This window comes from Phodopus roborovskii, unplaced genomic scaffold (genome assembly GCF_943737965.1).
Source record: "Phodopus roborovskii unplaced genomic scaffold, PHOROB, whole genome shotgun sequence".
Classification (NCBI taxonomy): domain Eukaryota; kingdom Metazoa; phylum Chordata; class Mammalia; order Rodentia; family Cricetidae; genus Phodopus; species Phodopus roborovskii.
The window spans coordinates 53,620,798-53,909,155 of NW_026126418.1; the positions used below are offsets into that span (position 1 = coordinate 53,620,798).

The 288,358-nt window shown below is 42.9% G+C and overlaps 1 protein-coding gene across 1 annotated transcript; it reads right to left on the minus strand.

Annotated features, from left to right (window-relative positions):
• Positions 1–68,067: 68,067 nt before the first annotated feature.
• On the minus strand, positions 68,068–219,580 carry Kif5c (kinesin family member 5C). Its single transcript, XM_051184720.1, has 26 exons — positions 219,255–219,580; positions 173,274–173,364; positions 164,104–164,177; positions 157,612–157,716; positions 153,368–153,416; positions 153,039–153,094; positions 152,161–152,248; positions 149,086–149,210; positions 146,689–146,793; positions 146,199–146,347; positions 133,528–133,676; positions 123,935–124,107; positions 119,319–119,387; positions 116,880–117,086; positions 114,503–114,649; positions 111,141–111,329; positions 103,302–103,419; positions 101,078–101,154; positions 99,976–100,085; positions 97,632–97,733; positions 97,361–97,421; positions 92,911–92,982; positions 90,416–90,520; positions 83,709–83,925; positions 82,542–82,652; positions 68,068–69,092 (listed from the first exon to the last, which is right to left on the minus strand). Exons 1-25 carry the CDS (start codon positions 219,378–219,380, stop codon positions 82,549–82,551), a joined length of 2,868 nt encoding a protein of 955 aa, XP_051040677.1. The 5' UTR covers positions 219,381–219,580; the 3' UTR covers positions 68,068–69,092; positions 82,542–82,548.
• Positions 219,581–288,358: the final 68,778 nt, after the last annotated feature.

Below are 288,358 nucleotides of genomic sequence, written 5' to 3' on the forward strand. Positions count from 1 at the left end.
CAGAATCAATATCCAAGGCTGTACTCTGACAACATATTCGTGCTGTGCTCCACACACACACATGCACACACACACACACACACACACACACACACTCTAAATCCTAAACCAGTGTTTCTTAAATGGGGTCTGAGTCTGTGACAACTTGGGCTTTACTAAAGCAGTGGTTCTCAACCTTCCTAATGCTATGACCCTTTTGTACAGTTTTTCATGTTGTGGTGACCCCCAACCATAAAATTATTTTCATTGCTACTTCATAACTGTACATTTGATAGTCTCATGGATTGCAATGTAAATATATTTTGGAGACAGATTTGTCTAGGGGGTCTTGACCCAGAGGTTGAGAACCATGTCTATCTACCTACCTTTTTTTTTTTTTTTTAAGTAACTCATTTTCTTAGTAAAAACTCTTCCATTCTTTGAATAGAAAAGCATGCTCTCTCAATCCTTGAGGCTAAGAGGGTTTGAATAAAAGCATGACTTAAGCTGATGCCCTGGGCAGTCGCACTCATGGGGCTTCTGTGTTCTGATGGCAGCTGGAGCAAATGAGAGACAGTACCAGCCCTGGACAAGCTGTTCTTACCTGTACACAGCTCAGACAGAGGACAGTACCTGTATGAAAATTTTAAAAAATAATTTAACTTTTTAAAAAAATTTTTATGTGCATTGGAATTGGAATTACAAAGAGTTGTGAGCTGCCACCTGGGTGCTGGGAATCGGACCCCAGGTCCTCTGGAAGAGCAACCAGTGTGAGAATTTTTAAAGGCCTCCATTTCTCCAGATCACCATAACTTCTGACTGACAGGCAGATTTTTGACCCCTGCTGCTGTGAAGCATCGGACCCAACTCCACATGACTTGCCTAGCATGGCCGAGTTCCACTGACTCCACACTCCCTAATTCCCTTTCATTTCCAGCTTTTGGACTAACTGTGCAGTCGCTCAACCAACTGTGCTTCTGTGGGGGTGTAGGAGGGGACTATAGAGAAAGAGGATCATTAGCAGTTCTTTTGAGGTTTTCCAACATCCTCCAGTTCAGGCAGTGATGAATGGCAGAGTAACTGGCAGGCTTGGAAATATGCCTCTTTTGCCAATGGCATGCTAATGAACCTCACATCAAGGTGAGTTACTGAAACCAGCAGACCCTAACAAAGAGGGTTGATTGTTACCTAAGAGGTTTGACTATCTGGACTGTCTGAAGACACAGCTCAGGCCTGAGAAAGGAGGACATTCACAGGGCTGGTTCAAACAATGGGTATGTAGATTTCAAACAGCAAAAAGAGCTAGGTGTAGGAGAGACTAGGGTTAGCACAAAAAGGAAGCAGACCACTTGGTTTATTCCATGCTGAATGCTAGATAACTCACAGCCCTTCCGGCCTGGGTGTTTCCTAAATGATTTTTACTTAATTTGTATATTGAGATAGGATCTCCTCATGTCTCCAAGGTAGGCCTCCAACACAAGATAGTCCTGCCTCTGTCTCCTGACAGAGATTATAGTTTGTCTCTTAATGGAGATTATAATCCTTGACAGGGATTATAGTGTGTGTAATAGCAAGTGTGGCTCTTTTCAATAAATTCAAAAGTTGCTTTATTTAACATGTGGCCACTGATAGCTATCCCATGTTCTAATGCACTCCATGTACACACACAGGCAGCACTAACTGGACCCAGTCCGTTATTAGTTACTTTTCTATTGTTGTAAAAAATAGCATGACCAAAAGTGACTTAGAAAAGAGTTTATTGCAGGTATTGGTGGCGCATGCCTTTAATCCCAGCACTCAGGAGGCAGAGGCAGGTGGATCTCTGTGAGTTTGAGGCCAGCCTGGTCTACAGAGCGAGTTCCAGGACAGGCTCCAAAGCTACACAGAGAAGCCCTGTCTCGAAGAGTTTATTTTGACTTAACAACTCCAGAGAGATGAAGTCCTCCATGGCAAGGTAGACAGGACAGCGGGACTGATTACAGCTCACACATAGGAATCAGATAGCAAGAACAGGAAGGGGCCATCTAAACGTGCATGGCCACCCACTTCCTCCAGCAAGGCTCTAACTCACAGAGGTTCTATACCCTCTCCAAACACCATAGGCAGACTGTGGTGGTGTCAGTAAAAATGGCTCCCATAGGCTCACGGATCCAAATTCTTGGTCCCCTTTGAAAGTGTTTGGAGGTATGATCGTGGAAGAAGTATGTCACTAAGGGTGGGCTTTGAGGTTTCTAAAGGCCAAACCAGGCCCAGAGTCTTTCTCTTCCCGCTGCCTGCCCACCCAGAAGTAGGACTCTCAGCTTTTTCTCCAGGATCATGTCTGCTTTCGTGTGGCCATGCACCCTGCTATGATGAAAATAGATTAAACTTCTGAACCGTAAGCCAACTCCAATTAGATACTTTCTTTTATAAGAGTTGTCTTAGTCATGGTGCCTCTTCACAGCAATAGAACATTGATTAAAACACAAACCTCATTCAAGCCACCAAGGTGGGTTATTAAAAGAAGAAAGAAAAAAAAAAAAAAAAGACAAAGTAAAGGAGAATTTAGAGAGAGTTGGAAATTGGAGGGATAGGTATGATCATATTTCTCATATTATACATATACAAAATCCTAAATAATAATAAAAAATAAGTATTAAAAAAGATTAGTTCTTTTAGCCCTTTACAGTAACTTTTAAAATGCTACTATCTTTAAGTGTACATAATAATAATAAGATAGACTCGGCTGACAGATCCTGGTGGGAATTAAAGGAATGAGGACAAAGAATTAAATGTGTAAGAATGAGCTATGTTGAGCAGCCAGCCCTTGTACCCACTGTATTGCTGGTGACATGGCAGGGATGAGACTAAGGGAAAATATCCCAACCTCTACTGAAGGCCAATGTCTCACCCCCGGCAAATGACCATGCCTCTACTTCTAGCCTGGCCTTTCTTCTGCCAAGGCCAAGGAATATCAACCTGGGACTCACCTTGTGAAGAGTCATACATTTTTCAGAATGCTACTTATTAAAGAAGCCAAGCAAAAGCAATCCATAAAAACCAAAAATACTAATCTGCCCTCAGTTCATGAGCCAGTACCAACTGCCTAGCATTAAGTGCTATGTCCACTGGGTTGGGCAATTCTGGGGTCAGACCCAGGTGGGCCTAAGTTTGATGAAAACTTTAAAGATTCAACTCAGTATAGGCTGTAATGTACCTACTGGGTCCCAGCTAGCAAAAATGAACCTGGAAAACAGCCTCTAGGCAATCACTGGGCCCTGTTTACTCAGCATCATAGTGCTGGACCCAGTGAGATTCCACATGGGCAATGCTGGGCTAGCAGTTGTGCTCTGATTCAGAAGTGCTACTTCTACTTGCAGTTTGGGGAAAAGAATAAGGTTTCAAACATCGCTGGGTTCAAATGTATATTGAGAAGCATTAAGCCCCTGTAAAAACAGCCATTTCTATACTAAGTTCTATGGCCCCACACATAGAGCTCTGAAAACTCCAGATGGCCCAGAAAGGGTCCCAGCTACCTAGGACAAGTAGTTAGGACTGACTTCATGACATGCAGTAGGAGGCATCTGCCAGGGTTAGAATTCGCCACTGGTGACACCGAGTTGGAGGGAACTGGGTTCCCTCCTACAGGCCCTGATGTGATCCTCCCTGGAAAGAACCCTTAGAAGTTCAGAGCCCCCTTTCCTCTGTAAGAAACAGATGGGAGAGAAGTCAAAGGGCCAGTAGCCAAGCTTTCTGTCATGCACTGTACCATGCACAGGCAGCCAGCCCAGCCACAGAGTCTTAGCTCACAGCCATGCAGATGGGAGTGTTAATGGTCACTGGCCTCAGGAGCCATTTACTTAAGGAATTGTTCTAGCAGCTGATGAGGAATGCAGGAGGCATTCTAAGCTACTGATCATTGCTGTGACAGTTTACTATGTGAAAAACTGACTGGGGAGTCTCATAAAGTGTGGGACATGCCCTGCATCCAAGTCCTGTCATATCACATTCATCTCAAGCTTTCCACTATAAAGCAAGATGCGGGAAAAAAAAGTATATATAGCCATATACACCATATACAGATACAGATAAACATACACACACACACACACACACACACACACACACACACACACACACACAACTATTTAGAGCAAGCTGTGTAAGACATCAGACCCATTTACAAATATCCTTCATCATGTCCTACAGAACTCACATGGGGAAAATAGGTCCAAAAACATAGATCAAAACAGCCCAAGGATGTAAAATTTAGAGCAACTTAAAAATGAAACTCACCTGGAATCCAGGGCACACCACATTGGCACATTCCCTAACAGGGTGCACAAGTCCTACAGGAAGCAAGGGCCTGTGTCTTTTAACTCCTTGAATTTTCAAAACTAAACATGAAGGGGAAAAGTTACCATTTGCAATTTCTAATTTTTGAGATCTCTGAATTCAACAGAATGAAAAATGCAATACTTAGGTCTTCACTAACACATCTTATGTCCGTGCATTAGGAATTATTTAGAGGAGCTGAGGAGACAATGCAGTTGGGAAAGTACTAGGATTAACACCCAGGACCCCCATTTTTAAAACGTGGAATTATAATAATTCCAGTGCTGTAGAAGCAGAGGCTAGAAACTCCCTAAGGCTTGTCAGAACAGTGAGAGAATGTGTCTTTAAAAAAAAAAAAGTGTAACTGAAATGTCTTCTGGCCTACAAACACACACACACACACACACACAGAGAGAGAGAGAGAGAGAGAGAGAAGAATCATAGATTTAAGCATGTTTGTGTTTATCACAAACTGACGAACAGCCATGGACTTTATTAAAGTTGGAAACCAAATCTAATGGATTCTAAAGGCCATTTTCATGGCATATTTTATCACTTCATTTATATCTCTAATGACACCAAGTGCACGAAGTTGTTTTCTTTATTTACAGTGCACTCTGCCTCCTAGAAGATATAAGGCTTCCCACAGCCCTGGGGATGACAGGCTTAATTATTGGTCAGTTGAGATGCTTAGGGTCTGGCAACATCCAATCCAAGTAAGTCTTGCTGGGTAGGCAGGTTAGCAAAAACAAACATGGATTCTCAGCCAAATCCATGTTTGTTTGTTTCAGACAAACAAGTCACGTTTTTATAAGTATCCTACCCTTTATCAGATAATGATGCTATCCTCCACAATGTGTTCATGTACACAATGTGTATGAAAAGGTTTTGTTTTGTTTTGTTTTGTTTTGTTTTGTTTTTCTTTTAGCCTTCTGCAGAAGAGCTTTCAACTTGAACAAGCACAGAGTTTAAGAACAGTGCCTGCTTCTTTCTGTGACTGGTACCCAAAGGCTTCCTGCTTCAAGACTTTCAAAGCATCCTTGCCTAGCACTTCCAGACAGAAGGGCTTCCCTTGAGTCTGGGCTGCATCAGAGGACTAGCGGGCATAGTGTCTGTAAAACCTTTAAGTATCAATTTCTCTAGTACCACACAACTCTTATAATATTTTCACCCTCCTCATCATCTATATGTCAAGATTTTTTGGAAACTTTATTTTCCAGAAACTGAAATAGGAAAGCATCTTTGGTTATTTACCACTAAAGATGGAGAGTTAATTCCACATTTGGGGGCTGGCTCTAAAGTCTGGCAAGATGGTTCAGTAGGTAATGGCACTTGCCCTGCAAGCCTGGCAACCTGAGTTAGATCCCCAAACTCCCATAAAGGTGGAAGAAAAGAATTGACTCCATGACATTGTCCTTTGACCTCTGTACACACATACACACACACACACACACACACACACACACACACACCACACATATCCTGGGACATGCACTCCTTTCCCTATACACATACACACTAGTAATAATTTTCTTTTAGAAAATTCCTCTATAAAAATAACGGGAGGTTTCAGGATTCTATTTACACGTTTTTTTTAAATCTTCTCTTTGGGCTAGAAAAGAGCAGCTGAATTTTTTTTTTCCATCTTTAGCTCTGAAACATTCCATTCATTCCTTCCTTCAGTTGATGGGACTTCTGCCTGCCTCAACTAATGAACCCTCAGTCTGCAACTCGCTTCTTTCTCCACCTGCAAAAAGTTTGGAGGGAAAAAGAACACACACACACACACACACACACACACACACAAAGAAACATCAACCACCCAGGGTACTAAGAGGTTTAATTGTTGCCTGGAAAGCAACACCCTTCCTGAGCTCTTTAAGACTGATTTCCATAATTACTTGCTGATTGAAACTGGGACTTGCAGCCTGGCAACTACATTTCCATATTAATATAAAACAATGACTAATGCAGCTCAGAACCCAGGGTCAGGATCAGAAAGCTTGGCTGAGGTGGAAACTAAAGCCATTTAACCCATGGGGTAAATCTGCTACTTTTCTCCCTACCAATTTTCCACTCAGTAAGCAGCTCAAGATAAACTTACATCTGTTCCATGTCACTCACAAGGGGGGGAGTGTGGGTGGTTGTCACCAGGCCATGACACAGGCAAGACCTCCTTAGACCTGTTCCTTCTGTGCTGCCTACTTCTTTCTCTGTAGCGCCCGGCCTCTTCTACTGCTTGCTTTTGCTTCCCTCTCATTCCATGCCTCCTTTGCCTCTCTGTCTCTCCATCTCCGTATGTCTCTGTGTCTCACTGCTATCTCTGTCCATTTCTCTCTCTCTGTATGTCTCCCACGGTCACTGCCATCTGTCTGTCTCTCTGCCTCTGTTTCTTTCGATGTATGTGTGTCTCTCTTGTCCTGTCTGTGGAAGCCCTTCCTTCCCTCTGTCACCTCTTGTTGACACAGCCTCCCTGCTTCACTAACTTGAGATCTCTTCTCAGTACTCTGCATTCACCGCTTTCTCCCCAAGGAGTCCAATCGCCAAACAGCAGTAATCCAACTAAGGTAACTAGTTTCAACTTTCAGGCCTCGTGAATGAAAAGCACCAAGCACTAATGTGTTTCACCGAGCTCTGACTTGGAATAAGAGAAAGTTAAGGGTGGACAAGATAGCTCATGATGACTAATGATCTCAGTTCAGTCTCTAGAAGACACATAATAGAACTGGAGACCCAATTTTCGCGTTATCCTCAGACCTATACACACCAGCACTGTGACACTCTTGAGTAAGCAAGCAAGCTCACATAGCTCACATGTACACACACACACACATTTTTTAAAAGAAAAAAAGCTAAACATGTACACTAATTTTCTCTGGATATCAAATAGCTTCTACTGTATTTACCTAGAGCACTGTTCTATATTGGACCATGATCTCCACACCACAGTTTCCTTTAAACATTTAAACATTAAGAAAACATCCAAGCTAGACTAATACCGTCTTGAGAGCAACTAGGGAATTCCCCTTGACAAGAGCCTCACCCTGCTTAGAAAACCTTTGAACAATCCAAAACAGTACCAGTATGATGAGGCTTAAAGTTTGCTCACACAACCAAGTAACAAGTTGTTGACAAGGATCAGAAATGAAGTTGGAGAGCACAAATACGATTTATACGTACATATTTCTAACTACAATTTATGGTCTGATGATTTTATAAATGTTTGAGTTAAGATACTATAGAATAAGGCCTATTTCATTTTTTCTTCTTCACAAAGAAGATTCTGAGAGCTAAGAAATGTGCTTAAGATGCCCAGCCTTGTGGGAAATGCAGAATTACTCTATGCCCAGAACCCAATCCCTAAGTGGCTAACCACAAGGCAATGGACCCTTTAAAACTGCAGGGGCTTGAGGACTGTGTAGGGGTGGGGGCTACCAGGGCATTTTTCAGACAAGCCTTTGGATATTTGGCTTAGCAAATCTAATTAGGATCTTTATGAGCAAAATGTTTTCACAAGACAACAAGTCCGTAGTTTTCTAGAAGTTACAAGGCTTTATTTAATTCTCCCTTTGGGAGCTAAAATTCTATTATCAAAACTTCCTGTATATTTATTTGATAAAGCTGCATGCTGACATGCAAGACTTCTAAAGAATATGTTCCTTTATGTACCATTTATTATGTCTATTCATTCTCACACAGGGACCAAAAATAATTAAATCAGTATCCAACATTAAAGAGATAATTATTTTCTTACTTCCTGAACAAAATTTTCTCATGCATTATACATGTTTATTTTTTCTGTTATTGCTCTAACACTTTGTACTGAGTCCATAATATCAAAAAGTAGAATTCATCAAAAATAAAATGCTTTTGTCATTATAATTAGAAAGATAAAGTTGTTGAATTGTTATAAAGGAGTATCACAGTGATTGATGGGAATCACGTATACAGAAACAGATACATACCTAAACCAGCACAAGAGCTATGTACAGGAACATAATTCAAAGTGACTATCATGAATTGAAAAACATCAATTTATTCACAGATAAGAGATGAAAAATAATACAAAAAGAAAGTGTGGGTTCATAGGACAAACAGGAAATGTAAGAGAACAATTCTACAGAAAATTGAAAATTCTTGTGATAGCCATGAGTAATGAAGGAAATACGGTGGTAGAATGTAAGGAGATAAACAGGGTCAGCCCTGTCCAGAAGATAAACAATCAACCACACACAGCTCAAAATGGCAAATCTAAGGGAAGACCTAAATTTGATGGCCTATGAGCATTTATGGGGAGTGTGCAGATCATTACAAAGCACCATGCGCTGGCCCAGAACAATGAACAGTAATAGTCCACACTCCCTTCCTTTCCAAATAGTGTTCCCAGTCTCAATGGGAAAAAGGTAAAACATGGGACAGTATATCAGAGGTCGCTTTAGACCAGGGACCTAAGATTTATCACCCACAGACTTTACTTCCCCAAGCAGAATCTTCAGTTACCTACACCACACCAATCACCTGTCTGAATCTTTGAGGCCAGCTTCTACAGCTTGCCACATACGTTTCATTTCTTTGTTCTCCATCAAAAACATAAATTCCTGTGTCTGTGTCCCAAGGACACTTCTCTATCCCCCATCTTAGTGTTGTTTTGTTTTTCCACTGCCTTCCTCTATTCCCCACCTTTCAAAGTTTCTTTCTGTCTCTGGAAACCTGAATCTAGGTAGCAGTGCGTAACATCCATGCTCTTCTCAAAATACTGTTCCTAACTTTAGACTTTAGTTGAGATCTGGCTCTCTTAAAGAGAGATAGTTTCCATCTTCTCCTGATAGAAACTACTTCTTCCTCCCATCCTGAGATAAAGGAGGATTAGTTTGCTGCACTTAGCACAACTCCCATGGTAGCTGTGGCTTTAGAAGATAAGATGACAGGAGGCTTGCTTTTATTCTCTGAGAAGGAAGGCTTCTTGTCAGTTGGAACATAATTCAAAGTGACTATCATGAATTGAAAAACATCAATTTATTCACAGATAAGAGATGAAAAAATAATACAAAATAGTGTGGGTTCATAGGACAAGCAGGAAATGTAAGAGAACAATTCTACAGAAAACAGAAAATTGAAAATTCTTGTGACAGCCATGAGTAATGAAGGAAATACGGTGGTAGAATGTAAGGAGATAAACAGTAGTTTCCAATCTACTGACACGCTACTGGTCAGAACTCAGTTGTGAGATTACGTATGGATACAGGCAGTTTGAGAAATGGTCACATAGTCATATATAAGTCATCTGTGTATTGCCAAGGAAGAACCAACACAGACATCAAGGTATAGTTTCTGCCTCAGACATGACTTTTTAACCTCACATGTCTACTCAATTCATTGACTCACTGATACTTAGCCCATGGTCTCTGTGACATTTCCGACCCTGTTGACATTTTCTTTCTTTTTCAATATTATGCAACTGGAGTGACAGACTATTGTGAACCACTGTGGAGGTGTTAGGATTTGAACACAGATCCTCTGAAGAGCAGTCAGTGCTCTTAACCACAGTCATCTCCCCAGTTCCCTTGTTATAATCTTAAACACCCTTCAAATTTATATAGAAAGCCTACTAATCGGCATTTTAACTCTGCCATTGTGTCACTTCCTAAATCACAAGACTTTCTCCTCCATCCCACATTCCCATTTCCCACTCACATGCCAGTTCCAGTCACACAGAAGACCTCTAGTTCCCTGCTTGCCACCGTTCTTCCAGCTTTGCTGCTCCTCATCCCCACTCCCCAAGCCAGGGTACCACAGCTCACCTCACTGTCTGCTGCTCCCCAAATTCCTATGGAACCACAACTCATCAGCAAACCTCTGTCCTAAATCAGTTGTTTCCAAAGCAGTAGCCCTCAAAGCTGGCCTACATTTGTCAGCCTTAGTCCTTTCATGCCACTCTAGCCTTTCCTAGTTCTTTCTCATAGCCCATAACATCTGTGCATTTAATTTGCAAAAGTATCACAGTATACCATAATGTTCATTGATTTATAAATAGAATGAGGGACTGCATCATAAATGAATTGACCACAAGAAGAATATAAACTCCACTCAGTATATTTTCATAAATTTCTGCATTTGTACCTTTAAAAAAACCAAGGGTGCTGTTTATGATGAATGTAAGCCCCAGGAAAACCAAAGGCACAGCTCAGGATTTTACCACTGGGACTGCCTCCTCAGAAATAAAGAGAACACAATTGGAGTGATTAAAAATACTAAAGAATTGAAGCTAAGAGTAAATGATTAGAACATTCCAGAAGTAATATCCAAAGTCCAATAGACCAGAATAATGTTCAAGTCTTTAACCTTTACATATATTAATATACATTCCATATAATGTTAATATAGTATCATTTTAAAATATTTATATATATCTTTTTAAATATTTTTATAAATTATATAATTATATATATATATAATTATATATAAATTATATAAATAGATATATAAGCATATTTATTATATATAATCATGTTAAATATTTAATATATAATATATTTTGTTACATATATATTTAATATGTGTTTATTGATAGATATATATTTATATATATAAAAATAAAGACAAAGGTTAAGTCCTTCATTTTATTTAGGTCCTTCACTTAGATTCTAAATTGCAACAAACAAAACGCAGAAAAACAAAGTATTTCACATGAAAATATGCATAAGGTTCCATTTTACTGCAAAGCTCTAATCAAAAGTCCCCTAGTAGATAATGCCACTTCTACCTTAGTAGACATAAGCCATCAAGAATGAAGTCTTCCTTTGTTGCATGCATAAGTACACTTTAGTATACAAAATTGCAGAGCTTGGAAGCACAGTGACTGAGCATGGGGAAAGATCCAATGGTGATTGTAAGTTACCATTGTTTGCATTTGTTCTGGTCCACTCAAAACTATGAAAATGGGTGGGTGCCCTGCCACAAGTTAGAATCACCTGGGTAGGAAGCCATACCTAGGAACTGTCCTGATTTCCTTAACTGATGTGGGAAGACACGCCCAAGTGTGGGCGGTACCTTCCGTTGGCAGCCCAGGTGAAAAGTGTGTGTGTGTGTGTGTGTGTGTGTGTGTGAGAGAGAGAGAGAGAGAGAGAGAGAGAGAGAGAGAGAGTGAGCAGAGCCTTCTCTTTTGGCAGGAGATTTGCGCCATTCCCTTTTTTGACCTTCCCACTTGCCATCCAATTGACATAAATTCCATCACTGATAACAGAGTGGGTGTTTCCAGGCTTCGGTCAAGGACTAAGGAGCAGCGGCTCTCCATGCATCCACCTGGTTTTCAGTGCCAGACTGGGACGGCTAAGGCACCAACCTCGTGGACCAAGCACCTACAGCGTTATAAGCGTCCAGTGTGAGACAGCCAATGCTAGGCTCTCAGTGTCTTGGGAGTTAGACCAAAGTTGTTACTATTATAACATAAGCTGATTCAATAAATTCATGTGGATATAGATATAGAAGTAGAAATAGATACAGATACAAATATTCATCCTATTGGTTCTATTGCTCTAGCGAACAGAATAGAAATATTAACAAAATTAACAAAGATGTTTTCTGCTCTTAACATTCTGTGACTATGTCCTCTCAAGCCAAAAGAAGAAAATCTAAAATGGAAATGAAAGATAAAGAGATGGGTTCTTTCAGTGCATACCAATTCATTCTGCCATTTAAATCATTATGGCCCTCTCTGGCCATTTGGAAATTATATCTAAACAACTCTGGGAAAAACAGTCCACATGCCCAATACAATACAATATAATTGCCTGTAAGTCTATGTGATGTTAACAGTGTGGACTCTGTCTATGCCTTTCAAAGAGTGGTTCATATATTCTGAACTTTAAGGTCTTTTAAAGGACATCAGCCATTTTTTACCATTAATTCAATATCATGTGATGACGCAACATTCTTACCACACCAGAACAATGAAACTATACACAGGAGGACCTACCCAATTTCCTGACCAGCCCCATACAGACAATGCAATACCAAACCGGAAATTTTAGATTCTCCAAATAAGTTGTGTCCATTCTCATCACACAGTCATAAGTGAGTTTTGAGGAAAAAGAGAATAATGATACAAGCACAAGTGGCCAATGGCCCCATCCCAGCTCTGAAAAATAGATGTTTTGGGTACACTGACTGTGTCCCAAACCCTCACGCATTCAGCCCCTGTGCAGCTCAATTGCTTTAGTGACCTTTCCATTGCTAGGATGAGACACCCAAGATAATCAACTTGAAACAAATGCAGGAATGTTTTGGCTTAACTCAAAGGTTTTAGCCCATGTCACTTTAGATCCATGGAAGATGGAGAGACCAGTCTAGGTTCACAAAGGCCCCTTAAGGAAGTGCCTCCAGCAACCTGACCTTCTCCCACCACCTAAGGTTCCACACTTCCCAAAGCTAACAGGTGACTATCTTTGCACATATAGGCCTTTAAGATCCAAATTACAATATAAGTGATTTGGGCTTCTTAATAGATTTTAAATGTTTCTTACTGGACCAGTTAATACTTTTAAATACTTTTAAATAAGTACTTTTTAAAAACTGACAGGTTTTTTAATTTTTAATTTAAAAAAAAAAAACACAGGAAGTTGCAAATAGATGAAAGAAGCTATCAAGCTATCAATAACTAATTTCCTTTATTTGTTCAAAGTAAACACCTTCTATATGTTGTCTACCACAAATACATAGATTGTAATCATCACTCAGGAAAACTATTAACAGCAGACTGAATTTTTTTTTATTTTGTGAGATCATGGATTCACATCAAACATAAGAAGAAAAAAAATATGAAAGAAAGCACTACTATATCAAAGAGCCTAGCTATGAGTTGGAGGGAGGATGGGCAATGCTTGGCATGCATATTCCCATCATCCCTGCAGAACCCATAGAGTTTATTCCAGCTCTTCCCACCACACCAGATGCAGCCTCACCGCCCTCAATGCAGCATGCCAACCAGCCCCTTCCAATTTGAAAGAGAACCTATTAGCCAGCCCCAAGCTGGGCTCATAATAGATTTCTACACAACAGAAGGTTAACTAATTGCCTGGAGTGTTCTCTTTCCTTTGTTTGTTGTACTACATGCCAAATGGCTCTTCGTTCAGAAACAACAATCACAGAATTTGGAGTATGTAAACAAATGCACTTCTTATATTTTTGGTTGTGAGCCTAGCCTTTAACAGCTGAGCCATCTCTCCAGCCCACAAACGCACTTATAAGACAACAGTGTGATAGTATACATATTACATGCATACATTTATCCTCCAGTTACCACTCAATCAGGCATTAAATATTATCACTGTTTTTGAGGAGAGAAAAATGAGTCTTCAAGAATTTGAAAACTCCTCAGAAAAATGCTCAGAAAATATTTGGTAGCTCTGCCCTGTCCTTGTTGCAGAAGCTATGTTCTTAGATGATATAATAAACTGTCTCCCCCTTCAATGAGAGAATGTTGAAAACTTCTTCTGTCCTGGTATCTCTACTCTAATACAATTAATCAACATTGTGAAGATTCCCTAAAGTGCCCTTAGTCCCAACATGAAGCCTGTAACATTTTATTTATTCTGCAAAATATTTTTGTATATAACTAAGAGAATGTCTTCCCCTAGTTTCCCTGTGTACCCGTAGGCCACTCTGGCCAACAAAGCAAGAAGGCTAACTGTAGATTATCACTCCCTCCATCCCTCCAAATCCAATCCCCCAGTTTCATCCAACTTGGTTGCAGATCACCTGCTGCAGCTCCTCCTTACTTTCTGTCCCCATTCTCAGAGGCCTACCTAAGCAAATCCTGGTGGCATACCCTGCTTTCCTCTCTCCTGGGGGTCACTTACCCCTCCCCCTGCTCATCTTCTTTCCTTACTTGGAAACTCCAGTGGCCACACCTATCAGGATCCTGGTACAGCCATCACCCCCTCCTAAGAACCAGACAAGGCAACATAAACCAATAAACAAGCACCCATCCAACAAAGACAAGACCAAATATCAGCACCTAGAATTACAATCTTCCCAAGCCCAAATCAGAATCCTAAATGCCAGTGTAAAAAGCACAATCAATAATAGCCAGGACAATATGTGTCCATCAGAGCCCAGGAACCCAACCGCAGGAGACCTTGAGTATTGCAATATCGCTGAAATACCCTACATGGATATGATAGAGGTGCTTAAAGAGAAGATGAAGGAATCCCCTAAAGAAATCTGTGAAAACACAGTGAAAGGGAATAAATAAAACCACTCAAGACCTGAAAGTGGAAATAGAATCAACAAAGAAATCCCAAACTGAGGGAAATGTTAAAGTGAAAATGTTAGGAACTCAAGCAGGAACCTCAGAAGCAAGCATCACCCACAGAATACAAGAGATGACAGAGAATCTCAGGCATCGAAGACATGATAGATGAAATGGATAACTCAGTCAAGAAAATGTTAAATCTAGAAAAAATTCTGCATGAAACATCCAGAAAATCTGGGACACTATGGAAAGACCACATCTAAGAATAATAAGTGTAGAGGAAAGAAAAAAAATCCAGGCCAAAGGCACAGAAAATACTTTCAACAAAATCATAGAAGAAAATTCCCATAACCTAATGAAGGAGTCCCATTCAACGTATGAAAAGCCTGTAGAACACCAAATAGACTGGATCAGAAAAGAAAGCCCCCTAGCCTAGATACATAATAAACAAGACACTAGATGTACAGAGGAAAGAAAGAATATAAAAACTGCATGGATGCTGGGCATTGATGGCATATGCCTTAAATCCCAGCACTCGGGAGGCAGAGGCAGGAGGATCTCTGTGAGTTTGAGGCCAGCATGGTCTACAGAGTGAATTCCAGAACAGGCTCCAAAGCAATACAGAAAAACCCTGTCTCGAAAAAGCAAACAAACAAACAAACAATAAAAGCTGCAAGGAAAAAAAGATCAAGTAGCATATAAAGGCCTATTAGAATAACATCCAACTTTTCAGTAGAGACTCTCAAAGCCAGGGCCTGGACAGATGTCCTGCAGACTCTAATAGAATACAGTACACCACAAAACTTTCAATTGCAATAGATGGAGAAAATAAAATATTCCATTGTAAAACCAAATTTAAACTGTATCTGTCTGCAAACTCAGCCCTTCAAAAGGCAATAGAAGGAAAAGTTAAACCTAAAAAAGGTTTTTTGTTTTGTTTTGTTTTAAGCCAGGGAAATTGAAAATATTCTAGATATTAGATGATTAAAGATAGCTGTCTATTCTCTTAGATGTGATACTATATAATGATAATTGTCTTCTGAAGTCTTTAGGGGTGAAATGCTATAAATGAAATGAGAGAGAGGGAAGGGCAGACACAGCAACATGCAACTGTTTGCCTGTAAAACATCTGTGGTGCTTTGAAAGAAAGTGGCCCCCAAAGGGAGTGGCACTATCAGGAGGTGTGGCTTTGCTGGAGTAGGTGTGACCTTGTTGGAGAAAATGTCACTGTGGCAGTGGGCTTTGAGGTCTCCTATGCTCCGCTTCCTGTTGCCTTCTGATCAAGAAGTAGCCAGCACTACGTGGGCTTGCATGCCGCCATGCTCCCTACCATGATGATAATGACTGAACCTCTGAAACTGTAAGACAGCACAAATTAGATGTTTTCCTTTGTAAGAGTTGCCGTGGTCATGGTGTCTCTTCACAGCAATAGAAACCCTAGCAAAGATAGCATCCGAGCTGGAAACACATGGACCACTATCCTTTACAGTAACTGTCTGCATAAAAACTATGCATTTTATTCCCATCTAGGGTACTTTGCTCAGCACCCCTAGACTCCAGTCCAGGGACCTGGTATGAGCTTTGGCTTTGTCATCTGACAGAAGGGACACCTGCTTCTTTTTCAGCACTGGGTCTCTCTAGGGAGGCACAGCCAGTGCAGCCAGGCAGTTAGGGAAAAGGCCGTTCCACACCCTGCATTCCTTATTTCCTGAGGGCAATGGGGTACAAAGGGAGGCTTGAATTATGGTTTTTCTAAGTAAGGTTCAGCTCACAAGCTTTTCCAGCTGCCTTACAACAGTGTGGTTATTAACCACACACACACACACACACACACAGAGAGAGAGAGAGAGAGAGAGAGAGAGAGAGAGAGAGAGAGAGAAATCTGCCAATCCTGGGTCCTCCACTAGGATAAAATAAGAAGAAGAAGGAGAAGGAGAAGAAGAACTTAATAACAACTGCCACAGTTCTTGAGGTCTTACCATTCATTCCTCAGGCACCAAGTGTCTTACATGTATCCTAATTCATGGACTCTCATGTAGGATTAGTCATTATCATTAAGCATCATCATCACATGCTACCATCAAGAAGTGAATGAAACACTCATATAAAAGGCAAAAAATAGTAAGAGAATTCATATTCAGAAGGCTAAATCATCTTTACCTAAAGAGGCAAGAATTAGGGGAAGGAGTACATTAGCAATTTCTTTCCTAAAACCATTAATGCCACTCCCTCTGCAGCCCAAGTCCCTGCAAGTCTCAGCACCCACAGTCATTTATCACTGAAAGAATGAAACTCAGTCAAAATCACAGCTTGCTTCCTGACACAGGCTCAGGCTACCTGGCAATCAAAGCAAAATCAGCAAAGCAAGACATATGACCTCATCCTGCCTTGGCTCCCAGGACTGTGGCCTTGTTGCCACTGTTTGTATCTTTCTTTTCACACATTACTGTTAGAAAATTACAAAGACCCAACCAGATGTTTCCTTCAACATCACTGCAAACAATTTTTAAAGAGGAAAAAAAAAAAAGTTCCCATCATCCCATGGGCACAGAATAAAAGTCCTTAGGAGACCTTCAAACAGTAAATCTTAGAAATCAGAAAATGGATTACTTCAACATGTGTTTGTTTGTTTGAAGGAAAGATGTTCAGAATGCAGTTCTAGTACATCATGACAATACAAAACAACAACCCACAGTAACAGTTATTAACAAATTAGGGAGGCTTCCTGGAATGTCACAGAAAAATTAGAACAAATGCACAAATGCACTATCACTATAGGCAACAACATGGATGAAACTTCATATAATATCATGTCAACTGAAAGAAGCTGGGCACTAAAAGTACATACCTAGGGCTAGGAATATACCTCAACGATGTACCTCAGCTACCATGATCAAGGCTTTGTTTTCCATTTGTTAGCACGGGGGAATAAACAAATGACTGCATGGTTGTGTTGTTGTTATTGTTTTGGTTATTTGTTTTATTGATGCAGGGCCTGTGGCAATGGTCCAGTCCATAAAGTGCTTACTATGCAATCCCAAGGGTCTGAATTTGACCCCCAGCACTGTGGTTTTGTTTTGCTTAGTAATAGTGGTTTATTTGGATTTTTAGAATTTTTAATGAGTATTTTGCCTACATGTATGTGTATGCAGCACTCAGATACAAATGCCAGGAGCGCTTATATACTGTAATCCTAGGGCCGGAAAAGCAGGGATAGGATCCTTGGGACTCCTGGCTAGGCAATCCAGCCTAATAGGTGAGCTTCAGCTCCTTTCTCAGAGGAGGTAGATGTCATTCTGGAGGGTAATAGATATCCTGTGGCCTACATACACATATACACTCACACAAATATATCTTTTAAAATATACACCAGGACAGCCAGGGCTAGAGCATCCAGGGCTAGAGAGAGCATGTCTATGTCTCTCTCTCTCTCTCTCTCTCTCTCTCTCTCTCTCTCTCTCTCTCTCTCTCTGTGTGTGTGTGTGTGTGTGTGTGTGTGTGTGTGTAAAATTCCAATAGTGGTGAGAGATAGGCCAGGAGGTGACATGACAGAGGGTACCTTGATAAGGGTCTGTCTCTAGCATGGGATACTTTTCAAATCGGTCTGTTTAGTGAATTGTGTTCTTACTGATTTTTTTTTCTGTAAGCATGCTACACTTCAATAAAAGGTTTACATAAAGTTGTGAATACAAGGTAAAATCTTGCACCAAGAGCTCTCTCACTAAAGCTTCTGAAGCACCCCCAGAAATGGTAGTGCTACATAAAATCATCAACTTAAAGACAGAGAAGAGCTCAAGGCAATCTGGAGGCAACATCTAAGTCTATATGTAAAGTGAAATTAGACACAGTCCTAGCAACAGCTGACAAATAACTCTGCAGGCATTAGCAAGAATTGCTGGGGGGAAGTAATTACAAAGGCCTTTGATCTTCTATTATGTCTTCTATCTGGGATCTCAAAGCAGCCAATAAACAAGTGAGGCCTCTGCAAAACCACCTGTGGCTTGGTCTGTTTATAGCCCAGGCCAAATCTCCTCACCTACTAAGTACCCAGAAGCTCAAACTGGGAAAGAAAACATGACATAAACCAATACTTCAGTGTTTACATTGGGTGCCTTTTGTTCGCTCTTCCATCATAGGCTGTATTTAGCACTTAGCATTTCCTAATTCATTAGATGTTTGCTTTGTTTGTAATAGAGGCTTGTTTGTTTGTTCTTAGACTTTTTATAAACATGTATGGTATTTTGACTGTGTGTGTGTGCCATGCGTGGTGCCTGTGGGGGCCAGAAGAGGCTCTCCCAGGATTGGAGTTACAGAGGGTTTCGAGCCATCATGTGGTACTGGGAACCAGACCTGTGTTCTCTGAAAGAGAAATAAGAACTCTTAACTGCTGAGCCTTCTCTCCAGCCCATGTTGAATGTTACAAGGAAGAAGAGAACCTGTCTCCCCAGGCCTCCGGATGCATTACTTGCACTGAATTGCACTGCCATGGTTACACACATGCTCCATCCAAATCCAAATGCTCATTTCAAGCCTTAAGTTTCAGATCCAATCTTATTTGAAAATCAGAGTCATCACAGATATAATTAGGGAAAATGAGCTCATTCTGGAGAAGGGTAGTTCTCATCCACCCTTGTGTCCCCTTGAAAAGGGTATGTTTGGGTACAGGCATGTGCACAGGGACAACATCACATGAAGACTGGGAGTTATGCTGTCACAAACCAAGGAAGTACCAGAAGCCAGAGAAAGGGGCACAGAGGGGACAGAAAAGCACAACCCTGCCAACCTCCTGGCTTTCAGTCTCATCTCACAAGTGACTCCGAACATTTCGGCTGTATCTCCCCGGGGATCCTTTATGGTAGTGTTAGCAAGCTAACACCTTCACAGCCCCACTGGCAGTGACCATCCAAGTGGTGCCATTCTTGCTTATGAGACAAAGAAACAAGCACAGAAGGATAAAGGAATCACTTGGAATCCACAGCTGCGTATAGAACAGGAAGCAAGAGAGACTGCAATATAGAAAAATTTAAGAAGAAAAGCAGTCTGAGTCCCCCACCCCACCCCACCCTGCCATGTGGAATGGCTTAGGAGGCCTCTGTTATAACTAATGGTGGGCAAAGGCACCTTCATGAAGGTGCCTCCTAGCCCCACATAAAAAACAACGCCTTATAACTTCCCCTGTGAGCTGGTAATTCCCACTGTGGGAATGAATTAGTTTCCAAATACCTGAATCTGCTAAAAAAGAATGTGGTTACTGAAGAAGAGGTGCATGGGGTTGGGGAGGGTGAATAGAAATGGCATTTTAATAAGTAATGAGACTTCAAGGGAGTCTGGTAGTTCACGAGCATTTTTGAACTTTACCGCAGAATGAATCTAGGTTGTCTTCCAAAAATGTCGGTCCAGCAAAAACCATGCACTCTGTAGTGTGCTTCAAACGCAGCCACAGAAAACAACAGCAACAACAACAAAAAAAAAATGAACCTCTGAGAGCAATCAGCATTGGGGTAGGTTTTATGACTTGAACTCTGGTATATGCCCACTATGGCTCAAGTCCAAATTGCATTAAATGTCTATAATAGCTGGAACTATGTGGCTAGAGTTAAATTCTGCAGAATGGAAATGAACTCATTTGAGACCTTAATTGAATGTCCATACATGCTGGATGGTAAGAAGTTGGCCAGTGGAGAACAAGGACTTGTTACTCCCACAGGCTTTACAACCTAGCTCACAGCCTGCCCATCAAAGGTGACTCCACAGCTGGTGTGGTGGCTTAAACCTGCCATCCCAGCACCGAGGAGGCTGAGGCAGGGGACTGTGAATTCAGGGCAAGCCTGAATGAACTACATCATAAGAACCTGGGTCTAATGTTAGACAGAGACAAACGAGATTAAATTTGGTCACAGTAATATTAGAAATTACCATGTATTTTTCTGTTTTAAAATAAGCCACACTCCCACACCAGTGTGACTATCTTTGAAATCAGTATCTTTAACTGGGCTTGGGTTCACCTTAATGAACTGTAGAAAAGACAACCTCCCTTTGTGCTGTGTGGAAGACACAGAAGCACCAAGGTTGCTCTAGAGAAAGCCAAGGTTTAGTCCTCAGAAGACAAGGTAACAGCTAGAGAGTACTCATTATCCCAGGTGACAGCCACTTTCCAAGCCACTGGTTTGTAGGAAGGGATTATGCCCTCCAAACCCTTGCTGATGTAAACAAAGCATTTAATGAATATTGAAGGAAACAAAAGTCAATCCAAACAATGAATCCATTGTGGTAGGGCAACAGGGACCTCTCTCTAGAGTCATAGCACCTAGTTGAAACATGTAAGGTATTCCCACTACCAGTACAGAGTGGACGAGCTCAGTCCTGGGACCCTCAGCTGGCCTTCAGGAAGGCACTGTGATGTGACATTGTTAGTCTGTCAGACAAACTAGTAATGTTGAGTGTCATCCCTCATGTGAATCCTGCTGAGAATCCAACAGCACAGAAACAGCCCTTCCCAGGTCTGTCCTTCAGGAACAGTGGTAGCTTCCAGCCTAAAGCACACCATCAGGTCCTACTGTCATTCCAATTTACCTTCTTTCTTGGTGACACACAGTCAGTCACCTTCAGCCTAATGACAAATTGGAAGAAGAGGTGTCAGTGTCACTGACCACTGTGAGAACTTCAGCATTTAACTTTGAAACCTGCTATTAAAAAGATGCTTGCCAATAAAGAACTCACACACCATGTATATGGTAGGGATTTTTCACTGTGGCTCAAAAATGGGACAATTAAGCCAGACATGGAGTTGTGTACCAGAAATCCTACTCTTCAGGAAGCTGAGGCAAGAGCATCACTTGACTTTAGGAGTTCAAGGCCACCCTGGAGCAACATCGTGAGACTCTATCTCTAAGTAAAGTGAGACAATAATAATGATAGCATGTGTTCACATAATCACTTGCTTTTAGTAATAAACATTTAAAAAAGTAAGGATGCAAGCCTTCAAAGCCATTCTCATCAAATAGTTTTTAAAACAGGCTAAAAATAAACACTGTCCCGCCTACTACTGTCCCTTCTATAAGCCATACCATCTTTAAGAAAAGAAAGATGTAGTTGGGATACATGTCCAGAATCTCAGAATTTAGGAAGCTGGGAACAACAGGATATCAAGTTTGAAGACCCTAGAGAGAGAGAGAGAGAGAGAGAGAGAGAGAGAGAGAGAGAGAGAGAGAGAGAGAATATTGGAATATTGGAGAAGGTGTTAGATCAAAATATTAAAAAAAAATCAAAGTTCAAAGAGAACATGTTTTCAGAGTAGACCTACTATGCGCAGGTAGCTCTCTTAGCTTTCTCAGACACTATAGGCTTAAAATCTTGCTTACCTGCAGAGCTCTGTGTACAGGCATGAAAAGGGTAGCTAATTCTATGGACACACCTGTATTTTGATCGTTTGCAAGGGACTTCCTGATAAATAAATGAGTCACCACCTGTGGCATTTTCTTTCCTGGACTAGTCACTAAGTGTCTATGGCAAGTAGGCAGTTGACCATCACTGCAAATGACTAGTAGAGGGGATACATTGGGTTAAGGTGGAGGCTGCAAGCCATCCACACCCTGGATTAGCAATGGTTCACTTCACCCAATTTCTTCTTTGTCCTTACCACAGAATCAACTCTAGTAACAGCATACCACTGCCCATCACTATACAGATAAAGAACTCATCAAACTGCCTTAGACAACTTAGACTCAGAGCACCCTCTACTGAATAAAGAAAATGATGTTTTTAACCCATTTTCAGCTTCAGGTTTGTTTATGTACTTATTTACTTATTCTACTTTTTAAGGTAAGATACCCTCAATTGTAATTAAATCCAGAAGGTGTTGTTTGTACGTTTTTTAAATCATCCTACATGGGCTGAAGAGATAGCTCAGTGATTCAGTATACTTCAAGGACCCAAGGTCAATTCACAGCATCCCTTTCAGGCAGTTCATAATCATCTGTAACTCCAGCTCTAGGGCATCTAGTCCCCTCTTCTGGCTTCTATAGACATCCATGTTTGCATAATCACAAATAGATACAAATAAAATCTTTTTTTTCCATCTTCTTACACATTTACAACCATTGCTAAAGTTTCCTTCCTGTCTTTTCCCACATAATTTTTATTCTGCCTCAAACAGCCCATTGTATGGATACACCTAAATTTACATATCCATCTTTCTGCTTAGATGCTTTCTAATTTTCAATTCTTTATTATGTATTCACTTTTTGTTTGTTTGTCCTTGGTTTTTCCAGACAGGGTTTCTCGGTGTAGCCCTGGCTGTCCTGGAACTTTTCCCCCATGCATCTCTTTATTTAATTCCATCACATGAACAGATTTAGGTCAAACATACAAGTCTAATTGCTCACTAGTGTAAAGTTCAATAAAATATACACACTACAAAATGCAATGTTAAATCACATGTATATATAGTATTGTATATGTGAATATGTAATATATATGTGTGTGTATATATATGTGTATATAGTTATTAATTTAGAAATGGTAAAAGCAAACCCAACTGACAGCTTCCACATATTTCTACTAACATTTGTTTACTGTTCTCAGCCAGAACCAGCACTGCACCTAAGAGAGCAACAGAAACAGCCCAAGATTTAAGACAAATTTAGGAAATGAATGTAGAGAAGAGAAAGAGTCCAAACTGAAAACTCAGATCTGAACACAGTGGTGCACACTTACCATCACAATAAATACATGGGAATCTGAGGCAGGAAGACCTCAAGTTAGAGGCCAGTCCAGGCAGCTGAAGATGACCCTCTTTGAAAAAGAAATGGCTAAATTCCAATCACAGGTATCCAATAGTGCCTGGATTGTGGTTCCAATCATGAAAAGATCACCATTTTGCAGCTAAGGCCTGACACAAGGAATGTGGGCAGCCAAGATCTCCTCCCAAGATCATCTGTCGCTTGCTTCACTCCAGGTAGACATGTGGCTGGCCAACTCCTACTCCTGAGGTTGGGTGAGAACTGAGACCCTGCCTCATCTCCTGCCTAGGAGATGTGGGCACTTCCCTGCTTTCCAAGGGTCAGACTGAGTTGCAAGCATGTATTCTATGGTACTTAGGAACCTTATAACTTTAATTTATGATCATAGTTTCAACAAATGACTGTCAGACTCACTCTAACTTATGAAAATAAGTTATTACACCTCAGTATCTCAGGGGCTTGGCTCTTAGATTCCCTCAGACATACACAAGTCCCTAGATATCAGAATCCCTTCTATCAAGTGGTATCAATTCTGCATGTAGCCAACATTTATCCATATTCCCTTTCTTTCCCATTGAACCTAGGGCTTTGAACACATTGTGTGAGTGTTCCAATGTGGGGCTGGTACCACAGGTTCAGACCTTTCTCATTTTAATTTGAATACAGGATTCCACTAAATTGTCACCTTGGGCTCACTCACAGCCTAGCTAGGCCTTGAACTTGCAACCTTCTGCCTCAGCTTCCAGGTACCTGAGATCACAGGCCTGGCTCCCCAGATCCAGCTTTCCATGTTCTATAAATCAACTCTAGATTGTTTATAATACCTAATGCAATATCAGTGTTATGTAAACAGTCATTATGCTATGTCGTTTATGGGATCATGGCAAGAAAAGAAGGTCTGTATGTGTTCTGTAGGGTGCAATCTCTTTCCAATACTTCCCAGTTAGGTGGAACAAGATATGTGGAATCTACAGATAACCTTGACAAGAAAAGAAGACCCCCCCCTTTTCTCTTTACAGTAACTATTACTGACTGAAGACAGCATAGCATGTTTGACATGCAAACATGTTTGCCTTGAAGAAGGAAACTCACCAAGAGGTGTAGGGTGGGTAGGAGAAGTTTTCACTCCGTTCTCCTTTCTCAGTTTCTCAATATTGAACCACACGAGGGAATTACCTATTCAGGAATTAAATTGTATTTTAGCATTTAAAAAAAAAAAAAACAATTCCACAGGAGATTCTGAAAGTTCAGTAAATGTTAATTCAAATTCATCTACTTCTCAGGAAGATAAGTGGTGAGCACAGGGAGACATTTACCTTACATAAGCAAGCTAAGGGAACACACCGTCATGTAGCTACCTCCTAGGTTAGGTATATTATGCTTTTACTATAACATTTCTTCAGCCCTATGACTCTTCTCTAGAGTAAGGGCTCAGAGAGATTTCTCCAACTCATAGCCAAGTGGAAAAATAACCATGTACACCCTCTAAGTCAAGTCCCTATGGCTAAGCAGGAAGAAAAACAGTAAGGCATACACACTGACTGTTGCTGATTCTGAGAACCCAGCCTGCTTGTGCTATAATTGCTCAGTCAATGACATGAAAGTTGGTGTTTTAGATCTACATAGGAGGAACACACACACACACACACACACAGAGAGAGAGAGAGAGAGAGAGAGAGAGAGAGAGAGAGAGAGAGATCAGAGGGGTGACCTAATGGTTGACCATACTTGTAAATGCTAGCTTGTCTCTGACCTCAACCTGTGCTGCCGCAGAAGTCCTCACTGTGCATTCACAGGTCCCCACTGCCCCCATTCTTCTTCACATAGCTTTGTTATGACTTGGCTCAATGTCTCTCTGAAAGTGTTCTTTGCATTTGCAACTTTTTAATTAATGTCCTTCCTTAAACTTGTAAACCTTATCTGGTTTCTGATCATTTATCTGGCTGTTGTGGAGCCAGGAGATCCTTGTCTTCTGAAGCTTCCTTTCTGGACTTGTGTTGTCCTTCTGCAGGTGCACTATGGTCAGCTGTCCCTCTCTTCACCATCTCAGTTGGCTTGTGCTCACTCCTATGAATACCAGCAGTCTGTACTTATGGGAGTGGATCAGAAACAGGAATCACAGGCTCCAAGGAACCTGCAAGCTGCCTCCTGCTGCCCAAGGCATCTTGACAGGAGTCCAGTGTCTATAGAAGTATAGCCCATCATACTGCTGTAGCCTCAAAATCCATTATCTATGGAGGTATAGCAGTTGTAGGTGCATGGTGACCAGTATCAGAACAGGGCAGTGGATGCTTTAAAGCACACTGTGGGTATTCCTAACATGTGTCCATCACAGGCCTAAGCAGCTGGGGGAATGGTCCCAAAAACCAACAAGCCCTGGAATAAGCAGGTGGACCTGGAGAATAGGGCAGCAGGAACAAGGCAGAACCCAGCGTCCAGGCAATGAGCCTTCAGATCCCGCTCCAGCAGGAACACACACAGCCCCATACAGAAAATTGAAAAAGACACCCAGCAGTACAGGCCAAGAAAACCCTGAGGGTGGCGATGAGGGTGATATGCCTGCTTCCTCCAGGTCTGTCACTTGCCAGCTGATGGCTGTGCAGCTACCATCATACCTGTGCCCACATCAACAATGGGTCAAAAACTGAGACACTAAGCTGGGCCTGCCAGCTGAGCACAGGAGGGACTACAAAGCACAGGATTGAACATAATAATAATAATAATGACAGCAAAGCTCCTCTTACACTGCCATTATCATCGTCGCTGAAAACAACAGCAGTGAGCATCCGCTACCCCTGAGGATGCCCCACTATTTCACCACTCATTTCCAGCCCTCTGGCCAATTCAGTGTTCCTTGAATAGGTACAGCGCCATTTCAGGACCCTGGCACTTACTGCTCCCTCTTCCTAGAAAGCTCTTGCCCTCAGCACTTCCTCCTGCCATCTTCACTCAACTGCCCCAGCCATTCCTATAAAATTATCATTACAAATCCCCCCTCACCACCCAGAACTATCTCCTTTCCCTGCTGTTGTCACAGCATGTGTGACATGGTCATTCTCTGTTTTTTACTGTGTTGTCTCCATCACTAGAAAGCAAGTGCTGAAAGCCCAGAAAGGCCCAAATAAGTGCCGAAGAGGAAATGATGTCACAAGCAGAGCATACCTTTGGTCACATCCCCTCCTGCCATTATAACACTGTCGCTTCACAAACGGTACCAGACCTGACATTTTCCTTCTGGTTCCCTTCTTCTTTGGTCTCCCCTTTCTCCAGACTTCTGTGGTATTGTATAGGCATTGTATAGTCTACAGAAAAGCACTAGGCCAGTGATTTGGACCTTCTTACATCTTACATGCCATGTCCAACAAATCACTGTTGTAATTGTTTGGGATATATCTACATATACACATACATACATACATATCTGCATATACTGACTCAAGCTGTATTTATGCAGCTACCATGCACGCAAACTCAGGGCAGAGATCTTATCCTGTATTTTGGAAATCCCCAGAGTTTTTATTACAAATTTTTTTATTGCACACATTTATTTTATTTTATTTATCTTTCTTTTGGGTGATGATAGTAATGGTGGTTATAGAGATTGAAGCAGAGCCCTTACTACACAATTTTAGTAATTGCTTAAAACAAAACAAAAAGTTCACCTTTTAAAGATCCAGCTGAAAGCCCCTAGAAACTCTATTTAAACAGTGATTCCCAGCCTTCCTTGTTCCAGGACTGACCTGGTATGCAAACACAGCAAATCCTTGAAAATAGCATTTATAATAGGAACTGTACTACAGCACAAATACCAAAGCCAAAATACTATATAAAAGATCAAACAAATATTGATTCAAAGAATTTTCCCCAAGGCAACTGTTATAGTCTTATCTTGAATAGAATGTTTGCACAGTTAATTAAGTATTGCTGTGGACTCAGCAAGATCCCAGGCAGCCCCTGCCAAGCTGAGCTTCATATCCCACCATCTTATCACTGTTTACAGAGCTGCACAGGAACCCCTCTCCTTCTAGCCCCTCACCTAGCAGTGGGGCTAATGCTGGGTGTGGGATTCGGTGATAAGTAAGTCATACACTCTTTATGCGTGGACCAAAGATAATGGAACTTCAGTGCCAGAGATTCCATTTGCCTATCCCACAGCAAATATGCTCTGTCATTGCCTCCCAGAAATCCACAGGCTGCATCTGTTACCACCTGTTGACTTCCTGGAAATATATGAAAGACTAGAAATGTATATACAGCAAGAGCTGCTTCTGACTTCACTGAACAAACTTTTAAACCCCAAATCCAACTGAGAACTTATTTCCTGTCGCTGCTAACAGTGGCACTGCTAACATTGCTTGAAGACCAGAACCTCAAAAACTCACCTCAACAGCTAGTCCTTTCTGCATAATGAATGGGCTGACTGTCAGATAAATTCTGTGTCTAAGCTATGGAGGTCTACGATGACAGATGGGAGCCAACAAATGTCACTTAGTACTTTTTCTCCCCCTCCTTCTATATTCACTGAGTGCTTTTCACGCTCTGCATGCTAGAATCTGGTTGGGAATAAAAATCTCAACTCTACCCTGCATTCAAGTGTGAGAGGGGAAGTGGTCAACAAGACAACTAAGATAACTTATATCACTTGACATTGGTAAGTCCAAGGAAAGCGAAGAAATGAGAGAACTGGGGTGTAAAATGCGGGAGGCCCACCAGGAAGGACTGATACCACAGATGGCTAGCCATGGCCATCCTCGGTAGGAAGCCACTGTTTGGGCCTGAAGGAATGGTCTTACAAAGAAGTGAGCAAGAGCATTCCAGGCAGAAGAAATGTTTGCAGTAAGGCCCTGCAGCACACCATGGCCAGCAGGTTGGAACGTGAACAAGGTGGAGCCCAGTGTTCAACATCAGGGTTGGAAGACAAAGCTAGAACAGAGTGAAGTCACACAGAGCCTTGCTGCCAGGCGTACTCCATTCTACCAGCTGTGGAAAGTCACCCATTTACAAATTTTCATTTATTCAGAACCTTAATGGTTACTTTCCCAGGAATGTATACATTCATACTTCAAAAGAGCAACTGGGGAGGGGGGCATTTGGGGCTAAAAAAAAAAAAAAACTTATACATCAAGTTAACATATTTGCCTGGGGGTAAATCCTAAACTTCTTTGAATACAAATGCAAACTGTTCATGCTTTGACTAGAAACCTCCAGAGCTGGGAGCAGGTGTGACAAGCAAAGCAGCTATAAGCACCCTAGGGAACTGCACACCCGGTGATGCTACACAAAGACAGCGTTGCATCATGGTAAAAAAAAAAAAATGATAATCTGCAATCATGGGAGACAGGAATATTGAAATTTGCCATATGGGCATTTTAAAAGTGTAGCAGCCCCAAGATCTTGGTAAACTTCAGAGTCAAACTGGCTCATGCAATATACAGACTATCCACCCTCCCTGCCCAGCCAGCTTCTCAACATGAGACACTATCAGCCAAGATTTGCAACACATCCTGGGTGGGATGGTACCTTAAGATCTCTTATCACCCATTAATTCTACCTAATCCCAATTAACCCAGTTTCATAGTTGGTATAAACAGTTTTCCATTAACAAATATTCCTAAACAGCTCTAAAGCAGTGACTCCACTCATGTGTGCATAGTCTGTCACCAAGATGACAGGTGTGGACTGCAGGGCATAGCCTGGAGCTTGTGTAACAAAAATATTATATTATTAATGACTCATTAGCCACAATCCTTCCCACTGAGCTTGCCCAAAGCCACTCCCACTATTTACCAACAAAATGGACATTTGGGGGGGGGGGAGGGGCTGGGTCTCTTTCTTGCTCTCCTGGGAAGCTATCATGAAATTAAAAGAGGTTGCAGAGGTTAAGCTGATCTGTATAATAACCAACTTGGGGAGAAGAAGTTCCTGAAACTTCAAAAAAATAGGGAATTAACAGTGAGGGTAGGTTTTGAGAAGAAATTATAAAAACTATGCGAGACAAAACAGAGTGGAGAAAATTGACACAGCTATTGCTTAGGGTTTTTTTTTTTTTTTTTTTTTTTTTTTTTTTTGGAAATACCCTTTGAATCTCTTTTATGGTCTCTGAAAGACACGATTAGAGTGAATATCTGGAAATGAGCTCTGAGCGGCTTTACTCTTGAAGCACCTGGAACTGAGCAGTGTGGTCCAGAAGAATGCTTAGGGTTTTTCACTTGTCATAACACATTCTGCATTGTCTAGGGTGTTAACGTACTCTACAACAAAACACTGTGAAGACACTGCAGGGAAAACCACAGCTGACCTTTCTCCCCTGCCTCATATATAAAAGCCAGTTATTATAAAGAGATTAAAAGCCACATGCCAATTTCCTCTTAAACTGCCTTAAAAAATAGAGAAACGAGAAATTTTTTTTCTGTCATGCATTTTCCTAGTATCAACAAAGAAGCCCAATTAGCAAAATTCTGTTTCTTCACAGTGAGGTTCTATGATCATCTAGAATTTTCTGAACAATTGACCTGAGAATGTCTGAGCATGCGCTCACTCCTGCTGTCTAGAGATCAGCCCAAAGCTTGAGAGGAGAAGGACCAGATCATGTTTCATCCAAAAGCAAATCTACAGTCCAGGAAGTTTCTGGCCAAAAATAATTTATCTAAAAACAAAACATGCCACACCAGTGAGTAGTCAATTAAAATTTTCATTTGCACCAAGATGAAAATGAAGTCATAAATCTAATCATAAAACAGCTATTTCAGACATCAATGATTATGATTACACCAGAATTCTTTTTATTCAAAACAAAATAAGAGAAATGATGGTCTTTCAAGACAAAGATTATCTAAAGAGACTCTCTGAAACCAAAGGAAAGAGAGGGCTGTGTCTTATTTAGGGTTTCTATTGCTGTGAAGAAACACAATGACCACAGAAAACATTTCATTGGGGTGGATGGCTTACAGTTTCAGAGGTTCAGTTCATTATCATCACATCAGGGAATACAGTGGCATACAATCAGACATGGTGCTGGAGTAATAGCTAAGAGTGTTACATCTTGTAAGCAACAGGAATTTGACTGAGACACTGGGCAGTACCTGAGCATAGGAAACCTCAAAGTCCACTCCCATAGTACAGTGACACATTTCTTCCTACAAGGCCATACCCACTCCAACAAAGCAACATCTCTCAATAGAGACACTCATTTTAGAGGCCATTTTCTTTTAAACCACCACAAGCTGTGAAATGCTACTACACAAAACCCTCACACCTGGCCAGGTAGTTATAGCACAGAGGTGGGCAAATCTCTGTGAGTTTGAGGTCAGCCTGGGCTACAAAAGGAGTTCCAGGACAGCCAGGACTATTATAGAGATCTGTCTCAAACAAACAAAAACCCTGACACTACCTTAGCAAATCTCTGTCTCCAACTTCCTTACACTTTTCCCTATTGCTTTATTTTCCAACAGAAACCACACAGAGAGCCTACAATGTGAGCAGGGGGTGAACACAACGTTTTTAAAAATTATGCACAGAAATAAAGACATATTTTTAAAATACATCTGAGGAGTGAATTGCTTTTTTTATTTTCCATTTTTATGTGTTCTTAGGGATTTTATAGTGAAGATTTCTTAATTTATCATAAAGACAAATTTGAAATATGTCACTGTTATTAAAATGTGATGAGACTAATAAGTTACTAAGGGTTGTGATATACAGATAAAAAGCAGGCTCAAGATGAAGCTTCCCCTGATGACTAGCTATTTTGGCCAGTTAAAGAAGTGGCAAGTGAACCACAGTAATTTCCAAGCTTAAGCATACTTAAGAACCACCTGGAGAACACATAAAGACACAGGTGAAGAAAGCTGTGAGCCTGTACTTTTAAGTTCCCAGGTGGCATTGAAGCATCCAATCTACAGACTGTATCCCCCAGAGACAGGTTTGATACAATTAGAGGTAAGTAGATTCTTCTAGAAAGTACACAGGCACAGAAAGGCCAGCCCACTCAAGAGTCCTCAACATCCTAGAGCAGGAGCCCACATCATCCCTCTCCACTCCTAACAAGGGGGTCAATGAAATCCAGATAACCATGCTTCTAGGACAAATGAGCTTGTTAGGACACACAATGGAACTAGCCTTGGGTTCCAACTTGGCAAAGTGCCTCTGCCCTCTCTGGAACACTCTGAAATTGTTCCCCAGTACTGTCAAGCACTACGTAGTTTTCTAGGAGGGCATTTTCAGATACCTGGGGACATGTGCTGGCAAATGCAGTACCTACATAAGAAGACAAAGGCACGCCACAGACTGACCACATGCTGACTTACAGAGGGGCCCCTGACAATACCAGAGAGCCAGAAGCATGAAGAAATACCAACAGTCAGGTCAGGCCCTGCCCTCCACTCCCAACCTCATCCTTCCCAGGCACACCAAGATCCTTAGGGATGAAACAACAGAAACCACATTGAGAAACTCCATAAAGCTTCTGAAAGTGACTGAAATGCTTTTAAAAATTACTCAGGACCACACCCAGTAAGTATCATCACCCAGCAAGCCCTCCAAAAACCTTAGGGCAAACATGGTGTTCATTTGACCTAAGGAAAAAGTACAGGGCTAAGAAGCCTCCACATTCTATACAGTGAGACCTTCAAAGAGACACTAAGTTAATTAACCATTCAGAAGTGTACAGAGAATTCCCACCAGCCACCAGGTCCCCAAACACCACACCTGTCATTTATTCCCAGTGCTGCCATTTCCTGCCTGTGGTGAACTAATTACACACAGTGGGAATTCTGGAGCTGCCGGTTCTAATGTTTACCTGCTGTTAACTTGTTGTGTGACCTCAAAGATAGGTCTCCAGTGCCTTTATTTCCTCTGCTATAAAAACAAGATAAGAGATTGGCATGCTTGACAAAGAGCCCTAGCATAATACTATAGTCACGCTAGCCCAAAGATGCTCCAGGATGGTAATTAATGTGTTTCTTTTACTAAGGCCTTTAAAGATAACGATGACACATTGTGAAAAGCGTGGGACCTCAAATGATACATCCTCTTTTGCTAAAACAGGTTTAAATGGCAAATGTCTTCTCTAGAACAGTGGATAAAAGCAACTGCCAGGTTTCTTGGTAAATCACTCAGTTTTGTTAAACATCTGTCCATAACCATAGTTCTAATGATAGGCTCTGGCTACAAAAGCAGATGAAGTACTAGAAAACATCTTTTTGAATTCCCTAATCCTGGCATCAAGCCTTGAAAGCTCAATTTAATGTTTAAAACTCCACAACATAGGGCTGTACTCTCTCACCAATAAAAACTTTGGGGAGGGGGTGGTATGGGGAGGGTGGGGGAACTATGCCATAGAATTGTTAGAGGCATGGGCTGTGCCAGTCTGTAAAAAAAGCTGGTCACAACACAATCAGTATAATCAGATACTGTAAATCCAAGTACTCATAGAAAACCGTGCGCTAAGTGGTAGCTATTGTATTTCACACCCACCTTCTTAAGTTCCCAGCCCTTTTCTTACACATTTCAGCAGGAGACACAACAAAATTGTGCATGTGTTACAAACTTAATGTAAATCTCCCCAGTTGCTTGCCTCTTTTCGTGTACAAGTTTTAGCCTTGAAATATTCAAATATTCTCTTTTTCTCATGAATGCCTTCTTTGGCTTTCAACCAAGAACAAAGTCATTCCTGCGTAGATTCTGATAATTCTCCCACAGATTTCTTTGCAATCTTCAACTCTCTGGAACTTATTTGGGTACAGTATGATTGTTGGGGTCTAAGCTGACAGGTTATTGTGTCTGAATCATTCATTAAATAATTTACTAACTAACTCTTATTCATTATCTTATTTGGAAACTAGTATATTAACCTAAAAAGTTTGGAAATTCCTTCCTTTGTTAATGTAAAGTTTAGAAAACCTATATTGAAACAAATATATACAATATTTTTAAAGAAATTTCTAAGGAATTCTGAACAAATCCAATCATCATCAAGTCACTTTAGCAGGAAGTCAGTCACCGAAATAATAATACTGGTATGAAATCAGTTCACCCACTTATAGAGGACTGTGAGAATGTAATTGCAAGGTTGCTAAGTACCTGCTAGCTGAGTCATTGACTACTGTTTGAATTTTCTGCTTATTTCATGGGGCTGGATTATTACTTCTTGGGTGGTAATGTTATTCTTAGTCTGAAACAACTGGAAATAACACCCCTTGACTTGAAATCTATATATGTATGTGTGTGTGTGTGTGTGTGTGTGTGTGTGTGTGTGTGTGTGTGTGTGACTCCATTGTTTAATTTGGTTAAGATTTAGAACCTTCGTTTCCCTCCACTGATTTTTCCTTCCAGATTTATTAGAAAGAAGCTCTACAATATTTACTATATAGATTTGCACTTGTTTCCAATTCTCTATTATCACTAAAATGTAAGTTCTTAGAAGCAAAGGATATTGCATCAGAGATGAGAAAGAGAGTGTGTGAGAGGGAAAGAGAAGGGAGAGTAAGCTGGGAGGACACATGAACACACAGCTGCTTCTGAGGTAGACCCCTCAGGAAGGCTGACTGAAGATCAGTTATCTTAGTATTTCATGTACTGTTAATAAATCTTAAAGGAGGGGGGTACACATAGCACTGAAAAGTTCCATCTGAAATCCATCTCCCCACTGAGAAACATAGTCCAATTCTTGCCATCAGTTCACACCCCGAAGCACAAGACATGATGATCTTTCTTTTCATTTGCATAGCTACGATTCGTCATTATCCTGCCCCATTTTTTACTCAACAAAATAGCATTGCACCATTAAGATTTCGGCATGTCTATTCTTGCAGCAGCTATTTTGAATTGTGCCTTTTAGAAGCAACCACTTTAAGAAAGAAAGAAAAAAAAAGTCATTACTTCTGAAGTACATACTTGGCTTGGTACTAGAAACTAAACTTTATGAGTTCATTTTCCTCTTGTCTTTTGTGAGAGGAAGGACAGACTCGATGTTGTCTCAGCCCTGTGGTCCATGTCTTTAGTTTCCCACCCCAATAGACAAACCTCATCAATGCTACATTTACTTTTCCCAAGCCAACCATGTCAGCCATTTGTACTCATATATATGTGGCACTTGTTAGCAAACTCTGAATGCATCCCTTTTCTCCCTTAAAAATAAAAAAAAAAAAATGCTGTTTTATATGTTATTATACTTAATTACCAAGTGTAATCTAGAGCCATTGCTCAACTTTTAATCTAATAAGTGACTAAGATTTAAGAAATTTGTTGTATAATTGCTTAAAATCTCAGCCCATAAAAATAGAACAACAAATTTACCAGAGCATCTTCCCTCTGTGTTTCTCCCTTTTCCCTGGAGAAGGAATGTATTTGTTAAGCAATACAAGGAGGCCAGGGAAGACAGAGATTACCTTACTGGCAAAAGAAACCTCTTTGATGCCTCCCATCACTGGTCCACCCTGCTCCCAGTCCCTGGGGAGTCTAGGGGAACTGAGTCGAATTGCACAGCAGTAAATGTTACCCAACTGCCTCTCCCTGTCCTCTACCCCAGCATTTGCCTAGGGGTGTGAACTGAGGAGTCAGACCAACTTCACAGGAGGCTCCCAGTGAGCTGAGAGTTCAGAACAATGCAATTCCTTCAACTGTCCTGGGAAAGAAGCATCTAAAAGAATATGTGTAATTTTGTTCATTGTGTATTGCTGTTACAAAATACTTGAAGCTGAGAAATACAAACAATAGGCTAATTTTGCTTACAATTCTGGTGGCTGGAAAGTGCAGATCACACAGTACCAACATCTGTAAAGGGACTGCTTGCTGTGCAACAATATATCAGAGAAACAAAAACAAAAAAAAGAGAGAGGGAAGGAGGGATAAATGGAGGAAGGGAGGGAGGGGAGTAGGGAGAGAGGGAGGGAAAAAGAGAAATGTCCAGATGCAGAAGAGACCAAGCATAGCATGGTCCTCTCCTATGAAAACTACTCCAGTTCAACATCCTTCCTTTCCAAGGGCAATGCCACTCACCCTCCATTGGCTCCACTCCTTAAAGATGCTACCATTCCTCAGTACACAGGGGACAAATCTTCCAGCATGAACCTTTGAGAAACAAACCACACCCAAACCATAGCAAGATATAAATACACACTTCATTACTAAATTTAGTCACAGTCTTACTCCAGCAGTCCATGTCCACTTCAGTCATGCTCAGGAATCTACTGCATTCCTAACACCTGCAAGAGTCACAGATGTTCCTGCAGAAACACCCCTGGTCATTTGCATTGACCACAGTCCATCATCTAGCTTATTTCATAGGATTTAGAACCAATAACACTAGCATATTTTCCCTAAAACGTGTTCTTTCTACTGCAGACTAAGGAACAGGAAAGGACATCTTAGCACACGCCTGGGTTATTCTTCCTGGTGCTGTGATAGTATCTAAAGCAATCTATGGGAGAGATGCTTTATTTTGGTTTATAGTTCAAGGGATGACATCATGACCAAGGAGTTCTGGGAGCAGGCACTAGAAAAAGCTTGCCACATGGCATCTGAGGTTATAAAATAGAGAACACTGACCGCTCATACTCAGTGAGATTTTTCCTCTTAAAGCAGTCTAGGTGCCAAGCCCAGGGAATGGTGATCACCCACCACCACAGTGTGTCTTCCCAAGTCAGTTAGTAAGACCAAAACAATCCCTCATAGGCCTGGTCATGGTATACCAAATTCAGATGCCCCCTTGCAAGCACAGCCAGGGACTTGTCTTCAAGGTTATTTTGGATCTTCTGAGGTAGATTATCAATATGAATCAGTACAGCAAGGCTCCAAGCTCAGTCTTAAGGCAATTGCACAAACTCACCCAACTCCACATCCCAACCAAACAAGGATCTACTACGATAAAAATTAAAAGCATAAGAAACATACATAAACCCCATAAAAACATGAAGTCTGAAAGCACAATATGCAAGCAAGAGACTAGTAACAAAAAAAAAAAATGCCCAAACAAAGCAATATGAGACCAAAAAGAAGTCTCTAAAAACACCATTAAGTTCACTCTGTGTTATCATATACTGCTGGACATGAGGCCTACCCATAAGTTTCACTAATACACCCAGTGAGACTCCATTGGAACACAATGATTGGTTAGGGATGGGAGCCCATGTCTCTTTCCCCCCTCGGTGATGGAAACCTATTTGGCTAGAACCTGTGTGGGCCCTGTGCTGTTGCCATAGTCTCTGAGAGTTCACTTGTATGTTAGTCCTATTGTGTTTGGAGGTGGGGAAGATCTAGGAGGAGTTGGGGAAAGAGAGACAATGATCAGAATATATTGTATGAAAACATACATATATATTTAGAAAGAAAGAAAGAAAGAAAGGATGAAAGAAAGAACGAAAGGAAGGAAGGAAGGAAGCCCCCAAAGGATGCCAGACCCTGGGTGCTGGCTCACCAGGCAAGCTCTGACTTTGCCCTCTGGAGAAGTTCCTTCTTAAAATTTATAAAGCAACAGATGCAGGAGCCTATGAGCACTGCTGGTGGCCCTCATCAGTGACCTTGAGCCTTTTGCCAAATGGATTCAGCCACTAACTACTAGAAGGAGTAGTAGTGCTAAGCCCCTTGGTTCTAGCTTTTCCCTAGGGGAGGGCTGGGCTATAACAAACCCTAGCATGTAACAACATTTGATGAATGTACTTAGTTATTCCTCATGACAATGGGATTTATTGCTGTTGTTTTGTTTTTTGCTTTTCGAGACAGGGTTTCTCTGTGTAGCTTTGGAGCCTTTCCTGAAACTCACTCTGTAGGCCAGGCTGGCCTCAAACTCACCGAGATAGCCTGCCTGTGCCTCTCAAGTGCTGGGATTAAAGGTATGGCCACCACTGCCTGGCTGACCATGGGATTTTTATCTGTTTTAAAGATGAGGCCACAAAGACCCAGCAGATAAACCTGCCTACAAGTGGAAGGCCATCAGGACAGGATTCAAACATCAGTCAACTGAACTCAAAGTCCTTGATGGTAACTTCCGTGCTGAACAGCCTACAATGCCTCAAAGGCCACGCTGCTCACACTCTTTCTGTGGATTTCCACACCCCTGGGATACAATCCAAGCTGACCAGCACATTAGCACAGTAATTAGTATGATATTCAAGACTCAGCATGGCCTGGTTCTACTCATTCCATCCTGCCCCAAGGCCACCACAGCTCCTCATGCTCCATCCCTTTCCTGCCCCCTCCCACGTTCCTGTCTCCCCAGCCTTGTTCCAAGCATCTCAGCATGCAATGTTCCAAACCCTCTGGTTCCCTCAAATTTTTACTCCTCTCGGTCTGCCCAGAATCCCTCTTCACCATTCTAGGACCATCACTGCTCTAGGACATAGGCCTGGCACAGAATCCTTCAAGAATCACTATGCAAGCTCCAGCTCTCCATGACTCCTATCCACTCAGCTCTCTCCTGAGCTCAACTGCCAGCCCCCAGTGACAAGGTCTGGATCCTTGCCCGTTGCAGGGCCAGTGGGAAGCTTGCTCTCGCCAAGGGCACTCAATAAAAACTGGCAAAAATAGGAAATGGGCAAAAGGGACAAGAACATGATGGAGAGATAGAGAAATGAGGGTGAATTTCCATTTTTAAATCATCAGCTCTTCATTCCCAATAAGCATTAATTAAACTGCTCAACACCCCTGGATCTGCAGCACTGTACTCCTCAATTAAATGGTTCTTTTATGACGGTTTCCCCCTGCCAAGTCTTCATTTGAAGGCCTCAGTGTTCTCCGGGGTTTCTGAAGACAGGAGCAAAAGGGCTCTGCATTTTCTTAAGGCGGCGGGGAAAGTGAAGATTCCCCCTGAGCCTTCACTTCCTGCAACACAGCAGAGTTCCACGCTCTGCACCCAAAGCACAGGGAAGAAGCTTGTGACAGGAGAAGGCCCATTATTAAGGAAAAGAGTCCCAGGGCAAGGAGCAGACAGATGAAGGCCTGACAGAGACGAGCACAGTCCCACTTAATAGGAGCCAGCAAGTAGCTCACAGGGAGGCCAGGCTCAGAAGCCCATGGGCAGCTTACAGGTGCTAATCACTGCCTCAACCTCAGAGACTGCTATTAAAGGGTCAGGGCTTAGGGCCAGACAGCTGCCATGAAGAGCTGCTGAGGGCAGAAAGCGTAGACAGAGGCTGCCTTCAAATGCTGTGCACACCCCCCCCCCCCCGGGTGTGTTCTGTCTTAAAGCAAAGGGGAAGATTGCCAAGTAAGCACGGGGCTGGAACTTAGTGCGAAAGGGAGGGTAGTGCAAACCCACACAGCACCTGGCAGCTTCCCCTTCACTGCGCATGTGTTTCCATCCCTTAAGATAGGCATTCCTAGGCTACCTGAGAATGCCAGATGGCCCCAGTACCATGGATGCTCCCACACACCTATGCACCCGGACAAGATGTCAGTCACAGACAACTTGGTTATGAGAGATAAGAAAGCTCTGCTTCAGGCACTCTGCTATTCAAACACTTTGTTCAAACCTTACAGGAGTATAAATGAAGGAGAGGGAACTGAGGCTGCTCCTTTATGGACGTATCTGCCAGGAACTCCAGGGGTGGGTGCAGGCCCATCTCTGAGATGGCTTAATGGACTCCCGTGAGTTCAGTTTAGGAATCACTCATTTAGTTCAATTTTTGCAGATATGGCAAGTATGGTTCAAAGGGACCAGGTAGTTTCCCCAAGGTCACACAGAGAAGACAAGACAATCAAGAGCAAGACTCAACTTATCTGCTAGCTCAAATTCTCCTGCCCTCCACACCCTGCTCCATCTTCTTCCCCATGAGCAAACCCCAGAAGAGAGTTGCAGCCTGGATTGGGGAACCAGTGACCAGGTTGCTGGGCCTTATGAGGCGTTTCCACACAAACACACTGCCACAGCCCTGCTGAAACCACCATGACCTGAAACTTTCTCAGACTCCTCTGACCCCCCTTTTCTATTCTCCCACTGTCTAACAACACTGAATTCAGGGTTGCCCGCAATCCTGTCTATCTGCAATTTGTTTGGTGTGTCCTTACACCCACTCTGTGTGTCTGGTGGTGTTGTCTCTGCTTCTTAATTTTATTTCAGATCAGAAGTCTGGAAGGAGAGGGGCCAGCGCTTTCACTGCAGGGGTTGGACATGTTCAAGGCACAGGTAGTACTAATTTTCCTGGTCCAGTTCCTTTGACTGAACCGGCTGCTGCTTCAAGTGCAGTAAACAATGTGAGCGGAGAACACTCTGCTGGCTTATCTCACTCCCTCACATAAGCAAAAGGAAAAATACACTGCAATAAAAAGAAAAAGGGGAAACTAGGATTTCAGATTTGTTCAAAAGTTAATTAAACCTGAAAGGTTTGTGGAGCTCATTCATTTCTTTTGTAGCCCAGGACCACAAGGTTTCCATTCTGCTGCATCAGTGGGGCAATAAAACCCGATGCTGTTTTCATTGCTGTAATAAATAGTATATAATAAAGTTAGAACAAAATATTTCTTTTAAACAGAAAAGTAAAACTGAAAGCATGTGTACCATAAAATTCAGGACAGGCATTAAAAACTGTAAAGATTGAAATATTAAATATTTAATTGCTTCCGCTAATACTACTTTCATTCTCATCTGGACAGGTGACTTAGCAGTAAGCACACAGGTATGACTTTATATATATCCCAGTTAATCCTCCAAATTGACAAGTTTAAAAGAGCTGGAGCATCCTCTTTTCAATGAAAGTTGAACATGCAATTAAACTGAAGGGGAAGCCTCCCCCAAAACTCAGTAGCTCAGCTGGGCAGTTAGATAGCACCCCCCCCCTTGTCAGTTCCATGTCATAAGCATCTACTGGAAGGACAATGCCTTGCACTCTCCACAGGCTAGCAATCCTAGACGGGTCACATTAAAGATGATCGTAGGGACTGGTGTTAGATTACCCACAGCAGACACAACAAATGGGGCCAGGAGTGGGCTGTGCATGGGTTGCTGGCTACAGAGAATGAGGGTAGGAGTGGCCACGCACACACACCCTCCTGGTGAGTAAGAGAGGGAAGGACTAAGGTAAGGGGGTCCTTCTGCTGAAAAAAGAACATTCAAGACTCTACTTATAAACATATTTATTTTTGTGCTGCAGAGAGTAAATGTTCCAGCCAATGCCAAGGGTGAACCCTAAATCTGTTTCTTTCCCACAAGTTACTTCAATGGGAATTAAACAATATTTAACTAATATCTGTGTGTCTCCACCATAAAGTCTCCATAAGCCCCTTGAGGTGCCAAATCTAATTCATCTTGGTGACCCAAACACAGTACCTACCACACAATGGGCCCCCAAATGTGGAATGGCAGAACAGAAAATGAATGTCTCATTTGATGTGCAAATGACAGATGCCTACATGTTAGATAATGTCAATCAAACTCCTTGGCATCTACATGTCACGTGAATACATAGAAGAATTAACTACAATACTTCTTTTCTTTTGGCCACAACACTAAACCTCCTGATGGACAGGACAGAGGAGTTTTTATTCCTAGTCTGGACCCAGCAACTTCCACTTACTCACCTGGACTCTTATCATATAAAGACAGTCATAGGAAACCAGCATATGTAAGACTGGCCTCATGTTCACAACCATCAGACATACAGGACAGGATGTCTACCCTCACTTCTATTTAATGTAGCAATGTAACTGCTAGTAAAGTCAACTATCCTTTGTATCGCCCTCACAGTGTCTCTATGAGCACCTCAAAGTGCTCCATCTAACTCATCTTGGTGATGGGACAAAATGAGAGAGGAAAAAAAAAGGAAGGAAGGAAGTCATACAGACTTATGAGAAATGAAAATATTTTCATTTGTAAATGCCATGGTGTTGTATCTAGAAAATCTTAATGAATTCATTAAAACATTACTAGAGCAAATGAATGACTCCAACAACGTTTCAGAATACAAGATCAAAACACAAAAATCAACTGTATTTCTATGTATTAAAGAAGAACAACCTCGGATAAAATTGACATCTTCACATACACACTGCACCAATAAATAAATAAATAAATAGATGAAAAGTAAATGAATAAATAAGATGCTGAAGAAATAACAATGAAGCTTCAAAGCTTGTACAATAGTAATCAAAACAGACCATAAAAACCTTAAAGAAGGGCAGGTAAGTATAATAACAGAGTTTGACCCTGGAGCCCATGTGTTGGAAGGAGAGAAGTAACTCCACAAGTTGACCTCTGACCTCTGCATGTGTGCCTTGGCATTACCATTTGAACCCACATGTGTGCATATGAGCACATACACATACACATGAAAAGTAAAACTGTTTAAGTTGTAAAGGACATAGAGAAGACATCCGTAGTAACTGGATGATTGTCAGCTTTTTTCACTGTGCCAAATTAAAGGAAGGCGAGACTATGGGGCTCAGGGTTTCCAAGACTTCTTCTGTCCATGGCTGGCTAGCTCTGTGGCTTTTGGATCTGAGACGAATGACAGTGTCACATGGTAAAGCAAAGCTACTCAGCTATGGCAGCCAGGAAGGAGAGAAGGAGACAGTGAGGGGGAGAAGGAGGAGAGGAAGGGAGTGTGTGTGTCTGTGTGTGCGTGAGTGTGTGTGCATATGTGTGTGTGTGTGTGTATTTATACATTCACACAACTCTACTGTGAAAATGCCAATACCCAAAATTTTAAATGGCAACATATTAACCCGACATTTGTCTAAAGAAGACACAACACTTGTGCATGAAAATACCCAGTGCCATTAGCTACCAATGCCAGTTAAAGCCACAAAGAGATACCATGGCAGTGACTAGGATGACTAAGAAGGACAGTAACAAGTGCAGTCAGGTTAAGGGACCCTTGTGCATAGGTGGTGGGAAGGGAAGTGGGACAGCCATTTGGGGAACACAATGACAGTTCCTCAAAAAGCTAACCATAGACATACCTACCATGTGATCCAGGGTTGTAGTACTACATAGAGGTGCATGAGATTAGGCAACATAAGTGCACATTTAATTTATTCATGGATGTTCAGAGAATCATTAATCATAATAATTCAAAGGTGGAAGGGACCCAATATCCACAAAGTGACGAGTAGATAAACAAAATGTATCACATGCTGTAGAGGAATATTACCCAGACATCAAAAGCAATAATAAACTGACTTACTATATCTTAAAACAATTATAAATATTAAACTTTGAAGATATTTGAGTGAAATAAATTAGACACAAATGGTTATGTATAAGAGGGTTTCGAGTATATGAACAGACCAGAAGCAGCAAATCTAGCCAGAGCAGAGAGTATGTTAGTTCACACCAGGACTCAAGGAGGTGAAGATATGGAGTGATCGTTAAGGGTATGGGTTACCTTATGAAATGTCAAGAACGTTCTAGAATTAGATACGATGGTTGCCCGATTCTGTGAACATATTATAAAGGCTAACTGAATTGCATACTTTAAAAGGGTAAAATGTGCTACGTGTATCACATCTTGATTACACATAATTTTCATATGCTTGCACATACTGCTCATCACAGTCAATGGTAGAGTTCTAATGGGTACCAAATTCAACTCAAAGGTTTGGGACTTGGCTGTTGTTATTGATGTTTTATTTTGACAGTGTGTTGCCATGTCGCTCTAGCTGGCCTAATACGCTATGTTGCCCAAACTGACCTCGGATTCACAGTAATACTTCTGCCTCAGCCTTTTGAGTGGTACAATTACTATGAGAACATCACCATGCCCAGGTTCCTCCGGGGCACTGGCACTGTGTCAAGGGCTCAGTCAACACATCATGACAGTGGCTATGTACAAGGAAGAATCAGCATCTCCATCAATTGGAAAGTCCTGTTGGACTGGGCCAGCACCAAGCAGGGTTATGCATGCTTTGCACTTTCTTTATATTCATTTTCAATTTTTCAATAGTGAGCAAATGTTTATAATAAAGTAACCATTTTAAGTGAAGATTTACAAAATTGAAGAGGGGCTGAGGAAGATGGCTCAGAGATTAAGAGCACTTGCTGCTCTTGCAAAGAATCTTGAGTTCTGTTCCCAGCGCCCACACCAAGCAGCTCACAAACATCTGTAATTCCAGCTCTAGGGGACCCAATGCCTTTTTCTGGCCTGCAGAAACAGGTGTACATACACACTGGCACACACCTGTGTTCACACACAAATAAACAGTAAAATACATCTTAGAAATGAACAAACAAATGAAAATTGAAGGTGAACTCAAATAGTGATACAGAACACCCCCCCACACACATTCATGCATGCCCCAGGAGTCACCTGCTTGCTCAAATTGAGGGTCCCTGTGGACTTGGCAGCAGTAGCAGTGGGGCTCACAATCTCCCTCACCTAGGCTGAACATCTGCTCCCCAGGCTAGGAGGGTGATGGGGGAAGGCACCCCCAGCCAGGTTCAGCACTTTGTATCCGGAAGCCCTCTCCAGTTACTGCACACTTCAATGGATTGTGAGCATGGTAACATGGTGGTGTCTGTTCTTTATGTCCTGATTTACAGCAGCTCTTGAGGAAAGCAGATTTGCCTGTGTCCTCCAAGGATAGAAGCCCTACCTTAATACAGACTTAAAAAATATTCATCCTGTTACAGGGGGAGGAGGGCTTGGGGACAAGGCTTCTCAAAGTCCAGGCAACAGTATGTGCTTTCTAGAAGTCATTGTGGAAATGCATAGCTGAAGCTGTAAAAACATTCCAGCTCCTTGCTCAATTATGACACTTTCAGCAACTTATTCTGAGAGAATAATTGTGAGTGCACTCAAAGGTACTAAAGAATGTAACTGGCAGAGATGTTTATGACAGCAAAAAGCCGAATTCAAGCTTTGAGGGCAATTTGATACATCCTCAGGATAACACGGACCATCAGCCAAGGACAATGCAAGAGGAACGAGTTCATGGTACTGGGAACATTCATTAAGTGTTAAGCTTAAAAATGAATTTTAATACAGTATGAAAGGTAGCATTTCATTTTTATGATATACATGTAGACATATACGTATGTATGTTTAAAATAAGTTGTGATAAGAAGATGCAAGTGTGAAAGGAAAATATGCAGCTGGGATTAGAAATTGTTATGTCACATTTTTAATAATGAGCAGATATCATCACAGTAATAAAAAATAAAACAATTGCTTTTTACGAAAGGCAAACTCATAGTAAGACAAGAAATGTTTATACCCATCACTTGAAATAAAATTGTCACTATAATTATTTTTACATTTTGTTCCAAACTTCCTAGCTACCAAGGCAAAAATATGAATAAAAAGAACTTCATAGCCTTCTGTTGTTTTATCAGCTAGTATTCTGGCACTAGATTCTAGGAAGAATTTACACTGTCTGCTCCTATGTTATGCTAACAGTCACCCTATGTGGACACAGCAATAGGTCTCTCATAACCTTCACATTGTTCTAATTCTTCAGGCAGCTGATTAAGACCTGGTTCCCGACCTTGCTAATGACACACACTACTTTTTCTGTAGAGCACACCCATCCTTGCTTTCTATCACAGTAAACAGGCCCAGCTGATGCCATTTTTCAATGTCCATCTAGCAGCTTTAACACAATACTGTGGCATTGGTACTTTTCGCTGTGAATATGAACACTCAGTCACCTTACCAATGAGACAGGTCATTAGAAGTCTAATGTGTTAAGCTCTGAGAATAATCTTCTTAGCAATGCACCTGCTGAAGGGCCCCCTGACTGGAGAGAGCAAACAAAATTAGGCCGGTAGCTAGGAGTATTCACCCTAAGACTGGAGAGAAGTCACAAGAGCTTCAAGGGCTATAGCACACTGCCCTGAAGTGGCCTCCAGAAAACTGAGAATCACTGTATAAGCCATAGCTTCCAAAGCAACCAACAAACTGCACTTATCTGAGTCAGGATACCTAGAGGCTGACCATGGTAGGATGGGGAGGAATCAAGTCTAAATTAAGTTTCCCCTTTCAACTCAACCTCCAGCTTCACTCAAGGGCTGTGGCTCCAAGTCCTAGGAGGACAAAGCTTAGAGACTACCAATGCAGCTTTCTCCTCTGTCATATCCCCTCTTCTCCATTTGTCCCACATGTTCCTTCAAGCCCCCAATGGCTGTCTCCTATCCAGGAGTATGCACTTTCTTATTTACATGACTTTTAAGAGAACTCACCCACTGATGACCTGTTGACACTCATCATGCATAATCATGAATTCTCGCATAGGCCAAGCTATGGCATGCCACTAACCCTCTCACTCAGCACTTCCCACAGTGCCTGCTACATTAAACTGGCCAGGATGGTGAGCCACATATATCAAACCCAAGAGTGCTTAGAGGCAGCAAGGGGACCATTCTGAGTGCTTCAAAAGCTTGTTTGGTGGGAGATGGAACACACAGGTATTTTTCATTCTGCAAGAAGCAATGTATTTGTGCAGCCATAAAATGAATTTAGGAGTGCAGGACACATAATGAGAGTAAGCACTGTTTCATAAAATGCTTGCCGTGTGTGTGTGTGTGTGTGTGTGTGTGTGTGTGTGTGTGTGTGTGTGTGTATACTTAGAGAGACACAAGATCATTGATTTCTTTCAAATAGTTTGCAAGACTGAGAAAGGTACAGCCCCTGAAAACTTTCATGTAGCACCCAAGCTACTGATTGTTCTGAAGGGTATTCAGGCAAGCATGGAAAAGCTGGATAAGAACTCTTAAGTTTCCACCCCATTCTGTAAAAGCATCATTCTAGATCTCAGGCCACTCTTTACCACTGAGGCACAATGAGAGGAGAAAAACAATCCCACGGGTGGATATCCACAGCCTGAAGTGTCACCTGGCCACTTATATTGAAATACTACCCCCGTGAAAGAAGAAGCTATGCATGCTATGTAAAGCAGAATTTCCCAGCCTAGATGAACCCCAGAATCACTCAAGGGATATGAGAAACATACTTCTGACCAGCTGACAAGAATATCATGTAGGACTCTGGGTCCTGACCCTTCCCAAGTTAGACCCACTGGTTTCATGTGTTGTAGATGTGTGAGACATACAGAGTTTTATAGAGTGCAGAGAGAAGAGAAGCAATGCCAAGATTTTACAAGATCATAAAAAGGAACAGCCTTAAAACATAAAATCAGGGCTTTTGATTTCTACTCAAGATGTACAGGCATCATTCCCATGCTTATGCCAAATAAAAGGTCATAGAAACTTTAAGTTCATAACCTTTTCAAATCCACTGAACAACCGACAGAGACCAGGCTAGCCCAAACCAAACAGAAATGTTAACCTGTAGGGTAGTAATACGTGAGCATTTGTTTGCCTGGACAGATGTACCTGCAAGCATCAAGAAACAGTTTTAAAAGAACATAAAGGGGAAAACTGGGAGAACATGGAGACAGACCAATTGGAGGCCCCCCCAAAAAAGGAGACCTGAGGTCAACCGCAGAACAGTCTCTGGGAAAGACTAAAGCCTAACCCTAAACACGAGGGTTAGTAGAGGAAAAGTCTGATGCACAGAAGTGCCTTGGATCCTATAGAGTGTAGGAAACAAAAACAGCAACAGGAAGGCATGCCCATGTCCAGGCAGAAGAACTTTACCTCCTTCAACATCCTACCAAAATGCCTAGTACTCAACATCAGAAAGATTGCAGAGCATATGAGCATCAAGAAAAAGACTGCTCTGAAAACCATAAAGCAATACACAGACATGAAACCGATGTCACAGACATAGTGAAGCTATCAGGAAGAGAATTAAAAACAAGCATATTTACTTATGTGAGACTCTAGTGGAATGAGTAGACAACACAATCGTTTATCTGTTTGGGGGAAATCGATCATTTTAACAGAGCAGGGGGAAGAAACTATTAAAAAGAATCTAATGTAAATACTCTAAGGGCCAAACCCAGAAACAAATTAAGTGTTCTCAACAAGGATTAGAGTACACAGCCAAGTTGAGAAATAATAATTACAAACTTGAAAACAAGTGAATAGAAATTACCCAAACTAAAACCAGAAGAGCAAGCAATGAATAAGGAAAATAGACCACAGTGCTCAAGATGGGAAGGGAAGCTGTACCAAAAACTGTAGCCTAGCTGTAATTGTGTAATTGAAATTTCAGAACTGGAGGAGGAAGAATAAAGCAAATAAAAAAAAAGCTGCTGTGAAATTTCCAGAATAAATGAAAGCTACAAGCCACAAACCCAAGAAGTTTAAGAAAGCCAAGCTACATAACTAGCATTTGTGTGTGGCAGGCTTGAGCATCACCCATAGCAGAGTCAAAAACCTGAAAGCCAAAAAAAAAAAAAATTAAGTGCAAGAAGAGAAAAAGTAAATGCTAAATACAAAGGAACAGAGAAGGAAAACTTGTCAAAAGGCCTACAAGCAAAAAAAAAAGCAGCTAAGAACATTTTTAAACTACTACAATGATAAACAGCCTGTTGACTGGGAAGTCTGTATCTATTTTTAATTGCTAACAGAGATAAGTTGAGTGTCTAAAACAAGAGTTAGCATAGGCTGCAAGTCCAACCCCGACTTGCTTTAGTCTGAAAGATTAACAGTGAACAACTAGGTATTTCCTCCCTATGAAAGAAACAAAGCTAGCAAGCTCTCACCACACCCAAATGTAGTAGAATTCTTAGCCAGCACAGTGAAGTAAGAAAGGCATAAAAGACATCTGGATTGGAAAAGAAAGAGCATGTGATTCTCTTTGTAAAACATCTGAATGACTCTACCAACAAATTTGCCACAATACACAAGAAGTAATTTTTGCAAGTTCACAGAATACAAATTCAATATATCAAAATAAATAGTTCTATATAGTAAATATTCATGGTATGAACATTGCAAAACCTTATGTACAAACCATTTTTCTAAAAATCCAATGATAGAAACCAAAGACAAGTTATTGTATATACATATACCATACTTGTAGATTGCAAGACTCAAATATTAAAAAATGTCAATCAATTTACAGATCACCTGCAACCCCAGGGGAACTTTCTTAGATATTGACAAGCTGATCCTACTATTCACACAGAAAAACAAAGAAACTAAGAAACCATGAATAACTACCCACTTTAAAAGGTCCTAACATAGCCCTACGTTGGCAGAGGCAGGTAGATCTCTGTGAGTTTGAGGCCACCCTGTTCTACAAAGGGAGTTCCAGAACAGGTTCCAAAACAATACAGAGAAACCCTGTCTCAAAAAACAAAAAAACAAACACCAAAAAAAAAAAAAAAAAAAAAAAGGAAAAAAGTCAATCCAGAATCCATCCAGTCAAGAAGTCAAGGTCAAGACCAGATAATATTTACACACAGTAGGCTGTTGGAACAGCAGAACACAATCCAGTGTTCCAGAATCAATGGATCATTATATTTCTGACTTATCTTACTTAATATTTAAAATTAGATAGAATAAAATCTATTTTAACCATTATATCTACCTGTCTATCTGTCTGTCTGTCGGAAGCTCTAAGACCATCTTGCTGAAGTCGGTACTCTCCTTCCACCATGAGGGTTCCAGTAACCCATTTCAGCCTGTGCTGCATGGCAGCAAGTGCCCTTGCACACTGAGTCACCTGGCTGGTCCCTGGTTGATTTCCTTTTAAATACCCAAGGAAATTCAGTTGAGAAATATTGGTCTTTAAAACAACTTGTGCTAAAATAATTGGGCTTAGACATGTCCATAAAGTCTTATATACCTTATTCACAACTTAACACATGTTTAATCATAGGCCTAAATGCAAAACATAAACTGTGAAATTTATAAAAGAAAACAGGAGTATTATTATGACTTTGAACTAATGAGGTAAATTTCATATAAATTCCTAGGAAAGGGACTACTTTCCCTATCAAGTAAGAATGGTTCTTTAAAATACAGAAACGTTTATAATTGTCTAAGTCTTCAAAATTTATTTTCTCACTATTCAAATAATGAGCCCTGAGCATGATTGAGCACATTTGTAATGTAACTACACTTCCTCTTTCTCTACCACCCAAACTAAACAATTCTGGAGCAAAATGATGAAAGGAATGGCCCTGTTTTCCCTTTGCTCATATTTCTTCACTCATTTCTCATCACCCGGTACTGTTTTGCAAGTCACTATGGGAACAAGGAAAGCTATAACAAAGAAAGAAATTTGCTTTAAAACAAAGAAAAAAGCCAGGGTTGTGGAAAGTCATAAAAATATTTGCTGTTCAAGCATGAGGATGTGAGTTCAACTCCCAGACCCACACACACACACAAAAAAAAAAAAAAAAAAAAAAAAAGCCAGGTGCAGTGGTATGCACTTGCAATCCCAGGGTTGGAGAGGTAGAGACAGGTAGACCCCTAGGACTTCTGCTTAGCCAAACTAGCAAGCCCTAGGCCAGTAAGTTCCTGCCTCAAACCAACAAGATGTAACTGTGTCTCATAAACATAGTGTGTCTTCTGAGATTGTTCTCAAGCACTCGAACACATGCACACACACACACACACAAACATATATATATATATGCACACACGGACACTCAGACACACAAACATACACATGTGCACACACACACAAACACATTATGCATTAATAAAATAAAGTGCTCTAAGTAATTGATATTTAACTGACCTCATGGTGAACACTTGTCCTTTTCTTGCCCCAAACCATACTTACTCAGGCCACAGTTTTCTGCAGGAAATAAGACTTCCGGGATTGTGACCAGTAATGCTCTTAACATGACAGACTCCCCTCTCCTTACTCACTGCTCAGCATCCACAATGTTAGCTAAAACATAACTATATCTCCTTCGGGGGGACTATGAGCTCCATGGGAACAATGACTTTCTCATTTTTAAGGATCATGGATTTCCCACACTTTAAACTGTGTGTGGTACACAGTAGGTGTTTTGTGGAATGAATACTGTCTGAGGTTTGTTCCTCCCACATCTGCACAGTGATCCTAACAGAGCTAAATGAGCTGGCCCTCCCCACCTACTTTCTTCAGGATTAGTGAGCACTCATTCTTCCAGCTTCTGGACTGACTAGGTACTGAGGAGAGAGGATTGTGGGAAGCTGCATGCCACGTTCTGCAGCCAGACACTAAATGTCCATTGATAATCCACCATGTCCAGGGGAAACAGAGAAATGAGTCACATAGCACTTCGGTGAAAACAGACTACACAAATGACTTCAAAGCAGCACTGAACAGCGTCCCTGAAGGTCACACACTGAATTCAGAACCAGGAAGTCTGCCTTCTAGTCCAGGATCCACTAGCTGCATGCTCACCAAGCCCTGGCCTGTTAGTTTGAGGGAAGGTAACAATGCTGAAACGGAGCCATGGCTTTGAGCAAGGGAGTGCTCTCAGGAGGACTGAGGAGGCCCTGGGCTAGGGTGGGTCGCTAGTGGAAGACCATAGTCATCTGTGAGATTTCAACTACACATGGCCCCCTCTTGGAACTCCTCCAACAAAGTGAGCCATTATCGCTTACTAAATGACAGTGATACATAGAAAACTGTCACTCATCCTAAGGGGCATGTAGAGAGCTTACAAAGCCTTTTTCCGGGTTTCATGTGTGAATTGTCTGACAAATGGGACCGTGACTCTTAGTGACACCATAGGGACTTCAACACAGGTGTCCCTGTTGTCCCTGCTATGCCACACTCAGCTCCTTCGCTTTCCCCCAGCCACATGCTTCACTTTTCCTACTGAACTGGACTCGGGAGTTGCAGGAGGCATGGCCGAGTGCCCACCCTTGCCTTGGCGCTCACTTCCGATTGTATTAGACACAGAACCCGAGGATGATGAGCCCCACCCCAGCTCAGAAAAATATCTGACAAAAGCAAGCACAGTCCCAGTTCTGCTGCTAAGAGTTGGTCTAGGGGTAGGCTGCCTATTCTAGCTAATGGCACATAGCTAATGGCACATGACCAATGACAAAAATTGTAAGGAAATCTGTAAGGAAGCCTGGACCTTTCCTCTACTGTGGTTGTTATTATGTCAAGGAAAGCAACAGAATCTCTGGTCCCCACAGAAGTCAGGGGAAACTTAGAGAAATTTCTAGATGACAACCTAGAGCCATAAACTGTCCCTCCAACCCCCCTCAGGCATCCTAAGGGAAACGGTAAGTGACCCAACTAAAGCAACATGCATCAAAGTGTACCCTGCAGACAACCTACCCTGTGACCGAGACAGTACCTCCATACCTTCTGCCCTGCAGCCCACTCATCTCCAATTGAGAGCTAAGCTACACTTCCCTTGGAAGGACTTCACAATGTCCCCAGCCAGACAACCTCAACACTGCTATCTGCACACACATCTTTCCTCAGAGCATCCATCCACCCTCACTCTTTGCAGAGGCTCTGCATATGCTGGGCAATGACTAAATGTGGAACGATTGAATGAATGAAATCTGGAAACACCATGGCCCTGACAGGCTGGCACCTAGGCTGTCTACACTCTGATCAAGGTCTCCTTGAGGTGTCCTCAAGGAAAAGCAGACACAGTGTAGCCCTATTTTTGTCTACTTCTTGGGAACAGGCCTCCAAATCGCCTACACTTGAGACGGGGTGGTCTATCCCAGGAACTAAGCTAACCCTCCATGGTGCTGGTGGCACCTGGGTAATGCAGGCCTAGTCCTGTTATGGAAACCCACTCCATAGCTGCCAAAATGGCTTGTTCTTATTGCAGTCCAGTGCACCAGGAAGGTCTGCTGAAGGATAGAATAAATGGAAGAAATCTCCACATCTATCTTTCCCTCCCTTTCTCCTCCTTCCTTCTCCTTTACTCCTGTTTTCCTTCAAAGATAAGGTGCCAGTTGCATTCAGAAGAACATGTCAACCTAGTGAGAGGGGAAAGAACTAAGATGCCCCCGAAGAAAGCACTTGTCTTGGGAGCTCTTGGAGTGACAATATCTTCATACAGTAGAAGCTGCAGCCCTCAGACTTCATTGGAGAACCCAGTCAATTCCTACACTACATACGGCAACTCTCAAGTCACCAAACCCTAACCCTAAGAAATGAATTCTGACAGTTCACAGTGGCAGGAGTAGGATGATTACACCCTTCTACAAGGGAGACATGTGCACTGACCTTCATTTTGGCAGCTAAGACAGCCCCACCCCCTCCCCTATAGCTGCCGCGGCCTCCATCAATAGTCAGGATGGTACCCACCCCTCCCATGCACACAGACATTCACTTTCCCTCTGGGTGTCTTCTATTCAGAAAGATTCAGGGACCTCTGGAGACATGAAGTGTCAATATGTTAACACCTGAGGGACAAACATGGAGAAAACCCCCCACGTACTTCACGGGCTTCAAATAACTTAAGGCCATCTGATGATTTTCAATGTCTATTTTATCTTTGCCAAACGCACTCAGAGAAGTTAAAGAGCTTGCTCAAGGTCACAGAGCTAGTAAGTGAACTGAAATGTAAACACCACTCTGGACTACTCTTCCCACTTCATCACTCGGATCACCAGGCACTGAGAGGTGGCCAGCACCCCTTCATCCCCCACAACACCCCAGGGCACACAGCCCCAAGCGGACTTACTAAGTATGCTCCCAAGAGTAAGAGCAGCCCCGCGGACCCAGCTTTACTGAAACCTAGGTAACTAAGCAATGTGTGCGTTAGTGAATTAACAGCGAAAGTAAAGCACCAGGCAGGGGGAGCGACGGCTCCGGATGAAACGCCGCAGAGGGAAGGGCGGGAGCCGGCTAGCACTTGGCGGTACGATCCGGCCCCAGCCTCAGCCATAGTGGCCTCCAACCGCGGAGTCCCAGGGAGAGCCCTGCAGGTCCGCCCCGCTCCCGCGCCTCCTGATGTAGGCAGCTGCGCTCCCCTGCGGCTCCGAGAGTCCCGGGAACCGCGGAGCTTAGCTCAGCGTCCGCCGCAGACGCTCATCCCCTCCCAGCCCCGGCTCTGCAGCCCCGCACGCCACCACCCCGCAGAGCTCGCCCGGCTCACCTACGCTATCGCGGCCCGCGGACTCCGGCGCCTCGCTCTGCTCCCAGCCTGGGCTCGCGGCACCCGCCCGGGGCTGGCGTTGGCTGGGACCACGCAGGGCGGGGCGCGGCTTCTCCCCACCCCGAGCCACCTGGGGCGACCCGGAGGGGCGGGCCGACAGGTGAGAGCCTCCCGCGGGGGTGCAGCACCCGCTTGGGGACGCTGCCTGGATCCTGCGCCTGGTGGCACGGAGCCTAGGGAAAGCGAGTAGGTCGCTTAATGTACCCGAACAGGAGAGCTGTTCCCACCTAGCCTGGCCGGCTGGGAAAAGAGCAAAGACTGGGACGGAGCAGCTAGACTAGAGGGACACTGCTGCCCTCACAGAGAGGAGTGCGAGTGCCTCAAGCATGAAAACGGTGAGGCCAGGAGAGCAACTTACTTCAGAAACAGAACTCAGGCCTTTTAGACCTACGCCTCCCACGCCTCACCCAAGCCTCTTTTAAAAGAATATATCCTGCTATAAGTGAGATAATTCCCGATTGCCATCTCCAGCTCTGGATAATAAATCCAACCTTGCCTCTCTTCAGTTGAATCTCCAAAGCCTTGTACAAACTCAGAGCATCCCAGGGCTCTGTTAAAAGCAGAAGAGTTATGGTCTCCAACCCAGGCTGGCTCCAGCCTTACTCTGTTACCATTTGAAAGCAAGCTTCCCTGGTGGCTGGCTTGTAGGCCACTATGTATCACTTTCCTCCCCAACACTTCCAACCAGGCAGTTTGTGGGAGGCCTACACCCTCTGGACACCTGTGTAAGTGCTCAGGCAACTCTCTAACTTAGGAAGAGATCACATACCGAGGAACTCACAGAAAAGCAATGCCTGTCAGACTTCACCACTGGGAACCCACGCTGGAGGTAGTCTGAGGCCCAGGCCTATATCTCCAAGACAACACAGTGGACTGGAACCCTGAGGTGTTTGATGGAACCTCCCACTAGGAAAACTTAGTTGGAGGTATGGATGTGGCCACTACAGAGACCCATGGACTCTGCAGTGGTAGCTATTGGATCCTGGTTACTGGGTGTCCTCCACAGAAGCAATAAGCCAAACCAGACCGAATTCGTAAATCCAGATTTAATAAACAGCAAAGCAGAGCAAGTCCTAAGCAAGTCCGGGTGACCCTTGGGAAGGCAGGAGTCAGAGCATGTAACAGATCTGGCAACCAAGTCTTCAATACCTTGTAGGCATGATCTTGAGCATCCCAGGGGGTAGGTACCAACATTTGGAACACTTTCTAAGGGGTGGGGTCTGGAAGAGGGAGTGAAGGAGGCACTGAGGTAGAGTGCCCACCTAGACATCCAGTCAAGGGGCACCTAATCAATGTCATTACTGAGGTTCTTGAAGAATTCTAAGAGAGTGGAACTTTTTTTAAGTTTCCCAGGCCTTAAGACATGTAAAGTGTGTATGGTGCAGCTAGTCCCCACATTGGCTTCATTTATGGACTCACAAAGAAATCTGCTCCAAGCCTGATAGAGGAAGCACGGGTCTTTCTTGGAACTATTTCAGGGTCCTGCCATGACTGCACATTAAACTTCCAAAACAAAAGTTGAAGGTGCTCTGCCTAGGTGTTGTCAGGACCAAGTGGGCTGCTCCATACTGCCCCCTGACTACAGGCCCAACGCTGTCAAGGCCTGGGCCCCTCCTTCATCCATGGATCCTACACAAGGGTGATGATACCAGTCCAGCCTGGTCACACTAGACCAGCCATCCTGGGGAAAAAAAGTTACAGAGGATGCCCCACCTAGGTGTGCCTTACCACGCTGTTATTCCCCCCATGGCAGGTATGGCAGCTGGTGTCCCAGGGTGGAGCCAGGCAGAGCCTGCCCTATGGGTCAGCCACTTGCTCCAGCTGGTGAGGCTAAACAAAGAAGCCGCTCCAGGTCCCACCCAGGAGAAGCAGGCCCAGCCCTTTTTATATTTTGGTTTCAGTCAGTGGAGCATGTGGTTTAAGAGCCTCTGCTGGGTGTGTGTGATCATGGCTGGGACAGCCTTGTGAGTGATGCCACCTGGAAAGTCCGAAACTTTCCAGAAAACACAGTTCTACCCTTCCCCTCCCCTCCCCTTCCCTTCCTTTGTCCTTCCCTTCCCCTCCCCTCCTCTTATCCTTCCCCTTCCTCTTCCCTTCCCTTCTCCTTCCCTTCCCCTCCCCTTCCCTTCCCTTTCCCTTCCTTTCCCCTTCCTATCCCTTTCTCTTCCTGTGACATGTTTCCTTTTTTTGTTTAGCTAGGATTATATACATACATAATAATTTTTCTTCATTATCAAGGCTTTTATACATGTATATCATGAAACACGATCATATTCACCCATTCCCCAACACAGTCCCCTCCTGGTTTCCTAGTTTCATGGTTTTTCTTCTTGTTCTTGTTCTTGTTCTTCTTGTTCTTCTTCTTCTTCTTCTTCTTCTTCTTCTTCTTCTTCTTCTTCTTCTTCTTCTTCTTCTTCTTCTTCCTTTCTGTCTTTTTGATAATCCACTTAATCCAGTTAGTGTTGCCCAAATGTGTATGGTCACTGGGGCATGGGAAACCTACCAGTCAGTGACCACACATTTTAAAACAAAAGAATAATTGTCATTTCCCAGTTGCTATCAGTTGCCAAGAGCTCCTCAGGAGAGGCTGGGGCTGGGAGAGCACCTCCCCTACCTATTTTGGCTGGATTAACCTTGTGTAGGGTTTGTATGGGTAACCACAGTTTGTATGAGTTAATGAGTGCAAAAGATATGTCAAGGCCAGACATTTGCAGTTCATAGTGCCCTTCTCCATCATCTGGCTCTTCCATTCTCTCCAATATTCCCTGAGCCAGGGAGCAGAGTATTGAGGGAGAGATCCCATTTAGAGCTGTGTACTTAGTCTCTTAGCACTTTGACCAGCTCAGCGTGTTTCCTTAAATATAAATATGTATGTATGTATGTATATAATTATATTTATGTATTTATTTATGTGAGTGCTGTGTCTGCATGTATGCCTGCATGCCAGAAGAGGACATCAGATCCCATTATAGATGGTTGTGAGGCATCATGTGTTTGCTGGGAACTGAACTTGGTGCCTCTGGAAGAGTAGCCAGTGTTCTTAACTGGTTAGCCTTCTCTTCAGCCCACATGTATCCTGATGGATATTTCTTTTGCTTGGAGAAGAAGATGAAGCCCCAAAACTTGACAAAACTTCTGCTAGAAGTAGTTTGTGGAATCTGGCAGTCTGGTGCTACAGTGAGCATGAATGAAATTAAGCCTGGGAAATGTCTGTGTGGTCCCTTTGCGTAAGGCTTAGTGAAAGGAGCCCTAGTCGCATTGCCTGGGCTCTGGCTGCCAGTCCAGAGAACCTACTTGTGTCTACTAGATATTAAAGATCTGGAGAAAAGGACAAAACCACTGAAGGGTGTCTGAAGATTCTAGGACGAACCAGGTAATTCTTGCAAATCGCTGTATTTGATACTATCCTTCCTGATGCCTAGGGAAATTATATTTTTTCCTCAATCTCTAATTGACAGAAAAATAAAAGAGAAAATGAGGCAGGGAGATGGCTCAATCATCTGTAAAGTGTTTGCTGATCAGATTGAGGACTTGAGGTCAGATGCCCAGAACCCAGGTGGAAGCCAGACATGGTTGCTTGGGTCTGTAACCCCAGGGCTGTGGTAGGAGGTTAGAGGGACAGAAACAGGAAGATGCTGGCCTGATTGTTGAGCTCTAGGTTCAGTGAGAGATCCTATCACAAAATGTAAGGTGGGTAGCAACTGAAGACACCCAACATGGAACACTAGCCCTGGCACACATGTGCATGAGCCTTCCCTATACATGTACACACACATATACTACACACATAGAATAGTAATGAAATAAGAATAAAAAGAGAAAATATCTTGGGCTGGAGAGATGGTTCAGAGGTCAAGTGCATTAGCTGCTCTTCCAAAGGTCCTAAGTTCAGTTCCCAGCAACTGTATGATAGCTCACAACCATCTGTAATGAGATCTGGTGCTCTCTTTTGGTGGGTGGGGATACATGCAGACAGAACACAATAAACAAACCTTAAAAAATAGAGACATAATCTTTTAAAAATGAGCCCCAGAATACATTTATCTTTTCAATTCATGTATACATTAATATTTTGGTTTTGGTTTTGTTTGAGACAAAGTCCCTCTGGAATAATCATAGTTATCCTGGAACTTTGTGTAGACCAGGCTGGCCTAGAACTCACAGAAATCTACCTGCCTCTGCATCCCAAGTGCTGGGATGAAAACACCAATCACACTCTGCTCTTGGTAGATTTTTTTTTATTGAGACTAGGTGTGTAGATATCCTGACACAGAGAAGCCACCCACTTAATTATAGTTAACATGGGAGTAGTAGAGAGAGAAATATCCAGAAAGATTCAGAACAGAAAGAGCCAAGAATCTAGGATTCTTGTTAGCTTCCATGGTTCTGGATCAGAGCATTTGAGTTGAAACGAGAAGTTGGGAGATTTAAAAGACAATAACCTATAGTGAGCGGCTACTTTGTACTAGGCACTGTTCTAAATGTTTACAGTCCTAACCCAGGACTCCAGACTCTGCAAATGCATTCAGTATTGTGGTGTCCTCTCTTAATTATAGTCACCATCACTATTTGAAGAGCTGAAACTATTCAGCCACATGTTCATGAGACAAGTCTATGAAATGTGACACATGCCACACTCTCTGGACAAGTGAACACTGACCTAGGACTTCAGGGGTGGGGTAGAGTCCAGTTAATGCCATGCAGTTGCATGATCCCCACCTGGAAAACCACTTTCTTTCCTTTCTGGGTCTGAGCTGAGAGTGGGCAGTAGACGCAGCAGGAGTAATTATTACAGAAACCTTTCCAGGGCTCCTGGAAATGTCAGCTGGAGAGTGATCAGAAAAAGAAAACAAAAATCCAGTATCTTCTCTTACTGATTGTGAAACCCGACACGTGGACCAAGGGTGGCCAATAAATAAACCTTAAAGATTTTTTATGTTAGTCAGAGTACTGATATAGCAAAAAATAAATAAATAAAAAAATAAATAAATAAAAATAAATAAAAAATAACCTTCCCAAAGTGCTTTGGGCATCCATCTCACGTACTAGGCCAGTATGCAGAGTCTTCAAGGTGGCACACTGTAGCTCTGTATCCTTGAGGAGACTTTAAAAGACAAAGTGGCCCCTCCTGGGGCGAGCAGCAAACCAGCATTGCCATTATCTTTCTGTCTGTCTTACTCTTCACAGTCCCACTGGGGGCCAGAATGAATTTGCTTGGCTGGTTAAAGTCCAGCAGCTGGGAACATTTTTGTTTTACTTTACTTGAATTCAGAGCAGCAAGGAAGCATGAGCTGCCAACTCAGATTTGCTCATAATCCTGGCAACAGGAATATTCAAATACCTTTCTGTATTCTGTTTGTTGTTTTTTGAGGCACTGGCCATCAAACCCCAAGATTAACAGGCACAGTATCCCACTGAACTTCCTCACTAGCTCCTGGTGTCATGTTCCTCAACCCATGAATCTGTTCTTGAGCAGTCTGACTTATGTTACTTTTGAAGGCAACCCAAACACATTACCCCCTTATTGAGTAGATAAAGTATGCTTTCCATACTAGTGTGGAGAAACATCTAGGTATAAAAAACATTCTATAAGTTACCACATATATCCCAGTCAGACTCTCCTTCAGGAGCCTTCCCAGCTGGCTCCTTCTGTTACAGAGGTCTCCCCACCAGATTTTCTTCACAGAGCTGGAATATCCCAAATCACTTTACTGAGGGCTGCTGCCTGGTTTGTGATTTGCTCTGAGGAAATGAAGACTCGGTTTTATCTTATTCCCCAGTTCTACTAAATGCAAGGTAGACTTATCCTTCTTTGCTTTCTGTTGCTGTGTTAAACACCATGATCAAAAGCAACATGGGAAGGAATGGGTTTGTTTCCATTTACAGTTCCAGGGAAGTTAAGGCAGGAACCTGAGTGCAAGAACTAAAGTAGAGACTATGGAGGAATGTTGTACACTGGCTTGTTCTTGAGGCTTGCTCAGTTTGCTGAGCTGGGCCCTCCCACTTTAATCCTTAAACAAGAAAACACCTACAGACATACCTGTAGGCCAATCTCATGGAGGCAATCCCTCTGTTGAGGTTCCCTCTGCACAGATATGTTTAAGTTTGTGTCAAGTTGACCAAAATCACCAAGCACTGTATTCAAATGTTTGTGGAAAGAATCCTAGAATATGGTGTAATTCTATCAATTGCTGAGCCAGGGAGAGAGGCAGCTACTAGAATGCTACTCGAAAATACCTAGAATCACTCTCAGTCCCAAGGTCCCTGGCCATAATACACAATCAACTAATGGCTATGGCAAGGCATTTCCACACAGACATCCATCTTGATGTGACTGGGTGTCACAAAGGCTTCTGCACTGCTTTGATCAAAGGTTGATACAGCAGAACAGACTCTGAAAAAAAGTCATCGTTCTGGGCCTGGACTATTCCACTGACCACATGCATGAAGTGAGCAGAGTCATTTGACCTGAGTAGAACTAGATGGTTCTGCATGTTCCCTTCCCATTCTGCTGCTCTGTTGTCTGCCAGACGATCCTCTAGTCACCTCTATATAGTTGTTGATGTGTTCTTTAAGAGCTCCTCAATTTTTTTGCTCCACATAATTAAATGAGAGCTACCTCGAAAGGCTTTGTTTATTTTATTTTCAACTCTTGGGGGAAATTGGGAGTGGCATTCAGTAACAGCCACCAACCTTTGAGATGGACGAGTGAAGAACCATAATAGAACTTGAGCTCTGGGATCAAAAGTGTGATATGGACAGGTTCCTCTACCTCCCAGGACATGGGTTTCCAGAGACAAGGCATACAGAACCAAGTCTGTGAGCACAGTTACCTCATATATTTATGCACAGCAGCCCATGGGCACAGGAGCTGGTACTATATAGTGGACAACTACTTGTGTCTATAGAGTTGGGAAGCGAGTCCTCGGGTGTCTGGTCTTTCTTTAAAAAACTTTCCAGATGCTAGCAGAAGCTAAACATGCTTCATGTGTGACTTGGTTAAATGACTCTGAGTGTCCCTGGTTCCGTGTGGGAAACTTGCTAAGCCCCTTCAGATATCTTGCTGGGATTTCATCTCGTAGCATTAACTGTGATTACCAAACTTCCTCTTCCATCCATGGGAAACTGCACAGACTTGGCCCATAATCCAAGGTCATGTCTCAAATCCTGACAAGCTCTCTGGTATGAAATGCCTCAAGGCATAGCATGGAAACTAGCCTTAAACCTCACTGCAGTTACTTACAGGCCATGGCATGTGATCCACGCAGAAAGAGGGCAGAGAGGTGCAATAGTTGCACCCCCAACTCACATGCCAAAACTTAATCCCAGGGCAATGGTATATGGAGGTAGGGGTCTGTGGGAAGGTCTAAGTCACTATTCTATTGCTGTGAAGACATAATGATCATGGAAACTTATATTAAAAAAAAAAACAAAAACAAAAAAAGTATTCAATTGGGGCTTGCTTACAGTTCAAAGATTTAATCCATTGCTATCACAGCAGAGAACATCATGACAAGCAGGCAGATATGGTGCTGAAAAAGTAGTTGGGAGTTCTCCATCCTGATCCTTAGGCAGACAGCATGAGAGAGGAGAAAGATCGAGAGGAAAGAGAGAACAGACAGACTGACCGTGGGCTTTTGAAACCTCAAATCCCACCCACCCCCAGTGACACATTTCCTCCAAAAAGACCACACCTCCTAATCCTTTCAAATAGTGCCACTCTGGTGAGTAAGCATTCAAATATATGATCCTTAGGGGACCGTTCTCATTCAAATCACCATAGAAGGTAACTAGTTCACTAGAATGAAGCCCTCGTGGATGGGGTTAGTGCTCTTAAGAAAGGATCTCCAGAGAGCCCCTGTTCTGTGATGTTAAGACCAGAGAAGTCAAAAGTATGCAGCTTGGTGATCTTCTCCAGACTCCATCCACACCTGCATCCTGATCGTGGACACCCAGCCTCCAGAATGGTGAGAAGTAGATGCACTGTTTATGTCACCCAGCCTATGGCACTTCATCATAGCACACCCAGCTCACTACAAAATAATAAAGAAGCCATTAGACAGAGGACAAGAGATTTGATTTCACTGGCTGAATGGGAGCTAGTGATCCTCAAGGCCCCCTCTAGTTTAGTCTTCTCCCAAGTGTTGGAGGAGATACATAGAAGGTGACAGCTGGAGTTCACAGTGAAATGTCTTCTAGACTGGCTGTGATAATAGCACTCACTTCTATTTAAGCAGCACCATTACAAAATACTCTCCTATGGATTCTCATTTGGCTCCTACAACACAAAGAAATATATGAGCTGTAGTGAGCTAAATATTAGTGATGTGGGTGCATACATGAAGTCATTGAGGCTGCAAAGTTAAACACTTAATTATGATCCTGTAGCTAGCCAAACAGGAATTCAGAGTTGGCTCCAGGGTCAAGTCCATCTTCCTTTCTGGTGTGGAATAACCATAGAATCCCTGTCCAATAACCTATGCTCTAGGAGTATCTTGTATCTACAAGGATGCCAGAGCCAAGAGCCAGGGCTGGCTGAAGGAGTTAGCATCCTGTTAGCCAGACACTATTTGGAGCCAGTCTGCCCTGGCCAATCCTTGGCAGCTCATCAGAAAAATCCTCATAGGACAGGCACAGGTAATGAGTCTGTGGCTAAGTGGGTAACTTGTAAGGGAACCCCACTTTGTTTCCACCCCTTCCTGTAGTTAGACTTGCATGTACATGTGTGGTATGATTGGCATGTTTGCTTTTTCTAAAACTTAAGCTCTAAAATGAAATCCAATTAATCATTATGACAGGCCAGGGGGTGGAGCAGCAGCTTTCAGCAGGGGATGCATTGGCTGCCCCTAGAAGGCCCCCCATATCCATGAGGATGAAGGAACCACTATTCAGCACCACTAGACTTTCTTTGGGAGCCTGTTGAGGGAGGGAACGAGTGTGCTGATCCCTCTGACTTAGTCAAAGAATTGTGTTTCAGACTTTAAATGCAAAAATTATTGTCTTGAAAAGAAATTCTTATGCATGGTTAATTTTTACAAACACAGAGTTGACACGTTGTGACAATGATTGATGCACTTCTAAGTATGTTATATATTAACAAGAGTCTGCCAGGGACAAGGGTGCTACTGGAGTGTAGCCTTTATTTACAAGCCTAGAGCTCAGTGTCTGCAGACATCCTTGCATGCCCCTTCTTACTATTCCAAGTCTTTTCTCGACTGGTTGAAGCGATTCAAACGATGAGGTTGTCTTCAATTCCTGTGAAAATTTACTGAAGTATAAAGCTTTGTATGCATTCTTAATAAAAAAAAAGGGGGGGGGTCTTGGCAGCTGGTTGCTGGTTATTTATCTACCCATGAAGCACACACACGCACAATTATTGTTTTGAGGGGCAATTTTGCTAGCTGTTGAACATACAAGCCCTGGAACTAGATTTTAAATCCCAGCTGCTCCTCTTGCCAGCTGTGAGAACTTGGGCAAGCTACTTAACCTCTCTGTGCCCTTTCCTCACCTGCGAAAAGCAGATAGCAGGGCCTACCTCATGGGGTTATTAGAAGGATTAGGTGGATTAATACATGTAAAGCACTTAGAATAGTGTCTGGCACACAGCCAGAATGCACTTGTGAATTAATTGACTGCTTACTGTGGCTTTCTGGGTATTTTAAGTTCCTGATGCTGTCACATGTCACCTAAAACAAGTTTGCAGACTTCCCTAATTTACAAATTCTGTAGCAATGACATTTTGCTATGTTTAAATCTTCTTAAGAGCTGTATTGTGACTCCTCTTCAGGTCCATCAAGAATGTGGTGAGGGTCTGGATGGTTCTAGGTTATCTGGGATTCAAAAATAAAACAAAATCATACCTTTCACAAGGAAAGTAGACCAAATGCAGAAGAATTCCAGCCTTCGCCACTGCAGGCACAGTAAAGAGAGGCCTCCAAGAGTGTTTTTTGTTTGTTTGTTTTTTAAAGATTACGAGCCCAACTAATTATATAGAAATTGTTTTCTTTGCAGACAGGATGGAAATGCCAAGGAGAGAACCTCAACCCTATAGCTCAAGAGGCCTCTTGTCAGGGACTGCACATCTCAGGTGTCAGAGCAATGCCGCCTACTTCTATCCAGTGTATTATGTACCTTAGACACATTACAAGACATGGCTGTCACAATGTCAGAATTACACCTGCCACACTCACATCACCAGTGACTGCTTTGGCAGATACTTCTTTGGTTCACTTTGTCCCGAGGATGCTTCAGCTCAGGGGTTCTGGGAAAAGCTTAGAGCCAGGGACAGGAGACTCGAAGACATCTTCCCAGGAACTGCCATGGTAGTCATGCTGCAGAGAAAGCCACTCCTGATCACCTTGGTGATACAGAAATATGCTTTGTGATCTGTTTCTTTCTGAGGACTGCTTCCCATCTTAAACAGGTGGATTTAACCACATAAGTGACCCCACAATGTCGTATCTGAATAGTGCCTCTTCTGAGTTATGTGGAAAATTACTTCTAGACAGATGGATAAGCATCATAAAAGCACACTATTTGCAGTGTCCACATTGCTCTTATTAACTATTCATTTAGCATTCATCTTTTTCAATTAAAATTCTTTAAATCACGTATTTATTTTGTATGGCTGTTTTTTCTGCATGTATTATATGTACCATGTGCAGGCAGTGGCCTCAAAGGCCAGAAGAGGGCATCAGATCCCCTGGGACTGGAGTTACAGGGGGTTGTGAGCCACAATGTGTGTGCTGGGAATTGAACCTGAGTCCTCTAGAAGAGGAGCTAGTGCTCTTAAACACAGACCCTTCACTCTGTCCACATCTTTTCCATTTTTAACTGATTAAAGCAAAGAGGTTTTTGAACTGGCTCCCATGCACAAGCAATATCAACAAAACCTCAAGAACAAAGATGCTTTATACATGCAGTCCATGTGAAGTCACATGACCCCAGCAACTGGAGGCAGCGAGGGTTTCTTGCTTTAGGTAACCTCGTTAAGCAAATCATCCTATGGTCTGCCAAAGGCCTCATGCTCTAGTGTCTTCTCATGAGAGTTCAGAGTTGTACCTTAAAAACTAAGAACCAACTCAAAACAGAAATATACAAGGCTCAATCACTTTCAGGAGCCACCAGAAGAAGGCATTCAGCACAAACAGTACTCTGATTGCTCCCATGAAGGTCACCACTGCCCCATGCCTGCCACGAGAATGGGTGTCTTCCTCAGGCAGGCAGAAACTCAGACCTTCACCTGCTGGTCTACTGAGCTTTAGCTTGATTTTTATTTTGCCCTTACATAGTTGATGTTACCATTTGAATTTTTTTTTTAATGTGTTCTGCCATGGGTGTCAGGTTCCCTGGAACTGGAATTATGGACAGTTGTGAACTGCCATGTAGGCGCTTGAAATTGAACCAGGGTCTTCTGGAAGAGCAGGCAGTACTTGTAACCACTGAGCCATCTCTCAAGTACACCATATAAATCTTAAATGTCTCCTACAGACTCATAATTTGAGCACTTGGTCTCCAGCTTGTAGTGCCATTTTGAAGGCTGTGGAGCCCAGCTGGCTGAAGCAGGTCACTGGAAGTGCTTGAGAGTTATGCTTGCCTGGGATTCCAGCCTCCTTTTTCTGCTTCCTGGTAACCATGATGTTGGCAAGTTACTCCCACTGCCATGGGTAAGCCTCTGAGCATGCTCTTCCCCACTACAGTGAACACTCTGAAACCATGAGCCAAAATAAACCCTTCCATCATTAATTTTGTCACTAGATAAGAAAAGACAGCTTTTTTGATAAAGGTAGATTATTATTATTATTATTATTTTAGCTTTACCATGAAAGCAAATGTAAGTGGAGATCAAGCCAGGAAGAGGGGGGAGAGAGAGAGACTTAGGTGGCGCTACATGTTGAGTGGCTGGCTGCTCCTTTGAAATGAACAACTTTAAAAAGATGGGTCATCATAAACCCTTCCATCATTAATTTTGTCACTAGATAAGAAAAGACAGCTTTTTTGATAAAGGTAGATTATTATTATTATTATTATTATTTTAGCTTTACCATGAAAGCAAATGTAAGTGGAGATCAAGCCAGGAAGAGGGGGGAGAGAGAGAGACTTAGGTGGCGCTACATGTTGAGTGGCTGGCTGCTCCTTTGAAATGAACAACTTTAAAAAGATGGGTCATCCCAACACACACTTCCTGACTTCAAGTCATATGCTCCACTGAGGCTCAGATAAGAACACCAGACCAGTCAAAGTTTAACTCGGTTTTATTGTCCAGTTTTGAGTATTTTCAAATTATACAACATGCAGTCTGCCAGAGTATCCATACATCTTCATTTAGAATCTAGAAGATAACCAGAGTTTTCCAAGGGCCAGGGAGGGTTGCTTCCAGATCTTTGGGGACATTTCTATCTCACAGGATAGCTATTTAATACACACTGCCACTCTCCCCATCAAACCACAGAAACAAGTTTGCCCACAATTTTTCTTAATGAAATCTACTGTACAGGAGGACATAAAGCCCAGAGAACACAAATCTGCAGTACACAATACACTTTACAAACTAGACAGATAGAATTCCACAGAAAGCCCTATTCCCCTTGAAGCTGCACACATGGCAAGTATTTAAAATCGATACACAATTTTCAGTAACTAAGCAGTAACTAACCATTCAAAAAATGGTGCCTCCTTTGGCAGTTATCTGGTCCTTACTCAATATCCGTTTCAAAACTTCAACTTATGTTATGAAGCAGTTTTAAACAATGATGGTTCTTTAGCTTGCTTAAGATAGGGTGAGACAATGAAGTGAAACCTGCCCATGACAAACTTCTGCTGAAGACTAGTTTACCCAATGTTGTTTACCTAGAGTCTCAATAGCACCCACCCTTCAAAGGAAGGGACTGTTGAAACTTTATGTTCCTTTAGCTATTCTTCTAGGAGAGTGAAGCTTATACAAACCCCATCACTTCAAGCTCTGGTGAAGAGCCCTGGTAGCGCCCATCTTAAGACTGGAAAAATCACTTCTCTATATGAACTTGAAGACTCCAGGGATCACTGGATCTACATTCTAGACAAACATTTTTTAGCCCTTCATTTATTCCAACATTTCTACAAATTCTGATTTTCTTCCCCAAACAATTCTATACCCTTTAAAAGTTTTAACACCTCTAATGTTGTACTACCTGCTGTTCAATAAAGCAAATTGTTCATTTGAAAAGGTGGTACGCACATACAGAATTCTCTAGGAACAGACCAAAATGCAGCTGTTGGTGTAAGTCCCAACCATAACTGCATTCATTATCAGCGCCCTGTGGTCCTGCAGGTGGACTTTATTTGTATGAGCCATTGGCTGTTCTCAGACAGCACTTCAGAGTAAACTTTCAAGAAAAAGGCATGAAATAGTAAATTATTTAGAGCAGAGTACACATTGACATATACACCAGTAACGTGCAGCGTGTGACCAACAGTGCAACCACTTAGCTGTTCAGAAGTGGGTTTTTTACATTTAGAATATAGGATGTAATAAGCTTTCAACAATGAAACTTTTATAAACATGTCCTGATAAAAGAATTAATAGTCAAAGTGAGATTAAGGGACCTGTTGAATAAACTATATAATCTGTTCCAATGATGTGCCTAGCTTTTAGTCACAGTGTGAGAAAATTAGATTAGAGGTCTTATAAAGACTGACGCTAGAAGAACTGACTGGCTGATCAGCAACTAACAGAATTATCTCTAAAAGACATCAAAGCCAACTTTCTCTGTGAATAAAAGTACAGTGAATTTTGTAAGGCCCTTGAAGAGATCAAGTAATGGGAACTACAAATGAATGCTGCCTTTTGAAACTTGAAAGTGCCCCACAATTCTTCAGAAGTAGAAAACTGGAACCTAGGGGGAAATTGCTTTAGAAAGAATCTACAATAATCCATTTTCTAATGGATATTAATGAAAGCCAAGAACATGGCATTACTGACCTGTGCCCAATTTCTAAACACCACAGTTGTCTAAAAGACAATAGCAAGTCCTATAGAATTATTTGATTGGCAGTCCTCTTACAGGCCAATGTTTCAACTTCCAAAGCCAGAGGCAAGCATAGGCAACAAGCTTCTAATCTGGTATCAGGTAGTCCCTGATAAGGTTTGCAAACTTGCCCTGCAAAGTACCCATCAGACTCCAGACCACAGCCAAGCAGTTATGTTGAGCAGACACTGGCAACAAAGTTAAACCAAGTGAACACAGTTAGACAAACACAAAATCATCTTTGTGAAATAAATACTTCAATAGAAGTTATCTTCTTTTCATGCCTAGTTAAAAGCAAAATACATGTGGATAAAAGAGCAACATTTAACAAATAAATTAAGTCAAAGCAATGTTGCTTTGTTAGGGAAAGTCTATATAAAAAGAATCTGAAGGTAATGTACATGACCCTTGACATTTTACACATGCATGTGCATGAGTGCACATATTAACTTTTTCTATCTCCACCCTCACAGCCATGAGAAAGCCTAAAGCCCCTCCCCACCCCTCCCAGGCATAGACTTAAATTTCAGTGGTGTCAGCTAGAAAAGATGGTGTGGAGCTTACACTTCATGGGCACATAAGATGCCAGGAAGGGTGGTTTCTCTGAGATTGGAGGAGAGGTTACGAACTAACCATTAAATTAATAAAAACAAATAGCAGCACATAGTATCAACTGATTTAAACCTGTCAGTTTCCCTTGAAACTCTACTACTTGGCAATTGATTCTTTTAGTAAGCCCAGCTGGAAGTAAAGAATTCCTTTTAGATTCATGGATTTAAATAAAATAATAGTTAAATGTTTTTTTAAAAAAAATCCAGTTATACTGTTTCTTTTCTTTTCCATCCTCTAATAGAAGAAGAAAAATCCCATTTGGTGCTAAAGAAAGACTTCAAATTAGCAGTTTGTGATGATGGGTTACAATGAAAATGAATCCACAGACAAGCACAAATCTCGTCAATGACTTTCCCCTGAGGAAATTCTTTTCCAACTACTGGAATGATGCTGGATTTCTTTAGGATCATCTCAAGTGCTTGATGGCTCACTAGAGAAAGAGGCCATCCCAGTCTGGGTTCCAGGGGACTGGGAGGAAGCAGTGCGAAGTAGGGGACCCCATCTCAACTCATCCAATTCTGCAGCATTTCCAACACTTCTAGAGGAATGATGTTCAAACAATTGGGCTGGCAGAGACTAGTTACTGCAGGTGTACCAGCGAGCAGCTTGGAGCTGAAATGTATGACTCTTCCCATTTTCATAGATGTGTCTGAGCAAATCCTACGCTGCTACTGTCAAACTGTTTTTCTGCCTTGAAGAAATCTGCTTTCATTTTACCAGGTGCCATACTAAAAGGTATATTTTATAGATCCAAAGACATAACCAGGTTATTTAAAATGCTCTCTGGTGTTGGTTTTGGAAAAGTGTTCAGAATGAAAACTTTGAACCCTATAGCAGCACTGTTTTTTTGTTCCCTAAAAATATAAAGTAATGTGTTTATTTTACAGGAAACCAGACAGTCGAGGCAGAGAATGGTCACTGATTCCACAGCACTTGGTTGTCCCCTCAAAGATGGCACAGCAGAGTGTTCCATTCCAATGCATCAGTGCACTGCAGGGACCTCCAGAGATCACACAATCCTGGAGGCCATGAAGTGGGGACGGTTCCAAGCAGAAAGTGGGTGTTTTGTAACCACTTCCTTCCAGTTCTTAGGAGAAGGATCCAAGCACGCATCTGTACACACAAATTCTACATAGCTCAAACACCTGAATCTGGTGTACTACAGACAGCTGGGCAAGCAAGTGTAAAAAGAAATGGAAACTGTATAGGAGGGGAAAATAAAGGGACTCGTGACTAATATAGTCCTTTTCATGCTACATGGAGTCATATCTGTTGAAAAAGAATGAGAGAAAGAACACAGGAGTTAGGGACCAGCAGAGATTCATTCCTCAGCCCTTTTGTTCCAGTCTAGGTGTCTAGAGCAAAGCAGTCCAATACAAATATAGTGTGAGCCCCTTATTCTATTTCTTCTGGTGTTGGCATGAAAAAGGAGAGGAAATATTAATCTTAATAATCTACTTATGTAGTCTAATATTAAAATATTACGTACACGTGGAGCTACATTTCACTACAGTATTGCCACTGAAAGACTGTGGCACACACCACCCCACCCTGCAAGGGTTTTCAGTCTTGTGTCTATTTTTCACTACCTGTGCTTCTCAGTTGGGACTCAGCTCACATAATGGATGATATAGCTTCCTACATCCTAGAGTTAAGTATTTTTGTCCCGACACAGTCAGTCTATATTCTCTTCTTAGAACCAGTAAGTTCTGAGCCTGTGTGTGATCAGAGTAGCAGAGGGTACTTTCTGCCCTAAGGGACAATCAGACAACATCATTTGTTAATAACCAGGACAAACATCACCAGGCAGGCAGGTCAGGTGGGGACTGATCTTCAAGTGTGTTTCACTGCATTGGAGTTGTAAAAGTTTCAATATGATACCCACTTCGAGTTCACTCTGCCTCTCCCTGGAGATCTGTCCATCTGATCCTAGGCAGGTAGGTCCCCAGGATGGGAGTTGTGGACCAATCTTTACTGGAAGCCAGTCCTGAGTGGTCTACCTCTAACTCTAGTAAACTCAGCACTCAGAACATACCAAAAGCATCAATCCCTGCCAGCATCATGGGGGCCTGGCCCATCTGTAATCTGGCCTGTGGATTTCCTGCAGAGCTCCTGATGCCCTAGGGTGCAAGAGGCGGAGGACATGATGGGTAGGAACAGCCCCATCCTTATGAAACCAAAGGAAGTGGTACAATAGGAAATATGTCAGACCCAAGGAAAACCTCATCTGCTTTCCTGAGTTTAAACCTAATAACCTAATAACCAGCACACTGTACTTCCTGTTTACCTCTAGCCTTCAATCCAAACTGATGCCCACCTACAGTGACTCTCCATCCTGCCAAGATACTTTTGCTATGTTTGTTCCTCTTCAACCTCCTCATTTATAATACCATAATCAACATCACATATTTTGTGTAATCAAACATAACATAAATTGTGTGTGAACACACATACACACACACAAAAGCAAGAGGAACACAGAACAGAAGAGAAACTGGCAAGAGAGAGGACACTTCATACTTTTGAAGGATGCCCATTCCCCCTGGACCCCACAGTAAACATGCAGCAATCTCACTCCATGTCATTTCCTTCGCTTACAACCCTGCCCGATTAAAAGGAACTTTAAGAACCTTTGATGATAATCTTGTAGTTTCTAGAAGCTACAGCAAGAAAAACTAAAAGTTTGTAGGAAGGACACATTCCACTCGGCCTTTCTTTAGAGAATCCATACTTCCTGTTGAGTGCAGAATGAAGTTGTCAATTCCAATCGACTTTGAGCTAAAAACCAACAGGAAGGAAGGTTTTTTGAAAACCACCCCTGGGATCGTACTCACCTAAGGGTTCATTCTTCCAAACATATCAGAGCCCTGGGCAGAGGGGATTGGTCTTCCTGTGTGCCCAGAGGCAGGGAGGTGCTGAGTGCATACCTTACATTGTGAGGTTATACACTGACACAATGACTGCAGGCAACCCATGTTGACACAGGAAGTATTCAGCACACAAATGCCATGGCACACCCTCAAAAACTCCAGCAGACCATGAAGTGACAAGATTTCCACAAGAAAGATGGCATTCAACCCCCCTCCCCCTAAGTACAAGATCCAGCACGTTTGGCCTAACAGTTTGAACAAAATGGGAGGTGGAGACACAAGGGAGGCCCAACCTACTTAGTTTAGTCACCTCAAGGGCAGTGAGAAAAAGTGGGCTGTGACAGGATGCTGAGTGAAAAAGCAGAAGCTGAAACAGGGTCCTTTCTCCACTACAATGAAGTATCTGTCCCCCTTCACTCAAATTCTCAGATCATTTTGGGTCCCACTACCCAGATGCCCATTTCTTTTGATGAATGCACCACAGAAAAGGGAAGGAAACATAGAAGGTAAGTTATTTCGCTCCACAAGAAAACCATGTCTGCCTGTGTTCATCTTAACATCCGCTTCTGTTGACTGTCTCTCCAGTGCTGTAGAAGAGTTACTCACTCGCCTAACAGTTGCAAGAAATCAGACCAAGGGATCAGACAGTGTACTAACCTGAGGCTCTGCCAAGCTGAGGCCAGCAGTTCAGAGTGGGAACGTGTGACCAGATTTAGAAGGAAATAGAATCACCTTGCTTTAGAAGGGGCAGAGAAAGCCAAAGGTGCTAATTATATATATATAAGGGTTTTGCAAGACATATTTCGATTGCAACCCTCGACTTTGGCTTTTGAAATTGCTTGCACTAGAATTAAGCTTAATCCAAACAGTACATAGTTTTATCTTTCCCTTTCCCTTTCTGTAGCTCAATCCCCATTTATAAGAATTACCAGTTACAGTTTGCTTGTTACTGTGGTGCAATCTGTAGCAGAGGGGAAAGAAATAGTTCCCCAGACGGGAGAAATGCAAAACCCAGACTACCGAAGCAAGTTCTTCCTGGTGCCACCAAGTCTCCCTCTGCACTCTAGGTGGTAGTTTCCAAGCCATCAACACCACCCACTGCTGGTACCTTTGTCCTAGTCCTTGAAGAAACTTCTTTTCTTCAGACCCCAGCTTCACGACTGCTATAAGATTAGTCAGTATTTCGAAGGTCAGAATTTTGCTAAATTCTTTTCTGGGTTTTTTTTTTTTTTTAATTCCTTCTTTATGGTCTTATCAGATCCCTATACAAGGGCCCTAAACTTTCCCTACATCACTGTGCAAGAATCTCCTCTGAAGTGGCAAGGATGGCTGCTTCCTTCACATACTCCAGCCAAGGGCACGCAGAGAAACAGACAAGGCAGCAGCAGCTTGGAGAAGTAGCTGCTACCTATTAGAGCAGACATCCAAGAGATTTGCAAAGTGCAAAGCAATGCCAATTAGCTAAGGATTTTGAAAGAACAATTTTCCCCTAACGTGTTGTGTATGCCCATAGTCATTCATATGTACATAGATACAGAGACACACAGATACACACAGTTATGCCCATAGTCATTCATATGTACATAGACACACAGAGACACACAAACAGATACACACAGTTAAATGAAAACAAACTGTTTAAAAAGTGTTCGGTGATTAAGAACCATACTGCTCTTGCAGAGGACCAGAGTTCATTTCCCAGCACCCTCCACTAACTCTAGCTCCAAGGGATCTGACACCATCTTCTGGCCTCTGGAGGCATCTGTTCTCATGTGTACATACACACATATACACACATAAAAAATTAAAAATAAATATTTTAAGTCGATTATGGTAACTTCTTTCAATTAACCATTCACTTAATGTTTTATTTTAAAATTGTATACGATACATACATATAACAACATAGCCTTCTGTTGCTACTGATCCTCTTTAAGGGTACAAAGGCTCCTAAGGACAAAACTTTAAGAACTGGCACAGAGAAGCTCTGAGTCCCTGGTCAAAGGCTGTTTGGCCCTTCTCTTTGACACACAGAATGAGGAACCCTGGCTATCCAGTGTGGACATGCACAGAGACAGGCACAGGGCTGCTTCTGCTAATGAGCCCTGACTCCTCCCACAGGCCCATGAGGCAGCTGAAAGTGGGATGAAACATGGCATCCTGGTCTTTTGTACCTTCCTGCTTTGGCTCCTTAGCTTACTACTTCAATTCGGTCCCTTAACCGCTCAGAGCTCGGACTGATGCAGCTCATGTCCTTTCGAAGCTAAAGGCGCAGCGATGTCATTGTCCTAACCTACAGCCACTGTGAGTTTCAGGAAAACCCTCACGACAGCTCCCTTACCCTCTAACTCCCTACCCACATCCCCATACCCCACACCCCCTACTCCTGCATGAAGGCAAGTATCCATGAGGGTCAGATTGTAGCCTGAAATAGAAGGAACCATCGCCTGAGAACCACCTGCCTCAAGCAATACGGGCTTCTGCAGACCCCCACAGAATAGGAACCAAGACAATGGCAAACTGACCACACCTTGACCAGCACTGTCCAGCTATGCATACATCTCTTTCCCCTGACCTGTTCTCCCTGTAGATAAATGTAAAGCTTACATCAAACGCCCTGAAACAGACGGGCTCAGGAGACCTTATTTGTTCCTTTTCCTGATGCAGCCACACTGAGCAAATCTGTCTCTGACTTTTGCCATCTGCCTGGCATATGGCAAGGTGGTCCAGCCTCTGTTCTGGGGCCTGTGAAACCTGAACCTTTACTCTGGTTATGAGACTTGCAAATGCCTGGTCTGTGCCCACAGACCCTAAGCTTTAGGTGCACACTGACACATTTGATCCTCAAAGGACCCTGTAAGTAGATGCTGGTCACACACAGGCACAAAGACAAAGTGACTTGGCCAGAAGGTAAGAGCCTGTCTGACTCAGACCAAAGTCAGTTTGGAACCTACTCACTGTTTCTGCCTGCAGTGGGCTCCTCGAATGAATGAGTTTTGTGGTCATGTGGTAGTTTGATGTAATTGGATCCATAATCTCACAGGAAGTGGCACTATTAGGAGGCGTGGCTTTGTTGGAGTGGATATGGCCTTGTTGGAGGACATGTATCTTTGTGAGGTGGGTTTTGAGGTTTCCTATGCTCAGGATACTGCCCAGTGTCTCAGTTGACTTCCTGTTGCCTCAATAATGTAGGAGTTAGCTACTCCTCCAGCACCATGTCTGCCTGCATGCCATCATGTTCCCCAACATGATAATAATGGAAACTGTGAATGAGCCACCCCAATTAAATGTTTCCCTTTATAAGAGTTGCTGTGGTCATGGTGTCTCTTTACACAATAGAAACCCTAACTAGGACAGATCATCTAGTCACAAACAACTAGATTTTAGAAGAGCAATATGAATGGTCTAGACATTTAGAGGGGACTGCACCTGTCTGGAGGATGCCTACATGCCACCTACATGCCAATTTCAGGATCTAAGTTGACAGCCACATCTGATCCACCCTCCCTGTGCAGTGTGACCCCATTTTTGCTGAGGACAGCAAGCTGTGTGTACAGCTTAGGAACACACAAGATAATTTACTTGTGATTGGGTGTCACACCCAAGAAAAGGTGACAGTGAAGAGACATCCTAATGATGGGGCAACACAAATGGTATTTGGGTGATTATGACAAAATGTCACAAATGAAAAAGACAGGAGAAAATCAGGGACACAGATGAGTAGAGTGAATGTGTATCCTCTTGGGAACCTCGGCCATCATCAAAGGCCTAAAAGGAAGGGCCTTGATGTAGAAGTAACCAAGCGCTTAGTGAGGAAATGCCATGCTGCCTGGGTGGGGGATGGAAGCAGGGGATGGCTGTGGGGGTGGGGGTTCTGAGGACATTGGAGCTTCAAGGAAGACATACACATACTGCAATTGGGCCAAAAGTTTAAGGCTTCGGCTTCCTTGTAAGTGAAGATGGTGAAAGGATGTGTGGTGGGGTGGAGGTACTGGGAGCCAAGGAAACACACAGGAGAGAACTGAGTTAGAATTACTGATCTCCCACCCCAGGGGCATATCTGGAATCACACTTGCATGAGCCCAGTTTACTGTGATGAGACTATAACGTAATATGTGCATTCCAAGTAGATGCACTCATCAGGGCAGGCTAAAGGTCTGCACCGGAGCAGGTGCACAGGCCAGGTGGTAGCAAGAGTAGGGATTTCAGACTGGGTCATAGGGAACTACTGTAGCAGCAATCACCAATGAACACAGGCATAGCTTCACTGTACACCTTTTCCATCCCATTATCCAGGAACTTAAAGATGCTATTTATACTAATAATTCAGAAACCTATTCATGTTAGAGATCCTAAATAGGATGGATATTGCTCAAGGACAGTTACAAGTCCAGGGACTGTCGGGTCACAGTAGGACGCCTAGGCTCCTCTAGGCCATGCTAAGCAGGAGATCCTGACAGGCTGTGGAAGTGGCTGCCCAAGTGCTTTCCTTATGTCTCAAAACATGAAATCAGAATGGAAAACCATTGATTTGCTTCAATAAATATACTTTCCATGCACTAAATGGCATTCTGCATCTACCATTATAGTTTCCAAAATGGCACCAAACATTTTACCAACGCTTACCAAAACATTCCACCACACTCCAGCTTCATACTCTACTCTATTTTTCTCTTTAACTGTCTCCAGGCTAGCACTTAGTAGGGAAATGATGTGATAAATTCCAGCACAAGAAAAGGCGTGCTGTCGTTTTAACAAAAGGGGTGTGATACCATGGTCTGGTCAAGGTACACGCAAGTAAGGACCGCAGCAACAGCACACAGAGGTCACATTGCACTTTGCTGTTTATTTTCAATGAAAACTCGTCTTTTATTAAATTATGCTAAAGCCAAGTGGTTTGGATTTTTGATTTGTAGTTTTGTTTTAATATAATTTCTAAATTGACTTTATGACCATGTTAAATATGTAAGAACAGGGAATGTATACTATTTTAGATTTATAAACATTTAAGTATTATAATAAATTAAGTTCAATCAACATTGGGGAGAGACCTCTGACAATTGTATTTGTTAGAAATGTTTTTACCATTATAGATCAACAGGTCCTAACCTATGGGTCACATGACCCCTTCATGGGGTCTCCGAAGATCACTGGAAAACACAGATGTCTACATTATGATTCATAAAGGTAGGAAAAAATATAGTTTTGAAATAGCAATGAAAATAATTTTATGGTTGGAGGTCATCACAACATGATGAAAACCACTGGTCTATAAATAAGGGAAAGAGACAAATAAATATCCTCCCTCTATACATAATGTAGATACATAAATATCTCCACATATGTCTACACACACACACACACACACACACACACACACACACACACACACATGCAGATGACAAATGTGGTTTCAAAGTCTAATAGGTGAGGATTTAGCAATGCCCTCCTAGCGCCATCTGGTGGATGTACTTGAACAAGTCCCTATTAGATTGCCAAGAGGAGCTATCTCCAGGGCCCTCAGATCCAGAGTGCTGGATAAATATTTAACTGGGTGTCTACACTCAGTGTGGAACCTCAAACAAGCACTCTGCATTGCCTGAGAGGGTCATTTCACACCGTGTCTATTCTCAGGCCTGCAGCCTTTCTCCCCTCCACCTGTTGTGCTGATAGCCTATGCTTTTCACTTGCTTGAGAAAGGAAGCCTGATGCCCCGGCAGTTTGACCTCTCTGCCCACCCCACCTACCCCCTTGCTATACTTTCACCTCTACTCCTGCCACCATAGGTGTATGGATACCACAGTCAATAATCAGCTATACTAGAATATCATCTGCTTTTTTAGAGAAAGGCACCTATCTCAACCCTACATTCTCCTTACCTCTGCCTTCCATCAAATATAGCTCCACAGTATCTGACTCATTCCTCTTTGCCACTACCACCACCACCCATCACCCAGTACCATCTATCACTACCACCTGTCATCCAGTTCCACACAAACTCTCTTAAATCTGTCCAAGGTCACCACCATCTAGCTTTCACCAATCACCTAGTAATTGTCACCCTGTAACCTTACATTCTTCTACTCAGATCTTCCCCTAGTGTCACCTCCTTTTTAATGACCTCTTACTTGTCAATTTTCAGGTCAGTCTATCTGTCCCCATGTTCCACCCCCCCCCCACTCTGTGGACCTTCTCTAAGACATCAGCTTGCAAACACAATGTGTGCATCTTCACTCTCGAGGTCTTTGGCCCTGGCCTCGGCTGAGCTTCAGAATCCTACCCACCTACAGTGGAACACTTTCCCCCAAATTGAAAAGTTCTATACTTAAGACTATGGAAGTAAACAACCCACAAGTCTCAGAAAGTCTCTGAAACTGATCAGGCATTATAGGCATCCCCACTACTCCAGCAAGGTTAGATGAGCAAGCAGTAAGGACTACAGAAGAGAGTCTCCCGCCTGCTGAGCTACCTACAAGTCATGCAGAGAGCACCAAGGTTCCAGCTGCAATAGACTTCCAATGATGCAGCTGTCTTTCTTTGGACCATCTTGTTCCTGTGAGTAACACTAACTGATCTGATTGATTCACCTAACTAAACTTTGGTGTAATCATTATTTTTGGTCTGCTATTGGTTTCTTATCTTGGATGAAAAGACATTTATTTGTGTTGCATCTCCGATGAATAATGTCACACAATGTAAATGGTACCTAGTCAGGGATGGATATAAACCAAAGAAAGGCTGGGAAGGGGTGGCTGCATGGTCCCTGCAATGGTTGTTAAGACCTGTGAGAGGAAATCCTAACATGGCTACCTTTCTCCGTGTGGTATGGGATGGTGTGCTTTCTTGCTGTAAATGGTGGCTGCAGTTTTTATGAGATGTGTGATGGGCACAAAACCAAGGCCACACTGCCGGTTAGTGGATTCCCCATCTTTGTGGCCATTTTCCTCTGCTTGGTATGGGGTAGCATGAATTCTTGATGAATACCTCATGACCATGGGATACCTCCAAAGAGCTGATAGATTAAATAATGTGTTACAGTCTCTGATAGTGACATGTATGAGGTGAGATCATGAACTGGCTGTAGTAACAGTGGTCTGACCTCTGGTATGGGTGAAAAGACATGTAACTGAAGCTCAGCTGTCTTCCCAGGTAGAGCTTGCTAGTTTGACGGGTACCTTAGAAAGGGTAATGAACATGTAGTAATTGCTTGCCTCCATATTAGCCCAATTTGGAAAGGATAGTGGAAAAGGGAAGTATTACATAGAGGCATTTCCTTGTTCTTATTATGGATACACAATGCAATAGTCTATGTTAAATAGCTTTTTTTTCTGGGATAAAAAAAAAAAAAAAAAAAAAAAAAAAACTAGAGCCTATGGAAGAAGTCAGCTAATGAGGAAAAGAGAATAAAGTAAAAGTGATTTGATAAAACACAAAGAGCTGGGTGGTGGTGATGCTTCCCTTTAACCCCTATGCTCAGGAGGCAGGGGTAGGTGGATCTCTGAGTTAGAGGTCAGCCTGGTCGATGGAGTGAGTTCTAGGACAGCGAGGACTACACAGAGAAACCCTGTCTCTAAAACAAACAACCAAACAAACACAACAGCAACAACAAAATCCATAGCTCTCAAAAGGGAAATCCATTACATATGGGCATTAAAACAGCTCATGCAAGACCAGGATAAGCAGGAAGTGTCTGTCTCTCAGCTCTGAGAATTGGGAAAGACTTCTAAAGATAAAAGGGGCTGTCACTGCCTGGCTTGTGGGGCTGTGGAACACGGGTGCAGATGGGATCAGTCTGAGTGCAGTGGCAATGAAGGAAATGAGACAAAAGATGGGAAAGCTAAACTGTTACATGAGAAACCAGTGTTGGATGGGATGGACTGACTCATGGGAACCGTTAGGACTAAACGTCATCACCAGGTGTGATCCTCATGAATATGAGGGGCTGGAAGATGATAAAAAGACAGGTGTCACTGAGATAATCAGCTTGAGAGAGGTAGTAAGCTAGATGCCTAGCTTACTGGGACTGATGGACCCATTTACACAGTTTAAAAAGAGACTGACTCCGTTGGGACCCCAGGAATACTATGGGGCTTCGGTGGCATTGCTGAGCACCATGGTGATACGTGACCTCCATGGTGTAAGAGAAGCTCTGGTAGATCTGAACAACACAGCCAGCGTGTACATGGGGCTCATGAAACACAACAGCAAGAGATAATAAGAAGGAAAAACAGAAGAGGGATCGGCAGGGGCTAGCAAGTGTAGTAAGATTTGTGCTAGTCAAACGCAGTGCTAGGGAGCTTCTAAAAGGCTTTAAAGCCTGAAGTAATAGTTCACAGAAGATAGAAATGATACAATAATATGCATGGCAAAAACTAAACCTGATGTGGAGTGAGCAGAGGCCATGAATAAAACGTGCTAAGGTGGAACTTGTCCGGGGTGATGAAAAGGACGGGGCTACAGTGCCAGGCTGCAGCCTGTCTGAAGTCAGGAGTCAGTTCCAGTGGCAAGTGAAGAGTGCATCCCTTTACATTAAGCCTACCAGCTGGCCTCACCACCAACAGCACAAGTAAAGAGACATACAACAGGCCTCTGACAACAGCAGTATGGAGGCTGGATGGCTCAATGGAAATGTCTATAGATTACAGAGGGTTAGACGGGTAGAGTCTCCCATCCATACCAATATACATAACATTGTATGTACCTTTTCCCCCTTTTCTCTTTTTATTTATTTATTTTGATTTGTCAAGACAGAGTTTCTCTGTGCAACAATCCTGACTGTCCTGGAACTAGACCTGGCTGACCTTGAACTCAGAGATGCACTTGCCTCTGCCTCACAAGTGTTGGGATTAAAGAGATGTGCCACTGTGAACAGCTTCTAACGTTGCACTTTTGAGGAAAGAATTTATAAATGTGATGAGATCTTCTTGTATGCATTAGGTCTTGTTAAGATTTCTTTTCTGGTATGCCCTTAGCAGCTCAAGACCAACTGGCATTTACTTGAAATGGATGAAAATGGTCCTTCAGCAATCCTGTGTACACTCTGTAACACTCTGTCATTATAAAAGGACAACCCTTGAGCATCTTACAGATTTATAAAAGCGTGTGGAGGAGCAGTTAAGGCAGATGTTGAACTTAAAGAGAGGCATCCTGCATAAGCAGGAAAGTGTGCCGAAAGCTTCCAGAGAAGTCAGGCTGGGACTGAACTGGAAGTTTCCTCCCTGCTGCTTCATAATGCTGAGAGGCGCTGTGCAGACTGCTGGGAGCCAACTGTCACAACTGTCCTACACTGGGCCCTGCATGCTACACTATCAAAATGCCAAGCAGGATATAACCTCAGGTGCAACAGTGGCATAGATGGTTTGGGCTGTGACCAACTGCTTTCCAATTAGATTTAAAGCCCACTCAGTAGGAGGAATTCATTTATGGTAGTGAAAGCTAAGGATGTTCACAGGACCCAGTGGAAAAGCAGCTGCTATGGTTTTATTAACTGGTTGTAATGTGCCTGTCATACTGCCAATTGTGCATATGCATGTGAGTCACTGTTCTGCAAATGGTGGCTTACCACAGAAACTCATAATCTTGGTGAAGTGCTTGAGAACAATGTACTGTTGCTGTGATACAGTAGCTTAATGCTTGGCCTTAGACAGACATCCAGGTCGCCCCCTCTGGGGTTCAGGGAACATCACAGAAAAGAGTATACAAAGAATGTTAAGAGCCATAGGAAGGCGTGGAATGTTGCATAGCATTGCTCTTAATTGGAACATTCCTTCCTGGAAGGAAGCTCATTAACATTTAGGAATCTTAGGAAGTCCCTGAAACTTACTAGATACACACAGGAAGTACCCAACTATGGTACTGGATAGATAAAGTATGCTATAAAAGGGCTTCAATTTCAGCTCACTGAGTAAAGAAAGAAAGAAATTGCTATGGTTGTTTCTCTGAAGGCTTTGAAATTTTTACTAGTTCTGATTTTTTTTTTCTTTTCTTGAGATGGTCTTTCTACATATCAGGTTAGACTGGAACTAAATATATAGTTGAGGATGTGAGGATGACCTTGAACTTCTGATCTTCCTGTTTCTATATCCCAAATGCTGAATTATGGTCACAACAATATAAAACATAGTTCCCTTTTGGGGCACTGATGTGCCCAACTAATGAGCTGCCTTTTCTAGCCTCCTGTGTGGTCATGTGCTTCTGATCCAGTCAGGGGAATATAGACCTCAGTTTTCATCAGTCCTCTAAGGGAGGCCACTTAAGAGAGGCTGCTATGGCCAGGAGTGCTACCTTGTCTTGCACTGGCTTCCTTGTGGAAAGAAGGCATAAGGCTCAAAGCCTAGCAGAAGTCATTCTGGGGACCACAGAGGACTGTTAGTTTAAGTTTCTGTGATATTTGTGGACCTCACCAACTGGCCCCAGACCTTATGCTTCCTCCCATGAGAAACAGACTGCTAGTGTATATGGGCCATGGTTACTTCAGGGAAGTAGGCATTACATTCTGGTGGACATCAAAACCATTAGCTATTCTTGGTAAAACAGAGAGGCCCAAGTAGGCCCCATCCCATCAGTAGCCTGGCCTATGGTCTAAGGTACTGCCTCCGCTCACCAAAGATGTGTTGTACTGAACCCAGGTCCCATACATGCTAAGTACACTCTCTGCCCCTGCCCCCATCTCCACCTCCAGGCCCCACCAGAATTTGAGGCTCTTCTGTGTTAAACTGCCCAAAATGCCTACCTTTCAGTTTTGTCCTCACTACTAACAGCATGCAACCAAAAACAGTTCAGTAAAATCCAATTTAATTTTATTTCAGACTGAAAGCACAGTTTGGACATAGATGGGTGGCTCATCCGCATTTAAGATATGTATGTTGTCCCAGTGCAGACTACCTAGGCCTGCCCTCTGGCTCCTGCTCATTGGACCAGGCCCTGAACTATTCCTTGTTGTTTGTGTAAAGCTGGGCCTTGGCAGTGCTGTCATTGTGCCCTGTATGAGGGCCTTGCTCCCTCTCATTCACTTATACCCCAATTCAGAAAGGACTGAATAAATGGGGGTTCTCCTCCATTCCTCTTGATCATAAAGACATCGCTTGATGGATGCTCACCTGCCTTGTCAGCTAGCCTCCCTAGTGAGGGCTCATAGCCCAGGATCAGTGTTTCCTGATCACCTCCTCCCATCTATACACTCAAAGTCTTGAGTTTTCCTGTCCAAGTTTTCTAGCACGCTATTGTCCATCTGCCAGCCCAATCTATTCAGTTACTAGGGGTAGGCTTGGCTCTTCCCTTACTCTCTTTTCAAAAATATATCACTTTTCCTTTTTTGCTGTCACAGCAATTTGAGTATATGTGTTGCAAAAACTAGGGCCCAAAGACCACATCTCAAAGAAAGTGGGTGTAGGCCCACTTGAATATAAATCATACATTCTTCAAAACCCTGTTTGTCGAGGCTCACATTAAGTACAAAAACATGACAATTCCTGGCTCTTTATATTCCGATCCTGAGACCAAAAGCCACCTGCTATGCTTATCTGGCAGAGGGAATTCCCACAGACCAAAGAGAGCTCAGATGAGGCACTCATTATCCTGAGAAGCGGGTGATTAGGCCAGGCATGGCTCAGGGTTGTACCAACCCCAGAGACCCATGGCTAGAAGACCCTCACGGCTCTCTATGTTGACAAAGCTAGTCCCAGATCTGTCTTGTCTGGATCCCAGGCCTCTCCTGGGACAGAGCTGAACTTATTTCTATTAAAGAATGTCGCTGAAAGCTGGGATGGGGCTCTGGAGTAGCAAGAGGGCTCTGCCTCCAAATAAGCCCAGGTGCAAAGAGAAAACACCCCAGACTGCAGGAACTCACTCTGCATTTACTTCTGGTAGTGAGTGGGGTTTGAAGAGCCACCTCCTCCTCGGATGGCATGGACAGCTGTTGGAGATGATGCCGGGTAATGTCCTGGGCGGATGGGCTTGGCTATATCCCAGAGAAAGGAGAGAGAACAACATCATTAGTGACAACCAGTCACGATGCTTATCAACACTTTGCACTGCTTATCTAGACTGCCCTCCCCAAGATCTTTCTGTCAAAAGAGGTCTGGCCTTTGAGAAGTAGAGTTGGTAAATTCAGGGCACCCACATAATTCAGGGAACAGGGAGAAAGAAGTGATTTATTCATTATCTTATTTGTAAGTATGAAAAATAAAATAAATAAATGAAAATTAGAAGCAAAGGATTTGGGGTTTTATCTGCAGTATATCCATGGTTCCCTATAGGTTTCACAAGAATTCCACCTGTGATGAGTTTCCTAGGAAAAGAGTCCACAATGTTCAGTAGACTCTCAAAGGGCAAGAAATCCAATAAATTCAATATACCACTAATCTATAGGATTTTAAGAATGAAAACACAAAGGCACTATCTTACAATATAGCTATAAAACAATATCTGGTGAAAAATAATGTTATATATTATTAGAGGTGTTTCGATTAAAAACAAATCTAGAGAACACCTGTATGTCCCATAATCCCCCTGGCTTTGTCCTGGCATCTACTATGGAACAGAAGCTACAACCACCATTCCTATTACAGTAAATGTCCAACTCCATAGGCCTGGGGGCTTGAACTTCAGGCCACCAATCAGCTTCCAGCAACACTCAGCTCAGTGCTGCCAGCCAGGCTCTTTCCAGTTATTTCTAAACCAGTGCATGCAAGAAGCTTTCCCCGAGGCAGACAGATGGTCTCCTTCATGATCCTGCTGAGAAATATTCATATATGACGCTAGTTCCAGGAGTGTGCCTCCGGTTACAGCCAAAAGCTGCAGCACAGCTGGCTTGTGGGGCTTAGAGTATAGTTCTGAAGAACACACTACACACAGGGCTATTCAGGAGGGCAGTGGTGCCTGACTGTTATGCTTCCCCAGGATGAGCACCCAGGTGCCAGGAACTACAAGTCCCACAGGCTCTATTATATCTTTTCAGATGAGTGAAATCCTAAAAAAGAGGCACAGTAGCTCCCTATGTTTGGAACACACATACCGATCTGAGCCGAATGTGCCCTCCTGGCCATGTTCTTGGCTCGCACAGCCTCCTTGATGCGATCCACCTCCTGCTGGTAGCGCTTGCGGTCCCTCATGGCATTCTCCTTGGCCTCTTTCAGTGCACTCTCCAGAGCCTTGACACGCTCGGCAGTAGCACGCAGTCTCTTCTCCAGCTTGGGGAGCTCACAGCGCAGGTCTGCATTATCCCGGACCAGCTGCAGCAGGGACAAAAAAGTCGGTTTTGAGCTGTGTCCCTGGCAGGACAAAGACATGCAAGAAGAGGGACAACTCTGCTCAGCAGCTGAACAATTACCCGACTAGGTGTCTTTGATGTTACCCTGACTCACTAGGAGCAGTCTTGAGGGGGATGGAGAAAAGGGGAAGCCATATCAAGCCACAGGACATGATTATTCTGGGAGAAGGCTTATTTTCTCTTTTGTTTGAGTGTGTACTGGGGAGGAAGGGGCTGTTAGGAATTTATTACTCTAGGATGTATGCATGAGTTGAGAAATTCGAAGTCAGCAAATGCGCACATCCCAGAATTCTCTGCAGACCTTCCTGCAGCCCACTGTCTGTATTGGCACTGGTTGAAACCCAGCTCTGTGCCATATCCAGATGCTCACAAGAGATGGAGGTGAGGATGGAGGCTTCTATTTGCTCCATTTTAGCTAGGACCCATAATTAAGAAGTAGCAGGCCGGCCCTTGGTGGATGGTAGTCTCCAATGCTGGTGCTATCATTTCCTAGCATCTGACTTGGTGTATGGAGCTGAACCACTCCAAGTTTGGGGGTTACATATACAAAATGAAAAGGTCACAGTGAGATAATCACTTAGAAACTGTACCCACTAAAACGCACCGACTCTTCACTTGAGCTTTGTGGTTGGTTAATCGTCATTGTCAACATGACCCAATTTAGAATCACATACAAGGAGAGATGTGTGTCTCAGGATATTTCCCAAAAGGTTTCACTGAGGGAAGACCTATCACAAGTGTGGTTAGAGCTATCCTATAGGCTGAAGTACCGGGTTAGAGTAAAAGGGGAAAAAAGGAGTAAGCCTGATGAGCAGAAGTCTTCATCTTTTCTGCTTCCTGAAATGCCCATATGTGAGCAAACTCTTGCTAGTACAGCTGCCAGTCAATTCTCCCACCATGCTTTTCCTGTGCTAACAGACTGTACCCTCAAGCCATAGAACAAAGCCTTCCTCTCTTGACCTGCTTCTTGTCAGCTATTTTGTCACAGAAATGAAAACAGTAACAGATACAGAAATGTGGACCCAGAGTCGGAAGGCACCGCTGTAATAAGCCTGCTGTTCTCAGACCTTTGGGACAGCTTACCAGGGGGAATGTGGAAGAGGCCTGCCAAGGAAATACAGGTTTGAGGGGCCTCCAGTGCCATGGGCAGAGCTTTGTGGACTATTCTGGTGGGAATTTGGAGGGTGCCAACAGAAAGGAGGACAGTGAAGGCTGGGCTCATGGTGTGGCATAAGTAACAAGGGCTCTGTTGTTGAAACCACCTAAAGACCATTCACGTTATAGTCTGGCAAAAAGAAAAAAAAAAAATCTAGTTGTAGTCTATCTCTGCCCTGAAGATTTGAGCAGAGCTAAATTCAAAAGTGATGGACTAATGAATTCAAGGAATTTCAAAATCGTATAATCTTCAGGCTGTGGCATGGCTGTTGCTTATTTTTCTTAGATTTGTGGTGAAAAAGAACACAAAGATATAAAAATATGAAATTGGACTACAAAAGGAGCCTGTGTGAGTTTAAAGTGGATATGGACAGGATGATTAAAATTGTTAAAGAAATTAAATTGTTAAAGCCATTAAGGAGAAACTTCAAACATTACAACTGGGACAGTAGAGCCTCACCCCACCTGTGAGCTTGAGCCTAACAATCCTACCTAACATGTTTAAAAGTCTTTCCTTTGAAAAGACTTGAATTATGACAGCTTCTAGGGCATGCTGCTCCAGGAAAGTGTTTCTTCAGGCTCAGCCTGAGAGACACAAAAAGATTACTGTGGCTATGGTTCCATGGGGCAAGATTACATTTTGAGTGAACAGCAGAATTTGTGCCATTCACATGGTACTGAATTTGAAGGCATGTAATATCTAAAAGTGAGGGAGGTGTCATAGAAGTTTATACCAGTGTTCCAAAAGGCCACTAAGGTCAGGAAACCTGTGTTGAGGAAAGATAACCTGCATGGTATTTAGGAGTGTGTTGTTCATAAAGCTGTGAAGGTGAAGCCCTAGCTGCAATGGGTACATGAGGATATTAGAAATCTACAAATGTGCAGGTACTGAGCAGAGCCAGCCCAACAGAGAGGCCACAGGGAGCCATGGCAACAGAGCCTGAGGAGTGGGGCTGTGAAGCCCACTGGACCATAAATGATGCTGTAACAAACTGAGATGTTAGGTAGGGTTTGGTGTTTGCTCTGGTTCATTTCTAACTTGGTTTGGTCCAATCTTTTTATGCTTTTCCCTTGTTTCTTCCTTTTGGAAATGTTTTGTTTTTCCCCATGCAGGTGCTCACAGTTAAAAATGTTACCTTTAGTCTCAGAGCAGACTCTGAACTTGGGCTTTCAAAAAATGTTGGTGTTGGTAAGACTTAAGGACTCCTGGAGATGAACTAAATGCATTTTGTATGATAAGATGGCTATGAATCAGGGCTGGGGAGATGGCTCAGTGATTAAGAGCACTGACTGCTCTTCCAAAGGACCTGGGTTCGATTTTTAGCATCCACATGGCAGCTCACAACTGTCTATAACTCCAAATTCTAAGACCCTCACTCAGACATACATGCAGTCAAAGCACCAATACACATAAAATATTTTTTTACTTGTTTTTTGAGACAAGGTTTCTCTGTGTTACAGCCCTCGCTGTTCTGGAACTTCCTTTGTAGACCAGGCTAGCCTGGAACTCTCAGAGCTCCACCTGCCTCTGCCTCCTGAGTGCTTGGATTAAAGTGTGTGCCACCATGCCTAACTGATGGCTATGAGTCTTTAAAGATCAAGGTGTAATGTTTTGGTTTAAATGTGATGAAGGGACAGAAGAGATGGCTCAGTGGTTAAGAGCACTGGTTCTTGCAGAGAATGGGGTTCGATTCCTAACATCCACAGTGACTCACTGACTCACAGATGACTGTAACTCCAGTTTCAGGGAATCTGGCACCCTCTTCTGGCCTCCTTGGACAGGAGGCATGTATACAGTACACAGGCATACATACAAGGAAAACATTTATACACATAAAATATAAAACTAAATTCACTTTTTGGGTGTTCAGTTGACAGGGAGTGGACTGATGGTGCTTATTTGTCAACTTGACTGTCTTTATAACCATAGATCTAGGCATATATTTGGTAATTTCCAGAAAGGTTTAACTAAGGAGGGAAGATCCAGACTGAATGGTGGCATCATCACCCTACTGGGTGCTGGACTGAGGGAAATTTTTTAAAAGAGAGAGAGGGCCTGATGAACTCCAGCATTCGACTTCCTGTCTCTTAATCTGATTTGTGAGAAGATTCCTTCCACTGTAGCCAACCTGGCAGGAGGGAAGACCTGAAGAGAGACACTTGTGTCCCTTTCATTGGTTACTAGACTACTGAGGCAATGGTCCCCAAGGAATTGGAAGTTCCCCAGAAATTTCTTGCTGTCAAAGTAGAAAGATTGAAGGCATGGTGTCAGCCAGAGGAGGATCTTGTTTCTTGATAAGAGATTTCATGTGGATTTAACAATTTGTAAGCTATACCAGAAGCACAGACAAAGACAATAATGTGTGAAGATGGACAGGACACTACCTTGACTAGGGTGGGTTAGTTATACATCTCTCTTGACCTTTATTTAAACCTAAACCTCATGTAAGTACTCCTCAGATGAATGGGGGTGGAGGGCCACTGGACCTCCTTCCTTGTCCTCTTCCCAATGTGATAACACTAGTTAAATATTTCTCTGCCTTGCACCATGGCTCATCATTTTAATTGGTACTACTGATGAAACTGGCTGAGTTAGGACTGCAGAGATCCAGGCTTGTACCCTAAAAACTCGAGTTATACCCTACAACTGTTAACTAACCCTGCCTCCATGCATCTCTTGCTATGATGGATTATACTTTCAAACCATGATGCAAAACAAATCTGTTTTCCCTAAAGTCACTTTTTGTCAGGTGTTTAGTCAGAAGGAGAAAAGAACGTGCTACAGGTCCATGAGGGGCTGGAAAAGGATGAGAATCTGGCATGATTTTATCTCTATCTCTTTTCTTTGGATCTGGACAGCCCCCACCTACCCACCCACCCAACTCCTAACCAACCTGTCTCATCCCCCTTCATGGTTGAAGACCCACAGAGAAGCCATTGTCCTTAATCTTTTCTCTTGAATTACCTTAGGTTACAAGAACAGCAGGACCGAGCCATAAATACCTTTGTGGCAAGGGACTGACATTATCCCCAAGTAGCAGGCAAGTCTATAGGACATACTACCCCAAGATGAGGACAGTCACCATGAAGGACGGGCTGCAGCACTGCAGATCTCATTGCATGGGGCCTGCCCAGCCTAGCTTGATGGCATTGGTAGAGCCCAGGGTTTTGCACTTTAATCTCGAGTTACACTTGCTGGAATCCAGATGGATCAGAGAAAGGATCAAAAATGAGAAAAAGGCATCAGAGCAAGCTGCTGCTACTGCTCTGACCTATTTTGCTTATGCCAGCAGCAGTTCCATGCCTGGCAGACTTGGCTTTTTAATAAATATTCCTTGAATTCATGAATAAAATAATGAGTTGCAGAGCCAGATCTCAAGATGCCTGGCAGTCTTTGCTTCTGTATTTCTCATTATCAGTTTGCTTGAATGATTTCACTATGTTGATCTCCCATCCTCTCTCTGGGGAAATGTCATCAACCGCTCTATGGAAATAAACCTCGTAAGTCAAAAAGAAGTGACATGCCCTGAGTCATCTGGCCCAAAGAGTTAGACCATTTGTACCCCATACCAAACCCTAAGAGGGAAAGAGTCACAGACATGCTGGCATTTATAGAAAGGAAGGGAGGCAAATGGCCTGCCTAAGTCACTGGTGTACTGGACATGGTTATACCTTTCTGTCACTCTGAACAGATGTCAGGACAATGATCCTAAGGGACACCCAAGATGGGCAAGGCAGGATGAGAACAACAGAGCTCAGGTTGCTGGTTCCCACCTATTTTAGTCACTGTTCTATTCTGTGAGGAAACACCACAACCACCACAACTCTTATAAAAGAAAGCCTTTAACTGGAGCTTTCTCACAGCTTCAGATACTAGTCCATTATCATCATTGTTGGGAGCATGACAACATGCAGGCAGACATGGTAGTAGAGAAGTATCTGAGAGTTCTACATCCTGATCCACGGGAGCCAAAAAAAAGCCTGAGCCCGACATGGGATTTTGAAACCTCAAAGCCCACCCCTAGTGATACACTTCCTCCAATAAGGCCATACCTACATCAACAAGGCCATACCTACATCAACAAGGTCACACCTCCAATCCTAATCCTTTTAAATAGTGCCCCTCTTGGGTGACTAGGCATTCAAATATATGAGCCTGTGGGAGCCATTCTCATTCAAACCTCCATACCATTTGTGGGACAAAGTAATGTCTCCTTGGCAGTAAAATAAGGGACCTGAACCAGCTTGCCCAGCACATACACTCAACAAAGACTTTTGTTTTACTGAGGTATCTCAGAGATGTCATGGGGAAGCACACAGCCAGTCAGTATGGAAGAGTGGAAATGAAAGCAGAATGGAAATACAAGGCTCAACACTTTACTCACTCCAAGCGCTAGAGAGTTCCCCTCACTATAAATAGATTCCATATAGCTGGATTTCATCAAAGAAAGTCTCATTCGTACGTGTGTATGTGTGTGTGGTGTGTGTGTGTGTGGGGTCTTGTTTTGTATGAGTGATGGCACTATCAAACACATGCTGAGGTCAGAGGACATCTTGCAGAAGTTAGTTATCTCCCTCTATGGTATGGGTTTTGGGGACTGGACTCATCAAGCAAGGCAGCACACAGCTATGTAAGGAGCCATCATGTTTGCCAAAGGAAGTTATTCATATATAAAGGAAATTACTGAGAGTCAAAGGCATGGGGTTTTTTTCCGTTTGGTTTATTAATTCTTTTAAATTTTTTACAACGTATTTGGATCACATCAATGCCTCCCTCTTCACCCTGACTCCTCAGAGACCTACCATCTTGTTGTCACTTTGAGACAGGATCTTACTATGGTTTCCAGGCTGGTGTTAAAAACATTAAGTGGGGGGCTGGGCTGCTCAAAGTTGAAGAGGACTGGCTGCCCTTCCAGCAGTTCAGAGTTCAATTCCCAGCAACCATATGGTGGCTCACAGCCATTTATAATGAGCTGGTGCCCTCTTCTGGTGTGCTGGCATAAAAAGCAGGCAAAACACTGTATACATAATAAATAAGTCTTAAAACAAAACAACAAACAAACAACCCAAAACTTAAATGATCCTCCCACCTCCTTGGTAGCCAGGAATATAGGTGCATGCCACCATGCCTGACCAAGAGTCAGAGATTTTCAACGATTTGTGTTCCTTCCACCACACATATTCTCTGACCATGCACAGACATCCAGTATCAGAACCATTCTGTGTTGCACCAACTAACCTAGGCTTCGGCCAGGGAACAGCAGAGGTTGGGGGTGGAGTACAGTGAGCTCACCCACCTGCTTGTGCACCTTGGTAAGCTGCTCCAGGTTATTCTCCAGGAAGGAGATCTTCTGCTTCTGGGCGGCACTACCCCCTCCATCATCACTGTTCAATTCCACACTCTGTATCCAAACATGACAGTTAGTGGCATGACCCGCCTCCCCACTCACCTACCCAGTGTTCAAGATACATTAAAGCTCTTGAAAAGGAAAAATCCCCAATGTCACTAAAGATAGTCTAAAAGTGAAAATAAACAGAAGTTGTACTAAAGATAGTCTAAAAGTGAAAATAAAGAGAAGTTGTAAAAGTTTTCACTCCCTGGATTTTCCGACAAATTTCCTTGGCTTGCACTGAAGTGCTGTGAGGAGCAGTAACTCTTTGGAGTGCTGGACTAAGAATACCTTCAGATCTGATTTTGTACAGTGCACACATTTCTCTTTAATGAAATGCACCTCTTCTCTGCAGATAAAGAGATTTTTCTTTTCAAAAAGAATACACTCACAACTTGTTGAGAAGAACCAGTGTGAAAATAAGACTCAAGTCTGTCTTAGCCATCAGGACCAGACAAGAAATTGCCACACCTGTCAGCCAGAGTTGTTGTTGCCACTGGGAAATCCTAATGGCTTGTGCTTGTCTCTTAAACACCCAAAGCTATGTGGCTCCTCTGTGAGTCAGTCTCAGCCCTGTCACAGCACCCAGGTGCTGGGAAAATCCTTCAGATTTATCAGATCTTGAAATTGGCAACAACATCACACTCTTGACAAGCAAGGTGGCACAGATAAATTTAAAAAACATGTGCAAACACAACCTAAGTTCAAAAATAGCAAAACATGTCTGTCTGGTGTAACAATGGAAGAAACCATCCTTCCCAAGAAGGGTAATGGTTTCTCAATGCAGCCCAAAACACGAGCTTTCAAACAGGAATATACATCAGGACCCCCAGGACATTTATTGAAACTCAGATTGCTGAGCCCTCCCCCATCTCAGATTCTTCAGATCTGGAGGTGTATCATGCATTTAAACAAATTCCCAGGTGATGTCAATATAGCTGCCAGAAGCCCACAGGCTGAAAGTCTAAAAGCAGATCATCCTTAGGAAATTTTACACAATTAAACCAGGGGATTCTGGTGTCCTCCTCCTAAGCTGTTCTCTAACCAGCATCCCACTTCTCCCCAGGGATGGAAGTCTTCTTTGTTATAAGCTCTTGCCAGGTGTTCAATTTGTCCATCTCATCTACAGTGACCTCATCCTTCTATCTGGTGCAGGCCCCAAAAGTTAACATGGTCATCACACAGTGAACTGACCACTGCCATTCAGGCTTTGAAAATCTCTCATGATTCTCTGCCTCCCTCCGATATTTGCATTACCAAGATTTCAACTTGTAGAGCCATGCTGCCACATGTGCTTGTCAACTGCGCACTACTTTCTGTTGGACACATGAACACCACTGCCCAGAAACCCACTTAACTCATCCCTAGTTGATTCTATCCATAGCTGGCTGACTCTTCTCTCATCCCCCTCACCCCCGCCCTACCCGGCTCCACATTCTCTTCCCTCCTTCACTGAGGACACCAGCCATCAGATGTGACCTCTTTACCTGTCTAGGAGTTTCCTGCAAATGTTCCAGCTTGACTCTCTCTGACCTCTGAAAAACTCAGTGCCTTCTCTTTACCAACTAGCATATCTATTTGTGCTGCTAATTCTACTCTCAGACCTGCTTCTACCAACTGCTCCCTTTTTGCTGTGCTTGACTTTTTCTCCTTTGCCTCTTCAAATATACCCATGTGTACGAGTACAACTACATGTACACACACTCAAACATGCATATGCCTTTACTAAACATTTACACATGCTTCTCTTAAATCCTTCCTTCAATCTTCTCATGCCCCTTCCATGAGCCCCTGAACCTTGTCTATTACACTCTGGCTTCATGTCTTGTCAAATTTCCGAGCTGACCTGTTGAGTCACCAATGCAAAGAATCCCTAAGATCACCGGGATTTTGAGAGCTTGCAGACTTACGTCTGCCTCTTTTCAGTCTTTGATCACATCCACCTAGGTTCGCACCTGCAACCCGGGCATGCTAGAAGCTACTGCACAGATGCTGGTATTAAACAAGTACAATGCCAATGCATCTCACCAACTACCTAGACAAACATGAGGTTCTGGTCATTTCACTTCTGTAGACTAGGGGACCATGCTGTTATCTTCTGACAAGAATGTTCTAGACATTTTTGGCCCCAAACAGTGACCTCCACACAGCAGAGGCCAGACAGATATATGCCCTTTTAAATAAAGGCCAGCCAGGGACAGCATTATAAGTTCCTTTTACTAAGAAGGAAAATCAGATGGTAAAATATTCCCAAGTAATTTCAGGCCCAGCACATTCTTTTAGTAACATTCTCTGGCATGAGGTAATTAATTTATAGGCATAACCAGCCTTAATTTGAGCAAGTGATATTTCAAGTGGAGATGATACCCCATGGTCAACTGTTCAGAAATGACAGGACTCACCTTTTTCACCCGGGTGGTCAAATCCTGGACAAAGAGTTTGCGCAGATTATGAAGAGTCTGGAGTTCTCTAGACTGGAAGAGATATTTCACATGCAGCATCAGTGAGACAATGGACTGAACAGGTGTTGCACTTGCTCTAGAGGTAGGTCATTAGCTCCCCTGACATCATCACTGTGTTGCTAGAGCTGCTACTGACATTGTTGGTACCATGGTACTGCCTGTGTCTTGACTACTCTTAACCTACACACACATGGTACAAGATGCTGGGGACTCCAACTACTGCCTGTAAGCCAGAACATATCCATCTCTCCTCTGCTCTCAACGGAGCCAAACAAAAATTCCTAGTAAGCTACCTGCCAGAATGGGGGAAGGGGGTTGTCTGCTTTTGTTTTTGTTTACTTCCTACATAAATATTACACAACATACTAACAAACTAAAGAGTAACCATGACCCCTCTCACCCAAACTAGCAGACATTTCCCATGATTCTGTGCCCACTACTGGCCCAGTCCCCAAGTATGTTTGCCTCATATCAGCAGCTCATGGATGAGGCATCTCTCAGACTCTCCATCTGGTGGCCCTGGGCAAACACTTGAACTTCCTATATGTTTTCTCATTTTCAATGTGAAGATGAAGAGAATTTGACTCACTGGCATCAAGACTAAACAAGAAGATCTAGAAAGCCTTTAGGAAGGTTTCTGGACCACAGTGAGTTCATTGGCCAAGAGCCGACAATTTCCTCCTTCAGTTTGGATTATTTTCTATGAATAAACACCTAAGAATATAAGTGAGAGACAAGGGCCTGAACCAAACCTGGTAATCTTTCATAAGAAACCAGAATATCAAAACATTTCCTTCTATTCATGCATTAGTCTACACACACACACATACACACACACACACACACACACACACGTGCGCACGCCCATATATATATATATATATATATATATATATATATATATATATTAGTAAGGGTCTTAATTTCTGTAGCTCTTTTTGGCCTTGAAATCATTAAATAGACCAGGATGGCCTCAAACTCATAGAGATTCTCCTACCTCTGTCTCTCACATGTTAGATTAATATTGTGCACCACTGCCTCGCCTATCCTCTTCAAGGGTGTGTGTGTGTGTGTGTGTGTGTGTGTGTGTGTGTGTGTAGAGGGCATTGGATCATCTGGAACTGAGATTATAGGTGGTTATGATCTGCCTTACATGGGTTCCGGGAACTGAACTTGGGTCCTCTACAAAAGTAGCAAGCATTCTTAACTACTGAGCCATCTTTTCAACCCGGTTCTTCATATGTTTTCTATAAGAGATGCTAGTGTCAGGTAAATTATTCCTTATAAATGGGAAACAGATAGAGAATCTTTAAAAAAATAAATAAATATATATATATATATATATATATATATATATATATATATATATCAACAGGATGTTAGGGGAATGAATGCTTGAATTTAAAAGGTAGGAACAGGACCTAGAGTTAAGGAAACACTTTTTTGAAATATGATTCTGTTTATTTAAGGCCTTATTATTAGGTTCAATTCTGCATTGCAATAAGAAGCACCTGAAGTCAATTGCATCCTTGGATGAGGTAAATTGCTTTCTGCAGGAAGCCAAACAGGTCCAGTATTATGAATAATGTGCACACAGCACCATCTGCGAGTGAGCCACCTCACAGCACAGGAACAGGGGTGCAGTGCATTGCTCACCATTATCCAGGTGCCCTCCACCCCTGCAGAAGGAGCTCAGCCCCCACATCCTTTAATGTTTACAAGTGCCCTGCATGCTGCCCCTCTACTTCAGATCTCTTATTTCTGCCTACACTGTGATCACGTTAATATTTTCTGGTGAAAAGCACCACCGCACAAAAGGGAGGCAAGGTTTGACACCCTGCCCAAAAGCCAGGCCTTTCCTTGGGATATAAATGCCACCTAAGAGTCCTGAGCTGGCCCCTTACTCTTAGCTCTAACCATTTCACAGAGGCTGCCAAAGGCATTTAAGGTGGTTTACACTGTTGTACAGAGATGCTTAGGCAGCTGTCATGTGGCGTCCTGCAGCAATGCTCCTTCCTCCATCACGCTCATAATTATTTCTCCACCCTCCCCTCAGTTCTCTTCCAATCATGGGCTTCCACCCTCCATGCATGAACTCGAGGCCAAGTTTCCTATCGTGGTGGATGGTGAAGCTACAACTAGAGAGGTGGTCAGTATTGAATGAGGTGAGATCTAGAGGGAGTTGGTCAGTGTCCTGCCTGGAGCCAAAGAACCTCGAGGATGGTCAGTCTGCAGTGAGATTCCCACAGTGCAATCTGCTGACAGTACCTACTCCTCCCCACAACATTCAGGAGGCAGGCCAGGGGGCCTTGAGAATGGAATGGCAGCCAGGGACAGAAAGACCTGTCTTTGAAGACTATCTACAGCTCAGCTTGGGAAGAATCCAAAGCGGAGGACAAAACATTCAAGTCTAAAACAGCAGCGCTGCAGGAATCTGGTCCGGGATTTAAGGAAGAGGGTGTGGGGGTGGTGAGGGAAAGAGGAAGAGGAACAGGAACCACCATGTTACTGGGTCTGTCCTTGTGTGGGGGATGAAAGGGTGTGTGTGTAAGTGGAGGGCAGCCTTGGAGACTGAGAATGTGTAGGCGCAGCCAGATTACTAAGGAAATGAGCTTGTGGGAGGGAAGGAGAGAGAATAATTGAGAAGGTATTGGAGGCTACCGAGAAAACATGCCATTTTAATACATATCCAACCACCCAAGAAGGCAAAGGGACTGGCTACCAAACCTTTAATGCTCACAGGGATAGGAACGAGAAAGCCATGTGAGGGTGAGAATAACTCTGGATGTGAGCAGAGGGGGTGTGCAGTAGGGGGGTGCACGAGTGTGACGTGCATGAGTCAGCATGAGTGTGAGCTGTGACTGTGACTGTGTATGGATATGTTTGAGTTTACTGAGCATTTGGGCATACCGGTCTATATGTACGAGGGGAAGCATGAGAAAAGGCAAGCGAGTGTGAGTTTAAGTATGTAACAATTTGTGTAAATGAAAAAATTGTGTTTGAATGAGAAAAGAGATGCAGATGTGTGTGAGTGTGTGGGAATACATATGAATATCACATGGAAATCAGAAGACATCTAGAAAGTGCCTGTGTGGTATGTCAACAATCTATGTGCAAATGTACGTGCAAGCTGTGTGTGAGGACGGCAGAGGCACAGAAGGCAAACAGGGGCACATGGGTATAGGGGATCCACGGGGGAACAAGCACAGAACATCCCAAAGTTTCATACATCTCTGCTGTCAGGAATCTAGTAAAGTTCAATGTTCAAAATTCTCCTGCGATTCAATTCATGGGCTGGACTGCTCTATTAAATGGTGTAAATGAAATGATTGCATGGCTTTATGGATACTTTCCCCAACAGACTTCACCTTTGAAAAGTCCAACTTCCTGTCAGCACAGGCATTTGACCTCAGCCCTCAAGGCCTGTGTCCTCATTTGTCTGAGGAGCACTTTGTCCTGGCCCAGGAGTCAGCATGCAGCCTCAGTTCCAGATGGGAGTAGCCATCTGCCTACAGCCTGAGTCTCCTGGTTGGTGGGGATGGGCTCTGTCCCACATAAACTCACATGACACATGAGTGGGCTCAGACAGTGGCACTGAATTTAAACATGTGCATACCTAAACACATTTTCACCCAGTCCTGCTGATGTTAGAATGGATGTGATAAGCCACAGCTGTGAGGTGTGACCAAGCTGCTACCCTGCATGGCCCCTGAAACCAAAGCTGGTGGAGGAAGCCAATGGCTGCGGGCACAGCACAGAGAAACCCAACAGCAATTCCAGGTACAGAGTCCTCCCAGAGGCAAGTAGTGTCTACTCCTCCTCTTTCTGGCCCTCCTCCAAGGCACCTGCTACGGCTTTGTCCTCTGTGTCTTCTACTCTTCTTCACCCAGACACACGCTGGCAGCCCTGTTACCTCCACATGCTACAAATCATTGCTTCCAGAATGTTCTTCCCTATAGCTCCCTTTGTCAAGGTCAGCTTCTAGAGGCAAGACTTCCCTCTACTGTACACTGATATATCCAAATATCTAGACAAGTGCCAGCCTCCGCAGGTGCTTGCTAAATATCTCCTGATATTTAGTTGAGTGGTGTCACAAACTGCAGAGGTAGCTTACAACGAAGTTTAGTTCTCATTCAAGTAATTCAGGGTTACAGCACTGGTGACCAACTAATCAATTAACAGACTGATTCTCTTAAAAGTAATTCTGCAAATGCCAGTTTGCCACAGGATGTTTTGTGTCTAAATGCTACATAGGAAAGGGGCACACAGATAAAATTCTACAATAAATAATTCAGTAGATCACAAACAAATCCAGACTCTGAGGGTGAAACTGGGTAGATCAAAAACAAATTAGGCCTCTGAGAGAGAGGTGAGTTGGGAACTGACTCACCACAGTCTCCTCCAGGCCCTTGAGGTCCTCCCTGGCTTGGTCCCTTTTATCATTGAGCAACCTGAAAGACCAAAAGGAACCATGAGTCACCAAGGGAGAACCAGATACAGTTTGCACCTGAGGCAAATAAACAAGGCTAACCAAAGAGCACACCATGCCTATGCTGCCTGGCCTGCTTTTAAACAGCTGGCCCTAGCCAGAGTCAAGCCTGGGGCACAAAGGCTGCTTCTTCCCTCCGGGGGATGAGAGGTCAGGATGCTGAGGCACTCACAGGAGCTTCTCCAGTTTCACTTCTCTCTCCTGGTCCTCTATTTTCAGCTTGTTATAGTCAGAGCTCAGCCTCTCCTGTTCCAGTTGCAGTTTCTGATTCAAGCTGAAATCGAGAGGAAAAAGCAATATATTCCAGATCAGCTTGAACTTCTGAGTCATCCGCCTAAAGCCCTGGGTCTGCTCCAGCCCCATTAGTTCCGTGCAATAAAGGCAGCAATTCGGGAGGATTCGGGGGAGATTAGAGAACAAGCTCACAGCTTCTTCTCTGCCCAAGTGAAAACTAATTTCTGGGGAGCAGCTAGGAAGCATGAAATGAAACAAAGGCTTTGAGGGTGTATTTATAGTTTGTTTGTGTGCAAGGGCTTCCGTGGTGGAAGTAATGACATTGTGAAAGGCGTGATTCTTGGACGGGGAGGGGGGGAGAGAAAGAGAGAGAGAGAGAGAGAGAGAGAGAGAGAGAGAGAGAGAGAGAGAGAGAGAGGAGAGAAACCCATTTCACAAACTCTATTTCTGTAACCACCCAAATGGTAACTACTTGACCATTTCAAGCCTCTGCACACACACACACACCCCCCCCATCTAAAGCTGTCTTCCAAGGACAGCAGCTTGTATGGGGCAGCCCCAGGTCTGTGGGATGTCCAGACAGATGCTATGAAGATAGAAGGTCATCATGTGGCTGGGACTGTACTGGTCAGATGTATGTCAACATGACATGAGCTAAAGTCATTTGGAAAGAGGGACTCTCAATTGAGAACTCCAGAAGCTCTGCCTGCAGTTTGTTTGTTTGTTGTTTTGTTTTTCTTTATTTCTTTTAATTGATGGTTGAGCAAGCCATGAGGAGCAAGTCAGTAAGCAGCATGCCTCTATGGCCTCTGGCCTCTGACCTGACTTCCCTGGATGATGAACTGCAAACTGTAAGCTGAAATAACCCTTTCCTCCCCAGGCTGCTTATGGTCATAGAGTTTTATCACAGCAACAGAAATCCTAAGGCATCTGGTGCCCTTCTACACCATGCCAGTGCTCATAGACCAGGCTTTGTGTGGGGCCAAGACCACAGGACTGTGTGAAGAAAGCCAGAAGCACTCAGAGCCCAAGCCCAGGAAGCTCCCCAGGCAGGGACTTGCTCACTGACCTTCTCTGTCTCCCTTCCTTTCTTCCCTCTCTTCTGTACAGTGTTTTGAGGGAGATTAATCAGAATCATGTCCAGGGAAAGCTCAAGGTCTGATCAGACAGGGTAGGGACAGAAGGACGGGGAGGGCATGCTCAGGCCTGTCCTTAGGCAGACTGCATAGAACCAACACCCCATCTAGACTCCCCCTCCACTGCCCCTTCTCCCTCAAGATGCAAATGTACTTGCAAGCAGCTCACATACTCAGAGAAGATTTGGATCAGCAGCCTGGAGAATTAAACGCTTAGCTCCAGTCTGATTCCCGTTTAGCAGTGTGACCTTAAGTAAATAATTCAACCTTGCCTCTCATATCTAATTCTTCATCTATAGAAAGTGATGGTGCTGGTCATGGGGGTGGGAGAGAAGGGGACCTTGGCCCAGTGTGGGGGGAGGGGCAGTGGGTGAAATTTCATTTCAGAAGACAAGTAGATATTTGTTTTCTTTGTAAGAGTATGCCTTTTGGGAGCAACATTTAAAGGGCTGTTCTACAAAGGGGTGCAGAGGCTGCCAAGGAGATCAACTAAGCAAAAAGCATATAAAGCCCCCAGAATGGGACCCCCCCAGAAGGGAACTTTGCATCTGGGGGACTTGTGCTGCAGGAAAGGAAAGGGTACTGTGGAGCAGGGGGTTCCCCTAGAGACTCTGAGAAGGCAGGATGCGGCCATAAGGCAACATCTGGAGTTAAGCTGCAGTGGCACCATCCCAGTACAATGCCATGGTATTCTGGCATCCACCTGGTCTCTGAGGTGTGCACTAAGGCAGCCAGGTAGCTACAGATGCATTATTTGTTGGGTTGAGGGGGCAGCAATGCCAAAATGGCTTGTCTGCAGTGTTTATTAATTCCTGGGAGAATAGTCTTTTCTTTTTCATACTTCCATATAATCTCTCTCACTCCTGGACATGTATCTCCCAACCTGAGTCACCACTGATCCTATCCCCAGTTGGTGTGATGCAGAGGGGTGGCTGAGCCTGCCTGACATCTACTACACCAGAGCCCCAGGAGGCTGGGAACCAGATGGGAGAATAGACCTTGGAGGCAGCACCACCCAGGCAAAGTACAGAGCCCAAGCACAAGGAGACAAAGGCCCTTGGCTAAAAGTCTTGTCCTTTAAGTCTGGCTCACAAGGCCTAAGTTGTGCCCACCCACGTCCAGTGAACCCCTCGCCAACCAACTCACTCCCGAATCTCATCAATGATTTTCTGCTTCTCCTCAATTTCATCACGAAGTCTGGACAGCTGCTTCTGGTGCGCTTCCCGGTGACTCTCCATCTGCTGCTCCAGAGCCTTCTGCAAGCCAGGCCAGGAGAAATGTTACATCAACTTGTTGACAGTCTGCCTGCTCAGTGACAAGTGCCCAATCTATGTCTACCTCCCTCAGATGTTAAATTCTAGAATTAAGGGTGTATTTTGGCTCTTGTGCCCAAGTTCCTGGCCTTGCTTTCTCTGCACAGCAAAGCCCACAGATCTGTCACAAAACTGAATGGGTGGGCCTTGGAGGCAAACCAGCCCAATAATTGTACAGAAGTCTGCCTTTGCCTTCACTTATTTGAGCTACATAGTCTTCCCAGCCAGGTCAGTCAGAACATGGCTCCCTTACTACCTGAATAACCTCAGTCATGTCACTTAACCCCTGCAAGAACACTTCCTCACCCGCTGAATTAAGGGGCAGCCCCTCTCTGTCCAGCCCACCATAGACCTATGTGGCATTTGGAGACTTCCAAAAGCCACTCTGACATGAAAGCAGGCCACCAAAGCAAGGCTGGGCTGTGTTCCGTTGGCCAGAATAGGGCTGCAGCACAGTATCAGCTGTGCGTTTCTGCTCAGTGAGGGTCAGGATCTTTCTAAATCAACCTGAACCCCTGTCTGTTCCTGCTTATTGTATTCACTTTTGGAAGTCTTATTTCCCAGTTGTTTTTTCTATATTTTCCATTCTTGGTTTAAATGTGACCATGAAGATCTGTGTTTTAGGAAATTTGGGTTCGAAGATTTTCTTTGCAAGGGCTGAGAGGAGAAGTTTTCGTTAGAAGTTAACACAGGTCACATGGCCCGTGTGGTCACTGTGGTGCTACCCTTATACCTGATTCATCTGCAACGGTTGTATCCACACATGTGTCTGGCTTCCTGAACAACCACATCATTGCCAGCAACTACATGAGGCCCCAGGAGAGCTGCTCTAGAGGCTCAGCCCTGATTCCTCTCTTCTCCGTCTCACACTGACACACACAGGTCTGAGGACTGATTTTTCCAGATGTGTGCACCTCAAACCCACACATACTCACCTTCATCTCCTCGGCATCCTGGAGCCTTGTCAGATGCTCCTTCTCCTTATCTTGGAAGCTGACTTCATGCATTTTTTCTGTTTCAAATTGTAAAAGTGACTTCAGTTTTAACTGGCAAAAACTCAGGAAACAAAACAATAACATAGTGCAAACAGCAACCAGCTTGTACCAGAGCACCCCAAATGTCAGGGCTGACCTCCCCTGTGGCCTGTGCTGGTACTTAGGTCATTTGGGACCTCAAGTGGACTGAGGACTCCCTAGCAGAGCAGCCAGGGAAAGAAAGGGACTAATTGGAAGCAGGCAGCCCCAGAACTGCTTCCCACCTGGCCTCTGGGAGTGGGCCCCAAGGGCTCGGGCATGAGGACACAATCAAGTCTCACAGATTATAAAGCTCTTGTGAGCGTGAGGTGACATCTGGATTCATGTCACTGGTAGAATTCCACAGGGAGTTAATTTACCTCCCAAGAGTAGCTGTTGATTTTCTAAGGATATGAAGCAGGAAAACAAGCTAAAGATGAAAACCAGGGAAACAGAAATATATTCAAACAGTTTCCGGATTCACCAGGGGGCCCCAGGTGGGCAGGGCTGCTGTCAATATTCCTGTCTCTGTGCTGTGCTCCTGCTCAGTGGGGCTCCCTGAGCTGGAGAGCTGGGGGACGGGGAGCAAATGTCATTTGGACACTGGCATCTAACTCATTCTATTTCTAGTCTGTTTTACCTTGTCAGGTCTTCTCCCTGTTTGTATTTCTATTCAGTGGCCCCACTGCAGGAAACATACGCAAGAGGGGAAAATGCTTTTCTGTACCCTGTGCTAGGTGGCATACTCTATTCTCAACATTTATTCCTTACCACTAAAATACAATGTTGCAAAGCTATGGCAGGGCCTTTTCTTAATTTGCCTTTGAACCTGAAGCAGCATGTATTTATTCAGGAAATAGCTTTACCTGAAGATAAAAGAAATGAATAATAACACCATCAATCCTACTACTTATCAAAGTATTTTTATTTTAAATACTAATTTCTAAGACCACAAGGATCCATTTATTTTTAATAACTGCAGTAAAGGTTTGAACCTAACGCTGCATCATAAATCATTGTGATACACATGCATGTTTTGTCTCCAATGTGAATTCTAATATCTACAATGGTATTCTATTTAAATCTACCATTCTATTTAAGTCTACCAAACTTTTAGATATTTTGGATGGTTTTCTCTTTTCCTCTTCCCTGCATGCTTGTTTACGCTTTTTTGATTTAAAGTTCTATGATGAGGGGCTGGAGAGATGGCTCAGTAGTTAAGAGCACTTGCTGTTCCTCCAGAGGATGAAGTTCAGTTCTCAGCACCCACACCAGGTGACTCACAAATGCCTATAATTCTACCTACAGGGCATCCAACAACCTCTTCTGGCCTCTTCAGGCACAAGTGTGTGTGTGTGTGTGTGTGTGTGTGTGTGTGTGTGTGTGTATACACACACAAATACACATGTGTATGAACATACACATGTGCACACACAATAAATCTTTAAAAATATAGTTAAAATTTTATGATCCAATGTTATGAAGAACTGTTATGGTTATTCAAATTGCTCTATTAAAATTTTTTCACTTCAGCCTTTACTATGTGTGGTTGGTCTCATGCTGCCCATTGCAAAGTTCTTAATCCTGTTCTGGCTTCTGCATTTCTGATTGCCACTCTTAATGTTCACATCTGTTTACTCACGTGTATTAAGTGTTTCCTGTGTGTCAAACACCACACAGCTAAGGGAAGGGTTTGTTTAAAAGCTGACTTTCCCAGCTTAGCCACAGTTCAAGGGCAGAACTCCGTGGAAGGGTCTGACATAAGATAATTACCACTAGAATACAGCAGGTGGCTAGTCCAGAGAAAACCCATCAGTATGCCAACTTAGCCACAATCCCTAACCAGGCTGCCCAAGCCAATCATAAAAGAGATGAGTAGAGCCAAAATATCTGACAAGTGTAAGGGACACACTTTGCGAGTGACTAGAGGCCACAAGGGTGGAAGATGGGGATGCTTGCTTGCCTAGGCAGCTGAGTGGACAGAGGGAAGCTGGGAAGGCAATGGATACACAGTGGGGCTAGCATGGATACCTTCTTTTTGTTGTGCTGGGGTTCCCAGCAGACACAGAGATGCTGTAACTGACTCAGCTAAACAGAGACTGACTTAGGCCAAGTATCTGACACCACCAAAGTGGCCACTATTTACCTTGGGCTCGGAGCTTGGCCAGCTCTTCGCTGAGTGAGTCCTGGGACTCTTCCAGCTGTCTCCTCTTCTGCTCCATGTTCTGCATGTAGTCCGTCAGAGATTTGATCTTGGCTTCATGCTTTAACAAGAAAACAGAGGGAAGGAAAGGTGAGTGGTGAGTATCTGCTTGTCCAGGCTTGTCTGGAGCTGTCCAGTAGGAAACAACAACTCAGAGGCCTCACAATGAACGGCTCCTATTCCATCCTTTGCCTGGGCTTCACAGTTGAGGACCAAGGCAGATCTGTCTTTCTTTAATGTAGTCTGCAGCTTATGTGTTCACACAAACTGCATACCATGTTCCTTGTGCTTTCCACTTCATGTGGAGATCAAAGCCTATCCTGGTTTCCTTCCTTACAGTAAAAACTGAATAGCTACTGATGTAGCTTGATAGTAGAACACCGCCTAGTAGAAGCAATGGCCTGGATTCAGTGCCCAGCACCATGAGGAGCAAGAGGAAGATGTGCGTTAAGGAACTACAGGGCTGAAGGCCCCTGTCTGTCTTTGGTCATGCACCTGTGGATTCAAATAGCACATCCGTTTTTCTTCTGTCCTTCACACACAGTGCACCACCTCTGGTCATTAGCAACTGTGCATCTTAGGGTTCCTCTAGACAGTTCCCTCTCTGCCACATGTACTCAATGTAATGTTGGTTCCCCATCAGTGCTCAGCACTTGCTCACAGCTCTTGCTTCTATGTGATATCATCTTTTTTTTCCCCCCACAATGGTATAGAGTGTATACTTAATGAACACCAGTGGAAGGAGTCAGTGGCTGGGCAGGAATAACAGCTTCTAGACAGACAGAAGACACAGACTTCCCCCTCTGGAATGAGGGGCTCATGTTTAGGCAGGAAGATCCTACAGAATGAACAGTGATGACATACCACCTCTGCAACTCAATGGGAAGATGTATGAGACCAGTTTTGGGGGACGAAGGTATAACCAAAGAAGAAAGAATTTCAGCAAAGAATACTGTGAGACTCCTGAAGAGCCATGGTTTTGTCAGTATTAAATCTCTTGGATGTAATGAGTGAATCAATGACTTTCTGGACACCATAGCAGATATGAAACAGCCTCATGGGAAGCCGCCCTTGCTGCTGACATAAGGAGATTTTCCTAACTTTGAAATATTCCCAACTCTCATATTCTAGTCAGTGTCACTCTGAGGCTGGGACCCCACCCCTGACAGTGAATGCTCTTCAGCCTTCCTCTGGTTGTACCTGCTCCAATGAGCAGAGTTCTCAGACTATATCCATCTAGGGTACACTTTGAGCCCTGCAGGCTGAGTGGTGCCCTTGTCCAGGGGCTCTGCAGGCTGCACCATCTCTTCCTCACTCACTCAATCAGGGCTCGGCTGACTCCATCTGAGTACTCAGATCCATGTGCAGGGTGTGGAAGGGATTGGGCATGGGGCCACTTTGTCCAGCTGGACACAGAAAGCACTGGGCTGTTGGCCATGGACACTCTGCCTGTGGTTGACTTCAGCTCACAACTGTTGGGAGTAGAAGTACCCCCAACCCGAGTCCATGCCATGGTTTCACAGAAAAGCTAAAAACTAGAGTTGAGCTGCACCTTTCTCAATTGTTTATCGTTTTCTCTCAAATTCTGTAAATTGCAAAAATGCCTTGCTGCAAATAAAAAGTTCTTGTTGCTAATGACAATATAGTCATATAATATAGAGAAAATCTATAAAAATGCAGTATGAATTTCACCTACAAACCGCCCTGTATTACAAATTAAGGGATATTTTACAAAGATATAAAATGGTATAAATAACTCATTATATTTATACTTTCCAAATGCCCAAGTTCTATAGATTTTTATAAGTTCATATAATATTCTTCCACATTTGTCTATCAATAGGAACTTGGATGATATATTTTATGATAATGTAAAATAATAGCACTTCAACAGTTTCCACATAAACTTTTAATATTTTAATCAGGAAATTATAATATCATATTAAATTTAAAATTTAATCTCCATTACCAGTGAAAAACAGAGTACATAAAATTACTGGACTGTAGTGAGGTAGTCCTTCTGTAGCACTGACCACGCCCACGTCCACCAATACTATCAGCTGAAGCTGAGAAGGAATTAGAATGGGTAGAAAAGAGGATACTAGAAGCACATGTGGACCGTGTGGATCCAAACCTAGACTGTATTCTGGTTATATTACCATCTAGAGAATATCCTTCAGGGATTTTGATGCAGAGAGAAGATATCATATTAGAATGGATATTCCTACCACATAAACAGAATAAAAAACTGAAAACATATATAGAAAAGATCTCTGACTAGATTATAAAAGGTAAATTAAGACTTCGTCAGCTAATAGGAAGGGACCCAGCAGAAATTATAGTACCTTTAACTAATGAGGAAATTTCTTCCTTATGGAAAGATAACGAATATTGGCAGAGAGCTTGCAGTAACTTTTTGGGAACAATTAGCAACAACTATCCCAAAACTGAGAGAATCAAATTCATAAAGAAAACGATTTGGATCCTTCCACGCATTGTAAGAAAAACACCTATTTCTGGAGTTCATACATTCTACACTGATGCAAATAAATCAGGTAAGGCAGGATATAAATCAGGAAATATTAGCAAAGTGGTTCAAAGCCCTTACAATTCTGTACAAAAGGCAGAATTGTATGCCATTCTCATGGTACTTATGGATTTTAAAGAACCCCTCAATATAGTTACTGACTCTCAATACGCAGAGAGAGTCGTTTTACACATTGAGACTGCAGAATTTATTCCTGACAATACAGAATTAACTTCATTGTTTATACAGTTACAAGATACTATCAGAAAGAGGACTCATCCTATATATATAACACACATCAGATCCCATACGGGTCTGCCAGGTCCTCTAGCACAAGGCAATGATGAAATTGATCGTTTATTGATAGGAAGTGTGCTAGAAGCCTCAGAGTTTCATAAGAAACACCACGTGAACAGTAAAGGTTTAAAAAAGGATTTTTCTATCACTTGGGAACAAGCCAAGGAAATAGTAAGGAAATGTCCTACTTGCTCATTCTATAACCAAACTCCTTTACCACCAGGCAGTAACCCTAAAGGTATAAATAGGAATGAAATATGGCAAATGGATGTGTTTCATTTTGCAGAATTTGGAAAATTAAAATATGTACATCACACTATAGATACATTTTCAGGGTTTCAGTGGGCTACTGCTCTGAGCTCTGAAAAGGCTGATTCTGTTATAACGTACCTTTTAGAGGTAATGGCCATTATGGGCATACCTGCACAAATAAAAACTGATAATGCTCCAGCATATGTCTCCAGCAAATTGAAACAGTTTTTTGAGTATTATAACATAAAGCACATAACTGGTATACCACACAATCCTACAGGACAAGCAGTGGTTGAGAGATCCAATCGTACTTTAAAAGAAATGCTCCATAAACAGGCAGGAGGAACCAAAACACCCAAACACAGATTACATAATGCTTTATTAACATTAAACTTTCTTAATGCTGATGAAAAAGGAAAAACAGCTGCAGAAAGACACTGGACAATAGAAAAAACTTCTGAACTAAATCAGCCAGTGTATTTCAAGGATGTACTGACCTCAGAATGGAAAGCAGGATATGTGTTACGTTGGGGTAGGGGTTTTGCATTTGTATCTACAGGAGAAGAAAAACTATGGATACCATCTAAGTTAATCAAGATCCGAGTTGAACAAGAGAAACATCTTAATGAAGAGAAATGACAAGTCATCCAACAAACTAGGTCCTATGAGGTGTGCGGAGGCCTCTCAAAGGTAGGGGAAGTGTTCTGTTCTTGTTTTTACAGGAAAACAGAGAAAACCTATCATCAAACAGCCAAAAGACACTGAACATGTAGGTGCCTACAGAAGAGAAGACAGCTCTTCAGAAACAATCACTTAAGGAAGCAGAATCTGATATATGGTAAAAAAAAAAAAAAAAAAAAAAAAAAAAATATTTAATTGTAGTAAACTATTTCTATATAGAAATCTATTTCTCTCTACTATCTAGTATTCCTGAAGTCCCAAATTTTGTAAACCAATGCTGGCTTTGGAGTTGGATTTGGCTTTCCTTCTCTAAATTCAAGCATGTTGTTAAGATTAAATTCATGGTTTCTGCCTTAAATCAAGAAGCCAATTGGTGTAAGGCAGAAGAAACAAAATCTGGGGACTCATATCTTATGCAATTTTCTCTCTGAAATCCTAATTTTCTCACATACTTTTAATGCTTATTGTTGTCTTTCCCTAATACATACCTTAAAACTTGAAAATTTTACTTTAATATTGATGTGTAACTTTTCCACAAGGAATAATAACGATTCCTAACAGCAGTCTTTGAACTTTCCGGAAAGAAGATGGGGCCCCACATCATCATTTCCACTTGACTCAACCTGATGCATCGGAACTACAAACATCACCCTAAAACCGGTTTGAGACTGTTTTGCTCGAGACAACTCATGACTAGCTAGCTGTAATGGTGCACCTTTTTATTACACCCTGGCCAGTTTCAAATAGAACTACAGTCAAGAATTTTCTGCCACACAGTGACTAACTACATATGTCACAGCCAGTTCTGTTGAGAAATTTGGTTGCTAAAAATTTTCTTCCTACAGGATCCATTGGAGCAATCATCGTCCCATTTCAGCAGGAAGTAATCTTAATATGACTACGCCCCCTTTCCCTACCCTTGGAATTTTGGGATAATAGTCATCGTCTTTGGGTTGGTTTTAGTTATTTGGGATTGGGTGATGCTTACACTCGGGTTTATCTTTTAGACAGGAATAGGGAATGGTGGGTAAAGGTATGGTTTAGATGGGATATAAGTAGATTAGCCTATTTCCTTGAGAATTTGAGTATGAATGAGATAGTATTTTACAGCTTACATTGTTATGTATTCCTATGTGGTAAGCTATGTAAAATTAAGTTTATATTTTGTTATATTGTGTTAAATGTTTCCACTTATAATATTTATGCACATTATTTTTTACCATATTCTATGTATGTATACTTTTCCTGTATTCAAGACATTTTGTATATTGATACAATTTGGGATATTTATCTTGCTGCCCTTTATAGTTCTACCTCTTGTCTTGACACTTATACTCTACCTCTATTTTAGGGATTTACATGTAGGTATATGTAAATAGTTATATTGTTTAAGTATTTGTTCCTGCTTTACTCAGGAAAGTTTTAATCAGTCTTTTTAGCTAAGCTCCCGAGTATTACAGATCATCTTCACTCACATTTCCTGTACCTATGGGATTAGTCAGATATAGATGCTTAATCTTCAATCACTTCATAGACATGCAGAACATGGCATTTAAATGTTTTAATATTAGTACTCCATTGACATGAGACACTGTTGCTCCTGACAGCACCGTGCACTTTCCCGAAAATATGTTGGACACTGTTGTTGCTCCTGCTGGAGTTCAATCTCGCCTCAGCTAATGGCCTGTTGGGCATAGAATTGCCCCCACCTTGACCACTGATTTGGACATGCAGTCCTATGTGCTTGCAGGAGACAAATATAGAAGACTGCTTGACCTTGCCAAGTCAGGGTAAGACAGCCATTCTATTTCCCTGCTGTTGTTGTGGTCTGTCAAGTTCTCTTGGCCTTAGCCAAATCTGGGTGTACCAACGTCGCTGTGAGACCTAGGGTGACTGTTCAGGTGGCTTGCTGTTTCTGTCCTTGCTGCACCTTTTGGAAGTTGTCCATCCGCATTTCCTGTCTACTCTAGTATTGTTAATTTCCTTCTCAGGTCTTGATGAGGTTGAAGATTAAACTATCACAACTATTATTCTCTCTTCCTAGTTAGATATATTAGGTACTAGACTTACGTTTTCCAGCTTAGGACAACTCTATTGTAAACTCCATTATGCCCTCACCCTAGGACTAGATATGTAGGTCATTTTGTTCTCGATTTTCCTTTTCTTAGAGCACACTTGTTATTCACTGTTTTGTATATAGTTTTGTATTAAGCCTAAATCTTTTCTTTAGACTAAAAGGGGAATTGTAGTGAGGTAGTCCTTCTGTAGCACTGACCACGCCCATTGGGGGTGGAGCGATGGGCGGAGGTGACCTGAGGAAGGAGGTCGGAGGGGGCGAGGAAGGCGCTCTCTCTTGCTGGCGTGACTCGGACAGGAGAGGATCGGGTTGAATTTCCTGGTGTTCATCTGTCTAGGTTGTAAGTTATTTCTCCCTGAATAAACATCTATTCGGCCTATTTGTTTATCCTGATCCTTATTTACCGCAATACTGGACCAAAAGACACTTCTAGATTAGGGAGCTGGCACAGAAGGCAAAGGTGTCTTTTGTATAAGAACAAAAACCTACATCTGGATCCATAGAAGCCATATAAAAGCTAAGAGTTGTGGCATTTGCCTACAGCCCCAGAACTGAGGATGGGCAAAGACAGGTTGGTCCCAGGGATTGCTGGTCAGCCAATCTAGCCAAAACACAGATTCAGTGTCACTAAGATACCCTGTCTCAAAACAAACAGAGAAGAAAGAAATAGAGGAAGGTACCTAAAGTCAACTTCAGGCCTCCACATGTGTGCATAGATGTGAACACACACACACACACACACACACACACACACACACACACACGCACGCACGCATTATTTCTGGTTTTGTTTTTCCCAAGTGCTTCCCAAAAGGATTACTAAATTATATTTCACTGTGTTTATCAACTTTCTATCACATACCAGCACTAAATAACCCTTTAAATATTATTTTACTTAATATGAAAACAACCGTAGATCCCATGTTAGACAATTAGGTTAGAGTTGTCTCTCTTACTGCACATTCTTAAAGCCATATTGGAATACGGTATTCTCTTGTCTGCCTCTGGGTACTGTTAGACATTCTAGGCCACACTGGCACCTGCTTCCTCAAATGACTGTCACAAGGCAGTGAGCAGTACACACCGCACCATCTCAGATCTCAAACCCAAACATTAAGCTTACACATCAGTGTAGCCCAGAACTGCTACACGGTCCTCTGAACTACCTTCCTGAGATGAAAACACCGTTTCAACTGGAAAAGGGCAGGCTTGCTAACTGGCCAATGACACATGCCCTGAGTATAAGGAACCAAGACACAAGTTTTGCTTTCTGTCCAGTTCTGCCACTATGGATTTGGACAATATACTTAATCACAATCACATTATTTATCTGGAAAAAAATAATAAATTCTGCCTATGAAATTTTTTAAAGATCAAGTGAGAAAATGCAAATGAAATTTTTGAGTGCCATGTGTGCGCATGTGATAAACAATGAAACAGTTTCTGTCACCACCATTGACATCAACAGTTTCTATTTGCACATCTTGTCCCCATGGTAGATTTACAAAAGTAGGAATGTTGCCTTAACTAATAGGAGACTAAGACATACATTATATATGCCCAACTATGTAATCATCTATAGGCTGACAGAAAAGTACAGACGGACCCTTTGAAGACAGAAAAGCCTTGATTTGGATAATTTACACAACAAAAGCCTTAAGGATAACCCTAGAGGTCAGGCTTGCTAATATGTATCCCAATTACCCATATTCAGCAAGCGGGTGAGACGGTGAGGATCTGAGACAGGAGGACCATGAGTTCAAGGCCAATCTGGGGTACAAAGTGGTGTTCTTGTTTCAAAACGACAAAAAGGTGTGGGTGAGATAACCCGAGCCATGCCCACGAAGACTGAGTGTCTTCACTCGCCCTAGTACACACAGCCCAAGGAGGGTGCGGAAGAAACAGATGTCAGCAGAGAAGTGTGAACACGATGGGATGGACAGCCCACCTGGGAGATGAGCAACTGGCAAGCTGCCAGCTCTCGTTCGCTTGCGTTCATCTTTCTGTTGGAATCCATCTGGGCGCTCTCCAGCTGCTTGCTACGGTTCACGAGGGACTTGACTTCCGACTTCATCTTGCTGATGTACAGGCGCGCCATGGTGAATTCCTCTTCAATGACTCCATTCACATCGGCCAGCTGAGAAGAGAGACAAACGTCAGAGGTTCGCTGATCCCTTGATACCTGACCATGGGCCCTTTGGGATGCCCCTAGCCTTTTGGCAGAAAGTCTAATCATGGGGAAAGCTGAAAATAAATGCTACCAAGTCCATGTCAAGTCCTCAGAGACTCCACAATCCAAAGTGCTCTCAGTTGTGTTGAGGATAGACAAGACGTCCCAGGAAGAAGAACAACTGAAGATTTTCTTAAAGGAGAAATCTTTTCAGAAGCTTTACCCTGCCATGACCACAGCAGTGCCCCCATTAAGGGTCCTTAACCCTACCTGTAGAGAAGCTCTGTCTAGAATTTCAACTCTCCACACCTTCTACAGTAGTCAGGTAACCTATGTACAATGGCTGAATTATAAAAGACTCTTTCCACAGTCTTCAAACTGAACCCCTAATGCTTGGAGGTACGCCATTCATTCCTCATGAAGATGGTTTCCCTGTTTTTCTATCTGTTGCTGCCAATCTCTTTTTCTTTGCCTTTTCGCACCTGCTCTTCCAAGTAGAACTACTTAGTAAGAAATCTAAGAACAAGCCTAAATTTAAATTAAAAGGTGATGATTCTGATGGAGTTCCTGAATGAGCTACGTCTGGTCTCTAAGTTTCAGAGGGCCAGTGGAACACACTTTCCCCCTTCAGTCCCCCCCCCCAAAAAAAGATGAAACAAGGTATTTTTGAGATGCACGGTGCACAAGCTAAGCCATGGAGAAAGTAGCTTGGTGTGTACTATATTTGGCCACCAGAGGGGAGCCTTGCACTGTAGGAAGACTATTTTGTCCCAGCACCCTGCAGACTCCAGCCCAAAGACCAGCTTCTGCTGAAGGCCAGGCCTCTAACTCTAGTTTCTAATGCTCCTCAGTGTCCTCTCACTGCCCCCTATGACCTACTCATGTCATTACTGCTGTCATTAGCTAGTCATTTTTTTTCCACGTATACATTTGAGAGCTAAGATTTAGATGGTCATGAGTATGAGCCCTGAAAATTAGTAGCAAATATAAAGTTCATAGTTCTGCATGTGGCACTGGGCTTTTAACTTCTGATAATTCAACAGCACTTAACAGTGACTCCTACACAATACCAAGCAAAAGCAGGGAAAAGCTACAGCCATCAGCCTGTCTCCCCTTCATAAGGCCCTTGCTAAGTTTAAGTTGGGTTTGTGACTGCCTGAGATTTGCCTTCCAGCAGGGCTCCTCATTCCATCCCTCTTGTAATGCAACAGCATGGAAACACTGAATGGAAAACACTCAGTCCACTATGGAACAAGGCAGTCTAATACCAGGATCTGTAAGTGAGAGTCATCAATAAAACTGACTAGGGCATCCAATGTCTGGAATCTAAAAATAATCTCAAAACACCCAATGAGTATTTTAAAATACCTGACTTCTGGCAGGAAGGACCGTTAATGGCAAAGCACAGGCATGCTTTGATTTCATTAGCGTGTTCATCAGGTCCCTGTTAGAAATTTAGCATAAAAACACCTTCCCTTACTGTTGTCAGCAGCAGATGCCGATTGCTCATAAATTAGCTCCACCTGGCCCTGTGAGGCCTTTAACCAGTGTCAGAACTGCTCTGCTCAACACCAACATGTGGTACTAAAAATTAACCCTGGAGCACGGAATCGCAAGGGACTGACAGACTGACCCTGAGGGGCCCGCACATTGTGCTACTGCTGCACACACACAGGCACTCACAAAGCACTCCCCGGCAATCAAGGTACAAAGCCTCAGATGTTAGACCTGCGGCACCTTCCAATGGCTTCCTGTTTCCCAGAGGAGATTTCTAAACTTTGCAAACTTTGCAGGGGTTCCCAGTGCTTAACCATTGCCAACACTCTGGAGGATCATCCAGTAGAGGTGAAAAATGCTTTTCAGAGGGGTCTGTTCTCAGAATTTGTGGGCAGCAAGTTAAGAACACCAGTCCTGAGCCCAGTGTCACCAACACAGTAACTACTTTCTCTGTCATAGGTGCTGTCACCAGAAAGCTATGCTCATCAGAACTGTGCAACACTGACCTTCAGAGGGAGGGGCAGGCTTTGGGAGTTACCACTATCCTCAGAAGACCACAGTCCAGAAGTCAAAAGTGTGAGGCTGACTTCATCTAATGTTTACCCCAATATGGCTATTTTGTAATTCTCTACCCTGTTTTTCTGGTTAATGACAACAACCTATCATTGTTCTTGGCTCATACCATTCTTTTTCTCTCACTTCCTTCTCATCCCAGCTTTGAGATAACCTTAGACCACCCTCTATTTCCCCACCCCTCTCACTTCCTTGCCCTCAGGAGCACCAACCTGCATAACTCCAGGGGTTAAAGCCATTAGTGGTAAAATTATTCTCCCTTGGAATGGTCCATGTCCTACATCTGGCCAGCTACATTTCCTGGGAATTTCTGGCATATAGTTCCCTCTTGGATAAAAGTAGTCAGTGTTGTAGCCCATATTGCCTGGGATGTAGTGGAGTGAAGATGTGATGATTGGTGCTAGAGCAGTGATTTTGCTACACGAGGCAAAAGCTTAAAGATATAAAAGTGGAATAGGCTGAGGAGGCAAAAGCTTAAAGATATAAAAGTGGAATAGGCTGAGGACAGCCAGAAAGGAATCAGAGTGGCTGGGTCCTCTGTATTATTAAGCCACTTCACCAAAACATTTATTTCTCTTACTCTAATAGTCACCTGGAGAAACTTCTTAAAAAGGTTAACTTCTGCTTCAGTATGTCTGGGGTAGGCCTTGGGGTCTGTATTGCTAGTTAGCCCCAGGTGATGCAGATCACGAATAACTGGCTTCTCCTGTTTCGGATAATTAAGTGTGGTTTACTTCTAAAGCCGCTTGTAGCCACCTAGGAAAACTTTCAGCTTGGCTGGAGAATTCTCAGTGCATTGGGTTCATAAGTGGGAGACAACTGAGGCCTGGCCCAGACTCCCCCAACTGAGCCCCAACATGGAAACACTACAAGTTAGGCTGAGGAATAAACCAAGTCACCAAGCTCAATCAAGACGGGAAGATACTCCCCCGACCTGAAAGGCAAATTGTGCACCATCTTTTCTATTCCTGCCTTAAAATATTTCCCAGCATGCCACACGTGCAGACCACAGCCCTGAGGCTTGGGTACCACAAGGCCTCCATCACACTGCTGACACAAGTCTGACTCACCGTTTTCAAATCATTGGTGCCGATGATCCCACCTATCTCCCCCAGATCCTTCAGCAGCAGGTTCAGGATCTCCGTGGCCCTCTTCCTCTGGTGGTTACTAAGCTCCTGTAGCTGACTCAGTTCTCTCTGTGTAGTTGTCAGTGTCGTCTGGAGAAACAAATTCAACCACAAGTTACCAAGGTGGCCCATGAATTTCCTACCTGCAGCTTCCAGAGCTCAACAGCTCATGCCAGATGCAGCTCTTTGATCATCTCTGATCTCAGTGCACAACTGTTACTCCGCACTCCATTCTCTGATAGGGGAACTTAATACAGAAATGTTATCTTGTAAGACTAACCGGGTATGTTTTAGTTGACAATATCCATGTTAGCCAAGCGAGTTATTAAAAATGAATCCGGGGCCTAGAAGGTGGCGCAGAGGGTAAAGACAAGAACCGACTCCAGCTAACTGACCTCTGACCTCCACCCACAAGTGAAAATAAGGATTTTTAAATAAATAAAGGGTTAGAGTGACAGCTCAGTCAATAAGGTACTTGGGAGCTGAGTTCAATAACCCGAAAACTATGTGACAAAAATCTGGGTCTGGTGGTGCTCACTTCTTATCTCAGGGCTGGGAAGGAATCCTGTGGCCCCACTGGCCAGCCCATCCAGCATACTCCATGAGTTCCAGAAGAATGAGACTGTCTCAAAAACAAGACAGACAGCAGCAAGGAATGACGCCCAAGGCTGACCTCTGGCCTCCATCCACATGCACACAATGATGCAAAAGGAGGCCCTTATGCTTATAGTACTTAACCACATTTTCTAACTCACCAAGTGCTGTTTCATTCCCCTTGTTCTATTTTAAGATCTCCAGTTCCACACTCAAACAAAAATCTGCTCCCTGGGTCACTTCCAAATAACCTAATTAATGGGTCTGGAATCAATGTCCCAGACAAAACATTAGTGAGCATAGAAAATAACTTAAAACATCTTCTAATACTCAGGGAAGACAAATTAAATACTGTAATTTTTCAAAATTACTCAAGCTCCAAAGTGGAGCTCCTTCAGAAGCAGTAAAAGCCCTGTCTCCTCACCAAATCAATCTCTTTTCTACCTTCCACATTTATTACCAGGAGAAGTAATGTGTTCTTAACTCAGAGCAACAGAATACCCCTCTTCTAGCATCTCGGTACTAACTCGGCCAACACTGGAGCAAGTCTTCTACTCCTGGAGTCTTGCAAATTAATTCCCCCACGGTAGCTAGTCACTACAATTTACTTTAAAAAATATGAAAGCAGTCTGGTAACAGTTGTTTTGGCATAAAATTAGAAGCACAGTATGGAAAATCTTGCCTTACTTTGAGAAGCACAAAACACAAAGGACAGGCTGTTGGAACCCAGGAAAACACAGAGCAGTGGGTGCCCTCCCTAAGTGAGTGTGCAGTGCTTTAGGGCACCACTGCCAACTGTTCATTTCACCTTATTTTTAACACCACAGACACAGCAGTCCTTTCTCTGGGAAACCATTAGGACTTCCTGTCCACTCTACCACCTGCAGCCAGCACTGTCCTCACCACCAGCTCTGTGTGCCCAGAACTGATGTTTCCATAAGGCCACCTGGCACAGTCTAGGACACCAGGTCATTAGGCAGAGGCACCATTAGCAGCAGGCTGCAGCCATACAACTTCTCCACCACCCATCTCCAGGCAGCAAAGGGCATGGCACAGCCACCTCACCAAATGCTCACTGGTCCTGCTGCCTGCCACTAGCTCACCAAGTAAAAGCCACAGCATCTGTTTCCCTGGGAAGGACTGGAAATACAGCAATGTGCTGGCTGGATGCAAGTTAACAGGACTGGCTTATTTCTGGCCTCCTGAAGCTAGGACAAGAAGCTGGCATAGTGGGGAGCAGTCTCATTCAATAGGATGTAAACAATGGAATGCATAATGCTCTTTAGTAACAATGTTCTTGGTGTTATTCACTGTTCAGCATTACTACATCACAAGCACAGGTCCTTGCTCAGTGCTTTACAAAAACTGCCACTAACACTTATGCCACTCAAGGAGCAAACTATTGTCATTTTGATAGATAAAGCAATAAATATTCAAGATGTTTAAACATCTTGCCTGAGGTCAAAGAGTCATAAAGTCACATTTTTCACTGAGCTTTTTCTGGATCTAGAATCTGCATTCAACTATTTCCAGAAAGCATCCTTGCTGATGTTATATATTTCCTGGCTGTAAAACAGCTGTGACAGGCAGTCTGTGGTGAAAGGACTGTTGAGAGAAAGCCTCAGGGAGCAATTTGAGTCCTACAGTAACAAGCATTCAGTCAACTGCCTTCCTATGTAAGTCTGTCAACAAGGAAGTCCCGCCCCTTTAACACTAATGCTCCAACCGTTTTCTGGGCCAGCTCATCCGTCAGCTGCTCATTGGCCCTGGTCTTGTCCTCCACTTCCTGTGACTTCTGGTCATAATTGACAGCCAGCTCCTCCAGGGCCTGGAGGACTTCTTTCACTTCATCTTTGGCTGCCTCATTTTCAATCTGGAGGCGTGTCAGCTCCTCCTGTATCTTCTCGTAGTCCCTTCTTGTGGAAGCTAGAAGCTGGGGAAATCAGAAGGAATGGTGACTCCACTAATTATGTCAATGACCTATGCTCTACTCACATAGAGCAACTTTATAACGAGATACAAGACATCAGGCTGGAAGTGCTCAGGCTGTCAGGGGCTCTCACTGTATGGAACAGATGCGAAATACATTTTCAAATGTTATTCCAAAACTCTTTCCTCTTTTCTCCATCTTAGCTTGAGAATTTTATGCTTAAATCAAAGACTGAACTACACACACACACACACACACACACACACACACACACACACACACACACACACGCCACAGTGTAACAAGCAAGTGGGCTGGCTTTCACATGTTTAACAAAAGATGGGAGAACCGGGTGTTGGTGGCACACATCTTTAATCCCAGCACTCGGGAGGCAGAGGCAGGCAAATCTCTGTGAATTCAAGCCCAGCCTGGTCTACAGAGCTAGTTCCGGGACATGTTCTAAAGCAATACAGAGAAATCCTGTCTCAAAAACAAAACAAAACAAAACAAAACAAAAAAAAAATGGGAGAACTATTCCTAATGACTAAATTAACACTGGCAGAGCGTTTGAAATCAGTGCCAAGATTTCATACTGTATATAAGTTGATTTCACAATCATCAAAAAGTAATTAAAATGGAGACATTTCCTTAACATGTTTTTGGAATGTATAGAAGCATATACCCCAAACACTGACATGTGGTAAAATGAGTTCCTGGCCTCCTAGATATTTTCCTTAGCTTTCTTCCCACTGCTATTTTCTAATTTCTCTAAAATGAACATTTATTGCTTTATAAGAAAAAAATGTTAAGGTTTGAGCTGTAACAAAAAGAACTGATCTAAGGTAGCTGTACCTCTCTTGGACACGCAGAGAACAGCTAACATAAAAAGTGGCTTCAACCACAGGTAAGAGAGAAAACTATTCAATATGGCTCACGTGACTCCAAAGGCAGAGATTGTCTCGCTACAAAGTCACAATCATTCCCTTGTAAAGATGATGGGAAACAAAGAGGAAGGGAATGGTTACAGGGGCAGTTATTTCTGGGTTCAGGGACTGAGATTGGAACATCAGTCTCTGCCACCTGCCATCACTGCGTCACATAAGCCAATCGACAGCACTTTAGCAATGAAGCAAAAAGCATCTTAAAGCACAGGAGAGAAAAATACTTAGGTGATCTCAGCAAGAGAATTTCGAATTATCTATGCTTGATAGATTGGCTGACTATGCTTCTCTTGGGTTTCTGTGTGTAAAATCCATGGCAAAAAAAAGTGCAATCAGGGCGTTTACTGTAGAACAGAATGCCGGCAGGGGGAGGCTGAAAACAGCTGGCCTCCTTTCTAGTGTACCAAATATACAGTAGCAGAGCACTGGGTCCCACGTCACTTGCCCTCTGACATTCTACATTTGATTTGTTTTCCCTATAGGACAGAGAGAGAATATGGTCTATGCCAAAACATAAACCAGATTTATGCAATTGTCAGGTTATAGAACCAGCTTAGATATCATCCATCAATAGATGTGTAGATAGAGAAAATGTGACAGGGAGGTGATGGATGGATGGGTGGATGGATGGATGGATGACAGATGATTGACAGGTACATGCACATAATGAAATTTTATTTAATAATAAAGAAATAGGAGATTATGTCATTTGTAGGAAAATATCAGAAACATCATCACATTTAGACATTTAGCCAGACCCAGGAAGACAAAGGTCACATTCTTTCTGTTCCATGTGGGCTCTAGAGGGTTATCTTGAAAAAGGAAGTAGAAAAAAATCAGGAGAGGAAGTGAGATGGTGGGGGGGGGACACAGGTGGTGAATAAGATCAAAGTGAATTAGACTGATGTATGGAAATGTCATAGTGAAACCCATCCTGTATATATAATGCCACTTACATGCAGAGGTGATATGCCTGAAAACAGCACAGTGTGACCCTGCTGCAGCTGGGCAAGAACCATCCTCACCCTGCCACCTGGAGAGAAGCGGATGCCCTCCCAGGCCTAAGTGGAGCACAAAACAACTCCCTGTGCCTCAGGGTACTACAGAGTGACATACTCCTCTTCTATGCATAGCGACAACCAACCTTGAGCAGACACTGGTAAGAGAGCTACTAAGAAATCTCCACGTGCTTTAAGGTTTTGAAAAGGTTATTTGCAAATTATGTCTCTAGGACTAACAATAACAATAAAAACCAATAAAAAATTGTGACAAAAGAATTTATTGCATACTTTACCTCATCCTGATCCAACATCTGTTGCTTTAGCTTTTCAGCCAGCTGACTCTGCTGGTTAATTTCATCATCCTAAAAAGAAACATCATGCTTAATTTTGGGTTAGTTGTGTCAGTTTTGGTACCCTGGCTTCCCTTCTGGAGTCAGATACCAAGAGGCCAGTCCTAAGTTCATTCATTAGATGGTGGGAGGGGGGAGGGGAGGGTAACAGCAGGAGACAATTCTGAGAGCTAGTTGATTAGTGTGTTTCTTCACCCAGCTTTCTTTCTGGGAAATGTAATATCTACAAATTGAACCCAAACCCTGATCATCCAGAAATCAAAGATCTGGCACTTGGACACTGAAAGGGACTCCACATACATCCTTCCCCAAAGAAAGACGTTAACAGACTGGACTGTTAAGTGCATCTGTGACCAGGAATGCTGCCAAGTGACAGGAAGGATGGCCCACTATTTCCACACCATGACCATTTACTTAGAGTAAGCAAAACTAGTGCGTATGTGGAATTTTCTCTTTGGTATCAATAGACAGCCCTCTTGGTTGGCAGTCAATAGTCTTGTCAATTGAAAGTCAGAACAATTGAAAGTCAGAACAAGCAAAGAAACAAACCCTGCAACCAACTGGGTATGCACACAGGGGTGCCTCTTTCCAAGCCACTGCTCGAGGGAAAAACAGCAGCTCTCTTCACTGCCACTAGGTGTCGCTGCTGAGAAGCAAGAATGCCCTGCAGGCCTCCCAACCAGCAAGCCACCTCTAATGAAGGAGAAGCAGCGAGCAGGCTTGACACCTAACCACTGCAGAAGAACGCGGCCTTTACTGCTCTGTTTTCATGATTTCAAATGAAATTTTAAGTTCAGTCTGTGAGAAATGACAGTGGGGCTTGAGGCTCACCTATCTTTCAGTTATAAGAGGAAAATTACAATTTGCTGACCTGTCACAGGCTGCACACCAAACAGTCATATTCAGTCCAGTATATTACACTGGCTCTGTGCCAGGTCCTGCTTTGGAGTTGTCCCCATTAAAAATCCCTCTCCTGAACTTTGGATCTTTTTCAGAGGTGAGGTGAAAAGGGTGGATGTCTGGATCTGCTCACAGAACTTCCGCAGACATCCACGGCATGTACGGTGGCGTCTGTGCCAGCACTGCCCTGTGGTTAGTGGATGGTGTAGCTAGTGCCTTCCCCAGAGCACTAGCATCCTCAGGTCTGCACCATAGGCTCTGAACATCCTTATTCTGTGTCTTGGATCTTTTCCACACACTTGGTCTCACTCCCCTGCTCAGAAAGCCTGTGTGTGCCAGACAGTGGTGGTGCAAGCCGTACAGTGGAGCCTTTAGTCCCAGCACTCAGGGAGGCTTGAGGCCAGCCCGGTCTAAAGAGCGAGTTCCAGGGCAATCAGAGCTACACAGAGAGACCTGCCTTGAAAAACAAAACAAAACCAACAGCAACAAAAAAGAAAGCCCATTTGCTCTGAACTTTGTACAGCAACGTTTCTTCAGTGGCTGTATAAAATATTGATGATTTTTCACCTAGCTCCAATTTTTGGCAGAAAAATTAGAGAAATGACCACACAGCCAAAAGGCCAGGAATTGGTGCTCCAGCAGCTAACTCATTGTTTCGTAGGACATGCTTTTCTTCACTTTCAGACACTTAGCATGCCAGTTACAAGGATCAGCTTTGTATTCCTGCCCCTCAGTGACAAAAATAAAAAGAGAAGGGTGAAGTAACTTGCATTCTCATACTGCACTCTTGGCAAAGCCTGGAGAGGCAGCCTTCCTCCCTGACAGGTGACAAACTGAAATGGAATGGAAGGGGGGTGGGGGTGGCAGCTCCCTCTGAGATGGAGAAAACAGGTTCCACTAGAGCCATGTCCCAAGGTAGACTTGCCCTTTACAAGGGCAACTTCCTAAGGATTTAGTATTGTCTATTCTGATTTCATTTTAATATCTAAGCCTTTTTGAATAAGGAGTGCTGTACTTTCCACACAGCAAGTGTCTCTCTTAGGTCATGTTTAAGTGTGCTCACACTGAGATAACAGATTTCATAGCACCCTTCAAAAATTAATTTTGTAGTTGGATTTTCTTATGCATGAAATAATATGGCCATCTTTAATTCTGGAGATGGTTTTGCTACTCAGTAATTAGTACAATATGAAACCAACTTAACAGTTCTCGAATTTACTGTCTTCAATGAGAGATAGGGCCGGACATCAATATTTTAATGCTCTAACCTAGCTCCCCATTATACTGACACTCTTTTGATGTCACCATAGATGTGGCTTCTCCATCAAGCAAAGAGAACACACAGAGGAGACTAATGAGGAACCTAGTAGTCATAGTATACTGTTATATATTGAAGATTTTAGTCCCCATTGCTATCTTTGAAGTGACATCTGTAAGCCCTGAGTTACAGATGACAGGAGCATACAGGCAAGCAGGGCATCTCCTCTGGGCCTCTTTTCCATCAAGCAGCTGACCCTGGGGTATATCTATCCTTAAGCCCACGAGGAACAACACAGAGGGTTTGGGAGAAACTGTGTTATCTTTCTCCCACTGTGTCCTAAAAAGATTCACTAAGGATAACCAGTTCCTTGGTTAAAGGGCTAAAGTCAGCATGAAATGAGTGTGGGGCTCAAAGGTCAAGGGCTATGAAAACTCATTCCTGTCTGCCACCAATGGGCTGTGAAAACTTAAGAAAGATACATGCATGTACCCAGGCTAATGCCTCGCCTCCTTCCAGATTACTTCCAGCCCTGCCATTCTGTAATCTAAGAAGACACCATGTTCCAACTTGTGCATTCTTAAAGTATCTAAATGCCTAAATCACCAGAAGCACGGAGCTATCTTTTAGAGTCTCTGAGGGGACTCAAAGACTGACAAAGAATGACAGCTGATAAACATAATCAAGAGCTCACAAACACGGCTGGCAGTAGACCGTGAGCTTTGATGCCCTCCAGGACATCTGTCAGCATCACAGAACCAATTCTGACCTGCCATCCAAGAATCTGTAGATTCAGGAATCTGTGAAGGGAGGAGGGGTTTTCTTCACAGTTGAAAACAATAGCAGTTCTGGAGAAATCAGGAAGTCACATAAACTACTAACATACTATTGACCTCCTTTTGCCCTGTTGAGATCTTGAGTATAATACCCACGTAGAATAAAGGGGAAGAGGACACCCAGAACATGGAGGGCAGAGTACCCAGTTCTCGTTAGCATGGGTATTTTGTGAGATTCGTTTCCAGAAACACAAGATGACTCTGCTCTAATCTTTGGGGATCATATAACTCCAAGAACCATAAACAGTAGAAAGTGTCCTCAAGGCAACCAGTCCCATTCATCTTGCAAGGGTGATACCAGACCCTGGGCTTTACCCCAAAGAAAGAGCCTTGTAAGATTAACGGTGATGTTCCCAGAACAAAGCTATTATATTACATCCAGGCCAGAGATATTCCCATGGCACCTAAGCCAAACTACCAGAGAAAAGATTAAGCTAGACTGACAGTATCCGAAACCTTGATGAGATGAACTGAAAGAGCTTAGGATATCCCATGGGCAATATGCCAGGTGCGCATGACATGCTGACTTAATTTCTGTGCCTGTGGGATTCCTAACTCTACTGGGAATGACTGATACATGCAATTCAAGGAGTCTTTTTCATTATTCTAACCTATACAGTTACATGCCTAAGTGGGCCCTAAAAGTTTGTCCTAGGATTAAGCATCCCCAATTAATGTGGTCAAACTCCATCATTCAACAATGATCTCTGAAAACAGCGTCAAAATAGAAAGGCCACCATCTTTAATGTGATTAGTTCCAAAGCCCACGGTCTTAGAGCTACATGCTTGAGTCTTTAGAGTCACCTACCTTGTCCTAGGCTAGGGCTACTGTTGACTTTTCCAAGAAAAGGAGAGGCAAAGAAAAGAAGGGAAGTGATAAACACATCCATACACACCCACACAGCCTTCCTCTTCTGTAGCAATCTACCCAGACACACCGCTAGGAGTGAGCACCTGTCTCTCTGAACAGTTCCCCAATCCCGGTCCAACTTCCTGGTTCTTCTAATCAATCATCCATGAAAGTTTCTACTCCCGTAGCAATCAAACTAGAGAACAGGAATCAGGAAGACAGGTGTCTGTAGTTGTCTGCACCCTCTGTAGTTGTCTGCATCCCCACCTCAGCTCCAGGAGGCTTGGTACTCACTGGGCCTGCCACCTTCCATCTTTGTAGCAGGGTGAAGACTGTTGGTCTCCGGCTAATATATATAATAGGCATGCAGAAACTGCTTTTCTTAGAAAACACTAACCCCGCAAAGCCAAGGAAAAGCAAGATAAAAGCCTACGGTCTCTATCTTCATTTTGTATCTCCCTTTACTTTGTATCAGTAACCTGATTACTTCTGCATATAAGTATATTAACCATTCAGGGACTGTTTATCTAAACACCGGTACTACCTAACCTTTCTCATTTTCATCCCCTTCTCCCTGATTTGGTAACTCTGATCGAATCTTCCTCTTACTTACTTATCTCTGCCATTAAGAGATAACATGACTTATCTCTTTAACTGGAGCTAAGTGGTGTCTTTGGGGCCCACAGAGACAAGGCGCTTGCCCTGAACCACAGACCTTATCATCTAGCTGTCGGTACAGACTGGAGATCTCCTCATCATACTTCTCCTTCTCTGCAGAGATGCCGACAACAACGGGCGTGATGTTGTCTATGATGGGTGTATTGTCGCAGGGCTCCAGGTTCTTATGGTCCTTGGCACTGATCTGTTCATCCTCAGGCACAGCTTCCCCTGTGAAAACACAGCAAGTGGGGTGCTGAGGTTTAAAGAAATCAAGCATGCAACCCTCCAGGAAGAATTCTAAAAACAGTTGCCCTGGTGACAAACACACAGAAGACACGATTAAAAAGAAGTCCTGGGTAGAGCTAATGTCTGTTCTTTCTATTTGGGAAGAAAGGTGTAGCTAATTGACCAATGTGGGATCTAGGACACATGGCAGAAATCAAATGGCTCCACTGGGCATAGTAATGATAAGTGATCCAATCCCAGCACTGCCTGGGAGCTCCTGCACACATTTCCCTTTTGTAGAGAACTACACTAGCACTTACTAGAATCATATTCTCTCTAGTCACTGATTCAAAGGGAAACAGACCTCTGAGGCATCCTAATTACCAATTAATTATGTTACTGTGTCATTAGTAGAAACAGCCAAAGCAACGAACACAGTGCCACTGTTTAACTAGAATGCTGTGGGACCCAGGTCCTGCCAACCTGAGACTCTCAGGAGGGTGCGGTGTCAGGGCAGCCTCAACTCAAGGACTGGACCTGCCCTGTGCAATCACTCTCTCCACCATCATGATCTCCCCCAGGAAGCATGAATTAATTGGCTCTGCTGGAGAGTTCAAATAGAATAATTTCTTGTGATGTCAGGTAGTCCCAGGGAAAGAAAGGAAGGAAAAAAAAAAAAAAAAAAAAAAGACAGTCAATCTAGAATCTACACACTACTTCTCAGTCTGCAGAGCAGGGTTTGCTGGGCCTTCAAAGGAAGATGGCTCACACTGGCAATGCAAATGGGGAGAAAGGCATAGATCTCAAGCTGGCCAAAGGCGGCCCCAACAGGAAAATCATCATGTCAAGAGAGCATACAAGAAACAGAGCCTATGGAAACCACATGGCCCGACTCTTTAAGCTGTCTTCTTGGAAAGCAAATCCACACCAAACACACTTCTCCTCCACAGTGTTCACCAGAACTTCATGCTCTCGCTCCAGCCCCTGAGCATGAAGGCAGCCCAGGCCTCACTCTGCTTCTCAGTCCATATTATCCATTCTGCAAAAATCTCCCTGGAAAACTGCCCTGGGCCAAAAGTGGGAACAAAGACAGAAGAACCAAGATCTTAATCTGTAATGTCATAAACAGGGTATTTCATGCCTCAGGGAACCCACCTGAACATAGTGCACATTATCTCAGTATAAACAAAAAACTGGGATGATCTGGCCGTGCTGTTTGTATGCCAGCTTCTGTAGAGGTAAAGCTAACATCAATGATTTTCCACTTTTGTATCAGTTTCATCTAAGGCAGCAATGTGAAGCAAACCCTAGATAATCCATGCTTCACTACACGCAAAACAGCCTCCCTATCTTCTCCTTTCAACTGGACTACATACTATGTGAATGCTTTTTTTCTGAATTATTGACCTGAAATAACCCTAGAAGATCATGGCGGCCTGTGGACCAAATCAGTGTATCGCCAAGCTCCTGGTTTAAAATGTTCAACAACAACCTTAGGGTAGGGAATGGGTTTCACTCAATTAAAGAATCTATATTTTCCACAGCCTGTTAAGCCTGTGGGCTATCAGAGTGGCAAGATAGATGAATAGGCGGGAGACTGGGTAAAGGAGGGGTGAGTGGATAGATGAAGATACAACTTCTAACCACACAGAGAATTCAGATTATGCCCTCAGACAACTCAGGCAATGTATGGCATATATTAGAACTGTGAAGTCCTGTCTTCCTCTCTAATTCTGTTCCCCACTGACACGTTGGCATTTGTCACAGTGCTGCCTATGGTTATATTTTGGAGTTTTCAGGAATAGCTTTTAAATTTGCGGAACACAGCAATACACTGTACTATGAATTTAACCTTCCTGCTTCAACATGCTGAAGGTGAACCTCTTAACTGCCCCGACCCAGAAACCAGCCAACCATGACCATAGTTTCCACAGACTCACTCACTACAGGCAAAGAGATAAGACCCACAAACATCTGGAAGAGATGTAGTCCCTATGTGCTTAGGTTCCAAATGGCTAGACAGGCAATGATATCTGGAGGCAAGGAGAATTGAGGGCTGCCCAGTGGTGCGTGTTTGTTTGTTTGTTTTGTTTTAATTCATCTGGGCAGGCAAGGACCAGGGATTAACTCCTGTGACCTACAAATGACCTGCTCAAACCAAAAGTCACAGATCTGATTCTCCCTAAAACTTTCTCCTTCTGTCACCTATGAATGACATCATTACCAGGAGGTAGGTGATGTCCCAGGTTCTAGAGGTCCCGCAAGCTGACAATGCTGCTATGGGGCCCCCTGAAAATGACCAACAGACTCTCATAAATATGTCCAGTGCCGTAATGCCATCCTGAAGCATGACTACACATTTTCACAAGCTGAATTAATCACAGGCCCACAGCCTGCTTTGCCTCTTTTGTAATGGAGAAGAGGAAACAACACTGGTTGCATCACAGAACTGATCTAAAGACAGTAGATGTCATGAGCACAGCGGCCATCACAGGCTCAAGTCCCACCTCTTATCCCCTCTGCCCCCTCCCCCACATGGGCAAATTCAGATGCTCTGCAATTCAATTACTTTTACTTATCCTTAATTTTTCTAGTATGTTCAATATACTTGTGTGGCCAGCAGTCTCTTAAAAAATGAAACACCAGTTATGCAAGTCCATTTCAGTGTTATTTTTAACATTATTAAAACAGGGTTTGAAAGCTACAGCAGTCTTTCTGGTTTCTCATGAGCACTCCTCTGAATCGGTGTGTCAACACCTCTCCCACAAAGCTACGTGTAAACAGCAAGCTCTTGCTAGTTCATATTCTAAAGGTCAGGCAGACATGATTTTTTGCAGCAGCCATTCAGGTGGAGCTGAACAAGGCAGCCACACGCAGAAGCAGCAGAGCTCCCGCCCGGGAAGGAACCAAGGGGTTTCCAAACACCGCTGCCCTTCAAAGAACCAGGCGAATGACTTCCAGAAGCGACCCTGGTAACTACCATGTCTGGGGACTGTAAATTCCCAACACTGTGCAAGAGCTGACACCAGGCAATCTGTCTCCATGGCAATCTCAGCGTGTTAATGGAGAATATTCCCTGCACTGCAGTGTACTCCACAAGATGATTATGGAATAACTGATTGTAACCGAGAGAGAAGCTTCCAGCCAGCCCTGGAGGAATAATGCCCTGTAATCAGCCGGGGAGAAAGACCACCAAGTGAAGATTAGCAATGGTTTTTATTTTCTTTCTGCTTTATTAAAAGCAGATTTCTTTTAGTCTGGCCCACGAGGCTTGTACTTGCTGTCTATAGAAGAGCTTATAACCTTGGAAATGTCTGGAGTTCTAAACTGAAAAGCCCCCACTTCTTTAAATAAGCACCCTGGCATTTACTATTGTCAGCTGTAATTACCTTTAAGGACTAAAAAGATTTGTGTTTACACAGGAGCACTCACTTGGAGCATACCTATAAGGCTTGCAGAACCTTCTAATTATAAAAGGAAAACCCCCAGAGAGCATAAATAACATCTCTGCAAAAATGGAAATCCATCAGTTTCGATGGATGAGAACGGCAGACCAACAACAACAACAACAACAAAATCTCATTAGGTCTATTAGTTAAAAATTCTAAAGTGAGTTTATTTGGTTCCTCTTTTTCTTTAGGAATGCCACTAGACTGCCAGGAAATCATTAAAATTTCACACATGAAATAGCAACAAGCTAGTTATTCTTTTCCTAAGTTGAGTCCCTGAAGCTTCTGGAAAATACAGAGGTAATTGCATTTTCTAGCCACTCCAGGCCAGGGATTTGCAAGTCACTCACAGCTTCCACCAGAAACCACTGGAGATCTGGAAAACGAGGTGTTTTGTTTTAATACCAATTACACAGGCCTACTGGCAAACCTACTGGTAAGTAATTTCTGTATGGAAGACACCGAAAGGAAGTCTTTAAAGTTGCCAGATGGGTAAGAGCAGCTGGCTACAAGATGTCATTATATAAATGTGAAGGTTTTTTTTTAAAATTATTCCTTTATGAGACTGTTTTGCATACAAATAGCATCCTTTACCCTCCTTCCTAAAAATACTGTAAGCAGCTCCTGGCATCCCCTATTCCTGTCTAGAGCAATTTTTTAACGTACAGATCCTGCACCCTCTTTCCATTCATGGCCTTTTGAACAGGTCATGTGGTTTGCTGAGCAGTCAGTATTCCTGTTAGTTTAGCTGTGCTCTCAAAGGAAGAAAGGAGACCTAATAAAGTAGACAACTTGACTGAAACGCTAACGCCTGTGAGCTCATACCTACGGATCCAGGAGTGGGCCAGCATCTCCCACAGGCCTAATGCTGAAAGAGCAAATCTCAACAGTCATAGTGGCCCACTCATTCTTGAAACTCCATCACTCAGCAAGCTAAGGCAGGAAGAAGGAAGGATCAAAGGTCAAAGCCAGCCTGGGCGACACAGCAAAAGTTTGTTTCAAGAAAACCAAACAAAAGAAGGCATTTACTATCATGATTTCCACAACGTAATCCAAACCCTCTCTACTCAATTTGTACCTAGTTGTTCAACAGGAGAAATTGCAGACTCACCAGATGGCCTTTACCCTGATAGCCTGACACCTGGACTTCTAGACTTTCTGGTCTTTTTTTTTTTTTTTTTTTTTTTTTTTTTTTGACATGGACTTTTGTAAAAATTTTGGAAGGAGCCAATAATAAGGCTTCCCAGGTAAAGGTGCCTGCTGCCAAGCCTTATCATCTGAGTTCAGACCCTGGGACCCAGAAGAAGAGAACTAAGTCCTGAAAACTGTCCTCTGACTTTCACAAGTGAAGTGTGCCACATACGAACATACGTGCACACATACACAAATATCATAAATGTAATTTTAAAAGTTTAAGTTTGGCAATAGTAATTAGTGAAAAATCAGCCATGGATTTGAAAGAGAGCAGGAGGGGTGCATGGGAAGGTTTGGAGGGAGGAAGCGGAAGGTAGATATGTTGTAATAGATTTATAATCTCAAAAATAAAAACTGTTTCAATTTTAAATTTGGGGGGTTTTTTTGTTTTATTTTCTTTCTTTCTTTTTTTTTTTTTTTTTGTTTTTCTTTTTCTTGGAAATTACATGTTTTATTCACTTATCCATGATTTTAAAAAGAAAGAAAACAATAATGGAGTTAAAACTAGATTTTTTTTTTAAAAGAAAGAAAACAATAATGGAGTTCAGACTAGACAAAAATAGCCTTTCATCCTCTTTTATGACTCCTTTTGAGGCAGTGTCTCTCTGTGGTCCAAGCTAACTTGGAATCTTCCCACCTCTCACCACTGCCTCCAGGATTCTGGGAGATGAGCGATGATGTATGAGCTGCAGGTGTGAGCTACGATGGGGGCTCTCAGTTTATTTTATAAATTACATTTATGTTTTTATTTAGTGTATGTCCATATCCATGCACAAGTGTTCTTGGATGGGGTGGGGGGAGCTCTTCCTGGTTTGCAGATGGCACCTCTTGAAGCGCAGTATCATGGGAACCACATGAAGGCAATAATACTCAGGAAACAGTCACCTCCTGTGCTGGCTGGTTTACGTCAGCTTGATACAGAGAGGAGGGAACTCAACTGAGAAAATGCCCCCCTAAGACTGGGCTTCAGACAAACCTATATGGGGCCTTCCCTGGGCTGGTGGTCCTGTGTTGTTGAGAAAGCAGGCTGAGCACGCCATGGAGAGCAAGCCAGGAAGCAGCACCTGGCAATGGCCTCTACACCAGCTCCTGCTTCCAGGTTCCTGCCCTGGCTTCCTTCAGTGATGGAGTACAATGTGGAAGTGTAAGCCAAATAAACCCTTCCCTCCCCAAGCAGCTTTTAGTTGTGTTTCATCACAGCAGTAGAAATCCTAACTAGGACAAGTCCCACAGAAACCACCTCCTAATCTCATCACCCCAGGAATTGTGATTTCAACATGTGCTTTGGAAGGAACACACACTTTCAATCAAGCTTCAAAGGTTGAAAACTGGACCAGGTGGAGGTCAGACCTTAGCTCAGCCTCTAGGCATGTAATAGGGTAACATTTTATGCCTTTTCAGTTATACTAGTCCAAGCATGCCTTTTTCTTGGGCAATGTCTTCTACCATCTGTCATTACAAACTGGACTAGACATGTGTCCTTATTTATTCATTTATTTGTCTGCAACTGATTTGCAGTCGATTTCCTCTTGCCTCATATTACCACTGGATTCTCTGTGACAACAAGCTAGAAAAGCCCAAAGGTTCACAGGTGTGCACATAACTTCTCCCTTGCTTTCTCACAGCTGGAATAGAGCAGTGAAACTTTTGAATTATAAGCGCATCATGCAAGGAAAGGAATAGCTTTCCCATGAAAAGCACACACTGACAGGGCTCCGAGAACTTGTTCATATCCCAATGTGGAAATGCCACTACCCAGGGAATGTTGAAGTAAATCAAATAGCTGCTCCTACAAGTTTAGACCCACTGCCTTAGTTCAAAAGAAACCAGGGAAATACCCTGCCATTCTGATATGAGCTGGGAGAGCTGACACTGTCTCCAGTTTAGCTTTTTTCTCTATGTAGCTATCATCCCTCAGGGCTCCAGTACACTGGTGCAGAACAGCACCTGAGGGCTTGCAGCCCATTCCCCTCTGGGATGGTACTTTGCTCACTCATCTCATTGGCCTATATGCAATCACTAAGGCTAGCTTTATGTGTAGGAAGCAGAAGGGACTGGACTTTGGTTAAGATTACAACTAACTCTCGACAGGCAGTGGTGGCACATCCCAACACCCAGGAGGCAGAGGCAGGTGGATGGAGGCCAGCCTTGTCTACAAAGCAAGTTCCAGGACTGCCAAGTCTACAGAGAAACTCTTCTCGAAAAGCAAACGAAAATAATCAAAAAAAGGAAGGAAAGGAAGGGAGGGGGAGGGAGGGAGGGAGGAAGGGAGGAAGGAAGGAATTGTAGCTTTCCCAGAGACCAAGGTGCCAGTAAACCCTGAGCAGAAAACAAATCCTGGCTCTGGTTTGGTGTACATGTGGTATACATCAGCATATCACATGATGTACAATTAATCATGACACTGCTCTACACTTTCTGTCGGTTCATCCTAGAACTTACTCTGCCTCACTATGCTCCTTCCACCTAGAGTCTCTATCAGTCTATGTTTTCTGCATTTAAAAACCTGTGCCTCCAAAAACCAGTCACTTTTATAATACAAATACTAGCAAGGTTCTCTGCAGAACACCTCCCATCTCAGCTGTCCGGTGGTTACAAGGCAATAGACTGTGGGGGTCCACCAATCTCCACTTCCTCTCTTCTTTCCACCTATCACCTATAGGGGCCTTGCCTCTCCCTATGCCTTCAACCACTACAGAAAGATCAGTATTACTCAGCCTCCCCTCCTCAGCTCAGGAAGTCCCTGAGCTCCCCACCCTCATGCCTTATGCCTTACTTTCCCCAAAGTATGTAACGTATAGGTTTATGGAGCTTCTTACTGAAAGACACAGAAAATTGTACTTTTAAAAGATTTGCAATGAGGATGAAGTAGGCCAACCCGTTAATGTGATGGCACATGCAGGGGCCAAGAATGGGATACAGAACCCTAAAGAAATGTTAGGCATGCAGGAAACCAGGCAAACAAGGCAGGCAGGTTCCACAGGGTGGCGCTGGATGTAGCATGAAGGACTGGACTGCTAGTATTAGGCAAGAGATGGGAAATGGTTAGAATAACCAGGTTATTGCCCAACTCACAGAGCTTCTAAAGCCAGTGAGCCAACCCCTCACTAAGGCTTTACTAAATGGCCCAGTCATCCCTCAGGGAACTAATGCAAAAGGATTCCAGAAATACAGCAAAGCTTCCCAGAGCCTCCTCCTACCTCGCTTTCTACACTTCCCGTTTTTCTGCCCCTGCCAATCTGCATGGAATCATCACCCAGCACAGGTGCTGAGTTATTCAATGATTCTAGCAGCTTTTGAAACACATGTGTAGCTAAGAAACGCCTCTGAAAAGAGGAAAATCCTGTTATTTAGGCTACTAGGTCAATTTTTGATCCTCTCTCGAATTCTTGTTTGCCTTGTAATTGCTTTTCAATTAACCAAGCAGCTCACTGACACTGGGTCCTTAGTAGCGAGATGCAGCAGCAAATACCATCACCAACAAATGGCTTGCAGCTCACTAAGCAGTCGCAACAGGCGTGCTACACCCAGGTCTGCTCATCAACCCCCAGGATCTCGCCCACCCTCAGGGCACACAGGCTGCGGTAGTTGCAGAAATACACACAGTCCAGGGAAGCAAAGGATCTGAGGAACGAATGACTTCCAGCTATTCCCATCCTCTGACACATAGCTCCAACCAGACTCAAACAGACTGCTACCTTCTGAGCTCTGTCATAATGCTAAAGTCACCAAAATAATCTGTCTGCCCTGTGATTTGGAAGCCACTCCTAACACCTCTCCCACAACCCACCCACCCGCGGCACGCCAGTTCTCTGAGATATTTTCTCCTATAGAACAAACCAAAGAGATTGTGGTGGTGGGGGGGCTGGTCATAAGGCAGGTCTGTCGGAGTCCATTTTAGAACGGTTTCTTTAGCCCTCAATCTTCCACTCTGAAGAACTTGGCAGTGAGGCAGGTCAGAAGAGGCAAGTACTTGCCAGAGGTGACCTTTAACCCCAAATAAATGGCAAGACTTGAAACAAATCATATTTTTCCATTTAGTCAAAACAAGCTGTATTAGTCAAAACATACGCTCAGATGCTGCCCCCTAAACATGAAGGCAGGGATCCCTGAGAATGAAGGACAGTAACATACAGAAAGCACAGCACTGGAAACAGATTCTGATCAGGCTGAGGAATTGCTCTCTCAAGCAAGTGCTTGGTGTTCAACACAAGGACCTGAAATCCATCCTAATAATACACATAAAAATACCAGGCATGGTGGCACACGCTCATAATCCCAGTGCTGGGGTGGTGGAGACAGACTGGTCCATGGGGGCTTGCTAGCTGGTCCATACCCTGTCTCCAAGTCTTCCTGGGTAGAACACCCATAGCTGTTCTTTAGTCTCCACAAATATGTGTATACACATGAACCCTCACACACATGCTTCTACACACACACACACACACACCTACTGATACATGTACACCCCTCCACCCACACGAGCCCCTTCCCCGCACATGCGCACCTCTCCATGCACACACAAAGTGATTGATTGATTCAGGCCACCTTGCCCACACCACTATGTGCAGGCCACAGGACAGAAGAATGAGGCACACCATGGTGCCAAGGAATCATAAAACATATTAGTTGAACAAAAGAATAAAACACTCATCATCACGGGAACTGGAAATGCTTGAATTCCACCATCACCCCCTTTCCCAGGAGGCTCCCACAGTCACGGGAAGGAGAAAGCGTATGCCTCTATGCCTCGCCTCCTCGCCGCCCCATCCATTCTCACCATTCCTCCACCTGTTCAGCTCCATCTCCAGATGCTGGATGACACTCTTCAAGGCCTTGTTCTTCTCTTTCTCCTTTTCATATTTCTTCTTCCATTCTTCGGCTGTTAGTTCCAAGTTCACTGAGACTGTATTCTTGATGGTCTTTGCCCTGGGTTAAAATGCAATCAATTCTTAGACTAGCCATCACACTCACTGATGTTATATAGTCAAGCCTCGGATTGCCTTCGCATCTTAAAATGGACTGGGAGAGCAGAGACTTCCTGTGGTGTCTGCCTACAACCCTCAAAGCGGGGCTCCAGGCACTGATACTTCACTTCTTTAAAAAAAGATTTATCTTAAGTAAGTGTATGTGTTTCTGTGTATGCATGTGTTCCCTTAGAAGCCAGAAGGCATTGGATCCCAGGGAGCTGGAGTTATGGGTGTTTGTGAGCTGTCTGATGTGGATACTGAGGTCTGAACTCTGGTCCTCAGGGGAGAACAAACAGCACTCTTAACTGCTGGGCCATCTCTCCAGCATCACACTGTTACTCCTTGAGGCTCCAAAACCATCCTGTCCTTTTCTCCTTCACACTCCATAAGCCTTTCAATCCAATGGACTTTTATTCAAATTGTGTCTCAGAGTCCCATTGTGTCTAACTTCCTCTCCCCACCTCTTAGTCTGTTTTACCCCAGTGTTCAGCATGTTCCTTTAATCATTCCATTGCCAAATGCATCTCTTCAACAGAATTCCCATTTAATTCAATAGACATTTATAAAACACTAGGGACATACCAACACAGATGGACAAGCTCCCCAGCCTCTCAGAGCTTGGGGCTTCTTATGAAAGCGACTGCGGTGATAACTTGTCTGTACAAATAAAGCTTGCCTGAGGATCAGAGGGTGGAACTAGCCACTAGCTAACCATAGAGGTCTGGAGGTCTGTACAGATAGGCAGGAAATGATGTGGATGGGTGGAGAGAGGAAGTGAAAAGGCAGGGGTCAGAAGCTCACTCTTTTTGGCTGAGAAGCTGAGTAGGTGAGGTGGCTGTGGTTTTGCTCCTCTGTCGCTCTGATCTCTCAGCATTTTCCCCTATATTTGACTCTGGGCTTTTATTATTAAGACTTATTAGAACTCGGGTTACAAGGAACAAAACTGAATGATCAATTACTTCTCTTATTCGCCTTTGGTACCTATTACCAAAGTGTTGGGCACATGCCAACCCATGGCTATAGTGTAGGTGGGCCACATAAGTGAAGGAGGCTGACTAGTGAACCCCAGGGCTTCCTACTGACCTCTTCATCAAAGGCAAGGATCACTATGCTAGAGTAAAGGGATGATTGTTCTCGAATCATCTCATCATTTAAAGATAGCCAGAAGTTGGTATTTTTAATATTTGTATTTCCTAAATTCAGAATGTTTTAAAAGAATAATGCATGGGCACTATTTTTCATTATCTCCTACAGGATGTGGCCTAGGGGTGTCATGCCATATACACAACATCTGGACAGCTAGTGAAAGAAGTTGGAAAGAAAAAAAAAATCACCATCTTTATTAAGTGAGATTAAACAGAAGGCTTGGCTTACTTAAGTCTGCACAGAAATGGACAGGTTTAGCCATGTCCAAGAAAAAGTGGATTCCTCGTGTAGGAGTCCATCTGCTACTTATGCAGGTAAGGCTCATGTGAAAATATATGATGTTCTGTCTTACTTGCTGCTGACATTCTTATTTTAATCTCCAAACAATTCTAGGACTGTCATGTTTGCTGGTACAGCTGATGTGTGATACAGGTTAATTACTGTTGTCATCAAATGACACTTGGGACATGATTTCTCTTTTGGTGCAAGAAATTCAACAGTCCTCCCTACTGCCACAGATGTCATTCCAAAATTAATTGCTAAAGCAGACAACTAAATAACCCAACTGTCGAAAGAGGGATTAAACTACTTCAGTGTTGGACTCACTAAAGATTTAGGGTAATTCTCATTTGCTGTAGCTTGAGGCTGCTCTCTCTGGAACTGTCTTAGCTCCAATTCTTCAATAGCAGTAATTTTATTACTACTTTAAAGCTTGCTGCAGCCTGGCATTCTTGCCCCGCCTTCTGACATCCTCAGGCAGTGTTAAGGCTGTGTTTGGGATGCAAGCACAGGCAGAGCAGTGTCCATTCCATTATCAGCTGACGTCAGAAAGTAAAAAAAAAAAAAAAAAAAAAAAAAAAAAAAAAAAAACCAGCTCATACCTAAAATGCTTGCTTTAGACTACTGAGTCTGCTTCAGTCATAAATAGTCCCCAGATGGCCCCAAATGGTACCAGAGAGAGAAAGATGGGAGTCCCTGCGCTGCCTCCAGGCAGGGCTAGTCAGAGGCACATTCTTCAGCAGATCTGTCAAGGTTTCTGCAGTATAACTGGTCCTGGTTCCTCAACTGCCCAGAACATTCTTTTTCTTCTACTTCTGTATTAAGCAGAGTCCTGGCAGGGCAGAGCTGATCCACTCAACTTGCACAATTTGCAAAGTTTAGCAAAGGTATGAAAAGATGCAGAGGAACATAGGAAAATATAACTCCTGTGTTAGTAGACATGGGAGAAGCCCCAAAAAGAGAGCCAGAAGAGACAACTTGCTTGTGGGACCTATAATGGCCTGTGGTCTGGAGCCATCTGTTCAAAATGAGTCTGCAGGGAAATAAATACCTGGCATTCATTCCCTCTGTTTCTTCTGATCACCCACCCATGTTTTCCTCTCTTACTGGCCTGACCTGACAAAAGCCAGAGGTAAGAGGGCCACTGCAGTGCTTGAAGAGAGCAGAGCTTGGCAGAGACAACAGAGCAGAGGAAGAGGAGATAGAAAACAATGCAACCCGACTCTGACCTGAAGCTCAAACCATGGTGGGAAACCACAGCTCATGCTGGATCCCTAGAACTCTCTTGGCTCCAAATGGGACTCAAGCAAAACTTTGAATCCCTTGAGGTCAGGATATGGGAAAAAAAAATCAGTGAGCAGACAGAGAGCTGACTCTAGCAAAATGGCTCCATAGACTTAAAATATCTCCCATTTCCTAGAGAGAAAAAGAGGGAGAGATGGTGAGTGCGTGTGTGCGTGTGTGTGTGTGTGTGTGTGTGTGTGTGTGTGTGTGTGTGTACTAATTAAAGGAATGTATATCAATACTTAGAAAGCCATAGTCCTTAAAATGATTTCAGAGTCAGAAACTTCGGCTAAAATCAGAACAGACAAATGCTCCAAATACTCGCACCACTGCCATCTGACCTATGGGATGCGCTCACCCCATAGAGCAGGAACGTGGCCCTTTCAATATATGGCAATAACACTCCAATTCCACATAGGAATTCTATTCCAGATGGGTCATAGGGTAAAACAGTAAAATGTCTATAAGGAAATACAGAGAATATCCTCAAGACCCTGTGTTAGATAAAGATTTCTTGACTACAACATAAAAGAAAAAAAAATGACTATCAAATTATAAACTTCCCTCATTAAAAACCATTAAAAGAGTTAAAAGGAAAGTCATAAAATAGGAGATCCTAAAATACACACAGCAGAGTTATCTGAAGTAAATCAGAGGCGGGGAAAACAGACAAAGATTTGAATGGGAAGTTCCTGAAAGATGTGCCAATAAACACTGCAAAGAGAATACTCAACATCATTGACTATTGGGGAAGTGCAGTGCAATTAAAGTGGCAACAAGATACCTTTCCATGCCCAACAGAAGAGCTAACTCATGAGAATTGACAGTGACTTCACCTCTGATGATCTACTATGAGTAGGAATTGTTACTATAATTTTAGGAAAGTGATTTGTAACATCTACCACACCCTATGACCCATATGTATTTTTACCTAACAGGTATGTTCAGAGGCAACAGATACCTTCAGTGTTCTTGATAATAGACCCCATCTGAAAGCAGTCCAAATACCCACCAATGGTACAATGAATACATTCAACCAGATACTATATAACTATACACAAAACTGCCATGTCCCACACGGTTAATGAATTTCCCAGCAGCTGGATGAAAACAATACTGTGTGTCTTATGCTGGTAAGATTCAAAAGCCTGCTGTTCCAATCCATGCTGACCGAAGTCAGGGTGGTGCTTATTCTTGCAAGCATATTACTAGCTAAGCTAGTGTAAAATGGAGGCTTCTAACACAGTGGAAAGCAGTTACGTGTTTGTATGCTTTTGTACATTTATAAATTGGATACATTCACTTTATGCTTCTTACTATATGCATGCTGTATTCAATAAAATGAGTTACAGAAATAACCTTATACAGAAGGGCAGCGTCTCCCCATCTAAACCGCCTCCCCATTATTCCTCCCTCCCCTTTCATGTCACCTGTATTTGATCGGGAGGGGAATGTAGAAGGAGGAGTTGGGAGAAAGGATAACTAACTCTAAGGATGTTTAGAAAAGCTATATGGAAACCTATTTTATAAGCTTCCTAAGTATATACATATATTCATATAAAAGTTTAATCAGAGTTGCCATAAACAAGGGCTATTGCTCTTCTCCGAGGTCATAGGATGCCAAATACAAAGCCTGATGTCAGATGTGGGTTGCCTCCCCTTTGAGTTACATAGGTCAGGAGTAACTCAGACCTCCAAAACTAATACAGCTACTACCACTGATCTTGGTTGCCCACCAGAACTTGATGACAAGATCCTATTGCTCAAGATACCACATACTTTTGTCAAGTAGGACCAAGAATCTTCCTTTCTGCTGACTACATTTTGCAGGAAAGGAAGGTACAATGTGGATATGTGTATGTAGCACAAAAATAGATCCTGTGAGTTACTTTAAATAGAGGACATGAAGTTGGGAGGAGTTGTGAGTGAGGGGTGGATCTGAGATGAATGAGAGGAAGCTTTGAGAATAAACATGATCAAAGTACAATGTATGAAATTCTCAAAGAATTAATCCAAATATATTGTTAAAGGGAAAGAAAACACATCAAATACAAGGCATTTTCAGACTGTGGAGCAAACCAGAGCTACTGAAAAGAAATTGAATTTCTATGCCCAGAGGGTTGTTTTTTAATAGAACAAATATTCACCTGCCTAGGACAGCCAGAAACAGCCCTGAAGGGTGGAGTAAAGGGTTCTCAGTGTTCCTTCCCCTAAGAGACCTGAAGTAAAGCAGTGTGGGATATAACGGCAATCTGCGTCCTTTTCCCTCTAGCATATCTGTAGATGAGCAAGCAGAATGATCGTCGGTCCCTACCTTTTGCCATGCTGACTGTCTTTCCTCCTGTAACTGTCCAGCTATGCAACATTGGTGTAGGCTACATAATGGGATCACAGAGTGTGTTTACACAACTAAGAGGGTTAAGGGCATGAGAGCAGGAGAGCTGACACCCCTCAACCCTCACCCCCTCCCAGTATGCCCCTACAGCAATTGTGAGAAAGGGCTCTGCACCTTGCCTGGCCAAATAGTAGAGCTGGCCCTAGTGGTTCGAGTGTGGACCTGGAGACCTGAAAGCAGGAGAACTGGCCCTTGCTGTAGGCTGTCTTGGGTGAGGTAGCCCAGGCAGTGCTGGAGAGCTAATCCAGGTAACGACAATGAGGGAAAGCTGCCTGGCTGACCAACCCAGCTACCACCCAGGCCAAGGACCAGGGCTATGTGTTGGCCCACACCAACATTCTCCGAATCTGTAAACTGTTGGAGCATATGAAGGGGGTGAACTGACAAATCCAAAACAGCAGGATCTCCATGACACAGAACAACAGAATATCCAAGAGGGGCCCCCGTGAGAGCCCATTATTGGTGGTGTATCGGAAGCCAAAGGCTTCAAGCCAGATCGATTATTCCAGGCAGTGAACGCTTGCAAGTAATGAAGAATGGACTAAAAGGTAAATGGTGTGACATAACGGGCCACACTACAGCTTCTGAGACAAGATTTCTACCTCTCCTCTACCCCCCACCCCCAGTTTGGTTTGGTTTTTTATTTTTCTATTAAATTTAGTCTTAATTGGAGGGGAGGTTACAAGGGCAGAGGGAGAAGTGAGGGGACAGGGAGATAAGTGGGATAGAAGTGTGCGATGTGAAGTCCACAAAGAACCAATAAAAATGGGAAAAAAAGAGTATCTTGAAAAAAAATATTTCTCAGTTAAGTGTGATAGCACACATCTTTAATCCCAGCACTCAGAGGCAGAGGCAGGCAGATCTCTGTGAGTCTGAGGCCTCTCTAGTCTACTGAATGAGTTCCAAGGCAGTCAGTGCTACACAGAAAGAGCCTATCTCAAACAAACAAAAGAAACATTTATTTTTTATGGGTATGAACGTTTGTTTGGATGTGGTGTGTGTGTGTGTGTGTGTGTGTGTGTGTGTGTGTGTGTGTGTGTGTGTGTGTGTATCCCCTGGAACTGAAATGGCTGATGGTTGTATGTCACTATGTAAGTATTGGGAACCAAACCTAGGTCCTCTGCTTTAAACTGAGTCATATCTCCAGCCAGCCCTGGGCTCTAACATGGGCTATATCCTGTTTTGTTTTTTTATTTATTAACTAGAATTTTTTCATATAATATATTTTGGTCATTCTCTCCTCTCCTCCAGTTCCTCTTAGACCCTCCCCTCACCTTCCTACCTATTCAACTTCATGTTCTTTGTCTCTCAAGGCCAGGAGGCCTCAACTCTACACAAAGAACCCCAGACAACTAAGTAATACTGAGAATGGGAGAAACAGTCTCTCCAAAGAGATCACAACAATTGTTTAACTAACACCAAATGGTCAGCCCTTAAAAATACATGAGCAATGTTATGCAGACTGGTAGGTTATATTTAGAAATAGATACCTATATACATATAAACATATATAATGACAATTAATTTAAAAAGAGGACATGAGTTTGAAAGAAATCAAGGAACTAGATTGGAAGGCTTGAAGGGAGGAAAGAGAAAGGGAAAATGGTGTGTGTGTGTGTGTGTGTGTGTGTGTGTGTGCCAAAAACGCCAAAGAGACCCCAAAAGAGAGTCTTCCAGATACAACAGGGTCGGTACTCATATGAACTCACAGAGCGTGTAACAGCACACACAAAACCTGCATGAGTAAGACCCAATAAAGTCTCAACACCGAGGAAAGAAGAGGAACAAAGTCCCAACCCAAACAAGAGACTACTTGCAATCGATGACTGCCAGGAGGGGGAAATCAGTTTTGTCCAATGGAGTATCATTGGGTATATCAATCACACTCCAGGGCAAGCCCCATGCTTAGTAGCTGGCCAATGCGAAATGGTTTTGCCTTGCACACTTTATATTAGGTCCCAAGCAAAACCTTGACAAGTTTACTCAGTGCCTTTCTGTATAAACCTGCCATTTCAGCCACACTGTCTTGTTCCTCAGCTCCTCCTTTGGTCCACTTGCCCTCTTCTCCTCTTCTCTCTCCCTTCTTGTCCTCTCTTGTCAACTTCCCACCCTACCTCTCCTCTTGTGGCCTGGTTCAGTATGGACCCTTCTAGATGCACCTGGCTGAACTCTCCCTCATATGTACAATAAACACTCTCCTCAGCCACACCTAGGAACAATCATGTCCTCATTTTCATTCATTTTAGAGACTGTCAAAGGATTTTGTTTCCTGGATCTTTTATTTGCCCACACACACACATTTATTTAGTGCCTAGAATCAACTAAAGAGCATTATATGGAGAATTAGACATATAAGTCAACAAGGATCCTGGTGCCCACGTCGGGGAACAGAGCGTAGAACCAGATACATGCCCTTATTGCTCAGCTTAGCTTCCAAAAGAATTTCAGTAAAGAACTCAGTAAGAACTCAGTAAGACAGCAGGAATCAAGGAAGAACCTGAAAGCCAATCTTATAATTGTATCTGAAGCTTACTGTCATACTTTAAAATGGGGTTAATACAAAAATGCATCAGGATGTGCCAACATCACAGAGTCTGTTTATACAACTAAGATGGATTAGACATCACTAGGGTGATATAGTCTCACATGATAGTTTGTTGTTAAGCAAACAGCAAAGTAAGAACAGCAAAGTCCAGCCAGATAGGGTGGGGACACTATCTCTATGACACAAGCCAGTGACCGTCCAGAGCTGTATTCTAATTATTTACTGCTAAAACAGTGACAGCCTGTGATTGACCCTAATGCATGCTGTCACATTTGCCTATTTACAGCTGGAACCCCAGCCAACACTGAGCAAAACCCAAGGGCTCCTTGGGGAAAGAATCCATGCTTAATCTTGCTTCTGCCCTAAAAGACCACTTGGCAGGACAAAGCCCACTATGTGGATACAGCTTTCTTTGTGTTGCCTTGCCACAGAGATTCAAATACCACTTCGGTAATGTGTCATCTGGGTTTGCCTGGGTATTAGATCTCCTCTCTCTCTGGGGAGGAATAATGCCAAGGTTTTTTTTTTTTTAAGGCCCTTAAAGCTATCGCCTCAGGGAAGGCAGTTCCAAGTGCAGTCAACAGTAACCAGAGGACACAGCACACAATCACTTGGATGCAAACACTGAGGTGGTTATATTAGGAAAGATTCTCCTTAAAAAGTCTGAGGACTGCAAAGAAGACAGCCACCTTTCTGCTCTCAAGCGTCATCCATCACCTTTCCAGCAACCCGCAGGCCCTCCATCCTGAGTGTCCAGTTCACACATGAAGGGATACACTTTCAGGTTCTGAGAGGACTACACATGTCAGCTTCAGCAGCTGAGGCTGGGCACTCATGCCTGACACTGAAGACATCCCATTGTGTACACTTGAAAAGAGTCCTCATATTTCAGACAAGACTGAACATCAGAGTCTGGGCTCACTACCCCCTGGCAAGACCCACCTTTGCCTGTTTCCTCACTGATCTCTTCTATGATTCTGAGTGACAAGCACACTGGCTACCCATAGAGCCTCTTCTAACACTCTGTCCTCCTTAAAGAGCCGAGGATGCTGGATCTTGGTACCTCTCACTTCAGCATCTTTCTCTGCTCCACAGGTATTCCAGAGAGTGCTGGCATTTGAATAAGAAGCTCTTGACTACCCCACACCTTTAATGCATAGAAAAATCCATAACACATGCTTTACACAGTAAGTGTTGGGTGAGAGAGGGAAGAGAGAAAAAGGGGAAGAGTGAGAGAGACCGCAGTGCCCTCTATGGAGGGTAGGAGGGCAGTGCCCGTATCTATCTCCATCTGTCAGAGGTTACCAAGGAAACAGAGGGAGATAAGAATATAGACCCCATTAGACATACAAAGCTATGTCAGATGCAGGCAACCAGTTGGAAATGCAGGTGCAAATGTGTATTTAATTCTTGCTGGAAAACCCCAGGCTTTGCTTTTGAACACCTCTGAAAGATCAGAGGAGAGCCATGCTCATTATCCAAGGTCATCTATTTGACTTGGTCAACTTAGTATAGCCATTTGCCATCTAAAAACTACTGTCAGAGCAACAGCTAGATCAGTGTTTGATTAAAGAGCCTGCCACATATTTGGGTGTGAGATTAACACCACAAAATCTGCCCCAAGTCTCAGTTGCTGTATAAACACCTACACTTTCCTCAGAACACATTCCTGCTTCAAAGCGCTCTCCAGGCCTGGAAAGGGCTCCCTATTCTGAGAGAAGGGGCTAGTCAGTGAGAAGGAATTAAAACTCTGATGACCAGTGATGAGCTGGCCTCTCATTAAACTTAGACCAGACAGCATCTCTTCCTCCAAGAGCCTCTGTTACCCCACTGGTGTCCCAGAAACAGGTCCTCTACCAGAGGTGAATTAATTCTTAGTTTTTTTGTCAAGTGCATCAAAGTGTGTGCCTTAACTAAACTGCTCGCTCTGTCTCTGCAGGCAATTTGTTTGCACACTCTTGTGACATGAATTTTACATGTATACTACCCAGTCTCTGTCGAATCCAGCTGTCACTATGGCAGGTGGCTTCATTAAAATGATGGCATGGTGTCCTTTTGAGATCAGTGCACACCAGGAACACAAAGACTATTACTCTTCTCAAGTTATCAGTCTCCTGTCACATGCAACATACAAACAGGCTAAAGGAATCGTGCTGGCCCAACGCACACTGACTCAGGCCTTCTTGCACTGACTGGTACGTCCCTCAGGACCCTCTTTTCTTCACACACACACCCCAACCAAATCAAGACACATAAACAGACTTCCAAGAAAATGGGGTGACTTGAGTTCACATATCCGAAAGTTACAAATGCCTTTTTTGAAAAATGCTAGGAAAGTACTATGGAAGAGTAATTAAAAACTAAAGAATAAAATTCTGGATTCTAGAAACAAACAAAAAAGTCTTAATTTGATTCTCAAGTATCTGAACTACCTGCTGCTCTCTGACATAGACTTGCCCACCTCTGTGCTGGCAGAGTGCTAAAGGGACAAACTTGATCAAACAAGACCTAGACAACATGGTTTTTGTTTGTTTGTTTGTTTGTTTTTTGTCTGAATCTAGTACTAAACCTAGAATTGTATGGAAGGCTGGCTGGGCTCTCAGCAGGGTTGCCCTCAGGCACCCATAGACCCTGTTGCCTTTTTACAACTTCAAAGAACATGGTGTTATTTATTCATCCCAGGAAAGATATATTGTTCCCTTATGTCCTTGAGTGAATCATAGAACTTACTCTGCAACAAGAACAAAATGAACAGGGGCTATCTGTCCCTTGGGAGACACCTGGCAGCTTTTCTGAATTCAAAGTGCTTAATCTTATCAGCAATCAGATTCCATGTCTAACCTGATGTTCAGATCCATGTCTGCTGTATAATTGGGTTCAATGGGTATAGCTAATAAAGCAGATAGAAGGCCCATTTAAAAAAAATCCACTGTCCTTAAAGGGTCAATTAACATGTGGGTAGAGAAATAAGGAACAAACTATCACATTTTCTGACTACTGACTAGAGGGCAAACCAGATCCAAACCCAGGTCAATTTCTAGGGTCCGTGATGCCATAGCTCAGCAAGGATCCTGCACCATGAACTTAAGCTTGCCATGCTTCCTCGTTCACTAAGCGTGTACTTATTAATCACCTACTCTACACTTCCCATGCTACTGTATACTTCCCATGCTGGAAAGCAGATGCCAATGGCAAATGTACTCTCTGCTCTCCCGTAGTTCAGAGTCTCATAAAATAAGCAGACCAACTATTTCATCTGGAAACACATTTGAGGTTACATTTTATTTTCTGGAATCCAAAATTACCTATAAATTTCTCTACCCACTAGTTCCAGAAGTAAAATTCTATTTTATTCAAACCTGACCCTTATATTGTACTGTTTGTTGTTCCTTATTTGTAGTCTAGTCCTATCTGCTACTATAACCTTTCCAACCCTCAATACCACTGGAGTGTTTATGGCAGAAGAAGGTAAGCTTGGAATCAGTGGTAACCCCCTCTGTACCAGCCCCTGGGCAAGGGGAAAATGGAAACAGCTTGATCATCCTCCCAAAAGTCCTTGAAAGGATCCACTCCATCTCTATGGCAAAGAGATGTGAAGCTCAGAGAAGTCAAGGAGAGAATAGCTTAAATGGCCAGGAAACAAAGGTGTCACCCTAATATAATGCCACTGCCTTAAGTTTTAGCTTAATCTAGGAAGTCATTTAGAAGGAAGCAAAGGACCCAAACCCTGTTTAAAAGATAGATTAGCTCTACAACATTTCAACACAATTATTTAGACAGCCCGTAGGTACCACAGCTGAATAATCCTATGGTCTATTGATGATGTGATGCAATTCAAACACGTTGTAATAATTTCCCATAGAGAATGCCCAACCCATCTGCCCCATCTGAAACTACTTATTGGGCATAACCATACAACACATACTCCTAGGACTAAAGCAGGGGAGCACTAGGAACCCCACTAACACCCAAGGCAGTAAGGGCTACAGACACAGCTCACCAGCTGGTAACATTGAATTGTAACAATAGTAGGAGAATCCACATCTCACAACATCTGTCCCAGCTGAGCCCCGTAGGCACCAAAGATGCCCAGATCATAAAAAAAAATACCTTAGCATCACAGGCTTAGATAACCAACCCTCCAGAAAACACAACTGAGAAGATGGGGGCTGGCAAACTAAGCAAACAAGATTGAAAGAGGTCAGCTGTGGGCAGCAGGGCAAGGTAAGTGAAAAAGAGTGTATTAAGAAAGGCAAAGAAAGTAAGAACCCACCCACACATGGGAAGACTGCTTTCATTACCAAGTTCTTCATGCCCACCCACCTGCTACCATCCTCACAGGCAGGGCATGTTGACCTGTCCTTTCAAACAGTGAGAAGTGGTCATCCTCCACTTTTTCTTTTTTCATATACACCCCATGCCTCCCACCCTTGAAGTTTATGCATCTGATTCCTTTCCTTTGTTATTTGTGCCTCCTCTACTCTGCCTTTATCTAATTTCTTTGCAATGGGTCCCAGATTCCAGAGCTAAAGGTAGTTATCAGTCTTCAGATTTACATATGTGAAATTGTATATAGCTAAAGGCTAAGCTTCAAGTCCATAAAGAACAGAAACTATTGCACCTATAAGTTAGGTGTTTTGTTTTGTTCTGTTCAGTATCATTCTTCCAACAGGCACATTCCTGACCACTGCTGAAAACTTAATGCCTCAAGTTTACAGGTCATCTGCTAGATGCAATGTAAATCATGTGCCCCTCTGACTATTGTCCCAAGCCATTCACACCTAAGACCTTTAACCTAGCTCAGAGCTTGGGTTCCGAGACCCTGCACGCACCTCTGTCCAAACATCAGCGTGGACTTGGTCTCAGCTTCATTGAAGATGGAAGGAGAACAGCAAATGACAATTGTGGTTCTACAATTCCCACCCAGAGAGTCCTGGAGAATCCGAGTCATCTTGCTGTCCCGGTATGGCACATGTGTTTTCTATTTAAGAAAAGAAGGAGTATCGGTTTTGACAGCCCATTCAAAGAAAAACTGCAGAAGCAAGCAAGCCAAACTTAGAAGGATGTGGAATAAGAATTTGCAGCCAGGTTTTTGGATCTTGCCAAACAACGTCTATTCTGTGACCCGTATCATTGGAAGTCAGCATCACCATTCACAATTTCTAGTGGAGTGGATCTCCCAGCAACAAGCGCCCCAGCCAGGAATCCCTCTGTTCTCTTCCAAATAGGAAAGCAAATAAATGTCTGTGGCAAAGAGAACACACAAACCCCAAAGGCAGCTTCCCATAATACTATTTAATAGATGGCGACAGGATTACTTACTGTCCCTTCTGCCAAGGCAGAGATCACATTTCCAAGAGCAGACAAAGACTTGTTGATATTTTTAGCTTCATCAAGAACAGCTCCCTCGGCACCAGTTTTGCTGACCTACCCGAGGATAGAAAAAGCAGTGAGGGCAGGGACAGCAGAAAGCAGAAAATGAAAACTCATGGAAAGGCAGCAGGTAGACCCTCCAGGAAAGCACCCAATAAACTAAACCACAACGACCCAGCTGTCCCTGGAGCCAGGAGCTGACGGTTTGGTCTCTCCTGCTGTCATTTTCCTCTCGATTGGTTTTTAGTGGAATGTCTGAAATGCCTCAAGTGGGAGAGCTGTACATACTTCCCTGGGGGACATCCATCGAGGAAAACTAGTCTCCTGAAGTGCTGTCACCATGGTGAGCTGAGTCCTGGGGGACTAAACCAGTCCCAGTCGAATGGGGTCCATTGGGGCACAGTGAGGAAAACATTACGAGCCCCAATTTTAGGCAAAGGACTAAAAAAAAAATAGGTATTCTAACTATTCCTTCTCTACTTATTTCCTAGCAAGGGGGGAGGGAGTGGGGAACTAAGAAAAGGAGGGAGGGGTATCTAAAATTCAAAAGACTTAGACATGCAAAGACAAGGATATGTGTGCTACACCATAAATTTGGTTTTCTTCTACAGCCCTCCTCACACAGTGCCTCCTCTACTGCATTGGTACAGATAACTTCACAATTTCACATTTACAAATCCTGCCAATTTTTTTTTTTTTTTTTTTTTTTTTTTTTTAAGGAGAGGGGACTCAGTAAGGTTTGTTCTGGCTGCCTAGGCAAAAGCTACAGGGTAAACAGCTGCTCTCTTAAAAAAAAGAAAGAGGAGAAATAACTTTAAACTGAGCAAAGATGGATTTCAAATACATATGAAGGCGAGCTCCGCTCAATTACAGAGGGAAATGCTTGTGGGGGGTGGGGTTCTGAAAATAGGACAGACTATGTCTGTCCCAGAACTGTGGAGGGCAGGTTGCTTGAAGACAGAGACATCACAGAGAGATGGGCCACAAAAAAGCAGCAACCTATTGCAGGTGTTTTTTAGATGATCTCTTATGTGGGCATCTTAACTCCGTGAGATACTCAGAGAAGGGGCTATCTATCACTTTCCATTGAGAGGCAAGGGCAATGAGCTCCAGTGATATCACTCTGCCAGCCTAAGGGAAGGATGGCCCTTTGGGGTGATGGGAACTGGAGTTAGAGCTCTGTTCTCTGTTCTCAAGATAGCACATTCATATGGATTCATTTAGGGAAAAGGAAAACAGACACGAACAAACAAAACTACAGGAGGGACACTTGAAGTGCTGGCAAGAAGTGCCAGCAGGAGGTATTTCAGTCCTAAATAACTCATCCCCACATGGCTCTCTGCATGAACCTATACTGGGCATGGCACTCAAGTTAGTGGCTAGGTTAGAGCTGAACGATTGCCCCTTCATCCTGGTGAATGACTGAGAATGTGGCCAGCTCACACATACAACATTTGAGATGGTATCTGATGGTTTTCCCCAGGGACAAAGGTGGGTAGAAGGACTATTCAAACAGCCATGACTTACGTGGATATTTGTGGTCATAATTAGGGCTCAGGATCTTAGTGGTGTGAGGCAGTAAGTGGGAGTAAGGTGGGAATCCCTGTCCAGCCAGGGAGACTGGTGAGGACATCCAGCTGATGTCACTGGTGAATGTAGAAGAGGCATTGTGCGTGTGCACTGCTCTATGATGCTGTCTAAAGGGGTTGTGTCCTGCTGGAATGTGGACCTGAGAACATCCCTGGTACTGTGGATGGGGGCTGGGAGGGGAAGGTAGTGATTCTAGTTGTGGTCTTAGCCAGTTCCTGGGGGCATAGACTTGAATACGGTGTGTAAAGAGAGTCACAACAAAACCAAAGAAAGCTTGCTTCATAACCTGGAGGAACCAATGTCACTCATATGAGACTGTCACCTAAGACCCACTACCAGTAGAACTGGAACACTGGGAAGGTCAAGGTTCCAGACTTTTCCTCAGCAAGGCAAAGCTGCAGAAGCAGGACTACCATGGTTCAGTGGAAGAGCCCTTCCTAGCCCACTGGAGTCCATAAGACAGATGGCTCCCTCCATCCTAAGAGGAGGCCATACTACTGCCTTGTGCAGCTGCCTTGCCAGGCTAAGCCATACTAACCCTGCTTAATGCCATAGGCCCTACTAAGCATAAATGAACACGAACCTCTGATACACAGGGAACTTTCAGGACAGAAAAGAAAATGAGAAAACCAAGAAATTATGCCTCAATATTTTAAACCACCTTAAAATCAGGGAGTAAAAGGCACAAAAATTATACCACTATACACTTGAGCAAATAAGGGGAAATTATAGATAATGTAACTAAGAACCAATTACCTTTTCACTCCCAGCCAAGTCAACCAAATACAGCTTCCCGCTGAGTTTTTTTTCAGTCTCCACATTCTCTTGTTTAATGTTAATCAGGAAGATACTGTGACTCCTTGAGCTGTGTTCATTCATGTCTGAAATGAAACATGGTTTACTGCTCTACAGAGAGCAGGTGAGCAGAGGTGGCAAACCTCTGGTCTTTAAAATGTAACCAGTTATGTCACACTGTTGCAGTTCTCTGCAGGCAGAGCTGCTAACTTTAGAATGTATTCTAGGGATGATAGATTTATAGTGTCTTTAAGGAATAAAGGAATTAACTTAGCATTCTTGTTGAGCAGTTTAAGGTAGCATTCCTGGCATCTTCCAGAAGCCATGGATCCCATATCCTACTTTAGCCTCACCCACCAAGTGACTCACAGCTTCCTTGACTGTCCTGTGGAAACCCTCCAACTTTATCACAGTATAGTATATGATACAGTTTGTCCTGCTGGTGTGTGTAGCCTGGACTTATTGGGACTATCATAAATTTACTTAAAGGAAGATTAAAACACACCTCTATAACTCATGTTAAACACAAAGAGCCCTCAGGGATTAAATGTGGTTCATTAGGCCAGGGTATCAGAAAACACCACAGTCCAGCAAGTGTCCCATTCAACTTTCACCATCTCTCAAAAAATATTTTGCCAGATTGTTCCTAAAATCTCTGAAGATCATTTTAAAAATACCAAATGCCTGGCCTTTAATCTCAGCACTCCGGAGGCAGAGGAAGGCAGATCTCTGAGTTCCAGGACAGCCTAGTCTACAGAGTGAGTTCCAGGACAGCCAGGGATACACTGAGAATCTCAGTCTAGAAAACCTACCTCCAAAAAAGTCACAAGTAACAAACAAATTTAGCAACATTGCATGCTACAAAGTCAACACATAAACAGAATTTATGTTTCTCTGTATTACTAACAATGGTTGACCAGAAATATTAAGAAAACCATCTATTTACAATAGCAATAGAGCATAAAATACTTAAGAATAAACTTAAAGAAAATGATAGTTTTTAGACAAAAATCTACAAAATGTTGCTGAAAAGATATATTAAAACAGATACAAATGAATGAAAATAGAATCCTGTGATAACTGACTAGAATATTAAACAGTAGTAAGACATCAAAATTGGGGCTGAGGAGATGGTTTTAAAAGATGAAGCTTTGCTGGGCCAGCATGAGAACTGGAGTTTAGGTCCCAGAACCCACATAAAACCTGAGCAGACATGGCAGCCACCTGCAGTCCTAGCCCTGGGAGGCAGGGACAGATGAGGCCCAGAGCAAGCTGGCTAGCTAGACTAACTGGAACTGGTAAGTTCTGTGTCAATAAGAGAGGTTCCCTTAAGAAAAATAAAATGTTAGGATTAAGTGAAAGAGATATCCAACATCAACTTCAGGCCTACACATACACACCACACACACACACACACACACACAAACACACCATGCACATGGACCTGTCAACATGTTTTCCTGCTTACACACACCACACACAGATGTAAATATTAGCCAAAATAATCTATGCAATACAACTGTAGCAAAATCTCAATGACACTTTCTACAGAAATAGAAGACTCTATCCTAAAATTTTAAAATTCATACAGAATCTTAGAGCATCCTGAATAGTCAAGCTGATCTTGAAAGTTCAAACAGGAAATGATGTACAGTTAACAAAGCTCCTGCTGCAAAGATGTGAGAACCTGAGTTCAGGTCTCAGCTGGGGAAGATGGAAATGTGGAGACTGATGGTGGGATGTTACCCACAATGCAAATGGACTCAACAACAGAGCAGTTAAATATACTTACCACACTAAAATAGAGCTGGTGAGATGACTCAATGGGAAGAGATGCTTGCTGTCAAGCCTGACATTTGAGTTCAATTTCCAAGGCCCACATGTTAGGGAGAACCCACTCCCTGAAGTTGTCTTCTAACTTCCACATGTGCATTTACACACAGGCACACATGAGCACACACTCTCACGAGTAAATAATGTGGGAGACACCTTGACAGAATGATAGCAACACTAGAAACACTGTAGAACCTCAGCTCCGAAGCTGGCAGCCAACTCTGAGACACCGTGAATAATTCATGACTGACAGCTTAAGAAACACAGTGAGAGAGTTATGGTGTGTACATGCGAGATTCAGGCAGAACAGAGAAACTCAGTGTTTTCCTAAACTGGATGCAAGCCTACGTCAGCTCTGAAAACTGCCACATTCATGAGCATCATGTGACAAGCTATGGGGCAGAGAAGAGGCTGAGTTTCAGTTCTGGATCACACTCCTGGAACCCATCCACAGAGGAGCCTGAGACCAGCTGCTGAAAGAGTCTAGACCAGTCCTTTACTGGTCTCTTCTCTACAGTAGCTGGCTCCCTTTCCCGGCAGCATGCTTCACCTGGGGTAGCTGTTGGGGAGTGCTGGCACTTGGTCAAGCCTGCCTCCTTAGTCCCTGCAACAAATCACATCTTTCTCCACATCAGAACCCAGGAGGACACTGCACTGCTCACACATCCTCTTTCTCCTCCAAACTAGAAATTCTTAGTTCCTCCAGCTCTGTGTGAACTGATACTGCCATATCCACAGCTCTCCGGAAAGGATAGCCCTGGTCTTTTTAAAGAGCCACTGCTGCTCCAATACAAGGATTCGTGACACAGGTGCAGATGCTGCCTGCTTCTGAGAGCGTGTCTACTATTCAGAGTGTGCTGGAGGGATTTCTTGGAAGCTGCCAGCTCTGCTGTGACTCCTCTTTGCATTTACTCTCCTTCTGCAAAGGAAGAAGCCCAGTAGTTTTTCCTTGTGTTTGATATGAATTTATTAGCTTGGATTTTTTTTAAACCTGTTATCAGACACCAAGGAATCTTACCCAGCACTTCAAAACCTCAGACTATTGCACGCACTCGCACTACACATGGGCCAGGATCTGTCTGGTCACAGCTCTCTGATGCCTTCCCGTGCAAGCATCACATATGCCTCATCACCCAGCCATCCTGAACAGAGGGTAGATATTAGGATACTATGTGACAGCATAAACATCACCACAGCACTTACTTGTCACAGCCACGTGTCGGTTTGCTTTGCCCTCATCTATCACATCCATTACCTCCTCAGGGCTTGACACAAACCTCTCAGTGCACCCCTGCAAGAGCCAAAAGCAAGTCAGGTTGGCCACTCCAACAATTCGAAAACAACAGCATTTTAGAGCAGCTCCTTCCTTCCTTCCTTCCTTCCTTCCTTCCTTCCTTCCTTCCTCCTTTCTTCCTTCCCCCCTCAATGGTACAGGTAAACAGAAAGGGTGTGATGTTGGCCCACAGTGTTTCCTCCTTGCCCGGGGCTTGGATTCTACATTAAAGAGATGAGCTAGCCCTGGGAAAACTAGATGTAAAGCTGGAGGAAATGCTTTTTAAGATCATGTTCACGTTCATACCCTGCAGCAATACTTTTCAGGAGGCAGAAAATAAAAGGAGAAAATCTATAGAGGAGAAGACTTGAGACTGTATTTCCTCACCTTTGATCAGTATTTACCATTTCAGTCAACAACAGAGTACAAATGATGCTACAAAACTAGACTTCTGTGAGGTACAAGCATAAACCATTGCATTCAATCCCCAAACCTCTTTAAAGTAAACAATACTAAGTACTAATTCTTAAATAACAGCTGTCCTAAAGAAGGCTGGGTATGATAATTCATAGCTTATACAGGAAGCACTGGATTAGATCCCCAGCACCAAAAAATAATAAAAATAATTTACAAGCAGGAAAGCTACAGTTGGAGAAGCCAAATGTTGCTTTTTGCATCAGATCAATATTATAGAATAGGGCTCACAGTTAACAATGCCTTTTGGATATTCTTTATGACTCTTAAGTAATAGTTACTTGAACAGTGACTAGGAAGAATTTAGCGGCATCACCCCCAACTCTTCTCATACCTTTACATAGGGGACTCTGTTTTTATCTTCATGAACAGCTAAGTTGGTCTTAGACACTGTAATGACAAAAATGATGACACACAAAGAAGAAAAGGGAAGTTAAAGACCCCATATTGTAAGAACAATTGCAATGCTTAAAGAAGATAGGCAAGTCTAATCCTTCCATAATTTTCAAGTTTAAGATGTAGCTGAGAAGAACACAGGGCCTAAAGGCAAATATCTCTCTACATTTGCATCAGCTGTCCAGGCTGAGGTGCCCTCCTAACTCATCTTAACCCCCCTGGACTTCAATTACAGAACATACACACCTGCAATCAGGTGGAACTTACCGTCAAGCAAGTCCCTTATTTTGTCCAAGTAGATCTCAAAATAGGAAACCTAATTAAGGAGAAAATGAAATTGAAATAGAAGTACCATACCACATTTCAAAAGCATCTCTATTAAACTCATGAAAGCTTTTGCTGTGGCTGAGAAAAGGGGGCACCAAGTGAAGTTCAGAGTCCTGAGCACAGAGCTGCAGCCAACCCTCATGGATTCCTCCAGCTTGCTCAGTATGACTATACATCTGTCGAATATGCACAACTCAGGAGCTCCACGCTTTTGGCTTGTCTGGGCTCCACTCATGTGCTAGACAGACTCTTAGAAGAGGACCTAAGTTCCACCTTAACTGAACACCAAGTAAATGTCCATGCAAGGTAATAGCCAAAAGAGAAAGCATCCTAAACCAATGATGTTCGTATAGACCTCAGCTGATTGCATGCTGCCACAGCTTTATCAGATCCATGGGAACATAGCTTACACATTAACAAGGAAGCAAGGACAAGCTAAGGATACTTGGGATTACAGGGGCTCAGGAAGATACCTGGGAGAGAACTACTGAAGGCTGAGCAAGAGGACCATCATGAATCTAAGACCAGCCAGGACTACAGAGTAATACTCTTTCTCAAAAACCAACAAAACAAACAAAAATACCAAACAAACAAAAGATGATTAGACTTTTAGGGAAAGGAAGCCTTCTAAATAATGATTCTCAAGCCTTAGTCCAGCCCACTTATATCAACATCTGCTACAGAACCACAGAGCCCTGAAAATTACTGCAATGGTACCAGAACACAGTCTCAGATACTAGAACCCAGAAATCAGCTTCTAAATTCCCAGGTGACTCATCTGATAGCTAAAGTAATGAAATTCTTAAACTAAAAATGAATTCTGAGGAATTTAATGTACACATAGCTTCAATCTCCTCATTGGCAAATGAAGCCATTAGTCTTTAATGGGTGAAAAATCCTCTCCAGGATTTTGCACACTTTCCTGCCAGAAGAACTTCCCCCAAAACTCATAAGCATCTTTGAAATACAAGTAAGAAAACAGGCAGAAGAAAAATATAGACGTGGGCTACATAATAACATTAGAGACCACATATGTGGTAGCAGTCCCATAAGATCATACTATCCAAGTTATATCGCAGACTCCTTGTTTAGCATAAGTTATCTATGATGCTTACAGAATGATAAAATTATCTTACAGATTTCTCGGGATATGTCCCTTTGTTAGGCCAGCCATGATCATGACTATTGGAAAGCTGGGTTCTGCCTACCCAGGTGAAATCAGGACTAGACAAACCCTACCACTAATTTTCAGAATGTGAAGACTCCTTGGCCCTCACACTAATGTCTGTCCCAGCTTAACCACAGCTCATTGTCTCTCATGTGCCACCATCTGGAACCACCCTCTTCCCAGTTCCAGGCAGCTTTAAGATCCTTGCTTTGAAATCCATGGTGCCTACTCCTGGATATCTGTACACCTGCCTGTTCATGTGCCCAACTCCTCATTCCATCTCTTCTGGAAACTCCTATCTGGCAGTCAGAAGTCTCCCTGCTCCCAGCTCTTTGTTTTTGATAATTTGTTCTGGTTGGCTAGAGGTTTTCTTGGGCCTTGAACCCAGGACATAACATATGCAAGGCTTGTACTCTACCACTGAGCTAAGCCATCCCCTAACTGTTCTCTCTAGTCTTTCAAGTTAGCATATTCCCATTATCCAGTCCTCAAGCCCAATTTTAGTCACCTCTAACCAGGCCTTGCCAGCAGCCAGCCCCATTCTGGTGCCAGCCTATTCCAGTCCATGATTGACTGCCATTAAGATTTCCCACTATCTCTGAGATTTTTTGTTAACTTAATATTTTTCATGCATTCACATTATGCATTTTGATCATATTCACCCTCAACTTTGGAGATCCTAAATGTGTGATTATACTTCCACAAATTACAAAGAAAATGAATTACATCTAAAACGTAGTCATGAACCATGTACTGCCAAGGCTGGCAATTAAATTCCTGTTCATATTTAATACAAGTGAAAATGGAATTTTGATTTATTAATTTCTGCTTTTGTGAGGTGTCAAAATTCATTGTGTTATTTTGAATGCTTTGTGAGACCAGGCGGAAGGAACACCATAGGCATTGCTTGGTGGTGAATAAGAACATGATCAGAAATAACATTCAAAGCCTTCGTGGGATGCATTAAGAAGCAAATTTTGAGCACTGTCTTGGTAGGGCCTCTTTTGGTTTAGCCTGTTAGCAGATAAGTTCAGAACCCAGAGTTCACACAGCTAACTAGTCCACTTACAATTCTTATTAGTAGGAAAGCAAATTCAACTAAGAAATGCACAATGGGAACTGCACGGTAAGACCAAACACTAGAGATGGAGGAAATATTCTTCCCCTCCCCCACCATTTCAAGCCAGCACCGTTCTTAATCATAATAAGATTCTGACACAAGACACTAGTTCAGGGCAGTAATTGGTTTAACATCTTATTCAGGATTATCACTTAAGACCTCTGTAGTAGTTTAAAGTGTGTCAGCGTAAACAGCCTTAAAGAAGCACTAAGCCTCTAAATCTTGAGCCCATCAAAGCAACAAGCTCTGTAGCCTCAGACATCAGGAAGCCTGCTAAGGGACAGAAGCAAGTTTTCACAGCACAGGGACACGTGAGGGCATGCTGGATGCAATTCATAATTGGGCAAACAGCCAGCAATGGCCTTTTGGAATGTAAATTTAGGAACAGTCTGTTGTAGAAATAAATAAGGGGAGAGGTTGGAAATGTTTGATTGCTGCATTTGTTTCTTTTCTGTGGGGGTGGGAAGGGCCTGAGCCAGGCTACACATGTGGAGAATGACTTCTGGGAGTCAATTGTCCTTTTCCGAATGTGGTGCTCAGAGATTAAACTTGGACTGTTGGGCTTAGCAGCAAATGTGTTTACCCACTGAGCCACCTTACCAGCCCAGGAAAAAAGTCTAATACAACGAAAAAGTTGCTAAGTATCAGTTTGCTGCTAGGGTCTATGTCTGAGCTTCCGCTTCCTCGTGACTAACCAACTGGATCACGGGTACTGACGGTCAGGCTTTAGAGAGCACTGATCCACTCAGCTCTAAGCCTTCAACATCTCTAGTCACAAAGAAGGAGAACCAGACAGTGTGGATCTGGGAGCACAAAAGCAGGGCAGGGACTGCTCTAGGTTGGCCAGTCATCCCTTCCCAGTAGAATGCAGTATTAGAAATATTCAACAAGGGGCTGCCATGATGCTCAAGGCCCTCCCAGCCAAACAGAGGTAGTCCACAATCAGAGTTAAGTGTTAACGAACAGGGATAGAAGGTACAGTTTGTTTCAGGGGTGGAGGAAATTGTAAAGATTTAGGATAAGGATGATGACTATACAATTTGGACACTATAGGAAACTACACAAAATAATGTTTTTAAAGGATTAATTTTATGCCATATGAACTATATCTCATTTTTTTAACTTTAAAAAGAATGGGAAACCCGGGGAATTCCCTGATCTCCACAGTCTTCCCACATCAGCCAAACAGTCTCCACCTATGACATGTCTCTCTACTTGAACAAGTAACCCTTCTGTATTTTACAAAGAAATTCAAATTTTATGACTTAATGACTAAAATAATAGAGTAGAAGTCTCCCTTTCAATTCAAACTTTAAACAAGATTAGTGGTTCTGGATTAAAATAATAACAAGGAGGAAGAAGGGAAAGGATAAGACAACTCCCTCCCAACATTTCTCAACGAGTCACTATGCCGGGAAGTGCAGAGTGTGCATTCTGTTTGAGAGTCATATTATTCAAGACAGCTTGTGAACTTGTAGAAGTTTAGCACTGCTCAACAGCAGAAGTTCCACTGGCCATATGATGCTTTCCTCTGGCAGCTCCCCTATGGTAACACAATTGATTCCATGGACTTCATACTGGAGAATGGTGTCCCAACCTATACATACACAGTCATATTCCTGGCCTGTCTTCCGAAACTAATAGGAAATGGGGAGAGTCCAGGATTAATAAGTAAGATGATTCAATCCTAGAGGGGACTTATGCTTTCTTTATGTTGCTATTTCAAGCAAACCATTCCAAAAGTTTGGTACTGACCTAAATCATTAACAGTACGGGTAGGGTCTGCTTCCCACAGAATGACACTCGAGTGAAAAAAAGAACATCTTTTATATCTATCTGAAAGGAGGGAGACCAAGGACCTAGAGTCCTGTCTTGTTCTTAGTTAAAAGCACTTACCTTGATGTGAAATTCCAGGTTCTCATCCATGGAATAGATGTGATCAAAGATATCATGGGCAATCCTCGGTATAATGCCCATAAGTTGAGGATCGTGCAACTTCCCCTATGAATGAAAAAGACAGACACGGGCAGTCAAAGGAGTGTTGAGAAAGAAGAACAGAAGTCATCCTTTCTCAAATAATGTTGTTAAATCCATAAAACCCAAGTTGATTTTGTGGATCATGTTTTGTTTGGGTACTGTACAACAAACAGAAGTTTCTAGAATGATGGAAGGGGAAGACTTGAAATGGGCATTAGTCCCAGTTCAACCCAGAGCTTCTTAAGCAGAACCCACAAAACAGGAAGCAGCCACATATGTGGCTCCCTTTGGGATCCACCTGAGTACTCAATGCATTCCCCTTTGTATCCAGCAGAGGGCTGTCCTGGCTGTATGTCAGCCCACCCTCTCCCCTCCCTTGCAAATCCAAATGCACACAAGCTGTTGAGCGTGTGAAAAGGAGGAAGGTAGGAGAGGAAAGGAGCATGATTTAGTTTCACTTGTAATATTTACAAATACACCATAACCAATACGTCCAGGTAAGCTAATCCTGAATAAACTCACCGTGAGAATGGATAATTAATCATTGTTCAAAAATTTCTAAAGACCAGCCAAGAAAATCCATTTCATTGATTTCTTTTTGAAATCTATCATTCTCAGCCTGAATTTTTTTTTTTTACCACTTTTATTCATTCTACCTAGCAGGCAGAGAGATAGAAGGATAAATACTCTCTTTGAACATTACTAAATCTACTTTTAATGCCCAGAATTTCTTTTTCCACTATGAAGACTCTCAAAAGATGCCACAATGGCTCAGGATGTAGGAAGCTCTGGACCACTCCTTATTAGAGGGAATGGGGAGAGAGAGGCATGTTATCTTAGGAAAACAGCACCAAATAACTGAGACTTGGGTTTCAAATCTTCATCACACTTAAATCACATAAGTCCATCATAAACACAAGCAAAACAGACAATGGCCATGCACTGCAGACACCACCATCCAAAAGGATTCCTATAATAAAAAGACAGATTTCCTTCCAGTTAAATTTCACTGCCTCATTCAGTCAATCAAAAATCTTTTCTGCCCAAACCTCCAGGGCTCTTGAATAATCCATGATAACCCTTTAGATTCTTCTCAGTGGTCTAAACAAGGGAAGAATAACCAGTCATCTAAAAGTCATTAAAACTGATTCAAATGTATTTTCATAGATAGTTCTCTTCCAACAGATCATCTTGTATTGATCCCTCACTTAAAATTAGCCTGCCCAAGTAACCCTGGGCAGGGAGTGGATGCATATATATAATATTAAATATTATATGGCCAGTGTGTATGTGTAGGTGGAATTATGTGTGGTATATGGGAGGGTGTGATATACCTGAGATATGTGGGTTTTTTTTTTAGTCATTAAAAATTTAGTCCTTTAAAAATCATAAGTATATAAACTATCATATGGACATACATTTTCAATTTCTCTTGAGCACACCCTTGAAATTTCTTGATCATGTAGTAAGTTCACATTTTTAAAGACTGAAAAACATTTCCCCCAGGTTTCTGTCACATACTTCATTTTTTCCTATGGTAACATTTTTATTTAAATTTGAAACAAGCTTGTTTTACATGTCAATCCCAGTTCCCTCACCCTCTCCTCCTCCCCTGTCCCTCCCAATCACCATCCCATCCCTTTCTGTTCCCCAGGGAGGGTGAAGCCTTCCATGGGGAGTCTTCAAAGTCTATCATATCATTTGGAGCAGGGCCTAGACCCTCCCCCACGTGTCTAGACTGAGAGAATATCCCTCTATGTGGAATGGGCTCCCAAAGTCCATTCGTATACTAGGGATAAATACTGATCCACTACCAAAGGCCCCATAGACATCCCAGGCCTCCTGAGACACACGTTCAGGGGGTCTGAGTTGGTCTTATGCTGGTTTCTCAGCTATCCATCTGGGATCCATGAGCTTCCCCTTGTTCGGGTCAGCTGTTTCTGTGGGTTTCACCAGCCTGTTATTGACCCCTTTGCTCATCACTTCACCCTCTCTGCAACTGGATTCCAGGAGTTCAACTCAGTGTTTAGCTGTGGGTGTCTGCTTCTGCTTCCATCAGCTATTGATGAAGGCTCTAGGATGGCATATAAGGTAGTCATCAATCTCATTATCAGGGAAGGGCATTTAAGGCCTCTCCACTATTGCTTAGATTGTTGGTTGGGATCATTCTTGTAGATCTCTGAACATTTCCCTAGTGCCAGATTTCTCTAACAGCTCCCTCTATTATGGTATCTCTTTTTTATGGGGCAGCACAAAGAGAGATTTATAAGTATGTATATATGTGTATATATGGGGGTATAATGTATATGTTTGTGATGCACATATGTGAAGGATATCTGTATGGTATATGTTCTGTCTGTGTGGTGAATATGGAATGTGTATGTGATATATATATATATATATATATATATATATATATATATATATATATGAATATGTGGAGTGCTGTTGCATAAGTATGTTGTGCCTGTGTCTATACTCTCTTTGTGTGATAAAAGTGCGTGTAAGAATCTGTGTGTGTGTGTGTGTGTGTCTATCTGTCTGTCTGTGAGTATATAAAGATCTTACTGTTTCCAAGTTAACTGCTTCCAGATGAAACACATGCACAGACACAACATGGTCATTAGACAATGAACAGAGGTGAATTCAGTGAACATGAAGGCCCTTGCAGCTGAGACGGCTTCCCTGGGAGCCCCCAGACTGTATGGAATGATTGAGATCTAGGCTGAACAGAGGCTGCGGGCAGCAGGGGTGGGCTAGCAACAGCAAAAGCAGGAACCGAGACCAAGCATGCCCTACCAAAGACAGCCAAAGTGTAGTCTGGTTCAGGGATAAGGGGCACAGTACAAAGAAGTGAGCTGCTATCTGTTACTCCTCCAAGGGAGCAAACATTTTATAGCTATGTTCTGCAGGACTGTCTTCAGAAACTGAATATAGCCTTCTAGGAGCAGGTACAGAGGAGAAAGAAAACACAGCCCGCTGGGCACACAACAAGACTCCTTTTGTTCTCTGCCAGTGGCCTCGATGACACCCACAGCTTCCTCAAACACCATAGAAGGGAAAGGCAGAGGCCTGCAGTGTGTGTGAGCACATACACTCTTGATTTTGTCAGGAATCATTAGTCTGGTTTACAAGGTGGCCAGAAAGACTATGCTTCCTACGGTCTCCAGATAACCCTCTGAACAGAAGGAAACCCACAAGGTATCCCCAGCCACCTCACAGGTGTGCTGAAGAGGCCCACTGAGGGCACAAACCAAGCAACAGCCCTTGCAAGCATCAGGCAGGGTTCAAGCAATGAGTCCGCTCCTACCCTCTGCCTGTCTGCAGCCAGCACTCACCATCCTCTCTATGAACCTGCATATTCTCCTGACAAGTCCATGATGGTGCCTACTGTCCTTGGGACTAGTATTATCCAGTGGGTCCTATTTTACTGAAAATCCCCCTTAAATGCAACATCATGAGAGGCTAATCTTTCCAATTTTATGGAGGATTATGTGTTACTCTCTTTAACAGAAGATAAAGGCAACACCACTGGATGCCAGGCCCAAAATAAGGGGATTAAAATACTTAAAAAAAAAAAAAAAACTGCTTTAAAATGTGACAGTCTGTCCCTCAGGGAACTAACATCCTTCCTGAATGCCTCAGAAGGATCCTGTGTAGAATTCTGAATATATAGAATCCTCCTTTTAGGAGACTTAAATCCTGCAGAGCATTCTTATTTAATTCCATTCCAGGGTCCTGAATTTCTGTTTCCTGCAGTCTATGACTGCAGCTTGCAGCAGCCCCTTAGCTCTGGTCTCGGCTTAGCAGACCCCCTACATTCCTCCAGTCTGCCAGCACCCACAAAAGAACAGAATTCATCATGGGCGCTGGATGACAGGGAAAAGGTTCAGCCAACTCCTTCCAGGCAGAAGTCACAACAAAGAAGTAACTCATGACAATTGACAACTATGCAAAGGTGACAGCATTTAGGGACCTCAGATTAGATCAGTGTGGAATCCAGTTCCTCTCGTGTTCCCCAAGAGTTGAGTTTATATTGCAAAGGCACCAAAGGCTCCAGACAATCTCATTTTACAAAGTGTCCCCACACCAGCACTGAAGGACCAGCACACCCCTTCCCAATTGCCTACACCCAGCCACTTTTTTCCAGAGTCTTCCTTTTCAGGGCAGTCTCCCTTAATGTCTACAATTTTTACATTTCTGACATTTAGCAAATGCATCTCTCAATGATAAATGAATCCTAAAACTCTTATAAACATTCCCTAATAGCTTGGAGATTTTAAGTAGTGAAGGTTTTTCCTTTCATGTTACATATACCTTTTAATTTTCCAAAAACCTAAAAATTGATGGATTCCCTTTTGGGAACATGTTCTCTCCTCCTTCCATCCTCTGTCCTCCATCTTCAGAAAAAGTGGGGCTGGGAAAGTATGCAATGAAACGTTGTTAGTGCCTGCAACATCAAGGGTCTGGGGGCTCTTAAGAGAGAGACAGATGAGGGAGCCAAGTGGAGAGTGGAGACAGGAAGCCCAGTCTTCTGTAATGTACTGCTGGGGGTGTGAGATGTGGAGACAACTGGCTAACATAACCCATGTTTGGGCAAGAGTCCTGGTGAGGCTGTGTTTCTTTAATTTGCACTTGTCTTCGGCAAAATGGGCAAAAGAAAGTCAACACCACGGAAATGAGATCCCCCAGCATCCCAGCCCACACTCAATCCAGTGCCCAGAACATCAGAGCTCTGAAGATTTTAGCCTTATGCCTTTGAAATCTCCTCTTCAATAGGAATGATTCATGAGCTAAACCTATTCTGCAGCAGCCGTCTCACTGCTGTTCCCAGGAGGGATTCATAAATGAAAAAACCCTAGCTTGGAGGATTAAGGATTCATCCTACCCTGCTGCTGGTAAGCTGAATTCTCCAAATTTGCTCAGTGCTGTTTCATGGAATAACTAAGCAGTTTTGCCTCTCCTCACCTGTCAGGTAGGCCTAGCCTCTGGATGAATTATGCAGCACCAAAGCCTTTGGGAGTACCAGTAAAAACCAGGAAAGGAGGCAAGAAAGGGTTGCCATTGAGAAGACAGTCTGAAGCTACCAAGCTCTACAGACAAAGCCTGAGAGGGCCATCCCTTTCAGTGCTGGCACACAAAGAATGTACACACCAGTTCACATCAGAATGTACACACCAGTTCACATCAGAAGGTGCACACCAGTTCACATCAGAAGGTGTGTATCAGTTCACATTCACTCTGGTTGTGGGCAAAGTGCACTGGGGCCTATAGGAGAACCTACCATGTACACGGGTGGAAACAGCCATCACACCAGTACTGTTTTTATAAATACTTTATGTGACCTCTTCTCAGTGACAACCACACACATTAATAAGGAGACAGACAAGGGCTAGGAGCATGGCTCAGTAGTAAAACATTTGCTTAGGATGCATAAGGCCCTGAGTTCTAGACCAAGCATTGAAAATAAAGAAAAGAAAAAAAGACCACAAAGATAAATAAGACAATGAAGATTCCTTCTCTAGGAAAATGCAGTTTCTGCTATCCTAAAATTCACCCAGCGCTATAAAATCACCAGTGTTCAATCTAAGAAAATGGAAAAACCAGAACTATGAAAAAATTAGAATTGTGTGAACTCACCTACTTTTAAAGACTGCCAGTAATTAAAGTTACACATTCATACAGACAGACATCACTCAAGTCAGATAAAAGTAAGTCTGTAGGCTAAATTTGGTTTAAAAGCCAATCCCATTAAGTCTCTGACCTACAGGGTTTTGGGTTTTTTGTTTTTTTTTTTTTTTTTTATTGTAGACACTGGCTTCCCCAGAGCCCCTCCAAAGGACAAATGACTTTTGCTATAGGTCCTGTCACTTACGGTGGACTGCAATCCATAAGGTTCCACACTACTTATTACCTACTGAGGATAGTGGTAGCTCTGTGTGTGTGTGTGTGTGTGTGTGTGTGTGTGTGTGTGTGTGTGTGTGTGTGTAATCCAAGGCCTCCTGCAAGCTAGGAAAGTTCTTTGCCACTAAGCTATACCCTGACTATGAAATTTATTGTTTCAATTGGACAGAGAGATCAACAAAGGGTTTTTTTAAAACTAAATTCTTGAAACTTATTACTTACTGCTACTGTATTTATTCATTCATTCATTCATTTCAAGACAAGGTTTCTCTGTGTAACAACCCTGGCTGTCCTGGAACTCACTTTATAGACCAGGCTGGCCTTGAACTCACAGAGATCCACCTGCCTCTCCCTTCCAAAGGCTAAGACTAAAGGCATGAGCCACCACCACCCAGCTGCTCACAGTTACTTTAAGACTCCCCAACCTAACCTTATTTCTGCTGTCACATGCATCTCAAGCTTTACTGAAAGCAACAGCCACTTCAGATACTGACAGTGTAAACTTACCTCCATCGTATGGGTTTTTCCTGATGAAGTCTGCCCATATGCAAAAATGGTCCCATTATAACCCTCAAGGACATCTGCAAACATAAAATAGATTCAAATTAATTCATTACTTTGATGTAATACCTACACTGGTATTGGTTGCATGAGTCCAAGTTACAGTTTCCAAATGGCCCGTATCTCATTCTTACACAAATGATATGTGCCAACTGCATGTGCTTTTTAAGTACGATTGTGAAATTAAAACAGAAATAAGTCTGTTGTTCCACAAATACCAAAAAAGGGACTCATGTGTCTACAGACTGTATGTCTGAAGGGGTAGAGCCATTTTTAGCTACTTGAAGCTTTCGTCTACATGTTGCTCTCTTGAGATCACTGAGGAGAAAACACAAGCAGGCTTTTAGTTTCTGGAGATTAGAGCAGAAGGTCTTGCCTGAACATTTGGTCTGGATCAGCTTAAATTTGGATCCTTCAGGCCATTTACCATGAAGATCCCACCAGAGGCCCATCAGAACAGACACCACACTACAAAGCAGGCCCCACAGACAATCCAATCAGCCTGGAAATCAGCAGGCCTGACTTTCAACTTACTGCCTGTTTTTTCACTGTCTTGCTAGCAGGACGGCTTGGGCCCATCAACATCAGGAATTTCTCTTAATTACACAATAAGCATGCTGGGAAAGCCCATGAACATGACAGGCTGGCTTCCATTTCATACGGGGATGAGAGGAGGCGTGCAGGTGGGGGCTGCTTCATGTTGCAGAGCTGAAGAGCAACTGTGGGAATTCTTTCCAAGCAGCAGAGGTGATTAAAACATATTCCCTCCTGCCTTCCCCTCATCTATACAACTGTCACAGAAAGGGAAGCAATGCATAATTAATATCCTTGACCCACCATTCTGCACCAAGGGAGGAATTCTTAATGTGGCTGATGGTGAGGGCAAGGACAGGTGCCTTATACAGAGGATGCAACTTGGGGCCATGTGAGAAAGGTGTGCCAGCCGGTCAACTCCTTCAGTCTGGGATGGTCTCCTCTCTGAATTGTATTATGCTGGCTTTTTGGTTTGTATTTGTTTGTTTTGCTTGCTAGACTTTTTTATTTTTTTTACGCATACATATTTTACTAATCTGAGATTATTAGAGTATAACTTAAGTTCAGAAAAGAAAGGATTTTCCTTCAGGGAGTTAAAAACAGGAAACAAAAAATAATAAATAATATAAAAAAAAAAAAAAAAAAACAAAAAACCCTAGCAGGCTTTAAGAGTTTGCATCACTGTGTGAGCTAGCTAAGGCGGTGCTGGAGTTCTCGCCTGGGTGGTGACAATGAGGAACAGCTGGGCAAGCTGATCAACCCAGTTGCTACCAAGACCCAGAACCAGGACCACAAGTAGCCCACCCCAACTATGAACTGCTGGAGCATGTGAAGGAACTGGACCTGATATAGGATGTCCATGGCACAAGGAAATAGTAAGATATCCAAGAGAAGTCCCAGGGAGGGTGTATCAAGGGTGTAGCAGAAGTCGGAGACCTTGAACCAATAAACACTTGCAAGTGAAGGTGTATGGACTAAAGGGTATACTGTGTGAGTGACTCACTGGACAATACTAACTAAAGCTTCTATGCCAAGATTTTTTTTTTTTTGTTTTTTGTTTTGTTTGTTTGTTTTCTTTTAGGGGTGTTTGTTTCCGGTTTTACTTTTAAATTTTGTTTTGTGGAGAAGGTTGCAAGGGCAGAGGGCAGAATGGAGGGGATGGGGAGATGAATGGGTAGGAATGCATGATGTGAAATCCGAAAAGAATCAATAGAAAGTTTTTAAAAGAAGAGTTTGCATCAAGCTGGGGGTGATAAAGTTTACATATGTCAGTCTTCTAGAAATGGTTTTTGAGGGTGGTTTCCCTGGTAACAGCAGGAAGAAGAAGAAGAAGAAAAAACCCTGGGGAAGAAGTCAGTGTTGGGGTTAGAGGTTTAAGCTTCAGTTTCCATGAAAATGTCAGCTTTCAGAGAAGATTCCCCAGGGCTGGAGACAGCCCCAGGGCAGTTTGCCTCCACACCACACAAAGAAAGAGGCTCCATCCTTCAGTCTTGCTTTTGAAAATCAATACTCATAAACAACTGCAGGCAACTGGAACACCAAGCGCTGTCACTGTCACTACAGAAAACCTTCATTTATCAGAAATTAAAAACCTCTCCTCAAACTCAAGGAAGGGCCTTTCTTACTTTACCCTCCTGGATATGTAGGGACCCCAACTCTAGTCTGGGGCCAACACCCACTCAGCTCCTGACCCAGCTCCTGTCCTTCTCACATGTGACATCCTGCTCTCTGCAGAAACTGTATGCAGTGGCTCTGAGAAACCCGTCACACCCTAAAGGAAACTTACCTCAGAGCCTAAATCCTGCTCAGCCCTCTTCCTCTGCCAGAGAGAAGGAAGCTGGCATCTCTGTGAGGCCTCTGAGCCAACATGGTACTACATTGTTTTTACCAACTAGATAGTCTCTATTCCCTATTCTCCTGTGGTTATGGACTGACTACTGGTCTTGGAGCCCTTTTCCTCCTACTGGGTTGCCTTGTCCAGCCTTGATATAAGAGTTTGTGCCTAGTCTTATTGAAACTTGTTATATGCACTCAGTTGATAACCCTGGGAGGCCTGCTCTTTTCTGAAGGAAAATGGAGGAGTGGATCTGTGGGAGAGGAGATGTGTGTGTGGGAGTTGGGGAGGGGTGGGGGAACGTGGAGGGAGGAAAGGCTGCAGTCTGGATGTTTTGTATGAAAGAAGAATAAATAAAAGGAAAAAAGGAGGCATCTAACTCTTACAGCCTGGGACCAGAGAGATATATATTATAAATTCATCTTTTGAGGTTCCTATTGTAATAAAATTGCATTAAGACCGGTGACTTCCTTCCGTAAAAATATGACAGCAGCAGAGGTGAAGAAAAAAAAAAAAAAAAAAAAACACCAGGAACATCCCTGAGTGTGGCCGAGGTGCTGAGAGACAAGTGGGACTAGACTCAAGAAAATCCATCCTCTTTATTATGTCAACACTGAGTACAATTTCCTTCTTTTTTAATAGAGAACATATAAACCCACTAAAACAAACTCTGATTGGCCTCTAAAGTATCGAGAATCATCTTACAGCTAATACATTTTTGGAGAACACCTCCGGAAACAAAATTGAATGCAGCTGATGTTGCCCTCTATGGACTCAATTCTGAACTAAAAGATAATTTTAAAAGATAAGGTTAACCTAGGGTTGTCTATTTTCTCAGGTGCGAGAAGACATGTTTGTTTATTCAGTCTTGTTTTACGTTTAGTGGGAAGGTACAGGCAAGAGAAAGCCAGCCCAGCATCTACTGAGGGAAGATCCAAGCACTGGCTTTATACAGAGCCCCATGCCACCTCCTGGACCATGCTCTAACCCCCAACTGAAGGGCCCACAAAAAGACACCTTTCATCATAGTTAATCAATAGATAGTTCCTGGGCCTGAGAAACATTTGTTTTAGTCTCTGTCTAGCAGAATGGCTCTTTCCACACCTTGGTGATGTTCTTCCACACAGAACCTTTCTTTATTGTGGTGTCTGGCAAGATGTGATCTCAACTCACACCACAGAGCCCCACACCTCACAGACCAGCGTGTGTCCCTTCAGCAGCCAGGCAAACCCAGAAGTCTCTGCTGAAGTGACAAGCCCCATCTTGTCTCCCAAAGAGGAGGAAAAAGGACAGTTACTCAGAAACACTAGCCAGCTCCAGCTCCAGATGTTAGAAGCCCAGGCATGCATCCCTAGGTTCTGTTCCTGTCTGAGTCCAGGTGCTGCTGGAGCAGAAGTGCATCCTCTGTTAAGAAAGAGCCTAGGGACAGTTCATCACATCTACACAGTGTTCCCAAAGAGGCTCTGCTAGCCTACTAGACCTCTCCAGGTGGAATGGTGGCATTTCAGGGGCACTACAGTTTCTGACAACAGCTGACAGCTGCTCCATTTGGCATCCTAAGATTCTTATCAGCCAACCAAACAACTCAAGCTGACCATGACTGTAGAGTGACTATCCAAGCTCCATACACCAGTGGCTACAAAACACTTTCATCTCAGTGAATGACAAACATTTCCTGGGCCTGAGAAAAACATTTGCTTTAGTCTCTGTTGAGCAGAATGGTTATTTCCACACCCTGGTGACACTCTGCCTGAAGGACACCACTCCCAAGCAAAAGCACACTGCATTTCAGAATGGAAATGCACCCTACGACTGGCCAGCACAAGGTTGTGGGACCTCAATGGCTATTGTCCTCCCACACACTCCTATCCCTGTCATTTTGGACTGTTGGTTAATAGTCCACATGGCCTGATTGAAAGAGAACAACTGTTAAAATAATTACTTGATGACTGTGTGCATTTAAATGCTCATTGTGAACCTATCAGAAAGGAAAGGCAAGATAATTCAGAGTGTAGGCAGTCACAAACCAAGCCCCAGACCCACTGATACCTCTAGTTTTGGCCAAAGTGCTTTAGTCTCTGAGCATCAAATTCTACTTTAATATGGTGGGAATAGTAATGTTCATACTTCATAAACTGGAAGCTTCTAGATGCAACACATAAAGTCATAAAGAACAAGTATAATACAGAGCTAAGTATAGTTCTTTAGGACTTGTACAGAATAACAAAATAGATCTGAGTAAATCTTCCTAAGCTTAAAGCTTTTCTGTCTGCCCCCACTGCCTACAGGATAAGGCCCAGCAAGTCCAGCAGAGGACCAGAACTGACTTTTGCAACCTCATTTCCCATCATGTTGTCAAAACCTTATTGCCCTCTGAACTACTCAAGCTTGTCACACCATTTGTTTCTTTATGCTCTTGCAATTTCCTCTGCTACCACAGTGCCACTAAAATCTATAGTTCTCAGGGCCCAACCTTTCTTCTCCACACTCACCAAAATCAGCACAAAGTGGCACTCCTCTGTGCTGTCCTAGCATTGTGCACACAGCCATCTTAACCTACACAATGCCTATAAAGTGTATGATAATGGCATATGCATTGCCTCTTCCTCTATATTGAGAGCTCCTAGCAGACAGACAGTCTTATAAATTTTAGTGACTCCAGCCCCTGGCAGTGCTTATCACACAGTAAGCACTTAATATTACTTGTATAAATAAATAATTGTAGTTTAAAGAAATAAAACTAGAAAATCAGAAACCACCTTCTCTGGCATTTGGGTAATCCATATTTAGTTTATTTGGAAGGCAAATGCCCAGAGCAGCTTCTGCTGGCTAGGATACAGTTACCAGGATCAACAATAAGATCCAGTAACCATGATGCTTAATGCCTAGGCACCCACAGAAGCCTTATTGACTGTGATTATAATCACAAACCTTACAAACTCTTCCCACAGAAATGGAGAAGTCCAACATTTTGAAAAACACATCAGTGATGGAAGTGTGGGAAATGCCAGGGTTCTGCAATTGCAAATAGACCCTCAGAATCATTAAGGATTTAGATAGAGTAGGAAGTAGAGGTCACCAGCCCACAACAGCATCATGAATCAGGGCTATGATGATCTTCAGAATCACCTGATTCCATCTCAGTCTCTAGAGAAAATGTCCACTGTACCTGTCCCAGTCCTAACTTAGGTAGGACTCTTAAGACAGCAGATAACCCAGCTAGGCTAAGTTTTGTACTCTGAGAAGGTTTTGCTTGTTATATACACTTTACCTTGATACTGCAGAAAGGAAAATCATTTCCTCTCTTAATAACCTTGGAGGTTACTTTGAAAAGTCTGATCAGGTATCTGTAGAGCCCAGGAAGATAGAAAGAGCCTCGTCAAAGAGAAACATGAAGAGCTCTTAAGAAGAAGAGTAAATAAAAGAATACATAATACGAAGGGGAGAAGATCCATGGGTTTAAGGTTTTTAATAGAGATGGAGATAAGAAGAGAAAGAAGCCAAGCAAGGTGAGCTAAATAAAACTATGGAAACCCACTACTTTGTAAGTTCATTAAAAAACAAAATTAAACACACACACACACACACACACACACACACACACACGCACGCACGCACGCACGCACGCACACGCACACACACACACACAGAGAGAGAGAGAGTTTGACACACAGATACCCTGCAAGAGTGGACCATGATCCCCCTAGAGGACATGAGTTATTAAGTGAAATCTCAGTACTAAGCATGAGATATCTCATTACAATCAATATATTTATTGGTCAGGGAGGTCCCAGAGACCCCGGAACAATACAGCTCTGCCATTGTTCTTGGTTATACAACACAACTAGATGATAAATAAGACTGTATTGCTGAAAACACCAGCACATTGGTTGAACGACATAGAGAAATCAGTTGGAACTGTCCTGGGAGCTTCCTCCTTGCTGGCTAGCTTAATAGTACCAGAAGGTGCTATGCAGGTCACTGGGGGAGAAAAGATATCAATATTATGCGGGCAGCCAACCCTCCATGCTACAATACCAACCTGCCAGGCAAGACTCACCCCATGATGCAACAGTGACATGAAGGTTATAAGGGCAACCAACTGGTTTTGGCTTAGACTTGAGGCCTGTTTCACAGAAAGGAATTTAGGCTTGATACTTTATAATTGGCTTTTCCCTTAGCCCAGGAGATCATGGACCCTTAAGAGGAACATACTATTGTTGTTTTGCTAAACAGTCATACGGTCAAACTGCCTTATAAATATTCATGCCTATACCCATCAATTGTGCTGCCCTAGGTCTTAGCTTCTCTCTGCAGTAGTCATAGCTAGAGTAGAGACTTGTAGCTGATCCAAGTGCTGAGAATAAGTGGCTCTGCAAGGAAGTGCTCAGCCTCCAGTAGATATCTATCTCCCACATCCCCCAGGGCTTAGAACACACCATGGAGAGGCAGTGGGATGCTGTCTTCAGAACATGACAAGCCCATGGCACCCAGAAACTCACTGCAATTAGGAGATGAGTCAACACTCCAACAAGCATCACTAACTGGACTCATCATCCAAAACATAAAGGGGGTGGTGATAACATGAGGTAGTGAGGGAGACACGTTGGAGGTACATGGGTTGGGTGGGAGGAAGGAATGCGTTAGGGCTCTCTAGAAAACTAGGATCCAGGAGTTGAGGGTTGCACAGGAGAGAGGAGGCAAGGAGTGAGGGGTACAAATAATCAAGATGCATTGTCACATGGATGAAAAGAATAACTAAAAGGTAGTTTTGTCCAATCAGGCCTTTGTTGCCCTAAAAAAAATCCTTTTCAAGGGAGAGAAAGGTATTCTTCATTGATACCAAATGAACATGTTCACATTATAGCCAAAATGCCCTGGAGGTGTCTATTTATTATCTGTTGAGCCCTGTTCTTCTAAAGAATTCTCTTTGTAGATCACCATCTATGCAGGGTAGCAAGTTACCTAGGGTTAGGCCACGTCTTGTGTCTTCACAGAGACCTTTTTTTTTTTTTTTAAATGTAGTTTTTAGCTGATACATAAAAACCAAAAAAAAAAAAAGTGTACACATTAATGAAGATGAGATTGTCTATTTCTGACATTTCATATTAAGAAAAAAATCTAAACATTGAAAGGAGAACATTCACTACTGAATAATAACCCAAAGATAATTACTACTGTTACTACTGTTTGTTTTTGTTTGGGGGGCTGTTTCTGTTTTTGTTTTTAATGGAGTGCATCCATTTCTAATTATGTTAGCACAGAGGTAACTGGATGTATTTAAACGGCCTTCATGCTTATCTCAGCATGTGGTAAATACTATTTGCTTCTGATAATGAAATTGGGGGGAGAAAAGGATGGAAATTCTGACACATGTGATTAATCTTACTATAATAATAAAAAAAAAAAAAAAAAAAAAAAAAAACGATGCACAAGCTCATTCACAGGGAGGAGGCAGGCCTGAGTAGGAACAAGCCAAGGAAGACATCCTTCAAAAACAGAGAAAACACTCAAAGAGAGGCAAAGGAGGAAAAAGACAAAAACTACCACTGCCTGTAGGGCCAAAACTGTTCATTCAAGACAGCTCCAATCTAGCCATATTTTTTTCTAGTCAGTCTTCTATAATAATCTCACTGAGAAAACCTTCCAAATTAATTGATGTTTGTAACAAGAACGTGAATAAACATACATCCCAGCAAGGAATATTGCATGCTGACGTCGATTCTCCCACGCAGGTGTCTGGGGTCAGAATTAATCTAACAGATGTACCAGGGCTGAATTTCATGAATTTCAAATAGGTTAGTCAGCTCAGCTCCTGAAAACAACAGATCCAAAGCAGAGAAAAAAAAAAAAAAAAAAAAAAAAAGCTTGTCTTTCAAATCCATGGCTGCCTACATGGGTGGCGCTATCAAGACCTTTGAGCACATAACGGCCATGGCATTCCAATCGGAAGGTGAGGATTTGATGATGAAAAGCAAGGAAGCAGGAGATGCCCCTCAGCTCTGTCCAGATGGCAGGCCCTGCCTCAGCATGCTTCAACCTGCTCATGCTTTGAAAGGGCAAGAGAGCAATGTGCAAATTGCTCCATCGCCCTGCTGTGATTTTGACACAGATCCTCCAGGGCTGAGGCCAGCCCTTGCAAAAAGAACTGATCTCTGAGACATACAGGAAAGCTTGAGGCTACCTGTTTGGAGGAACAGATGTTGGGGTGTGATAGGATGGATAGAAGTGGATTAGATGAAAGTGAAATTAAGGAATGCTGTACAGCACGGATAGCTCCACAGCCACCTCCATTAGGGGCTTCACAACCCTGTAGAATATCTTTTGATGGCAAGAGCAGTCTCTCACTTGTGAGACTCCATTCTTATAGTCATTAGTAAAAGGAAGCAGCAGACAATGTACAACTAAAGTACCAAGCAATGCATTTCCTCCTGCAAGAGCAAGAGCAGCACTCCGTCTTGTCTTTAGGCCAAGACAGAAACACAGCTACCACAGCTTGCATTGCCTTCCCAGCTTTTAGACAGAATAACCTCACCAAAGAGGTGGCAAAGGAAACAAAGAAAACAAACACGGAGGCCAAATAACGGGAAGGACATCTCAGCAAGTCAAGACCAGCGCCAAGCCAGCAATTTAGTGTTTCCAATTAACAGGCCTCTGCTTACAGTCGAGGCACACTGATTGCCAGGCGGCAAATGTCACTTCATGTTTTCATTAGTGAAAGCCCAGGAGGAAATAAAGTGGCACTTACCTTTGACAATCTGCTTCGCACAGGCATTGTAGACCTGCTCTTGGGTTGTGTTGGGCGGCAGCACTCTGTCAAATACATATGGCTTCCCTTGCTGAAAGCAGATGAAAGAAAAGGGTGGAGAAAACACATTAGGGGTTTAGGTCTAAAAGCACTAATATTAGTAGTTAGGCCACAGGCAACTAAATCCCAACCCACTCTACAAGGCAGCCCATTCCCTCACAACAGAACCTTTATTGCATGAGCCACATGCATGCTGCTTGTGTGGATGTCAAGGGCCTGAAAGCACAAATTCCTAAATCTGAGACAATTCCTACATTTGTGAATTAATTGCTCCATTAAGTGAAGGTGATAGCTAGCAGGCAAGAATGTAGACACAGGAAAATATCAAGCGCCCAGGTATAGAGTAAGGTGACACATGACAGAGGTGGCGAGGAAGGCTTGGCCACAGATGTCTCAATTCAGAGACTCATGAAAAGTTCAGAAAGATTTGTGTCAGGAAAATGTTGTGGAAGAACACTCTGGACATGGGATGAACAGCACACCAAGGGTCTGACATAGCAAGAAATGAGGGTGTCACAAGCAGGGCCTAGTAAGTAAATCAGGAGACAGTTCATGTAGGGTACTGCTGGTCAAATATGTAACCAAATAAAACCTGCCTGTGCTTTATTTACTGAAGAGTCAACGTGATCAGACTTAAGAAGCCATTCTCAGCAGAGAGACGGCACTGCTATTATTGTCCCACACAATTTGGTTTCCTTGTCATGCAGAAGCAATGCCTAAACTGGATTGAGGCCTCCAAAACAAAGGAGTCTTTCTAAGCAATAAAACAAGAAATTCAGGGGAGAAGGGTTGCTTAGGGGTTTGGTTGGCAGCTGCATATGTAAGATTCAAAGCAACCTCCATCTCTGGGGGAGGAGAGCGGGAGCTCTGTTTGCCACACCACCAAGTAGACCCTGCTGCCTGTCATTCACTGTTCAATAAGGGCTAATGGGTATCTCAGCATCATGTACAGCACTGAACACTGGGGGAAACTGGTCCAAACTGCACTTCTCTTTGCCAACAGTGCCCAGGTAAACAGAAACTCTCCTTTCACAGCCTGATCCACAAACACAAAAAGAAGGACATACCTCCTATGAGTCAAGGGCAGACTTGAGGAGACAACTGCTCTTCAGAGCTCAGAGAATAAGGCCTGTTACATCCTATAACCCTCACACCAGTGAAACAAGGCCTCAGAAAAACTTGATGGCTACTCACTCATCACCATGGGTCCAGGCAACCAGAGGTGAAATCCTACACTCAATGCCTTATGCTTGAGCTTTAGTCTCTGCAAACAGAATTGAGGTAAACAAGCTACTTCTAATTTGATCTTAGAAAAATGGAGATGTTTCAGACAACATAAGAAAGAGGAGAGGGAAGAGGTTTGTTTTATGCACGAGACAGAACTATAGTCATTCTGATAAAAATATGGAAAGGGATATTTCCTTATGTTTTATTAATAACTGCATACCCTTTGGTTAATGAACCAGATGTTTGGTAGAATAACCAAGAAATATTCCTTACCAAAATCCTCAGCTAACTTCCTCATTAGTTTTATCCATTTTCAAATCCAACCAAATTATCAGGGGCTGGAGAGATTCAGTTTGGTTAAGAGTGAGTATTGCTCTTAGAGGGTACCCAAGTTCAGTTCCCAGCACCCATGCCAGGCATGGTGCCTGACTCTCCAGCTCCAAGAGTGGGATCCAAGACACTCTTCCGGTCTCCTTGGGCATCAGTACTTGTGTTCACATATCCACACATGTATACACATAAGAAAAATTTAAAATGTTTTTTTAAAAATCTTTCTAAAAATTCAACCAAAACCAGGAGAGCACCAAGTAAAAGTAAACATTTACAGAGGGTCAAGGGTATATCTGAGCAGGGGAACGCTTGCCTAGCATGCATGAGTCCCTATGCTCCAACCTGTGCATTGAAAAACAATGGGACCAAATGTTTACAGAATTTGCCTCAGTTGTCCACTCTGTCCACTCTGGAAACTTAAAAGAATTTTGCTGTTTCTCTAAATTTAGAGAGAGCAGCATTGTAGACTAATGGGGGATGTCCTTCTGTATATATGTTTCTCTTATTGGCTGATGAATAAAATATGGATTGGCTAGTAGTGAAGCAGGAAGAATAGGTAGGGCTACCAGATGAGAAGAATGCTAAAGAGAATCCTCTTGAGAGAAGCCTTGTAGCTGCCAGAGGAATAACATGCCGGATTATGGGTAAACCACAGTCTCATGGCAATACCTAGTTTAATAGAAATGGGAAAATAATTAAGAGAGAGCTAGCCAGTAAGAGGCCTGAGCCATTGGCCAACAGTTTAATAATTAATATGTCTCTGTGTGCTTATTTGGGCTAATTGGCTGAGGGACCAGGTGGAAAAGAAACTCAAGCTACAGTAGACTGTGCCATCCCCAGCCCATCCTGCCTTCAGTGCAACAGAAAAAGGACCTAGTGAATGATGATGTACAGTACAGAATGATGGCATGGCCAGCTGTGTAAACACTTGCTGTCATGCACTATATTTTCCTTTAGGAGAGGAAGAAAACAAGAATTAATCACTCCCTTTTAAAAAACAGTATCAATGACCAATTACCAATTGACAAACATGACACTTTTAAATGACCTCAAAAAAGCAACCACCTTCAAGATGTTATGGCTGGTTGACACTGAGAAAAGATGAAACTGCAAATGACTTGTTCCAGGACCCATCTCATCAGACCTAGCACATAAGTTTAAAATATAAGCATTCAGTGTCCTTCCGGCACTCCGCTACTGTACACGCTTCCAGTTTATTTTAATGAATCTTGAAGAATTAAGAGACAAAGAGAAAGATTACTATCATTGTTGAATATTGTCTGAGAAATGACTTGTACAATTTCCCTCTCCTCTCCTCCTCCCCACGTTTTAATAGTAAGAACATGTCATGAATTCTGACCAAAACAGGAACAAAGACCCTTCCACAGATTCCCCAAGGAGACAAGATTCTAATGTTTCTAATGCTGCAATGGCTGAGGATTCTAGACAGACACACCTACCCTACTGTTTTCAGCTATAGAACAAAACTCAAGTAACATAGCTGTGTGGCTACTAGACTTGGGCCTGGATTGGACCACTATCTGCCAGCCTCTGAACATAACTTTTTGTTCCAGGTATCCTCCCAGTACCTGGGTTCTTCAGCCTCCCTGAGTACCCATGCCAGTGTCCTCTGCTAGCATCTCTTTCTGGTGTAGATGTATACTGAAATGGTCAAGTCCTGGCTTAGGCTTGCTCTCTGTGGCTTGCTGAGTTTGCTTTCTTATACAACTCAGGACCAGGGGAAACACTGTCCAGAGTAGACTGGACCATACCACATCAATCATCAATCAAGAAAACATTCCCAAAGACATGTCCACAGGCCAATCTGATGGAAGGATATTCTGAGTTGAGGTTCCTGTATCTCAGCTCACTCTAGTTTGTATCAAATTGACAGTACATTCAGTACATTCTTCGTATCTCATACTCTTCATCCTTTTGGAATTCCATGATTCTAACTAAAGCAACCCCACCCCACACTGGCATAACTATTACCTGAAGATTTCAGTTTGTTTCATGAGAATGATTATATGACATATTCTAACCAATGAAATGGACCGTTGCAATGAAAGCACTTATCCAGCTGGACTGGAAACTGCAGTTGCAGGTAGGCAAACCCACTGAACCTCATGACAGGAATCTGGATGACACACTTTGTACTCACCACTACTGACAATGAAGCTTGGCAACATTGTCATGAAGCCTCTGTGCACAGCAGTGCAATTGCATGGGAGCAGAATACTAAAATTAATGACCTACCAGGATCACATGCAAAAAATAATAGCAGATGGTCCTTACACTTCTCTGGTTAAAATTAAAAACAAAACTCATGCCACCAGAATTCCTATCAAGTTGTTGAGAGCAAAATGTCTGTGAACCATATGGCCTGCCTATTAATACATCTGACCTGTTACCCAAAAACTGTTCTGCTGCCTGCAAGGAACTCAACTGAGAAAGGCAAAGGGGAGCAAAAGATCCAGGAATACTCACAGGATGTACCAAGAGGGACACTGCAGAACATAAAATTAATTATTCCTACAGAGTATTAATGAGTAACCCAAGAACAATCCTAAAGACTGACCAGGAGTTGTGATCAAAAAGTGGCCATAATTTGGATGTTTTTGGTTTTTTTCCTATCTTCATTAAGAGAGACAGGAAGAGAATAAAAACCAAAAGAAAGCCTGGTGGTGGTGCATGCCTTTAATCCCAGCACTCGGGAGGCAGAGGCAGGTGGATCTCTGTGAGTTCAAGGTCACCCTGGTCTATAGAGCAAGTGCCAGGCAAGGCTTCAAAGCTACACAGAGAAACCCTGTCTCAAAAAAACAAAAGCAAAACAAACAAAACACCATAAAAGAAAGACCACCATGTCCACTGGCGAGTCCCGGCTGCAATCATTAGCCATAGCTGTCTGGATGGTTTCATTCCTGAGAGTGCAGGGAGAGCGAGCAGGAGAGGATGAACTCTTACAGCCCCAGCTGACCATGCTCCATGTCGGAAGTCCCAGACAATGGTCCCCACCCAGTTGTGCTCCATCTCACTCCTTGCAGTAACTTCATGAGATATTTTACCATCCCCGTGTCACAAAGTGGCAAGCCAGTCACATTTTCAGCACTATGCATCGTAGAAATACTTGAGGCTCTGATTTTGTGTTTATGCTTTAGACCAGTGGTTCTCAATCTGTAAGCCACTACTCCCTCCCCCCTGCTTTGCTCCCATTTCTGAATACACACAATTAATTAGGGCAAGGAACAAAGAACCAGTGCTGTACTAGTTGTGATCCAGCCAAATATGTACAACAGCCTTTCGATCTGCTTACAGTGACAATGTCCATGAGCCTTCACATGGCTCAGTCAGCAATGTCCTTTAGAAGCAGCATATAGAATCAACTTTAATCCCACCTCCCTGGAGCACTGTCACTGTCCTCCAGAACAAAACAGACACCTGCCTAAGGCAGCTCTGCCTCGAGTTGGAAGAAGCAAGTGTCCACTCCCCCTCACCCCCCAGCACTTTCTTCTATTGGAAACAAATAACAAGGCAGGTGCATTTGCTTCTAAAAGCTGAATGGATATGTTTTTAATTGAAAGACTCTAAAGATACCTAAGGTCAGGATATTAGTTAAGTATCACATTAGCCTACACAGGGAGAAATTTAAGAAAAAAAAAATCATTCACTATGAAGGGCTTTCATAACAATCTGAAAGAACGCTTCCAAAACATTAGCCAAAAAGCCCAAGTCCTTGGGCTAGTGTTGATGCCCACTTTTTACCAACAGAAATAATTCACCAGAAGCTTGAGGGTTGGCTGTTACAATATAACTGGCACACAACAAGCTTCACTCCTTTGTGCAATTCAGTACAGTGAACCCACAAAGTCCTATATCACCATCTAATTCCAGAGCCTTGCTATCACTCTCAGTAGAACCCTGTATTGCATTATCAGTCGGTCTCCTTTCCCCCACTCTCCCTGTTCTAGGCTGCCTGTTCTAGGCAGCCACTAATCTGCCACCAGACTTCACAGAACTGCTTATTTTAGGGACTCTGTGCAAAGGGAGTCATAGTGTGTGGTCTTCTGATCAGCTTCCCCCACCCTTGCATGTTCCAAGCTCCATCTGCAATGTATGTCATGCTTCATTTCAAGACCAAAAAACATCCCACTGATTGGATATACTATATTTTAGGTATGATTCATTAACTTGTGGGGCAATTATGTTTTTTGTACTTTGGAGCTTTTATGAATTTTCACATACAAGGTTTTATGTGAATCTATGTTCCCTCTTGGAAATGTATCTAGTAGTAGACTTGCTGGGCCATAAAACAGCTCTACATTTAAGTTTAACTTTGAGGAACTGGCACATTATTTTCCAAAGTGACTAAGCCATTGATTACCCCCACCAGCAGTGTATATGCATTCCAACGTTGCTATGCCCTTGTCAGCACTTGCTGTTGTCTTCTTTGTTGTAGTTATCCTGCAAAGGAGAGCCCATAGAGACCATAACTCAGGCTTCCTGTGAGGATCAAATATAACCATGCAAATCAAGGATCTACCACACAGTGCCCAGTGTTCTAGAAGATGCTCAAGATGGGATCAGTGTATCCCCTCTAATGCAAGGTTTGAGATTTGATGATCAATGCATACCAATAGCTTGAATTGCACCAAACTCCCCAAGCTGGGAGTCCTGAAAAGGGAGAGATGCAGAAAAGTGAACCACTCAATGCACCTGTTCAGAACTTGGTACCCTGTTGCCCTCACAATTCCCAAATGAAATGTGCCATCAAATCTTGGTCTCCTCCAAGCCCCCAAGTTGGGAACCCCAGAGCTGAGATCCAAAGAATTGAGGAGGGGGGACATATCCCAGAACAATTCTGTGCATCCTTCCAAAACAAACAGTTCCATGTTCAGTCACAGAGCCCATGCAGGAACTATAAGGAACTGGATGTTACTCAGGCACTCATGGGCTCATTAACTTTACTGCTATAGCTTTGGGGCCTTCCAGAAACATGACTGAAACATCCACTACCAATGTGAAGTAGAGTTCCAGGGACAAGACTCACCTCCCAGTCTTCGCAGACTGGCCTGGCCTTCCACGGCCGCCTCCTGCATACCCTGACCTGTTGTCTGGCCTGTCTAGGCCTCTAAGGTGTTAGCCAATGACAGATAAAACTTAGGGGTCAATACTTTAGCTGTCTGTGCTAGAAGTGGTGTGAAGGGGTCACTGGGCAGGTGTTCCAACTGGTCCCTAGAGTTCCACTTGATCATGGCTTCAACTCCAGAGAAGCCAAACCCTAGCCTCCTTTGTCTCCCTTCCCCCCTTCCCTCTTCAGTGTCTCCCTCAAAGTAACCTCACTTTGCCTGAGTCTCAACCTCTGCTTCTAGGGAACCCCAAATAAGGCAAAAAAAAATCCCACACATTTTTCTCCTTTATGCCCTTCATTCAGTAGAGACAAAGGGAATCCAGATTGGTAGAATCACTGCCAAACACGTGACCATCACCCAAAGTTCACAGGCACAGCGGGGCAGTGGGAAGAGAAGAGTTAAAATTCAGCAAGCTAATCCAGTGCAATGGAACATGCCTGTATGTGCCAGGAATTCAGGAGGCAAGAGTGAGATCACTTGAACCCAAACATCCAGGGCCAGCCTGAGAATGCAGCAAGACCCTGAACCAAAAGATAATAATAATATAAAAACAAAGAAATAAAATTAAAACCAAAAAGCTTTTCCCTGGAAAAAGCAAGTGCCTTTTCCTTTATATGGGCACTAGACACCTGCCAAAATGGAGACATGTGGGGGCCACACTTGCCTAGAAGATCACTAATCCCTAATTTGTACAAAAATGTCCTACCAGCTGCTGAAGGTCCTAGACTAACATAGTGTTTGGTACTCAACAGTCTGGGGCAGGTGCCCAATGCACTTGGGCTCCAGGGAGGCTAGAGTAGGGTGTCAGGACTCCGTCATATGGTGTGGAGGTGTAGGACACATGTGCTATGCCTCTCTCGTGTCAGAAATTCTACATTCTCATTCTTCTACTCCTAAATCTTAATAGTCCTCGGGGTGCCTTGTCTTCCTATACCCCATACCTCTCTTTACTATCCATCTATATTCTTATTTGTCTGGAAGTTGCCAGAAAGTTCCCAAGGCAGGGGGCAGTGGACTCTGTGCACATTAGGGAAACCTCCCCATTCCTAGGAGTGACTGGCAGGTACCCAAGGCAGTCTCTAACTGCCTTACAGGGAGACTCTAAAACCAGCTGTCTTCTCCATTCCAGATGCAGGCTCTCACTTGCACTTCCCGGACTGCATGGGGATGGTCCTGTAACTGGGGCTAGAAACACTAAGCCACAGAGCAGTCAGACTTCTACGCACTGGCACTATGCCCTGAGGAAGGTGGCTGGTGCCCATGCTGGCTGAAGCTAAGGCTACTCCCAGGAGAGTCAATAATGAAGCAGACGTCCACAAAGCAGTGCCCAGCTCCCAGTGGAGTTGCCAAGGCGATGCCAACCACTTCACAGATAGAGAACGAACAAAAGCAACGCACAAGAATGAGTCTTGTAAGGCTCCTTGCAGGAAACCAGGCTGCAATTCTCTCCTTTCTGCCAAAATCCCCACTGTGTGGACACACAGACACTGTCAAGATGGCAGACAGCTAAGAAAAAATATTCTGCAAGGCACACTGCCAAGGAGATAATAAAGAAACTCAGAATTATCGCCTGGCTAACAGGAGAATGGAAACAGAAAGTATGACTTCTTTTAGGGAGAATAATGGAGACTGTTTCAAAAAACACAGTGATTTTTCACTTCCAATCAAAGCAAAATGCACTCCTTCCTCTCCCACCCTGAGTGGGAGCTCTAACCTGCCAGAGTGCAGAGGAGAGCAGAGAATGGCTGGTCCTTCCCAGAAGCTTGCTCCAAGAGTTTACTGTTCACTGAGCATGTATTCTCAGGGAAAGGAATAAAAACCTCTGCCATGGTTATCTCAGTAGATTTGGTACCACATCAAGGTATGAGCAAAAAATGAAATTTTCCTCAGAGAGGAAGCAGGGAAAAAAAATTCACTAAAGGTAAAATGGAGAAATTATTTTTGCCAGATTCACAATAACAGGGACAGTATGTGCCTTCTTTTGGGGGTATGGTGCCCTGGCAGCAGCTGCTAGGAGCAGCAACATGTACTCAAGTCGAACCGGAGATCACACCAACACAAAAGCCTCCTGGGAACTCACGTAAGGCTGATATGAGAGCTTCTGCCCAGCCGTCACTTGACTAGCTCAGCAAACCACACTGCAAATAACCACAGCCAGGAGAATTAGTATTGTAGTCATTTTCTCACAGTGGAGAGACAGCTCACATAATTGCAATTACCCGACACACTGGATGACAACTTCACTTTCATGGTATGTTCCTCGTTTCTGTTTGTTCCTCAGCCGTGTGGGGAGAAAGCATTATCCTCCACTTCTGAGAAAGGGGAATGACTTCCCTGGTCATTCAGAAAGCAGTAACGTGAGTTTAGGCACACACCAGAATTCTGGCTCCCTGCCAAACATTCCACCCATAAGACCATACTGCGTCTTGTCGTTGTTCCTCCAAAAACACATTTATTTCTCAACTATAGATTTTCTGAGAACTTCACACATTTGGCCAAATCTGTGACCTTAGACAACATACCCATCATTGCTGGGCCGCCTCCTCTATAGAAAATGAGAGGTGGAAACCCTCTGGCTCTAATATGCTATAATAATAGAACATGTCATGTTCAGAACATGACACGGCACAACTCACACTGCTATCACTGCTCTTCCTTATTAAGATAACTTCTGTAAATTGCAGGAGAAAAAGTCTCCCGTGAAGAAGACATGATGACACTGACTAAAACTAGCTGAAATCAGTAGGCTCAGGAAGTTCTGTCTTGATGGCTAATGTCAAATACAAGCATGTGTGTATGTACATGTACACACACACACACACACACACACACACATGGGGGGGGGAAGGGGAGCATGGAGATTCATAGATTCTTGAAAGGGAAGGCTGATGACTGCAAAGTGGATGCCAGATTCTATAGCCAACCACATTTAGGATGAAGGGCAGCATGTGGGCAGCATGAAGCTTAGACGTTCTAGTCCAATGAGATGTTGTCCTCACTCAGGAGATGATAGGACATTTGGTCCTTAATGCCATGGTGGGATGTCAAGCAACAGCTAAAACAGGTAAAGCCCCTCGCCCTGCAAAAATCTCTATTAACAAAAATTACTGTCACTGAATTCAACCACAATTTTCAAGTCAAAAAAGTCTGAGTGCTGTCAAGTGTAGGAAGATTGTCAGCTCTGTGTCTTTTAAATGGTCTTCTCACTTGGTGACAGAGGAACCTCATTTCTCCATGGTTTGGGTATCAGAAGAGCGAGATGGCCACACACACAAGAAAAGGTGAAATTCAAGTCCTGCTAACACTCCTTTCTAACTCACCTGTCTCCTTGCTGAACCCAGACTGCATTCCCTAAACCACTAGTGGGTTAGACAACAAAGTGTCATCCCAAATCAACTCTCCAGTCTTCCTCTAGAAGCAGCAACTCACTTCTCAGATTCATTTGTTAACAGAACTAAGAAAACCTAACTGTTCACTTTTGAGTCCCAGTCAGCCTGTTGAAACTGCTGTCTCCACAGATGCATGGGCCAGCTCAGCATCCTTCTCTGATCTCCCTACCTCTGTCACTTGTTCTCCTCCCTACCTATCCAAGTTCCATCATGCTGTCATGCTCTATCTCATTCTGTACCCTTTCTTTTGTCCTCTCTGCCCTGGAGGTACTAAAGTATACTTGTAGCCCCAGCCACTGCCTCATAGAGAAGAATCAAAAATCTACCTGCAATTCAAGGTTCCAGACCTCTGTTATTGTCTGACAAAAATAAATCCAACTAAATGCCCCAACTTCCCTAAACACAGCATGCAGTTGACCGCTGTGACTTACAGTTCTCTAGTTACACAATCAGCCAACAACAGATTTGAAATATTTTTAATTGCCTATGTACCAACACTTCTTGCCGTTACTATCTGAACGATGTGGCATAACAACAGTTTACACAATGTTGACATCTTATTATATAAGTAATCTAGAGATGATTTAAAGTGTAGGAGATATGTATAGGCTACATGCAAGCACTATGTGATTTGACACAGATGACTCACAAGGTACCCTGACATCAGTCCTGCACACACACAAGGGGCAGCTGTAGGCTGAGAACTCACATGTTTCTTCTTCTCCTCTACCTCCCCTTTTTTCTATCCCTATCCCTAGACATCAAAGCTGACAAAGTTAAGGCCATTTTCTCCACCTCATTGTCAGAGTGGTCCTTCATGCCTTTCTTGTTTTAAATCTCAACTGTTCTTACTACTTTTTTTGCCAAAATTCCTGCAAGAGCCTTCTAAGTGGTCCTCTAGTCTCTCTTCCCTTCAATACACTTCTACATTTTTTTCCAAATACATCTCCTTTGACTAACATCCTTTAAAAGGTGCTCAACAATTTGTGAGGATATCTACTGTGTATTGCCCCACTGCCTTCTGCAACACATTCCACATCTCACCAGGAGGGTACCTCCCCATCAAACACTGTGCTTGCAACTTCCCTACTGCCACCCCACTGTTTGCATCATTCCCTCTAATTTGAATGACCTCTCAATATCTTGACCTTGTTTTCTGTCAAAATACAGCCCATCCATTAAGACTCATGCCAAATATTATCTTTTCCAACATAGGGAGAAGGTCTTTTCTTGAGACTGTCTCTCCCTCTTCCTAGAAGCCAGTAGGATGCATACTGCTCAGCTGTGTGACCTCCAGAATTATTGTCACTTGTGCACCTAACAAGTTTCCTCTCTCTCCTTTGAGCATCCACAGTAGTCCTACTCCAGGGGGCCTCTGATCAGAGCCTACTTCAGACAGCAGGCATCTGGAAGCACCATGTCGTGGAAAGAAAGTAGGATTCAGGGTTAGAACACGGGGTAAGACAGGGCTAATATATTTTATTGAGCATGCTAGTCCCTCTATTGTGTACATTTCTAAGTAACCACACTTTCATGTAATTGCCACTCTGCGTTTTACAGGGAACAAGTTAGATTCAGAAAGGTCCCGGGCTTGCACAGGGTCACAAACCCACATCATTTGCTTCCTATGTTGGTGCTGAGAACATGTAAACAAGGGATGCTCTAAAGAAACCCTCTAGTTTCACCTGCTTTTAAGTGACTTTTAAAACCACTAATGGAGGTCTCATAGCTGAGCGGTGTATTATTTGTCTCCCACTAACTTTGTTCTAGACAACACTTTGGATGCATGTATTATGATGATAGCTGTTGCCTGGGTTAAAATCACTGACCCTTCATTTAGGCCTGCACAGGTATCCAGTGGTTAAATGAAACAGAACTAATAATACCAAGATGAAGAAAATGGAGACATTGCCAAGATTTTAGGGGCATCATGACCTGGTAGCTCTGAGCAAACCAACTAACCTTTTTCCCAATGCCCCACTCCAAACCATCACAATAGCATATAGAGGCCCAATCACCAGACTTCCTAGACTAAAACCCTGCCCTTCCCTTTGTCTACAGTTCAAAAGAACCTGAAAATCATACCATGTTAAGATGACTCTTTCCAGATATTACTCCAACACCTTACTCTACTGGAATTCTGAGGAAATCCTTTTTGCCTTGTTCAAAACCACCAGGCCCTTGGCATAGTAGTAAATAAACCACTTTGAGTTCAGTAATAAACCAACTTTTAAAAGGCACACAAAAATCACTGTAGAAAGTGCAAGCCATTTTAGTTACTAACATTATAACTTTGTGAGAATTTTAGTTAAGAAATGCATTTCCTACCTCACTCATCTCTGAGTGCAGTGTTTAAATATTCATTACCGATGCTTAAATAATACAGTGGTTTAGAAATGTCACTCCAAAATATTGCCAACATAAAGTCTCTGTGTCAAAAAGAGACTTCCATCTTGAATGATCATAGCAAAGCTCCAAGGCAAGGATTGAACATCCATCTTAAGACAGGGAAACCAGGGGTCAGAAAGAATATTTCACATCTACACAGTAGAGCAAGTAGCAGAGGCAAAACGGGCTGATTTCAGAGCTCACGATTTCCCAAAGTTCTAGACTCCTGACCACACCTCAATTCATCACTTCTGCACAGACAATTGTAACAGGGAATTTCTTCCAGGTTGTAACTGTGGCTTGAGAGGATGTGACAACAGACCTAAGGCCAGAAGGCTTGCCAGCTTCTGGGAAATCAAGAGCAGAGTGCTCCAGGCAGGGGTAACCAAAAAGTGGGCTTACTTAAGAAGCACTTGATCTGCTGGAAAGTAGGCCACTTCATCCAGAGAGAGCAAGGCCCAGGATGGGAGGAGACAACTGGGGAGCTCAGTGCTGGGAAGCCCTGCAGTACATTCTTCTGTGATATCCTTCTAAGCAAAGGAATGGCCTGTCCTGGTTTCTGTTCTGCCCCTCTGTAGAGACCTGGTGTATGGGAATAGAAACTATCAAATTAAACAATCATTAAGAACAATGAGGTAGCAACTGTCGAGACCCTGAAAGAGCTGAGGCAGTGTAGCAATGAAGATGAAAGGATCTGAATCGAGAGGAAGGCAACAAAGCCGGCATGGACAACCAAGAACCATGCCACAAGCTCTTGCAGAAACTAGGAATCTAATTGATCGCTCTCCATATTGAACCACAGGTCACACACCATTTCCAGCATCAGTGCTGAGTGGGCCAAGAAAGGCTGTCCCTCTCAGTCTCACAACACTCAAGATATTGCCTCTCCTCTTCCCACCTCCAAGTTCAAATGTGTCAGCTGCAAGCAAGGGAGAGAGAGAACCCAGAGATACCTCAAGTTGCCAAGTTACACCCCCACAGCAATTCCAGGAAACTCATGGCATCACCTGTGACATGACAGGGACAGCATACCCAATGGGTAGGCGGCAGATCTATACCCAGCCCAGTCCCCCAACACCCATGCTCTTTCAGGCACAGTATGTGCCTCTCTGTAGGGAGTGTGACCTTCACAGTAGCTAAAGTAGTCACAAGCTGGCCACATGCACTCCCGAAGCCACTCTGGGTTCCAGCCCTTAATTCAGTCTCTCCCATTTTGTTTGACAATTTTTTTCTTTTTCTTTTCTGTAGCATGAATAATATAAACCCAGAGACAGATGTTGGGGTTCAAGATGAAAATCAGAGAAACAAAGCAGCCAAGATATTGTACAGCTCTTACCTCTACCAAGGCTGGGGCAATCCTGTCCTCAACATGGCTGGAGACTAATTGTCAAGTGAATCCCCAATCTGAAATCCTGCACCTCTCTTATATACCGCTCTAGGGCTGGGATTAAAGGTGTGAGCTCCATTTCTCTTTTAGACTGATTCACTCTCATGTAACCCTGTGTGACCTTGAACTCACAGAGATCCATCTGTGTCTGTCTCCTGAGTCCTGGAATTAAGGGTGTGTGCCACCACTGCCTGAACAGCTGTGGCTAGCTTTGCATTCTGATCAGTGGCTTTATTAGATCTTAAACAATATATCACCACACCTTTCTTTCTTTCTTCCTTCCTTCTTTCCTGCCTTCCTTCCTTGTTTATTTATTTGTTTATTTATTTGTTTGTTTGTTTATTTGAGGGGAAGTGGGCAGGGTTTCTCTGTGTAACAGTCCTGGCTGTCCTGGAACTCACTGTGCAGATCAAGCCTGCCTCTGCCTCTTCCTCCGACTTCTGGGATTAAAGGTGTACATCACCACTGCCCATCTGAAATTTTTTTTCTAAGTACAAGTATCTGTACTTGGGTAGCATGTAGTGAAAGCAATGCAACTGGTCAGGAAGCCAACAGTAAGAAGAAGACATTTCCCAAGGACCAAGTGTTCAGGGTCTGATGAGGAAGACAGAGAGGCAAAAAGTAGAAGTGATTTTTTTGTTGTTGTTGTTGTTTTGTTTTGTTTTGTTTTTCCTCTGATGTACTTTAAAATTCTATAAATAGGTGAAAATTCAGGTGCATTTTTAAGGACTTCGCTGCTTTTGTGCCACACTGGCCCCATTATGTAGATCACTTCACAGATTCTCTTCCATTGTATTATTCTGTACTAGTTTTATCTCGTAAAGAAAGGTGTCGCTTTAAAAAAAAAAAAAAAGTAAGGCTGCACATGAAGTCAGTCTTCTATTTGAAGGAAGCATTCAGAATACGGGCGATGCAGCTCAGCACCACTGGCCAGGGTCCATTACGATGGAGGCTACACACAGAGAAGGGCATGAGAGTAATGGATAAGGCCACACAGTTCTGGAACCCAATGTGAGTGGCCTGTGCTGTAAAAATGAGCTCTCTGGATGGTCACAGAATGAGTATTAGGATGCCCACTTCAGAGTGGGAGAAACCGAGGCTTGGGCAGCTGCACAACTTGTATGGGTTTGTATACCTAGTTAAGTGTGGGATGAAGCATCCCATTCTTAACTCCTCTTCTATTCTGCTATGGTCAGGAAAAATCTTTAAGGAGACTTAGGGGTTAGATGCAGGGCTCATGGGCTCAACTTACTTCTGCGCAGAGCAGAGCCATTTTGTAGGGTGGTTGGTGCCCACTCAGGGTATTTTAAAGTCAAGTAGAGATACTGCTCTCTGCCTCCCATAACAGTAGAAGAAAAAGTCTTCATTGTCTACCCATCTGGTGAAGACAGGATAAAGGATACCAGTGGGGTCCTGGGGGACCCAGGGGAGCTCTGTTGTCTGTAACTGCTTACCAACCACCAATGTCACAGAGCCCACCTGCTGCAAAGCCATCTCTCTAGTGATTTTCCTTTCTGAGAGTACATCTTGTCCATGTTTGAATGCAGAGGGGCAGGTATGGCTTTCTACCTAGCCTAGGCCCAATCAGGTTATTGGGAAATGCATATAGATATTATTTCCAAAATAGGCATGTGAGCTGCTTGGAAAGATCTATCTCTGCCCTTGCTAAACCCCTGGATGCCTGCTCCCCATCAATCCCATGGCCATGGCAGTGGACGGCACTAATGTCAGCAGAGACAGAGCAGGCTGGCAAGATCTAAAATCAAAAGAGTGAGAAGAACCCCACCAGAACCTCCCAGTCTACAGTGGGGGACAGAGGTTGTTCTCTCCATTAGCTAGATGAGCACTGATCTTAACTTGGGAGAGTCTGCTGACCACGTGTCCTAGGGTAAGCACCTAAGCAAGGTGATGGGGGTGGGTATACAGTATCTTCCACTTCCTTCCCCCACTGCGGACAATGGTCAACAGTTCCTCAGAGGATTCGTCTCCTCCATGTGTGGCTCTGTGGCTGGGGCTTCACCACACATAGAAACCACTCCCCATCAGATTCATCCCAAATGACACTGCCTCCACATCTGGAGTGTGAAGATACAGCAAACTAGACAATAAGAGAACTTAATTCCTGAGTTAGAGATCAACACTTGTGGCCTCTCATGCAGTGATCTGGGTCTCTTCCCTTTTTAAGTTCATAGCAGGGTGCCTTAATGTCACCAGGTTTAAAGCCCTGGACCTTTGCAACCTGCAAGGTGAGGCCCCCAACACAGCAATGGCAGGTTGCCAGTCACAGGCCACATCTCCAAGTAGATCATCCCAGTAGCATAGACTGCTGTAAGCTACAGTGAAGGGAAAACTGGAGCTATGGTGGTCCAATGGGGAGATTCACACTGTACTCCTCAATGGCCTGCAAAGACCAGCTTTCCTCTGAGCCTCTCCAGCAATCCCCTCCCCTCCTGTGTGCTGAGTCCTTCCTTCCTAGAGGCCTGTCTGTTTCAAGAGCTCTCCAGGGGACTCCCAAATGATCAATACTTATGTGCCTGGTTTCCTTGGTCTCTCACAGCCATTTGTTTCCCTCCAGGCACACATCCTCAATCTCCACTCTCACTTTCTCGGCTGAATTATTTAACATCAAGAATTGGCTACATTTTACTTGCAGAATTTACCAGTAAAGGAGGTGCCCCACCCCTTGTCCTGCCTCTCCCCCTGACTGGCTTCAAAGAAGGCTTCATCCTTCTCTCCTGTCCCTGGTGAACAGGTCCTCTTGTCTCCTTGCTCCTGAACTCTCTGTGGCCTCTCAGGTGCACATACATTTTCAGTTACCTAAAAGTGTGTCACACTTCTGAGGCTCTGAAAATAAAAGTCACTCATCTGCTTCTGCATCATCACACACTCCAGATTCTTCTCCTACACAGTGGCGGCAGGGTTTGGCCTTTTGCTAAACTGACCAAAACAAAAGCCAAAGACAACTGCCTCACCCCTGCCTCCCTCTATTGGCCTCTCTACTGCAGACCCCCATTGCCACATCTCTCTTCTGCTATGGCTTTCCTTGTGCATTGCATGTTCTTTCATTTCTATTCTGTGTAAATACAGACCTTCCCTAGGGCTAATGGCCTTTCATCCCTTTCTCCCATAAACTCAGGATTCTCATGGCACCTTCATAACTTTTCCTGTAACCATATAGAAGCCATTCTACATTTCACTTGCTATTATTTTCTTAAATGAATCTATTTTTTCTTAAATATATTAAAAATAACTACACACTACAATGGGAGACATTCAAGATGGATGCAATACAAGCAACACATTAGTGAGCATGACTAGCTATACATCACAATTGAACAAGGACTCCAAGCCTGTGACCCATTCTTTCCTTTTGTTAAGAGGGAAATTCTAAAGAAAGACTAAGGATTATCAGTAAGCTGGGGACTTCTCTTTGATTAGACACACAGGGCCTGAAAGAGAAATAAATAAAAAGGTGTCTCTTCTCCTTGTGTTTCTATGTTACCTAAGGTCATATCTGTGTGCTGCTTAAGATGATCAACCACCAAGACCATTGTCCACTGTGTGCTAGGGCTTCAATAGAAGAAATAATGAATACACTCAGGTCAAAAACAGCATAGAACAACAGCAATCCATCCAGGCTGAAGCCCACACCACACCCACCCAGGAGGGTCCATGCATCAGGGCTAAAGCCTGGAATGTGTTCAAAGCCTGCTATCAAAACATTAGCATTAACAGTAGACTAAGACAAGATGGGGCATCATGCCTACAATCCCAGCATTCAGGAGGTTGGGACTAAGAGCAGCCTGGGCAATATAAGCAAAACCTGGCAGCAAAAAGAAAACTAATAAACAGAATAATAATAATAAAAAACAATAGGCCCCATCTGAGAGATTGGCAAACATACACCTCACACACATGTGAGACAGGCCACATACTATCCCTGGGGTTGTTGTCATTAGATGACCATCATTTATAGATGTTAAGAAGCCTGCCTGTAAGTGGCAGATTCAGGATTTGCAGGAAATGTGCCCAGCTCCAGAGCCGGGGCTCGTCACTCTTCTGCTTCCCTGACTCTGAGACCAAAACAATTTTCAACCTCACAAACTGCAAAATAATAGCCTGCTGCTCTTAAGCACAATTAAGACGATGGGTTGACACAACAGGAAAACTGTTCGGTGTACAATTAAACATAATTGCTGGTGTCCTCTAATTGTTTGGGAAAATAAGTCTTTTGCTCTTGACAAGCTATAATTCTGGAGTGTGCTGAGAAGGTTCAAGTCCTCACTAAGATCAGTATACCTCCAGCACACACATGTATTATTAGTCAGATCTCACAGTGGATCCTAAGGAGGCACCAGGGTAACTTCAAGAATCAAGTCAACCAGGGCTCGGGGGAACACCCAAGTTACAATGCTCAACCCTTCCTTTCAAGGCTGGGAAAACAGAACCAAGGTACAACTTGTCAAGAACATACAGAGCTCGGTGTCACAGCCCAGCACTTGGGGCACCTCAGGAATTACATAAGCTAAATCCAGACATCCCAAAGCTGAAAACCAGGCTCCACAACCTGGAGCAGATCACACTGCTCCAGTGTTCTAAGTCCTCTTCATGCTTTTCTGGTGATTTCAAGATGTGATACATGTGGGAACCTGCATGCATGGCACCTGGGTGCATACCAAGCCTCTCATATTACTGTCCCCAAAGCTTGGGGAAACCTGAAGGCTGCTGAGAGTAGTGACAAAGGTTTGAAAGGAGACTTCAGAATTTTTGTCATTTCACTTCTACCAGAATGAGTATGAGAGGTGTTAGCTAAGCTCCTGTGACCAGACCTGCTAATTCCTCTAACCCAGTTTCCAAAAAGAACAAACTCCAAAACAGCAACCTGAGTATTTACTTAGCATATATTTAGCAAAAAGTAGCAAATACTATCTGACAGAAAAAGAAATTTAGGTAAGGACTTCACCTTGCCAACTTGGCAAATACAAAGTAACAAACTAGCACTCAAGAGGCAGAGGCACTTGGATCTCTGTGAGTTCCAGGCCAGCCTGGACTACAAGGCAAGTTCCAGGACAGCCAGGGCTACACAGAGAAACCCTGTCTCAAAAAGAAAAAAACAATGGTTTCAAACTATGCTGCCTTCTTTTCTGAATCTCGTGGCAGACATCACCCATCAATCACACAAGCAGAAGACACTCCTGCCAGTTCACATTGTGTGTTCTGGTAATGAAGGTCTAAGCAAGCAGCCAGAGAATGAGGCCTTGAACTAAGCCACAGAATCCAGGTTACTTTTAGTTCGGTTCCTTCGATAAGACATTTGACTGGGAACAGTTAATGATATGTTGTGTACATCTTGCTTAAGTTGTGAGGCAAAGGTACAAAGGGCTCAAAACCAAATACATAGCAACGTGAGATGCTCTCGGCCTAGAACACACAAGCACAACAAAACATCCCTATCCTCCCCAAGGTCGGTAAGCACCATCCTCAGGTGAAGAAGAGTGAAGGAACAAAGACTATGACAAAGGTGCTTATCAAAGATGCTCCTGTGTATAGAAGCTGAAGCCCATTGAAGAGAAACAAAGAGACAAATGACAGGACAGAGGAAGGAGAGTACAGGACTCTAGCAGCACATCCTCTGGGCACCTGACCATGAAAGGTTGAACAGTTGCTAAGTCCAGCTGCTGCTAGAAAGGAGACATTAAAATAGGAAGGATTTTGGGCCTTCATGCCCTGGGCATAGCCTGACTACAAGATCTCAGCTCACTGTGCAAAGCCCAGTGAACTTAATGGAGAGGACTCTGCCCTGCATGACCCACCCTGAGAGATAAGAAGCAGAAATGAAGTTCCTAAGATACTGGGGCCTCTGCAGGAGCTACCAAGCTCCTAAGAAAAAGTTGTCCCTATGAAAAGACCTTACAGAGATGAGCATCCAGAGTATACGGGTGGTAAATAAGACTTCCTCAGAAACATCAAAGAAAGCCAGGCATGGTGGTTCATACCTGTAAGCATTTGGGTGGCTTGGGTAGGACTGCTATGCATTCTAGACCACTCTGGGATATGAGGGGAGGGGAGGAGGGGGGAGGGGGGAAGGGAGAAGGCAGGGGAGGGGGGAGGACAGGAGGGGGATGAATGATAGAAAGAGAGTGAGAAAGAAAGATAGGAAGGAAGGAAAAAAAGAAGGGAGGGAAGGACGGAGGGACCGAGGGAGGGAGAGGGAAGGAGAGCTTGAGCAACTGACTTACGAGTTTGTTTCCAGATCTCACATGACAGGTGCAAAAAAGAAATTCCTCAAGTTACCCTCTCATTTCCTCCTGCATGCCATGGTGTGGCAGGTATCACACACACACACACACACACACACACACACACACACACACACACACACACACCACATAAAGGGGGGAGCAGGAAAGACAGACAGGTTGACTGAGGCATTCTCAGGAGCAAGGAGTTAGGAAGGAAGAGGCAACCATGGGCTGAAGCACCTGATGTACAAACCCAACAAGGGAGTGACACTTCTATCACTCTGGTTACCACAGAACTGCTGAGAGGACATCACGTGAAAACATTTCACCTTGTAATTGAAACCACTTTCTATCTTAGCTTAAAATCCCTTAGCTCTATGTCAGCTGGGTTTTGTTTCCTCCTTTCTTTTTTTTTTTTTTTTTTAAATAAAAAATGGATGTACATGGTTCAAACACCAAGGAGTATCTTTTAAAAAAACATGAAGCCTCTGTATTAACCTCCATCTACTACAAAAAAGATAAGAGTTTACAATCTATGTGTAAAAAGCAAGCAGTTTAGCAGAATAATAGCAGTAGGTTCCCCCATGTTCTATCAACTAGCCAGCAAAAGGTCTTTGACCCAGTCAATGGTACCAAGGCTAGGAACCATCTTGATCCAACCAAAAAGTAATTGGTTACTACCATAATAATCATGCCACTGTCACAGTTTTCAGTTAGATGAAGTGGTTGATGGTTTTCTCCTCTAGTAGTATGTGTAGAACCTTCCAGAGCATGCATAGACTATTCAGATTCTATAAAAGCTGCCCAGTAAGAAGAAAGCTTCCAGGTTGGTATTTGCTTGATTTCTCTAAGTTCAATGACTCAGCAAGAGGGTCTTATCATCAGTTAAGAGAAGAAGCAAGTGTAATGGCAATACTCTGTAATGTATGGCAGCTCCTTGTGCCACACATGACAATTAACACAGATACCACAACTGGACAACAAGCAGAGAACTGGAGACATCTGTATCCCATTCCCTCCCCCACAAGGTAGATGGATTATTGCAGAAGAGGGGCAAAAGGACTATAAGATCCAGACAGAGTCTATAACGACACAATATCTTCCAGAGATGGCAGGGCCACTACACACATGAACTCACAGCAGTTGTGACTACATGCTTAAGACTTTCACAAGATCAAGGGAGCTGAACTCCTAGCACAAATTGGGGAAGTGACTCATAAAGACCCACCCTAATCGGAGAAGCTACTGGCAACTGATGGATTCTTCAAAGATGTGACCCATAAGAGGTCACCCATGCTACAGTAGATGGTCTCACACCCCCATATAGGCAGCACTGAATGGATTTAGTGAGTGTTAAGACACAAACACAGACAGAGAAAGAGAGAGAGAGAACACACGAAGCTGGGGGAGAGTAGTTAGTAGGGTGAGGAGGAAATGGAGGGGAGGGAATGAGGGGGTGATTTTTTTCCAAACACATATATGTGTGAATATTAAGTATTTCTGAAAGCATGAAGTATAAAAAGTAGACAGCCTCTCACCTTCCTGCCCTCTACTTCCACAGCTTCCAGCTGATCACTACCTTCCAGCCCAGCGCTGCCACCAGGCAGGTCCCCACCTGTCATCCCAGAGTCCTCTGTGCATAAGCAGATGCACATCCTCAATGCCACCCCCTCGGGTTGTTAAGGGGTATTTTGTGCACACCTGCCTCATCTTGCTTTCTCCGTTCAATTGATCTTGAAGGTCCCCCATGGATCACTATCTAGAAAGTTCTGTATTTATGAATTGACTCACTTGCAGATTAAATATATTTTTTAAATGTCTTTCAGGACATGTAGGCTTTCTGCCATTATTCTCTTAGCAACAAAACTTAGCAACTAGCTTCAGAGCATTTGCATTATAGGAGGAATGTAAACAGTTGAGAATAGCTTCAGGTATCCAGAGGGGTGTACATAGGTAGTATGAAGGTGCCTTTGTTTTTGTGTAAGGAACTTGAGTCTATGGATTTCGGTGTCTGTGCAGAGGAGATGGAGGAAGTATCAGAGCCCATCCCCCACATCTGTGGACAGTCAAATATATTACTATATAGGTGGAAAGCTTTCACATACTGGTTTTGTTTTGTTTGGGTTTTTTTTTTTTTTTTTTTTTTTTGGTTGGTTGAGGTGCTTTGTTATTAGTTTTTTTGTTTTGTTTTGTTCTATTTTTCAAGACAGGGTTTCAATGTGTAGTTCTGGCTGTCCTGGAACTTGCTATGTAGACCAGGTTGGCATCAAACTCACAGATCCACCACCTTCCACCTCCCAAGTGCTGGGATTAAAGCCATGTGCCACCATTGCTCAGCTCATACTGTTTTATTTTTAATTTACAAATCAGTGCATACATATGAAACATTCCAGTAGATTATTCTGATTAGCATGTATCCTTTTAAAACAAGCACCCCAAAGGAAAAAGACATTAGAATTGTGTCCCTTTCTAGTCAACTCCAAGTCATCAATTACCCACTTTTACTCTATATCACAGTAAGACAATGTGAGGCCATTTTTGTTTTGTTTGCATTTTATAAGGATACAAAAACACACAGTTCAGCACCAGCCATAAGTGTCAGAATGCATCTCATCTCCAGCCAGGATCACTACTCAATGCAGTCCTTACAAGGTGTCCTTATGCTAACCCACACCTGCACTTCTCTCCACCTTGATCCACAGTGACCTATAAAATGGCCACTTTCTCCAAGAGTCTGTCCATTCAAACTTCATTTCTCTGTTACCAAGCATCTCTGGGATCTATTGAGAAAGAACCAACTAAATGTTTGTGAAGTCCTTTCCCAAAGCCAGTTTATAATTAGAAAGCAGAAGTGTCATTCCCTGCTCTGGTTGCTATGGAAATGACTAAATGAAAATGTCATTTCACAGTGACAGTCACTGTCAGAAAGGAGGCAGGATGCTTGCAAAGAGCCAAAGGTGCCCCTGAGATGGGAAGACATGCAGGGGCTTTGCTTCAGCCATCTGCGCCTTCTGACAGAGAGAACCCTGCAAAAGTTGACTTATAAAATTTGGGGGTGAACAGGGACCTTACTTGGGACTTGCATGAAATCACCGCAGAATTGCATCCCATGCAGGACCAGATCACTGAACTATGAGCTCAAAGGAAGACAGTGAGGAATGGGGTACTCAGACCCAGTGTCCACAGTGATTTGAGTAGTGAAGGGGAATGCTTTATGAGGAAAGCCATCACCCTAGAGGGCTTCAAAGTAGACAGAACTGGCAAAATAGAGGCAACTCTGAGGGATGGAAAAAGGGGCATAGAAGGCAAAGGGTAGGGTGGGACAGGGTGGTGTCACAAAGTCTGCAGAACCACTTTCCAAGGAATAAGCAAGGTAGAGTAGAAAAGGGTTCAATAAACTACAAGAGCATCCTGATGCTGGGACAGCTCCAGTGCTAAATCTTTGCACCAGGAGGTACAAATTACAAAGGAGGCAGGAAGAAAGGGCTGTTGCTCTTTGCTTTCCTTGAGGCCTGAAATCACCCAGGAAGAGTCTACATTCAGCCAAGAGATCTAGAACAGTGCATAGTGTATGGGAGACAGTGGAACAGATCTCGGGATTCTGGAGAACAAATCCCCATGGCTTAGGTTGTGCTGGGGGCCCTATGTTCTTAAGGAGCCTATGTGGAGGGAAATGAGGAATAAGACCTCTCCAGTTTTATGTGGAGGAACATGAGGAATAAGAACTCTCCAGTTTGTTTCTTGCAACAAGCAGTGCAGGTTCAAGACCTTCTCCTTCAACAGAGTAAAACAATCCTGTCAACAACTTCTAATGTATCTATCCACAAACTCAGACTACCAGGGAAACTCAACCAAAAAGTAGCAGACAGTCTGGAAACAGAAATAAAATTAAAAGGGAACAGTAAGATACAGGCTTTATTTGCTTGGTCATGTGAATCCATTTGAAGTTTTAAAAGTCTTCTGTGCCAACAGAAACAACACAGATTAGTAATTTTGAATTCTAAAACAACAACTCTTACTATCTCACACAGCAAGCTCCATCGCACAAGCAAGGCATGCATACTGATATTCCCACTGCACAGCAACCTCTGAACAGTGCCTATTGGTTAAGATGAAAATGAACTCTTCTAAACTGTACTGTTCTCTTGTCTCATTTTCATTTCTAGTAAATAAATATGAGTTTGCTTTATAAAAGGTATAATAGAAAGTAGTATCATACTGTATTAGTTTCCTATTGCTAGCATAACCAGTCACCACAAATCCCAAGTTTCAAAACAACAATGATCTGAGCTGGGGACGGCAAGAGGACTCAAGCTTGATCCTTAGAAACCTTTATTTTAAAAGAAGCTGTTCCTGGTGGCACCCCATCACTGAGGAAGAGGAGTTGACAGGCAGATCCTTGGGGCTTACTGGCCAGCCAGCCTAGCCTAAATGTAAGTTCTAAGCCAGTAACAGATCCTGTCACACACACACACACACACACACACACACACACACACACACACACACACAAAAAGAAAAGAAAAAGAAAAAAAAAAAAAAAAAACCAAGGTAGACAGCTCCTAAGGAAGGACCCAAAGCTGACCTCTAGCCTATACGGACACATGAGAGCACCACAAATCTATGATCTAACAATTCACATCTTACTCACGGGTCCCAATTCTGACCTGGGTCCCACTGAGCTGATAGTAAGTACCATCGTGCCAGCTTTCCTTCCTGAAGGATGCAGAGGGCAGCTTCCTCCTTCTCCTTGACAGTTTCTGGGTCCCTACATTCCTTCACTCATATCCCCTTCCACCTCCATAGCAATGGAGACCCTCATTATTTCCTCATGATGGTTCTGGCTCTTCTGCTCTCTTGCTGAGAAATCTCTGTGAACACAGTGGACCCACCGGAGAATCCACAATAATCTGCTTGAAAGCCAGTTGGTTATTAGGTTAAGTCCATTTACAATCTAAGACTCTGACTTAACCAATAAGGTAAAGGTCCAGCCTTCAATCTCCACATACATTTGCATGTGTGCCTACACATACAGGAGCTTACACATGGGAACATGCACACACGCACACACACACACACACACACACACACACACACACACCCCTGCAAAAAATAACAATTTTAAACTGCAGCCTAACCAACATGTCACCACTCTGGTAAGGTGATTTTTCTAGTTCTTGGCATTGTGTCTTGTTTAGAGCTAGAGCTACCTATTGCATAAGCAACGATCACATTTTATAATCTGTCAAGTGGATTGCAGAGCTGAGCAGGGCATAAGGACGGTAAAGGGTGGGGTGTTGATGTCCTCTGGCCCTTCAAAGGTACCTTGGGAAATCTGATGCTTAAAGTGGTTTGTAAACCCCTACAGACCATGAAATGTACCTGCTTTTTTGCTTGTTTGCAAATCAAACCCATTAGTCATAACCAGGGCACTGGCTAATTTTATGTCAACCTGATACAAACTAAGAGTCATCTGACAAGGAGAGAGCCTCAGTTGAGAATGCCTCCAGAAAACTTGGCTGTAAGCAGACTGGACGGTGGGGTATTTTCTTAATTAGTGATCAGCTGGAGAGGAACCACTCTTCAGCCCATTGTGGGTGGTACCAGCCCAGGGCTGATGGTTCTGGGCCTCCATATTAGTCACTGTCCTGTTGTTGTGAAGAGACACCATGACCACAACAACTTTTATAAAGGAAAGCATTTAATTGGGGTTGGCTTACATTTTCACTGGCTTAGCCCATTATCACCATGGCAGGAAACATGGTAGCATGCATGGCAGCATGGTCCTAGAGAGGTAGTTAAGAGCTATACCCTGATCCTCAGGCAAAGAAAGAGGAAGAGGGACTGGGCCTGGCACAGGCTTTTGACACCTCAAAATGCACTGCCATTAACACACTTCCTGCAGGAACACACTTCCTAATCCTTCTGGAATAGTGCCCCTCCCTGATGATGAAACATGCAACTATATGAGCCTGTGGGAACCACCACCACCTCTGCATCAGAGTCTGCCTCCACATTTTTGCCCTGTTTGCGTTCCCACCCTTTCTTCAATGATAGACTACAATGTGGAAGTGTAAACCAAATAAACCCTTTCCTCCCCAACTAGCTTTTGGTCATGGTGTTTCATGCTGTCAATAATAACCCTAATCAAGAAAACTAGCATTTCTACAAAAGGGCCAATGAGACAGACACTAGGAACTATCTGACTATCACACTTTTAATAGTGTCATTTCGTGAAGCCCTTATCTCTGAGCCTATGTGCTAAGCTGCAATTAGAGATATATCTTGGGTTTCTTAGTAAAATACATAAAGGTACCCACAAAATAACAAGGAAAACCACTGCTCTAGAACTATTTTCATTGGAACCCCGGCATGCAGTAAGCTTCCTGGAGAGGATATGTTTACAGTAACTTGGTCCCAAATGGCTGTTAATTCTCAGTGTCTTGATTTTTGCTGTCTTTCATCCCAGACAGTTACAGTAAAGCAAGATAGGGAGATGGTGCTAGGATTATTATCCTCTGTCTGTACTGGGGCACTCTCAAGTCCTTAGCAAAGCATTTGTCTGGAATTCTCTTTCCTCCCTGAATGAAATAGGCAAGATGTCAGTGCTATGATGCTCCAGAGGGTGGACTAGGTGCCCCAGTCCTACGTCTATGCGGGCACATACCGCAGTAGTACAGAAGCACCTGGACTTGAAGGATGTTGATGGGAGATGTCATTCTGTAAATGTTTCTCATACTGGTTAATGAATAAAGCACTGTTGGCCAATAGGAAAGCTAGATAGGCGGGACTAGGAGACGAGGAGGAAAGAGGAAGTAGGAAGGAGGGTCAACATGGAGAGCCAAGATGGAGAGTCAGAAGAAAGCAGAATGCTGGCTGGCTCCCCAGTAAGAGAAATACATAGATCAACAGAAATGGGTTAATACTTAAGACAGAGCTAGCCGATAAGAAACTAGTACCTGGCCAACAGCATTATATCAAATACAGAGTCTCTGTGTGTTAATTGGGGCTGGCGCGGCAGCAGGACAAGACCAGCGGGGGCTGGCGGAAAAACCACACTCCTTACAGGATGTCTCCAGATACACAGGCCTCCAGGTCCAATAGTACCCACCCCACGGGGAAATGAAGGAAAGCTGGCGTGCCTCTCGAATGGCCCCTTTCTCCCTGTTGGCAGGCTCAGGATAGGTATGGTTTTCACTGCTTGTATCATCTAATCTCTAAGAGGGCTCACCTGGGATCTTAGCTGGGGGACTCTTGACCAAGTTATTAGGAAAAACGCGGGAAGTCAATATAGGCTCTAGTCCCCAGGGTAAATATGATCTCTTAGAGACTACAATGCATATATCCACAAACTCAAATGTTGATGATGGGGGGGGGGGCCCTAATCCAATAAGCTTCCTGTATCTTTAAAAGAGAACAGAAGAAACATCAAGTCTCTCTCTCTCTCTCTCTCTCTCACTCACTCTCTCTCACTCTCTCTCTCACACACACAGAGCGGGGGGGGGGGACTGTGTGGAGAGGACACATGGAAAAACCTATAAGCCAGGAAGATAGCCTTCTCCAAAAAATCATCTTTAGTGCCCTGATCTTGGATTTCTGGCTTCCAGACAGTGAGAATATAACTTTCTGCTGTCCAAGTCATGCTGACTGTAGTATCATGTTTCCATAGTGAAGCAAATTAACAGACAATACACTGCCAGGTCCAAAGGTCCCCCACTCAAAAGGGCAGGCCAACTGACTCAGTTCAAACTCTAGTCTAGCCCCAGCTCAACCTGGACTAGATTTCTGGCAGTTAGATAAAAGCCAGCATTCCTCAGGAACTTTTGAATCGGAACCCTATCTGCCAAAAGGAGTCACTTCCCTCACCTCTGGCAGAAGAGACATGAGGCTCCATTGAGATACACTGTAGTCATATATCAAAGCCCACACAGGTCTCCAGGCTCCCTCAGTCCCTATTCACAAGTATTGTTACACATTTCAAAGCCTCAATGCTGGCCCTTCTCACCTCAGATTCCTGCTCTCTTTACACTCTCTGTCCCTGGCTCCTCCTGATATTCTCAGCTCTCTCTCTCTCTCTCTCTCTCTCTCTCTCTCTCTCTCTCTCTCTCTCTCTCTCTCTCTCTCCTTTTCTCTTTTCTTGCTATTCTGCTTTCTCAGATAGAGCTGGCCATGGTTATGGCCAGTTTGTTTCCTTTTTTCGGCACTGGACTCTTCCAGATGTTCTCGGTGTTTTCTCTTTCTTGTATCTACAGTAAAATCCTTCCTATCCCACGGAGCAATCATGTCGACAGTTTCTTTACTGCGCCCTCTTGCATACATACACTACCTAAGTAGAACTGTGTTTTAATGCACTGTGATTTTTCTACCATCAGAATTCTTGGCAACTCCAAGAAGCTATTTTGAAATATAAATATTAAGATAAGATCTAGAAAGCACACGATATCTGTAAAAATATTTTACAGATTCAAGACCAAGCAAAATCACACACACACACACACACACACACACACACACATACACACACACAGAGAGAGAGAGAGAGAGAGAGAGAGAGAGAGAGAGAGAGAGAGAGAGAGAGAGAAATCCTAGGACTAATTAAAGGTCAATCCTGAAGTGCTCCCATACCTAGCATGAAGGGTAGCAGTTGGAGCCAAGAACATGCCTCATGATGGCAAATGCTGACTCAATGGACGCTTCCTAGGGGTCCATTTGATTAGAATAACTCATAACTTATTTTCGTTACTTTTTTAAATTGATGACAGCTTTAGGATACATTCTTTTCAATTTTTCCCATTTATCTGTTTGTGCCCATGTGATGAGCTGCAGGGCATGGGTGGAGACCAGAGAACAGCTTGCAGAAGTCAGTTCTTCCTTCCACCATGTGGTCTTCAGCATCAACCTCAAGACCTACCCACTAATCCATCCCAGCTGTCCTTTTGTTACATATTCCTGTATGTATCATTGTAGCATGTGTTCTAGTAGGTCTTAATAATAAAACTCGGAGTCAGATATTAGGGAGTGAAAGTTTCTCGCCAAAAAGAGACTGAGCTCCTTTCTCTCCCTGCCTTATCACTTCTCTCTCTGCCCAGACATATAACTTCCTGTCTGTCTGTACAGACCTACAGACCTCTATGTTTAGCTAGTGACTAGCTCTACCTTCTGATCTTCAGGCAAGCTTTATTTGTTAGAGTATAAACAAGATATCACCACATATCATATTCTAGAATTGAATTAATAAACAAGGTGTTGGAATAATTTAACCCACATAAGATGGTTAATCAGGGACAATATGAGGGCATTTCTACTTTCCAAATTTTACTCTCATGAATATGTTTATTGATCCTAAAGAATATTTTATAAATGAAATAAAAAGAAAACTAAAGCAAGTAAAACAGACTTAGAGAGAGGCTCAGTGGTTAAGAATGCTTGCAGGGCCTCAAGTTCTGCTCATAGCCACCTGCAACTTCCACTCCTGTCCTCCCTGGACACCTGCAGACACAAGTACATGAGAGAAAGACACACACATGCACATACATAAAATAAAAAACGCAAGTAAATACACTGTCTGTGATCACTGACACTTTCTGTAGCCCCTTCTCTACTCTCTGTCACTTCTGTTTCCTGGAATAAGCAAGCTAGGGCAAGCCAGCCTTTAAAAATACATATTAGATGGTCTAGAAACCGCTTTGAATGTCAGACTTTTGTGGGTCAGATTGAATGTGTGTGTGTGTGTGTGTGTGTGTGTGTGTGTGTGTGTGTGTGTGTGTGTGCTCATTTAAAATGTAAGGGTTAGCTGGAGTCAGCACACACTTCTTGGCAATGAAAATAATAGCTGGGGGTTAGAACAGTTGTTCAATAGCTCTGCTGCCTGGTGATTAGGAAAACACAGGGGAGCAGACATCTAAAGAAGGAAGTTTCTTATTTCTTTTCTTTTCAAGGCAATTTAGGTAAATTGCAGACATTTTCCTTTCAGAGCAGAAGACTATCAATAGAATTTTAAGTGTGATTCATTTATATTAATGTCTTCAATCTACCACTTCTTGGTTTCATCTTCTTTTATGATATCAGCCTTCAGTTGGAATTAAAATAATTTTATTTTGAGACAGGGTTTCTCTGTATTACTTTGGAGCCTGTTCTGGAACTCCCTCTGTAGACCAGGTTGGCCTTGAATTCACAGAAATCCACCTGCCTCTGCCTCCCAAGTGCTGGGATTAAAGGCATGCACCACCAATGCCCAGCTCGAAATTAAAATAATTTTTTTTAAGATTAGTAAGTTGCAAACCATAGAGGAATATTTTGTACGTGGACTCCAGGTTTTAGTAGAAAAAGAAATAATTTCAGAGCAATCATCTTCTGTGCTTAACGAATCTGAACACATCCAGTTCAAAACAAAGAGTGTATTCAGTTTAAAAGAATTTTTTTATTCCCTGAAAAATGAAACCACTTTGCCAAATCTGTCATATCTTAAAGGTGTTTCATCTTCAATAAACTATTCAGTGTCAATGGTATTGCGTGTGTGTGTGTGTGTGTGTGTTTGTGTTCCAGGAACAAGGAAATGTATGTGGGTCCATGTGTATACACACACAGACACCCCAAAAAGAAGAAGAAGAAGAAGAAGAAGAAGAAGAAGAAGAAGAAGAAGAAGAAGAAGAAGAAGAAGAAGAAGAAGAAGAAGGAGAAATTCTGCCTTCCCTCAGTGGAAAAGCATTTATCTAAAATGAGCAAGACCATGGGTTTAATCCCCAGTTTAAAAAAAAATATTAACAATAATAGGAAAGGACAACAAATATAATCTGAAACTACTATTTACACTGAGAAGCCACAGCATATGCCTTATTCCAAGCTGGATAAATCTCAGCCACAATGCAGAAACCTCCCAGGGACATTTACACCAAGAACAAAACATCATGGGGAGTGTGACTAAGTTATGCACTTGAAATGTGGTGATCTATATAAAGTATCCTGTAAAAAGAACAAGCTGATCCCTCAACTGCTCGCATTTAATGTGGTTTGTTCATCCCTTTTGTCATCAGGTCAAGGGCCTCTAACAGTTGAAAGTCACTTGGGATTGATGAGAAATGGATGTTTTATATTACACCATTAGCCATAAAACTGTGGAAAGCAAATATTAATTGTATCCTCCTCCCTGGGAACCTAAAAGGGGCCAAGAGAGGCAGCACTGAGGAAATGTCTTGAGGGAGTATTTCTAACCCAGTCACAGGCCACAGCAGTGAAGCAAGTAGGCTGAGTCAAATTTCATTTCAAGTCACTGAAGAGCTCACAGCCTGAGTGTATTACTGCTTCTTCCACACCCGGTGTGGAGGCATGTGTAGCCACCGGGTGCTCTGCTGGCTTTTGCACACAGAGTGATCAGCTGCCCTCCTTTCCTCCCTGCAAAATGCTTACTACATCCTTCTTTTCTCTTTATCTCCTTCAGCACCACTTGGTTTATATGCAATGCCTGTGTCTTCACTTACTAAATTTTAAAGTAATGATTTTACCAAAGGCATAGGTAACATTTCACAAACCAATTACTTTAAGTGAATATACTCAATGCGATAGTTAAGGACACCGAGAAGGATTTCTGGTGTTAAGTGACTGAACCATGCCATAGAAAACAGTATTCTGGAAAAAAGAAAGGAAGGAAGGAAGAAAAATCAAGGTACCCGGGAGGAACCATAGGCAATGGTTCATACCCTCTACTCTCTGCACTGGCCTGAACCTCCTCTTTTCATTTATGCAGCTCAACTCGGTTCTGGCTGCCTTTGCAGATCAGGGCTTGCCAGTGGCACCGACTAGAAGATGAACCTAGTGTACTATCTCTTCCAGAACCAGGGTGATGTATCCCTGGATGACATATAACCTTCAAACTGTGAAGTTATTTCTTCTGTGTAGTGTGACACCACCTCCCAAAAAGATGAATTCCCACTGCAGCCCACCCATCACAACCAGGCCATCTAGCCAAAGCACACTCAGGCAGGTGCTGCTGTATACAGGCTAATGCTCATCCCATGCAACAAGAGAAATAATCACTTGTGAGAAGGGCCTTGAAGTCATTCCAAACATAAATCATCACCTTCACTCAGTTCTTCTGTCAGTCATTGGATGTTGGGGCTACAGTATAGTGATGCTCCCAAATCTGTCCTTTCATATTGCCAGGTTGGACAGATGGACACACACACACACACACACACACACACACACACACACACACACCTGACTCTGGGAAGGTTCACAAGCAGTAAATATTGCAAAATTTTAAAGACAGTTTGCTGGAGAGTTATACCATTGATTTAAAGCTCACCTACATCAGAGCAAAGACCAGGAGGGAAAGCTCTACGGATTTTCATTAGACCACTGCTATACTGAAACTATATAATCATCCTTTCAAATGATTCAGTTCCTTTACTTTAGAAATGGATTTGCTGCCAGATGGGCCAGTCACCCATCCCTGAAGGCTGCAGGAATCAGTAGAGTCTTTGTGGAAAACAACAGGCTGGTATTTAATAGGATCAGATTTAAGCAGCCACAGCATGGGACCAAGGAAATCTGCTTCTGGTCAATACATTCTCTAGAAATAATGGAACTAATGAAAACAGCTCCATGCATAGAGACACTCACCAACTAGGATCGAAGGTAAATGCAAGAAGGAGTTCTCAGCGTCAAAAATGGAAAAGATGGGTTAGCAAATTGCTATGCCAGCCCAATAGGCATTAAGCAATCACAAAAGGTAGCATTCTGAGGATATCTGAGGGAAAGCCCTCAGATAACATTAGGTAAGCAAGAAGAAAAGGGGCAGGGCTACATGTATACCCCTCACTGGATATATGTTGTTTTTAACAATTACCAACAAACAAGAGATGGGAGGGTAGGAATATTAAATAATGGCAGATATGTGGTGATTTGGGTAGTTTCTTTGTGGTAATGCCTGCTTCCACCATTTACAAAGACTATCAATCAATCCTGCATTGATTCAGATACCAGGGACCTGGGGGGAGGGGCAGATTTTCAGCACTGAATTAAATGCCTGCAAAGAGCTGCTTGGCCTTCTTTACTGAAGGCAATCTCTTCCACAGATGCACAAAGGCACCTGAGAGTGACAAAGGTAGTTTCCTTGGCTTCCCACTACAGCTTCAGCTCTGACTTCTCCACATCCTAATGGCTGCTTTTGTCCCATTAGGCAGAGTGGTCTCATTAGAAGTCACCATGCTAATGGAAAATGCATTTCCAGGACAAAAGATCTCATCATTCCTACACCAGTGACAGAAGGTAAGTAGCAGATTTGCAGTCACTGTGGTGTTTCTTGCCTGGAAATTGAAAGCAAATCTCCAGGGGAGGTGACACAGGCTCTCCAAACTCAGGAGCTGCAGGGCCATGGGTGGGGCCCTAGGATGGCTTTAGGGCTGACCACAACACCAGGAAGCAAGGAGGCATTTCCCAGAATCCACGGAATCCAGACACCTTTTGGTGCTCTTGTTTTCATTCACTAGCCACCAGTCCCCAGAAGTCTTGTCCTTAACAGGGGCAGAGTGGGGCTGCTGTGCCCAGGGGTTCTCAAAGATAACCCTCAATGTCCTGGTATTTGCACAGGGAAAGGGAAGGGACACAGAAAAATAGGAAAGGGAAGGCCCAGGCCAACACACACCTGGCTCACACCTCTCCTCAGCAGTATTACAAACTGAAACATAGAAAGTAGTTGCGGAGAACCACAAAGTAATAGGAGGCCAGTTTACACTTACAGAGTGGGTTCCTCAAGGCAATGGATGAAGGGTCCTTCAGCCCGCTGTCCCCAACAGAACCAGATGTGTTTTCTCTATGTCAACAAGGCTTGGCTTCCACTTCTCTGTGGACAGTTATTTACAAGGTTCATTTTTCCCTCCGGCTGATGGCAGAGCTCAGGATGTTTGATGGAGCTGAGCACTCAGTAGGCCCTCAGTACACTAGACTGGAACTACAGGCAATGAATGTAAAGTCCCTGAAATGCTAGGGAAGTTGTCGAGTTTGCTTTATGAAGATGCGACCACTATGAAATTTAAAACTGCACTTGGGGGCTAGTAGTCACATCTTCAAAAAGCAAAACACGAAGTCAAACAGGCGCCATCCAAAATATCCCTGCAATATGTAATGGATCTTATCCGTGTTAATGATGCCTTTTACTGCAGGTTTTTGTTTGTTGTTTTGTTTGGGGGGGTATGACAGCTTTATTGTGTTTTTTTGATACTGAGTCTTCCATGTCTGGTGCATATATTGCAACTACTAAACACCCTAACTCAGATGGATTATATTTCAAGTTGCTCAATAGACAAATGTGAACAGTGGCCACCAGACTGGGCAGCTGAGAGGGGAATTCCAAAGAAATGTTACAATGCACAGAATACATCTTTCAAAAGGAAACATTTTGGGAGTGACAATAATGTATTTGATGACAAATTCTCCACAATCTATTTGGTACCGTTTATATCTGTTTTAGGCAGTTTTGGGGGAGGGAACTGGGGTGGGGCAGTTACACGAACTTGCTTGTGTGTGTAGAAACCAGAGAGCATATCAGGGTACCTTCCTTCACAGCTCTCGCCATACTTTCTGAGACAGTCCTTTTCCTGAGCCTGGAGTCACAGGATTCAGCTAGACTAGCACCCCAGGGAGTGCCAGAACCCACATGCCTCTACCCCACCAGGGCTAGGAAGTGACAAACGGGTATCTATTGTCCCCTTTGCAAATGTTTTTGAACAAATCTAAATGAGAAAATGTATAGAGAAAAATCTTGAAGCAGATTCACAGCCATGTTTACCATGGAAATTTAGTGAGTGCACGTACATGCAAATGCTTTTGGTCGAGCACAGAGTACTTCGGATGTTGTTCTGAGCTACTTTAATGTTCAGCACTTTCCAGAGAGCTACACATTTTTCTTCTGAAGCTAATGCTTCTCTCACATACATTACAAACATGAACTTATTTAATGGGATCAGGATTACATTAGCACCAGAGACCCCAGAATACCACAGTCTCCTCCAAAATCCAGCTGCTCCTTTACTTGGCCACCCTTCCATTGGGTGTGTCCCACACAGGAATCCTGTGACACACACAGTGTTCATCATGGCATAGGTAGGCATCAGCACCCACCATCCCAACACAGGGCCTAACCCAGGGCGAGTGAGAAAGCTTATACTCTTTTCTACACACCCCCCACCACACCACCCTACACCCCTGCTGCCGAGCCTACATGAACTTGAGACTGATTCAGCTGGGACTGCAATCTGTGAGCTACTCAGCCACCTGTAATGAGGACTGAGGATCAGCCCTGGTGGCCAGCCCAAGAAGCTAGACTCTGCAGAGGCCAATTTACCTCAGGTTACTATAGTGGTCAAACACAGGAAGTACTGATTCAGGATCCTATTCCATCTCCATCAGAAACCAAGTCTAACAGAGGTCTAGACAGTGAGACTGGCATCTGTCCCTCCCTTTGGGGTAGGGACAGCTTTGAGGGAAATAAAGTCCCTTCCCCCATAGCTCTCCAAGGTCTCTGATGTCAGAGGGAGAGGTTATTTGCCCCAGTTCCTAGGAGGGAATCAATAAGCTCTGAGGAGCAAGGTTCCAGACAGGTTTTGAGAAAACTACACTACAACCTCCCCAGAGAATGAAGCAGACAGCTCCGGGCTCCTCAGGAGGCCGAGGGCGAGCAGGAAACTGGAGTGAAGCCCTATGAGGGAGTCTGCGGAAGGAAAAGGTCCCTAAGGCTTGTCAGTCCAGAGCTGTGTGGCCAAGATCTCTACAGAGCACACTTCTAAAGTAATGTTATGGGTCTGTAGCTCCTCAGAACTTACCCTGCAAGGTGTTAAAATACCGATTCCCTGGATTTTTTGTTTCTGTTTTTCTCCATTTCTCTCCTCTTTTAATGAGAAAGCAGAAACTTCTGAACTCTTTTCCTTAGGAGCTGCAACAAATTTTGTTCTCACACACTCCCTTCCTCCCCTGAAGATGTGTTTCCCAATATTCAACTTGCACCAAGGATGAAAAGATAAGATGAAAATCTCCCAAACACGCCTCAAAGAACCTCTCCAAATCCTTGATCAAACAAGGCTGAGGACTGTGGTTGGGAGAAAAATAGTATGCCTGTCCCTGGCATGTCCACAAGCTGACTCGAGCCAGGGAGTGTAGCAGCAAGGCAAAGTCATCGAATATGGAGCTTTGTCAAGTTCCTCCTGATGGCAAAGCCATCAGCCATGCTTGATTAAAAAGGATAATGAGGCAAGGTGTTGGTGGTGCATGCCTTTAGTCCCAGCACTTGGGAGGCAGAAGCAGGAGGATCTCTGAGTTCGAGGCCAGCTTGGTCTATAAGAGCAAGTTCCAGGACAGACCCCAAAGCTACACAGGGAAAACCAAAAGAAAAAAAAAAAAAAAAAAAAACGGATAATGAGAATGAGAACATGGGCACTGTTGGCAGGGTTGGAGTCTGGAATCTTGATCAGCCTTTGTTACTGTGTGCATGTTCCTGTCTCCACAATGGCTCTGTCCCTGTATAGCCCCCCTTCTGTTGTTTCAAGGTGAACATTTCTCTCTTCCCAGTGGAAGAGAGTACCAGCAGATCAAAAATACCTTTAGAGAGATAAACTGAAGTTTCCCCAAATGACATGAAGTATAAGAGTTTGCTTTCTCTATAAAGGAATTTATCAAGTATGGGGATGGTTAGGAGACAATGGGGCGGGGTGGGGGGGCAGGATTGGCTATTTGGTGATGATAGTCTTAACTGGTCAAGCACATGGGAGTGTGTCTTTTTATTCTTTCAGATCTGGTGTACAATTGAATTTTTACTTTTTTCTTTCTTTTTTTTAAGAGTAGGAATCAGGGAAAAAGAAACTAACATCCTCTTCCAAGAGCCTTTCTAAGAGGGCTATTTGGTCCCTACTCAGCACTACACCTCCCTAGGCTATCACAGGCCATTCAATGTCAACACAAGAAGACAGGGTACTTCATCCTATTTCTCTTTAAAACTACAATCTCTGCCCCTGTTTCTTTGTCTCTCTCTCAAGAGAAAGATTTAGCTTTTGATCACCCGGAAGAAACAACATCCTCTGGGATATTGAAAATGACAGGAGACTGCCTACGAAACCCTATGGTTTACATTGAGAGTCTGAAGGCATCGCCACGCTCTGGATCTAGGGGTTAACAGTGCATGACGAAGACACACTCTCAGTAAGAATTTAATTTAGCACAGACCAGACTGCCTGATGAAACAAACTGGCAGCAATTCCACAGGGCAAGCCAAGAAGCGAGACTATAAAACACAGGACAATTCCCCATCTCTAAATCGCTTCCTCTCCGGATCATGGATGCCCTAGAATTGTAGCTAACCTCCATCCCACAATCTCAATTCTAAAAATGCACTTTACCAAAGTAATTTGGCAAATTCACAAAGAAGTCTGGTGGGTTGAGGTGAATAATATCTGTTTATAATGGGTGAAAAACAGAGAAAGTTCCAAATGTTCCTCTGAATGAAGCAGTTAAATAATTGATGAAATTGTAAACAATCACCAAAATGCAAATGCCTAAAGTGTGCCCCTTAGCAAGCTGGGTTCTATAACATACCCTATAGCAGAATCTGTTTTAAAACAAAGTGCACATGGCAGAAACAGTAAGGAGTAGAAATGTTCACTGGTATTCCTTGTCAGTAACAACGAAGTATTTTTGCTGTCTTTGTGATTTTCATGATCTGAATTTTTTTCAATGAGCTTATATTTTAAAAGTAATCCCCAAACTATTAAAAGCTATTTTTCCCCTTTTGCCATAGAATCTCAGTATGTAGCTCAGGCTGGAGATGTTCCTGCCTCAGCCTCTTATGTTCTGGGATTACACATAGACACCACCACACCTAGGTCAGAGAACAGCTGTCTCCTTTACAATGAAAACAAAACCATGAAAGTACCTAGGGCAGGAAAGATATGTTTCCAAGAAGTCAGGGCTGTGCCCCCCAAGCAAACAAACGCAGGCACCAATTGGAAGAAGGCCTGCCTTTCCACAGACACCTTACACTAAACAATACTGTGTTCCAGGCATGATTCCAGGCCTTGAAAACAGAGTGAGTGGGCTCTGTTTTCCTTGCCTTCACAGGGTTTTCAGCATAATGGGATAAAAGTATCCATTGGGCTTGGCTGGGAGAATATACCTCGCCTGTAAGAATAGAAAAGGAGGACTAGAGAGTCCCGGAGCAGTACTGAAGGAGCAGAAACAGAAAGGGAAGCCATGCAGGGAAGCTTTAGGGACTGTCTCTGGGGCATGAAGGTGTGAGGAGCTGGGTGCAGGGGAGGGGCACTGGGCCAGGTATGACACAACACAGCTGAAACATGTAAGGGGTAGGCTAGGGAAGTGGGCAGACTCGAGTACAGAAGGTCCCAAATGCCTCATAGAATCATCGGGTTCATCCTGCGGTCACCAGGAACCTCTGAAAGACCTGGGCTTTCCCAAGGGGAGTCAGTCCCACAGGAGTATAGAGAAACAGCCACTAGTTGGCACCCGTAGAGAATGATTTCTCAATACCAGTTGTACACCTGCGGCTGAGTCTGTGAATTGGGCAGTTCACATCATGCCACCCCAGAAGGGACCATCACTGTCTTCCAAATGAGGAAGCCAAAACTCAGTAAGTACAGGCCAGCCAATTCCCAAGCTAAGAAGCAGCAGATCTGGGCATCCCTCCCAGGCTGACCTCACATGTTTGGGGTTGGGAGATGCTAGAATGGATTTCAACTGTTCTCTCCCAGTCGCTCCATATTTACAAATGATCGCAAATATGTGTGCAACACTTTCTAGCACAAGAAATTTGGTTGCTATACAGTAAGAGGGGAAATGGGGAGCCTTGTTTGTTTGTTTTAAAAAAGGAAGAAATAAAATATGGAATTGGATCTATCAAGGGAGCTTTTTTTTTTTTTTTTTTTTTTTGTTCCTCAAGAGAAACCATTTGGGAGTTGGGAGCAGGCCTTTGTTTTTTTTTTTTTTTTTTTTTTTTTAATAAGGAGACACAGGTGAAAAATATGAGGCATGACCCACAGGGGAAACAAGAGTAGGGGAGGGCTCAAACTTTAAATGGAGAGGGGGGTTGAGAGTGGAAAACATTAACATGAAGAGATGGACCATATGAGTGCAGGTAGAGGGAAAGGAATATCTCCAGCGATTCCCAAGTTATTTTAAGAAATACAGAAATCAGCATTTATGCAGACTTGCTGCCAAGCAGGGGAAAAGAACAACCTTCAGTCGGAATACATTTATGAAGTGACTATACTATCTACAGTAAAGCAGACAGAAATGATTAAAACAAACAACTTCTGCCTCCAGAAACTTCTAATGCAGTGGGGAGAAGACACACACACATTCAGTCTTGGGCATGACTTTTTCAGATAAAGAACCAGCTAATAAAACCTATACCTACATGGAACATGAGCTTTGGTCACAAATTAGATGAAGAGTGGCTGTTCAAGCAGGAGAAAGGGGCGAACGGATGCCTAAGAAATGCAAAAAGATGCTCAGAGGATAGCCAGAGTAAGTCTAGTATCTGTATGAACAAATACATCTCTGGAAAGGGGTAGGGGATGTACAAGGGGATGGGAAACCTAGGAGATAATTAATGCTGGATTATTTTCTTCTTGCCAGACAATGACCAGTTCATTTTAGACTAATGACCCCATTATATAATTCTCCACACACACACTTTTAATATGAGGCTCAGCATAGTAAAGTCACTTGGAAAAAGTGTCACCACTACCTGGGAAATCCATACCCAGTTTTTCCTGACTGTCCAGCTGCCTCTACACACCTCTTCATTTATGAAGCACCAACTGTATGCCTCCCTGGGAATGGTAAGTACTATAGTAGTATATGGAGTATGTGTCAACTTGTAACTACTCTACTCCCTTGAGTTCATGCACTCCAATATTTGATGGCATTTTTAGAAAAAATTACTAATCTACTTTCAGGATTGAGAAACACCTCTGATTTTTGGGCACAGGGGATGAAGGGCTGATACATTGAAACACTACTAGTTTAGCACACACTTAAGTGACTGACTAAGCTATTTTAAACTTTGGCTTAAAATGTTACTGCTTTTAGATAAGAATGCAAAAATGGTCCAACCACTTTGAAAAAGACTTTGGCAGTTTCTTATAGAGTTAAACATATAGTTACCAAATGATACAGCAATCCCACTTCTGGGCATTCAACCAAGAGAAACAAAAATGTATGCTCACATAAAATCTATATGCAATAGCTTATAGTAACTTTCTTCATAATCATACCAATTGGAAACAATCCAAATGCCCTTCAGAAAAATTAGTGGATAAGCACTGTGGTTGTGGTATGTCCATACATACAATGGAAAAATATTATGCAAAATAGCAACAAACCTATTTATATGTGGATATATCCAACACCAAGTAAATCACAAAGAGTTGCTATGTGAAAAAACCCAGGCTCAAAAACATATTTAACATTTTATGACAAACTGGGAAAAGCAAAATTACAGAGAAGGAAAATAATGAGTGTCAGCTGGAAGGGTGAATAGAGAATTATTGTCTGGTTTTGGTGTGTGTGTGTGTGTGTGTGTGTGTGTGTGTGTGTGTGTGTGTGTATGTGTGCACTCCCATGTGGTATTGTATTGTTTTCTGAGAGATGAAAATATTTTATATCTTAGGATGATATTGTATGTTATTCAGATTAATTTTCCTCAACAATGTCCACACTCACTAGCCCAATTATATGTTAGTGTTACATGATAAATGGAATGTACATGGAATTAAGCTTGCTAATAATCTAACAATAGGATAAGAAGACCTCAGATGATCAGGGAGTGGGCCTACAAACCACCGAGTTTTGCCACCAATGTAGCAGAGCTACCTTGGCTTCCCCCCTTGATCCCCTAGAAAGAGCAAAACCCCATCAGCACCTGGGTTTAGACCCTTAGAGACTCAAAACAGAGAAAACAGCCAGCCTACTGGGCTTCTGACTTGTGTAAACTGACAAAATTAATCTGGGCTGTACTAACCCTCTAAACTTATGGCAACTTATTACTGAAGCAATAGAAACCTAATGTAAGAGTTATCAAACACTGTTTTCCAAACCATTAGAACTACACTCTTAAGAAATTTCTAGTGCTTAATTTTTTTAATGCTTACTTTGAAAGATCAGTAAATAGAGTGGACCAAATGAAAAGCTCATTTCTTCACACCTGGATCTGCAGTCTGTCAGGTGTCTTCCTTTTCTGTCTATCCACTGTGGAAAACTAACGCCAAGCTCCCAAGTCCCCAGGTCACTTTCCTCACCAGTGGCCAGTTCAAGGTTTGTGGCTCTCAAACTGTGTGACTCTCAAAGCTTGCACAGTCTCAATAAAGGCCAACGATCTCAGGGCTGCAAACAGAAACACCCAACAAGAAGAAACTGAGGTAGGAAGGGCCACAGTAAAGAACCATTCAGAACTGGCCAAGACAGAGACCTTCCATTAACACAGACATTCACAACCAAGAGGCAGAGCCCTCAGTAATGGATGATTCACCAGGATTTTAGCAGCTAATGAAGGTGTCATCTGAGAAATCTTATAAATCTGATAATTTTCTTTGAATAATTAATATGGAACAAGAAACAGTTTCCTTACTAACCATAAGTCCTCCACTCCTACTCTGGCTCATCATCAGTGACAGTACTCTCCAATTTTTCAACAAGCTGAAGACAGCATTTTTCATCTAAATTTTTAGCCCTTTGTGTTTAATTAATGTTCTCTTATAAAGTTCTTTTTATAGGGGAATGGCACTTGAAATTGTTTAACTATTTTCCACATCCTGCTGTCTATAAAATCAATTCAGTAAGTTACTAAATCAAAGTAGAAACTGGAGTGCATGAAGACCCAAGTTAAACCCCTAGTACCCACATAAGAAGCCCAGTGTAAGGGGATGCACTTGTATTTCCAGGACCAGGGATAATCAAAGGCAAGCATATTCCGGGCTCTCAGTGGCCAGCCTGCCTTGCCCCATTGGCAAACTCCAGGTTCAGTGAGAGACCGTGTCTCAAAAAACAAATGGAAAGAAGGTGAAGATGGCATCTCAGTGTCAACCTTCGGCCTCCACACAAGTACACATACATGTTTACACACACACACTCACAAGAAAAAGAAAATATTAAAGCTTTCCAGACTAACAAACAGACAGTAAATATTGCAATATCATCTATGGACAAGGCCCTAGAAAGTACAAAGGAGCAAAACCTGGGTGGTCCTTATCCCTAGAGTAGCTGACAATATCACTAGATATATAACTGAATTAACAATAGTATAAAGGGAAACATGTGAGATCCTATACAAAACAAACATGTCTGTGATGATTTAAATAAGAAATGTCCCCAGTCGGCTCATGCATTTGAACACTTGGTCTCTGGATGGTAGTGATGTTTGAAGAGGTTAGGAACTTTCTGGAGGGGCAACGTTGCTGGACAAGGCAATCACTGGGGACTGGCTCTGAGAGTTAGTTGGAGCCTCACTCCTACTTTCAGTTTGCCCTGTGCCTAAGTTGGCAGGTGGGGATGTACTAGCTAAGCTTCTTGCTCTGGCTGCCTGATGCCCTGCCTCCCCTGCCATTGTAGACTTTCCCTCTGGAACCATAGGTCCAAATAAATTCTCCCAGAAGGTTTTGGTTATGGCATTCTGTTGCAGCAACAGAAAGGTAATGAACACAGTACTATTAGGTCAAAGTAAAAAGAGGCTGTTTATGGCTGGAGAAGTTGAGGGGAAGGTTTCATAGAAGCTTCAAACACAAAGCAGGAAGGGCACTCCTCCAAGACTGCATTTCCCTAAAGGAGAAACCTAGAAATTCCACCTGAAAGTCTTTCTCTCTTAATGTGCACACTATAAGAACTGAACAGGATTTTAAAGGAGGGAAAAATGATCTCTGCTTCAAAACTAAGAACTTCAGGTTTCTGACCTTGAACTAAGAGCTAACTCCACCAAATGTCCTCCTTTGTGTCTGCTGAGAGTAAAAGTGACACTTCTGGGTGGCTCTCAGTTCTAGGTTTTTTAGACCATGTATCCACTGAGGCCATTTCTATGTATGACTGGGTTATGCTGCTGTCATACACATTGCCAGACTGTATTTACATCTACATTAATAATTAGGAATGAGAAGGGTCCCAAGTCAACACAAATCTCAACACAAATCTGAGAGTGGTCTGTTCTATATGCTCATGAACCAAAAGATGCACAAAGAAATATTCACCACCCAGGCTAGCCCCAAGTGGAAGCAGACCAACTATGTCTCCCAACAGCTTCGAAGGGCTTGGTGGCACACATGTGTAGTATTGTGGGTCCTAAAGCAGGGGGATCATGAAGGTAAAGCCAGCCTGGGCTACAAAGCTAGACCCTCTTTTTTTTTTTTTTAATCTAAGAAATAAATAAATTTAGGTATATTAATCTGGTGGAATACCATTGCAAATAAGACCAATTTGGCAAGCATAACATTGTAATGTTGGTTGCCAGAAACACAACAGAAAAGCCACTGCAAAGAAAAACAAGCAAAATTTATATGTGGTATTGAAATGAGAATAACCCTTGCCCTGGAGTTTGGGGGATTGAAGGTGACAATAGACAAACCTCTAAGGTTTTGAAAATGCCTGTTTCTTAGTCTGAAAGATGGTTATTGGGAGCTCATACTTTGAAAAGCCATCAAGCTAATTGATAATACTTCTCTATATGATGCTTTATTTCAGTAATTATCTTTAAAAAAGCATTCATTAATTAAAGAAATATAGTAGGATGAGTAAAAAAAGAAAAAAACCTTAAAATTGAAGTGCAGGATGTATGTTCACATTCATAACTTTCTGTTAGTTTTTTTCCGTATCTGGTTGTATTAACTTAGTATTTTATGTGTACATTTAGGCAGGGAATAAGCACAGACTGATAGTAAGCAGAGAACTAAAATTAATCTCTGCTTACACAACTAAGAGGATTTATTACTCTACTTCACTGATCCTCATAGAAGAATACAAAAGTGGGGGAGAAGAAGGTATGGGAAGAACTTCAGGAGAAGAAAAACAAAACCCAAGGTCGCCAGAACATTTTCAGTGGCTGAAACAATGGTTACTTTAAAAATTGTTACAAGCCAAGAGGGAGGGACTAGAAGTACCTAGCAACTGCCACTGTACTTGAACCACGCCTCACTCAAGAAACAACAGATCAGACTATCATGAGATCTCCTGCTTGAAACTGTAACCCTAGCTCCAGGCTGCCATGGATATATCACTAGCCCATATATGCCATTAAGTATAGAATTTCCTCATCAGTAATTGTAGCACACATCTTTTCTGAATGTTAACTCTAAGCAAAGGAAAAGAAAATCCCTTTCCTACCCTCATAGATCAGGTATCAGAATGAATGACTCTCCATGCACACAGCATTCAGAGGTCTGCATTTTCCTTTAACTGTGAAAACCGGGAGAAAAGGGGGTCATGCTCTGCAGGTGGGGGAAAGGTGCCTTCTTAAGCAAGATTCAAGATGAAGTCCCCAGGCCAGGGCTTGGATTCTAATCCCCTACACAGGAAAATACCCGTCTACCAGTACAACTAGCACCTGCTTGTCCAAAGTCTCTTTGCAGTGACTGCATAGGACAACCTTGCCAAAGATGCTGGGGCAGCCTAGGTAGAGAAACGCAGGCCTCACACTTGGAAAGGGCTGGGTGTTCACTAGCTATACTCTCAGAAAACTGTCACCTGTCAATCACTTGACCTAAATACAACAGTACTGGAGTCACTGGGGGAATGGGGGGAGGGTGGGAGTCCGAGCATGCTCAGTGATGGAGATGACATCACTTAATCAATGCTGGAGTCAGGAAGGCTGCATCAGCAGCCTTGAGCGGGCTGCCAGGAACGTATCAGCGGGGACCTAGAGGCTCGCATTAACTCAGTCCCTTCCCACGAGGCTCGAATACAAAGAGGGCACCGTGGGCCACACACTCTAGGGAGAGCAGACTAAGAAAAGGGGTGGGGACAAGACTAGTTTATTTCATTTGGTATATTCCATTAAGAACTATAAGCCATTAGTATTCCCTCTCCCTTCCAGCAGCCAGACTGCAGGGACAGAGCTAAGTTGGGAATACACACTTGGGGGAGGGGGGTGACCAAAGAGGAGACCCTGGATATGCTAAAGTAACTTCTGATCTTGACATAGAGGGTGTATTTAGAGACTCCCTATTCCAGAATATTGGACAGTCTCCCCTCCACCCAGATCGAAACCTATCACACTGTGTGTGGACACTCAGAAGAGAGGATCTGGGGGGAACAGGGGCATCCAGCAGATAAAGCTCAAATCTAGGACAATTTGGGGTGATAGGAAGCAAAAGACAGAAGAGACCTCCCAGGGATACCAAGAGCACCCCTCACCTTCCACACGGGGAGCAAGGTGAAACCGACTATACAAGGCCTAGGCGAGGATTTTGTTTTTCTTGCACCTTGCCTCCCTACATTTTTGGTTAAGGTCTCAAGACAAATCTTAGCCTGGATGCATTTGTGGTTGTAGAGCTTATACTTTCGACCAAGGCCTGGGCATCCCGACTTGCTGGGCAACCCGAAACACTGCCCACGCGGAGGCGGGCGTGGGAACAATAGGCCCACCCGAGCCCCCACCCACGAACAATGGCGGACCTCGCACACCCCCGCCGCCCGGTGCTACCACCGCCGAGAGGGAGTCACCCGCCAAGGGCTCTAGTAGGATCCACCCCCGAGCCCAGCCCCGCAGGGATGTCCAAGGGGGCGCCAGGAAGATTTCTATGGTGCAAAGCCAGAGGAAGGGGCGAGACACCAAGGCCACTTACCCCGATCACCACCGTCTCCTCGCCTTTGAATTTGGGGATGAATTTGTCCCCGCGGAGGATCTCCGCTTCGTTGAGGGGCCGGAACCGGCACATCACTTTGATGCTGCATTCGGCTGGATCCGCCATCTCGGGACGCTGCAGGAGGGGATGAGGGGATGGGTGGGGGGCCGGGCTGGCAGCCAGCAAGGAGGCCGCGAACCAACCGCTGCCCGCAGCTAGGCCGCCTCCCGCAGCCTCCCGCAGCTTCTCAGCAGGTCATCGCGAGCCTGCGCTGGACAGCAGGGCAGCTCCGCCACCGGGAAGGAGAGCAGCCTATTAGTTAGTCCCCCCCCACCCCCCTGCTGCTGACCTGCAGCCGGGTCCTGCGCCCTGGCCCACCTGCCCGCGACCACGCGGCGGGCGGACTAGGCGATGCGCAGGGAGCGATCCCTGCCCGGCTTAGACCTCCCGGGCGCCGGGGCGCTCAGCCATCCTGCATCAGCACCAGGACGCTCCGGCACCTCCAGGCCCGCCCCTGGCCCCGCCTCGGTACGGTGACGTCACTGCAGAGCCCGCCCCACCCTGGGTGTGAGCGCGGCGCATCCCGGGACTTGTAGTAGGTCACTCTACCTACAGGTGGAAGGGCAAGGATGCTTGGATTAATTTGTGAGGATACTCCCCCACTCCCACCCACGCCTGGGGAACTGCAGGACTGATGTGGCTGCACAAATCAAGAACTGAACGGAAGCCATATTAATATCCCCTGTAAACCTCTTTATAAAAATACAGGTCACATCTTTTCCTGATCCCAAAGGAAAAATACTTATCAACACAGTGTACAACTGAACAGCTGTAGTAGTTTTTGCAAGAATTCTAAGGAAAACAGGAAAGAAACGAGATTTGCATGGAAACCAGTTATACCTGGAAATTCTTGTAGGTAAGATAGGTAGTTCATAATAGCTCATATTCGATGAAAGTCCAGGACTTTACCACTGCAACACTAAGTCAGAAAAAAAAAATCCACACACCCACATATTTAGCATGCTATTTTAGAGCTTAGACATTGAAACTGGCTTTTGAATCCCAAGTCAGGAACCTCTCAACCAAGTGTGGTGGTACATACTTGGAATCAGAAGGCAGCTTGAGACATAAATAAATAAAGAAAGACCTCTCAGTTACAACTAATCAGATCAATTTCTAATTCTATTTAGAATCCTACAGAATGAACAGAATATATAAAAGATCAAATCCAAAGTTCTTGACAGGCTCAAGTCCCCATAATCACATTTATCCCTATAGGTTTAGGCTCCCTCTTCTCCTGTAACTCCCCCTCTTGATGTTACAATCTAACAGGTACCAAAATTCTTGAGACTTCTTCCATTCAACTGTCCTGCTTTTTGTTTTTGTTTGTTAGTTGTTTGTTTTGTTTTGTTGTTTAGGCCATTTGCTCTGCCAGACTGACCTACTCCCATCCATCAGTGTCTTGGGAATCTTATGCCTTATGAGAGTTGATAGGAACATTACCAGAGCCACCGAAGCAAATGGAGAACTTACTAGAATACGAATGGTCTAACTTATTTATTCAAGAAGGTGCTAAACAGCCAAGCCAGAGTTAATGGTGGGCTACTAGGACTTTGCCTTAGGGAATCTTGTCTCTGTACTTATCTTGTTCTTACTCAAGACCCATCCCCACCTACAGGAAACCAAGTGCTTGCCAACATTTTGTCATTCTCCAATTAATATAAGGATAGATGGTTTTCAACGTTTGGGAAGATCTATGAATGGTCTGGGATTAGTTTAGCACAAGAAACTAGAGTCAGAAATTTTGTAATTTCATAAAGGAGCCTCATAGTAGAAAGGTTCCTGAAAACTGGTGCCTTCCCACATCCCACAAGAATGCATTGGGCAATAACTGGGCACCCATTGGATTTTGCCAACACTAACTTGTCAAGCCTAAGACTACTTCTACAGGAGAGTTTCCCTGGTGGCCTGTGGCTGCTTGTCTTTACTCACTGCCTCAAACTCCTGCATCTGCATCTCTACATCTAGACAATGAATACCTCCTTGCCTTTGTGCTGTCTGCAACACAGAATGCAGAGCAAGGGGCACATTGTATGAAGATTTCACCTGACCTTGAATCCTTCCTCTCTCATCCATGGCAAGGTATTTAGTTTCCTTCAGACCCAGCTTCCTAGTCTCTGTCATTAGAATAGCAATGTTGCCTCTGAACATTTTAGAAAATTAAGAGCAACATTTCTTGTAAAGCTTTAACATGGTGACTGGGGTGTGTGTGTGTGTGTGTGTGTATGTATGTAAGCTTATATATATATTTTGACTGAGTGTTGAATAAATAATTGTAAATAATCAGCTATTTAACTTTAGAAATATATCTGTTGCTTCCATTTAGTTATACCCAAGTGTTGCAGCATATTTGTACACTGTGTAAAAATATATTGCTGTGATTGATATAATAAAAAGCTGAGTGGCCAATAGCTAGGCAGAAGGTATAGGCAGGATTTCTGAGCAGAGAGGACTCAATGAAAAGAAGAGGAGAAGAGAGGAGATAAGCCAATAGACATGGAGAGGAAACAGGAGGTCCAAGAGGGGAAGGAGATAACACCATATGATGCAATATAAATTAACATAAATGCATTAATTTAAGTTATAAGAACTAGTTAGTAGCAAGCCTAAGCTATAGACTGAGCTTTTTTTTTTATAATTAAGAAGTCTCCCTGTCGTTATTTGGGAGCTGGCTGACAGGACAGAAAAAGACTCATTACACCCAGGAACACAAGTCTGCTGCCTAGCTGAGAAGACGGACCCCCTGAAGTGAATGTTTCTAAACCATTGTAAGCAATAGCAATTTGATTTTCTCTCCTCAGAAGCAGCTAAAGTGGTGGTAGGGGCAGGGGCAGGGGACTTTGATGTTCCTTTCTCATCTGTCTCACATTAAGCAGGTCTCACAAACAGACCACTTGTCCTTTGGAAAACCAGTGTCAGATTTTGGTTGAGAGAGAGTGAGGCCTGTAAGAGGTGATTGAGTCATTAGAAGGGAGTGAGCTCTTGGTCTTGTGAGACTACATCAGTTAGCACGGGAGTGTGTATTACCAACCATGCTCAGCTCTCTCTGCCCTTCCTTGTTCTCTCTTTCATTCACTATGTGATCTTTCCCATGGATATTTCTTCTGGCTGTCCGTGTATGAAGCAGCTAGTGGACCTCGAAAGAAGCTAAGCAGGTGCCAGTGTCAGACTCGTCAGACTCAAGATCCATGAGCTAAATCAAACCAATTTTTTAAGTCAACAGGTTTGTCCCACTAGCTCTTATAACTTAGTTTAACCTGTTTTTCATCTACTTTTGCCTTGGGGCTCTTTATCTTTCTTTCCTTCTATATGTCCTGCTTCCCTCTTCCTCCATTCTAATTGGCTGGAGGCTGCCTGGCTGGCCTGGCCCCAGGCATCTCCTCTTTCTCCCTCATTCTCTACTTTCTTCTCATTCTTGAGCCTAGATTCCTTCTACTTCTCTCTTCCCAACAAGCCCCACCTATCCCTCTACTGCCTAGATTTGACTGTTCAACTTTTTTATTAGACCAGTCAGGTACCTTAGGCAGACAAGGTAAAACAGTAACACATTTTTACATGATAAAACAAATGCATCATAAATAAATGTAACACACCTTTCCATAGTTAAAAGTAATATTCTACAACATAAAAAATGTAACACATATTTACATAGTTATAGTTAAAGTAATATTTCACAACACAATGACATTCTTGCTAACTTCCTTGGGCCAACACAGGAGGCTCAGAACTCCATATACACTAGTTTCTTTACGAGTCTCAGAACTACGAATAACCAGGGATACACAGAGACCCTCCTGTGTGTCAATGGGCTCCCTCTTCACACATCAATTCACCCATTCAACCATCTGCTACTTACCAAGCAATCACATTTGCTTCAATTGCTAAGTGTATGGAGTGAACCCTTATCAAGAAGGTCATCATAAGGACCCCAGGTGACAAATACAGAAAATAAAGTGCTCAGTGTATCTAAAAATATGGGTTAAGTAGGATATAAAATAAAATATGACAGCAACCAAAGAATAACAAGAGAAAATTTGGTAAGTTTAAATACATAAAAATGTGGACTTTGGGGCCTGGCAAGATGGCTCAGTGGATAAAGACAGACCTGGCCTAGCAACCTGAGTGCAAGCCTCTTTCACCTACACGGGAAGGAGAGAACTGACTCCTGAGAGTCATCCTTGGACCTGCACAGGAGCATCATGGCACACATGTACACACACACACACACACACACACACACACACAGAGAGAGAGAGAGAGAGAGAGAGAGGCATGCACAGACAAAATGAAGGAATAAAATGTAACTTAAAACTTGTATGCATTAGAGAATGGTAACAACAACAAAAAGCAATGTAACAAAAACGAAACAAAAGAATTTTTGAGTGATATATATGATACAGGTTATCATATATTCAAAATATATAAAGAGAACTCATGCAACTCACACCCAAACCAAACAACTTAAGTTTAAAATAAAAATTGCCAAAGGAATTGAATAACTTTCTATGAAGAAGATGTATAAATGACTGGTAAGCACACAAAAAGATTGAGAGACCAGAAAATTAAAATCACTAAGATGCATTACTTAAAACCTAGTAGGATGATATGGAAGAAAGGAAGAGAGAAAAGAGAGAGGGAGACGAGGAGGAGGGAGAAAGAAAACGGAAGGGTTTTGGGTAAAAATAGTAAAACTATTGTGAAAGCAGTATCAGCTCCCTCAAAATTTGAAGCATAGTCAATTGATAATTGGGGATTTGTACATCAGTGTTCATAGCAACGTAAGTCACCAGTGTCCATCGCTGATAACTGTGTAAACATATAATGAAGCATATGAGATATATGCTTCATATAATGAAGCTAGGAAATCCTGACACATGCTACAATATGAACAAACCTTGAAGAGTCTACTTATTAATATAAGTCATTTAACAAAGAAAGAGGCAGCAGCCCTCTGTATGGTGGGTGGGAGTGGAGTGGGATGGGTGTTGGTTCCTGGATCCTTTCTCTGAAGATACCAAAAGGAAGCTGAAATCTCTCATAGAAAATGGCATAGCATTACATACCAACTATACGCATCTTTCTATGTACTTTAGGTGATTTCTGGGTTAATTTTGAGACAGGACTTATCTGAGTAACAATCCTATCTGTCTTAGAACTTGCTGTCATTGAACTCAATGAGATCCACCTGCCTCTCAAGTGCTGGGATTAAAGGTGTGAGCCACCACCAACCAGCTCTCTAGGTTACTTCTTATATCTGTACTATGTAAGCATCATATAAATAGTTGCTAGACTGTATTATTCAGCAAATAACAGGAAGAAAAACTTTCCACAGCTTAGTACACACAGTTCTTGAGTGTTCTCCCACTGCAGCTAGTAAGACATACAGATGGAGATGTCATGGATGCAGAACCATGACAAGAAGGAGCACCAATGCCGTGTGTGTGACTCTGCTCCTGTGAAATGCCTAAAACAGTCAAGTTCACAGGGATGGGGTGGTGGCAGTGCAGGTGTCCAGGAGCTGGGGAAAGAGAGACAGGACTCTATTCTTTAACAAAGTAGTGTGATGTGGTGATGTGTAAAGTTTGATTTTTGTTCACAGTTTTGGCTTTTAGATTTTTTTTCTTTGTCCCTGTTTCAACTTTAGATCAATAAATGTTTTATTTAAAATGTCTTTTGTTATAATGCTGGGGCTCCAGAGACAGAGGATGGCTCCCAGACCTTCTCCTGTCAACCTTTCACCTGTCAACCTTTCACCTACTTCTCCTGTCCCAGGGTAATCCATAGAAGCCATAGTTTTCCTTCCCCAGGGTATACCTGATGTCTAATTTTGATTATCAGCTGGACAGGATCTAGAAACACTCAGGTGACAATCTACTGGGCATATCTGTGAGGGGGACCTAAATTAGATTAATTGAGGGAAGAAGGCCCACTCTTAATTTGGGCAGTACCATTCCATGAAATAAATAAAAGGAAGAAAGTGAACTGAATACCTTCATCATACCCCCTCCCTTTGGAACGGTAATATTTACTCTAGATATTTTGTCCTGGTTGTTTGTGTGTTTCACACACAAGCTACGTAAGTCACCAGTGTTCATCGCTGATAACTGTGTAAACATATAATGAAGCATATGAGATATATGCTTCATATGATGAAGTTAGAAAATCCTGACATGTGCTACAATATGAACAAACCTTGAAGAGTCTTATTAATATAAGTCATTTAACAAAGAAACAGGCAGCAGCCCTCTTTAACAGAAGCTAAATTTATCTGAGATGGGAGACCTAGTTGAGAAAATGTCTCAGTAAGATTAGCCTGTAGGCAAGGCTGTAGGTGGTTTTCTTAGTGATTGATGTGGAGATATGGAAGGGCCATCCAATTGTGGGTGGTGCCATCCCTGGGCAAATGGTCCTGTTGTATATAAGAAAGCAGGCTGAGCAAGCCATAAAGGAACAAGACAATAAGTAGCATTCATGCATAGCTTCTGCTTCATTTCCTGCCTTCAGGTTGCTGCCCTGAGTCCCTACCCGGACTTTGATATGAAAGCATAAGATGAACTGAACTCATTATACCCAAGTGCTCTTTTTATTTTAGCTTTTCAAGACAGGGTTTCTCTGTGTAGCTTAGTAGACCAGGCTGGCCTCAAACTCGCAGAGATCCTCCTGCCTCTGCCTCCCAAGTGCTGGAACTAAAGGGGTGGGCCACCACCTCCCAGTTACCCAAGGTGTTCTTTGTCATAGTATTTTATCATGGCAATAGAAATCCTTAGACCACCATTGTACAGGACTCACAATTAAAGAGATTGCTTGAGTCTTCGACACTTAGGCTCTGAATTTTCACAGAGAGATGTCGAGTGCTATCGCCTTGCCTGCAAGAACGACGCTCGACGCTCAACAACAGGATTCTTCTGCAGCTATGTTTATTGCGCGACTCATTACAGCAAGTTGAGGGAAGACCCAGAGGAGGAAAAAGGGCTTTGCTTATATAGAGGAGCTGTGTCCGTTACTGACAGTTGCAGAGGAGCTGTGTCCGTTACTAACAGTTACAGGCTGCAACGGTCATAACGGTCACCCCATGACATGGATCGCACATCCGAGCCTTGCTGGCTTATGGACAGGAAACCGGCACCATCTTCGGGAATGGCACTGGTGGCTCTCTACAGAGAGAACTTTTAAAATTAGACTGAATGCAATTGCTTGTAAGATAGCCATGAGCCTGAGAGAACAAGGAGTGAAAGATTGCAGCTTAAACATATACGTCTGCATATCAAGTTAATTAGATGTCTTCCTTTATAAGCTGTCTTGGTCATGGTGTCATGGTGTCTCTTCATAGCAGTAGAACACTAAGACAACAACAACAACAACAACAACAAAAAACAAAAGCAAAACAAACAAAAAATAAGGAAACAAACACCACCACCACCCCATTAAAACCATGACAAAAAAGTCAATAAAGCACACTCAAAAAGTCATGGAACCTGTTTTGTGTTGGCCAACTACTAAGCATGGGGCCTTCCCTGGGGTGTGGTTAATACAACCAGTGACACTCCATTGAACAAAACCGATATTCCCTCTCCCAGCAGATAGCAATTACAATCAACCTCATGGATGGGGCTCTGTGCCCATTTCCTCTTCTCAATGCTGAGGTTTTGTCTGACGTGAGTTGGTGCAGGTCTCCTGCATGCTGTCACAGTCTGTGAACTCCTGTGTGCATCAGCCCCACTGTGTATGGAAGATGGTGTTTCCTTGGCATCACTCACCACCTCTATCTCTTACGCTGCTTCTCCTCTTCCACATAGATTTCTGAGCCTTGAGGGGAGGAGTTTCATATAAACATCCCATTACTGAGTGCTGCAATGTCTCTCACTGCACGTTCTCCAGCTGTGGGTCTCTCTGTGAATAACCATCTATTGCAAGATGAAGCTTCTCTGTTGAGTGCTGAGTGACACAAAAATATGGGTCCTAGGTGAGGCTGGTGGATGAATAGTCCTTGGAGAGAGAAGTTGTTCAGGAAGGAGTTACAAAAGAATCTTTTTTCTTTCATTTCAGTGGCTTCTAGGAACATTGGTTTTGTTTATTTTTGTTTGTTTCAGCATAAATGGCTCAAGTGGTATTTTGATTGATCAGCACTGGTTTTCCTGCTACTTCCAATTCAGTATGATCAATAATATGCATGAGAGAGTGTATTGGCAAGGAACTGCATGTCCTGTTGATGATCTTGGTTTTTGGACTCTGGGAATCATGAAAATTAGAATGCAGTTCTAAACATTTTCCCTCATATTAGGGTATTTTGCATTACTATAACAAAGGCCTAGGGCGGGCTTACTTCATCTTTTAGGAGCTTATTTTGGCTCAGGTTGTGGAGGTATAATGTCAAGGGGCCATGTATCTGTTGATGACCTTTTTGCTATTGGAATCTTAATGGTTCACCCAGCATCACCTGACAAGAGATAGGGAGGAGTGTGTGTGTGTGTGTGTGTGTGTGTGTGTGTGTGTGTGTGTGTGTGTGTGTGTGTGTAACCTGTCCCTCTTCCTCTTTTTCTAAAGCCAGTGGGGCAATCCTGATGCCCCTACCCTGAAGGTCACCTCACTTTTAAACATCATGATTACATTCCCACTGTGCTCATACTCACACCAGAGATTAAATTTCAGCATCTATACCCTAGGGGACCCTCAAACCACATCTAATCATATAACTGCCATGAAGAAATTTCCTCTAGCTATCTTCAATCCCTTAAGACTCTATAACCTACAGCCTTATAGCAAAAATGCCAGGAAGAATGACAGCTAAGACAAGGACAAAAGGCTGTGTGCCACATCATTTCCTGGCAAGACAGAGTATGCTGCTGAGCAGGGCTGAGATGGTGTTTGGGAACACAGCACTGAGGAGATGTGCTGTTCCTTTAGGCAAGAATACAAATCTTATACCTATCTATCCCAAACCTATTACTGGAAGGGATGCCAGGCATGGTGGCACTCACCTTTAACCCCAGCACTGGGAGGCAGAGGCAAATGAATCTCTATGGTTCAGGGCCAGCCTGATGTTACAGAGAACCAGACCAACCAAGGTTATATAGTGAGACTCTGTCTGAAACACAAACAAACAAAGAAACAAAAATCAATTACTGGAAGATGACCCTGAAAGGAACAAGAAAAGAAAGTCCTGTTGACAGGGGGAAGGTCCCCATCGGTCTACCAGCCTCTCTCTTCATCACTGTGCTTCAGGACCTGGGTCCCTCACACATCTGACCCTGTTCACATAGTTAGCTCCCAGTCTGTCCATACCCGGTACTTTTCTCTCATCTCTCCAAATACCAGATATCCAAGAAACCATCAAAAGTTCTAACATGGAGATGGCATTGGAACCATGAAAACATTCTGAAACTAGGTGATGGTATGGTTGGACAACATTATGGATGTACTTGATGCCACTGAGTTGGGGCCTGAAGATGGTTTAAAATGGCAAATTTTGTGATGGTTTTATTTACTAAAATAAAAGAACTTAACAACACCTCCATCACTTTCTGGAGTCATTTTCCTCCATGATGGGAGTTGTCCTTCTGTGTATATGTTTCTCTTATTGGTTGATGAATGAAACGCTATTTGGCCAATAGCCAGGCAGGAAGTATAGGCAAGGCTACCAGACAAGGAGAATGCTGGATAGAGAGGCAGAGAGAAGCCACCAGAAAGAGACACTATGTAGCTGAGCAAGAAGTAAGTAGCAGGCCCAGACCCTTCTCTGGTAAGATAAGACCATGTGAAAATACTTAGGTTAATTGAAATGGCTTAATAGTTAAGAGAGACCTAGCCAGTAAGAAGCCCTAGCCATCGGCCAATGGTTTAATAACATAGCATCTGTGTGTTTATTTGGAGCAAAGCAGCTGTGGGACCAGGTGGGACACAAACCTCCATCTTCACCTACAACTCAAACCTAACTGTGGGTAGTCTTACAGTGCCCTTTGTGTTGAGTTTGTGCTAGTTCCCTTCTCTTCATAGCCATTCTCTTCATGTCAAATGTTCCGTGTTTGCTCATGAGAACTGTGTCCTATTTACATGCTTGATCACTATTTTCTGAATGATTGATCTATTTCCATCACATTCCTAGTGATGGCAAGAACCAACAAATGCACACAGGAACCTGAAGACAGTGGTGTCAAGTTATGGATAGAGAGCCTTGAGCACAGGGTTCTTTGCTTTTCATTCCAGATTTGCTGCTGACAAATTCTGGTGGAGATATAGTCTATTTTTGCAAAAAAAAAAAAAGTCTATTTTTTTATCCCATCTGCTGAAACTAAAAATAACAATTCTGTGTATAAAAGAATTGAAAAAGAAATATTTGAGGAGAAAATGCTTTAGAAATAAAATCTTTAAAAAGGCAGTGAAAAGATTGAAAGAATTGTTCATGCCAAGAAAATACGAGGCAAGAAAAGAAGGAATTAGAAATAGTGTATGTATACGCATGTGTGTGTATATATACATGTATATGTGTACAACACACAGTTTTTTGTTGTTGTTGTTGTTGTTTTCTGTTTTATTTACTATTACTGTGGGGGAGGTGTGAAGACAGAGGACTGTTCTGAGGAGTCATTTCTCTGCTTCTACCTTCACATGAGTCCCAGGGATGGGATCAGATTGCCAGTCTTGTGCAGTGAGCACCTTTACCTTCCCAGTTGGCCCATTGGTTCCTAGGTTTTTCAAAGTCAGGTTCTCATGTGGCCCAGGTTAGCCCCAAACTCATTATGCAGGCAAGGGTGACCTTGAACTCTTGCCTCCTCCTCCCAGGTGCTGGAATTATAGGCATGAGCCACCATCACTGGCTCAAAACAAAGTTACATAAATATTATGTTGTTTTCTAACTCCAAGGCCCAGCATAATACAACCCAATCAATGTTATTCCGTAAATTCACTCACCATTTCAGTCTTTCTACAAATGTGGGTTTTCAGTGGTGGGAAATGGATCCTGAGGACTCTATCCAACAAATATTTGTTTCAGAGAATGATGGTCCTTAGGTTTAGCTGATGTCTAAATTCACAGTATGATTTACTAGCAGACTGCTTGCCTCTTCAACTTCCTGGCCCAGCCAGATCTCCCCACAGCAAGGATTTGCATGTGCTTTCAGAGGGCTAATGAATGGAGGAGCTCACAGCTAGCAAGGAAAGGGCCTCAAACAGACTGACTGCAAGGTAACTAGCCTCTCCTGCCACCTTTATAACAATACTTGCACAGCCCAAGGCTTCATTGTTGAGATGAAACAGAAAATGGTGAAATCTCTGCATCATTCAGACAATGAGCAAGCAGTCCTGCTTTGAGTGACTTGCACCTGATAGAAATCAAGGCCAAAGCAGGTGAAATTTTTTCCACCCTTCTGATAACCCTGCTTTCCAGAATCATTTTCCAGCACTCTGCCTCCTTTTATTCAGCCCACTCCTGGAGAATAGTCTCTGTCCCCATCTCTACTGCCAGTAAAAAGTGTAAATTGAAGCAATTATCTGGATTGTTCAAGGGGGGAAAAAAAGCCTCAGAAATTCTTCTGCCTGAGTGATCCAGGTAATTGCTTCAATTTTCACGTCAGCTCCTGTCTTGGCAGTCCCCAGGATGGCCATTTAACTGAAACCCTGGGGTCTGCAGGTTGCCATGTGGGTCTAATCATTTCTGATTGCCCGGGGCCCAGCCCCATTCTTCTAAGAGTGAAAAGGAAAGATCTGACCCTAGTGAAGATTAGAAACCAAAGGAGCACACGAACTAGTTTTAAAGATGCTCAAAAAAAAGTCCCTTTGAAACTTGCAGAAATAATGTGCTATCATAGAACAGAAAAATCTGGATGTCTTTAAAATTTATCAGCTCGGCTTGAGCTGTGCAGTTCAGCGAGGAAGAAGGAACAACTATGGCATCCCTCTAGTATGGCATCAGCTGGTGAGGGAGAGAGCCCTTTCTCTTCTCTGGGGACTGGTACATCGGCTGCGGCTTTACTGGATTAAACCCTTAGTGTTCTTACAGAAACAGTAAAAGATAGGAGGGAATCACATGGGGGCGGGGGGGGGGGGGAACCACTGTTTCCAAGGAAGGACAGGAAAAGAAGTTTGCTAACCTGTGAGCAGGAGAGCACCTGTGAATGAGAACTGGCCCTCAAAGGTAGCTGAGATACAGGAAGTGAGAGGCACTGAAGCTCCCAGCCCTCTCAGGCATAACCCACCACAGTCAATATGCTGTCATTCATCCAAGACCCACCTAGATATCAAATTCAACATTGGTAGTGACTCTAAAATTTACTCTCAGGAAGCCACTAAGAAGATAAACTCTCCTAAAATGAACCAGGAAACACAATGGTTATCTGTTATGCATCAAGCCCACATCAAGCCCCATAAACATTCACTGGAGCCTTCATGTTGCTAAGGCTTTTCTTGTGTTCTACAACCTCAAGGAGTCCGTTCTCTTATGATACCCTACATAGCTCCTTTCTTCTGAGGAGACTCTCTCCCAACAGAGTCATTCCATGGTGACCTAGCTCTGTCCCAGATTTGTGGTCCCAACTATAACACCAAAACCCCAAAGTATGCCCCAAAGTATACTCCTGCAGGCAGCACTCTGTCTCCTAGAATGGGAGAAAAAGAAAGGAGACTCATGGCTTTCTACTGCCCACAATGCAGCATCAGCAGCAATTGCCCTCCTTGTACATAGTCAGTCCCAGCCTCTGGAGTCAACAGTGGGGGTGGGGTGACTTTCATAAGCATCTCCTTTTCTTCTTGAAGCCATAAGTGAGATGAGGCTTTCTTCAACAGAGGTTAAAGGAAAGCCTCCAGACACTGGGAGCCTTTTTTTCCCCCAGCACTTGTGTTTGTTATCTGTAGCTGGTAACAAATCACTCCAACTCTCCAAATAGCCCTTGCTGTTTCTAGGTCAGCGATCTTGGAGCCATGTACCTTGGTCTTGTGGCTCAGTGTTCTGTCATAGAGCCAGGGCTCTATTTTAAGATCTGACTCGGAAACGTACTTCATGGTTGCTAGCTAGAAAGCTGCTCTCAGTTTCTCCTGATGTGGGTCTCCCACAGCAGTAGGCATCATTACAATGGATGAGAGAATAAGAACAAGACAGTAACCACATTCCAGTGAGTAGAAGCATGTCACGGGACATTTTGTCAATGTCACCGGAATGTTTAGTGGACATTCAATGGAAAGCTTCCGTGGAGTGAATACTCAGGGGACTGACACCCTGAGAACCATTTAAACAAGCTGCCTGTCACAGCGACCATGTACTCCTGGGTGTCTTACACAGAAATGGGTCATAGAGTAGAATAATGAACACAACCTTGAGCCAAAATACACCCTTTTCTCAAATAGCCTCAGTAGAAGTATAAGCTACAGAGAAACATAGCCATTTAAGCAATATCCCAAGATAGCAATCATAAGGAAGCTGGCAATATAGCGCACCTCTTTAAAAGTGGGATCCTATACATCAAAATCCATACTGGAGAATAAATTTTAAAACTCAGCCAAAGAATGTTTTTGTAACACACACAACAAAGAGCACAATGCCTTTAATAAGAATTCCTATGCATAATAAATGCATAGTAGAAAAGCTAACCTTGTGCACTAAAACATGACACAAAAAAGAATTATACATTATCCAGAAATGCATGGAAAGTTTTTGGCCTCATTAGTAACCAGGGTAATGCCTGTTAATTTGGCAAAGATGACAAAAAATAATAGGACAGCCTACTCCAAAGTACACCAGGAAGGCAGCGTTCTCCCATCCTACCACCAAGGAGGTAGGTTTGTGTATCTTTTCCCAACGAGGGCAACATAAATCAGAACTTCACAAATGATCAGATATAAACTTCCTGCTATCACATGCAGAAGCATCAGGATACAAGCCTGTGAACCCAGTGGGACAGGAATTGCAACGTTATGTGGAGACATCTGAGAACCGAAGTTGGAAAATTTGTCAAGTATTAGAGAACCTTGAGAAGCATGTGGGGTTGCTGGTAGCCTTGACAGTCAGTGTAAAGCCCCTGGGAGTGTGTAAATAGAGTATGAAGGCTAAAAATAAAACAAAACAAAATCCCTAAACACAATTACAGTCCTCTAGAAAATACATTGGGATCCAGATGTCGAATTCGGAAGATGTATTCCTCTTCCCAGTAGAACTCTGGCCTTCTCTCTTTTATCTCTCTCAGAGGCAGTCAGTATTTAGTAATCAGTAGAGACTAGATGAGCCCAGCCTTTGGGCTACTTCTCACACTGACATAAGAAGCATATGGCCTTGTGAGCTTGATATTGTCATCCCAGGCCCAACATTGATTGGAGTTACCAAGAACTAGAAGAATGGAGATTGCTAAGCCATGGTTTGTTGGGATTCTTTGGGTTCCAAGCAATAGAAATACATGTAAATTTTCTAAAAAGAAAGCAAAGAAGGAGCAAATCACGTTCTTGAAGAATTATAAGGCTAACCTACACTTGAGCTCAGAAACAAACTACACTCATTGACCTGAACACTGCGAAGTTTCTCTTCATCTGCTGCTGTGTGCATCTATCTTCTTGTATATGTGCCTTCTCCAAGCAGGACCACAGAATACTCAATTGCACACCTGACACTTGGAGAACGACAGAAACTCTTTCCCTCTGTTTTAATGTCTGAGCTCAGGGAAGGTTTGCGTCCATTAGACAAACCTATTCTGAGCCAGGACAAATCATGTTTGATAAGTGGCCCTATCGCCTGGACAGAGAGGGGTGGGGAGCATGTGCCAAGAAAGCAAGTCCTGGGAAACAACCATCGGGTTGATAACAGTGACTTAGGGAGTCACTTTGTCCCCTGGAATCCTCCCTCAGACTGGGCCATTGGTACTGTGTGTCCTCTACAATGCCACTCATTTCCCATTCAATTCTACCATAGGCAAACACTCCACCATATGTCCCTCCAGTTGGTAAACCCTAGATCAAAGAAACGGCCTGAAATGGCTACAGCTCAGCCTGTGCTGGCAGGCTCTACTTACACCAGCCAACTCTCTTGTCTCTGAATGGCCAGCATTGGTGGGCTTCATTGTTTCCTTATAAGACCTGTTCATTTTGACAGGAAAGAGAGTCATTGGATTACCATGGAATTAATTGTATAAGACACTCTGAACTAACCCAGAAAACCAACAAATTTGTATGGTACTTTAAAACCAAACCCTGTCATCATTGTTGAGGATTCCAGACACTGCTAGTAGAAACACATAGTTGTGGGCAGGGCAACAGCTTGCAGCCATTTGGCAAATATTCCCAGCCCTGTGTGAAGGGCTCCTTACTCCCACAGTACCCACATTAGCAATGTGCAGCCTCACAACCCTGATTAATGAAAATCAAGTTTGTCCTATTTATTTTTCCATTTTTTTAAGCATTCATTTGGCACCTCAGCAAAATGTTAGCATCACAGTGAACTCTACCATTTCACAGTATTTACTCCATGCTATAAGCACTCAGCTTATATGTTGATATGTGTAAGCATGGGCAAATATATAGCACATTTATGTATAGGATAGAGATCTTGTTCTAGCGTTTTGAAAAAGATTGCTCATTTATTTGTTCTGCACATGTCTTTATCTATTTATTTAGAATCCAAATAGGAATAATTTAATTGGGGTGTATTTGAAGGAACAATTGGTGAGGGATTCCAGAAGAGAAAGTAACAAAGAAAATAACAATAAGAAAGATTTGGTGGTTTAAAAAGAAAATGGTTCCCAAAGGGAGTGGCACTATTAGGTGATGGGGGATGTCCTTCTGTATGCTGTGACTATATGTTTCTCTTATTGGTTAGTGAAGAAAGCCAATGGCTTAACAGAGTAAAGCCCAGATGCAAATCCAAACAGGGGTCGAAGAGATGCCATGTAGCCACCAGGGAAGCAAGATGCAAGGGCATTACCGGTAAGCTACAACCATGTGGAGATACACAGATTAATAGAAATGGGTTAATATTTTTAAGAGAGAGCTAGCCAGTAAGAAGCCTAAGCCATTGGCCAAACAATTATAAATATATATTAAGTCTCTGAGGGGTTCTTATAAGCAGCTTTGGGAACCCAGTGGGTGGAGAAAAACTCATACAAGTGGGACCTCAAGCTACATGGAGAAAAGTCTCCCTCTACAATTAGGAGGTATGGTCTTGTTAGAGGAAGTGTGTCACTGAGGGGGTGGGCTTTGAGCTTTTTTTCTCAAGCTTACCTCAGTGTGACAGTCAGTGGACTTCCTGTTGTCTACAAGATGTAGCACTCAGCTCCAGCATCATGTCTGCCTGCATACCGCCATGCTCCCTGTAATGATCTTAATGGACTGAACCTCTGAAACTATAAGCCAGCCACCCTTAATTAAATGGTTTTTATAAGAGTTGTCATGGTCATGGTATCTCTTCACAACAATAGTAAAACCTAAGACAAAAGGCAACATATATTTTATTGACTTTCTGGAAGAGAAGAGAAGCAGACAAAGGTAATATTGAAAAGGATAATAGCACGTTTTTCAAAATAAATGAAAGACAGCAATTTCCAAACTGCAGCAGGGAAAGGATGACAGGATTCCAGGATTGTCTGAATAGCCGTGTTAGGGCATTAAAAAAGAAAAACTTTTTATTGATTATTTGTGAATTTCACCACAATCCTACTCATCTCCCTGTACCTTCATATCTGCCCTGAGCCCTTGCAACTCCCCAAAGGAAAACAATAAATAAATAAATAAATAAATAAATAAATAAATAAATAAGAATTTAAAAAAAATCTTACCATAGTAGCTAGAGTGTGTTACACAGTGTATATATCCTTTTGCCCAAACATCTTTACTTGCAAATGTTAATTGCAATGAGTCATTGGTCTTGTTCCAGGTCTCTGGCTTCTGTCACACTATCAATACTGGATGGATCCTCACTGGGACTTCTCTCAGATATCCTGATACCGCCCTGTGTCATAGAGAGTTGGCTCTACAGGATCAGCTCCTTCACACGCCTAGATGGGGTGGAAGTTGGGCCAACTCAAAGCCCTGGGTGTGGGCCTGGGTGGTAGCTGAGCTTGTCAGCCTTCACACTTTCCTGCACCTGTGCCACCAGGGCCAGCTCTCTAGCACTGCCCTGATGAGGACTGGAGTCAGCTACCCGCTCTCCAACGTAGGCAGGGGTGGGGCCCTTTCTACTGAGCTACCTAGGTGGAGTGCAGGGCCTGCTTTCCTAAGTTCTATCACTGGTGAGAGGTGTGACCAGCTCTCCACCTCTCAGGGCCAGCCTTCTTAATTGCCATAGGTGGCAAAGGACAGGGTGGAGAGGGGAGGGATGGGCGTCTGTCCTGTGCCCAGACTAGCTCACAGCAGACAAGGGAGGCGTGCCCCCACCTCCAGGGCCAGTTTTCCCTCCCTGTGCATGTGAGGTCAGGTCAACTCTCCCTAGTGAAGTACTGCTACCTATGAGGGGAGGAGCCAGCTCTGTGTAGCCCTTAGACATCACCGTGGCCCCAGGTGGTAGTCTAGGCCAGGGATGTCTGCATGGCTTTTGGGTAACATGAGCCAGGACATTGACCCAACCCCTGCTGCTGTAGGGTCATGGTCTTCAGCAGCAGCATGGACCATGACATCACCATAGCCTCAGGCACACCAGGCTATTCCTCCCCACCTTTGCATCTCCAGTTTTTCCTCTCTTCATAGAGCACAAACTTTCCTGCTTCTCTTTCTTGCCCATCTATCCACCACATACTTGCTCATCATCATGGTATCCATGTGGTGGCCCAGGCCAGGGCCCCTCCAGTATCTTATGTCCCATCTGTACTGTGTGGGTGTGGGCAGGAGCCTCTTGGTGTCTCTCATGAGCAGCCCATGACTCATCTACACATATCTTTAACGTTTCTAGTTGGATATGGTGTTGCATTGCAGGCCTTTAATCCCAACACTTAGGAAGCAAAGGCAGGTAACTCTCTGAATTCAAGGATGTCATGGTCTACAAAACAGTTCCAGGACAGCCAGGACTACACAGAGAAACCCATCTCAAAAAAAAAAAAAAAAAAAAAAAAGTTTTCTGTAAGTACCAGCCACTGCCTTAGGTAGGTAGATGTGGTCCAAGCCTTCACATGGTTTACTAAAGGATCTAGCCAATAAACGCATAAGTGTGTGACATTATACCAACACAGCAATAAGGGCCTTGAGCTAGAGTAAAGATACAAGGAAGATAAAAAGCCAATACAGGATGGGGTTCTATTTTAGCTTTAGGACTTAAAGAAATTTTTAACTATGCTTGAGTTCTTAAGCTTCAGCATACATACACACAAACCAAGGGGGTGGGGGAGTGAATGGAGAGTGGTTAGGAATGACCATGTAACAAACCACCCCAAAAGTTGGTGGTTTAAAAAACTCTGTGTGTGTGTGTGTGTATGTGTGTTATATGCATGTGTTCATGTAAATATGTACACAAGTGTTTGTATACATGCATTCATGTGGTGGCCAGAGGTCAGTGTCAGCTTTTTCCTCAATCACTTTCATGTTGCTGGAGTTTTCTTATCCCTACTCGCCCTTCTTAGTCCCAAATAAACACATGGACGCCATATTAATTATTAAACTGTTGGCCAATGGCTAGAGCTTCTTATTGGCTGTCTCTGTCTTAATTATTAACCAATAACTACTAATCTATGTATTTCTACAAGGTCTTATCTTACTGGAGAATGCCTAGTGCATCCTGTCTTCCCTTTCTCTATTTGGTGTCCCCTCCTTATCTCCTAGTCCTGCCTCTATTGGCCAGTGTTTTATTCATCAAACAATAAGAGAAACATATATACAGAAGGACAACCTCCATCACTTTCCACCTTATGCTTTGAGCTAGGGCTTCTCAGTGTACTTGGATTTCTTTGATTCAGCTACACTGTCTGCCCAGTGAAGTTCAGGGATCTGCTTCACCCTCTGCTGCCAGTGCTACACATTGCTACATAGGGATTCTGCTCTCCACCCCAAGCACACACACCTTAACACTGGGGATCTGAACTCCATGCTTGAGCAGTAGGAACTTTTACTTACCAAAGCTTTAAAAGTACAGCTTCTAGGGTTTTTGTTCAGGGTTTCAGGGTTCAAAAAAAAAAAAAAAAAAAAGGAAATACAAATAAGTAAAGGAACTAAAATCCGAGAGAAAAAGGAATTGACTCACCCACAATTTCTCCTCTGTGTATTTTTTTTTTTTATTCTTCTGCTCTCTTTCTCTCTTGCTGTTCTGTTTCTCTGTTTGGGTTTGTTTGTTATCTATTTCTTTTTTTTCTGTTTTCTGTCTCTCTATCTCCAGTTCTTGGGGGTACAGGTATATATATACATATATAAATTTGCAATAGTAATTCTTTTTACAATACAATGTGAGGCTTGAGTTTCTCAGGGTCAGCAAGGCAGATAAGATTTACACAGAGAGCAATAAACTAAAACTGCTAGGAGAAACTTTTAGCGTCAGCTGTTGAGGGCTGTAGGTCAAAGAGAGGGTCTAAGTTTAATTTGCACAAGAAACAAAACCTGGTGCCTTCCAGTGCTCTGGCCTCAGTGGTGGCACAGGCCTCCAGGAAAGTTTACTTTTCCCTGAGGATGAGCAAATGGGCTGATTGCTGTTGTCTTTATCTTCTCAGGGGAAACAGGAGGGAGCAGTAAATCTCTGAGCTAAAATCTTGAATTAATAAAACAAAAAGTTTGAACATCTTTTAGTGCAGGGTTGGTTTAGGTTATCACTTCTCTGTCTTCCAGTGAGGTGAAACCAGGGCATGTTTATTTTTTCTATTCATCTAGGTAGCTATGAATCAACAACTTTGGGTGTGTAGTATTTCTATGTCCTTGGATATCTGGGAATGTCTTAGATGGGATGGTTTTGCCTGGGCCCTAAACACTGACCAAATGCCTGTCCATAAAGATAATTGTCAGAAGTCAGGTCTCTGCAATTCCAATGGAGAGGGGAACAAGGACGTGATATCAGTGGGAAACATGTCTCACACATAGCTAAGGAATGTAATCAGTAAACTAGGGCCTGTTAATGGAAAACAGGTATTTAGACATATCTAGGGAATGTAATCAGTAAAACTCCAAATGCATGTGAGAGAAATTTGTTCCCAGTAAATGATCAGATGGTGCTGAACTGTGGGAAGTAAATACCAAGTTTGTTACAGAAAGGAATAAGCTACAGGAAGAGTCTGTAGCAAGAAACAGCCAATTAATTCACGAGATTATAATGCCAAGCACAGCGTTTGTACTGGTTTTATTCATCAGGAGAATCCTTAATTCTTCTAAATTATCTCATGATATGATAGCTGTATAATTACTATGTAATCTTGCGGCTTTAGCATTTACTGACCGAGCCATCTCTTCCTCAGCCCCTCAAACTCCTATCATTTCTCACAGTCCACAGAATATATGGGCAGGGTTGCTGACCTCTGCTATGTCCATCCAACATGGGCTTAAATCCTGGAGTGTACTTAACTTGGCAAGGAACATCCTCATGCAGAAGCAGAAACCCAAGGCTGACAAAGGCAACTGGATAAGAAAACTAGTGAACACATGCTTACATCTCCATGCTTTCCCTTGCCTCCCAGTTGATAACATTGACCAAATCAGGCCACTTGGCTGAAACCAGACACATTCAGAGGGGACAAAGTACTATGTAGCAAAGAATGTTACTATAGAGTATAGGCTGAACACCGCCTATCCCTCCAGTTCATAAGCCCTGACCCTCATGTGACTTCACCTGGAGACAGGGTCTGTAGGTGGGAATGATATTTCAAAGGGTTCCTAAGTTTGAAGACTTCTCTATGGGTCTTTAGTCCAGACAGTCCTAGAATTTGCAATCCCACTGACACAGCCTCCTGAATAGCTGTGATTATAAGTCTGTGGCACTGGGCTCAGCAAACTTGGAGTTTTATCCAATAGGTATATTATTATGAAAACAAAGAGAGAAAGACTCCCTCTTTACACATGTGAAGATAATGAGAACATGCTGTTACAGGAGAGGAAGATGGCCTTCCTCAAACTAAACAACCTTGACCTTGAACTGCCAGCTTCCAGAACTGTGGGAAAATCACATTCTATTGTTTGACCCCTAACTCAGTTTGTTTCTTTGTTACTAGGATTCATCTGACTTACAGGTTACAGTCCTTCACTAAGGAAAGCCCAGGTAGGGACTTGGAGGCAGGAACTAAAGCTCAGATCACAATGATAATTACTGGCTTACTCAGTTACTTTTCTTATACAGCCAGGCCCATGTGCCTAGGAATGGTAATGCCCACAGTGGGCTGGGCCCACCTACATCCCCAGAAAATGCAGCCACAGACATACTCACAAGCCAACCTGATACAAGCAACTCCTCCATTGGGGTTCCTTACTCAGGTGATTCTGACTTGTGGGAAATTGACAAGACATTTAGTTCTGGCAGGATGAGCTCACTTAGATAGGTGTGGGTATGAGGAGGTCATTCATTAAGGTCATTCATAATCCTTGACCTTCACAAAGAAGGAAGGAAAGAAGGTAGGAGAGAAAGAATAAGAAAAGAAGGGACAGAAAGAAGAAGATGACTTCTTTTAAATGTAAAAAATTGGAAATATAAGCAATGCTCTCCTTCTCTTATCTGGCAATGGTATGCTTTGTGGCTTATTTGCAATCTCCATCTCTGACCAGACACAACAAGAAGGAAAATAGCATTGGAACCAGGGACAGAGAAGGAGCGTGGATCTGGCTCATTCTATTCCAAAAATAAAATGAGATTTGGAGATGTTCCATGCATAGAACAAAGATTGTGTGAAAAGCTCTGGTTCTGTCTGGAGGACTCTCATCATGTCCTATTCACTTCCTGTCTCAATATGGCAGGCAAACTTTAGAAATAGATTTATTTAAGAGTATAATTCTGACCCAACAACCCCAGACACCCTCCCCTCGACTCCATATTCCAGCTTACAACTTTGGAAGAAAACTTGGACTCAAGTGGAGACCAGACCAGATTTAGAGACCCCAGGTGAGACACCAGCCATTGCCCACAAACAATTCTTAAAGCCTGCCCAACAACCCCAGACTGCACCACTCCCCTGGGGTTCCATATTCTGGCCTACAACTTCAGAAAAAGACTTCAGCTTTACCAGACGCCAGGCTAGATCTGGGGACCCAAGGTCCCCAAAACCCCAGGAGAAACACTCTACTGAACCTGAAGACTCACTAGTCACCAGAATCCTTGGCTACTTAGGCCAGAAGACCAGAGAGGAAAGAGAAACCAAGGGAAAAAAACACCTATCTAACAAAGATGCAGGAATCAACACCTAGACCTCTATCCATTCCAAATCCAAATGCCTAAATGCTACTATAAGAACACAATCAATAAAGTTGGGCATTCGTGGCACATGCCTTTAATCCCAGCACTCAGGAGGCAGAGGCAGGAAGATCTTTGTGAGTTTGAGGCCGGTCTGATCTACAGAGCTAGTTCTAGGACAGGCTCCAAAGCAATATAGAGAACCCTGTCTCGAAAAACAAACGAACAAACAAACAAACCACAATCAATAACAGAAAGGATAATATTTTACTACCAGAACCCAGTTATTCTACAACAGGAAGACCTGAACATTCCAATGCAACTGAAGCACAAGGAAATGAATTTAAAAATAACTTTATAAAGATGATAGAGGTCCTTAAAGAGAAATTGAAAAGAATCCCTTAAAGAAATTGAGGAAAAGACAAACAAAAAAAATTGGAGGAAATCAATAAATCCCAGAAACGCTAAGAAAGCCAAGGGGGGGAAAAGTGAAGGAGACAGTTCAGGATCTGAAAATGGATATAGAATCAATAAAGAAAACACAAACTGAGGGAATTCTGGAACTGGAAAACCTGGGTAGGCAAACAGGAGCTACAGATGCAAGCATCACCAACAGACTACAAGAAATGAAAGAGAAATCTCAGGTGTTTTATCACATCTCAAGATATGATAGGGGAAATATATTCATGGGTCAAAGAAAATGTTAAATCTAAAAAATTTCTAACATAAAATATCCAGGAAATCTAGGACACCATGAAAAGACAAAACCTAAGAATAATAGGAATATAAGAAGAAGAATCCCAGGCCAGATATTCAGAAAATATTTTCAACAAAATCTTAGAAAATTGTCCAACCTAAAGAAGGACATGCCTATAAAGGTACAAGAAGCCTACAGAACATGAAATAGAGCAGACCAGAAAAAAGTCTCCTCATCACTTAATAATCAAAACACTAAACATATAGAATAAAGAACATTAAAAGTTGCAAAGGAAAAAGCCAAGTAACACACAAAGGCAGAGATATCAGAATTACACCCAACTTTTCTTTTTTTTTAAATATGTAATTTTTTTATTTAAATTAGAAACAAGCTTGTTTTACATATCAATCCCAGTTCCTGAACCCTCCCTTCCTCCCCTGCTCCCCCCCATTGACCCCCATCCTGTTATGAGCGGTTTCCCCCCAGCCTGGTCCCACAACTGCGCAAGTCTCAAATAACACACAGAGATGCTGTAGATATAAAGATGTTGACTTGTTACTAGCATTTCTTATTGGCTAGCTCTGTCTAAAATATTAACCCATTTCAATTAATCTAAGTAGTTCCATGTGGTCTTATCTTACTGGAGAGAGGATCTGCACCTCTGCTCTCTTGGTCCTACATGTTGACTCTCTTCCTAACTCTCCCTGAATCCTCCTTGTCTCCTAGTCCCACCTATCTTGCTTTCCTATTGGCTAACGGGGCTTTGTTCATTGACCAATAAGAGAAACATATTTACAGAATGCCATCTCCCATCACCATCCCATTCCCTTTCGGCTCCACAGGAAGGGTGAGGCCTTCCATGGGGAGTCTTCAAAGTCTGTCATATCATTTGGAGCAGGGCCAAGGCCCTCCCCGATATGTCTAGGCTGGGGGAGTAACTCTCTATGTGAAATGGGCTCCCAAAGTCCATTTTGTATATTAGGGATAAATACTGATCTACTACTAGAGGCACCATAGACTTGCCCAGTCCTCCCAACTAACACACAACATTCAGGGAATCTGGGACAGTCCTATGTTGGTTTCCCAGCTGTCAGACTGGAGTCCAGGAGCTCCCCCTTGTTCAGGTCAGAAGTTTCTATGGGTTTCACCAGCCTGGTCTTGATCCCTTTGCTCATCACCCTTCCCTTTCTGCAACTGGATTCCAGAGTTCAGCTCAGTGTTTAGCTGTGGGTGTCTGCTTCTGTTTCCATCAGCTACTAGATGAAGGTTCGAGGATGGCATATAAGGTAGTTATCAATCTCATTATCAGGGAAGGGCATTTAAGGTAACCTCTCCACTATTGCTTACATTGTTAGTTGGTGTCATCCTTGTATATCTCTGGACATTTCCCTAGTGCCAGATTTCTCTTAAAACCTATAATGACTCCCTCTATTATGCTATCTTTTTGCTTGATCTCCACTAGTCTTTCCTTTACACTCAACTTTTCAATGGAGACTCTATATGCCAAAAGATCCTGGACAGATGTCTTACAGATGCTAAGAGACTATGGATACCAGCCCAGATTATTGTACCCAACAAAACTGTCAATCACAATAGATGGAGAAAACAAGATATTTCATGACAAATTAAATTTAAACAATATCTCCAACACAAGGAAGTTAGCAACACCTGTGAAAACACAGGCAATAGATGATCTCACACTAGCAAAACCCAAAGAAGGGAAACACACACACATGCTTGCGTGCACGCACACACACACACAAATACACTATCACCAACAACAAAAACAAAAGGAATTAACACTCACTTGTCATTAATATCTCTCCATATCAATGAGCTTAATTCACCAATAAAAAGACACAGGCTAACAAGATGGATATGAAAGTAGGATCCATCCTTCCACTGCATACAAGAAACACACCTCAACATCAAAGATAGACATTACTTCAGAATAGGTGGTTGGAAAATTATTCTCCAATCAAATGGACCAAAGAAGCAATGCTAATATCTAATTAAATAAATTTCAAACCAAAATTAATCAAAAGAGATTAAAAGGATATTTAATACTCATCAAAGGAAAATTCCACCAAGATATCTCAATTCTGAACATAGCCCCAAATGAAGTGCACCCACATGTATAAAAGAAACATTTCTAAAGCTTAAATCACAAATAGAACACCATACATTATTAGTGGGAGACTTCAATACTTCACTCTCACCAATGGACAGGTTGACCAGTCAGAAACTGAACAGAGAAATTATATAAGTAACATTTTATGACCCAAATGGACCTAGCAAATATTTATAGAACATTTCACCCAAACACAAAAGAATATATTTTTTTTCTCAGCACCTCATGGGACCTTCTCCAAAACTTATCATATACTTTGTCACAAAGCAAGTCTCAACAGATACAAAAAAATTGGAATACCCCCCTGTGTCTTATCAGATCACTGTGGATGAAAGCTTGAGTTAAACAAGAACAGAAACAACAGAAAGCCTACAAACTCATGGAAACTGAACAACTCCTAACTGAATCACCACTGGATCGAGGAAGAAATAAAGAAATTAAAGACTTCCTAAAATTCAATGAAAATTAATGCTCAACAAACCTAAACTTATGGCACACAATGAAAGCAGTGCTAAGAGGAAAATTCATAGCACTAAGTGCCCACATGAAGAAACTAAGTGTCTTCATAAAGAAATTAGAGATATCTCATACTAGCAACCTAGCCTGAAAGCTCAGAGCAAAAAGAAGTAAATACAACCAAGAGAAGTAGACAACAGGAAATAATCAAAATGGGTGTTGAAATCAATAAAATAGAATCAGAGAGAACAATACAAAGAATCAATGAATTAGAGTTGGTTCTTTGAAAAAAATCAACAAGATAGACAAACCCTTATCCAAACTAACAAGACACAGAGAGAATATCCAAATAAACAAAACAAGAAACAAAAGGGGGAAATAAAAAACAATGAAGAAATCCAGAGAATCATTAGGTCATATTTCAAAAACCTGTGCTCTACAAAATTGGACAATCTAAAAGAAGCAGACAGATTTTCATATAAATTAAATAATGATCAGATAAACAATTTAAATAGACCTTTAACCCCTACGGAAATAGAAGTGGCAATTAAAAGTCTCCCAACTAAAAAAAGAAAAAAGAAAAAAAATCCAGGGCCAGATGATTTTTAGCACAGAATTCTACCAAACTTTCAAAGAAGAGCTAATAACAATGCTCCTCAAATTATTCCATAAAACAAAAACAGAAGGAACTTTGCCAAATTATGAGATCACAGTTACCCTGATACCCAAATCACACAAAGTCTCAACAAAGAAAGAGAATTACAGACCAACTTCCTTTATGAAAATTGATGCAAAAATACTCAATAAAATACTCTTAAACCAAATTGAAGGACACATCAAAAAGATCATCTATCATGATCAAGTAGGTTTCACCTCAGAGATACAAGAAAGTCTAATCCACCATATAAACAAACTGGGGGGGGGGGGAAACATGATTATCTTATTAGATTCTGAAGAAGCCTTTGACAAACCAAACACCCCTTCATGGTAAATTATGGATACAAGGGATATATTTAAACATAATAAATGCAATATACAGGAAGCCAACAGTCAACATCAAATTAAATGGGAAGAAACTCAAAGCAATTTCACTAAAATCAGGAACAGCACAAGGTTGTCCAATCTCTTCATAATCTACTCAATATAGTTCTGGAAGTTCTAGCTAGAGCAATAAGACAACTAGAGGAGATCAAATGCAAATTGGAAAAGGAGAAGTCAAAATATCACTATTTGCAGATGTATGATATTATTTATAAACCCCAGGAATTCTACCAGGGAACTCTTACAGCTGATGAACACCTTTAGTGAAGTGGCTAGATACAAGACTAGAAAAAAAAAATTCAGTAGCTCTCTTATATACAAATGATAAAATAGAGAAACAACACCCTTCACAATAGCCATAAATAATATAAAATAGCATGGGGTAACTCTAACAAAGCAAATGAAAGACCTGTATGACAAGAACTTCAGGCCTTTAAAGAAAGAAATTGGAGAAGATATCAAGAGATGGAAAGATCTCCCATACTCATGGATCAAAAGGATTAATATAGAAAAAATGGCAATCTTACCAAAGGCAATCTACAGATTTAATGAGATTTAATGAAATTCCCAATGAAATCCTAACACAATTCTTTACAGACCTTAAAAGAAATATACCCAACTTCATATAGGAAAACAAAAGCAAACACACACACAGACACACACACACACACACACACACACACACACACACACACACACACACAAAACAGGATAGCTAAGAAAATGCTGTACAATAAAAGAACTTCCAGAGGTATCACTATTCCTGACTTCAAGTTATACTACACAGTATATGCAATAGCTTTTAGGAACCTATTCCTCATACTGGGTTGTCTTGCCTAGCTTTAATACAAGGGGAGGTGCTTAGTCCTACTGCAACTTGACATGCCATGTTTTGTTGATATCTATGGAGGCCTGTCCCTTTCTGAAGAGTAGTAGATGGGGAGGGGAGTAGATGGGAGGTGGGGAGGGGGTGGAGGGAGAGGAAGGAGGGGAAACTGTGGTGGGTATAGAAAATAAATTTTAAAAATTAATAAAAAATACTTTGGCTTGAGCTATTACAAGATCTTACAAAATAAAAAGTATTCTTTCATGTATATATTTTTTTAGTAAATTGTACCAAATATCACTAAGAACTCTTTTGTGAATTGGGGGGATAAGTTTCTACTGGGAATTGAACCCAAGGCCTCACACATACTAAGCAAATACTTACTAGTCAGCTATGTCCCCAGCTTTCTGTAAGGCTGTTTTTTTTTTAAACTAAAGCACAAAATAAAATAAACATACACCAAAACCCAGTGTTATGTCCTTTCTATCATGAGAGCTATTAAGATAAGCAAGACATTGTTCCTACCTTCCAAGAGTTTACCATCTGTTAAATAAACAACAGCGGAGGGACAAGCAGGGCATAGGACGGTATTGTACATCTCTGAGGGTGAATCTGGGATTTTCTTCTATGCATTCAGAGGAGTGAAACTGTGGCAGTCACAGGAGAAAGCCTAATTCTAGCAGGTGACAGGTAGGGTCTATGAGTATGGAAGGGAAGACAGGCCCATGATTGGCCTACTGAAAGAATGAAAGTCTTAGGCAGATAGGAGAGATCTCCAGTTCTCTTGGAAGCTGGGTGCCAAGGGATCAGGTGGTGGTGAGCTCTGTCATCTTGTAGCCCAGTGGAACTCCAAGCCTTTCCTCCTGTCTGCTCAGGCCTTCAAATTAGGAGAATGGAGTTAAAAGAATGACTATTGCTCACCAAGGCATGAAGGCTCTGTGCCCAAGAAAATCTTGCAGGGTGTCCTCATCCCCAAGTTGTTAGAGTAGGTCTCTTGTATACCCACTTGTGGTGCTTCCTCCACACCTGCTGACCCTGCCTGGCCTGGGGTTTTCTCTCTGGATGTTGCAATGTGCACTCAAGAGCCTCTGCAGCCCATGCAAGGACATTCTCCTCTAGTGGGAAAAGCACCAAGGAAGGACAGAGGTACACAATCTTCAGGAAGTCTGCAACTGGTCTCCTTCAGCAGGTGGGGGGTGGGGGCTGAAGCAAGAATTCCTGTGAGCATGATTCCTTAGGGAGTTGGAAAGGGCAGACATGAGAAACAGGGTCAGGGAGGAGGTGACTGGGGGTGTGGCTCTGCAAGATGCTGCCCTCAGCCTGGTCTATGAGGAAACCCTAGCCCCAAAATTGCATCACTTTGTGGTGTGGCCCTCTATACCTCAAGGCTAGACAGCTGCTTCCTACCAGAGGAATAGGCTTTATTCTTAGTTTTTTGGAGGAAGGTAGTGCATCAGAGAAAAGAGCAGCTAGGAGCTGTTCACAGAAGCTGGGGGAGGAATCTGAATGGGCACATGTCATCCATAATAGGGACCATGCTCAGTTGAGAGAAGGACCTGCTTGGATAAAGAATATGGCATGTGCAGAGTCTTACACACTGATACCAGTGAAAACATGGAACACTTTGAGGCACCAGCTAAAAGTTCCAGATCTGTGATTCTCACAGGGTTGATGTCAAAACCAGACGAGGCAGAATGTAGGAATAGATATAAAGTAGAAGGTACTCTGTAAACTAGAAGGTACCACACAAGTGCTCCTTCTTTAAGACATGTCTTAAGCTTAACAAGATGTGCCCATGGGTGTAATAGTAGCACAAATTATGGGGGTAACCAACTGCTTTCTGATAAAATTTAAGGCTTATTCCATGGAGAAAACTCAGGTCAGGTACTGTAACTCTAGCCAGAAATTATGATCTGGGAATTCATATGCCTACCCCAATGGTGAACCTACTATTATTCTATTGAATGGACATTATCTCACACTGGTCTCTAAATTCATCTCTCTACCCATAAATCAGAGCAGCTCTCAGACCTCATTAGAGAAGTTTTGATGGGGGATTTCCTTTTGTATGCTGTGAATATGTGTTTCTCTTGTTGGCTAAATAGAGCTGTTTTGGTCAATGGGCAGGCAGTATTTAGCCAGGTGGGAAATCTAAACAGGGGCGGAGAAAGTAGGCAGAGCCAAGGAGACACTGTGTAGCTGCTGAGGAAGCAAGAAATCTGGGCATCACTGATAAACTAAGACCACATAGAGATACACAGATTAATAGAACTGGGTTAATAATTAAGAGAGAGCTAGCCAATAAAAAGCCTGAGTTGTCAGCCAAACAGTTTATAATTAATATAAGCCTCTGTATTTATTTGGGACTATCCTGTGGGGCCAGACGGGACAGAAACTTCTGTCCACAAAGTTTCCTTAAGCAGAGGACAGTTGTTAATGAAGGATCTTCCAAATGATCAAAGTATAGGGAGTACTCCTCTTCCTCAGTGATCATCCACAAAGGGACATCTGTATCACACCCCTCCCTAAGGCTCAGGGACAACTGAGGAAGAGGAGTATGAAGATTATGAGAGCCAGAGGTTGGGGAGGAACAAATCAAAACAGAATCTTCCAGAGCCGAAAAGAACTGTTCTCATGAACTCACAGCTGCTATGGTTACCTACACTAGATCTGCATAAAATCAAGTCAGCCAATACTCATCATGGAGTGGGGGATGGGCTCACCATCTGCATCCCTAGCTGAGAGCTACTGACAGTTGGCTTCTGAGAGAAAGAGAATCAGTTTTCTTATGGGTGTGGTCCCTGGTAGGTGGACCAACCTTCAGTGGATGGCCCCGCACTCACCAATATATAGGCTCCACAAATCAGACTCAGGAACAAAATTGGGAGGCAGTTGGGGAAGGAAGAGGTAGGGAGTGGATCTGGGATGAGTTGGGGGAGGAATATGAATAGATATGATCAAATTATATTGTATACATATGTGAAAAGAGCAACAAATTAATAAAAACAGAATTTAAAAAAAAAAAAAAAAAGATGCTTTGGAGCCAGGAGGTAGTGGTACATACCTTTAATTCCAGCATTCAGGAGGCAGAGGCAGGTGTAGCTCTGTGAGTTCGAGGCCAGCCTGGTCTATAAGAGCTAGTTCCAGGATAGGCTCCAAAGCCACATAGAGAAACCCTGCCTCTTTGAAAAATCAAAAAAAAAAAAAAAAAAAAAAAAAAAAAAAGAAAGAAAGAAAGGAGAAAAGATATTTTGGTAGTCATGAATAAGTTGTTTCCATCAGGGATGGAAACCTGAGCCTCATGGATCTTAGGCCCACCTACCAGTTGAACAAGACCACACAGTCACATCATGCAAACCCCAAACTGCAACCAGTAGAGAGAATCGAAAAGGGGAAGGTAGGATGCTGAGAGACAGCATTGTGAAATTAGTCCCTGGGCTGTAATCATAATGAAGGAAATCTTGGCCAGGGGTCATTAAACTAAGACGGTAGAAGAATAAATACCAGAATTGGATAGAAACACTTAGAAGGAAAGGATAATGGGCACAGAGAAAGAGAGCAGCTCATAGGTGAAACCAGCAAGTGAAAACAAAGACAGATAATCCAAGGAAAGAAAACGGAACTATGGCATTTTAATTTTAAAAACTGTGTTTCGTATCTGTTATACTAGTAATTCCAGAACATGTGAAGCTGAGGCAGGTGATGGAGAGTTTGAGATGCTTGGGCAACATTGTGAGACCCCATCTCAAACCAAAAGAAAAGACATATGCTAATGCCATCACTGGTGGAGATCTGGCACTCACCTACTGACTCTTAATTGCCAGTCATAAGTTCTCAATAGATTCTGACATTTGTTAGATGTTACTTTACCATGGGTCTCTTGGTTTCAGGTAGCATGTATTTATTTTATTGCTTGCCCACATCTCAAGGTAAGGTAGCTCTTTGCCAAGACAACTTTCAAATATGTGTCATTAGCAGTCATCCTAGATAAGCTGTTTTGACATTACACCAAAATTAATGCAATGGCCCCTGTGTTCTCTTATCTTGTGGATTTCTCTTACAATCATCAGGAAACTCAATTTCATTTTTATCATTCCATAAATTAGAGCTGATGCAGTGAGTCAGAAAACAGAAATGGGAAGCATAGCTATAGGAAATGTGGAAACTAAACCATACAACATTAGTGTAGCAAAGATTATTACACAGGACTAACATCTGAGAGTTCAGGAAGGTGACTGGCTAAAAAATGAGTAGATGAGACTATCACTTGTTTTTCTGTTCTGTAGGAGTCTTCAGCTTTGAAGGGGAAAGTGGGTCCTGGTATTGAGAGCTGCCAGAACTCAGGGTGATAGCCTAAATATTCATGGCCATTTGAACTTTGTACTGAAATCTAATCATACATATGGTGATGTCAGCTGATGGGCCACTGGGGATCATTAGGATATTTGGGTGGGCAGATACGTCATCACTGAGATGACTGAGTCTACAAAATAAGCCCAAGATAGGATGTCTGTCTCTTTTGTCATGTGAGCACATCAGAGAGGTAGTACTGAGACGAGGGGACCCTGGTCAGACACCAAACCTCAGAGGCCTGACATTGGCCTTCCCAGGGTCTAGAACTATGGCGTTTCTGTTGTTTATAAACTACCTAGTTGACAGTTTGTCTTATAGCATCTCATAACTATGGTTTTATGCAGCAAAGGAAAGAAATGAGCACTTAACCCAGAGTGGTCTCAGGGGCATAAAAGCATGGCCTCTGGAATTCCTCCTGTTCTTAGTGTGTGACTTTGGGAAATTAACTCGTCCCTCTCTGCTTAAGCTTCCTCGTCTGTAAAAGAAGACACAAAGCATGCAAAGAATAAGCACTAGAGTTTATTGTTTCCTTGCTTTTATCTTCTTAGGCACCAGACTTTCAAAGATGTTAGGATCTGGACTGGAGAGATGATAGCTCAGTGGTTAAGAGCTCCAGCTGCCCTTGAAGAGGACCTAGGTTCATTTCCCATGCCAACATGTTGGCTGATAATTCAAGTTCTAGGGGATCCAATGCCATCTTCTGGCCTCCCTGGGCACCAGGTACACATCTGGTACATATGCATGTAGGCAAAACACTCGTATACATAAAATCAATTAAAAATAGATGTTAGAGTCCAGAATTCAACATGAGCACACATGCCCACTCCCTTCCTGTTCCAAAAGGCTTTGAGATAAGGGGCTGATGGTATCTGTAACCCGGAGGCAGCAAAGGATGCAGTAGGATCCCTGAGCAAAAGATGACCAGTGAGATGGATTGCTCAATGTCATATACTATCTCCATGTATTTCCTCTGTTATCATGAGCTCTTAATGATTTTTGAAAAATATCTTTCTGCCTTTCCTTAGCTGTGCCAAATGTAATTAAGCAAAAGGCTCTATGTCTTAATATGTTGGCTAAATGCTCAAAGGGAAAGCAGAGGTCCCTGAGGCCAGCCTATAGGCAGGCACAGAAATTGGTGAGTATGGGGAAGAAAGTGCATTTTGAGAAAGGTCTTTGAGGTCCAGCCAGCACTCCACACTAAATGGCCCATCCCCAGCAGCAAGACTTGGAGGACCTGAGCTAGATTTTATTAAGCAGGCCACCTGGCTTCTTTATAGAATAAAACCCAAAAGCATTAATGCAAAGGAAAACACAATGCTGAGAATCAGTACCACAGAGAAGTTGGTACACTATGAAAACTCAAAAGAAAGAGAAATTATTTCTATCTGACTGGAAGTAAGACAAAATTTCACAGGAATGGTGACATTTGAGGAAAAAAATAGTAAAACTCACAAGCTTTGTACCCTTCATCAGAAAGCAACTCCGCATGTTTACAAAGGACCATGAAACAAAAAGGGTTTCTGTTTCTGCTCTGTCATCCTTAGGGCAGAACTTAAGGTTGCTTCTCTGCCCAAGATGACTCTGAGTGCACCAGCCATCAAGGCCAGATTCTAACCAACAAGAAAGGCCAAGGTTTTCATTCCTGACTGAATAACTCACTCCAGTGCTTTCTTCAGGACATAGGCAGCATTTTTACTTCAAACTCCTGGACGAAAATGTATTTCTATGACTCCACTAAGCAACTGTGATCATTAGGAGGTACCTAAAATATGTATGTCTCAAATAGTGTTGGGAGTCTATGCATGAGGGGGAGGGAGAAATGAGCATAGAATCTTGGTGTTCCCTGGCATTGAAATTTTGAAGGTTTCTAAAGTAGTAATATCACATCAAAATGCCCCAAAGAACAACACCTCATAAACAAGGAATAAAAATGAAGGTTTATATGGGAATTCTATTTCCAATGTGCTAGTGTACAGTGTTCTATAGCCCCATTCTCCAGAAAAACAGGTCAAGTGGGAGAAAACTAAAAAAACAAACAACCCCCCAAAAACACAACCATTTAAATTTTAATGGAATCTGTCATAAAGACGCCCAACAAATTAGCATTTACCCAAAGCCATCTATTACTGCTTTTTTATCCTAATTTACTGATTGTAAGGACTCAGTCAAACAGAGGAAACAGAGGCTGCCATACTACCCACTGTCAGAAAAGAGGCCTGGGGAGTCTGTTCAAGGGGAAAGGCAATCCATATGACAAGAGGACTCGGGTCGAAGAAACTGACTTCACTTCAAATAGTGACAGGGGATCAAGCCTAAAAATGCACATCTCTGCTTTAAGAGCAACAAGCAAAACCACAGGCTAGCCACTTTACCACAAATAACAGGGGAAGAATCCTCCTGGATCAGACAGTGAATCAAAAACTGGACCCAAAATCTGTTCCTGGGGGATTCTGGGAAACAGTGGAAGAAAGAAGCAGCTGTTTGTGTTCCTAGACACCCCCAGAATCTGACTAGGGCACTATTTTGGAACCCCCAAAGTCCACTGTAGGTTTTAACTTCTAGCGGAAGGCTTAGGAGGTCCAGTGAAGCTAATTATGATGCTAAATTTAGTTAATTTCTGCCTTTAGCCTGGTAACAATCAAACCCAAAACTCACCAGGAATTCCAGGAAAGGGGTACAATCTGACTTCCAGAATCACTACACTATAAAATCTGAAGTACAGATCAACAAAAACATCATAAAGAATAAACAAAAGGATGAGCTATTCAAAGGCAAAACAAAGCAAAACAAAACAAAAAACCAAAAACCAATGAAGCTGACTCTGAAAAATAACTAACGCCAGATGCAATTGACAACAGCTGCAAAGCAGCCTTCTTAAAGGTGCTCAGAAAATTCAAAGACATATAGAAAATCAAGAAAATAGTTATTAAGAAAACGGAAATGTCAATAAAGAGCCTTCTGAAACCTAAAAGGAAACCAAAAAGAAACTTTGGAACATAAGTTGAAATCCATTATAGGAATTTAAAGATAAGATGAACAGACAGAGGGAAGAATCAATGATAAAAAAAAAAAAAAAGCTGAATGTGACCTAAAGAAGCCATGGGACACATCAGCTGGATGAGCTAACAGCTGGATTAACAGCTGGATTGTAGATGCCCCATAAGAAGAAGGCAAAGCAAAACGTTCTGAGTAAATAGAGTAGATAGCTGCAGAACCCCTAGCTGCAACTTCTATTTGCTGAAAGACATAAACAGAGATTTCCAAGAAGCTCAATAAACTTCAGACAGGGTGAACTCATAGGCCCAGTCTGAATGCATTGTAATCAAATCACCAGAGTAAATAAGGATTTAGACAGCAGAAAGAGAGAAAGAGCTCATCACTAACAAGGGACCCTTCATAAGATCATTAGCATATAGGTCATCAGAGATAATGGAGGAGAAAGGCAGTGGGCTGATGTGTTCAAAGAGCCAAACAAACAAGAACAGAGCATGTAGAAATAAAACTCCACCAAGCTCCCAAAGAACAGAGAGAAAAATATAATGACTAAAAAGGAACTGAGCCTCATAAAAATATGAGCATATTTAAGCACATTAATATGTTTGAAGCATTTAAAGAAACAATGGGTGAAAATGGCCATAATATGCTGTAGAACACCAATCTGCCCACCCAAGAAGCCCAACAAACTCTAAGCAGAATAAAGGCAACCATCCACATGCAGCCATATAATGATAAAAAGCTGTGAAATAAGCTTGAAATCTATGAAAGGAAAAGAACAAAACACTTTACATGTAAAGGACACCCAATGACTAACAGCTGACTTCTCGGCAGGACCAGGGAGGGCCAGAAGCAGTGGAATGATGGTCCAGTATGAAAAAGGAAAACAGCTAAGAAGGTATATCAGCAAACCACCTTTCAAAAATGGAGATGAAATGAAGATGTTCCAAATGAACAAAGAGACTATTACCTGCAGATCTGCCACGTGAGAAATGACATTCCTTACCCAGAAACTAAATAAACCAAAATAGAAATTTCAAGCCACATGAAAAGCAAAGAACACTCATAAAGGTGATTATGTAACTATTAATAAATGGTATAAATTCTTATTTTCCATCTAGCTGTATTTTAAAAGCAACTTTATTAGATAATATGTAAATAACTATGTTGCTTGACCTATAAATATAGAAAGATAATAACAGCATGAAGGAATTAGGTGATGGCAGAGTTGGATGGCAGTAAAGAAATTACACTGTGTGGTAATTTAAACCACAGGCACAGGAAAAACCTGGAACAGCAACTTAGAAAGCAAGTATATTAAACTTTAAAAATGATATGTATATATTCTATTTTTAGAATCTTTAATAAGTATGGATTTAAGTAAGTGATAATTTTCACCATTAATTACTGGGCTTGTAACATTTATAGGTATAATACATACAAAAATCATAGCATAAAAATGGGGAAAAAGAAATACAGAAATATAAATATGAGTAATGTTTCTACATTAAGTCTTGATAAGCTTTTTTAAGCATGCATATAGAAAGTCCTGTGGAGTAGAGCAGAGACAAATGGATTAGGGACTAGAGTAAAGACTCAGGCATCAGAAGCAGGCTCTGCACACAGATGAAAAGAACTGAATAGCTTTAGTTAAGCTGACAGAGAACAAAAGAGAAAAGATCTACGTTTTCCAGAGAGGAAAAGGACTTACTGTTCAATAAAAGGGATGTGACAGAATATTTACTCAGACTAGTTGAAATCACTCAGATGAAGTGAACACACTCCTAAAGAAACACAAGCTCCATACACTGGGCCAATAACAAGGTTTTAAATCTGCGGAATATCCACACGATGGAATGTTGTTCATCCATGTGAAGAATCGCTAAGTGCTCCATCATGGGATAGACATGGAAACTGATAAGCAAAGGGAGCCAGTCACAAAGCCCACAGGTTATATCCTTTATTTCTACAAATGTCCAGAATAGACAACTCTGGAGAGAAAGGAGTGGTGGTTGCCTAGGCTAGGAATCATGGGATTAGGGGGACACACGGGACATAATGAAGGTATAAAATTTCTTTGGGGTTAATGAAATTATTCTAAAATCGATTATTAGAATGGTTATACAACTTCATGACTAAACTAAGCACCATTAAATCATATAATTATGCTATGTGAGAATGTCAATTAAGATGTCTTTATTTTTCTAATGGTCTGGATATAGAGGGTCTTGAGATACAAAAATGCTTGCAATAGTCCAGGCAAGAAAACAGGCACTAAGAAGATAAGTCACTTGGTCACAGAACCAAAAACCCAACTCTTAAAGGCAAATTAGCATCAGTAAAATACAAAAACACTGTACAACATAATGATTATACTTGATGACAGTGTGCCCTGCACATTAAATTGCTATGAGAGTTGATGTTAGATGTTCTCACCACAAAAATCAGGTACATAACATACAGGTTCATTAGCTTGATTTGGCCATTCCATAAAAGTTCATATACTGAAATACCATGTTGTGCATCAGAAATATAATATACCATAATAAATAAATGCTATGGGAGCCTCAAAAAAATCCCTTTCAAGGTATAAGACTATAAGGGAATGTTAAGGACTTGCAAAACTACAACAAACCACATGGGTTTATGAGAACTGGTCTCAAGGCCAAGGCCACTTGGTACTGGAGAAAAGGGGAAGGGTTGTGGATTCTAAACAGGAGGAAAAAATAGTCCTGGCAAATGAAACAGAAGTTCCTCAGATGAAACAGGTATCTATTAATGCACTCACCAAATAAGAGCCTGCTATGAACAACACTCCGGATTCACTGTGGTTAAGAGCTAGCTTCTTGAATATTCCAGTTTAACATGGAAATACCTACCAGTAGGTACACAAAGCTGCATGTAGCATATTGTAGAGAAATAAATGCTAAGTGAGTGAGGGACACAGAACAGAGAGATCATACGCGCCATGCAGATGCTCTGAGGAGGTTTATGCGAAGAGTTGAGACATAGTCCTGTGACTGCATGGACCAAGCATCACAGACGATGCTACCACAAACAAGAATGAGCTCAAGAGCTTGAGAAATAGCAAGAGCAGTGGAACAATGAATGGAGTACAGACAGCAGGCAGGGAGTGACACACCAACAGGGACCAGGTTATTAACTAGTACTATAGAGAATAAAGAAGCAACATATAGTATTTGGTGGGGGGGGGGCGGGTAGTGGAAACTCAGTGAAATGTTTTCCATGCCAGCATGAAGATTTGATCTTAATTCCCCTGAACCTCCTCACTTGTATAATTCCGGCACTGGGGAGAAGGGACAGATGGATCTCTGTGGCCTGCCTAGTTGAATTAATGTGTCCTAGACCAGTGAGAGACCCTGTCTCAGAGAACACACTTGAGGATGGCCTCCCCATGTGCACACTCATGCATGCATGCATGTGAGCACACATATATAGACATTTAAATCTTTTTGGCTGAGTGGTAGTGTCACACCTTTAATCCCAGCACTTGGGAAATAGAGCCAGGTAGATCTCTGTGAGTTTGAGGCCAGCCTGGTTTACAGAGAAAGTTCTAGGACAGACTCCAAAGCTACACAGAGAAACCCTGTCTTGGAAAAATAAATAAATAAATAAATAAATAAACAAACAAACAAAAAAACAAATAAATAAATATCTTTTTTTAAAAGCTAAGGCTTGGTCCTGAAACTAACACACATTGAAAGTAAAGTTAACAGGTAATCTTTGATACATTAAGTTGGGCAGGCAGATGCGAAATTAGTTGGACAGGAATGTGCTTAAGAAACAATTTGCAAAAAAAAAAAAAAAAAAAAAAAAAAAAAAAATCTAGGACCAATAAGAAGCCTTTGAATGTGGAGTGTCCAAGGGAAGAGATGGATCAATGAAATCTCTTGAGGCTACAGGAACATGCCCAAGAGTAAACAAGCAGGGGTTACTGAGGTTGCAAAGGTCATGCTTCTGTTTCTATGGTACAGGATGAAGAACACCAGGTTAGAATATACCTCACAAGTGCTGGGATTAAAGGTGTATACCACCACAGCCAATCTGGGTTGTCCTTTCTTATGAGATGGTTTCCTTAGCCATACCAGGACATTAGAGTTAAGGGCTTAGGCAAATTTTGGTTTTCTGGGCTGCTCAATGATTCAAATCTAATCCCAGATACTCAGAATCACCAAATGTCCCCTGGAAGCCTGAGAAGTCTACTTGACTTGCTGTTTTGATGGTGGTGGATGGGGGTGTGCAGAGTTCTGAAGAGTAGGCTTAGAGAGAGACTGGCAACTATTGATGGCTTGCCGAGTGCTAACATTATAGCACTAATTTGCATTTGGTCAGTGTGGTGGTTTGAATATGGATGGCTCCCATGGACCCATGTTTGAATGTTTGGCCATAAGGAATGGCACTATCGGGAGGTGTAGAACTCTCAGCACCTTTTCTAGAACCATGCCTCCCTGCGTGTCCATGAGGAGCTGCCCCAAAACTGGCAGTCATGAGATGGGAGCTGCTGAGAGAGAAACAGTGACACTAAAGGAGGCCAGCCTATCTGCCCCAAGGCCAGAAGAAACACAGCAGCCATCCTCACCCAGCCTGGGCCTAGGTTCTTCTGTACAGGGTTGCTGTGCCCTCCCTCAGAGTACACACCCTCACTTTTTCTTTGTGCTGCCAGTGACTGCAGATATACATGGAACCCAGTAGATGCTCAGTTCCCCTCAGCTATCAAAGCCAACACTGGCAGATAGGAGAAATACACAGGAAAGACAGCTACAAGAAAAGGTAAGCTAAAGACAACCCCTGTGCTTGGCCACTCCAATCCATCATCCTTTAGAACAAAGTATATTATGTCCTCAGCAACTTGTATTTTTCCAGATTCTTTGTCAGGAGTCTAGCAAGTGTGCCAGCACTCCACTTTCTTGCATTAAACCCATCTCTTCAATTTGTGATTACTGTTCAAGCCACCAAGGCAACTTGACTCTCAGCTCTAATGGGCACTGAGCAGCTAAGCTCAGAGAACCAGAAGAATAAAAAAAAAAAAAAAAAAAAAAAGGCTCTCTGAGGCATGGCTGTGCACCAGTCCCAGCTTCCCTCCACCCTGGACCCTGAGATTGGCTCCCATCAGCTGCATGCACCTACCAGCTGAGCTCTTGTGACTTCTGAACACAAGCACGGTTGGTGGACAAAGTGTTGTCCAGATGTGAAGTTCACATGAGGATGACAAAGAAGACCTCAGACCTGCAGAGCCTCACACTCAGCCCAGCCTGTCCCTGCTAGAGGCAAGAATGGCCTCAGAGACCTTCCTCTGACTGCCTGTACAGCCTTGACTGCCCATGCTGTCAGCCTGTCCAAGCCCCCACAGATACAGATGAATAGGAAGCCATGAACAGCCTGTTCTCTTCTTCCACCCATGCAGAACTATGTGTGCCAGGACTCTGAATTCAGCCCTGGCTGGAGTCCTTGAGATTTTTCTGTTGCTTTCTTGACCTCAGATTTTCTGCTCAGCTTGTGAATGTACACAGCTTTTGTACACCACCCCTCCTGTACACTGTTCCTGCAGCCAAGAATCCAATCAACTGCAGATAAAAATAATTTAAAAAGCTGCTTCCATACAGAACATGTTCAGACTGTTTCTTGTCATCTTTCTCTAGACAATGCACTATAATGGGTATCTGCTTTTCACTTACAATACATTAAGTAGTATAAGCAACCTGGAGGCGATTTAAGATTCATGGAGGATGTACAAGGTTATGCGCTAATGCTGTGCCACCCTTAAGACAGAATTGAGCATCTGAATACCCAGTGGGGCTAAGATCCAGCTGTGCACTGTTCTCTGTGTTTCCGGGCATTCGCACAGCAACTTCGTGTTGTTCCAGCTCTCAGTCTTCTCCCTGCCCAGCTAATTGCCTAAGCACAAGCCCATTGGACTCTACGATCAATCTGTGCTCAACTTCTTGGCAAGTGGCTGTGACAAGGAGGCTGCCCTCCGCACCTGTGCCTGTATTTCATCGATAGGTCACATTCTAGCAGCCAGAAAGGAAAGAACTATGTGGCCATTTACCTCAGACTGATAGTTAGATAGGCACACCTGGGGGGGGGGAGTGTGAGTCATGTGTAAAAGTTGTTGCCTGGTCACCTTCATTACATAGCAACATCTATCCTGTATTGTGCCTCTTGTCTATTATCTCTTGGTCCAAGCCAGGAATTTGACCTTACTGTATAGTCAATCTACAAGGCACCCATGAAAATGCAGACATGGCCCATAACCTTTGTGAGTTTGGTGCCTAAAATAAAAAAGTAGATGGAAGAAAGCTGAATAAAAACCTTTATCCCAAGGTTTACTAATCTTGATGTTCAATATCACAAGTGTTCAGTGTTAGATTTCAACGCAGGACAATGATTGAAGTGCCTATTTCACACATCAAAGAGGACCTGTCCTCCAGGTTCTCCCTGAATCCTCCAATCCCTACCTGTTACAGGGTTCCCCTGGCCGGCATGCCCCACCTCCTACCCTGAATTTCTCCAGCCCAGGAGCTGGTCTTCCCTTTCCCCAGCTGCCCTTCCCTGTATAATCCTACCATTTTGGTTACCTGGCTTTTTCATCTACTCTTTGGGCCCCCTGACTGCTGAATTTGGTCTCCCTCTCTCCTGTCTTCCTTCTCCACCCTCTCCCCTCAAATGGCTCTGGGCTATGTCCTGTGTCCACTCTGGACTCTCGCAGATGCCCCTGCCTCTGGCTATGGTCTCCCACACATCTATAATAACCCTTCTTGGCCATACCTAGGCGCACTCATGCTCCTTTCCATTTTATTTCTTTTTTTCATTCAGTCAGCTGTCAGGGTGGGATGGGAGACTCGGTGTGAACCAGACTCCTGATGAGTGAGACCATGAGCACTCAGGGCACAACCTGACCTGGATGACGGAAAGCTGGAAGCTCCTCTTCAACAACTCACAACCTGAGTTGGTCAGCTCTCCATAGCTGTGACAAAGTCACCCTAAAAGAAACAAGGGTTTGTTCCAGTTCACAGATTCAGGGCTTACAGCGCATCTTTTGCTCCATGGGTTGTGGGGTTGGTGATGCAGCACATTGTCATGGAAGCATGTGGAAACTACATGCCTGATGGCAGTCAGGAGGGAAAGAGACAGGAAAAGCCTGGAACCCTAATATCCCTTCAAGGATAGGCCACCATGACCAGACTTCCTTCTACTAGATGCTAAAAGTTACAGTACTTCAATCAGTGCCATAGACTGGGGACCAATCCATTGGAAAATATAGCACTCAGGAGACATTCAAGACCCAGACGCAAACCCAAACAGCAGCATATCCTAACTCAGAAAATTTCTAACAATAGAAGTGGCATGGGAAATTGTTTCCTTGCTGAGGGGTTGGGGAATACTTCCCCAGATGCTTCTAGTCTTCACTATCAGCTTGAAAGCTCAAAGAGATAAGAGAAATAAAAGATAAATAAGGCACGAAGGCCTATGTTGCATTAGAAATTATGGGCACAGAACCAGGGGAGAGTACATCAAGAGGAGAATATTGAATGGAGTCCATTAGGCATCAGCAAGATTTGGGATGGATCTAAGTGCAATCAAAGGAATGGTCAGGGGAGAATTATGGTTAAAGTAGGTAAAATGAACACACTGCCATTGTCACAATCCAGGCTGGACAACTTCCAAAGTTATGTGACCTTTGATATGTTAATTCTTCTCTTCGTGACTCAGTGTCCATGTGTGAATGCCGTTTGCAGCATGTTATAGAGCAGTGGTTCTCAACCTGTGGGTTATGTTTCCTTTGGGGGGGGTGTCAAAGGATCCTTTCACGGGGTTGTCTAAGACCATTGGAAAACACAGGCATTTACATCACAATTCATAATGGTAGCAAAATAATCTTTCTGCATGGGGGTCACCACAATGTGTAGAACTATATTAAAGGGTTACAGCACTAGGAAGACTGAGAGTCACTGTTATAGAGGCTTTTGGTGGCTGCCTGTACCCAGCAGCTGCCTTTGGTTTCAGCTGGGCTGGTGTGGACATTTCCATTCTGAGGGGCTCATACTTCTGCCAATGGTTTTGCAGCAGATGCTCAGGCTACTGTGATAGCCAGGATCCTCAGTCTGTGCTGCAGAATTCTAGGAAGCAGGGGAATGGCTGCTCTGGGGGTTCAGGAAAGTAATGCTCCATAGCATGTTGGATGAAGAGCAGACAGGAGTTCCAGGCAGCTGGCAGGTCAGTATGAAAGTAGCTGTGTATAGCATGGTAAATAAGAATCTGAGAGACAATAGGCTGATGGATATTTATTCGGAGAGAAATCACTTACACCAGAAATAGATGACCACTGTCGGTTCTAGTCCCAAGGATGCCTCTGGATGCTTTGTCTCCTGCGAGGAAGTAAGAGCAAGCTGGGGTCCTGGGGTCCCAGACCCTAGACCCAGTCCTCCCAGGTCACACCAGCATCTGTCCCCACACCCCAAAGGTCAGTGCAACAAGTGTGGGCAGGTGGGTATCTCTACAGCTGTGTGCTCCAGTGATTCCAGGGGAGGCAGGCTGGTCTTGTGTGGCAGCTGCCTCCATAACAACCTCTGAATTTACATCCCCTCATCCCACCCCATCATTGCATCTCTCTGCCACCTTTGGCTCCAGCACTTGCTTTCCAATATGAAAGCTCTAGCCAGGACCTTGCCCCTGGATCTGTGCTCTAAAAAAAAAGATAAAATATTTTCCTTTTGAGGTGTTATGGGACTAGAGAAGCTGATCCATGGGAGGGCTTTAGAAGAATAGATCTGTCCAGTGAATGAAAAAGAAATGAAGATCCCCAAAGCCTACAGTCCAGTCTCTTACCTGGCCTTAGTGCTGTGGGACCCTCCCCAAATGGTCTACATTTTCTCTGTCTGGCCATGAAGACTTGGAAACCCAGGTCTTATTCTTTTGATGGCCACATTCCTGACAAGGAGTCTTGGGTCCTTGAGACATGTATCCTAGTTATAAGAGTTACACATTTACTAGTGTAAACCCTTCTTTTTGTAAATGCCAAACATGTGGCATGGCCTGTGGACAAGGGCTCAGTTTTTACCTCTGTGTGAAGACTTGCTTGACAACATAAGGAGGAAGCCAGAACTCAAATCAGGTCCTCCCTCATTCATTAGTTAAACAGTTAAACCCCTGAAGGCTATTTCACAGGTATATATCGGCCACCTACTGTGTTTAGAGTGCTGACAAGCTTAGGGTGGTGCTGGCCTGCAAATCAGTTAACATGGAGGCACACACCTAGGCCTGGAAGGTTGCATGACCTTCTGGAATAGATCACACATGCTTGCAGGCAATAGCTTGGATCTGTGTATGTGGTAAAGAATAAAGTCCCCATCCTCAGCCCTTCATTGTTTTAGTTGTCTCATTAAAAATGAGAAAGGTAGGTATGCTACTAACACTTGTATTTAAGAATGTCTCCTGGGAATGTATTATGACAATTTTATATGGCATGAACATATCTAATGATCAAGTTCAACATCATCAGTGATGCCATGGTGATGGTTGATATCTTTGATTGACTCAGTGTACTGAGCATGACTATGAGGCTTGGTGATCATTCTCTCAAAAACCTGTAGACATTCCAGACATTGAACCATGAGACAAAATTGGGTGGACAAAATTGGGGACATTTTACAAACTATTTTATCAATACTTCTCAAATCTTCGAAGGTCAACCAAAAAAAAAAGCAAAGTTGGAGAATGTCACAGCTGAGAAGAGTATGAAGTGACCTAGTATCTGAGTCACTGTTCTATTGCTACGAGGAGACACATGACCAAGGTAACTCCTATAAGCAAAAGCATCTAATTGGGGCTTTCTTACAGTTCCAGTGGGTTAGACAAGGAGGAAGGACCCTCTCTCCGGTAAGCCAAGACCACGTGGAAACATTTAGATTAATATAAATGGGTTAAGATTTAAGACGCCTATAAGAAATGCTAGTAACAGACCAACAACATTATATCTAATACACTGTCTCTGGGTGGCTCTGGGTCCAGGCCGGCAGAAAAACCTGCTCATAACAATCATCATCATGGTGAGTAGCACACAGATATGGTGCTAGAGCAGTAGCTGAGACCTTTACATCCTGATCCATGGGCTGCGGGAACAGAGACACTGGTCCTTGTGTGGGCTTTTAAAACCTAAAAACCCATCCTTAGTGACACACCTCCAACAAAGCCATACATCTTAACCTTTCCCAAACAGTTTATCAACTGGGGACTAAGTCTGCAAATATATCAGCCTATGAGGGCCATTCTTATTCAAACCACCACACCTAGTGACTAAACATCTGTCCTACGGCAGAAAGAAAACACTTGGTAAGAAATGAATAATATAGTAGCCTTATCTATGAACAGTTCAGCCACGCTGGTTCATCAGCTGTGATAAACAAAGCATAGTAACCTAAGACACAAGTAGTAGTGGAGGCTGGGTGTGTGGGAAGTAGAAACTGTGAATCTTTCTGGTGGGAGTAAAAATGCAGCACGTGGGCCCTTCTCTCAGGCCAAGCAGTCCCTGACAATAGGTAAAATTAGTCACTTGGTTTTTTTAAAAATATTTTAATAATATTCCCCAAATGAATAGATAACATTAAAAATTTGACATAATTTAAAGTTGTATTAGGGTTCTCCAGAGAGATGGAACCAGTAGATGATGGATAAATAGACACAGACAGACAGAAGATAGGTAGATGGATGATAGACAGATAGGTGATAGATGTTATTGGATTTATTAGGGAAATTTGATTAGAAGGTTATAGTAGCTGAGATGTCTCTCAATATGTTGTCTGTAAGGTGAAGACCCTGGGATGTTTGCAGAATGACTCAATTTAAGTTCCAAAGCCTTACAGCCATGAGGTGTTGATGATGTTCCAACTCTGACTCTTGAGGCCAAAGGCCTGAGAATCTCCCGGTGGCTAGTCCAAGTCCTGTGATTCAAAACCAGAGAGCCTGGAGCTCTGATATCTAAGGAAAGGAGGAGGCTGTACTGGTTCTAGAAGGAAAAGAACAAGTTAAATTTCCCATTGCCCTTTTATTCCATATGGGATACCTACCTGCTGATTGAATGGTACCATAGTGAAGGCAAATCTTCCCACGTTGTCCACCAACCTGGAAACACTTTCAGAGACATAATGTTCTCCCAGATGTCTAACTAGCTCTTAACCAAGCCAACTCCTAAAATTAGCCATCACACAGGTGTACAAAGGAAGATGTGTGAATACCTTTATTCCCACTGAAATCCTATTTTCTCCCTCAGAACAAAGTATCTCAGCTTTCCTTTTTCTCCTTAACAGTTTTAGACCATCTTCTTTACATGCAAAATCACTTGAAAGCACAAGAAAGCACTCCTCATTGTGTTGCTTATGGATCACAAGTATCCTGGGTTCTCCCCTGTAGCATGATAAGTAAAAGACCCAGGTACTGATGTTGGGGTTCAATCTTCAAGCTGAAAAGCAAAGCAGCCAGCCAGTAGCTCTTACCTATGTCTCAGTTTACACCAAAGTGGCGATCCTCAAACTGCTCCCAACTTCACGGCTCCTCAGATTCACTCAGACTGTTGGGCTCTACTCAACACGGCTAGAGACTAATTCTCAGACTGAATACCTCTACCTTTTATACCTCTCATATCCCAGGATTAAAGGATTGAGCTCTGGTAGCCTAGGAAAGTTTTGGACTCAGATCCATTTGCCTTTCTCCTGAATCCTGGGATTAAAGGTGTGCTAGTGTGACTGGCTTTGCTTTCTGTACCCTCAGGCAATCTTTAATAAATCATAAATAATTTATCACCATATTCTCCTGCCCTGTGATTGATAGTTTTAATTTTCAACTTGACGCAACTAGAGTCACCTGAGAACAGCATCTACTTTGGTCTGTCCTTTGGGCTATGATCTTATTACATTAATTGATGTGAGAAGACCCAGACCACTGTGGGTGGTACCATTCCCTGGGCAAGAGGTCCTGTACTGTGTAAGAGTAGTTATCAAAGTGAGCACAAGCAACATGTATAATGTTTCTCTCTTCTCTTGCATTGGATATTTTCTTTTTTGTTTGTTTGAGGTTCCTACCTTAACCTTCCCACAGTGATGGGCTGTAACCTGGAATTGTGAGCTAAAATAAACAATTTCTCCCCAGTATTTTTCTTTTTGATAAGATATTTTAATACAACAGAAGTGAAACTAAGGGGGGATGGGAGGGGAGGGTGGTTAGAGTGCATGTGAGAGGGCAGAGAGGGTAAAAGGGAGGGAAGGAGGGAGGGAGGTATGGATAGAGGGAGGAAGGGAAGGAGGGAGAGGGAACTGGGATCGACATGTAAAATAATAAATTAAATTAAATAAAAAAATGCTTTGACTCCAAAATTTAAGTTCAAGGACAAGTTACTGGGGAAAAGGATTTCTATTTTTCTTTCCACAGAAAATGAAAAGATGTGGATTCCTTCCAGACTAATGTGGTTTGATCACGCCAGACCACCTGAAACAGAGTACAAGGTGATCCTACATTCAAAACAGCTGGTCAAAGCAGTCAAAGCAGCCTTACAGACTACAGCCAGGATTTCTGAATCTTCTTTGAATCCCCCATGACAGCACCCCTTACCAGCAGGAAGTAGTTTGGAAAGAACAACGCCCAAATTCCCAAATATTGTGTATAAATGTTTGTTTTCATTTAATTGGACTTTGTTATATAAAATAAATTTTAAAAAAAGAAGTGAAACTAAGATACACTCCCCTAATGATTTAAAAAGTTCTGTATTTTATCTCTAGTTATATGATGTTACATTCTGTTAATGATATTTAAACAATTTCTCCCCAGTATTTTTCTTTTTGATAAGATATTTTAATACAACAGAAGTGAAACTAAGGGGGGATGGGAGGGGAGGGTGGTTAGAGTGCATGTGAGAGGGCAGAGAGGGTAAATGCCAGTAGTATTGGTATCAAAATTTTATTCTATTGCATCTTTTAAAAAATGCCTTGTGGGCCAGAAAGCTGATTCAACAGGTAAAGATGCTGTCTCCACTTGTGGTGACCTGAGATTAATCCTCAGATCCCATGGATGTAGGAGAGAAGCAACTCCTGAAGAATGGTCCTCTGATGTGTGTGCACACACATACTCATCTTCACACACACAAAATAAAAATAAAATTTTAATAAAAGGCTTCTTTCCTTATTTGTAACCCTTTTATCTCCTTCACATGTCTTATTGTTCTAAGTCTTCAAACATTAGATTGAAAAGGTGTGGAGAGAGTGAACACCCTTGTCATGTTCCTAATTTAGTTGAAAATGCTTTGGGTTTTTCTCTGTTTGGCATGATGTTGCCTGCAGGCTTGTTGTAAATTGCTTTTATGATGTTAAGATATGTCCCCTGTATCTCTAAATTCTTCAGGACTATTCTCATGAAATGATGTTGGATTTTGTTAAAAGTCTTTTCTGCATCAATTGAGATGTGGTTTCAGTCCTTGGGTTGATTTATATGATGAATTACATGAATGTTGAATTGTCCCTTTATCTCTGAGATGAAGCCCACTTGATTGTAGTAGATGATATTTATGATGTGTTCTTGAATTTGGTTTGCAAGTTTTTGTTTTGTTTGTTTGTTTGGTTTTTCAAGACAGGTTTTCTCTGTGTATGTCTGTCCTGGAATTTGCTCTGTAGACCAGGCTGACCTTAAACTCACAGAGATTCACCTGTCTCTGCCTCTTCAGTGCTGGGTTTAAAGACATGACCCATCACAGCCCAAGTATTTTTATTTCAAGTATTTTTATTTCTATGTTCAAAGAGATTTTTTTTTCTTGGCTCTTTACCTGGTTTTGGTATCAAGGTAATAGTAATTTCATAAAAAGAATTTATAAATGTTCATTCCTTGGGTGGATTCTTTTTTGTTTGTTTGTATTTTGAGACAGGGTTTGTCTGTGTACAGCCCTAGCCATCCTGGGAAGTAGCTCTATAAAACAGGCTGGCCTCAAAGTCACAGAGTTCCTCCTGCCTCTGCCTCCCTGTTTGGGGATTAAAGACATGTGTACAGCAGAGGTGGGAGTATGGGAAAGAAGAACTACGGGGAAGGACAACTAATACGCTAAACAAAACTCTACAACTCTGGAAACTTCCTAGAATATATATGAATATATAATATATGTAATATATGATATAAAATATATGTGTATATAATATATAACATAATTATATACACATATAAATATATATGTATATATTTCAAGACAGGGTTTCTCTGTTGTTCTGGAACTCATTCTGTAGACCAGGCTGGCTGAAAACTCAGAGATCTTCCTGCCTCTGCCTTTTGAGTGCTGGGATTAAAGCCACCATTGCCTGGCTGCATACAAATATTTTTTAAATAGAGTTACCCTTTAACAATGGGATAGCACCTCTCCCAGACACAATAGACTATCAAATATGAAACCCAGTGTCAACGAGTCATTTCTTTAGGAGTTGTTGGTCAGTGGAGTTCCACAGACCCTCCAAAATTACATGCTATTGCCATTGCTCTTTGTTAAGAACTTGATGGTAAGACCCTATCTCTGAAGGCACCACCTACTTAAGTCATTGCACATGGAGAACTCAAGCTGGTACTGACCAGGAAGCTTTGTATTGCTGGCTAGCTATTGTAGTGTTGGAAGTTGCTACATTCACTACCAGGGGAAGGATTAATCATCAGTCTTACCTGTCAATCCTGCAACCTTAAATAATGGGGGTTGGAGATATGGCTTAGTGATTGTGGTGGTTTGAATAAAATGGCCCCCATAGGCCCATAGAGAGTGGCACTATTAGGAGGTGTGGCCTCGTTTGAGTAGGTGTGGCTTTATTGGAGGGGGTATGCCACTGAAGGCAGCCTTTGAGGTCTCAGAAACTCAAGACAGTTCACTTCTTGCTGCCTGTAGACCAAGATGTAGAGCTCTCAGCTACCTCTCTAGCACCATGTCTACCTGCATGCTGCCTTACTTCCCACCATGATGATAATGGACTAAACCTCTGAAACTGTAAGCCAGCCAGTTTGCCTTTTTAAGAATTGCTGTGGTTATGGTGTCTCTTCACAGCAGTGAATCCCTAACTAAAACAGTGGTTAAGACCATTGGTTGCTCTTCCAGAGGACCAACGTTCAATACCTAACACCTATATGGCAGTTCACAAGCATCCACTATTTTGGCATCTTGGATACGGGCAGGCATATGCTATACAAACATTTATGCACCATATACAAATTTTTCAAAATAAAAAGATATGCAGTTGTGGTACAAATGTTATGGGCGTAACCAAACCCTTTCCAGTTGAATTTGAGGCACCCGCCAGAAAATAAAATGCATGTCTGGCACTGTTTGTGGGGACAAAAACCTGAATCTAAGTAAGTAATAGGCCCTAGGGGTAACTTCCTATTATTATTCAGCTAATGGACATACTATTAAACTGACTTCTAAAAACTTATCATTGTATCCACAGATAAGTAGATCTCTCAACTCTCATCTAAGGGTTCTTTTTGTAGTAGATGACAATTGACACAGAGACCCACAGTTGATCAATGTGAAAAGAATGAAACTGTAGGGGTGCTCAGCTCTAAGTGAGACATCTATATCACAGTCATTCTTCCACGGTACAGGGCTCATTACAAACAAAAAAGGAGAGTGGGGATTGTAAGAGAAGAGGAAGTGGATGATTTCAATGAAGCAGTCATGACAGCACACTTGCTCACAGGGATTCACACACGTTAGCTGTGAGTGCATGTGCAAGATTTGCACTAGATCAAGCCAGACAAAATACCAGTATGAGGTGGGAAGATGGCCAAGCAGCCTTCTTGAAATGAGGTACTTTTATTTATCTACATATAATTTCAAGGATATATATAAGAATCAATGACATTCAGAATCCCAAGTGTCTCATAAATGCCATTGCGTTCTTTTTCCTGCATCTTGTTTGAGTTAGGAAACAAAGTTCACATGTTGCAATTGGTTAAGGTAATTGTCTTCTTCTGTTCCATTTTTTAGGTTCTCTTCCATACCCCTCCATGTTTGTGTCATGGCTTCTCATTTGGACATCTTTTAAGGTTTATTTAAGGTTTATTTTATTTCATTTGTATGAGTGTTTGGATTGCACATATGTGTATTACCACGTGTGTCTGTTGTTCCAGGAGGGCATTAGATCCTCTGGTACTTTAGCTTCTGGTAGCTGTGAGCTTCCCAGATGGATGCTGGGAATTGAGCTCAGGTCCTTCTGCAAGAATATGAAATGCTCTTAACCACTGAGCCATCTCTCCAGCTCTAAGTCTGGATTTTGCTGATTTCATTCCTTGAATGCAAAGCTGAACTACTCTTCTCTATTTACTGGTATTGTTTTGCCTTGTGTCACAGTTAGTAAATACAAGGCTGGATAGCCAATTAATTATCTCTTTCACTTAATAGTTTTCGAAATAATGGCTGCATTTCCTTCCATCCTCCAATGATGGCCATTTGATATACTCTTGCTGTTCTTACCATTTTCCTATTATTATATACTCATGCATTTAAATGTATTTGGTGTGCTTCGGTCCACTGTAGTTATCATTGTGAGTGTCAGTGATGCTCAGATTGTCCATTTTCCAAGTGGTACTTCTTACTTTGTTCCTGAGTACATGCATGCTAGGTGAAGACAACATATCAGCATACTGCTAGTGTTAGTCCTTGTCACCATGCAGGGTAAAAATCCACAGGGGAGGCTTCACCTGGACAATGATTTCATTTGTACAAACCTTGGAGAATTCAAAGGTTCCTAGCCTAGCAGGGGGAAGACTGTATGACTTAAGAGTGCATAATGCTCCCCTGCAGAGACAAACATTTTGGGTTAATGTTCATTAACCCACTCTACATCTCCTTTCAGGACATAGTCCAATCATCTAGGCAAAAGGCAAGTCATGAACTTGGCAACCAAGCAATCTTCCGTCTTCTCACATCTATCTATCCTTTGTATCACCAGGAATCTTTGTGTGAAACTTTATTGTCCTCAGACATTCTTTCTAAAGGATGCATAGTTTACACACACAGGTCTCGTGTTTATAAAGGTTGACAGTCTTTTGGGTTTTTTGTTTTGTTTTTGATTTTAATAAATGCATATTCTGTGTGTCTGTTGACCTATTTCCATCTACAAGAAGTTTTGCACTCACCTCTTTCCTGTCAGATCCTACTCACTCACTTTTAACACCTGCACTACAATCTGTTCCACTAATCAGGAAAAGGCCTAGAGATTTAAATATAAGACAGCAGGTCATTTGTTCAACAGGAATGCTGAATGCAGTTTATTGAGGGGAAGGAGTGGGCTTATATACTGACTCATAGCATAGTGGAAAACAATCAAGGGTCAAGCGTGCAAGTTCTCGGGCTTAGTTCCTCCCCAGTAGATGTATGTTAGCAAATGAAGAAGAATACAAAGAACTACTCTGGTGCAAGATGTTCCAGCTAAAACTACAGAATGTTCCAGACAGCTCAGGCTTACTCAAGATGCCTTGGGGGTCCATTCAAGGCCCTACATATCCCCCTTTCTTTTAATATAAACTTACCCCTGTCTAAGCAGCAGAGGACATCGGCGTAATTCCTTACCTGTCATTGAAGAGGTCACCCAGGCCCGTAACCTTCCTGTCTTAGGTTGGATGTTTGCCCCCTTGTGCCTTACCTGTCTGTGGTGATAAATTTGTAAGTTCAGCCATGCTTGGGCAGAGGCATTCTCTTGAATTAAAGCCAGTAGAATCTGTCTTGTTTGAAAATTGGTCTGGGCCTGTCTAATGTTGTGTCAGTCTTGGTAGATCAGGCAGATAGCACCAAGGGCAAGGGCTATGAGCCCCACTGAGAGAGCTTGCCCATTCTCTAATATATCTGCGGGCAAGTTAAGTCCCAGTCTTCTGCACTGGCAGGTAGTACTTGGGTTTCACTGATGTTAATAATCTGCATGGCTAAAGCATGTGCATAATTTAAAAACTGATCACTTCAGGACCCCTGGAGAATCCTAACTACAACTGATGCATTCTTAACTTTAGCAGATATAACACAGATACATGAGAAGGAGAGAGAACAAGAAGCCATATGGGCCTTCCACAATAAATCCAATTGTTCCTGTAGGAGGCTAGTTTGTAGATTTCATTTTAAAATACCAATTTGTACTAGATTATTGTGTGTGTTTTGGGTGGCTAAGGCTTCAGCCACTTCACCTGATAGTTTATCCATCGCGCTTGCTGTATTTACAGATTGGGAGAGGACTTTCCTTGAAACTGTCTCTGCAGTGGTGGAGGTGGCAATGGTAATAACAATCTCAACCGTGATCCTGAAGTCTCTTTATCCTCTACACCGCACAAGTTGATCATCTGTAGACGAGGTCTCCTGCATAGGTACCACCCCTCATACTCAAACCACAACAGTTATTGTTTCGTACGTCTAGCAGCTAACCAGTCAGCAGACCTGCTGAGAACAATTGAGACTTCCTTCAAAATTAGTAGCATTAGTTACATCAAAAAAGAAGGGAGCCAGAATACAAGTGCCTGAAATGAAGGTGAAATTCTTATTCTTTGGACTGAAGTGTAATTTTATAGCTGCTTTACCCAAACTATAATTAGTGGTCAGGAAAAATGGCCACACAGGACTACTCAGTACAGGTGTATCCATTGTGCTGTACACCTGGGCTTGAGGGGCCCCAGGCTGGCCCTGCTTCCCCTTTCCTGAGTCTGTAAGGGATTACCAAGGGCATCTGTTTTTGATCTACATTTAACACTGTGAGACTCAAAAATTGCCTGAGTGAAAGGAGCATGGGGCCCATAAGCAGTGAAAGCCTCCTTACATTCTTTTATATCCTTGAAATTTAATGGGTTGTGCTCCCTAACCCTGTTACCCTGAGGATCCACTGTCTCAATCATAGGAAAAGCTTGTCTTTCCTTTCCTGGCTATTAAATCTTTGACCTCCTTCTCTATTCCCCCAGGCATAGAGGCCCTACCAAAGGCATCACAAGAGAAGGGGTTGTGCCACTGAGGATGACATTTGTGCTCATCAGCTTCAGCAATTTGTTTTAATTGTTCAGTTTCTGCTTCCAAAGTATCTTCTTCATCAGTTATGGTAGAGCTTTCATCTCCCAGTTGGGATCCCTCTTGTTCCCTGATGGATTTCACAGATTCTAAATATTGTACTTCCTAAAAAGGTCCTATTCATCCCTGCCATTTGTTCTTTTATTTTGACATTGTTGCTCAGGAGCACATTTTTAACTAGATGCCAAAGGGAAAAGGTGGCAATAGGGAAATTATCGGGCCCTCTTCTTTATAAGCCTTTTGGAAATCTCCATTTACCTGTTCCCAACTGGGGATATTTAAGCCTCCAGAGTGTATAAACCAGGGAATATGTTTCTCTAATATGGCAATGAATGTTTTAGCTATCTTAATTTTAATCTTGATGCCCTGTCTTTTCAATAGGGCCACTAATTGCCTGCTGAGAATTTCCTTAGAGTTACTGGCACTCATCCATCAATACACCATCATTCACTTACTTTGCTGGCAGGCCTCCGAGAACGATCTCTTAGATGATCCTTTCTTTCCGATCTCGGTGGGACCTCCACTTGTAGCGCCCACGTTACAATCTGCTCCACTAATCAGGAAAAGGCCTAGAGATTTAAATAAAGGACAAGACAGCAGGTCATTCGTTCAACAGGAATGCCAAAAGCCATTTATTGAGGGGAAGGAGTGGGCTTATATACTGATTCAGCACAGTGGAAAACAATCAAGGGTCAAGCATGCAAGTTCTCAGGCTTAGTTCCTCCCCAGCACAAGTGTCTTAGCAAATCAAGAAGAGTACAAAGAACTACTTTGGTCCAAGATGTTCCAGCTAAAACTGCAAAATGTTCCAAACAACAGCTCAGGCTTGCTCAAGGTGGCTTGGGGATCTATGCAGGGCCCTACACTCACTCAGATGGAGCTACTGATGTTTTTTTAGTCACTGGAGATGCCAATTGTTTGTGGACTTATGAATGGGACTCTAGAATGGACTCCCCAGTTTTTTGCTTCTTTCTTATGTTTCTTGAAACACTGCTATTAGTGGTCTGTTTATTTTGAACACTGAGTTGCTGCTACACATGAGAATGTATTAATCTTTTCACCATCTGACAGTCATTTGGATAATTTCCAGCTTCTGCCTATGATAAATAAAGCTAATATAAGCATCCAAGCACAAGTCTTATGATGGACACCTGTCTCCATTTCTCCTGAATGGGAACTGGGCTTGGATTTTCAGTATTACGTGCTTAACTTTGAAACACTTCTAACAGTTTTACCAAGTGATGGCATCATTGCACAATTCTACCTCACTGTGCTAACATTCTGTCAGTCTCCCATCCTCACCAGCACTGGGTGTTACCAGACCATTGACTTCTGGCAGCTAGAGTAGTTATGGAGTGGCTTTCACTGTGATTTACTTTTGCATTTCCCTACTGACCTAGGCTGCTGATCATGTTTAGGTGCTTGCGGGATATTCTTGGGTTCTCTGCTGTAAGGATGAAAGGACAGTCACATCACAGCAGATGTGCTAGCTTTCTACGTTCTAGATAAAAATCCTTCATCAGATAGATGCATTTTGAGGACTTTCTTGCAAGTTTCTCTCCCTCCCTCCCTCCCTCCTTTCTTCCTTCCTTCCTGGCAAAGAATGTTGTTGAATCCCTAACCACACATATACCAGGTACTGGTTTTACCACTATGCTAGGTTTCCAGCTCTGTTTTGTTTTTCATGTTACTTTAATAATCCTGGGGCTTCCCTCAACTGTAACTCAAGCTCAAATAGAACATACCATTTACTGAGTACTTGCTTTGGACACTCTACTGTGTTAGGGTCTCAATATCCATTGACTACAGTTTTGGCAGGCAAAGAGCCACTGTGTTAATCAATCAAAAGAGGTAAACAGCCTCTCCCCAACATCTCCTAGTTAGGAGGTGGCAGATAGGCCTTGAGCAGGGATCCTCAACCCTGGCTGCAAGTTCGACTGTGTGGCAGCAAGTGAGGTTAAATGTCTGGATACCAAAACACTGACCTCAGCACTTTAGATTTAACTGGCCTCAGGGAAGCTCCCAGACACGGATATTTTAAAAAGCTCCTTAGTTGATTCTGATGACTAGAATGTCTGATTCAAAATGTACTTTGAGTCCCCTGATCAAGACTTGGCTCCTAAGGATCACTCTCCCATCCGCTCAGCAAGAATTAAATGGCAGGCAATCATGAGCCGGTATCAGCTTCATCCCTAGACTGTGCGCACAGAAAGCGCGCCTGGCTGACGCAGTTCTGCTGTGAGATGGGAGATGCTTTAGGTTTTAATTTAAGAGCTCTTCCACCCCCACCTCCCAGGAGGCAGCATACCCAGACGTCAGCTCCAGAAACCAGGTCCAATTTTGGAGCCTGCAGCAGCTTGGGGAGCCATCCAAAGTGTCCTTGCAGTCAGGCGGTCACAACTGACAATCCACAATTGCAGAGGAGATCTTAGTTTTTCATTGCAAACAGCTCTCCCACTGACAATTTTCAATTTGCTGTCATTTAATGAGGCTGCAAGGAAGGCAGGTGTGTGGTGGGGGAGGGGCCCCACTTTGCTTTACCGTGTTCTACTGACAGGACTGTGGCTTTTGGGGGCTGAGCTGTATTTCCCAACAGCCAGTAAATAGCTTCATCTAAAATAACCCCTGCCCTGATGTTCCTCCTTGTGATGTTTATAGCTCTTTGCAATGAGCCCCAGTGGTCCTTATTTATTCTAGAATCACAGCCCCACTGTCATTTGGTTGAGGCCGGGAGGAGTTTCATGAATGACTCCATGAAGCACAGAAGACTGCTGTCATCACTGAATGTGGCAAAAGAACAGGGTATGCAAATAATGCTGGAGGGTTGCTCCCAGCCACCCAGCTCCGCAGTCAGCACATGAGGATTGCTTCGGGGGAACCAAATGAGTCTCAACAACACCCACTCTCTCCAGAAAGCTCAGGACCCCGCTCACCAGAACAGGGGCCAGGGCACCCCGGGGATTGGTGGGGTCTCAAGGCCACACATCCAGAGCAATGGCTTTCAAGGGTGATCCAGGGGCCAACAGCATGAGCATCATGTGGAACATGGCAGAAATGAAATTCGCCAGGGATCTCAGAACTTCTCCAGCAGTCTCTGGGTCTAGGTTCCTGTCATCCCTGCTTTCACAAACCAGCCCTCCAGGGGCAGGGGCCTCTGGACTGTGAAACACTGACTGAGTCTTAACTCTAGAGAACATTTGTCTTGGAAAGGGTGGGCTCTCTTGAGTTACAAGCAGGAAATTGTCGGGAAAAGCACCCTCATCCCCCACTCTCCCCCACCCCCCACTCCCTGCAGATAGTTTCTGGCCATTTCCTTGCTGATGCATAGGGAATGTGTCTGGAGAGCTAGGTGTTGGAATCAAGACCCTATCAGTAGCAGAGCTGAGCATCCAATCTTTGCTGACTGCTGGCTGCTGTGCCCTGTAGCTGGTGGGAGAATGGTTGTGATTCAGTGATCAAATAGCTGCATCAGCAGACAGTGCCCCTGCTCCAGTAGCAGCAGATCCGCAGATACACCTAGAAAGGATACGAGGAGTGTCAGGAAGTTTTCCTGGCCCAAAGAAATATACTGAACATCAGTCGCAGATGGCTGGAGCCTCACTCAGGAGACAGGAGCTTAAACAAAAGAGGCACGGAGGAAAACAGGGTGGTCTTGGGGTTGAAGATAAGCCCCAAATCAGGGTATTCCTACAGTACTAGACTGGCTTAGAAAGACACAAACACAGAGATGACTACAATGGAAAAGAAGCTTATTGAGCCTGCAGATTCTGGGAACAGAGGGCATGGTGTCATATAGGTACTACCGGAAGAAGCCAGGAGCGGGAGAAAGCCTGAGTTAGAGCCTTCCTTGGACTCTCCGCCTTTCTGCACAGTAGAAGCAGGGTCCACAGGCCTAGATCCAACTAGTGTGAATAATGCTTCCAGGGCTGGGCCTGGGGGCTGTCCTTGGTTGCCTGCTTCCTGCCCTGGGGTGGATTACAGTAGGTGAAAGGCATCATCAGGGTCAGACAATGAACCAGGTATCAGGTGGACCAGCTGCTGGTACTGAAGAAGCAAACTTCCCCATGGGGGTGTCTCTAGGGACCCACAAGGCAGAGCTTCTTGCTGTTTCCCTGCAAAAAACAAAAGGCTAGTTAATATACACAAGGAAGAGAAGTGAGATTCTAAAGCTTCCTCGGTGCTGGCCATTTCTGTCACTCACTGTTGAATCTGAATGGTCTTCAGCCATCAAATACTTGGGGCATGGCCAGTGTGACTAATGGGCTGGATTTCACCTTAGCTTGTAGATACATAAACTTGACAAGCAAAGCTGCTTAAGGCGACTTCACAAGAGTGCAAGGTGTCTAGTCTCTTACGGGGACCCTTGATAAGGAGAGGCCCTTGGAAAATGGCATACACATCAGGATCTAAAAGGCCTTTGTGGGGTAGGCAGATGTTGAGAGGGCTGAAGGGAAAACTCAAGTTTCCTAGGCAAGAGAGAAATTTGCCTCAGTTTCTACAGATTGTCGACAGCTCCGAGGCCAAGGCGCAATTCTTAGCTTTCTCAGACTGCAGCAGCCTACACAGTGGCAAGCCTGTGTGGATGTCTCTGTCCTCCTATCCTGGCAGAGACTGAAACTCTCTGCATAGTACCAAACCAGCAAAGTGGAACTGACATTTTTAAAGAGCAGAGGATTTCGGGACCCAGCACCCACATTTGAACAGCCCTCTCCCAGGCATGCTTTTGTGTGACTACCAGCTCTGTGGAGAGTATATGTTCCACAGATGTCCTCAAGGTTAGGTGTTCGGGCCACTGTGTATAGAAATTAGCACAAAAGGTTTCTTGGCATGGGATCCCAAAGCCTTGGCAGTGTCAGGAATGGGAACATAGCTCAGCTGATTGGGGTGTGGGAGGCAGGGGAGGAGGGGGTATCGGGTGCCAAAGTTTTTACAGCAAGGACAGAGAGGCCACACTGCCTCCAGGCTCACTAATGGAACCCTGAAGTTGAGCAGGGCTCAAGTGGGTGACCTGCAGGAACCCCAGAGGAAAGGTTGGCAGGGCACCCGCACCCCATGCTCTGTCAGGATGTGGGGCTTGGGGAGTCTGGACTTCTGGAGCCCTGTATTTCACAGGCAATGAAGTTGTTCTTCTCACACCTTCAGAAAAACTCACCCAAACAGATCAATTAACCAAGAGCTGATGACCACAAAAATCTGATGAAATCTTCATGTCATTGGATTTGATTATGTATCCAAATGCATGAGCAACAATAATGATAATAAACAAAACTTTAAAACCAAAGACTTTCCATCAGGAAAGAAAAAAGGCAAGCTGTGGAAAGAGGAAATCTTCACAAACCATGACACTTTAGAGGATCTAGTATCCAGCATATAAAGGAATCTCACAGACCTCGGTGTGATGGCAGAGGCCTGTGCTTTAGTCAGGGTTACTACTGCTGTGTTGTAACACCATGACCAAAATCAAGTTGGGAATGAAGGGTTTATTTGGCTTATACTTCCAGACCAATGTTCCTCATTCAAGGAAGTTAGGGCAGGAATTCAAACAGGGCAGGAACTTGGAGGTGGGAGCTAATGTGGAGAACATGGAGGGAGTGATGCTTACTGGCTTGCTCCCTAAGGCTTGCTCAGCTTGCTTTCTTATAGAACCCAGAACTACCAGCCCAGGGCTGGCCCCACCCATAATGGGCTTGGTCTTCCTCATCAAACACTAATTAAGAAAATGCCCTACCGCCTTGTCTATAGCACACTTTTATCTGGGTTTCCTCCTCTCAAATGATTTATTGTGTATAAACTTGACATAAATTTATCCAACATACCCTATAATCGTAGCACTATGGAAGCAGAGGTAGAAGGACCACAAGTTCAAGGTCACATAGAGACTATTGCCAAACAGATGATAATTTATATAATTTAACCAAAAAGGCAATAGATACAGCCTTTAAAATGGGCAGAGAACACACACAATTAGCCAGGGAAATGCAAGTTAAACCCCCTAATAACTATACTTTTTTTTTTTTTTTAAGGAAAGTTAATCTTGGCAAGAACATGGGGAAATTGGAATCAACAATTTCATGTGGTTTTCTAATGGCTGAAAAGAGTTCAGTGAGTCTTCAAAAAAGCTAAACACAGACCCAAACAAATACACATATACCCATGTCCATAGTAGCATTATACTAAAGGTGTAAATGGTCCAAAATATCCTTCGAAAAATTAATTAATACTTATATTTATATATAACATGAAGCCACAAAAAGGATGACATGCTGAGACATGTTACAACATAAATAAATCTTAAGAACAACATGCTTGACACTGGACTGATAGCAGGGGCACCTGCATAGGACCAAACTAGGCCCTCTGAGTGTGGGTAACAGTAGTGTGGCATGGGCAGTCTGTGGGGTCACTGGCAATGGGACCAGGATTTATCCCTAACATTTGAACTGGCTTTTTGGAACCCATTCTCTTTGGAGGGCTACCTTGATCAGACTAGATATAGGAGGGAGGGCCTTGGTCCTGCCTCAAAGTGATATACCAGACTTCCTTGACTCCCCATTGGAAGCCTCACACTCTCTAAGGGGTCGATGAGGGAAGATGGGGAGAGCAGGGGAAAGGAAGGGAGTGGGAATTGGGATTGGTATGTAAAATGAGAAAAGATTATTTTTAAAATAAAGTATATATATTATATATATACGTATATATACACACATATATACGTATATATGTGTGTGTGTGTGTGTGTGTGTGTGTGTGTGTGTGTATAAAACAGTGTGCTAAGTAAAAAGTGAAGGGAACAGTAGTCCAACAGGAAAAGAAAATATGTGAAAAGATGCTTAATATCTTTCATTATAAGAGAAATTAAACCTACAGATGGAAAAAGGCCTTGCCTTTCAGACTGACAAAGTTGCTCATGCTGTGTCAAGCAGACACAGACGTTATCGATGAGAGTGCGCACACCACCTTTATCCTGTCCATTCCCACCAGAGTTGCAACTGTGTGTATCCTCTAACCGACAAATCCTGTTTGGGGGCTGTCACTGACACACCAGTCCACACTGGGAGTTCATGGAGATGGAGATGACAAACAATGGCCTGGGGGCTGGTTTCATAAGGAGTCACATTAGAGGCTCAAACATTCCATCTGTCAAAAGCAAAGTTTGAGACCAAGACCAAGGCCATTTCACTCTCTCCATTGGTAGGAATTCAACATCCCCAGGGGAGCCATGCCTTTAAAACCTTTATATTCTCAACAGTGCCTGGGGTATTTTAAAACAGAATAGTTAGTAGTTACTGAATAAAATGATAGATAAATAAAGGAACAAAGGAAGAAACAGAAGACACTTCATCAATCACTACTTCCTTATCCTGGAGGACTCTCACACTGTATCTCAAACTGGTGTGTAACTTACCATGTGGCTCACGCTTACTTTGAACTCATGTTAACCAACTCACCCCCTCCCCCTTCACTTTCCTAAGTGGTGGGATTTTAGGTTGGGCCACCTCGTCTAGAATCTGATAAATATTTTTTAAGGTCATTAGCTGGATTTCATGCCTGCAGTAATTTACCTCTTTCAAGTGAGTTTGCCAATTTGAAATGTATACCTAATAAAGATAAATGCAAAGAAGGGCCCTTCAATCTAATGGAATGAACTAAATCAGCAAATATATTAAACATTTGAGGTTTTTTTTTTTGTTTTTTTTTTTTGTTTTTTTTTGTATTTGCTTAAGAATTGGAGTTTGGGCTTGGCACGCCCAGTGGTGCACACTTTTCATTCCTGCTCTCCAGAGGCAAAGGCCAGAGGAGCTCAGGCTTGAGAACACCCTAAGTTATATAGGGAGATCCCTATGTGAATGAAAATTAGACAAATGAAACTGGGCAATTTCATGAGCTTCCACTTAGATATAGCAATCTAAATCTCACCCTAATAGCAAATGGACATTTTAAAAAATGATTTCAAGGCAATGTTTAAGACGTTGCCAACTCAATGGTTCTCAACCTGTGGATTGCGACCCCATTGGGAGGTCAAATAACCCTTTCACAGGAGTCACCTAAGACCATCGGAAAATACAAGTGTTTACATTATGATTTGTAACAGCAGCAAAATTACAGTTATGAAGTAACAATGAGATAATTTTATGCTTGGGGGTCATCACAACATGAGGTACTGTATTAAAAGGTCACAGCTTTAGGAAAGTTGAGAACCACTGCTCTGACCTATACAATGTATATGATTAAGCACCTCAATGTTATTTATGGTTAATAGTGTCACTTGACACTTCCAGAATAACAACTAAGAGCTGAACGCCACCGAAGCAGTTTGTGGGACTGAAATCCTGTAAAGGAAGGATTAAGAATTAGCATGCATTGGGGATGGGTCTCAGGTTGGGCACACCCAGCTCTGACTCATACAAGCTCTTTCACCTGTCAGGGCCCCAGGTGAAGAATGGATTACATTATTCGTAGAGTTCTTTTTCAGTTATAAAACGTGTATGCCATCTATTCCCCAAGACATATGGAAAAGAGCAAAAGCTTGGGGAAAAGGGTTTTCACCCATTTGTAAACACAAAACCAATTTCAACAGCTCCTTCTGAAGCAGCGAGAGCAGAGCAGTTTATAGAGGACAAATTAGCTAGATCCAAACCACCTTTGGATACGTGGTGTTGAGCATCAACCTCTGAAGACAGAGTCCACATTTCACAACCTGATGTGGCTTCTAATGGCTGCAAGCAGATTCCTTCCAAAATAGCTGAAGTAGAAAGCTGTCAGCTCCCTGACTGATCACTGTTGACCAATCACCTTGACAACACCATGCAGAAGGGAACACAGAAGATGCTGCTATGTGTCTCACAGTAACCATTGATAAAATGTTACTAGCTTACAAGCAAGATGGCCACAGGGCTGTCAATCTGCTCCTGGATTCTCACACTTGAACACAAATACTTACCCATATAAATAGAGACAGAAAGACCACTTTGGGAATCTTAAATCCTATTTTCTGCCACTTTGCGCCCACAACCATCTGCTAGATGACAGTTGAAAGAAGCATAAGATGGTCACTACCTCACAGGAAGGCTTTCCGGGGGAAAAGCAAGTTCTGACGCAGAGGGTCAGCTTGCTTTAGCAGAAACTATTTTAGATTTCAAATCTGTTGGGATAACATTTGAAACCATGTTTGGTGGCCACTGCATTTTGGTTTAAAATTATAATAGAGGGGCATGGGAAATCTCGTAAGTTTATTTAATAGCGCAATAGTTATTCTTTCATTTGCTTATTCAACAAACATCACAATAATTAGCATGTGCCAGCTCCTTTGCCAAGTGCATGAGATACAATGGAGAACAAGCCCCTGTTGTTATGAGATGAAGGAGCCAGTGAACAGACAAATAATATAGTTATGTCGCTCGTAGCACTCATTAATAGTAAGATGGTTGGGGCAGAAAATAATGGCCCCATGCTCCCAGGGGAGGATGGCCAAAAGGCAAGTTCTGGAGATGAAACAAACAGGAAGGGTTCTCTGAAGACGGGATCTGAAAGAACTAAAAGATAAGCAAACAAAGAGAAGGGTGCTCTCGGCAGAGGAAAAGGAAGCAAAGCAGATGGTTAAAGGCAAGGAGCCTCTACAAGGCTGGGGCACAAGAGTGAGGCAGAGAAACAGCATGGGCTTGGCCATGAGCACAGGATAGGAACAGGAAGGTTTTAAGAGCCATGGTGAAAATTGTAATGGGAACCAATGGGAAGGGAGGAGTTCCTTTTTGGTTTTTGCTCAATCTGGTTGTTGGAGGGTCACATTTGCTACCAAATTATCTGGAACAGGAGTTGGGAGAAGCACCATGGGGGTCATTGCAGGGTAAGAGCTGGAGCAATCTGGACAAGGCACAAACAGCATGTATATTTTGAAGCACCCATCCAAAGACTTGTGGCTTGACTGCAATGGAGTGAGGTGGTACCATACCCTGAGATGGGGAAGTGTATGAGGGGATGGGATGGAGAGGTGGTGGCCTTGGCTGAGGACAAAGTGGGAAACTGTGTAGGTATGTGTGAGAGACCTCACAAAGAAGTTTACGGAGAGTGCCATTTGGAACAGAGTTCCAGGCTAAAGGTAAACATTCTGAAACTGAAACCTCAGGGTAATGATGACAAAATGGATCCTAACTCAAAGTCATAAGAAATAAAGAATGCAATCCATATGGACTAAAGGAAAAAGCCATCAAGATTCTAAATATAGACACCCTAAATACAGATACAGCAGACATCAAGAAACAAATACTACTAGACATAGAGACACAGTTATAGAGGGTAACTTTAATATTTCATTTTCACCAATAGATTTGACTCTCACAAGTTGTCCTCTGGATCTCCATTCCCATGGTATGTGCAACCCCATGTACACACACACACACACACACACACACACACACACTGTAAAAAAGAAAAATGAATGGATTTCTAGATGTATATGACATGTCAAAGTTAAGTCAAGATAAGATAAATAAGTTAAACAGATCAATAAGAGTGAAACATTAATTACATTTTTTCCAAACTTAAGAGAGAGAGAGATAGAGAGAGAGAGAGAGAGAGAGAGAGAGAGAGAGAGAGAGAGAGAGAGAATGAATCCAGGTCTAGACAGATGTATTGCAACATCCTGATCCTACTTTAAAGAACCAACATTGAGTCTTTTCAAGTTGTTCCATAAGCTAGAGAAAGAAGGAACACTTCCAGACTTATTTTATCAAGCCAGTATTAACTCACAAATCAGAAAAAGATACAACAGCAACAACAACAACAATTATATACCAACCCCCATGTTGAACATAGACACAACAATTAGCAATAAAATACTTGCAAAGTGGATGCAAGAACACATTAAAAAGAGAGTTCATTGCTGGGCATGGCAGCACACATCTTTACTCCCTGCACTCAGTGCAGTTTGCTGTGACTCTGAGGCCAGCCTGATCTACATAATGAATTCTAAGTCCACTATGACTATGAAGTGAGACCTTGTCTCTAAATAAATAAACAATAAAAACAATAATATTAAGAGAACATTCATAACCAGGCGGTGGTGGCACACACCTTTGATCCCAGCACTTGGGAGGCAGAGGCAAGCAGATCTCTATGAGTTCAAGGTCAGCCTGATCTACAAAGTAAGTTCCAGGACAGACTCCAAAGTTACAAAGAAACCCAATCTGGAAAAACAAAAGAACAAAGAGAGAGAAAGAGAGAGAGAGACTGAATGTTCATTATGATTGAGTTGGATTCATTACAGATATAGGGATGGTTCAACACATGTAAATCAGTAAATATAGTATATCACATAAGCATATTCAAGGACTGAAATCACATGATTATATCAACAGGTGCTTTAAGAGAAGGCCTGTAACAAAATCTAACATAACTTCATGATAAAAACCAAGAAGAGAGAGGCTGGAGAGATGACTTAGCAGGTAAGGGCACTGGCTGCTCTTCCAGAGGACCCAGATTCAATTCCTAGCATTCACAAGGCAGCTCACAACTGTCTGTAACTTCAGTTCCAGAGGATCTGGCATATCATATAGACATACATGCATATAAAACACCAAAGCACATAAAGTAAAAACAAATAAATCATTAAAAATAATTTTAAAAGCCCTGAAGGGATGAGAAATGGAGGAAACTTAACAAAAGATATGTATGATAAACCTGTAGCCAATATCATGCCAAATTAAAAAAAGAAAAAAGAAAAAAAAACTCAAGGTATTCCCACTAGGTTCTGAAATAAGACAAGCACATACTCTCCATTCATTTAATTTAATGCTAGACCCCTCAGACAAGAGCAGGAACTAAAGTGATACAGATGGGAAAGGAACAAGTCTAGAAGTCTAAGTATTCTTATTTGAAGATAATGTTATTTTATGCACAAAGAGTCCACGAAGAACCAACCCAGACTGATGAGCATTTACATGAGATACATATGTCTTCACATCCTTTGCCCTTTTGGTGATATCTAACCACATACTCCCCCCCCAGGTGTCTTTCTCATCAATTTTCTAATCATGCTCTAAGTCCCTGATCATCCAGCTAGTCCATTGGCTATAGTACATGAATTAGTGAATGACTGCACACCTGGCCATCTCTCCTTCCGAACAAATTGTATGACCAAGTGTACTGCCTGAAGTTCTAATCACTGTGAAGACTTTCCTTCACCATTATTTTTCAGGGTTGTCCCAGGAAGGGGGTGTAATGCTGCAGCTGTCCATTTCTGGGTGGTCCCAGCATAACGTGTAGGACCATCAGTGAACCAGGCTCTAGTCTTCTCTTCCTCGGTCAACCAATCATAGGGAACAACACCCCATGAGGCTGTAAGTGTATGCTTGGTAGCAGATAGCATTGTAACAGGAGTAGAAACCATAGGCACTTGGACAACTTCATGTAGCTTGCTAGTGCCTTCAGGATGTGCTCGGGCCCAATCTCCTATATATCACTTCCATTTGATAGTAGATTGCTGCTGTGCATGTCCTATTTTATGATGGGAAGTTCAAGTTACATGGTAACTTGCTGGCACGTTGCCAAATGTTCAGTTTCCCCTAAAGCCCAAAAGCAGGTCAAGAGCTGTCTTTCAAAGGGAGAATAATTGTCTGCAGATGATGGTAAAGCCTTGCTCCAAAATCTCAAAGATCTCTTCTGTGATTCACTTATGGGGGCTTGCTAAAGACTCTGAATAGCATCCCTATCTGCCACTGTCTTCTCATCGGGTCTGCTGGGTCACATGGACCAAATGGTAGAGTGTTTCAGAATATTTATTTATACTGTGAAGGTGTGTATTTGCCAAAGTGCCTTCTGATTTATTTAATAAAGAGCTGAATGGCCAATAGTTGGGGAAGAAGAAGTTAGGTGGGACTTCCAGGAACAGAGAGGACTCTGGGAAGAAGAAGAAGAAAAGAAGAAGGAGGAGGAGGAGGGAGGAGGGAGGATATACCAGGAGACATGAAGATGAAACAGGAGGTACAAGATAGAAGAGTGGTAATGCCACATGATAGAATAGATTAATATAAATGGGCTAAGTTAAAAGAGCTAGTTAGGAATAAGCCTAAGGTATAGGCTGAACTTTCATAATTAATAATAAGTCTCCACATCATTATTTGTGAGCTGGTGGCCCAAAGGAAAGCTCCATTACATTTGGCATTCAGCATGCAGCACACACACAGAGCCCACTGCTTCTGGCATACATAGGTGTGGCTAATTTAAGAGGCCCTGCTACGAGCAGCTGATGCATCACTCTATAGCACGAGACTAGACAGAAATACCTGGGATGGTTAGGTGTAGTTAGGTGGACCCAAAGTGGGCAGAGCCAGCTGCTAGTGCCGTAAATCAAAGCTATGCAGCAGAGGGCCTATCTGCTAACAAACAGTTTAAGATTTGTCTCACGTGGTCAAAGAACACATGCAGGTAATAGTATATCTTTCTTGGATCTTAGATGGAGTTGAAAACTAGTCAGTACAGCTGCAATTTTTATTGTTACCAAATTCAGAAAGGAAACTTACATAAGAGATGTAAAGTGCATAAGGTTGCATAAAATCTTAAGTTGTTTATTTGAAGAGATGTGTTTAGGTCTAAAAAGATATTTTTAGGATTGTGATACAAGTTATGATAGAAAATTGTTTGGGTATAAAAATTTTGATAGATAATGGAGTAATTTCTCCAAGTTTGCCAAATACAAATGGATTGAATATTGTAAATGTAATTCTTACTGTATATACTGTATATACCCTTTTCTTTTTATTTAGACAAAAGGGGGAATGTTGTGGAATGTTTGTTTACACTGTGAAGATTTGATAAAGAGCTAAATGGCTATTAGCTAGGCAGAAAGAGGTTAGCCTCAAAATCCAGATCAAAGGCATGTTGTCTTCTTTCCTCAAGATCTGAATCACAAGTGTGTCCTCCACTTCTGGATTGTAGTTCAATCAGAATGTAGTCAAACTGACAACCAAGAGTAGCATCATGTGCCCTCTCTGCTTTGTACTGTGGTTTGAGATGTGAGTGCTCAGCTTTCTGTTTCAGCCATTATGTGTGCTTGCTGCCACGCTTCTCTGCCATGGCAGACTTTTATCTCTTTGTGACCATAAGCCAAAGAAATCCTTCCTTCTATAAGTTTCCTTGTTCATGGAGTTTTATCACAGCAATGGAAAAGTAACTATTACAAGATGGTAACAGAAAGTTGTTGTTTGGATGAGAATAGTCCCAATAGGCTTATATATTTAAATGCTTAGTCAGCAGTTGGTGGAACTATTTGGTAAGGATTAGGAGGTGTGGTCTTATTGGAGGAAGTGTGTCAGTGTGGGTGGGCTTGGAGAATTCAAAATTCCACCCATTCCCAGTTTTCCCAGTTATCTCTTTCCCCCCCTCTCTCTTCTTCCCTCTCTCTCTCTTCTCCTTCTTCCCCCTCTCTCTCATTCTCTCTCTGCCTCATACTTTAGGGTCAATTATAAATTTTTAGCTACTGCTCTGACAACATGCCTAACTGCTGTTGCCATGGTTTTTGTCATGATGGTCATAAACTCTAACACTTTGGAATTGTGAACCCCCAAGAACAGCACATGTTGTTAACCACTGAGCCATCTCTCTAACTTCTCCCAGAACAAAAATACATTAAAAAAAAAAAAAAGACTTGTGTTACCCAAAATAATCTAAGTCATTGCTCTTGCACTTAGTTGCCTCTCAGAGCTTGAAGGGAAGACCCTGTTCCTGAAGATACCACACACTTTGGACCCAAGCGAGTAATTGAGCTGGAATTGATCTGGAAGCCTCCTTCCTGGGGACCAGCTCTCATAGTATCTGAAGATGCTATGCAAGTTTCCAAGAGAGAAAAACAACCAATATTCCTACCAGATATAAAGCCTACAAACCACAATGACCAGCATGTCAAGATATTCCCAACGCTGCAATAAATGGTACTTGTATTTTGGAGTTAATCAATAACTAGCTGTCTAATTGAACTTAAGGTTCCCTCAACAGGAGGGAATTTGGGCCTATAACTGTAAACCTAGTCAATTAGTAGGGCTCTAGTGAGAACCTACTACTTCCACTTTCACAACCCAGTGTAATTCCTAACTGCATTCCAAATAATTTTTCTTATGCCCATTGAAAAGTGTAGCTTACACCACTCATCAAAGAAGCTGCTTTTTTTTGCAGCAAACTGAGACCATTACAGAAAGAATAACTGTGAGTTGTTCATCCCCAATCATTCATCTA

Bases quoted from the DNA above. Each gene is read 5' to 3' on its own strand.
- Kif5c (XM_051184720.1), bottom strand. From the start codon at position 219,380: ATGGCGGATCCAGCCGAATGCAGCATCAAAGTGATGTGCCGGTTCCGG. The intron at 101,155-103,301 runs GTAAATAGTGGC...AATTTGAAACAG, and splicing joins GGCCAAGCTCCGAGCCCAAG to AAAAAATGCATGAAGTCAGC. The intron at 97,734-99,975 runs GTGAGTTGGTTG...TCTCGATTTCAG, and splicing joins ATCATTGATGAGATTCGGGA to CTTGAATCAGAAACTGCAAC.